The 288,358-nt window shown below is 39.2% G+C and overlaps 10 protein-coding genes and 1 long non-coding RNA gene across 16 annotated transcripts; 4 read left to right on the plus strand and 7 right to left on the minus strand.

Moving 5' to 3' along the window:
- The first annotated feature begins 683 nt into the window (after window positions 1-683).
- col14a1a (collagen, type XIV, alpha 1a) lies at window positions 684-107,472 on the plus strand. 2 transcript variants are annotated; one of them, XM_086077787.1, is made up of 48 exons: window positions 684-933; window positions 2,899-3,002; window positions 11,428-11,544; window positions 14,267-14,410; window positions 16,043-16,141; window positions 31,295-31,450; window positions 31,560-31,679; window positions 31,842-32,006; window positions 32,126-32,290; window positions 34,506-34,657; window positions 35,877-36,006; window positions 36,627-36,772; window positions 36,882-37,011; window positions 38,310-38,449; window positions 38,652-38,778; window positions 40,632-40,771; window positions 44,630-44,762; window positions 45,120-45,155; window positions 46,002-46,144; window positions 50,033-50,165; window positions 50,959-51,081; window positions 52,596-52,745; window positions 57,162-57,278; window positions 57,857-58,003; window positions 59,594-59,668; window positions 62,151-62,290; window positions 64,991-65,114; window positions 72,080-72,223; window positions 72,378-72,542; window positions 72,619-72,657; window positions 72,719-72,857; window positions 74,844-74,986; window positions 76,166-76,275; window positions 78,486-78,644; window positions 80,529-80,606; window positions 81,333-81,419; window positions 84,557-84,610; window positions 87,919-88,014; window positions 88,387-88,440; window positions 91,203-91,256; window positions 93,815-93,868; window positions 93,955-94,026; window positions 95,853-95,888; window positions 97,704-97,770; window positions 98,566-98,757; window positions 98,967-99,044; window positions 100,344-100,499; window positions 104,766-107,472. In XM_086077787.1, the coding sequence occupies exons 2-48, from the start codon at window positions 2,903-2,905 to the stop codon at window positions 105,053-105,055; spliced, it is 5,619 nt and encodes a 1,872-aa protein (XP_085933913.1). In that variant the 5' UTR covers window positions 684-933; window positions 2,899-2,902; the 3' UTR covers window positions 105,056-107,472. The 2 variants fall into 2 exon arrangements, with proteins under 2 accessions (XP_085933913.1, XP_085933914.1); XM_086077788.1 differs by having other exon boundaries at window positions 104,154-104,912.
- mrpl13 (mitochondrial ribosomal protein L13) lies at window positions 107,304-115,671 on the minus strand. Its single transcript, XM_086077790.1, has 7 exons — window positions 115,555-115,671; window positions 115,044-115,167; window positions 114,708-114,801; window positions 113,696-113,756; window positions 113,423-113,509; window positions 111,933-112,054; window positions 107,304-107,885 (listed from the first exon to the last, which is right to left on the minus strand). Exons 1-7 carry the CDS (start codon window positions 115,579-115,581, stop codon window positions 107,861-107,863), a joined length of 540 nt encoding a protein of 179 aa, XP_085933916.1. The 5' UTR covers window positions 115,582-115,671; the 3' UTR covers window positions 107,304-107,860.
- Window positions 115,672-115,905: 234 nt separating this feature from the next.
- Window positions 115,906-118,361, plus strand: dscc1 (DNA replication and sister chromatid cohesion 1). The gene is made up of 9 exons (XM_086077789.1): window positions 115,906-116,230; window positions 116,304-116,472; window positions 116,788-116,922; window positions 116,986-117,076; window positions 117,189-117,327; window positions 117,452-117,504; window positions 117,578-117,732; window positions 117,814-117,962; window positions 118,081-118,361. The coding sequence occupies exons 1-9, from the start codon at window positions 116,061-116,063 to the stop codon at window positions 118,190-118,192; spliced, it is 1,173 nt and encodes a 390-aa protein (XP_085933915.1). The 5' UTR covers window positions 115,906-116,060; the 3' UTR covers window positions 118,193-118,361.
- Window positions 118,362-119,676: 1,315 nt separating this feature from the next.
- On the minus strand, window positions 119,677-129,962 carry LOC147172085 (carboxypeptidase Q-like). 2 transcript variants are annotated; one of them, XM_086079624.1, is made up of 11 exons: window positions 129,848-129,962; window positions 129,258-129,387; window positions 128,149-128,358; window positions 127,364-127,480; window positions 126,850-127,057; window positions 126,564-126,771; window positions 123,704-123,815; window positions 122,671-122,762; window positions 122,126-122,221; window positions 121,861-121,966; window positions 119,677-120,061 (listed from the first exon to the last, which is right to left on the minus strand). In XM_086079624.1, the coding sequence occupies exons 1-11, from the start codon at window positions 129,911-129,913 to the stop codon at window positions 119,901-119,903; spliced, it is 1,506 nt and encodes a 501-aa protein (XP_085935750.1). In that variant the 5' UTR covers window positions 129,914-129,962; the 3' UTR covers window positions 119,677-119,900. The 2 variants fall into 2 exon arrangements, with proteins under 2 accessions (XP_085935750.1, XP_085935749.1); XM_086079623.1 differs by having other exon boundaries at window positions 129,752-129,924.
- A 1,367-nt stretch (window positions 129,963-131,329) lies between these two features.
- LOC147172086 (uncharacterized) lies at window positions 131,330-141,626 on the minus strand. The gene is made up of 5 exons (XM_086078859.1): window positions 141,334-141,626; window positions 136,149-136,281; window positions 134,446-134,618; window positions 133,151-133,415; window positions 131,330-133,075 (listed from the first exon to the last, which is right to left on the minus strand). Exons 1-5 carry the CDS (start codon window positions 141,391-141,393, stop codon window positions 132,912-132,914), a joined length of 795 nt encoding a protein of 264 aa, XP_085934985.1. The 5' UTR covers window positions 141,394-141,626; the 3' UTR covers window positions 131,330-132,911.
- A 763-nt stretch (window positions 141,627-142,389) lies between these two features.
- On the minus strand, window positions 142,390-159,555 carry ankrd28b (ankyrin repeat domain 28b). Its single transcript, XM_086078584.1, has 28 exons — window positions 159,344-159,555; window positions 155,805-155,888; window positions 155,378-155,456; window positions 154,587-154,657; window positions 154,285-154,485; window positions 152,624-152,711; window positions 152,135-152,277; window positions 151,830-152,042; window positions 150,812-150,890; window positions 150,574-150,688; window positions 149,878-149,960; window positions 149,747-149,810; window positions 149,601-149,669; window positions 149,384-149,524; window positions 148,542-148,653; window positions 148,425-148,451; window positions 146,826-146,900; window positions 146,536-146,737; window positions 146,368-146,455; window positions 146,163-146,280; window positions 145,815-146,034; window positions 145,167-145,254; window positions 144,990-145,073; window positions 144,742-144,887; window positions 144,328-144,410; window positions 144,105-144,187; window positions 143,424-143,515; window positions 142,390-143,348 (listed from the first exon to the last, which is right to left on the minus strand). Exons 1-28 carry the CDS (start codon window positions 159,368-159,370, stop codon window positions 143,065-143,067), a joined length of 3,159 nt encoding a protein of 1,052 aa, XP_085934710.1. The 5' UTR covers window positions 159,371-159,555; the 3' UTR covers window positions 142,390-143,064.
- A 22,612-nt stretch (window positions 159,556-182,167) lies between these two features.
- On the plus strand, window positions 182,168-206,104 carry hdac9b (histone deacetylase 9b). Of its 2 annotated transcripts, none has more exons than XM_086079201.1 (11): window positions 182,168-182,709; window positions 189,957-190,198; window positions 190,489-190,687; window positions 191,814-191,931; window positions 192,030-192,151; window positions 196,672-196,803; window positions 197,554-197,669; window positions 199,336-199,458; window positions 199,880-200,057; window positions 200,704-200,918; window positions 204,247-206,104. In XM_086079201.1, the coding sequence occupies exons 1-11, from the start codon at window positions 182,601-182,603 to the stop codon at window positions 204,562-204,564; spliced, it is 1,872 nt and encodes a 623-aa protein (XP_085935327.1). In that variant the 5' UTR covers window positions 182,168-182,600; the 3' UTR covers window positions 204,565-206,104. The 2 variants fall into 2 exon arrangements, with proteins under 2 accessions (XP_085935327.1, XP_085935326.1); XM_086079200.1 differs by having other exon boundaries at window positions 182,173-182,709; window positions 191,814-191,937.
- Window positions 206,105-207,579: 1,475 nt separating this feature from the next.
- LOC147172089 (uncharacterized) lies at window positions 207,580-234,036 on the plus strand. The gene is made up of 3 exons (XR_015095453.1): window positions 207,580-207,723; window positions 232,479-232,519; window positions 232,606-234,036. It is a non-coding gene; the product is annotated as an uncharacterized LOC147172089 (long non-coding RNA).
- A 2,253-nt stretch (window positions 234,037-236,289) lies between these two features.
- twist1b (twist family bHLH transcription factor 1b) lies at window positions 236,290-238,157 on the minus strand. The gene is made up of 2 exons (XM_086079457.1): window positions 237,450-238,157; window positions 236,290-236,781 (listed from the first exon to the last, which is right to left on the minus strand). The coding sequence occupies exon 1, from the start codon at window positions 237,995-237,997 to the stop codon at window positions 237,476-237,478; it is 522 nt and encodes a 173-aa protein (XP_085935583.1). The 5' UTR covers window positions 237,998-238,157; the 3' UTR covers window positions 236,290-236,781; window positions 237,450-237,475.
- A 15,656-nt stretch (window positions 238,158-253,813) lies between these two features.
- macc1 (MET transcriptional regulator MACC1) lies at window positions 253,814-260,502 on the minus strand. The gene is made up of 5 exons (XM_086079565.1): window positions 260,340-260,502; window positions 258,347-258,444; window positions 256,261-258,263; window positions 255,989-256,177; window positions 253,814-254,893 (listed from the first exon to the last, which is right to left on the minus strand). The coding sequence occupies exons 2-5, from the start codon at window positions 258,432-258,434 to the stop codon at window positions 254,690-254,692; spliced, it is 2,484 nt and encodes an 827-aa protein (XP_085935691.1). The 5' UTR covers window positions 258,435-258,444; window positions 260,340-260,502; the 3' UTR covers window positions 253,814-254,689.
- Window positions 260,503-265,435: 4,933 nt separating this feature from the next.
- Window positions 265,436-270,852, minus strand: sp8b (sp8 transcription factor b). Of its 3 annotated transcripts, none has more exons than XM_086078496.1 (2): window positions 270,800-270,852; window positions 265,436-268,801 (listed from the first exon to the last, which is right to left on the minus strand). In XM_086078496.1, exon 2 carries the CDS (start codon window positions 268,766-268,768, stop codon window positions 267,461-267,463), a length of 1,308 nt encoding a protein of 435 aa, XP_085934622.1. In that variant the 5' UTR covers window positions 268,769-268,801; window positions 270,800-270,852; the 3' UTR covers window positions 265,436-267,460. The 3 variants fall into 3 exon arrangements, with proteins under 3 accessions (XP_085934622.1, XP_085934621.1, XP_085934624.1); XM_086078495.1 differs by lacking the exon at window positions 270,800-270,852 and adding an exon at window positions 268,890-268,990; XM_086078498.1 differs by lacking the exon at window positions 270,800-270,852 and having other exon boundaries at window positions 265,436-268,819.
- Window positions 270,853-288,358: the final 17,506 nt, after the last annotated feature.

The raw sequence follows: 288,358 nt of genomic DNA on the forward strand, positions 1-288,358 counted from the left end.
ATTAACATGTTATTCAATTTGTACATAAAACCGTTGGTGAGGTCATGGCTTAAACTCTGTTGTGGATCATCCCAAATGTTTTTTGATGGCGATGAGATCACAGGTTTGTCTGCAACAAACTCATCGAATTCATTAAACGACGGGCTGCCTTTGTGCCCTTGGACAGCGAATGGGCCTTCCTCAAACAGTTCCCTCATACAATTGTCCAAATTGAAAGTAGCCACCTGATGAATTATTTGTGAAGGTGTCGCAAAATGTTTTGAGATGTCACAGTGATAGTTGAGAATCACTGCTTTAAAATCATTCAATTGTAATTAAACAATAACAAATATTCCGGAAAACATTATTTACGGAAGGTTTTTAATGAAATAAAGTTCATGTTACCATAAAACCATAAAAAAAAATGCACACTTGCTTCTGGACTTCAGTTGCATTATAAATAGGCGCAACCGGACGATAAGGCGATGTACTTAATGTTTAATGCACGTGCAAATTCCAATTAGTATTTCCGAGCCTTGACTGGTGATTTTAAACGTAGTAACCCAGGTTCCGGATGTGATCCGGGCCACAGGTTCGAGTGGTGACCCCCCGGGGAGGTTGGTGCAGCCCGGGTGCAACCTGCAGGATGAGCGCGGGTCATTTTGCGCAGCTGCACTGAGTGGCGCCCCTTTAATGTGTGCGCGTATACGTGCGCGTGTGATGAGACGTGGTGAGGGCTGGGACAGGAAGGATTAGCCGGAGGGAGGGATGACTGAATAACGAGGAGAGAACTCCACAGCCACCCACCCACCCACGAGCGTGCGAGTCGTATCCGGAGAGAAGGAGAAGAAGACGGGGAGAAGAATCCTTTTCCGGACGCGGTAGCGGTCGTTTCGGATTTCTTCTTTTTGGAGGAGAAAAAGGGAGACGCTCTGAATATATATGACTGGACAGGTATGAAATGCGATTTCAGTCGGTGTGCGTGCATGTGCGTGATAGTGGGAATGGGTCAGGTGCGGACGTGCGGCTGCAGGTACAATTTGAATGGGGTTGTCGCGAAGAAAAAACACACACCTAAAAGTCAGAAAGAGTCTGATGTAGCCTACTCAATCTTGCGCATATCCAAGGAACAAAACATGTTTTTTTTTTTTTTTTTTTTAATCTAATGAAATACTTGAAGCTGATCGGTATAATCTGAAAGGGGGGCTAGTGGCTCGGTTTAGCTCCACATGCCAGGATACAATTTTGACACAACTTTGCTACAAGTGCTGTTTTATTCATAGAGCTGCAGGAGAGCGGGTGTCCCCAGGTGAGAAAGATTCCCCAGCCCTCCTCTTGCGTGTGTAATAATGAGCATCAGCCAGGAGGTGAGAGGTAGAGAAGGTGAGGAGGAACAAAAAGTGGAAAGGGGGTGGACACTGGTGCTCACACTGTGTTCCCCATTTGAGCTGTCAGTCAAAATTGGGCCATGTTTGTCCTCCAGCTTTTTCCATTTGTCACAATCAACCTAATTCCTTACTTAGCACTATTTCATTCAATACTGGTGACGGACTGCCACTTGTCAAAAACAGAACCACCGAAGAGCTGGTTTGAAAAGAACACTGCAGGCATGTCTGTTAAATGACTCTAGGTTAAGTAATAAAAAAGAAGAAGAAAAAAAAAAAGTAAAATAGTGCTCGGCTTCAAAAGAACGAGACCTTCAGATGTCTCGAGACTTTTCAAATTCAAGGTTCCAAGATTTCAACACATTCCTTCAAACTCCAAGGTGTCAGGTAAAGCAAAGCACTCAAAAAGACTCATGTCAAACTAACAAAAAAGGCAAACAAGATACTGCAATTGATCAAAAATGGTGTATAAACAAAAAGACCAAACGAATTGGGTGCAAAGTGGCTAAACAAAACCTAGCAAGAAGAGACTTGACAGGGACTAAAAACTCACACAAACAGCAAACAAAATGTGACATGGCAATGAACCAACAAAGGCAGGCAACTAATTAAAATCTGACGAGACAACGAGAGACACCTGGACAATACGTGCGTGGAGGAGGGAGCTGATTGGATGACAAGCACAGGCGGACGCAATAAAACCTAACGAGACAGACCTTGACCAAGAGACAAACGTGACAACTAAAATGTAACTTAAAGCCAAATCTCGAAAGCACAGATCATGACTCATGGCTACATACTCTTCTGTTTCACAAGTTGACTTTTTAAAACATTAAAATTATAACGTGTGTTTGAAGCATCATACTTATAAAGGGACAAGTTGCGCATAGTGTTTGTGGAAGTTGACAGCTCATTTTTACATGTTCTAATTTTGTAGTATGGAGCCTAGGGAGTTTAAGTATACTGTTAAATAAATAATCACTTATTTAATTTCTACTCGATATATCAGTCAAATAAAACAGTTGTTTCTATTTGGGTCACGGAAGTGTATTTTGTGGTCAACGACTCAAAAATGAGCAATTTTTTATTTGAAAGCATTTGCATTCTGCATAGCTTTACTTCTCCGTAACAGAAGCCGAAATTTTGTGGCTAAAGGTCAAAGGTCGTCTTCTCTTCCGTTCGGCTCAGTTCTCTTCTACTCCAAAAATCCCAATCTCTCTTCTTCGACGCTTCTCCTGCCAACAAAGTCCTCCACTGTTTCAGCTTCCTTCGTGTGGGCGTGAAAAGCTGGACGCCTGCTCCGCGTTCAGTCTAGACAACTGCTGTGTAATTGTCTCCGAGTGGACGTTATATGGGACTAACTGATTCCAGATCAGGCCCTTGGGGCTGCGATGGGGGCAGGGTGGCAAGGTGGGTCTTCCTGACCTCCGGAGCCTCCCGCCAAGCTGTACGACATTCCTCAAGTGTGTCACTGGGTGTAATTGTCTCAATCAGCTCTCAATCATTTGTTCAACTTCTTTTCATCTTCTTCCAGGTCCATGTCACTGCTTGTGAAGATGTTTTCTCGCGGCTGTCTGTGGGCTCCGCTGGTGTTGCTGGCTGTCGTTTCCCATTTCCCCAGTGAAGCGCAGGATCAAGGTAAAATTCTCCCAAGTCCTTTCTGGTCTCCATTTTTAAACTCTTCGGTTTCCTCGACCTCCTTCTCAGTCAACTTTCTTCATCACTCTTAATCAGATGACGTCACACGCACGCCGATGCTATCGTCTCTATCAAGGTAGCGTTTCAGCTCGGCATCAAGGCGCCGCTCGCCACCTGGCTGCGGGCGCCGTCACGCCTCAAAGCGTTTTTTTTTTTTGTGACTAAATGTGGTGTAAAAGCGCGCTTTAGGCTGCGGTGATTTGCTGCGCGATGCGCCGAACGACGCATATAAGGCTCCAGCGTGCCTTGCAATCAACCGCACCTCAGCAAGGTGGCTTTAATCAAAAAGTGAGCCGTCTGGTTTGTGCTGACGAATGACTGAAATGCGTCCACGAATGAGCATGTTTTTCCCGGTTGAGCCCAATTTGCATAAATGTTAACATCATTGCACATCACACTACATTACAATGTACATAACTGCAGTGTATGTTCCTTGAAAAATTACATTTACGACCAGATATTTTGAATGGTATTCTGGATAGTTGTGTTTTAGTGTATTTTATCTTTCATCATTTAATACTTTTTTCTTATTTTGATTAGATTAAAAAAAATAATAATACAGAATTAAATACTGTTTATTGTGATACATTTTTCAACTATAACGCTCAGCCCTAATACATTGGGGAACATTTGAAACTAATTCGACTCAACACCTTTTTGCTTCTCTCTCTCTCTCTCTCTCTCTCTCTCTCTCTCTCTCTCTCTCTCTCTCTCTCTCTCTCTCTCTCTCTCTCTCTCTCTCTCTCTCTCTCTCTCTCTCTCTCTCTCTCTCTCTCTCTCTCTCTCTCTCTCTCGCTTAAATAATGAGCAACCTAGGAAGTGCAGAAGGTTAAACGCTGTACTTATCTTGACATAGATTATAGGAAAATAAGACAGGGGGAAATTTCCACATTTAGTTATCTGTGTTTGTGTGAGTGCGTGTGAAATATTTGAGTAATAAAAGGATTTTGCTAAATTGGACATAAAACAATCAACATTCAAATGTGGACTCAATACCGGCAAAAGTTTTCAAAGTGATGTTACTGATTACTGTCAATCATCTATACTTTATATGTGTAGAGTCAAATTCCACTATTTATGGGTGAAAGTGGGCTGGCCCGCGAATAACGAAAATCCACATATAATAGACTCTCATTGAAATGAATATGGGGGGATTTGAAATTGATGAATGTACTTGTGCCTTTAAATTGTGGGCCAATCTCTTGGAGTTAAATGGAGGAAAAATAATTAAAAAGCACTGCTTCGGCTCTAAAAGATGCTAGCCCACCAGGCATCTGCCCTGTATGCCAGATGTCCAGCCCTGGTGGACCTCCGCATACTTGCAGTTTGGCACCCACATATTCACCTGTTCGTGAATTTAATTAACCCCCCCCCCCCCCCACCCCAGCCATTTATTTTTAGCGTGTGCGTGGCATAGGCCAGCATATGCGGCATTGAAGGCCCTAGGGCAAATGACAATAAATTGATATAGCAACACAAAGAAGCTGAAATCTGATTGGGCAAAAATCAAATGGACACACAAATGACTGGAAGCTGCACAGCCAAGACTCTCATCTGATGAAATCAAGACAACCGACTGCTGGAAATAAATGATTACAATAGCATGTGCTGTAAGTTGTCAATGTAGGTCAGTGCTTTTGATGGTTTTGATTGGCTTGAGGGCTAAAATTCGGTGTATGAAGACACTTTGCCAGGCTGTTGCTGCCACTTCGTTGCCTTCAGATCACACTTGCTTATTTAATAATTATCCATTTCGTACCTTCAAAACATCTTGAGGTGCTTTAAATTTAAAGGCAACATAATTGAAAATGCCCTTTGTAATTGAAGGTACTTTGCATAAAATGGCTGTTCCGTAATTCCTACATGATAAATGACATAGCTTTGTGAGATCTCTTGAACGAAAGCTGAAAGTTGACAATTTCAAATCCATAAATAAGGTTGTCATTGTCTGGCCTGAACTGTACGCCATGTGAGCATGTGCAAAGAAAGAAGACTCCGCAAGGAAATTAAATAAATATTTTTTTAATCGCTCAGAAGTTCGCGGCGGGATCAATTATCCACTTGTTGAGTAATCCTTTCATTGATCTCTTGCACATCAACATACAGGCAACTTTCAAGGGGATTGAGATCTTTAAATAATGAATGTTTGTGGATGGATTTCTGCAAATCTTGTTGGGTGTGGTGCTGCCTTGTGTTTAGTTGATCTATTTACAAGCGCACGTCTTTATTAAATGGTGATTGCTTTGAAATGAAAGCAGGGCTTTTCTGTTCTTCCCTTTTTTTCCCCCCCCCAACACTTAATTTAGATCGCATCATTTCCTCTCACTCTACCTCGCTTCTATACTGTTTTCTCCCATTTTTCCCGTGTCCGCTTCTCGCCTCCCCCCTCCAACCCCCACCATTTCATTCCAATTTTCAGCAGCTATTGTACCGCACAGAGTGATTTATTTCATTTTGGGCATAAATAAACAAGAAGTGTGACCAAATTGTGGCAGTATAAATTAGACTGGGATTTGTTGCCACTAAGTTACAGCATCACAGGGGTGACCCCTATCCAATTCTCTTCATTAGGGGGCAGAGGAAAGCCATGAATGTCTCGCGAAGCAACAAGATCAGGTCAGCTGGGATTTTAGAGTGAGGATTTGTGTGTGTTGGAGGGTATTTGTTAAAACAATCTTCTTGATATCTTCAGGAACTCCCACTAGACCAAAGTATAAAGAAAGGCTGTTTGTTTGCAAGAAGAGGACATATTGCCATAACTTAATAAAGTCCAATAATATAATCCTATTGTTGCATTATTTAATACAATTAGATGACAAATTACACTATATTATGCATGTTTTTCTAGCCACTGATTTCATGCATCTGTGTTGTTGCTAAGGCAACGATTACATATTAAATTTGAGTTTCCTATTAATCCATGTGTAAGTTCAATGGTATCATGAGGTGTCAAGTCAAGTTGATTTATACAGCCCTTAATTACACAAGAGTCTCAAAGGGCTTCACATGCATACAGTTACAATATCGACGACATCCCCTAATCGAACCACCAGAGGGCAAGAAAAGAAAAAAAAACGACAGACAAAAAATTAGAAACCTCGAGAAGGGACCGCAATTGTGGTAATCCTCCTTCCAAGATGATCAGGCTGCAATGGATGCCGAATGGGCAAAAATTTACATAGTTTGTGATACTAAATATTATTAACTAGAATAGTGCGAAAGTCCATTGAAGTAATTGAAGCACAGCGAGAAGAGGTCAGGGAAGTGGGTCCTCATCTACGCATCATGATGTGATGACAGCAAGTTACTATGGAAGCATGGAACTGCAAACGTGGAGTAAACATTTTTGACTGGTATTTGCAAATACGTTTAAATGTACATGTAGGCTAAATGCTAACATAGCATTTTTTTCCGCATGATGCCATAGGGTATTGACTTGCTCAAGCGTAACAAAAAAATAAAATAAAACATTTTAGCAGGAAAAATGCCGAAAGGAAATCATCAGACATGATAATAAAACCATGAAATTTACGAATAAAAAATATTTATTTACTTAATTTTGGAATGTATTTGTTTAATTTAGGGCAAATGCTAAGATTAAATAAAAACAACTTTTTTATAAAAAAAAATTTAAAAAAAAATCCTCATGCATGCGCAAGTCAATCGCACGTGGTATTATGGGAAATAAAATGCAGTGTTTTAAGCGTTTAGCCTACAAGTACATTCGAACATACTTGCAAATACATTAGAACGAGTTTGCCAGTCCATAAAGTTGACTCCAAAAACATTTTTGACTGGCAGTACATTTGAACGTACTTGTAGGCTAAATGCTACAAACATAGCATATTTTTCCATAATGCTTACTTGCGCATGCGCCTGTTTTTTTTTTTTTTTTGAAGCATTTGGTCCACATTATACCATTACATTTGAAAATTAAGTAAATAGTAAATTAGCCTACAAGTACTTACAAACATATTTGCAGTATTTTCGAACGCAGCCTGTCAAAAATGTTTACTGAACATTGGCAGTTCCACACTTACACTAAAAATGTGCAAGATTAGTGTTAGTATAATGAGGTAATGGCAAAAGTTGCAACCCCCTCAATATAGTCTTATTTTAAGTAACAATCCACTCAGAGAACACTGACTATATCCAAAGAGCAAATGTTAGTTTAAATAGTTACTGAAGTTAAAATATATTAGACTAGCTACAGGCTTAATTTAATATAATCAGTTGTTGTACAAAGAATCTTTGTTTGGTGGACAGAACAATTGTGAGTCTGTTCTTCAAGCCACGGTCCACAACATAACATGAAATATTTGCTATGGAGTGCATTGAGACATATTCATTTTGTTCCCAACTCGGCCCCCAGAGGGTGCAAGTAGAAGCACTTTGTGCTGCAGCTGTGGCGGCAGCAGCATAATAGGAGGAAAATTAGCTGTTTGCCACATTTTCATTTGATAATCAAGTATTTGTTTGTCGTCCAGTCACTCAATCCAGCTCCTTAAAGTGTGTGTGTGTGGGATCCAACATGCATGTTTGCTCAGCCTCTCCGTGAATGCTCATTCATTTCAATTGATTGTGTTGCTTATCTAATTGACGCGATGCTGGTTGAAATACACGTCAAGTGCTATTTTTATGTGCGTCTGCATTTGTGCAGTGAATGTGTGTGGTTAGAGGGCAGCCAGTAAATGCGAGTGACTTGATGGTGGCCAATGATTCCAGCTATAATGAACTGAAAGTGAAGCCAGTGAGGTGAACGCATTAATTCATAAACAAAAGGCAGAATGAGGTGGAAGCAACCTGAATTTAAATAATGCTCATTTAACCAAAGCCAATCAAGTGGGCAGCTCCTCACTATTCAACGTCTGATGACTGGAATCTAGCTTGTCACCATCTCCAATCCACTCTGGAACGAATGCGGCTTTTGGGTTGTGATTTGAAGTGGCGCCGCCAATGTGGCTCATTGGTTATCGATGGAGCATTAGCAGAAAGCAAACGTAAGTTAAAGGCATATCAGTGAAATGAACCTCACTTTGATGGGAGCATGAGATGATTGGAATGTTTGAAATGCCGTATGAGGTTTTTGGCAATGACTAGGGAAAAGGAAGAAATAAATAAATACATTAATAATCAATTGCATGGGTATGTGTCCTGGATTGTGAGGTGAAAAGGAACGTAGCACAGCAGGATCTTACAAGTGACCCAAGTCAAGTGTGACAGAGGATTTCATCATTACACTTGTGTACGACGTGATGTGGCTAGCATGCTGAATGAGGAGCCCGCTTGTTTGTGGTCAATGCACAGGTTTTTCACTTCAGTACTGAGCTCCTTCCATTCTGTAAAAAGCCACAAGACAAAAGGCTTTGGAAAGTAAACATGAATATATCCACCAGGAATGGGCGTTATGGTTATTTTCCGGCTCACACCTCCTGCACGGTTTAAGATTACGCTAATTAGCCTGTTGTTAAAATGCCTTTGAATGGGATTCACAGCGCCACATTGTAGGAAATGTATTAGATGTGTTTGAATGGATTTCTTTCATTTTCCAAAACAATGGGGCTGTTTCTATGTACAAGTCCCTTTATGAAGGCTTTCAACACCTCAGACTATTTCCTGTTGTTGCTAAATAAGTCATCAGCGTCCTACTTGGAAGATGGTCTTTAATTACAGTATAGCCTACTGCCTAGCATGAGTTTTATGCAAAGGGAGGCCAAGCCACTCTAAATGTTAGTTTGTGTACTTTATATCAGGGGTCAGCAACCTTTACTGTCCAAAGAGCCATTTTAGGCCAAATAAATAACAAACAAATCTGTCTGGAGCCGCAAAATATTTGAACAATGTGATGAACGAAACAGCGTCTTGGTGTTAATAAGCCCACGAGCTAATTAGAGCTGTATCGTAACAGAAAATTATGCAACGTTCAATCTGTAGGGATTCATTTTTTCCCCCTACCCTTTGGCTTCCGTTTTTCGATTGCTTTTGTTTTTTTGTTGGGGTGCGGGGGTAGTTTTTCATACTTTATTTTGCACACATTTGAGACTTTTCTTGCTTTCTGTCAAATTTCTGACATTTTTCTTTTGGCAATTTCATGAGCATATTATGTCAGGTAATTTTCTGCCTCTCTCCCCTTTTGGACTTTAATGTCAATTTTTGGGAAATTTTTGGCAATTTTATGGAAATTGTATTGTAGTTTGGGGGATTTTTTTCTTTTGGACATTTTATACTAACTTTTTGAATGATTTATTTTCTACCTTTTTTTTTTTTATTCACGTTTCATGGACAGTATATTGTAATTTTCAGTTTTCCCCTCTCCTTTTTGGACATTTCACGGTCACCTTTTGAACATTTTTAGTTCATTTAAAAAAGTTTTCATCTACCTTTCTTTTTTTCTTAAAATTAAAAAATTTAGACGGACATTTTTTGAATATTGAATTATTAATTTTTATTTAATCATTAATTTGTTTAAATTACATTTTATTTAAAAAGAAAAAGAAAAAAAAGATTATTTTTTTTCTAATGTTTTTCAAGAGCCACTAAAGACCCCTGCTCTATATCGGTCTGTACTGTACATAGCAACTGTATTAGACATGGCTCTTATACACATTGGCGACGATTCAGCACTTTTCCCACCAGATCCCAAACGCATCTTGGCACCTAAGAGTGAAATGTAGACCTTGAATATTTCAGTCAGCATCCACAGCTATTAGCTATATTCTATCCATATTCATTAATCATAGTTACGGTCTCTCGGATTGCCTCAATGTACAGACCTTGGCACACATTGAGCATTATAGCTGTCTCCTTCAATGTCTACATTCGTTAATTATAATTCAGCACGTGTAAGGGTGTGTTCTTTGACATGCAAAGGGGGGGTCTCGTTATTAATCTCCTGCCAACTCCATTCAAACACTATCAAACACACACCAAATGCTAGCAGAGTTATAATGTTCCCAGTGGCCGTGAATTATTCATAGAGTCTTATTGTGGTGAGGTGTAATTATATAGTTTTGCTCCATGCATTTGGACTATTTGATAGATGCCGTGATATGATTACCTGAGGATTGTGGTGAATAATTGGTGAAACCGATGTACAGCATTGTCTCCACACCATAATCAAATCACATAACAAGAAGGGGACTAAGGAAAGAGCATTTGAAGGGCAGCAAACCAAACTAAAACTTCCCACCCAAGCTGTTGCTTTGTACTCAACAATAAATGTTTTTTTTTTTTAATAGATTAACTGACAAATGTTTCCTTTAAAGTGATTATTATTTGGTTACTGGTTTGGTCCGTATAACATGTCAGATAATGGGGAAAAATGTTGATCCTTGTTTGCAAATGTATTATTTTGATTAAACATAAAAGATAATCAGTCTGATTTTATATCAGAGAATATTTACTTTTGTGAGGCTAAAATCAGACGGGTTTTTTGTTTTTGTTAAACAATGGCTGCAAATGACTAATCAATAGTTGCCAATCAGTTTGATGATTGTTGATGATGGTTGTTTAATAAATTGTTGAATGAGTATTTGCCCTCCTTTCTCTCTCTCTTTCTTTTTCTCTTTCTCTTTCTCTCTCTCTCTCTTAGTTGTCAATCAATTTGATGATTGTTGATGATGGTTGTTTGATAAATTGTTGAATGAGTATTGCTCTCTCTCTCTCTCTCTCTCTCTCTCTCTTTCCCCGTAGATTCCCTACTTTTACAGTTAAGATCATCAAACACTGTACATTTCAGACAAAGTTAATCCAAATAAACATTGAATGCAGTTTTTAAATAGGGATTGTATCTATTCAGGGAAAAATTATTCAAAGCTGTACTGTGTGGAAAAAGTATTTGGACGCCTAAACCTAATAACTGGTTGGACAAACCTCACTAGGAACAAATGAAATCAAGTGTTTTCGATAACTGTCAATGAGTCATTCACATGGTCTGTGGAGATTTTTGGCTCACCCTTCCTTGCACAATTGTTTTAATTCAACAACACTGAAGGGTTTTTGAGCATGAACAACCTTTTACAGGCCATGCCACAGCATTTCAATTAGATTCATCATTCAAGTCTGGACTTGAGCTTGAGGTCATGAACTGATGGCTTTTTTTTTTTCAAGTTTGCATTTTTATTCTTCAAATTGCCGTTGTTGTGCATCCAACTCTCAAATCAGATTTGCTGCATCAGTCACAAGAAGAACAAAAGTTTTATTCTCAAATGTTTCACATATTGTTGCAGTAAGGAGGGAGGGAATATTTTCTTCTGCTTACTTGTGTCCCTGGCGAATGGGAGCATTTTAATTAATATGCTTTTGATTAATCGACCCATGACTAATTTCCCATGATAGAAGTGTTGATCATAATGTGTTTCTTCAGTTCCAGCTCCGAAGAGGCTGCGTTTCAAAGTGCTGAACCCAAACAACTTGCTCGTCTCGTGGAAGGAGCCCAAAGGCGACTTTGATAGCTACTTGTTCCTCTACAACAGCATACCAGGTAGGATGGAGATGTCTTAGACATATTTTAAATAAATTATTAAAACTCTCAAAATTGTCACTGACAGAGGGAAAAAAATATGGTATGCAAAACTACACAACCTAAAGGTGGAGGATCTGCTATGCAAATTTCAGTTTCAAAATTAATTTTTTTTCAAAATATTTGTCATTTTTTCCATACATTTCAAATTTTAACCTTTCAATTTTCAAGGTTTTTCCCCCATTAAAAATATATATATTTTCAAAAATGTCTAAATTATTTCCCCCCCCAATATTTTTTCCACATTTTTAAGAAAAATTAAATCAAATAATTTTTCAATGTAAAAATTCGAAATTTCTATTTCAACATTTTGAAAATATCAGCTTTTCACATATTTCTTCCCCCTTCCAAACATTGCACAATTTAATTTCCCCCAAAACTTCAACATTTAAAATGTTTTCCATTTTTCCATTTCTTCCCCCCCACATTATTTAAAAAATGTCAAAATGTAAGTGTTTTCAATGTCAAAATTTAAAATTTCAATTTCAAAAGTATGTATATTAAAATATGCTACGCAAATTAGAACTGACTCAACTTTGAGGAGGATCATGACTTGGATTTTCTGTATCTCAACAACAATTATGTAATGTGAATCTTATCAAAACTCCCCCACTTTTTATTGTGCTGCATCTCTGCTAAATTTGAGATGAGCCAAAGCTTGTTTTAACTCAGGCTTCCCCAATCCTGGTCCTCGACTGCCGGAGTTCTGAAGGTTTCAGATGTTTCCGTCCTCCAAAACCACCTAATTCATATAATCGGCTCATCAGCAAGCTCTGCAGAAGCCTGATAATAATCCTGATCTTTAGAATCAGGTGTTTTGATGGACGGAAACAATTCTAATTTACAGGACTCCTCGAGGACCAGGATTAGGAAAGCCTGTTTTAACGGCGTATGATCTGTCAGCAGGTTGATAAGTGAGGCTTTGAGCTACCTAGCATTCTTAATGAGTTATGATAGTCAAGCTCCGAATCAACGCGAGGCACGAGCTGCACACGCAGCCGCAAGATTCGGCATCTCATCCCGCCTATTGTAAATAATTGAAGACTGTTGTCTGAATGTCTGATATGACCTCATCAACTTCTGCGCTTGTATAATACATTCACTGGCCACCCTAATTGCCATTGATGTTTCTTGTAATCACAGCATCTCCACCTTCATTGCCATACATCTTTGCCACATAAAGTCCTTGATCACGATGCCGTCAACCTGGCAATTGTTCCGTACTAACGGCGTGCCGAAACACTGAAGATAATTCTCTCGTGTGCAGCCGCCGTAAAAGTGAAGAAGCCGGTTTGAACAAGCACATTGTAACATAAAATGCACTGCCCCACAAACAAGCTATGGCGAGGGAAGTCGTGTCTGACAATTTCGTGCTGCGTTTAACGGGGTAGAAAAGAATAAAAAAATCAAATTTACGGCCGCTTCCTCTCAGTGAGGAGTAGAAGTGCTGCAGTGGTTCCTTGGCACTCGGCACATGCAGTAAAAATGTTGGCCCTCCACCGTGTCCTTTCCGTATCTCGCACTCTCAAGATAGTTAAGCGCTCCATGCGAAAGCGGCCAATCACAATGGATCTGCTTTCCAGTTTCTCCTTTCACCGCCGTATCATTTCAGATGCTCGGAAGCAAGGTTTTAGGCATTGCAGACACAACTGATATTTGTTAGTCTATTAAGATGTTTAACCGCACAAGCGTAGCCTGGCAAAGAAATGAAAAATTGTTATTCATTCACAGGAACTGGTGATTATGTAGATTACAAATTAGCGAGTTTAACTTTCTGATAGATCAACAGCGTGGAGGTTGTGCAACGACATAAAACCATCCAATTAAAACATTGATACTGTATTTAGTTGACTGACTTTAGTTTGGATGCTGAGCACTGCTGTTTCTTCGCCTTCTGCTTATCCCGAGCCATTCTCCTCAGGGCGTCATTATCCATCAGGCTGCAGCGATAGGGGGCCACAAAAAGCGTGCACGCATCTTATTGATGGCTTCATTGATTGCAGGGTCAAAATTGAAGTGGGCTGATAGTGTGACTTGATGGAATGAACCAAACGCGCAGCCGCACGTTTCTTCTTCGGGACATTGTCACTCTCAAACGATGCAACAAAATTCCTGGACCGTCATCCTTTTTTTTCCATTTATTTATAGTCTTTCAGACAGTTTTTTTTTTCCGGCCCTAGTTTTTTTTTTTCATTAATTTTTCCTATCGAACATAGTTTTTTTTTCCATTTAGTTTTCCTTTCGGACATTTTTTTTTTTTTTTTAGTTTTCCTTTCATAGTTTTTTTTTTTCCCCCCATTTATTTTTCCTTTCGGACAGTTTTTTTCCCTTTTTTTTTTCGGCCAATAGTTTTTTTTCCCCATTTATTTTTCCTTTCGGCCCTAGTTTTTTTTTTTTTCATAAATTTTTCCTTTCGGACATAGTTTTTTTTTTCATTTATTTTTCCTTTGGGCATAGTTTTTTTCTCTTTTATTTTTCCATTCGGACATAGTTTAAAGTAAACAAATAATCGATTTCCTTATAAATAAATACATTAGACATCCTTATAAATTACGGAAGGTCACTCTTTGTCTTCCCCATAAAATCCATTCTTCCTCTAGGTAGCTGAATTCATCAACCTGTATTGGCATATTTTCTACAAGTGTAACCTTGGCTTGCTTTTCTTGTACTCTGTCTTTAATAGGTGGCCATCAGAAAGAGATCATCACGTCAAAAAGTGTCAGTAAAGTGTTGATAACAGACTACGACCCATCCAAGGATTATGTCGTCAGTGTTATTTCTGTCAGTGGCAGTACTCAGAGCAGAGCACTGCTGGGCAGATTTAAAGGTGTGTTCATACATTTAACCCTTGTGTATTGTCGTTCTTAACATGGCAATCTACTGGAAGATGACTACAAAGTTCACCTTCTGTTTCTATTAAGTCCTTTCTAAGTATCCGCTGATGTGATACAGTTGCTGCTGATATGCTCTCATTAGTGTGAATGGCTTGTTGACCGCCTTCCTTGACAACATACTTCATTTTTACTGTGTGAGTGGATGAATGAGGCAACACTATAAAAGGTACCTTCTGGGAGGAAAGGTGCTTTAGAATTTATTATAGTGAAACCCCGTTTATTGCGGGGGATGTGTTCCAGACCCAACTGCAATAGGGGATGCGCTATATGTCGAGAGAACATATCATTTTGCCCTTCCCACACACTTTAAACACATTTAAACTTATTAAAGCAGATTTAATTATAATTTTATTGTTACACACTTGTTAAAGTATTCCTTAGTGCCCGTTGTTCCCCTACTTGCTCGCATAGCGTGCTGGTTTCAAGCCAGTGGTGCAGTCGTCCCTGGAGAAGTGGGTATACTCTTATTATTATTATTATTATTATTATTATCACTATTATGATTTTTTTTTGTAGCCCAAAAAACAAAATCCATTTGTACATGCTTAAAAATAAGATTATAATGATTTGATTAAGAGCAGTTTGTATTTATCATGAGACAAATATACGGTATAAATAATGTAAAACAAAATTGACTGAACAATGAACAAAAATACTGGAAAACAGTCATTATTAGACTTCATTATTGTTTTTGTCCCCAATCCTCAAATTGTTCAAATATGTACAAAATGAGCAAAAAAGAAATGGTAGATACAAAATGGTAGATTCTGTATTTTTTAGACTATAGGTTGCTCCAGAGTATAAGTCACATTTTTGGGGGAAATGTAATATACAAAAATTGAGACCTAGAATAGTATAGCTCAAACTCGAACCCCAAAATCCCCATTCACTAATCGTGTTAAAAGCAGCGGACGTATTCCGGTTGGACAAAACTTCCGCTTGGAACTGTGGAAAAAAAAACATTTTTACCGGTAGTTTAAAATGTCCTACCTTGAAGGGGGAGTCAACCCAAAAATAAAAATCATGACAATGTTGACATAAGTTTAATACCAATCACAGCTCAGCTTCAGAAAACAGGGGAGCTGTGATAGGTCATCGCTTGAGCCCTGAGCAACTGTGATGTCATCTTCAGTCGACAGCAAGTGGCAAAATGGCCGCCCCTTGAGATGGATAAAAAAAACGGCCGGATTTTGCTGCATAACTCATATTCCACAAATGCAATATCAATCAGAATGTCATGTTTAGACTAGTGAGGTCACATGTAACATATTGTCAAGAAATGTTTAAGGTTGACTTTTAACTCCAATCCCACATCGAATTGCGGTAGAAACCAGGTCAGGTTTATTGCGCCTTTAGGTGCTGTATTACTATATCCCTGTTGTAACCAATGCTGCATGCTAAAGAAGATGATGTTAATGCACGAAAACTAACGAACTAACTAGAAAGGTAAAAAAAAAATATATATATATATTTAAAAACCAGCAATCAAACGATGCAGCGCGAACTAGCCTTGGTTGAATGAATTGTGCATCTTGTGACATGTGTCTTTTCTATTCCATGTGCAGCAGTTGAGAAGGGCGAGGGTGATGGAGAAGGCAAAACGGAGCCGCAGCGTCTGACCGATTCATTCCTTCTTCCTGAAGATGTCAACGAGATCTCCGGAGGTAAGATAAATGCTCACGAAGTTGCCAGGAGGCTCGGGCGTCACGTACGTTAACACGCGGCGCTCGGATGAATAGAATAAAACATAAAAGTGTTTGCTTTTGTGTGCTCCGGTGATGAATTGACGCGTCTGGGGCCATTTCGAAACAGCAGCCGATTACGACCCAAAGCCAAAAAAAATGTGAGCCTCGGGTCTTTCCATGTCCAGCTGGATAAGATTGGGAATTTCTTCCTCCATGCTGAGTCTTTGTGCTATTCAGTGACAACAAAACCCGCCTTTTGAAAGCGGCGCACATACAGAAATCAAATGCTAACCCTATTAACACTCGCTTGATAAATCATTCACAGTTGCATACAACAAGGCTGAGAGAAGTATTTGTCAATGAGGGTCTTGTGTCTTTGTGGTTTCCTATGAACTTGCGCTACCTTGCCCCAGACGACACTGTCTGGCTTTTTCATCTTGGAAACAAGATCTCGGCCTTCGTAATACATTACAAATACCTTGCATTTCAAATTCAGTGAAAAGAGAGAGACAAGAAATGATTATTTCAAATATCACCGTACAATTATTCAGTAATGATTGTAATTCTTAACATAAGAAGACACACCATTTTCACCAATTTAATTAATTATTTTTTTATTTATTTTTTCAACTCTGGTTGTAAACACACAAAAAAACATTGCGAAATCCTATATAATTTCCCAGTTCTATACTTCCTTAAAGTTTCCTTCTACCCCCCCCCCCCCAAAAAAACAATGCTTGTGGCTGAATTTAGAATGCTCTTAACTCTTTCTAATAGAACAGGTTTAAAATACAAACTAAAAGTCACTTTTAGAAAAATACTTCTTGCTGCATTCTAGCATGTAGTGTGAAAGAATAGAAGTGAAACGAGCAGAACCTCAGACATATTCTGCTTCCTCATGGGAAGGAATTGAAGGCTCTGCCCAAAAAAAATCAATAATTAAATTTTTCACAGTAACACAAAACAATGAGATGAAATAAATAAATAAATACGTTTTATTTTTATTTTTATGGCAGACTTATTTTAATAGACAGAGGCAGTATATCAAGAAAACCCAGTCACATCAAATAATTCTTGCCCCTGCTCTCTATCTCCTCACCCTCTTCTTCTTCTCTCTGTAGCTACACGAGACGTTTGAATTTCCTTCCGGCTGCTTTATCACAACCATTCACTGCAGCAGAGGTGACCTTCATTAGTGTTGTGCTTCACATCTCTCGGGGTTTATAATAGTATGCCGCTGTGCGTCAGTAGAGTCAATGAATGCATTGCGTGTCTCTGCGAGCTTTTGTGTACTGCGGTGATGATGATAATGTTACGCTCTGGAAGAGTGAAAGGTGCTCTTTCAGGCTCCGCTGTGACTTGTGAGGGCTTTTATAACATGCCAGTGTTAGTGTGTGTATTTCTATCATTTTAATTCATGCTTCCAGGAGAGGTGTGTATTCTTAATCCTGAACCGCTCCGTGTTTATTATGAAATATCAGTAAGTCCCGAGTGGGGGGCTATCTGTGATGCATTGCATCAATGTGGTGAACTAGTTCGTGGGAGAGGGGGGAGAAAAGCTCGATTGTTTTTTTGTGGCATAAGCAGGATCAAGGCTTGGCATGAACTTTTATACTCAACAGTCATTGTGGCGAGCGGAAGAGCAACGCAACATTTTCACTAGCCACAATTTTGTTGTTGGGTCGGTTTCTCGATTTGGTAGAACGGAAGAACTTGGAAAAATGTACGGCCTTTCCTCCTTCATTTGTTTCTCTTTGTGCATATGTTTTCGATATTTGTTATTTATTGATTTTTTCTAAAAGAGAAGGACAAAAAAACTAAGGTCCAGTTGGCATGTGCACATGTGCAGATTTATCTAAATGCTGTTGAGACAACAATTTAAGTACTTGGGACGGACTTTGATTCGCACCACTTCCGAGGCGCTACTTGATGAACTGACGCTACATACCCAGCCATCAATGTGTAACAAGACATCTTAAGATACATTTTTGAGATGTCTTGAGACATGTCTATAAGATGTGAACACTGGTTCTCAGCCCCGGTCATCGAGTACCCCTGTCCAGTCTGTTTTCCAGGTCTCCCAGCCAACACGGGTGAGGAACGTTCTCAGGCTTCATGCAGAGCTTGCTGATTAGCTGATCGTTTGAAGCACCTGTGTTGCCGGTGGGAGACATGGAAAACAGGATAAGGGTACTCGAGGACCGCGGTTGAGAACCACTGCCTTAGAAGATGTCTTTAGATGTATCTTAAGTTACGTCTGAAGATGTCTTTCATGGTATCACTATTTACCGTTCCCCTTTCAGTTCAACTTTTGTCTTAAGATGTCTAAAATTTGGTCGGGTGGCATCCGATGTGCTGCTCTGTCATGGTACCATCTCTCAAAGCATCTGAAGATGTGCATGGAAATAGGCCTTCAAATGTCTTAAGACATTCAGTGTCTTCAAGACACAAACATCTGTTTGGGGGACGTCTCTGTCAAGGGCAGTCATTTTCAAATGTTGGCCTTAAGATGTCTTGATGTAGCGAAATGTCTCAAGACGTCTTGATTTTGGTCATTTAGGCATCTTGAGACACGCTGATGGCTGAGTATGTAACTGACTGATTTACAACAACAGTTTCACTAGTGAACATCTCAGCAACCACCGTGACCAACGACTCTGGTTAAAGGGACGACAGCCAATCATAACAATGGGTTTGCATGCACATCCATTTCAATGACTCTCCTTACAGGTTATTGAGGCACACTGCCCAACGCTGTTGAAACTATGTGGAATTGTCTGCGTTTCGTGCCGCACAATAACAATAACATTATTCAAATGCGTACAAATTAATAAACGTTTAAGCTAGGCATTATAAAGATGAACATATTTAATTAAACATCAGATGACTTTGTGGCCTTTATTTTACACTACAATTAAATATACATTTGAATTTGTAAAAGTGGCCAGCAGGAGGCGCTCTGCTACTCACCGCTGCGGAAAGTCACCTGTATTTGGCGGCTGCCGGGTGTTAATGTCAAGCCCTGATTAGAATTTATTTAGGGCTATAAATTGGAAGCTTAGCTCCTCAGATATGTTTAGGGTAAAGTTAATGGAAAAGGCAACATTCATTCAATAAATCATCATGAAACTACTTGGCACTTTATCTTCACCAGTTTCTAATATATATTTTTTTTATTAGAAACTCCTTTTTTTTCTTTTTTCTTTTTTCTTTTTCTTCTTTTTTTTCTCTAAGAGCTCAGTATTGTTCATTCGGTAATTTCACTGATTTGACATGTCCTCATCATTGCTCTCTTTTTTTTATTTATTTGTTTTTATTTTTTATTTTGTATGTGTATATGCGTGCGTGTGTGTGTATTCATTAGTTCACCAAAAAACTATTAAAAAATCCCATACCGTTCACCTAAACCGAACACCGCCGTCATGGGACCCGAGGAAGGACCAAAGAAAGGAAAGGATAATTTTTTTAGCTCAAAATCACTTTGTGAGCAGCAAAAGGGAATGCAAAACATCAATACAATTGAATGTTTGTGTGGTACGGTTTCAATATTTCCAGGAATACGTGTATGGTCAGAGAAAAGTGCCACTAATACAGTAGATATAACATAGGTTAGCTCACCATGCACCCCGAGTCAGCTGTACAAGTAAAGTGTTATAGTGGTTAACAAAAAGGAGATATAATTACAATAATGCTAAAAGTAAGAAATGCATCGTGTCGGATGCACGAGAGCATTTGTTCAGCATTTCCACAATGACTTCACTGCACTTTCTGCAACAGCTGCACTCCACTCCTCACTGAAGCTAACACACAACTCTCCTGTGTTGGTCTGCAACTTAAAAGCTGGATTTGAATAATCAATCGATGACCGTCTTTTTTTTTCGCCCTCCTTTTTTCTCCTTCCGTGTCAAAGTCTGCTTTGAGAAAAACAAGGTAAAGATGAATGTATTATGCTGAAAAGATTGAAACATTCGCAGACAAATATTATTCTTTCAGAACAACCCTGTAAGCAGTTCAGTATTAGCTTTTAGCCATACTTTAAATAACATTTTCCTCCATTAATACTTTAACAGATCATTTTTCCTTCTATGCTTCCTGTTGCTGTCCCTTCTAAGCTATTATTATTGGCGAGCGCACACGTTCCATACCAAAGTGTCCTTTACATAAGTAGTTATACTTGGAGTTCTTTTTTTTTTTTGGACCCATTTGTCTTACTAAGATAGCTTTTGCTACTGTCTTCTCATTTTTCTCATTCACAAGGAAGCCAGAAAGAAATTTTCCATAGCCAGACCTCAGCCTTTATGGGGCCCAATTATTATTATTATTACCTTACAGACAAAATACTTTGCTTCATATTTTTGATGATTCTATCATTCTCTATTGTAGCAGTCAATAGTCTTGAATAGCATCCCTGCGTGATGGCAAGTATTACTATCGACACCATTTATTTTCTGGTAAATTTACATAAACCGACACAATGAGTACGTAGACGCCGCAGCTCCGTGTAGCAAAATGAAGCGATGTACGAAGATGCCTTGTTCACTTGCTCCTTGAAAACGAACCATCAATCCAGAACTCGCGGCTGTGTGCTTGTTTTGCTTGTCGATGCTAGAACAAACTCATTAGTGGGACTAATGTTAGGCAGTCATTTATTTTCATTAGAAGTCGGCCCTAACCAACGTTCCCTCAAAAATGATAGCTGATGTTTGGACAGCTGTGTTGCCTCAGATCAAACAGTAATGTTCATGTGTGCGTGTGTCACAGATGTTGTTCACCGGCCTCCAGTAGTTGAACAGATTTCAATCTCCACACTAAGTCATAACTGGTTTTTAAAACCGCATTTGATTTCTCCTGAAATTATTACCTTTTATGAAAAATGTGGCTACAAAAGCACAAACATTTCGTTTATTCTTCTTAACTATCAGCTTCAACGTTCTCACGCTGAAAGTGGCTATGAAGCAAGAGGCTGCAAATTATGCCCCTTATCTAACTAAATGTTTGAATTCTGTCGGGGAAAAAATGAAAAATGAGCCACCTCAATAAGGTCTTGGTTGAATGAGTTTCAGAATGATGAGGGATGGCATTGCTTCTTAGAAGCTCAGATACTGAAGAAAAAACGAAAAAAACAACGAATTTTACGATTTCATTTTCTTGAGTATAAACTAAAGTCTACATTTCAACATTATAAAAAGTCAACAACAAGAGGCTAAAAGCAATCAGATCAAGACAGTGGCACGCACCCTCAAAAAAATGAACATAGATTTCTTTTTTTTTTTCCAACATGTATGAACTGCAAGTAATAGGATGAAACTATTGCCCTCCTTCCTCCGTCACTGAAGCTTAAGACCAGCACTCACACACACACACACACAAACATGTGCGCACACATGCAATAAACCCAAGGGACAGATGTGGTTAAAGTTGAACTGGAGGCCAATGAGATTCTGTTGACACTGAACGCTCTGATTGTGAGAGATGGAAGGGAGAGTCACCTTATAGCACACAAACCTGTGTCAAACGTCCTTTATTTGCGACACGATTAGAGCTCTTTTGCTCTGTAATTACCTCCGTTAAGGATCTTGCTTTGCACCCTCTTGATGGCCGTTTAATGTAGAACTTGTATTGAGTGCTCCTGCTTTCTGTGCCACAGACGACAAAGCTGCCACTACATCTGTTGTTCCTTGTCTTCATTCGCCTCTTAACATTTAATTGAATGAATTCAGTAGCAGTGCTACCATTAATAACCCTAGCGTTATTGTTGTTAATTAGGGGTGTCAAAATATGCGTGTTATTTTTGAGTTCATTTAAAGTTCTTTTAACGCCACAAATTTTTTTCCCAACGCACGATTAATGACCAAACCTTACTTGGAAAGCCTGCACTGGGGGAATTCCAGTCGCAACGCAGCAGACACGTCCGCGTCAAAATTTAGCACTAATAAATTTAATAATAATGCATAGATTTGTGGAGACTGGAGTCAAGTTGTATTTTACAATTTTAAAAATGTGCAGAATTTAAAGATTAGATAGCTCTTAATATGGAAAGAAAAATGCACTGAGCTGTCATCGATGTCTTAGAAATGCAACTATGCCACCTAGTGGCAGAAAAATGACCAACTCAAATCAATATCACACTCGTTTTTTTAATTGAACTACATTTTATGAATTATTATGAAATTACTGTATCAATGACTAAAAGATGCAGCCATATTTCTATTAGTTAATTCCCCCCCTCCACTTTTTTTGTTAACAAGAGCATGAAAACTTAACCTAAAAAATATTTATTTTTTTAACAGATATAAGATTTGCGATTAATCATCAGTTAATTATTGAAGTCGGGATTAATTACAATTAAACATTTTAATCACCTGACACCCTTATTGTTAATACAAATAATGTTGTACACACATCTTCCTCATTCCTTTTGAAACCCTCTAACTTGACTTTATTCAAGTTCAGATTGACCACAATAAAAAAGCCATTTTCAAAACATAACAGTCGACACCGGGCAGCAACAACAGAGTAAACAGTTGGACACGTAGAAAACTATCTTGTGTCATGTAAACCCAGCTCTGGGGATTTTCAATGAGGCATTAAATGAAAGCGAGCCAGACCGCAATATGACATCGAACTGTCGGAAGGTTATCTGCTTGCAGAATTCTGCAAACGTTTTTTAATCTTGTCCTGTGCAAATTTCAGCGGTGTTCTATCGAGTGGCATGCTGCCAGCAATATTGTTATGCATACGCAGCAGCTTCGTCTTCTTCTTCCACTTGGTTGCTTCCACTTTTGCCTTCATTGTTTTAATCAATTTCTTGTTTGTGCGTTTTGTGGCAATGAGATTTGACGCTCAAAAAGTTTGTATGCAGAAATATGTCACAATGCTAGTGCATCTTTATGGCGGGCGGCAGCCCATTGAGGCTGCAACATTCATTTGAATCATCTGTTTACGTTGCCAGTTCAGAACAGGGTAGAGTGATGATGGTTTTGACAGCTGGTAAAGCAATATAAATATGACAGGAGGAACAGCAGCAGGGAAAGCGGTGAGGAGAATTGGAAAAATAATGAATATAAACCTTAATGCAAAGTGAGGAGGCAGCAAAAGGACTCACGGTGGAAACTCATCTCGGTGTCCTCTGCAATTTGCACACTTTTTCTCCATTTATCTCCCTTCATTTACGGCTCTTTCCATCTTGCCAATGTGTCTTTAATACTTTGCGTTAGACTCTGGCCCACAGCGGAATCATTTCTATTCAAAGCTGCGTCGGCATGGCACACGCTGGGTGTCGATTCGCAGTCTCGGGAGCAGATCGACCATCGCCCACTTGGGTTTGCGAGAGAGAGAAAGAGAGAGAGAGAGAGAGCACTTGCCAGACTTTTGTCCTTGTCTTCAATTAAGTCATAGGGTTCGCCGCTAGGTTAAGCTAATTGTATGACACCGCACTTAGGTCGGTCTTCCGGTGGTATATGGGTCAATGTTGGCAAGGACTGTTTAGAGCGAAGAGGTCAGTTGGAATGATTTGCGTCCACTTGTGTGGAAAAATAAATAAATTAAAAAACGATAGCACTCTGAAATATTCTAATCCTGTGATGCAATGTCACACAGAATAGCTGCAGATGCAAATTGACTTCGGGACGAAAGCCAGGTTAAATGCATTACGCTTTGGAAGAGACACAGCAATGTGCCAGGAGTTTGTATAATTAGTTACAGTTTGCTCGGTGGAATGATATGGCTAATTTGGAAATTGATTGAATTTTCCGGTTAGGCTTTTTATAAAACAGACTGCTTCTTAATTTCTGTCCCCTTAAATCATGAGCAGGATGCACATTGGCCAGGCTCGGTAAAAATAGATTTATTCATAGCTGTAACTGCCAGTTAAAGCTATTGAAAGTTTGTTTTTGTTTTTTATGTGTCTGCAAAGCAAAATAATGCCGTTTTTGAGGGTCTAAACCTGGATGAATACTCATGACACTTTGCACACACACAAGGCCTGGAAAAACATTTATATTTTAGATGGTTATTCTGGTCCTATGTGCCAGTACCCCAACATGCTAGTACCCAAACGTGGTCAGAGTTGCGAGGCTGGCTTGCAGCTCTTGTTAGGGCCCGAGCTGCGGCCACTGTAAAGTCTCTATCGTTTTTGTAGGAGTTCTTCCTCTTTCTTCTTGTTCTTCTTCTTTCTTTTTGTTCTTCTTTCTTCTTTCTTGTTCTTGTAGTTCTTCTTCTTTCTTGTTCTTCTTTCTTGTTCTTTCTTCTTTCTTGTTCTTGTTCTTCCTTTTTGTTCTCCTTTCTTCTTGTTTTCCTTCTCCTTTTTTTCTTGTTCTTTCTTGTTCTTCTTCTTGTTCATTGTTCTTGTTCTTGTTCTACTTCTTTGTTCTTGCTTCTTCTTTCCTTGTTGTTCTTTCTTCTTTTTTCTTGTTCTGGTTCTTGTTCTTCTTTCTTGTTCTTCTTGTCCTTGTTCATCTTTCTTCGTTCTTGTTCTTCTTGCTTCTTCTTCTTTCTTGTTCTTCTTGCTTCTTTGTCTCTCTTTTTTTCCTTCTCCTCCTTCCTTCCTTCCTTCTACGACGTACAAAAAAAGTATTTTTGGAGCCATTTTCAATTTACTTTGAAAACCGTTACCATATTTAACTTTTTCTTAAAGGTAATATTTTTACTAACTACTAATAGGGAATGTATCTGATCGTCTTCAAACTTTGGGTGTTTCATCTAATCTAAAGATGCTGAAAAGCTATTTATTGAAAGATTTTTTTAATTTTGTCGCATAATTTTTGCCGAGGCGATGTGCTGTTTGCAAAGAAAAAATGGCTGCTTTTGGGGTCTAAGTCTAGGTGAATACTCATGACACTTTGCACACACATAAAGCTTGACAAAAGCATTTGTATTTTACTTTCGAGGGTTTTTGTCCTATGTACCAGTACCCCAACGTGCTAATACCCCAATGTGACCAGAGTTGCAAGGACCCTTTATAGCTGCTCGCAGCTCCAGTTTATAATTGTGATATGTAATTTTGTCAATTGTAAAAAAACAAAAAAAACAGCCATAGCACATCTGTCTCACACTTGTGAGGTTGGAAGTTTGAATCTGAGTTTTGAATCACCACACCCAAAGTCATTTAGGAAATGCTCCAGCTCGCCCGTGGCTAATGAGGATAACTGTTATAAGTGAATAAATGTACATACGTTATCCCATATTCACTCTTATAATATTGCAAAGCACTTATATAAGTGTTATACAGAAAATACGTGATGATAAATGTTACAGAAAATAGATGGGTGAATAAGGAAAGGAGAACAAGAATATTAGTTTTTTCCCCCTGTTCTTATATTTGACACAATGCCAAGTTAGCTTTGTTTATTTATGTAATGTATAATTACCAATAAACCTGGTGGCTGTATAGTGCAGTCCCAGTCAGATCAATGGAGATCCTCTCCCATTGCTGTCAAAGTTGTTTACAAGCTACAGTATGCGTTGACCACTAACATGGTGGGGAGTGAGCATCGTCTTGAATATAAATGCCGTGGTTAGGCTCATTTGACCAGCTTGTATGACTTGTGTGAGAGATTTGTGCCACAATCAGACATGTTTCACTTATCTGGCCTGAGGATGTCTTGTTACTTATTAATTATTATGAGTCATAATGGAATCATAATTTAAAGGTCATAAAAGTAAATAATGCAGTGTATTGGTGTCTGTAAACATGATGAATAGGCGAGGGAATGTTCTTCCTGTTGAAGCACAGTATGACATAAACTTGCCCAGTGTATTAAAATTAATGTATCTGACGAAAAGTCATAGTGAGTTGGGTGTATTAAAACTATTGTCTCCCACTTGCAGAATTAATTATTAAGCCATAGTTTGTGGATCTAGGTAGAGCCAACAAAAAAAAAAATCAACAATATAATAAGTGCATGATGCTAAAAAAATAAAATAAAATAGCCAGATATGATAAAAGGGGCCCAATTGCGAAATAGAACCCTACTCAGCTCAACAAATATGTGAGCACCCAAGCATAGAGATTAGATGAAGACAAACAGAATGGAGGGAGCGGGAAAAGCAAACAGACAAAGGGAGAGGAGAGACGGGTTTAGGGAAAGCCTCTTGGTGTACTGAGCCAATACAGAAAGCATCTGCTGTGTCAGAACATCTTTGCAGTGAGGCGAAACAGAACAAGGCAGTCGATTGAAGTTCAAGATGTCAAGAAAGGTCATTCGTGGAACGAGGCAAACTGTCAAAATACATCGGCGGGATTATGCCGTATAATCCAATAAATCACATTCTCCCATGGCAGGCCAACACACTCCTGCATGAATAGCAATGAGTGGCTGAGTTTACTAAGGTGCTCTGAGGATCACTAAGTAAACGGCAGACGTCACAATCCTTGTCATGTTGCTTGATCGAATACATTTACCCACTCAAGAGAAAATCCTCCTTTTTGAGTCACGGTTCTCTAAAAGACCTTTCAGCTCTTTCAGCCGCTTGTGAGCATTCGCTACTTCACTAAATAAGGTTGTGATATTCTTTTAAGTGTTATCCTTATTTTCAACATGGATGAAACAAAGACTACAAATGAAACGTTGGATTGAAGCTTTATCCAACACATACAGGAAGCTTTTCATTTTCAGGCTTTGCTTCCAACATATCCTTTGTCACAGGAGTGCTGCAGCCTATTCCATCTGACTTATGACAAGAGGGGATACCTTTTTGCAACTCTGCTGCCATATACAGCGAGACAGTGCAGTATCCCATTATCATTTTGTGTATATGAGTTATCTTACATCAAGACTGAACATCAATTTAATGAAAAACAACTTTAACGGATTTTGATTATCTTTGCAATAAATTATCATGGTTGTGTGTATGTGTGTGTGTGGGGGGGGGGACTGCTATTTTAAAATGAGTTTTAGCCAGGAATCCAAAGTTGATTAAGAAAGTGAAATGTCGGTGTCATGTGGAGACCATTTCTACTGTCAGGCCATCTGCATAACCGTCACTGTTCTTGACATTAATTTCAGCCGCTGCAATGTAATCACAGTGGTGGGGAGGACATAAAACCTCACGAGAGAGAGAGAGAGAGACTGAAATGGCAGCGCATTCTGTCTGATCCTTGGCGAAAACGAAATCGGCAATAAATCAAGGCTGCGTGGTGAGAAGCAACAGTTAATGAAAATAGAGCGAGGAAACAGCAACCTGGAAAGATGCTGGGAATTTTAACAGTCTTTGTTTTAAGAGCTGACTAAGTTTTACTACTTTTAAGAATTAAGTGAGTTTTATTTCACATTTAAATGTGAAGTTTAACTTTTAATTCCATTTTTTTTTTGTCAGTCACTTAGCCACCCGGGATTAGGACTTGTTCGATCTGCAGAATGTTAGATGATGGCTTTTTGCTACTGTAATTCACTGTTGCCCCTCCAGGAAGAAGGTGAATGTTGCATTCGTGACTAGTGGGAAATTGGCAAAATCACACCTGGAGCTAATGAGATCCAGGATGTAGTTTGCTGCTTGTCAGCTGGGATATGCTCCAGCTCCCTGGGAAAAAAAAAATAAATAAAAATATATAAAAATGTGTGGATGCAAGGCTCAAAACAACTTTTCTTCTTGGGGGAGCAGTTTTTCTAATGAACTAATTTAGTTTTTGAATATCCAATTGAAACTTTGAATAATCGAGCAATTATGAATAGAAAATAAGACATTTCACTTACTAACGAACAACCAATTGATTTCTCTTTTTTATATATTATATATTTATTTCTTAAATTCACGTTGTACATAACCCAGTTTACTATTTGGTCCTCTCAGACCACCTTAGCCACTTTTTTAAATCACATGACTCAAAATATAGCCAAATTACACTTGTTGATATATATATGAAAAAAGTATTTTTTTTATTTAATTAATTTTTTAAAAGAAAAAAGCAGGTTTTCTTTTTAACTACATCACTTCCTGAGTATTCAACTACAGTGCCAAGATGTGCCGGCGGTCCAAAATTTTAGCTCACTGGTAGCGCTCTGCGTTCCCAAACCAAACCATTTTGTCTTTATTTATTCATTTAATTAAGACTTCAAAAGACAAATACGCTTTTTGTTTTATTGTCTACTCATACAGAGGAGGCATCTTTGAATAAACGTTGAGAATCATTTATGTAGCCCAGTGTCCTCTTTTTTTTGGAAATCAAACTATTTTCAACCAAATATACATTACACAAAATGTCAATTCTAGCTCGCGCTGCGATGACACTTATTTCAAGCCTTGGGATTTAATGGATGGCTCTATTAAACTTTTACACACTTTGAGAGTGAGTGTCTGATACCAGTACGTGTTACGACCTCTAACAACTTTTGATGTGTGTCTCCATTTCATTCTCTTGGTGTAGTTTATGACCTGTGCGCGTGTGCTGTCGCTGTTTGAGGTGTCTGGCAGGCAACCATGGCCTCCTGTTGCAGCTTTCACAGTTTTACTAACAATTTCAGCACTCCTGCTTGATAATCCGATTGTCTGGGAGCCACATCCTTTTCCCCATTGGTCTGCTTTGTGTTTGATCTCTTACGCCAGGTGGACCGTCACTTTAACCATGTGTTTGCAAACCAATTGTGGTTGAGGCTCATCCATTTTTTGTACTTGCATGAAAACAGGATCAGTTACGGCAGTAGCTTTGCTAATCATGAGTTTATATGCAAATAAGGTTCGACTATAGTTCACCCAGCAACATTGTTTAGCACCTGGTAAATCACAGACAGTTTAGCATGCTTGAATGGGAAGGAGAAAAGTCCAGATGTGTTTTCCTTAAAACCCACTGAAATGAGCACCATTTGTTAAGTATGCCTGGAATTGTGATTCGACGTTTTCTTCTTCTTCTTTTTTTTATCAAGTAATTGTGATCAATTCCATGCCGATAACTTTTTGGCAATTTTGCTGGAGGATCTTTTCTATTCCAGCCTGACTGTGTCCAAATAACTTTCATGAGGAAGAACTTTACTTGCTCTCAACTTTATGCTGTTCAGCTTCTTTTTATTTATTTATTTTACTTTTTATTTTACAGAATTGCTTTGGCAAGACTTTTTTGGATTGACATTACAGAATTAAAAAAAACAGAACAGAACTTGTTATAGCCAAGACTTGTTGCTCTCTCCCCGTCTCTCATTTCTTCATTTTTTCAAGTCGCGTGTCATAAATGAGCTCACACTTTTCCTCAGGATGTGTAATTTCAATCTGAAAGAGAGAAAGTGTTAGACGAGAGGGGAGATGAGGGGATGTTGGTGGTGGGGAAAAAAGAGAGACGAAGAACTATGGCAGATGGGACTTTGGGGGAGAAGAGGCACCTTTGACCAGCCGGCTGTTGTCTGCAAGGCAGGCGGTGTGTAGCGATGAGATGGATCAGCATGAATCGCAGTGGCAAGCGAACAATCTCTCTGACATCAACAACATTGTACGCATATTTATGTGTAGGCGCCAGGCGGGGCTTTGAGTTGCTGTCCCCTTCCTATGTCTGCCCGTGTATTATTTGTGTGCATGGGTGTGAGTCAATAGCCAGATGATTGCAGAAATAATGTATATTGAATATGTGATTGTGGATCATTTTTCAAAACATTGGGCAGAGTTAATGTGACAATTTGTCAGATGATTACGCTGTGAGTACGTGTGCAATCTTTTATCACAGCCGCGCTGAATTTGTCAAAAGTTTGTTCCGCGTGGTCCAAACGAACTTGTTGATCTGCTTATGACGGTGTAAAAGCGGAGATGCTTTCGCAATGAATTTGATCTCATCATTGCCTTTGTAAGCTACGTTACAATATTGACTATGTAGCCTGCTGAAATTATTGGGTTTTCTTCCTAGAAGCCTTTTTTTTTTTTTTTTAATCCTCCCTTTGACTTTTGTCATCTGCACATATTTTCACAATTTCTGCACTCACTACACTTAAATAGGGACATTCTGTCAAATCAGGAAGAGCACACATTGCCCCAATGACTTGAACACAATTTCTCGGAATCATCGCAGAAATCAACTCATTGAATGCGTTATTCGCGTCGTCTTTATCGTATAATTGTCAAATGATCCCACTGGCCGCGGCTCCGACCAATGATCGGGTGGAAGGTGGTCTCCATGTGCCCGCTTCACATAACACGTCTGCGGTCTCCCTGGCCAACTTTACTTCAGCCACCCGTGAAAGTCTGGTTGCAGTTCCTTAGAAACATACATTGTGTACGGCGACCTCCCGCCGGACTATAACGAATACATTTCTTCTTCCATCATGTCAAGAACTGCCGTTGCGCCTCTCATGCGTTGCATTTAAAGGGAATGAGAGGAGCCGCTTCGATTGGTGAAGAATCAAGTCGGCAGTGTTTACAGCCACAATGGTACAAGCCGCCTATGTTTTTCCTGCAAAAATACCAACACTTGATCTAACCACCCTCCATGCAGAGTTATACAGCTTCCTGTGCTGATTTGCGCTGGCAACAAAAATGCAGCCTGTTTTGTTTAGACCGTTGTGTAACATATTACCATGAAATTTATTATAAATATTTTTCAGACCACAAGTTGCTCCGTAGTATCAATCACATCGGTCAAAACATGCATCATGAAGAAGAAAAAAAGAAAAACACATAAGTTGGTCCGGAGTATGAGTCACATTTTTGGGAGAAATGTATTTTACAAAAACTGAAACCAAGAACAGTAGAGCTTAGAGAGGATTTTGGGTGGCAGTACAGGTTCAAATTTTTTACATTTGCAAATTGAACCTAAGTAGCGGGATAAGTCACAGAACCAGCCAAAATCTGAGGGGAAAAAAGTGTGTGTTACAGTCAGACGTGTGTAGAAGACTTGGCACATGGCCAATGGGATTTCCTTTGCAGACCATGTGACTGGTTTTCACTTATAGCTGTTGTAATGTTATAGTCAATTTTAATTGGCCAAATGTCGTAGTGATCATCAGGATTTCCTGTAGCAGCTCCAGTGAGAAAAAGCCAGCTGTGTGTGGCAAGTGTCAACCACTTTGTAATTATCTTATGCAATAGAACTGGAGTCAGAAGAGTATAATCCTGCAAATCGTTTTTTTTTTCCCCAACAGAACTTGGTGGAGGTTTTTTTGCTTTAATAAATATGATTCTAGCATTTAGTTTGTAATGAATCTCTTGTCTTTCCAGTGGACCAGTTTGTGTGCCACACTGAATCCATAGCAGACATTGTGATCCTGGTCGATGGCTCTTGGAGTATCGGTCGGCTCAACTTCCGGCTGGTCCGCATGTTCCTGGAAAACTTGGTCAACGCCTTTGAAGTTGCCATTGATAAGACCAGGATAGGTACGGCGACCATCAGCTTTCCATTATGAAACTTTTTCCTTTTGGAGGCTTGTAAAAAGGTCTTCATTACCTTTGCATTTTCACTGTGAAAGATTACGTGTGATTGTAGGCCTGGCTCAGTATAGTGGCGATCCCAGGATCGAGTGGCACCTCAATGCTTTCACTACAAAAGAAGCTGTTGTTGATGCTGTCAAGAACCTTCCTTACAAAGGAGGAAACACTCTCACGGGTACTGTTTTATTCTTTCCATGTTTATTTGATCCAAATCCCTAATAACATTTCAATTCATTGCCCCTCTCGTTGGTCTCCATATTCTCCTACGATCTTTTATTCCTCCACCACCGCTCTCGTTTTATATATGTGCCACCTTTTATCCTTTGTCTCTCCCCAGGGCTCGCACTGTCCTATATCTTGGAGAACTGTTTCAAGCCTGAGTCTGGCGCCCGCGATGGTGTACCTAAAATCGGGATCCTCATTACTGATGGGAAGTCTCAGGATGATGTTCTGGCGCCTGCAGAAAGCCTGCAAAAAGCTGGGGTTGAGCTGTTTGCAATTGGTGAGATTGGGCACACACCGGCTTGACAGGAGTTGTGAATTATCCTGTTATAGCCCCGCGCAAGTGCCCACGGTTAGAATGGAGTAAAATCCCCGCGTGCATTCCCTCTCCCTTCGCAGGTGTAAAGAATGCTGATGAGAACGAGTTGCGCTCCATCGCCTCAGAGCCAGATGACTCTCACGTATATAATGTTGCTGACTTCAATGTTATGAGCTCCATCGTTGAAGGGTTGACGAGAACGGTGTGTGAGCAAGTGGAGCAGCAAGACAAGGACATTAAGGAACGTAAGTGGACAATGGCACACTAAGTAAATCGCAGGCTAACTGACTGGGAAGGACTACATGAGCCAAGGAGTGTTGGTCCAATCTCAATAAATTCAAATAGAAACAGTAGAAAAGTTAATTTATTTCGGTTGTTTAATTCCAGAAGTGAAACTCATATCTTGACATATGACGATTAATGAAACACTTAAGAAGCTACTTTTCAAAACACCAATACCTACTGTACCTAATTTTTACATAAAAAATTATTGATTAAAATTGTGTAGTGAATCTATAAACAAGTTTGACTACTTTTAAGGATTATGTGAGTTTTATTTCACGTTTAAATGTGAAGTTTTACTTTTAATTCCATTTTTCTTTTTTTAGTCACTTACGACTTGTTCGACCTGCAGAATGTTATATGATGGCTTTTTTGCTACTGTAATTCACTGTTGCCCCTCCAGGAAGAAGGTAAATGTTGCATTCGGGACTAGTGGGAAATAGGCAAAATCACACCTGGAACTAATGAGATCAGGGTGTAGTTTGCCGCTTGTCAGCTGGGATATGCTCCTGCTCCCTGCAGTCTTAAGAAAATATATATATATATATATATATATATATAAAAATGTGCGGACTTTTTTTCTTTGGGGAGCAGTTTTTCTAATCTAATCTATTAGTAATCTGAGCAATTATGAATACAAAAGAGAAAATAAGACATTTGACTTAATAATGAACAACCAATTGATTTCTCTTTATATATATATATATATATATATATATATATATATATATTTATTTCTTCAATTCACGTTTCGTTTCATATTCGCCAAGGTTGAAAAATGTTGAACGTTCTTCGCCTGATGGGCTGAAATATGTGCCACATCGGCTTCGGGGAAGGACTACGTCACACACAGCGTCCTGTCTGTTGCCACCTGGAGTGCAACAACACGGGCAGCCACTAACCCCCGTATAAAAATGCATCCCCTCCCGCGGGTATTTTTCAATAAATACATGAAAACACACGTGGGCTTTGTTTTGAAACATGAAAAAAGTATTTATCTCGGAGCAGCAAAACAAAAGCAAGCACTCGCGCTGCAGTGGACTCTAGGTGCATTCAATGACTAAGCACACAGTAGGAAATCTCAGATATACATAGAAAAAGCTCAGACGACTGAATGTTATGGTTTTTCTGTTTTGTTCCAGATGTTTGAAGTTGAACCTTTTTGAAGAAACTCCACTTTTCTGTGGTACAAGTTGTAATATCTCACGGCAGGGGGTAAATACTTTAGGCACAACAGTGGAACACTTCCCCTTCTTTTGGTGTGAACATAGCATAAAGTGCTTCTGAATTGTTCGTGTGCTTGTGTAGCGTAATCAGTTTCCACCGATATCTATTATTTATCTGTCCACCGGCACCGTTCTCTGTGTATCTGACGAGTCACGTCGACGTGCGCACGTCTGTGTTTTTGTTATCTGTTATTTTGCACATCAATGAAAACAATTTAAATTTGGAATCAAAATAAGTTTCTCACAGATGCCTTGTTACAATCATGTTGCAGTGAGTGCAGTAGCCTAATGCGTGTGTAAAACCTGTTGTGTTTTTAATTGTGTCTTTTCGGTATAACTGTGCCAAACACGGTTTTCTTTAAGCATTTCGGTGGTTTGAGGATGTTTCAACCCCTCCACAAAAAAAAATAAAAAAAATAAAATTCTGGTTGCTCGGCGACTTTTATGTCAGGGAGTTCCGGCAAGATGTTTTAGCCACTTTCACCCCTGGTAATAAGGGGAATTTCTTGCACCTATATCATTATGATGTAGACCTTAACTTAAATTAACATATCTTTACTGTAGTATAGATAGGCCTATATTAAAAAAGACAAAAAAGAAAAAGTATTTGACCTTCAAAAAAATATTCAAAGCCTAATTGCAGATAGAAACCTCTTGGTTAGGTCAAGACCTTGTCATCATTATTGGCCTCCATAGAAAATTGAACATGAATCAAATCAACTCTAATACAGTACAATGTGTCTTAATGAGTCCAAAGTCATTCATTACAAATACTGAGCCGAAGAAGCCAGAGATAATAGAAAAATTGTAATTACATCTTGTCCCTTTAGTCATTATCCCAAAGCGCGCTCCTTTTTAAGGAAATTATTCCCATATCTGTTCATATAAGGTTGCATCTATGCCTTCTCTAATGTCAATGTGTCAGGTTTTCCACCTTTTTTCCCCCTTCCAGAACAGCCACCAGAGAGAATTGGACCACCGTCAGACTTGGTGACATCAGAGGTCACTGCCAGGAGCTTTCGAGTTACATGGCGCCACTCCCCTGGAAATGTTGAAAAATACAGAGTGGTTTATTTCCCTGTTGATGGAGGGCAACCACAGGAGGTAAAGGGCTTTTATTTTGTTGTCAAAACCCAATTCTGCCAAGACATTTTACTGCTATTTACTCTGTTTTCCCTGTGGCGATACCTCCTAATCAATTATTTAATCAATAATTTCTCAGCAATAGCCCTTGATATTCTCTGAACCCAAATTCTTTGAAAACTTCTTAACTCTTTCACTGCCATTGATGGCTATAGATGTCAAAAATTTATTTTAACTATTTCAATTCGTTAAAAAAAAAATTCCACTTTTGTTTTGTTTTTTTGAGTATGAAACCCTAGAAAAAATTTTTTAGCGTTCATTTATAACAGATATAACATTTGTGATTAATCGTGAGTTAACTATTGAAGTCATGCGATTAATTACAATGAAAAAAAATTAATCGCCTGACGTGATTTAAAAAAAAAAGCTTGCTAAAAATTAAGGGCGTCAGGCGATGATTTTTAAAAAAAATCTTAATTAATCATATGAATTCACTAGTTAACTCATGATTAATCACACATTTTATATCTGTTCTAAATAAATCTTTAAAAATCTAGGTTTTCATACTCTTGTTAACAAAAGTGAAGAAAAAGAAGTTAAATTAATAGAAATAGTTCAAATGAATTTTTGACGTCTATAGCCGTCAATGGTAGTGAATGAGTTAAGGGCGGAATCAACTAGATTGTTTATTCAAATTTTAATTATTTTTTACTTCAATGTGAAATGGCTAAGCACCCCAAAACTTTTGTCCATACTGTATTGTTTATACACTCCGAAGGAAAAAAACAAAAAACTTTGCATGCATTAGTGCCAAAAAGAAAAATGCCCTCCATTTTTAAAGTATGAAGGGCTGACGGATGAAGCGCATGCACTGATCCTTTTATATTCCTGTCATCTATGAATATCAGGAGAAAGACACATTACCAAATCAGCACAAATAAAGGCACATTAGGAATAATACTTGAGTTGTCCATATCTTTGGGCCGAGAAACCGTTATATCGTGTACTTTGATTTACTAGCCACCGCGTCTTAGTTCTGAGACTATCGCCAATTGTAGCATACCTTTCAAATTAGTTCCAAATGTTTTGTAAGTAATCCTGTTCTCTTTCCTCTTAATTTTCACATCTATTGTTATTCTATTGTTTTCTTTTCATATCCTAACATTCATTTCCCCGCTTTTCCTCAACCATCTGCTCCTCAATCGCATCTCTTCCTCTTCGCACCCCTTCCGCACCCCAGGCTGTTGTCGACGGGCGTGACACCTCCGCAGTGTTGCAGCATCTCAACTCGCAGGCCCAATACCAGCTGTCCGTCTTTGCTGTGAATGAAAACGAGGCTAGTGAACCGCTAAGAGGATATGAAACAACCCGTAAGTGTTTATGCACAAGTTATGCGTTCGCAGCTGTCTCATACAAACATGTGCCATCGCCAGTTTAGCACGGCAAGAAACTATTAAAAACCTCTCGATGGCCAAGCTAATCAGAAATGATTATTCCCTCTAATTTAGGAAGATGTAAATGCTTCTTTTGAAAGTAAGAAATAGTGTCTGGTAACAAATTTAAAGGCACGATAATTCTTTATTGATCCTTAAAAAGGAAAGTCAGTTTTACAGTTTTCTTTGAACATTTCTATGCAGAGAGCCTTAATGTGTCCAGGATATGTCACAAATGTGTCTTTTTGTTTTTAACTTTTGCTGAAAACCTCTGCAGCGAAAAAGTCCCCTTTTGCTATTCATACAGAACATTTTATGCACATCAGATATCCACTAATAAAAGATTTACATAATTATGTTTTCCATGCTGTTTCTGATGACACCCATTTTATTGAGGTCATTCTTTTTGCGGGTCATTATAAGTGAACCACTATTCTATTAGTGCAAAATGAAGTTGTTTAGTTGCAAGTCAGGCCTCCCAAAAATTTGATTTTTAATATTAGACAGTATTCTGGTTCTGACTGTTTTTCCCTGTGTGTGGTCTTGTGCATATGCAGTGGCTCTTCCCACCGTGACAGGCCTCCAGCTGCTAGATGTGACTCACAACAGCATAAAAGCAAGATGGGAGCGTGTGAAGGGAGCATCCGGCTACATGGTGCTTTATGCACCGCTTACAGATGACGGCGATTTAGCTGAGAGGGAGGTAATGTTGAAAACAAAATGCGAAGCAAACATACGTATTCTTGTTTTTCTTTCTCACAAACAGACCATTTTTTTTATTGTTTATTGTTGAAGTTTGTTTTTGTCTGCAGGTCAAAGTGTCAGAAGCAGTGAACGAGCTGGAGCTAGATGGTTTGATCCCCCACACTGAGTATACCATCACTGTTTATGCGATGTATGGAGAGGAAGCCAGCGAACCCATTACAAACCAGGAAACGACTTGTAAGGGTTGCATAGCCACGCACTGTACACTTGGCTTGTATTCCACAACGCAAATCAACTTGCAGATAAAGTAGTGTGGCACAAAAATGTTGACACAATCTCATCTTACTATGGAAGCGTGTTGCATTCACTTGGGGGTGGAAAAAAAACTCCTGTTTTTCTGACTAATTTTTTTTCTTGTTTCTCTGATTTTGTTTGTTTTACTCAATATTTTTTTCTGTCATAAAAAAATATTCGGGAAGACAAAAATTCAGAGAAAAAGGAGGAAAAATACTCCCAAAAAAAAAACTGAGGATAAAAATATTCAAAAAACCGGTAAACAATATTCTGAAAAACAGCACCTACTTCTGTTTTTCGGAGTATTTATTTATTTATTTATTTTAACCTCTGAACTCCAAGTGACTTGTTGCAGACTCGCTAATAGCGGACACTTTCCCGCATACCTCCCACGTACCTTCAACTATATGACTTACTGACTCGGTTAAGGTAAGGCATGTACCGTAATTAGTAACACACACAGTATTGGTAATGTTTTAGGCTTTTTTACTGTATACTATCATCCTAATGTAAGCTAAGATTATCGTTTTATGGAGCTTGTACAAGCATATGTCATGTCAACCAATTGGCATGATTTTAGCAAGCTAACAGTTAAGTTTTTACAGAAGCGTTTTAGATGCAGGTCTGCCATTAGCGAGTCTGCAACAAGTCACTTGGACTTCAGAGGTTGAATTTTTTGAAACTTATTATTAATATTTTTTTCTTCTGTTTTTTAAAAATATTTTTTCCCCCGTTTTTCAGATAAATTTTTTTATGAGTACTTTTTCGTCCTGTTTCTTCTTCTTCTTATTTTCCTTGTTTTTCGGAATATTTTTTTTATGAGAGAAAAAAATATTCAGTAAAACTGAAAAAAATATTCCGAAAAACAGAAAAAAAAGAAACAAAAAACCAAAGCTCTCCCCCCAAAAATCAGTCAGAAAAACAGGAGTTTTTATTTTATATTTTATTTATTTATTTTTTACAAGTGAATGCAATACGCTTTCGCTTACACTATTTTCATGTTTTTATTTATTATCGTAGATTGCAGTGGTGTAGAACTCATCATACAGAAAGTAAACATACAGTATTTGTTGCCTTAGCAACATCTCTGTCTACCAAAACAGACTTTATTATCTTCTATATATTTAGAATTTCTTATTGGAGCTCATTAGCTTGTGCTGGTGTACTTGATCAAGTGAATGTATTGTGAGCACATGGATTTAACTCCGCCATTCTTGCTCTCTCTCTCTCTCTCTGGTCAGCGCCACTTAGTGCACCGAGTAACCTCCAGTTCTCTGACATCACCCACAACTCGGCACACATCAGCTGGGACCCATCGGCCAGTGGAGTCACTGGTTACCGTATCATGTGGGTCAAGACAGATGGGCGGGTCACTGAGGAGGTGCGTGTGTCAAAGGCGTTTTGATTTTGGACATGTATGTTTGCTGACTGAGAGCAAATATTATTTGTCATGTTCATGCACTTCAATTCTGGTATAAGCAGCGCATCCCTTCCTGTTCAGTTTTTTTAAATTCCTCCTTGGCAAAATCACCTGCAAGCAGAAGTGGTTCTTGAAATGTAATCAAATTGTGCGTGTCTTTCAGGTGGAAGTTGGACCCGTGCACTCTTATGACCTGAGTGGACTGACATCTCTGATGGAGTATTCTGTGGCTCTATTTGCTCTGTATGATGAAGGCCAATCAGAGCCACTCACTGATGGATTCACGACAAGTAAGTCCCTTTTGTTGCAGAATCAATCAAGATGGCTTTTGGATAATTTTGTGGATAGGCACTTGTTTTAGCATTTGGTGTTTCAGCCCAATACTTGAATCTAGTGGTTCTTAAACTTGTTGAATTCTAAAACAACCGCCGCTGTTTTCTTAAGATGCAACCCTGTGGTAGTAGATATGAAAACAGCAGGGGCCCCACAATTGAACCCTGTTCACATGCGTTCTATGTGAATTCATACTGCATATTCGTCTTGCTTGACGTCACTTAATCTATCACAGATTTGGCAACTCTCATCAAAGAGGCCATTTGAGCATCAAGTGGATCAGTGGGCAGCTAACTTGCACATAAATATTGGGACACGGAAGCATTCCACTTAAAGCAACTAAAGCATTAAATAAATATGTGTTAACAGCTTCTACGCCTTTTTTTTTTAAATAAAATTGTTTAAATTACATCTTTAGGAATTTATGGAATTGATCTAATGGTGAAAGATATAAAAAAAAAAAGGCTATGTTGTAGGGGTGTTAGAAAAAATCAATTTGGCAATATATCGCGATATTACAGCGCGCAATTCTCGAATCGATTCGATATGCGGCCGAATTGATTTTTAAACATCAATTTTTTATGTGAATATTTAACAAAACGTCTTACTTAGGTTTAGGATTCACACATTAAGCATGGAAGAATGTTATATGAATGGAACATTAAGACTTCATATTTTATTTCAGTGCTGTTCAAACATGAAATACACTGCAACCGGTTTGTTAAATGCAGTGGCTCAGTTATAAGCCTGGAGTTTCAGATAAATAAATACATTTTCATACAAATCTTACAGTGTACATGTACAAATTTACTGATTAGTATTTTCTAAATTTGAGGGGAAAAAATCGCAATAATCAATTTATAGATTGGTATACTGCTTGCAAGTAGATTTGCGGTTTCAGTTATTATCGATAAGTGGGTCTTATTTATTGGGATGGGCAACTGTTAACCAATGGGGATGCTCCCAGTACCAATTTTCATGAAGAAGTAAATAAATGTTCCCCTAACTTAGTCTTCCAAATTGATTGTATTTCATCCCCCCAAGCGTTCTCTCCTGATGGCAATTTATTCTTCGTTTTCATGAAAGGGTGTATCAATACCGTTCAAAGGTGAGCCATTTTTCCTCTCAGTGCCAAACTGTGTCGAATTTTATTGCCCCTACCGCTCTCTGTGCTGCATTGGCAGTATGCCAACCTCATTTACACCTCAGCATAATAGCCCGGGCCCATTAAAAGGTCATTTCCCTGTCCCTGACTATTCAATCATACTAACGGTTATTGATTGGTTGGAATATCCCTTTAAGCAACAAGCGACAAGGCTTCAGTGCTGAGCCAGAGGGGGAAATTGACCTTTGGTTAGAAACCTGTACTGAACTCCTCATTCAAGAAACAGATGATGTTTTTTTTGTGATCACTTGGTTTAATGGAGGAAAGGCCTCACAGGTTCTTTAAGGTCGGCTCTCACAAAAAATATTGTTAGCTACATGCACTGAGTTCCTGTGGACTTTGAGGGAGAGGTGGGGTACACCTAGGACTGGTTGCAAGCCCATCAGATTTTATTGATGCACGTAGATTATACTAAGAAAACAGCAATACGCATGTCATACTTTTATTGGAAACTCAATCCAGTTTATGCAAAAAGTAAATATTTACTACTACTTACTACAATTGATCTTTTTCTGAACACCTGCTCACCATTAAAAAAATAAAAAATAACAACATTGCACTTGCATTGTACTTGACAGAGATAACAAAATAAATGTTATGTTTCAAATGCACTACACCAAAAAGTAAACGCGCTTTATATCACAGCTCCAGTTCCAGGTCCCTTACATCTCCGTTCCAGTGATGTCGGTCCAGACGGCTTTCAGGTTAGCTGGGATCACTCAGCCGATGACATCATCGTCTACAGACTCTCCTGGGCACCACTCACAGGTGGCGACACAAAGGAGGTCAGTACTGTATCAGTAATGAGCACTTGTTACATGGCTGTCACCGTATTGCAGAAGGTTGACTTTGAAGAATTTATGCTGTCAACAATGAAGGCGTGAAGCATGAATCGGTTTTTAAAAGACACCATTTGGTGTACTCTCTTCTCATCAATTTGTGAAAAATTACTTGAGTGAAAATTTCAGTCTATTCATGGCTGGCTGCGTGTGCCCTGATAGAATGGAGTGTGTGCTGCTTAGCTTGGATCCAACTGCTTCACTAGAGCTGCTAAAACCCCAGACATGACTGATTGTAAATAAAGGCTGAATGGAGCCAGAAATGAATGGCTCGGGTGTTTTATTACACTGATCTAGGCCTTGGAGACAACTGGGATGCAGAGATAGAGCTCGCTGTAAAGTCTGTGTGGGGGAGTGTGTGTGTGTGTGTGTGTGTGTGTGTGTGTGTGTGTGTGTGTGTGTGTGTGTGTGTGTGTGTGTGTGTGTGTGTGTGTGTGTGTGTGTGTGTGTGTGTGTGTGTGTGTGTGTGTGCGCGCGCGCGCTCATGGACTCTTGGTGTGAGTGATCAGTGCTGGAAGTAACACTCTTGGGAGTTGGAGAGGTAGGTTGGCAGCACAGATAGTGAGCACTTGCTCAGCAAGCATGCGCCAACAGTCAGGAGGAACATTCGAGTTTGACCCCTCTTGAAGAAATCGTGACGTTACCTCACATACAATCATCAAACATCAGAAAAACAAACATGATTAAAACGGATGCGGAAGCTGACGGCGCAGCCAGGATTGCGTCTTCCAGGCGGCAAGCTAAATTACAGGGATGTTCATTTTGTGCATTGTGGGAGGAGTATAAAATAGGCAAATTTAACCACACAAGGTGATTTATCAAACCTGAGACAAACTGCTGACTTGGCATCTGAAAATAGAACATCCAGAATGAAGGTGCAAATCAGCATACAAAGCGGTGCCAGTGGGAACTTTTTCACTCATGTAAACGAGTGATAGACCGGTATGTTTTTTTTCAGGGCCAATATCAATTATTAGTAGTCAAGGAGGGCGAAAACCGACATTTCAAGTCGATATTAATTTGCAGTAGAAGAGAAAATATTTGTCAAAATTAAAAAATAATATATATATTTTTTCTTTTTTCTAAGAGCTCAGTATTGTTCATTCTGTAATTTTACCGATTTGACATGTCATCATCATTGCTCTCTTTTTTTCTTTAAATTTATTTTTATTTTGCACGTGTATGTGAGTGTGTGTGTATTCATTAGTTCACCAAAAACCTATTAAAAAATCCCATACCGTTCACCTAAACCGAACACCGCCGTCAGGAGACCCGAGGAAGGACCAAAGAAAGGAAAGTGAAATCCAGCACCGACCAGACACCACCCACCGGGCCACCAACCAGAGTCCTTCACCAAATAATAATTTTGTTGAAATGTAATCAAGCATATGCGAATTTTCAACACTTGAAGTACTTTCTTTTAATTTTAAACATAAAAGGAATAAACAGCTTTTAAATATATATACAGTATATAACAAAAAATGCAGGTAGCTTCCAGGGTCATCAGCATGTGTTAAGCGGAATGAAAAACTAAGCAATTAATTAGCTCCCTAAAGTTTTATACTGTAAATAAAGTTTTCCAAAATTTCAACATAATTTCTCCATTTTTATTTATATATATTTTTTTAAATAAAAAGTGTCTGGAGTTCCCAGTGTCTGCATAATTTTATATAAGTAAAGTGGAAATTTAAAAAAATGCATAAATGAAAAGTTACCGAGCGACCAATGCGTGCGAATGTATCTTATTTTGGGTTTTCGTCAGGATTCATAAAAGGTTTCAAAAGATCTTTGCCGACAATGAAAATGGTCCTGAACTTGTTCAAAATGTTTTTTCGACAAGTAAAAACTGTCTGTGAACATCTTGCAAATCCTGATGAAAACCCAAAATTCGCTACGTTCAAAAGCATTCACCGAGATACCAGCTATATCGGCCTTTTGTAAAAAGATTGCCAAATATCGGCACCGATAATCGGTCTATCCCTAATGTAAACATTTATCAGGTGCCAACAAAAATTGTTGTGACACATCGTTTATTCAGTAATGCAATTTTGGAGCTTGTGAATGATCTAAAGGCTGACTTTTAGAGCCACAAGAAGGAGTCATGCCATGTCACAAATGACAATACTATACACCGGGATTATTTCAATGCACTGTGATAATTGGCCAAGGTAGTCTTCTGTGTTTACTGTCCCAAAAAAGCCTGAACTGATGAACTTAGCTTTTGAATTAGACCAGGGTTGGACCACTGAACGGCATTTACTGTTTCACAAGAATGTAAGATTATGTCAGTGTTTAATCAGCAAAATGCCGGCCGATTATTACTGTCTTGAAAAGTTTTTATGCAGTTGATGAAAATTATCCAAGCAACATATTTATCATCTGTAACTCACTAATCTTTGTTTTCCTCTTCCACTAACACTTCCAGTTCCATCACTTTAAATTTTGTTGTTGTTTTTTCCATGGATTTGGGGAATTTTTGTGTTCAGAGATGCCATTTCACAGTAATTTATCTAAATGTATATGATTCATTGCCATTGTAGTTTGCTTGGTTATTAATTTGGAGAGGAGCAGCTCAATACACGAGGTTGGCTTACACCTGAACAATTTGTACCCACCACTTCTGACGCAATGGTTATCAACAGCTATTTAATATTGCAATAGAACACAATTTTACTGGCAGACAAATGGAGGACAAATTTTGAAGTAGTAAGACTTCATAGAAACTGGATTATAAAATGGATATGTGTGAGAGGCATATGATAAAATACATTATTTATTTGCACCCGAATACATCTTTTGTTCTTGTGTTTCACTACCAAATGATTGAATGGCTCCTTTCTTTAATTAGGCAAATGCCCCTGAGGGCTATGCACAAAAGAAAATTACTCTCAATAGATAAATAGTGTCCCTCACAAAAACGGGAAGCTAAAGAGATTGAACCATTTAAGATACACTCCAGTGTGGTTTTTGAATGACTTCCAATTTCTGAGTTGCACGGCATTCACGTTTTACCTTGGGGTTTGATACATTTTTGTCTCATATCAATTACAGATGTTGTTTGGACTTCTGCTGCTGCAGCCGGCAGACGCTGCACATGTTCCAATTACTATCAAATTCTTGGCTTTGGCAATGATTTTTATGTATGTATATAAGCCCAATTCCATTCCTTAGGTTCTGCTATTTAAATTTAAGGCGAAGCTCTCGATTTACCGGTCGATCTCCATTCCTACCCTCGCCTATGGGTACGAGCTGTGGGTCGTGACCGAAAGAACGAGATCCCGGATACAAGCGGCCGAAAAGAGTTTCCTCCGCAAGGTGTCCGGCTCTCCCTTAGAGATAGGGTGAGGGACTCCGGGTCGAGCCGTTGCTCCTCCGCGTTGAGAGGAGCCAGTTGAGGTGGCTCGGGCATCTGGTTCGGATGCCTTCCGGACACCTCCCCTTGAGAGGTGTTCCGGGCATGTCCCGATGGCGGGAGGCCCCGGGGTCGACCCAGGTCATGCTGGAGAGACTATGTCTCTCGGTTGGGATCCCACCAGAGGAGCTGATTGAAGTGGCTGGGGAGAGAGAAGTCCGGGTTTCCCTCCTAAAGCTGCTGCCCCCGCCACCCGACCCTGGATAAGCCATAGTAAATGGATGGATGGATGGAGGTTCTGCTATTTTAGTTTTTATTACCCTCGTAAGACTATACTGAAAAGGAAATATGTACCTTTTAAAAAGGTAGAAAATATATTTTGGGGTTCTTGCGTAAATCTAGACTTGCATTTTTGTTGGGAATGCAATTTAAAATGTGTGTTTCCTTTTCAGGTGGTCCTGATTGGAAGCGATAACCGATACACTTTGACAGATCTGAGTCCTTCCACTACGTACGAAGTCATGGTGACGGCGGTCTTCAAAGACCAGTCCGAGAGCGACGCGGTCTCTGTAACAGAGACCACATGTAAGACATGTTTTACCAGCATCAGGGATTCCTGTTATTGAAGAATCATCCAATCGATACGATGGATTTTCTCAAATTGCTTCCCCTCACTTTGCTCGAAGGGCACTACAGTGCAAATCGCCCCCCCCACCCCCAATTTTTTTTCCTCATCACAATATGTGTTCTTCTGTATTCAGAGTCTAACTCCGAATCTGACTAATTGCATTGACTTGTTTGTCCTTGTTTATCTCCGAGGAGGAAAATCTATTTTCCCCATCAATGATTTGTATGTATCTATCTAATTACCTGAGCTATTGATATAGAGACTTGCTGTGTTTCGCTCTAATTATGTGATTGATGCTCTCCGTATTTCCCCAGTGGCCAAGACGACAACGATCGCCACCACAACCTCCGGTAAGAAAAGCGCAAATAACTACAGAAAAAGGACAAATATATGCATATTTGATGAATTATGACCCCAAAATTTCTTTTTTTATCTGAGGAGCATTGACGTTAAAACATAAATTGTTTCTGTAAGTGTGAAGCACTTTTATTGAGCATCAATGCAAAGCCTAGCTGAGTTTTAATTATGGTTCAAGCCAGAGCATTTCTTTACAGCATTTTAAGTACTTCGATTGTTAAAGATTCACTAGCTGTGTGTGTATGTGTGTGTGTATGTGTGTGTGCTAGACGATCAAATCAAATCTGCAACACAGTCAGAAGTTGCGCTTGTTTGACCCAATCGGATTCACCCTGCAACTGTGGTTCAAACTAATTATTTCAGGGATGACCCAAGGGCGACCCCGATTGTTTTTGTGTGTGTGTCTAACTGGCGGCAGCTAATCGAGTTAAAGCCATTTCCCCGAGTCAAAGCTTTAAAAATTCAAAACACAATATAATATAAGATAGCTTGCTTGGAATTTTCAAAAGTGAGCATCCCCCATTTCAAGACTTTTATTTAGCAGTCTTTTTATGTAAGTAGCTTTACAGATTTCAGCGGTTCGAGTCCACACAAGGCCGCAAGCTTTATTTATGTGCACCAACATTTTACAGGCGCTATCAAAACCATTGGCACAAGCCAACAAAACAGTTACTTTACTGGTTTGTGGGAAAACTCTCCGGCTCTCCGTCTTTTTGTCAAGCTGACATTTTAAATCTGTCCAAGCCGCTGCTGACAGCAGCGCACTTCAATCCGCTACCAGTTCTAGGTGACATTTTGACGGATAAATCTCACCTGGCGTCTGTGCTGCCGTTTCACAGCCCCCCGCCGAGCGGCGAGAAACCTTCGTCTGAGTCGTGAGACCACGCAGAGCCTGGAGGCGTCGTGGGAGTTGGACGACCCCCGCGTGGTGAGCTTCAGGCTGTCTTACGCCGGCATTGGGGCCAATCGCAAAGAGGAGACGGTGAGTTTATTAAGATGTGTCTCTTTCCAAGTAGAACCTGAAAATGTTGAAGGTTTTCAAACCTTCGAAAGTTCTCCTCTCTTAGTGTATTGTTATCGTATTGACATCGTCAACTAATGTTAGCACGAGCAAACCTTCTCATACGAAGCGTTAACCCAAGTCCAGGGGTCAGAAAGTGTGTGTTAGAGCTAATTAGAGTTGCGCCATAATACAAAATATGACAGCAGTGTCCATTACGCACATTCATTTTTCATACACTTCTGTCAGATTCCTGACATTTTGGGCAGTTTTATGGCTATAGTATGGTCATATTCTGCCTATCTGGATATTTTATGGATATTTATGTCTTTTTTGCTATCAATTTTCTGATATTTTTGGCAATTTTGTGGACATTTTGGGAGAATTGTGGGAGTTCTTCCTTTTTTGGGGGACATTTTCTAGTTACTTTTTGTACATTTTTTTCCTGATATTTTTAAAAATCGATTTTCTGACGTTTGGCAATTTTGTTGACTTTTTATGGTAATTTTCGGGATTTCTCCTTTTTTTGGTTGCCATTTTCTAGTTACTCTTTTAATGTTCTTTTGTGCCTTTAATTTTCTGATTTTTGCAATTCCATGGTCATTTTAAGCCTTTTTGGACATTTTATGGTTACGTTTTGAACCTTTTCTTTATTATTATTATTCTTTTTAATACAATTCTCTGACATTTCTGGCAATTTCATGGACATTTTAGGGTAATTTTCTGCTTTTACTTTTGGACATTTAATGGTAACTTTTTAAGTAATTTAAAAAAAAAATCGTCTTTTTCTGACAACTTAAAAAATTGGACTGACATGTTTTGAATATATATTTTTTTAAATCTAAATCATTAATTAATTTAAAAAATATGTAAATAATAATAATAATAATAATTTCCACTCAAATTTTCACAGGGATCCACAATGTAGGACTGAAGAGCCCCATGTGGCTCCAAAGTCGCAGGTTGCAGACCCCTGTCCTTGCCTCACATTATGTTCACATCATATCACTCTTCGCACATCATAAACTCTTGTGAGAACGAGCTGGGGAGTTGTTTACATTGATTTTACACAACAGACAACAACACTGCTTTTTTTCCCACAGACTCTACAGCGGTTGGTTCTGGTAATCATTTACTCCCATCAGAAAAGCGATTACACGTTTAGTGCCGGTCCACTTGGCCTCCCCAATCCCAGATCGCTGTTACACACGTTCATTCTCAACAGGCGACTCCCTTACCTCCCCTCCATCTGTTCCTACCAATCCGATTTGGCCTCCCTCTTCTCTCATCTCCTCCTTTTACTTTCATCCCCCGAACGCTTTTTCTTCTTCTTGTTTTAATTTCCCGCTGTGGCGTGAGAGCCGCACAAGATGGAGAGGCCTGACCAAGCCAGAGGACATTCCATTATCTTTTCAGCAGCCATTTACCTCGGTGGCTTCAGAGATGGGTCGCAGTGGAGAGACGAACAAAAGAAAGCAAGCGGGGTTGGATGAGGAAACGGTTGTTAGACAAAAAGTGGGACAAGGGCTTAAGCCTGGCCACTGCCTGGCACGTAATTGTTGTTGTCTCTTTGGGAAATTTGAAGAGACTCGGGGCAAGCGTGATCGTCGTGTCGTGATTCAAATAGCTCACTTTTATGGCGATGGCGTGGGATCGATTCCCACTCAATTCCCCACTTTCCATCAGCCTGCTGTTGCGTTGCGACTGATCCATGGTGGGACTCACTCGTAAGTCGGCTGGGATAAGCACCAGCCCATGCTTGTTTACCACAACAAGGGCCAACAGTTATTTATTGTGCACAGATCTTATCATCATGAATTTTCCATTTTTTAAGGAGTTTTTTTTTTTTAAATGCATGTTTTGCATTGCAGATGAATATAACTAAGGATGGGCTTGAGGAAGCCGAGAAAATCAGTAGATGAGAAATCTGGGGGTTAGTGACGGCTGTTTTGTTTGGTGGTGGCGTTTCATTTTGTTTGGAAGCCTGTGTGTCCAAAGCTGAACAGCTTTTCCGTGATTGCTCGCACTTGGGTCTCTGGTAAAAGGAAATCCAAAGGATTTCATGTTATTGTCTGGAACTCACCTTCTTCAAACCACGACTCATAGGAGGACCTTCATCTTGCTTCGAACTTTCTCCACGATCCAATTCAGATCGAGTTATTTTAAGTATTTATCCATCGCTATCATGGCTGTCTGATTCGAAGCGAACCGTGAATTTCATTGTTCGGCTTTTCCCTATACGTCACTGACATCAATAGAAGAAGAAAGATACTAGGGATAGAACGATTATCGGCGCTGATATTGGGCATTTTGACGAATATCAGTATCGGCCTTTTTATTTTTAAAAATCTGACGGCTGATAAAAGGTCAATCTAAAACATTTTAATCTCAAGGAACTATTCATTTAAAATTTCAGTTAACTTTATAAAGGATGCTGTTGGCCCTTGGTAACCTTCTGAACCATTTGTTCTTGTTCGACATTAAAACGAAGAAATGTGAAAGTTTAAGATTGAGGTATTTTTCAATTTTGGAACAAAAAATATTGACTGTAGAAAACTATAGAGAGCTATAGTATTTACTTGTTTAAGTTTCCATTTAACTTTTTAAGACGTACTGATAACCTTGGGAGTTTCTTGATCATTTTGTTTGAAATTTAAAAGGATGTCTATTGTCTAAGATGAAAAAAAAAGTATACATTTTGAAAAGTCTGAAAAATTGTCAATATTGTATTGTATTGTATTGTGTTGTATTAAGAAAACTTTTGACGCTAATATGACAACCCCCCCATCCCTCCTTTTTACTAAAAATTTATATTGTCTCCAAATATCGGTTAACAGCCTCTTTGACTACTAATAATCGGCATCGGTAACGGCCCTGAAAAAACAATATCGGTCTCGCTCTAAAAGACACAGATTAGGCATGATCGATTAAACTTTTTTTTAAACCTATACCAGTAAGAGTACTCAACTTTTGAGTAGTCACCGATACCAAGGATCGATACCACAAGTACGTTTGATACGTATCATTTCCCAAAAAGAAAATGAGAGATTATTTTAAAGAAAGACCTGTATATCGCAATATAGCATTTTTCCTTAAAATTGCATGAAATTAGTGGCAATTTTCTCTTCTTCTAATTTTTTGTACTTCCTGACCGTAAAACACGAGTACTGATATCTTGTTGGTATCGATACTCGCCCATCCTTAGAATAAAAAAAATTCTGACAAACTGAGTGAAATGTGTTTGATTTCTCACGAGGCAGTGGATTTCCAATCCACCACAGTGATTTGAAAACGGCACGTCAAATTTCTTCAGAGCTTGTAAAGTGATGGAACGCACCAGCACAAGAGACCTTAAAGTTAACCTTGAGAGGACTTTTTTTTCTTTCTTTCTTCCTATTACCTCCCCTCATCATCAGGCAATATCAACCTTGATTCATATTCACATCATCTGGACAAGATCACAGTGATCGGGTCACTTTTGCACGATACGCAAGTTGGTCCTTTGATGTTGCTGTAAGCAATTTATATGGTGGGAACAAGCACATTCAAATGCGGAAAGACAACCGACTTCAACAGGAATAGCCGACTTTAATTGCGCCGTCTCAGTCTTGGCCTCATCTGACTTTATTGACGGAGGTGAAGCGAGCAGAATTGCTGAACAGCTTGTGCTTTAAATCTCTTAAGTTACACGTAGCATTTTGCAATCTGTCACCGAATCAGCCTCGTCTTTCCCCTCAAATTGTTATCCATAACCGCTACAATATAGTACAGTATTATTTTATTTAAGTTTTTGCCTTTGCGCTGTACGTCACGTTTTACTGTCCCATGTCAACATTCACCGTGATGAAGTTCCTGTGTGTGTGTGTTTAGGCGTTAGTTCCTGCTCGTCAGAAAAGCGCGTTGCTCGAGTCCTTACTTCCTGACACTCGGTACAAAGTAACCGTCACGCCAGTGTACAGCGACGGCGACGATGGCGTCAGCGTATCAGCGCAGGGGACGACACGTAAGTCACGCACCTGCACTCGAAGATTCACCCCTTTGTATCAACTTTTTTTTCTTTTCTTCCCTCAACACATTTCTTCGATGAGCAAGGCGAATTCATTTGATTTCCAAACACTGATGTCTTCGTAATTGCCTTAATGAGGGCCATTTATAATTAAAGTGGCACTGCTCACTTCCTTATTGATTACCTTAACTCTTCTCGTGAGAAATGCTGATTGCCTCCTCGTTAAACAGGGTGGAAGGCATTGCTGGCTAAGATATGTCATCATCTCGGTATATGAGGGGCCTTATTGCAAATAAAAACTTCTGTGCCTACAAGCGGCGTAGTCATAAATCAGACCTCACAACAGCATGACAAGATCATCTATTTTGTGCACAGATAAAACTTTCTTTTCACGTAAATTATTCAGCAAATAAACGTATTCAACCGACCCTAGAATGCCAGCAAAAATATTTTTAACCATATCTTTTGCTGCATTTGCATTTTAAAACATGTATGCAGTGTTTCGGCGCCTTTATATTTATATTGTCACCTCATAAATGAGGAACATCAATTATTGATTATGTGAAGCCACACTCGCTCATCCGGAATCGCAATACATTTTTGTTACTGGAAATTCAAATGAGTTCGATATGTGCAATGTAGCCTACGAAAAACTGTTGGGTAAGATGAAAATGTGGCTCTTGAGGAATCATTCATGTTACGATTCAGGTCAAATTAGGCCATTTGGTGTACTGGATATATTATATGTTAGTAAAATTTAGATTTTTGAATGAATGTTGTTTTGGTGCAGTGCCTCTGTTGTCTCCTGAAAACCTTCGCGCATCAGAGGAGTGGTACAATCGCTTCAGGGTCATCTGGGATCCTCCGCAGTCTGCCGCCACGGGTTACAAGATCCTTTACCAGCCGGTCTATGGTAGGAAAATGCAGCAGAAAAGCTTCCTTGGGCTCACATTCATACAAATATTTTACAGCTGGTTAGTTTATTACAGTGGTTTGCAAGAATTTTACGCGTCTGAAATTAGACATTTATTGCCTTGAAACGTTTTCAAGAGCCAACATTGAGTCTCCTGTTGCTTACTGAGCGCGAATTGTTTCATGGCGATGTGTCCATGTCTGCTTTCCTGTCACCTCAACACAATAACTGCTTTGCCTCAAACCAAGAGTCCCCATTGATGTGGTTTTAGGAATTCAAGGGATGGGAACAGAAAATCACTTTCTCACAACAGGGTAGGCTAGGCTGTTTCTATGGTTACCACATCAAGACACAAGGCTACTTTTTATTAAGTTAATGGTGTTTTACAAAGATAATTGCTGCCCCTCCTTGATATATTTTTTTTCCAAAAGTTGTTTTTGTTTTAACATTTTCACTGACCGCGCAACCCCCTTCACTCCAGGCTGTTTTACTGGATTTTGACTGATTTTGCAAAGAGCACAGAATATTGTGTTCTATTGCTATAAAAATATGGAATCTACCAAAAGAAAGATTAGCGTCTCTTCTTTCATCAGGAAAAAAAAGAGTATAATTGCATCTGTTTCAGTTTTGCAGCAATTGGCATTAGAATTTAGCTAAGTTTCATCAATATTCACATTCCTGGTGAAAACACTGGCAAAAAAGGCTTGTTGCAACATGGCCCTGGCTGATCTCTTATGCTCTGCTGCCACCTTCTGGCCATTTTATTAAATAACTACTGCTTTAAGCCACCTCTTCATGTCAGAAGCTGCAAAGCCTTGTTTGTTTTTATGTTCTGGCATAAAAAAATATATAAATAAAAATAAAACACAAAAAATGTGTAAATACATTTTGGGGAGTGAAAGATGAAGTATTAAAAAACGTGTTTACACGTTTTTGGGTTTGAATGAGTTAAAGGATTAAGTGTGTAGAATTTTTCGATTTTTCATTGTTTATTTTAAAAACCCACTATTAATTTCGATAATGTGCAAATGCACATTCTTTTTTTAAAATATGATCGTAGGTCTAGTAATTGCTAATTTTATTATGTAGGTCGTGCTGCTCCTGACATGTTTCGCCGCCATGTATCTGCTACTTAACTTAGCGAACATAGCAATTGGTGGTAGGCTTGCGAAGTTTCTCTCTGAGACACCACAGTGTGCGCGCATCAAAATTCACACGCTTCGAAATTATGTCATTGCTTTCTATTAGTTCACCACTAGATGGCACTAAATTCTACACACTGTCACTTTAATGCAGAGTTCTTGTGTAAAAATAACTAGTAATGTATTAGCTTGAAATTCTGCTACATCAAAAACAGCTTTCAAATACATGGTGTCACAATTTTTTTTTAAAGAGCTTTGCAGGTGCTTCTGTAAAGCACTTATTTCATGGAACCACATTTACAAATTAGCATCAAAGTCCCAATTATTATGTGTATGGAAATAACATGAACTTTTTTTCTTTCTGTTTGGCAGTTCCAGGGAGCGTTTTGGAGATGACCGTGAGTGAAGACGTTAACTCTGTTCTCCTCCTGAATCTGCAAAGTGGAACAGAGTACAGCGTTCAAGTGACCGCCTCCTACCCTTCAGGACAAAGTCAGCCATTGCTAGTGAACGCCAAGACACGTGAGCATGCGCCCTGTTTTATTTAACGATGCTTGATATCGGATCATATTCACATAAAAAAAAAAAAGGAAAAAAAAGTGTTCCTTGGCCATATAGAAAACAACCGTGTGCGCTGCATGAAATTGTAATGGAATCCATCTCGCAGTTAGTTTGATGGAGCAAAAGGTTAATGATGACAGTGTGGTTAAAATGAGATCTTAAATTGGATTCCTAAGCTTTAATGGGACATTGCTGTCAGGTTAAGTCTTCCTTGCAGATTTGTGGGAAGGACAGTGTGACTGTTAGAGTGAGGACAGAGAGGAGGAAGCAATAACAGCCAAGGCAGAAGTACAACATGCATATTAACTGCTCGAATTTCCATTGAGATTCCAGCAGAAAACGGACCGACAGAACAATATTGATATATCCCAGTCAGACGGCAAGAACAATCTTTTAATAGAGCATATAGATTTGGTTTCAGCGGGTGTGCAAGGCTAAAGTGACTTTACGTCTCACCCATTTTAAGCAGATTTTGAGCTAGGCGGTTTTAAATGGGGGGGTGGGGGGTGGGGGGTGGTTGGGTGTGTACCACTCAGCAAACGACATGCCAGGAAAAATGCAATGTTCCAATTGTTAGCAAACTAGGACGATATACAAAACCATACAAACAATAAATTGTCTTGCACGTAATGAAAACATTGAAAACTAAAATTAATCACAACATAATTTAAGTCACCCAACAAGAACAAAAAAAACCCCCAATAAAGTTTGGTTTTAATGCATGGATTTTTGTATTCAGTGGTGCTACGATGGTCTCACACCCTCCGTCTGTTCTTGAATAAATCCCCACCGATGATGAGCGATAAATCCTGCATGTCCTTCTGTTTCTTTGAAGTTCCCATAATTGAACATGCTCTCCAAGGGAACGACAGAAATACATGAACGCAGATTTACTCTCAAATAATGCTATTTTTTGATGATACGTTGCTGTTTTATCAATGCAGACAGGATTATTCGAAGTTAACAATTTGGTACCTTAACACTTCAGCTTCTTTTCCTGCAGCAATTTTGGTATCATAGCCAATGTCATCTATGACACTCTGTCGGTGGGGGGTGTTGAAAGACAGGTTAGACTAGAATCATCGGCAATTTAAACAATTAATCATATTAGGTGTATCAGAAAAGTTACAGGACCGTTGTCAGAATAAAAATAAAAATATAAAATAAAATTTCATTGAAATAAGCCAGAGAGGAATAGTAAAAATAAAGGTTTAACATGTTAAAATGACTGAATTATAATTAATAAACATAAGTTAATATTACACTTTAAAAAACTGTGTGAATCAAATGTTTATGTAAATGTTTAAATTAATAATAATTGATGTTATCTTAGTTTCTTGTGCAGATGTTAAGCAAGAACGTAAAGCCTGCCACGCTATGAACTCGAAGTTTGAACCCACGTTGGACTCAAATATATATAAAAAAAAATGACAGTTGGAGGTTGAAATTAATCATTTGAATGTAGCCTGTAACGCTCGCTACATTTTAGGCCACAATCTTTTGCTAATTTAAATCTGGTCACCATAAACGATGGCGAAGCCCACGTGTGCCTTCCAGCATGATTCGATCGGCGGGGGAAGACGTGCTCGGGCTCCTCATACAGCGAGGACGCCGCCGACACCTCCCTCTCGGGTGTGCATTGTCAGCCTGCACCCGGCATACTTCAGAAACTGTATTTCTTTGGCTTGGTGCCGCAAAAATCTCGCTGGTTTCTAAAACCCGGAAATGTATTTTAAGCGCGTGAAGTCCTGCGCGAGTGGGTGACGTCAGTGCGCTGGTGCACGTATAATGTTGCGTTCATGTGCGCCATGGAAAATAGTCAACTTTGAAAGACGTGTCAAATTGTGTACTACTACAGCCCTGCTAAATGGTAGATATTCACTAAAAGGGGATTAGAGAGGTTAATCCAGCACGGCCAGGAACTGTCAGATGCTCAGGCTTTGTGTGCACTGAATAAAACAAACATTCCAGGATCTCATTGTAGAAGTGATGGTTGATCAACTGGCCCCGTGTCAAGAAGCGGACGATGTACGTCACATGCAAGATTGCGATCAATATGACTTGAACTGTCTTGCTTTTTTCAGCCTTGGCGACATGTGACACTTTACTGAAGGCTTTGGTGTTGGTCCAAGATTCATAAGTCGTAACCAATGATGACACTCCTTAGAGAGTTTGCTCTCATTGGTCTCCAGGGCAATTAATTATTGAAGAACAACACTCATAGCTTGTTTCGGAACTTTCCTGACACGCCTCGTCTACTCGATCCATCACAAGGAATTGAAAGTGAAGTGTTAAATACAAATTCCACTTGACATGATTTAAAGTTGGTACTTGCGGTGATTCACGGTAGCTTCCTTCTAATGGTAGCAAACACACACGCGTGCACCAATAACTCACACATACGAGCGAGTGGAAAAATAATTATTGGTGCCTTGGGTACCGCTGGAGGGAATGAAAATGCTTCCTCATAATGAAGTTTGCCGTTGTTTGTCTTGAGATGCCTCTGCCTACTGTACGGAGTGGTTTTACATCCAAAGTACTTTCATCATGTCCTCCTTAGATACTCAGATCTCCTCTTAAACACGTATTCAAAGCTGTCTTCATATTCACGTCATATTCCCCACTGCACTAGAGGGATTGTGTTTAGCTTTTATTCGACTTAATTGATCTCAAAGGGAAAGGTCTCGTTAGACTCTGAGAAGAGTGAGTGACTAATTGTAAAACTTTATGAAGAGGAATACACTTTATTATTATTATTATTATTATATTTTTGCTCAAATACTCTGTCTAAAATGCCTGTGTGTGTGTGTGTGTGTGTGTGTGTGTGGGGGTGTGTGTGTGTGGGGGTGTGTGTGTGTGTGTGTGTGTGTGTGTTTGGTCTTGCATATTACGAAAATTAATCGTGTTTTCTTTGTATATATGCACGCTTTGCTTCTTTTAAATTAAATTTAATTTATTTTTTTAAGCTGAAAAGGATCACCTGCCATATGCTTACTGCACTAAATATCAATTAGGTGGAATTGAAGCCAAGTTTATTTCTTACTGTCAGCAAATTTTTGTTAACAAGGGGGAAGTTGTGAGAGGAAATAAAAGCAAGGCGGGAAGTTGCTCCATAGAGATTTGCTTGCTTACAGTGCTATTTAAGTTGTTTATGATGTTTTGCATCATGCTGCATCCTGCCTCATTTCGAGAAGATTCCATTTGGTCTGTTGCCAACTATAACTCAATGTATTGCTGCTACTGTACATAGCCATCAATGTCCCAAAACATACTTTTGCGGCGCTACACTCATACTGAACATTTTCATATTAACCAACAGATTTTACGTTTTAAATTATAGAGCTCTACTCTTACTCTATTACTGCACTGTACAGTAGTGTTATTATCTCTCTTTGTCTGCACCCCTAAAAACATACATAACAGATTTGTTTGATTTAAGTCATGCCTTAAATTAAGGTCTAAATGTTTTGCAGATTAAATGCTATTTTGTCAGTAAGCCCTCATATACAAAAGCGTATTACACCCCCCCCCCAAAAAAAAACATTGTGTTTTTCCGACAATTTTTTGGGGGAGCTTGGAGGGGGTGGGGGTGATTTTTATTTTTAGTCTTTCTGAATATTTTTTGCTGTTTTACTGAACATTTGTTTCTGTTGTTCAAAAAATAAAATCAGAAAAACGGGAAGATTTTTCCCAAAAACAGGATGAAAAATTGCTCAGAAAAATATATATTCTGAAAACCGGGGGGGGGGGGGGGGGTAGTTATAAAAAGACTCGCTAATGGTGAATACTTGCCTGCATACCTCCAACGTACCTTCAACTATATTACTCATATGGCTCAGTTAAGGTAAGTACACGAACATGTCAATCGATCGGCATAATTTTAGTAAGCTGACAGTTAAGTTTCTATCGTTTCTAGCGTATTGCATGCGGGAAAGTGTCATTAGCAAGTCTGCAACAAGTCACTTGGAGTTCAGAGGTAAAAAAAGGATACATTTTTGCTCATGTTTTTCTTAATATTTTTTATGACGGAAAAAAAATGCAGTAAAACTGAAAAAAAAAAAATTAAGAAAAACAGGACAAAAATACACAAAAAAAACAAAGCTCAGAAAAAAAAGATTATTTTTTTTTCAAATGAATGCCATACGTTTCCGTACTCATAAGACATAATGATGAAAAACTATATTTCTTTCAGTTTGAAAAAGCCCCAAATTTCACCCGTTACGAGGTGAACAAAAACAAACCTCACATTCTAAAATACTCTCATTGATTTGCCAGTGTCATACGTGACTGCACTATGTACATACATGGCACATCAATTAATTTCATAATCAATATTGTGTCTGTCATGTTCTTTCCATCTTCCGCCTCCCTCTGCAGTGTTCCTGGGCGTGTCTGACTTGACAGTCTACCAGGTGCGGCACAACAGCATGTGTGTGCAATGGCAGCCTCATCTGCACGCCACCTATTACAGAATCTCCATCCAGTCGACACTCAGTAAGTGTAATACTATTAATCCATGTTTCCGATTTGTTCCAATTTTGTTGCCAATCTAAATTCTCATTCAATTTCTCTGAGACATTGTCACTGTATGGCCTTTCCGAAGTGTGAAGAAAATTGGGAGGAGATGAGGAAGCAAATCAATAGTGTGCTGCCATTTATTTACTCTGCTTTTGTCACCTTCAAAAGTTGTATTTGTTCAAATGTCATATGCGCCGGCAAGATATTTGAGGATCACAATCAATAGTAACCTCAACAAAACGTGCATCTTAAAAGGGGAAGTCACTACAAATTGAGTTTTGTGTGTGTGTTGGATAACGTGGATTGTCATCACACAAACACCTAAGGCCTTTACTCGAATGCCCTTTTTTTAATTTTCTTTTCTTTTTATGCTTCATGATAGTTAAAGTATTTTTGACACAGGTGCATCAGGATTTTTTTATTTTTTATAAACAATCCATTATCTTCATCTAAGCAGCTCACCATGCACGATCTTTCATTTTTCAAACAGGATGAAAACTCTCCAAATATGAATGAATGGGATTAAAGGGATTTATTTTGTTGTCTAACTGCAGACAGTCAGCGACAGGAAGTGAGCCTGGGAGGCGGGGCTTCTCGACAGTGCTTCTACGACCTTTTCCCAAGCAGCCAATATGAGATCAGCATTCACGCGCAGATGCAGGAAATGGAAGGACCTCCCATCTCCATCACTGACATGACACGTATGTTGTACATAGAAATTAGTCAGTGTTCACTGGCACTTCTCAGTGCTTTACATTATTTAACCATTTTTAGTTGGGTCACTTTCTCTAAATTACATTTTGAAGTTTCCCTTTTTGAATCAGCGATACATAACTGCCTCTCTGCGGAAGTCTCTTCGACCTTCACTTAATTTTTTATTTTTTAATATCCGAGTCTCAGTGAGGACTCTGGCGCTGTTGCAGTCCATTGGCCATGTGATGAGCTCAGTCGAATCACACGGCTCGAGGGCTCCGCTCACTGTCACTGTTTGAGATCGATAACACTCACACACTCGCACCCCAAAACACAGATTACCCACCTGCTGTTTTTCCACACCTATCCAGGCAACAGTGATGGATAAAATTTGCAGTTTTCTTTTTTGGCCTCAATTGCTCAAATCCCAAATAGCGGGCGCTAAATTGTGTTTTCACTAACAGATTGCGCTCACCTAACTAATAACAGCCGTGCTATAGGCGAGGTCCAGCAAGTTTTTATAAGTGCAAGTAAATGTAGGATTTCATATGTACCTGTGGCTATAAAGCGAAGCGTGGCGAGTCAAGATTAACTTTCTGGAGTGGCCAGCCCAATCCCCGGACCTTAATCCAATAGAGGAAGAAGAAAATACACAGGAATTGGAGTGGAACGTAGTCCAACTGTCCAATAGCAGTTTGCAGGTAGCAGAAAAAGAGTGGTTATATTACTAAATATTTATTTAGAGATTCACATGAAAAATAAAATTATAAAAGATTAAATGAAAAATAATTAAAGGAATGAATTGAATCTGTTTATTTTCTATTGCAAGTATCACCTCATTGTTGCAAAGATTTGTTCATGTGTGCAATGAGATTTATACTCAACAAAAACATGAACGCAACACTTTTGTTTTTGCTCCCATTTTTTGATGACATGAACTCAGTTTCAAAACTTATTGTTCACAAACCAGTCTAAATCTGTGACAGTGAGCACTTTTCCTTTGCCGAGATAATCCATCCCACCTCACAGCTGTGCTGATTAGACACCATAATTAGTGCACGGGTGTGCCTTAGACTTCTCACAATAAAAGGCCACTCTGATAGGTGCCATTTTGTTTTATTGTGTGTGTGTGTGTGTTGTGTTGTGTTTATATTTTTGTTGAGTATACTTCTTTTTTTTTTTTTTTTTTACACCTGTACGTTTTTAGCTTTTTGACCAAATCTCCTCCTTCCTGCCAACTAATCGTTTTGGCACCGACACATCCCCAAGCCGGGGGTTGTTTTTTTCCTCTGAAAAACAGCCTGTGGTCAGACACACACTGAATTGATGAAAATACGTTTGCTGGCCTCAGGTTGTGGGGGAACAGATGGTAGATATAGACATTTTTTTTGTCTTTTTAGTCTGACTTATAGATGGAAAGAGACAAAAAGACAAGAACAAGATTGCTCTCACACTAGTTGCTTGTAAATACACATACACCCCATAAAAGGTCATCTAAAACTCAGCTATTGGTGTCAAAAAGAGGATTATGAAACTTCAGATTCACAGATGGAATCCGTAGTTATCTTTATGACCTGTGTGTGTGTGTATATCTCCAGTGCCAGCGCCCACTCAGGCTCCAACCGAACCCCCTGCCACGGAGCCCCCTCCCACCATCCCACCTGCCAAAGAAGGTGAGCAAGATTTTTGACGATAGCATACATGCAGTCTACACTCTGTTATTTTGTTTATACTATATATGTTTTAATTGTGTGAAGCAGAGGCGAATCTAGGATCAGACGTTTAGGGGTGCTCGGTTGCTACAAAGAGTGCTTGGGGGAGGGGGGTTGATGTGGTTTTGGGGTACTTCCTGCTCCAAAATTTGCATGGGAAGTTGGTGAGTCAACCAAATCTAATGTTATACAAAGGAGAAGAAGACGTTTCCAAGCTTTGGGGGAAACTTCAGCTAACTACCTGCCTACCAAGTAGCATGACTACAACAGAAAAAAAAGAAGACTAAAAATGAAAACAATGTGTTGGTATTGAGTGGTAGAGGAATAAACCTTTGACATATCCTGGTGGAAGTAAGAAACTTACAATTTCACTCAACTAGACAGTAGGGATGTAACGATAATGGCAATATCGCGATATTAAAACTGCCACAGTATATCATTGTTGTCATTGTACGATACTAAAAAAGTCGGGTTGATTTCCATTTATGCAGTTCTAGCACCCTCTGGTGGCTAGTTTTTTAGTGCAGTTTAATTTTCACAAGGCATGTTTTGCCCTTCTATGTTTAAAATCCACATTAATGGTCAGATGAAGGGAAACGTAACATGCTTGTGAATCGAACTCAGTGTGCTTGCATTAGCAAGTAAGTGCCTCAATATATATTTATATATATATTTTTTATATATACAGTATAATGTTTATAATATTTTTATAGTATTTTTTTCATTGCTGTAATGTACAAAAGCAATAGAAGCAATTTTTACAATATTGTGACCTTTTTTTGTATTGCCAACCTCCCCACAATATCGTGATAATTATCGTATCGCGGCCTTCATATCGTGATGTTTCGATATCGTTACATCCCTCCTAGACAGTCACACGAGGAAGGTACCGCTGGAGGACGATCAGCGTGCTCACAACGACCCAACAGCGGGGGTGGGAGCGGAGGTTTGAGGTGGATCAAACCATTTTCTAATCAAATGGGGGGAGGATACTGTATTTTTGTTGTTCAAATATTACTTTTAAACTATATACATACTATATAATTTTCTCGGTTGTTAAAAATAACAAAAATCTCTCTCTCTCTCTTTCTCTCTCTATCTATCTCTCTCTCTCTCTCTCTCTCTCTCTCTCTCTCTCTCTCTCTCTCTCTCTCTCTCTCTCTCTCTCTATATATATATATATATATATATATATATATATATATATATATATATATATATATATATATATATATACTCTAAAATTTTGGGGGTGCTGAAGGACCGCCAAAAATGGGCTAAATACGCGTCTGGTGTGAAGAGCTGTTTAACTTTGTGTCTTAAATTGATTTTTTTTGTCGAATCACTTATTGAGGTGCAACATTACAACCTGGAAGCTTTTTTCTTTTTTTTTCTATTTAAGTCCCATCGTATTATTTCAACAGTAAAGAGAAGTACCCATGAAAGGAGACAAACAAGATTGAAAGGTGAAGGGAGGAAAGGAGACAATTTCACAGTCCACAACCATCACCCCCATGCCAAGCGTTCCCATGTTGTGTTGTTCCTGTCTGATAAGCTCAGCTAACAGCCTGACCCGCAACACAAACTCCACAGACATGATCCGACATGCCCGCGGAGTCCACTGTTGTAATTCAAGTCTACATTTAAGTCTGGACAAAACAACAGAAGACAAATAGCCAATACTGTGTTTATACTTGGAAATACAGAAAGCAAAAAGACAACTATTAGTGATTGGAAATGAAAAAGAGAGCCAGGTGAGAAGGACAATGGAATATGAAAACACAAGGAATGAAGGAAGTTCTGGAAACGACGAATGTGACAATTGTGGGGACGGACTACAAAAGCATCACGGTTCGAGCATGTCAAACCTGGCAGCGGGAAAAAAATTCTGCAGCTGACCTTTATCTCAACATTTCTGACAAGCGTACTGTACTTCTGACATTCTGTACAAATATCAAATGGCATTTGTTTCCTTAGAAACAAAGTAGAATAGACTTTTCTAGGGATTATGTTATAGTTCCAAATAATTTGACCTTCATTTTCAACACTTGTGGTGTTGGTTAGTTTTTATTCATGTCATAAAGGTTCACGGGGTGTCTTCATCAGAAATGTAGATAGAGTATCCTTGATGACAAGTTACAAATTCAATGTTTTTCCCTAATAGAACAACTTATATAGCATAGCAGCCACAAAGACTTGCTCCCAGAAGGACTTCTCCTTTAAGAACAGAGGACATTAGAAGAACAAATTTTCCCCTGGTCTTACCGAAGTTTTATTTTTAATTCTCTTTTTTAGAATTTTTTTTCTTTTATTTATTTATTATTATTTTATTGTTTATTTTATTTATTTATTTTTTATTTAACTTGTGTGTGTGATGTCCTGGTCTCCCAATGTGTTTGTGCACATTATTTATGTATCTACCTTTATGTACTTGTCTGTGAAGTATGCAAGGAGGCCAAGGCGGACCTGGCATTCCTGGTTGATGGCTCCTGGTCCATTGGAGATGACAACTTCATGAAGATCACAAATTTCTTGTATAGTGCCATCGGATCACTGGATCAAATTGGGCCAGATGGCACCCAGGTGAGCAACGTTGCCACACTGTCACCTGAAGCACGTGTCAAAATATTTCAGAAGAAACCTTGTTTTTGTTCGAGAACATTTTTACCTCATGAACTGCAGAGAGTTCAGGGAAAAGTCTATCCATGGTATTCATCACTGATTAATTAATCACTTATTTAATAAAATAAATTTATGCAAATTGTTTATTCGAATATTTTTATGTATTTATTATCTACAGTAAACCAATCGAACAATAAATAATACAATGCAATCAAATTAAACTACTAGATTTTAATAAAGCAATATCAGGTTAAAACATCTCAATTAAAGCAACAAATATTACAAGTCTCTTGATAACGTTAATGCTCGGTGGGACGGATTAAGAAATGGAATGGGCCATCCAGTATAGTATTTGCCCTGGGCCGCACTTTGCAGGCCCATTGATTTTCAATCAGGAGATCCTGCCACCCAAAGTACGTGTTAAGGTTCTCAAAACCTGCAGCAGCCTTCTTCTTGTTGTCCTGACAGTGAACTTACTGTAAATGGTGGTGCACTCATTTTGCTGGGAGCTTCCAATTGGGAGATGAATAAAGGCTTGCTGCATCTTGGTGCTTTACAGTATTGCCTTGTTCAACTTTTAATACTCATATTTACACATAATGTTCCCCATATGTCATAATCGCAAACACGGTTTATTTTTATTGATTTATTTTTTGCATTTTATGTTGTTTTCATGACATATAGCAACTAATCATCTTATCCTATCCCAGCTCGATTTCCTATTGGTGCCATTGTCATTTTTAAGACAAGGGACATGAAGTGTTCATGGAACTATCGTCTTTTATCTTGCCTCAGCTCATTTCATTTAAAAACTCATTTCCATCCTAACTATGCAGAATGTTGACGACATCAAATTCAGAATGAGCGCACCGAATATTTGCTGAAAATGTTCAACTCATCTCACAAGCACAGCAACTTTTACAATGTATTTGTTTCTTAATGAAGTTTATATCTCGGTTTTCTGTTGTGAAATTAGCATAAGAGCAGTCTAACTTTGACAACATTGGAAGAACGGGGGAAGTTTGCAATTAATGAACATTGTACCCCAAGAGAGTCTGTTTGTGTTGTTTTGAAAAGCGTTTAAGCATCTCTGCGTATTTGCTGCCTCTTTGTTTTGTCCCAGAGAAGTGTACTTTCTGGCAAGTTCATTCCAAATGCATTACTCTTTAGAACATATATCAAGTGGTTCCAGCACCAGTGCCTCAAGGCTATAGGACTACTGGAAAACACAATTATCTTGATCCTTAGCATAAAATCTACCAGGAGGAATACTTTGAATCACGTTTGCCAGAGTGAACGCTACAATCTCCTCAGCCTCGGAGCGTTTCTTTTATATCAGCTTCATCAATATTGCCAGGTTGCAGTGAGACCGCCCACTCTCCACGATATGTCACCAGTGCTCAGTTGCTTCATTTGTCACTGTGCAGAGGTGCTTGCGGAACCTTTTCTTTCATTTGGGTTGTACAGTATGTGCTGCTAAGCACTTTGCTACCCTCACCGTGCCCTGTAACCCCGCGGTGGTGGGCTACCGACAGCAAAACACCGGCAGTAATGCGAGAACGTTGGCAGTGATCTTAAGGGAAAGTTGCTTGCTTAATGTTCGGCCACCTTTGGCCAACAACAGCATCATTAGAGGTCTGGAGGTAATCATTGTCCCTTTTTGGGCAAGCCTTTTTAAATTTTGTACATATTTTTTTTTTGTTCAGGAAAAAACAACTCATTATGCTTTTTTTTATTTTTATTTTTTTAAATAACCCTATTTATTCACTTAAACAATACTAGCTCACTGTGTCATTTCCAAATGCACAGAAGAAAATCATATGTTCTCATTTTGTTGGGTCAGCATTTGTTGCCGCAGTTTTGAATAGATTAAGCTATTCTGGGTGATAATGAGAGACAAATTACATGCTCTTGCTTTTCGAGCACTTGCCGAATCAGCAACTTTGACTAAATTGTTTACTTTAAATCTGTCTTTAAAAAAAAAAAAAAAAAAAAAAAACGGTGTTAAAATGATGATTAAAGGGCAAGTCAACCCCCAAATTTTCTTTGCAATAATATGTTCAATGCAGCCCAACAAAACACAGTATTCTGATTAATATTGTGTTTTTGAAATATGAATTGAGCAGCAAAATCCACCTGTTTTTATCTATATCATGGGGCAGCCATTTTGCCACTTGCTGTTGACTGAAAATGACATCACAATTACATCACAGGTAACGACCAATCACGGCTCAGCAAATAAATAAAAAGTGGCCATTCTATGTTCACTTCAGGAACTACAAATTAGAAAAATAGAAAATTGTCATTAATTTCATGCAATTCTAAAGAATGATAGAAAATAATGCAGTATTGGGATATAAAGGCCTTTCTTTTAATATTTGCGATTATGTTTTTTTTTTTTGGGGGGGGTTATGTATCAAAAGTACTAGTGTTATTGGTACTTGGTGTCAATATCGGTGATTATTCAAGATTTGAGTACTCGTACTGGTCTGAAAAAAAGGTATCGTACATTCCTAATATATGTGTACATACATTTTTTTTTAAGAACCATTAAAAAACGGCTTCTTTAAAAAAGCATTAAATTAGATTTGTGGCTACCTGCAGAAACCCTGGCGTCGTGTATTTGGTGCCTTTCTAATATCTGTACTTTTCTTTGTCCAGGTGGCCATTTGTCAGTTCAGTGATGATGCTCGGACAGAGGTCCAGTTGAGTTCCCATGGCAACAAAGAAGCCCTTCTGGAAGCGATTCAGAGGATCAGATACAAGGGAGGCAACACAAAGACAGGTCAGCACATCTTACAGAGGCTTGGTGTTGATTCACAGGGGCAAATTTCAGTAAAACAAAAGATATTTTGCTTTAGAATTGCCAACACAAGGTCCACTGACAGCCGTTGTGGAGCTTTGATTGGTACCGCAGGATGCTCAGCAGCAGATGGACTTTCCCCATGTGTAATATTAGGTGATATAGTCGGTTTCCAAGGGCAAGAACCAACTGTCTCTCTCAGCTTTTAAGCTAACATTACTTGCTAGAGGAAAAAAATACAATTAAAATCCACCTCAAAAGGACATCTGCTGCTGTATTGTAATCAAAACACCGAAGGGCTTTAATGGGCCTTTTTAACAGATTGTTTTCTCAACTCATGGAAGTTTAACAATAAACTGTCGTCTTCCTATTACATTACACATCTTTGTAAAAGATTTCCTTCCCATTTGTATTAAAACGCTCGCATTCCGTACCCAGGAGACCGACTCTGAGGGTCTGAATGCTTAACAAGTAGCGTGGTTTCTGAATCTGTTGTAATATTCATGTGAGAGTGTCCAGCTGTGCGAGTGAGCACCAAGGTGAATGCCGGGAACGTCGATGCGTTAATGGAACTTTACAGGGAGTGCCGGTTTTTGAGAGCGTTTGAAGTCCGGGTTTGGATCAGTGACTGTTCAGAGAATTGGTGTCCTTGTGCTTTTCTGTCTGCTTCGGGGCGGCTCTCCTCATCATTTCATCTTTTTATCTCTACCTGATCTCCCCCTCCGCCTACTTTTTTCTCCTCTTGTTCAACACCGTGCCGCTCCTCCCGGACTCCATTCAGTTTGTTTCCTCTCTCTGATTTTTATTCACACCAACCTTTCCTATTTGCTTTGCTGTGTTTTCTATCTATCACGACAATTGACTATCATTTTGTTATTCCCATTGTCAAAAGTACTAAAATCAGTGATGCCAATTAGGTGACTTTCTCGCTAAATTTAGCATTTAGCATCTTGACGACTTTTTTTTTGCGACATAACTTCTGGTGTTCTGGAGACTGTACAAAACAGTCCTTTCATTTAAGTTAGACATTCTAGCAATGAACAATGTAGGACAAGATTGATTTATATAATGTGGGTCTAGACAAAGCATTTAAGTCATGAAGTTCTTTTGAGAAGTGATGGCCTATTTCAAAGGTAAAAAAAAAAACTGGAAGAAGAAAGTTCATTTGTCATTTGAAACATAATTAGGGTGTTTTTACTCACTGTTTTGCTCTCCCATGACATTATTCCACTCTCCCACAGAGTCCATTACAATTACAGTACATGCGAATGAATAATTATGTAAATTAGGCAATGACCTCATTTAGCGACTTCTCGCGACTTTTAGGATAGCCAATAGCTACTTTCCTTACTGAGGAGTTGGCAACACTGGCTAAAATACTGTATGGTGAGATAATATTAAATACATTGAACAGAACAGGGGTTATCGCTCAAAAAAAAAAGAAAGAACAGTGGTTCTCAATCTTTTTTTTTTTTGAGCACCACCTCAAGGAAGGGCAAGGTGTAATTTGCATACTAGGCATGATTTACTTGGTATCTAAATGTGAGAGTGTGACAATAAGTCTGTCAAGATTTAAACATTTTATAGCAGTAGTTACTCTAATTTCCATGGTTAGGGTAAGGTGACATTTCGAGACGCTTGATGATTTGTGTTACTTTCAGGCGTGTTATTCCTGAAAAGTTTTGCCTGATTTGTACAACCGTTAGTTTGTTTTAATTTTGAGATTGTGTCGTACGGTGTAGTCCTGTAACGAGTCATCAGAGAATTCTCTGCACTATGATGCGAATGGGAAGCAGAAAGAACAGCAATTTGAAAAATACACTGTACTATGACACACAATAGAGAGAAAATTGAAGCCATTTGTGTTTCTTGTTTTCTAATAACGTAATCATTGCTTCTTTTTTTTCCTTTCCTTTGTTGAATTCCCTCTGGCTTACTGTGATCTTACAGTTTTGTGTAGCTCTCAATAGCTATCGCTATACCCACTAAACAAGGCCTTCAGTCTTTCTTTCCTTTGTTCCCCTCCACGTGTTCACATGGATAGTAATATACACCATCGATCCCAATGATCCTCTCATTGCCATTTTAATATTTCAATTTGCCTCAACTGTGCCAAAACCTTCCTACTTTCATTTAACACTTTGGACTCAGTGTTCACATTTGACTACGAACTGCTCCAGCAAGAAAACTGAAGACCACGGCTTGATGAAAGCAAAGGACCACATCATCTGCAAAAAGCAGAGATGCAATACTGAGGCCAAAAATGTCGACGTTGTTGATGATGTCACCAGATCGGGCGGCTCCTTCACCGCCCCACCGCAGTTGGCTAACCAGGCGTGTGTTTGTTTTGGTGAAGATGCAAATGTTCCTGACAAAATATTCACAAAGTTAATGATAAGAGTTGGCATATCTGATTATTCAATCTTGATTGTTTAAATTAAAGCACACGTGGGAACTTACTGGCAACTTGAGCTCGTAAACAGTTTAGTTAACTGCACCTTGTTTATTTTGAGGATGCGGGTTCAGGCCCATCCGCAGGCCTCAGACTTTTTAATTAATTAATGTATTTATTTATTTATTTTAATGTATTTTTTTTTTCATTTTACTTATTTATTTTAATGTATTTTTTTTTCATTTTACTTATTTATTTTAATATTTTATTGGCTGTTTTTTTATATATAGCTGATTTTACTAGATTTTATTTGTAAAATAGTGTGCAGATCTTAATTTGCAACACTTTGGAAACGCTTGCTCATAAAATGTGCTATAGAAATAAAGTGGATTGGATTGGATGTGCAGCTGCCAAGTATTACCATAAACAACATTTGCAGTACATAAACATAGACGCCATCTTGAGTACGTCGACGCCGTAGCCATATTGGTTGTGACAAAAAGTGAAGCAATTTGTAAAGATGCCTCATTCACTTGCTTCTTGGTCATGTAACATCAAGCCGGTAATCAATCAATTGGATTAATTCCAAACCATTGCTTTTGATTGTATTATATCATTCTAACTCCATTTTATGAATATCATTAGCCAATTGTACAGCTAATATGATAGCCACATCCAATATGGTGCACGCACTGACAAACAGTATCGCTTCGAACGAGCCACCTGATCCAACCGGTGTCAACAGCAGAAATAAAAAGGAAAATAAAATTGATCTACATTTTAGATGTCCAAAGGATTTCTAGCTCCTGTGGTTTCTTTTTAAAACCGGTTCAAATGGCTCTTTAGTTGATAAACAACTCAATAATATTTCACAATATAAAAATAGCTACTATGAAAAAAAAAAAATGAATTTAAAATTTCTAGCGATTTCTGCCACAAGCATCTTGGTAGGTGGGCACGGCCCCCTATGGCCCGCCCATGGGGACGGCGAGTCTGTGTATGTTAAATATTCTGCGTCTACTGTATAATCTTCATACTCGAGTTTGTGTGTGTGACAAAGACACACACAAACAGGGATGGATTTTAGTACTCTACTAAAGTAATTCCCCTAATCCTTGACACTGCCTGGCTGCTCCTTACATGAAGATGGAAATTTTTTTGTCAGTTTGTTACGAAGTCGTGTATAAATGTTGATAAATGTCTTACAACATGTACGGCGTGTTATATGAAATGTTTTCATGCATTAGCCTATACAGCAAGGAGATTATGAAATCATTCGTGTTCAACCAATAGGAATTTCTCTTCCTTGTGTAGATACTATGTACAGTATCATTAATTAACCTAATTCATGCTTTATACATATAATTTCATTTTATTTATTTTTATAATGTAAAACTAAGATATCCCGAAGGAAATACAACCAAACATAATTGATTTCCTCCAAATATGGCTTCTTCCTTGGTCCATGTTACACAAACAGAAAGTGCCAAGTCTGTCTATTCTTGCTTAGAAACTGGCAAACCAACAAACAAACAATCATAAGCTCCTTGGCAGAGGTAAAAATATCCTTCTGCACGAGAGAATAAATGTTTGGGAGGCGACGAGGCTTTTCGGGCTAAAACAGGAAAAGATTATTTCAAGTATTTTTTTTATCTTTCACATCCCCGCTGATGGTGTAAAAACTGCTTTCATCAAAGGAGCCCAATCTAACAGTGTGGCGTAAACTCGCAGAGAGTAGTGGATCGCTGGTTAATTTAGCTACTGAACCACAATTCCTTGGAATATTTAAATATTTCTGTCCTGATTGACTAAAACTTCTCATTTCTTTCTTGTCCAACTTTTCGCATATACGATGGCTCCATCTCCAAGTTCCTGGTCCTCCAGTCCCCTCTGCTATGCTCTGTGTCTCACTTCATGCCTGGCTAGCTTCTGTAATTCCACTCTCGCCCTGTGTGATCCCTGGACAGTGTAGAAACATGTATCACTGGAAGATATCTGACACACTACTCTTTATAGGCCAACCGCACTACCATTTATCATTTCTGACAGATCTCTGAAAAAAAAAAAGGGTGTGTAAATGTGTTATAATATGTCTGTGTAGACTCTGTAGTCATCCGGGTCATTGTGAGTTGCAAAAGTTGAATCGAGGCAACAGGGTGGTCCACATGGTTGTTGTTGCTGCCAGATGTGGCTGGTGAATAAACCTTCTGCATAACAACTACTAGTCTGCCAGGTTGCAGACAACCCTTGAGGGAGAGATGTCAGGACACTGTTGTAACCTGTCGACATAAAAACAGTCCAGAGTGTCTGTACACTGTATTTTTTGCTCACTCTTTCCCTTAAAAGATTCCAATTAGTTGACATTAAAAGTAGAAGATGTTCTGGAAAAAATACATTACAAGAAAAGTTTCAACAATTTAATTGCATCTATGTCACTTCCACACATTTTGGATTCAAGGTGTGCTCATTTTGCACTGCCCTAGTACTCAACCAACGATATGACAGCCTGATATCTTTTAATTAGTCTCAAGGCTCTTGCTTATATTAACCAGGTGAGTGCATGTGATGGGAATGCGGAGAAAAATCCGGATCTGCAAAGTCAGGTTGACTTTGGAGGCGGCGATGTACGTGAATGTGGCTGATGTCTTCCATCCTCCAGCGTGCTCTCACGAGGAAAGTTTAGCTGCTAGAATTCCCTTCATAAATGAATGTTCACGCTGCAACGTAAGTGCCTGTGTGACTCAAACCCTTGCAGCAATGTATGTGAACATTACATTTCATTTCGGTCTTATACTATGTGGACAGGCTGTGTTGTATTACTTTTATCTTTCCATTTTACATAATCTCATATCTTAAATGTGTGATGTTCAGATTTGCAACATTAAGCCTTTTCATACAACCCTAATAACTGACCCAATTATATGCTTTACTTTTGTATGACGACATTTATGTGAGGATAACATGCAGCCTTGTCGGGTATCATTATCGTAGTTGCACATCATTAACTTTGGTTCATAATACTGTGGAGGGGAAAAATGTGAAATAATAACTATAATATCCTTCATTTAATTATGTTATCTATCTATCGAGCTAACTATCTAATCTTACCTACCTACATGGCTATCGAGCGAACTATCTGGCATGGTATCTAGGTAGGTAAAATTAGTTAGATAGCTAGCCAGCTATCGAACTAATTTTACCTAATCTCTGGCTATCTATCTAACAAATCTTACCTACCTACCTACCTACATGGCTATCGAGCTAACTGTCTGGCTAGCTAGCTGTCTGGCTAGCAATAGTATCGTTCATAATGTTTCATTTGTTATTATCTGTGCCTTTCTTTGCTGATTAGCTCAAGGGAATTACACATTTCTACAGCCTTAGAGTGAGGTGTGTGATTCTGATTAATGTTTCTGACTAAATGCAGTTCCTTGCTCTATAAAGGGCTAAATTTAAGTTAATATTGAGACAGAAGTTGGTGGCACGTACAGCTTTTGGAGCCTGAAAAAAGGAGGTCATAACTGTGGTGGTGTAGGATTGACTCCATTCTAGCCCTGCCACCATTAATAATCCAGACGAGCCCGAGAAAACAGAAGAAGGATGAGAAAATAAAATGTTAATTGACAGGAGCACTCTTGAGGATAGATGATGGCGATTGTCCATGCCATTATCAAAAGGTCAAGTGGTGCGTCACATACTATAAATACTAATCTGAATGGGAAAATGAGGCGCTCCAACAAGTTGTGTGGGGATAGTGAACTGATCAGTCAGGGTTTTAATGACAGCGTAATGTCAATTTCTCTTGCCATTAATGATAATCGATTGACAATGAATGACAATAAGTTATTATGTGCTGCAGATGTATATGTATTCACAATGTTTCTTTCAGAGGTTAGTGAGGACAAGAGTTGTTCAGTAACAAAAACAAAATCAAATATTTATAGGCTCAAATCCCACATGATTGAGAAAATGCCTTTTAGCATCATCTCATGAATAAAGTTTTTATGTTTTGTTTCATGGGAGGGTCTTTAAACTATCTAAGATGCCCGCATGCATTTTATTGACTGATTAAATCCATTAAAGTTTACTGTGAATCAACTTTTAAAAGTTCATCAACTTTTAACCTTTGTGGAATTTTTTTTATTCTGGTTAGTCTTATCTGTAAACATTAGGATCTCATTTAAATTCACTTATTCTAAATGCTAATGGGTATGCTGCCCTTAGCTTGGCAGGCTGCAGAGTTTTCTAGGTCTCTCATTGACATGCATACGTTTTGTCCTTCATACTATATTTCATTTGAATGCAAGTGTTTCTTAAATTATGACTGTATTAAAACAATGGAGATTCAAACACATTGATCTTCATGATGGAAGAAAGGACAAACTTTCCAATTCATTATAGAACCTCTACGGTACTATAATATAATTATTGGCAGTTATTAACAGTTGCTGACTTCCAAAATGTGATCTTATGATTTAATCATAGGACGATGGTTAAATTGACATTTTTGTTATTATTATGCTTATTATCAATTCAGATTGGTTTATTTTAACAGGTCGAGCCATTAAGCATGTGAAGGAGTCGATTTTCACCTCTGATGCTGGAGCCAGGAGGGGCGTACCAAAAGTGCTGGTTGTCCTCACTGATGGCCGCTCGCAGGATGATGTCAATAAAGTGTCTAAGGAAATGCAGATGGACGGTTTGTAGTCTCTTCCACATACAAAAAAAAACTGACAGAAAAGAAACAAAGGAAAAAGCATATTATCCATAATCAGAATCTTCAACCTGGTGAGAAAGCCGTTAATGTCATCTACTATCTTCTTTTTTTTATTTTTTTTTATCCCACTCCCTAGGATACATCATTTTCGCAATCGGCTTTGCGGATGCTGATTATGGGGAACTAGTCAACATTGCCAGTAAGCCTAGCGACAGGCATGTCTTCTTTGTGGATGATTTGGATGCTGTGAAGAAAATCGAAGAGCAGCTCATTACTTTTGTCTGCGAGGCAGCCACTGCCAGTGAGTAACCTCACGTTGGAAACGTAACAAATGCAAGTCGAATAATCTAAATAAAGCACCCGTTTGTAACATCTAGCTTGTCCATCTATTCTGATGAGTGGAAACAGCATGGCAGGTAAGAAGTTAAAGATCGTCAAAATGACAGGAGGGGGGTGATGACGACTTGTCTCCTGCAGGTTTTCGTATGATGGAGAAGTTTGGTTTGGTGGAGAAGGAGTATAACAAAATATCCGGAGTTTCTCTGGAGCCGGGTTCATTCAACAGCTTCCCATGTTATAGGTTGCACCGTGACGCTCTGGTCTCGCAGCCCACCAAGTGAGTCAGCACAGGGGAGAGAAATCTAAAAAATAGCCTTTCTTGGTTTAAATGACAAGTTTTCCCAAATTTTAAAGCGGAAGTTAACCTTAATTTATTTAATTTTTTTTACAATGATATGTGACCTCACTAGTCTAAGCAGCAAAATCCAGCTGTTTTTATCCATCTCAGGAGGCGGCCATTTTGCCCCTTACTGTCGACTGAAAATGACATCAATGTTGCTAAGGTCTCAGGTAACGACCAATCACAGCTCAACTTCAGAAAACAGGTGAGCTGTGATTGGTCGTTGCCTGAGCCCTGAGCAACTGTGACGTCATCTTCAGTCGACAGCAAATGGCAAAATGGCCGCCCCCTGAGTTGGATAAAACGGCTGGATTTTGCTTCCTAACTCATATTCCACAAATGTAACATTAATCAGAATGTCATGTTTAGCTTAGTGATTTCACATATAACATATTATTGTCAAGAATTCGTTTGGGGGTTGACTTCCCCTTTACGTTTGGTTTCATTCTCTTGGCCACCACAGACATGAAGGAGCCGTTTAGTCTTTTAATTGCGGCCAGTAAAAGTGAGCTTTTTTTGTTCACTTTTAGAAGACTCCTTTGAGTTTTTAAAGGGCCATTTGTGCAAACACCCTGAAGATTAAACACAACTCAGTTAATGAGTGGCCCGGGTGTTTTTGCTTTCATTTGAAAGAGGAACTAAGTCCAATTCAGATATGATGAATTGGAATGAAACGGAATCTTGGCCCTTACAAAAAAGGAACAAGGTTCGAAAGTCATCTTATAAGGTGTTCAATGTGCAATCCGCAACATGTACTTTTAAGCACACTGAATGTTTAGACGGGCATCTAAGATATTTTAAAATGTTTAAGTATATGTTAATACTCTTAGCCAATAAACATTAGCCTGTGTTTGATATTATCATACTATAATGGGAATTTTTTAGCATCCGTTTGATAATTATATAACATTTAGACAAAACTATAAATCTTACCAATAGTTTATCGGCTCTGAAAATTTATTTATTTATTGATTTCAGATTTCAAGGGTTAACGTAAAGAAAAGTATAGCCACGAAGTATACACTATATACTTTAAAGTGGAAGTCAACCTTTAACACTTCTTGATATGTTATATGTGACCTCTCTAGTCCAAACATGACATTCTGATTAATATTACAGTTTTAGATTATGAGTTATGAAGCAAAACCCAGCCATTTTTATCCATCTCAGGGGGCGGCCATTTTGCCATTTGCTGTCGACTGAAGATGCCATCAATGTTGCTCAGGGCTCAGGCAACAGCCAATCAGAACTCACCTGTTTTATGAATATGTGTTGTGATTGGTTGTTACTTGAGACCTGAGCAACATTGATGTCATCTTCAGTCGACAGCAAGTGGCAAAATGGTCGACCCAGAGGTAGATGCAAATGGCTGGATTTTGCTGCTTAACGCATTTTCCACTTTCACAATATTACCCAGAATACCATATTTAGACTAGTGGGGCTGCATAGAACATATTATTGTCAAAACAATGCTTTGGGTTGACTTCCACTTTAAACTAAATGTGCTTAAAATGTATCGTAAACCTTCAAGTGTAATCCAAAATGCTATTTTGTCTGTGGTGTCGTCGGGGCTTTTCGTCAGCCAACTTTAAATTTAGCCTCCTTAACTAGGAGCGTTCAGTTTTTCAAAAGTGACATTGACAAGAGTGCTGAAAAGTAGAAGCTGAAATCTTTGGAACCTCAAGTGCTCAGAGGCAGCCTCCCCCAAAAAAGTTTGATTCTCTGATGAAAAAAGATGGCACTCCGAGACAGTTCGAGGCAGCCAAACGCTCCGTAAAAGCTCTGTCAAGCAGCAAAGAGACTTCGAAAAGACACCTGGTGAGTACATGCCTTCGGGGCACAGTTAACTCATTTTTTGTGATGTGTGTGTGTATGTCTGTGTGTGCATGTGCGTGTCTGCCCATTCCTACATGTGTGTACCAGGTACCTTCATCCTGAAGGTTTACCATCTGACTACACCATCTCAATGATGATCCGCCTGCTTCCCGAGACTCCACAGGAGCCCTTTGCATTGTGGGAAATCCTCGATAATAACACCAAGCCATTGGTGGGACTCATCTTGGACTGTGGGTTTATTTCAACTCGTGTCGCTTCTTTATCTTGTCATTGTCTCAATCTGCAGATTTGTGGTGTCGTCTGCAGTCTCAGCACCTCAAGATAAATCCTTCATGATGCTGCACTTTTATAAACTGAGGCTGGGGAGATTTGTTTGATTAGAACAAAGATGTGAAATTAACTCACCGAGCAACTTTTCACTTGACAAAGATAAAAATAGAGCAGTCGTTCAATTATTCTCTTGTAGTTCTGAACTATTTTTTTTCTTTCTGAGAACTATTAAAAAAAAGGCTGCTGTGGCCTGACTAAATTGAGTTCCCCTGCTTACGTCAGCAAAAATCCTTGGCACAAACATGCCACAAGATGCGACGGCGTATTAGGGCTGCGTATAAATAAATAAATAAAAAATTTGGGGAGGGAATTGGGGTAGTAAACCGAGAAAAAATCCACAAATTTACGAGGAAAAACTTGAATATTAGTGACATTTTAAAGTGGCAAATTTGCAAGAAAAAAACCCTCAAATTTACAAGAAATAAACTCAAAAATTTGTGGCATAAAGTGGCAAATTTGAGGGGGAAAAATCACCAATTTATGACAAATAAACTCAGATTTGCGAAAAATACACGTCGCCAACACAATTCCAAGTGTGCAAAATGCCTACGGTTGAAGAACTCGATAAATTATACTTTTCGGTCGGGTTTTAAAATAAGGAGATAGTAATTGCTTTAGCAGAGATTAACCATATTATATTAAACATTCACACTTTGAAGAGGCACTGCAAGAAACACAAATATACGAGTTTATTTCTCGAGTTTTTTCTTGCGAATTTTCTATTTTATAATATCGCAAATATTCAAGGTTTTTTTTACTTATACATTTGGGAGATTTTTCTCGGAATATTACCCCCCATCCCCCCAACTAAAAATATATATAATCTTATATGTGGCCTTTTTTTTTTTTTTGCACAAAAAAGAGTTTTCAACCAAGTGTAGTTTCCCCAAAAAAAATTGTACGCATAGGTGAATTTTCAAATGCCAAACATTGAATTGGCTGGGGTTCATTGTGCAACAATAATGAACATATTGTTTGTCAAATGAATAACTCTCTGATTTGTCAATTGCATGTGTCTGTGTGGTTGTTCATTATATGAAAGATATGTCTTAATGTTCATCTCTCCTAATCGCCTACAGACTCAAGGAAGAGTTTGACATTCTTCAACTATGACTACAAAGGAGACTTTCAAAGTGTCACCTTTGAAGGAACTCAAATAAAAAAAGTCTTCCATGGAAGTTTCCACAAGGTTAGTTTTTCTACTTAAAGTGAGTTGTTGACGGTGTTTTTATTATTATTATTATTATTTTAAGTATCCATTAAAAACACTTTAGCATCATTCATACCAGCCTTCCGATATTTTTGGAGTGCCTCATCGTGATTTATGAGTTCAAGTAGTCATTTTAACAGCACCAGCCCTTTATAGTGTTGAAGTATGTCTTAAGGTCAAATCTTGCTTTAAGTGAAGATCTGGATGGTTTCTTTCTTTCTTTGTTTTCTTAATTTTTTTCACACAAAAGACGCTCCCAGCGAAAAGTCGAGTGTACGTTCACATTTATTAACAGTTGTCTCATGCAAACATATGAGAGGACAAATTCAATTTATTTATATAGCGCCAAATCACAACAGTTGTCTCAGGGCACTTTCCTCTTGGAACAAATCAAAGTTCCACACTCCTCACTTAATGAAATATTAACTGAGCCTCACATGGACAAGCACTAGCGACTATCTATTGTGCTAATTGTGCAACTATCTATGCAAAGCCACACGTACAGTTTGCATACAAATGTAATGGGTATAATTCGTTTCAGCTTGTCGTGTCGCATACCATTAAAGTTGCCCACCTCTTATTACAATTCAAAAGTAAAGGTGAGCAAGGAGCTGCTAAGTTATTATATTTGCCTCATTTAAAAGTCAGTAACATTATTTCATAATGATGTACAGCTTTTAGTGATTAGCAGTTTCCATATAATTTATCTTACTATTAACGGCCTTGTTGGAAGGCAAAGTTGCTTCTGTGTGTTACAAAATGGATGTTAATCAGCCTGATAGTTCATCCAAAATATTGGAAAAATTCAAATGAGCATTTTAGTATTCCATATTTCAAGCTCGATATAGGTTAAATAATGCAGCATGTTACACTTTAAATTCAACTGGATGCCCATATTTGTGTATGAAAGATTAGCCTGTGCATAAATCCAAATCCAAATGTTCAGCTTGAGGCAATGAGTGAAGGTGGGAGGATTTTTTGACAGGCCGATCTGTGAGCGAAGAACTACAAATGAAGTGACATTTTCTTCAAGCAAATAGAAGAGATTCGTCAAGTCATGACAGCACATCACCTGCACCTTTATATAATGATAAACCCTATAAATCGACATGTTAAGCCATTCATGCTGTGGAAAAGGAACATTTGCAATCATTTAATTTTACATACCGTGGATGTTATGGATGACATTTCATGTGAGGATCTTTGAGTTCATTTTTTTATGAGAGACCCATTTGGTGTTGAATTTATTTTGTGTTCTGATTTTCCATTATATGGGGTGGCAGGAGCTCATCCTTTTAACTTTGGAGTCTTTGGAGTTTGAGTCCTGCTGTGGACAAAAGAAAATTGGACAGTCTGATTTTTTTTTTTTTTTTTTTTGTGTGTGGTGTGCAACAAAAATACTGAGTTTAAATTGAATTTACCACTGAGGGATAGAAATTAATATAATACATTTTAAAATGATTTGGGCTTTTAAAATGCTCCAGTCTCCACAACAACACAAGTATTTACAATAAATAAACTTGCAGCATATCACATAAACTTTGCAGCTGTTTGCTCTGATTACATTTATTTTTTTCAGTCTGGTGTTTGTTTAGTTGTGTTTGTGTAGTTTGGAGATAAAAATCTCTTGATAACCCTGTGTTATGGATTCTTGCAACGCACAGTACAGCAGAGTTAATAAATTTCCTCCATTTCCCCTCCAAATCATACGTGCAATATGACTGATAATGCATCACTCTCAGCAGAAGAAGCAAAAGCAATTTGTCTCATGGCTGCAAAATGATAAGCCAGACAAAAACAAACGAGGTGCCTTATAAAACACCGAGTGATGCTGGTGATGTTTGAGACTTTGTGAATAATCACCAAACGCAAACCTTTTTTTCTTCTTTTTTGTTTATTGTTATGTTTTGACCCCAATTTGCGCTTTCGTATATTCATATTTATTTATTTATTTTCAACCTGCAGTCTTGTGGTCGAGCTCATCACGATCAATATGACTCACAATCAAACCGCTCAAAGCTTTAGTCGTCATCAAATCAACTTCTTCTTTTATCCACTCGTGGCAAATTTGGTTGGGTTGTATCGTTTACTTTTGCAAGTTTCACCTATGCCGACATAACAATACAACTTTTTTCTACTGTCGTTTAGCTCACTGCTCAAATGCCAAATGAATGCTTGTCTGCGTTTAGCTCCATGTAACCATCAGTAAGACATCAGTGAAGGTGGTGTTGGACTGCGCCGTTGTGGGAGAAAAAGCCATCACTGCAGCCGGAAATATCACCACGGATGGCGCGGAGGTCCTGGGTCGCGTTGTGCGGTACCGAGGCAAACGAGACAACTCTGCCCCGGTCAGTATGGAGTCTTGTGTTGACGTACCTGCATTTTGGCGTCTACTGATTATGTCTTGAAGTCTGACAACGATGAGCATGTTATAGCACCATCCGCAAAAGCCTGTGGAGAGTTTGAAACTCCCTTCAGATCAGGAGATGTTCACCTGTCTGCATCCACGCTGCAAATAAACGATGCTTGAGAAAAGCCCCCGCTGGCTAATTGAACTATATTCCCACGCCACAAAGTGAGCCGCCATACAAATTAGATTGCATTTTATCACCAAGCTGCAGAACTACAATCAATTACTGTATGTGCTGCAGCGGTGCTCAACACGAACACGAACCGCCCCCACGTTGACTACACAGACAAACTTTTGAGTATATGCCAGTAAACTTTGCAGCTCTGCTTACCTTTTTGGATTTGATATGATAGTGCTTTTCTGTAGTCTGGTAGAAAAACTCCGGTGGCACTATTTTCGTGCCAAGCACAAGTCTGGCGCAAAGTGTGCAGTCAAACTGTATGGAAGCCCATTCCCGCTAGTAAAATTTTTTTTAAAAGAGGAGTTTTTTTTTTTTTTTTTTTTTTTTACTGTCAGAGGCCGGTTTCCGCCAGCGGGGAATTATTATTTTTTATTTCAATGTCAGAACCCCGTTTCCAACAGTGGATTTATTTTTTTTTTTTTTAGTTGAAGACCTTTTCTATCAGACGTCCATTCAGTATGCACAAGTCATCCATCGGTAAAAGGTCCGAAGACTAAGTTTGATGTTGTGAGTTTCCTCCAAAACAACAAAAATGTCAGTTTGTGAATCCATGTCTAAAATAGTCTTCAATGATGACGTCTATTATGGTGTCTGCAAAGCTTTGTCTATTTCGCCCCCCTCGAACCGTGGCTTTGGCGCTCCATGTAAAACTTTTTTTTTGGGGGGGTGGATGTGGGGGCTCAGTTGCCGAAATGTTAGGGGGGGTCACTGTTGAAAATGGGCTTCTGACGATGGGAGGAAATAATCAACAACTTGTTTTCCCCACGGACCTCTGACAGACTAGCGCAGATAGAAGATAATAGTGATAACAATTCATTCAATGAATTAATTCCTACAATGATTGTCCCACAATGCTGTCATATTTATGACTAAAATACCATGACATGCACCACACACCTTCGTGGGGCTCAAAATCTGTCTGCCTCGCTTTCAAATCCACCAAAATCATGTTACACCACCTACATTCACCACTTAGACCAGGTTTGAGCAAGTCTAGTCTCAATCTAGTCTACCTTTTGTCCAAATTGCCAAATGTGCTAGGGGGGTGAGTGCAGCATAATACACTAGAGTGTCTATCAAGGCATAGCGCTGTCTATGAAATTCACGGCACAAAAATTAAAATAAACCAGTTCTTTATATAAGAAAATATGGCCCCTATTATCGCTTGACAATGACAATTTTTTTTTCTAATTTTGACTGTGAAAATAGCAAAATTTCTGCATGTATAGCGGAAGCCAAGGTTATATATATATATATATATATGTGTGTGTGTGTGTGTGTTCGACTTGAGTCTATGGATGAGTCTATTGGTCTTATATATATATATATATACTGCAGAAAAACATATTTAAAAAAAAAAAAACTTTTATCAAACAGCGGAATAATACAATATTTGTGAATGTATAAAAGCGTAGACAAGACAAGTGCATTATTAGCCATGTACAACGCATTAAGTCTCACAGGATAGAGTGGGCGGTAAGAGATTGAGTGCTGCTTGCTGAAGGGGGACGCGTGGACTTTTTATCCACTTAACATGTCATTGACCATTAACACTAAGCTGATCACGTCGCGTCACATCAAGATGTATGTATGTCTCGAAGGCCATAAGCTGAATCTAACGTTGCGCGGGTGCATTTGCAGTTTCAGCTCCAGATGTTTGATATCATCTGCAGTACTTCGTGGCCAAGCAGGGATAAGTGCTGTGAACTGCCGGCGTTGGTAAGAACACACACACACACACACACACACACACACACACACACACACACACATACACGAATGTGCAGTCATTTGGTGGATTTCGCAGCCTGAGATAATCAGAGCCGTAATTGTGCTTGTGATCAAATTGAGTGACGATAAAACCGGAACGACCAAAAGTCAAATTAGATCCAAATGACTTGGAATCCGTTTGAATGGCGATGGCCACTGGCGAAGCATCACCGCCGTTTAACCGGATCTAATTTCATTTACAAAATCGAATTACGGGCAATGAGCACCTAGAGGATATAACGGTATGATGTTTCTATTGCTATTATGCTCTCATGTACACACATGCAGAATCAGTGCTTGGAATTCGTCATTATGCAAAGTAGTGTAGTGTTGCTTAAAAGAATAATAAAATAATTTTTCAATTATTCTCAAGAAGAACAATATCTTCTTTTTTTTTTGTCTGTGTAGATTCTCAGTCATTCCGGTCAAAGATTGATTTGAGACTGTACTCTTTTATTTGTTGAATTTTTTGTTTTTGCAGAAAGATAAAAAAAAAAAATACAGGTAATTATTCAGTTTATATCTTTCACATGGCTAAACAGGAAAACAACTGAAACAGGCATGATTAGCAAACTGTATTTCTTTTTTTCATGGTGAACAATTGAGGTAGTAAAACAGAATATGTGGGCTCCTCACATAATCCTAATCAGTTTTTTGGTGTTTTTATTGTTTTAGCGAGTTGAAGAGGAATGCCCTTCAATGCCTCATGCCTGCACCTGTTCTCAAGACAGCAAGGGACCCCCAGGACCTTCCGGACCTCCTGTGAGTCCCTGTTTATGTGATTCAGACTTAAGAATTCCCAGTAGCTATTCACGCCTTTGCTTATAGTCAAAATTAGGAACAGGAAGTTTTTTTGTTTTTTTTGTACTGTCTACATGACACTGCACATTTCCTAAGAAAGTCAATGTAATGAGTTGCGTTAAATGGATTGAAATGAATCCAATCATTATTTTTGCATGATGCTAACTATCTCACTTTCTAGAATACCGAAAGTATTTTAGTTGTGAGAGCAAAGAACTAAGTAACACGTAAACAAGCTCATTCATAGCCTGAAACTTCTTCTTGTCATGATCTTCATTTTTCAATTAGTCTCAGTCTTTCCATTCATTCACCATATGGCCTGTGCTTTCTGCTATTCACTTAAGACACTAAACTCTCAATCATTGCGTCCGCCTCTATCATCGGCACCACATAGTTTGAGAGAGCAATTAAATGTTGATTCCATTCATCACAGAAGATTAGGATCTGCCAGAATTGTCGTCATCCCGATGCAACCAAGTCAGGTCCACTTTCTCATTTGAGGAATCCACATGTCCACTTGCCAGCGTCTTTCTAATTTTTTGTAATTAGGTCTCACTTAAGAAGCCTGTAGTGCGGCGATACTGCAGTTCAGCAACAAAGAGCCAATATATATGTTAATGCACAATTCCTACCATTTTGTTATTGTCCTCCCTTTGCCTATTTTTTTGCGCATTCATTTTTATTTCCCTTTGATTCTTCAACCAACAGCAGCGCAACATACAGCTGTGATACTGTCTTTGTGGCCATCCTATTATTTTCTTTTACGTCCCCTTCATCCCAACACTGAGTCTCTCTTTTTTTCCTGTTGCTTTATGTCCCCTATTCACGGTGTTTGTGTGGCCCCGCAGCTTTGAACAGACTACTTAAATCACATTGTAACTGCGGAATGTGGCCGTCAGTGACTGCCATGGTGGGATAAATCTTTTCAGTGCTACAACAGCACACCGGTCTCCGCGTGCGGTTCGATGTGTGTCTCCTGTCGACCACGTAACATAACCTTCTTTCAGAACTAAATTCAATTGCTAAATCTGCAAGTAAGTACGCTTGATGTATGAGATGTACTGCAACCCTCCTGTTACATTTGTTTCAAATTTTAGTACACCAAAAATGTCAGCGGGTCAGCATGTTGAACCATTAAAAATGACATTCTTGTTAACTCATTCACTGCCATTGACGGCTATAGACGTCAAAAATTCATTTGAACTATTTCTATTAGATTAATTTTTTTTTCCACTTTTGTTAAAAAGAGTATGAAAACCTAGATTTTTTTTTAATTGTACTATTAGAACAGATTTAAAATGTGTCATTAATCGTGAGTTAACTATTGAAGTCATGTGATTAATTACAATTAAACAACTGTAATCGGCTGACGCGACTTAAAGATTATAAAAAATTCGGGGCGTCAGGCGATTACAATTTTTTATCGTAATTAATCGCATGACTTCACTAGTTAACTCACAGTTAATCACAAATTTGATATCTGTTCTAAATGTACAATAAAAAATATATAGGTTTTCATACTCTTGTTAGAAAAAGTAGAAACAATGTTAAACTAATAGAAATAGTTCAAAGGATTTTTTTTACGTCTATAGCCGTCAATGGCAGTGAATGAGTTAAATGAGGGTGTGACAAGGGAATTCAAAACTGTTTAGAATGAAATGAAGAAAAAGAACAATACACTTTGTATAGAGTTTTAAACTGTAACCTGGGTCAATTTGACCCATGACATGTCTTGATTGAATTAAATTAATTTACAAAAATAACTACCTGGGTGGAAGGCGGTTAATCTGCACTTTTTTAACTGTGTGCATCTGTGAAAATGCGAGAGAAAAAAAAGACTACTTTCCACCCATGCGCACAGTTAGACCGCTCTTTGCGCTAGATTTTAGTCTATGGATGAGTCTATTGGTTAAAATTGGTGGTGAGAGTTGTTCATTTGAAAATCTCTGTAAATAACAAAAAGCTCTGTTTTCAGTTAAAAATCAGTCCACATAAAAATTGATAGTTATAATAGTTACCGTTAATTTGAACATCTCTGTAAATAAAGTATTTTCAGTTAAAAATCAGTCCATGTAAAAATTCATAATGGGGACTGTCAACTGCATTCCAAAGCAACGATTTTTGTAATAACTCCAAAACTATTGGAATAACATGTCCGAAAGGAAAAATAAACACAGAGAAAAACTTTCTGGCCAATCGGAACCTTGAAGAATGTGTAATTTGGAGTTACTCATTTCCTGAAAAAGCTTACAATAGCAACAATGATGACTTGAAGAGTAGGGGAACCAAACTAAGCAGTAAAGTTCATTTGTTTTGGAATGTATTCATCCTGGCCAGAAACTTCCAAAAAGCAAACATTACATGACTTTATTAGTACTACAGCAGTACAGTATTTGATCATCAGCAATCCAAATGAAATCAAATTTGTTGCCCAGCACCTTTTCAAATCAAAGAATCACACACTGCCGTAAAGCTTGTGCTGCTCAGTAAATAGACGCTCTTAAGTCAAAGCATGTAGTAGTCCAAAGAATAACTATGAATCTACAGTTGGAAGCTGTTTTTACAACAGGTAGTAATGTCTTCCAAGTGTAATAATTTATAGCTTCAGGGACATACTGGAGCTCCAGTCTGACGACAGTTTGTTGGACTGAGACTTTACTTGCGGATACAACTCAATAGTAAGAGCATTAAAGCGACACTTTTGCTGAATTATTGAGGAAGCATCGTTTATACTAGATCATGGTAAGAATGAACTTGTACCTCGTGTTTTATGTTTATAATTTTCACAACTTTTGATAAAAATTATTTTTACCTCATTTGCAAATGACCTGGTCCATCTGTCCATTGTAAAAATCAATGTGGCCCTTATGCACAATAAAATTGCCCACCACTGCTTCAAGGCCACTACTTATTTTATACTGGTGCATATAATGAAATGCTTGTGTACAAATGTTTTAAATGGTAACAATTTCGCATACATATAAGCATGCATGTATGCGTACATAATATATATGTACGTATATATATATATATATATATATATATATATATATATATTTTGGTATATGTACGTGTATATATATTTTGGTGTGTTTCAGGGTGGTCCAGGAATACGGGGAACACGAGGAGACAGAGGGGAACCCGGCGTGACTGTGAGTCAAAGTCCAAGTGTTTTTGGTGCCATGCTAGACACATGTAATGTTTCACTTGACCAGACAAACAAATGAGTTTGTAAGCATCTTTTTATTTTAATTTAATTTTTTTGCGTATAGGGTGTCCCCCCCCTCAAAAAAAAATACTTAATTTGAAATATGAATATCTGCACATTCTAGGTAAATAAAATATGCTTCATGTTCAAAATAAAATATTTATAAAAATTCTAATACTTTGAAATGGATAGATTTGTATAACCGATTATATTTCGCCTGCATTATAGAGGCGAGAAGAGTGTACTGTGATATTCTATCGTTACCTTGAAAAAAGGAAAAAGTAAAACATTAAACTTAATGACTGATTATACATCTCTTTAAAATCTGTAATCATTTGAGCAAGAATTTGCTGAATAGACATAGTTATGCTGCCACATGAGGAAATGCAATTTGTAAACTCCTATTTGCATTAAGGTTGACTGGGAGCTTATTATCAAATGTGCTAAAAAATGAAGGAAGTGGCTGTGTGACTTTTTAATGAGTCCAAGTCATTCATGTGGTGGAGGTACAATGCTACAGGGGAATGAAGAAAGCCCTCCCAAGAGGAACAACTAAAGGAGGATCAATAAAAACACCCACAACATCTCTTAGCAGTGTTCTCACGCACTTGCTGACTATACATCCGACATATGTTTGGTCCACACCTGCTCTCCGAGGACAGTCACAGAACAGCCCCCATCTACTGCCTGTTGAGGTGGTCAAAAGATGGAATTAAATGTCCGGGATGTGAAGTGTTCACAGAGAGTTTTTTTATTTTTTATTTATGACATCCTCCTCTTTGTTCTTGAAGCACGAAAATAAACGTCACTTCGGAAAAGATAGAAAGCAGACTTCTAATTTAGCTTAGCTTAATTAAGCTAAGCTAAGTTAGAAGTCTGCTTAGCTAGCTAAATTAAACTAAGCTAAGTTAGAAGTCTGCTTAGCTAGCTAAATTAAGCTAAGCCAAGTTAGAAGTTCTGCTTTCTATCTTTTCCACTTAACTTAGCTTAGCTTTAACTAGCTAAGCAGACTTCTAAATTTGTTTTGCTTAATGTACTAGCTAGACTAAGATAAGTTAGAAGTCTGCCGGTGCTTTCTATCTTTTCCGAAGTGACGTTTGTTGCCGTGCTTCAAGAACAAAGAGGGGGATGTTATAAAAGACTTTGTGTGTAAAAGACTCTTAAGATAGTGTTGGAAAACGATCCTTTAAGTTTTCCGCGTGTTCGTAAAGTTGTTTTCAGAATCAGAGTTGAGATCGGTGAACATTTTCCTTCGAAGGTTTTATTAATTCAGAAATTTCTGGACAGAAGAGAGCACATGTGTGGCCAAACGCCATTATCTCCCCATGCGTCTGTCCCGCTCCTCCCACTTGCAGCCGCCATTATAATTCCAACATCCCAAAAAGCCCCTCCCCTTCCTGCCCTGCTGCCCCCAAGCCCCCTCCCCTTGCTCTGCCCTCTGAGTCACAAGACAATAACAAATGGTCAATTGCTATGTAAAAATTGCCCGGCCACGACCCCCCCCCCCCCCCCCCCGCCCCCCGCCGCCCCCCAGTTTGCCAGACATCCAGGCACTTTTGTAGACATAAAACTTTACAAAGGAACTGATTATAACACTTTTTCTCCCCCGAAACAGCTGGCTAATTAAGTGATAAAATGTGGAAGGACGAATCTTCAAACGTTTGGTCACATTATTACACTTATCAATCATTGCTGAGTAAGTTAGAACAGTTATGACTAAATCTAAACAGTTCTAATTAAATTGAAACAGACGATTCTCTTCAATAGCTAAGCTAAGGAGAGTGTAGTGTGCATCCCCCCCCCCCCCAATTTAAAACAGTTACCAGGTATCTTTGCCCCAAGTATAACAAATTCTAGACGTATTTGAACACAACTATACTGCCCACTCTTCCCTTTTATTCACACCCACAACCTCTGTCGAAAGCCAATTCTTCCTCGACTCTTTCTCTATCTATTTATGGTTTAATAAAAGTACAATATACTGTATGTACAGCCTCAAAAGCCTACACAGACTCACCATGTACCATTGGAGAGTGTCTATAAATCAAATTGCTGAATGCGCGCGTGGGTGAGTCGCCAACTGTCATGTTTTTGCAGTCCAGTCCAGTCCCAAGTCGAGTTCGACCGCATGAAACACTGCGACACACAGCTCGTCATCAACCTTTACACCCACACGTGTGTTGACAAAAGCTGCACAGCTACTGAAGCTTAGGACCCCATTTCCCGATTTTAAAGCATCCCACAGGTGTCTCGGGTGCCTTAATGAACTCTAACATCTCGTATATATCATTAGGCACTGGTAAATTACTGTTGCCCCTGCACATAAACATATTAACAAATACAAATTATATGAATAAATAAATAAATAAATAACCCCTGGATGTTGGCTAACGAGCATGGATTTTATTGACAAACCCAACATTTTCCAACAAAACAATTCAATGGGTCCCACATACCCATCATTATTCATGATATAAAGTATTCCAAAGCAGTGTATGTTTCTATATTTATACTATGGTGCAGTGTAACTAATCATCCAGCTGTGAAAGGAGCTTTGCTGTTCCGTGCCCCCATTCTCTTCACGGTTATTTATTCTGACATATGGAAAAGGTATTTTTTTCGATAGACTTCTTCCTACCACTTGCGCTCAAACATGTCGGGTGGTCTTTCAGTTAGTCGATGAGAAAATATTATTGTTATTGGACAGCGTGTCAAGCGATGAACATGAGATGGCCCACCCAAGAGTCTTTCTCGAAATTCCCAAGAATTCACCAAAAAGCAGAATAAAGGACATTTTTATTCTTCTTTGCAGATCATGCGTGTCCTGCGAGATGCATTTCAGGGTACTATTGGCACGTTCGTATGCCGCACGCATGCTCGCCGGCAAGATCACAATTGCTTCGTAGCGGTCTTACCACTGCAGCTTCTGCCACGGAATTTGAAGAGGTCGACTGTTCTGTTGACTTCATGCCACCACCAGCACATTTCCATGCATTTGTAATGTGGAGATAAACTGCACAGATCTTAAAAAATAATGATATTTCTAAACTGTGCGTTTCATGGCGATTCAATTATTTTTCAATATTTTCTCAGGTAACCTAATAAGTAACAAAAATATTTCAAATTGCCTAAATCTACCTAATATTGTAGCTGCTGAGTACAAGTGACATTAATGAATTAGCAATACTCAACAACCGTATTCAAAAGATGAGAATTATTTATTTATTTTTTATTGTAATGGTTTTTTTGTAGGGGCCTCAAGGGCCTGTGGGAGAGGCTGGCTCTGCCGGACCACCTGGACCACCAGGTCCTCAGGGACCCAGTGGCCTCTCCATTCAGGGGCCTCCGGTAAGATTCACTTGTTGATGTGATAAACGATATCTATGTACAATATTAGATCAATTCCACTTAGATAATATTTAAAGTTGTACTATTGATCATAAATGCATGCAAATTATATATTGTAACAGGAAAAAAAATAGTTTCCTCAACTGGGCAGAAAGATCACATTGTTTTCATAAGTTCTGTGCTATCAAACACCTGCCAGCATAAACTGTCAAAAGATATCTTGCCAAACATTTGTAGGCTCAAATCCAAAACTCACTCGTGTTAGGGGAGAACTTTATGAAGAAAACTGATGTTGGTTTCTTGGGTCCCTAGATAGCGGTCGCTATGACCACTATCACTCAGACAACTGACGTGGGGAACATTGTTTTGCAGGGGGCTGCTGGGGAGAAAGGAGAGACCGGAGAGATCGGCCCAGCTGGCCCAATGGTAAGAGTTGCTCTGTATCTTTATAAAACATCAACGGCTCTATTTTTGTAGGCAGCGCATTTGCAGCAATTTTTTTCTGATCCGGCATATTTCATTTATTCATGTATTTATATATTTATTTTTGGTTTTGTTTATTTATATATTTGTTTATGTATTTAATTGATTCTTTTTAATTATTTAAAAAATATATATTTTTTAAATATTTTAATAATAATAATAATAATTATTATTATTATTATTATTATTGTCAATGGGGTTGGGGGCGATCTGCATTGGCCACTTGTCTGAGAAATTACCAACACCGGGTCTAACCCACCTCTGTGCAAAGTTTGCTGTGCGCCGCGCAGGATTTACGCTGAAAATAGAGCCCGCAATCGTGTAAAAGTGAGATAAAGGCAGACGTCAAACAGAGTTGTTTGGTAGGCGGCCCAACAATCACTTATTCCGTTCCTCACTCCATTTTGGTCTTGATCAAATGAACTGAAACCCAGCTGTGACTAAATTTTTATTCTCTGTGTTTGCGTGTGCTTAATAAATACAAATGAGCATCCCGTGAATTATCACTGAAGTGCCTGCAGACAGATGTCAACAAGTCAAAAATTTGCAGATATTTCAAAATTCTGTCCAAAATATAACTCGTCATATATGATGTGCTATGAGAGGTTTATAAAATAAAGGAGTTTTTATCCATTTTGTGAATAAAATTTAGACTTTTTATTTAAGTCTTTAAATTATCAGTTACTGCCCTGCCAGAGCAAATTAAATATTAATCTGGGACGGGTTCTGTGAGCACTGCAAGTCCCACATAAGTGCTACTTATAGTTCAGTTTATTAAAAATGGAGTCCTTGGCTGACACTCTAACCCAACTCCAAACTAAAGACCGCTGAGTTTCAAATAATCTCATTTTTGAGTATTTGGGTAACAAATGGTTTCCTGTTGATAATGACCTCATTTCAATCAATCAACAAGCTGAGCAGCGTCCTCAATTGTCGAAAGTATTAATTTCCGACATTTCTTTCACAAATGTGTGTTAATGCAATAGTTAAGTCACGCTTGCAGTAGATACAGTATTTGTATGGAAAACACTTACAGGCCATACATGACCTTCATCCTTTTATTGCCACCTATGCATGCACACGATGTTACCTTGGAATCATGGGATGGAAGAATAGGAACGTGTGTAGGTGTGTGTGTTTGCGTGATGGCCTCCATTTTTCAAGCGCTTACAGCAAATATCACCAATAGAACTCTATACCTCTCCCTCTATCCCTTTCTTTTCTCTCTCCCTCTTTGCTTTCTTGTCGATCTTCATTCCTTCCTCCATCTGTGGCTGCAGTAAATACCGTGTAACCTTGTCATCAGCATCTCCTCATCTTTCTTCCAGTTCGATAGGAAAGAAAACGCTGCTACAATGAACAGCAAAGTGTGCGTTTGGGCATCCATCTTCCTTATCTGGCTTTTTCATTTTATCAGCGTGTGTTTGTGTGTGTGCCATCATGTAATTATTTGTTTTGTCTGAGCAAGGAATATATATTTCTATGTGTGTTCATATCTTCGTTATCACAATAGTCTTCAAGCAGTGTTTGGAAATGTGTGTTTGGCAACACATTTTACTTTAATATTCAGAATTTCGAGTCAATTCATCCCTCAAAATTACCATATATATATATATATTTTTTTTTTTAACATTTATATATATAAATTCTGTTGTTTACTTTGAATGTTTACTATGGAAATAAATTGCTCTCTTTCAGTATGCACAAGAAAATACAGTAATTGAAAACAATATAAATCTCTACATGAAGATTTTTTTTTTTCCTCCTAGAAACTAAAATAATATATATATATATATATATATATATATATATATATATATATATATATATATATATATATATATATATATATATATATATATATATATATATATATATATATATATATATATATATATATATATAGCGCAGTACTGTCATAAATAATGACTGGACTCAGCTAAAAGGGAAGCGTATCATTGTGTAGATGACATTAAATTGACCTGCTGCAAAATGTCCACCCCTTTAATGAGTTTTGACAACATGTTACTGTTACTCATTATCTTAACAAATTGCATAAAACAAATTCAAATGAATTAAGAGGCAGTTTGTGTGTGGCGCGGCCGCCAAATCAACATTTGTCAAAATCCAAATCATATTATGGTTAATGATGTGTAGCAAGGTAAGGCAACATTTGATCCATAATCGCATTTTAAAATTGTTTGTAAACAAATTGCACGCTGAAGACTTTGGCCAAAGTCCCTTTTTGTTGCAGCATTTGACGAAAACTTCAGTGTCCAATTTTTTTCACCGCATCCCCAATCACGTCTTCACTAAATGTTCTAATTCAGATTCCCAACCACTGTTTGACAGCACGCTAGCGAGAGGTCATCCGGTGTGCCGGTGGAAATGATCCAATTTGCCTTACTTGGGCTGGAAACGACTGCAAATAATGTGTCTTTGTTCATCTATGTAGGCGTGCCAGCAACAGTGACAGACAGAACAATTAAAATCTCTTCTGTTAGATGATAAAAGGTCCAATTAACCTACGGGTCCACCTGTTGCCATTCATACAACATAATAATAGCTTCTAACTAACTGTGTGAGTAAATTGAGACAAGATCATCATTATTATTTCAGCTTTCAGCATATAGAGTTTGTGACATTTGTGTTTGGTTGTGCGCAGTGAGATTATTCAAATCCTGCTCGTTTATGTTGTGTTTTAGGGCGTTCCTGGAAGTCAGGGTTCCGCCGGTAGGGATGGCCCCCCTGGAGCGAGGGTAAGACATATTTTGTTACTCGGACAGTTTCAAGTAAATGAGTTTGAAATCCTTATTAGGACTTATCGTTTTAAATGAGCAACCACCCAGTTAGTTGCCTCTGCTGTGTGCCAATGGGAGTCATAAATCTCCAAACCACTCCCATTCATCAAGCGGTTATACATTGTTGATATTGAAAAACTGCTACGTCAAGGCTTTTTGCGAGGCAAATAGTTTAGCCTCTCGAAACGATCCGCCCCTACACTGAGCAGCAGTGGAATCCCACCTCCACATTCAGAAACCAAAAAACAGAGCAACTTGTACAAGTAAGGTGACCATATTAGAAGATCATGAATGTGATCATGTTCACAAACTGGATCTTGACACTGAGCAGGAAGTGGATAAAACCCTTTTTGTTTCTGAAAGTGAATTCTTGTTCTCCGCAGAAGAGCAATTCTTACACTATTTCAGCTGTATTTGTCTTTGTATATCGGAGAAAGTTTAATTGTGGTACTTGGTAGTACCGATTACAAACGTGCCCCTACTTCTTTGACAGCTACACTTCTAACTTCTGACCGTTTTTTTTTTTTTAATAGCATTGCAGGCCATGTTAAGTCATTTTTAGAATATGCTGCTGGCTATTAAAAAAATGGATGGCGGGCTGCAAATGGCCCCCGGGCTGTAGTTTGGACACCACTGCCCTATATCTTTTACAACGTCCTCCAATCAAATTCTACAGACTAGAGTGACCTTAATATAAATAGTTTTAGTGGATGTTGGTTGGGGGCATGACATTTGTAAAGCTGAAGTTCATGATGGAATTTAAAGTTTCATTTAGTTTCTTTTTTTTCTTAAAAGAGGTGTAATAATAGTGAGTGTCGGAAAAAGTTGTGGGTTTGATATGCAAAGACCCAAAGAAACTGACAACTAACTAACTAACTAAAATAGTGGCAAAATTCCTCTTCATTAACTCAGCCATTTTCACTGAAGCAACCCCCTTCGCTCCCGGCTGTTTTACTGGATTTTGATTGATTTAGCAAGGCCCATAGAATATTGTCCTATTGCTATAGAAACATGGAACCTAACAAAAAAAAAATATTAGTCTCTTTTTTCATCAGGAAAAACAAAGCATATGTCTATCTGTTTCCGTTTTGCAGAAATAAGCCTTAGAATATAGCTAAGTTTCATCATCATTCACAAATCGGTTTAGAAATGTGGGTAAATTAGCTTTTTTTTTCAACATGGTTGAACTCTTTTTCTCTGCTGCCACCTTCTGGCCGTTTTTGTAATAACTACCATTTCTTCAACCGTCCTCTGCAGTTGAGAGGCTGCATCAAAGCCTTCTGTGTGCTCTGGCATAAAAAAACTTTTCTTTTTCTTTTTTTTTAAACATATAAATACGTCTTTGGGACACTTTAAACATTTTAAATGTTTTTGGGAGCAAATGAGTTTAGGTGACTAAAGCTAATAAGCAAAAATGTTTTCCTCATTTTTTAGCTCCTTGTCAAGGTCAAATTAATGATGTTAAAAATGTCCTGTTACTTTGGATTTCTCTTGTTTTGGTTGTCATTGTGGAGATCAACATAATGCAGGGGTGGATCTTTTCTAGCGGGTCACAGGGCTGCTGACCACCCCGAAAAATGTGCTTATCACCTCTTAACAAAAGCTGTGATGTTTTTTTTTTTTTTTTTTTGTATTTCTTGGAAGTCTTGGTTGTGAGGCCAGTAACTTCACAATCACATCCCAAACTTGGCTGTTTACACTGGTTGACTTCTTTGAGAATGTTTGTAGTCTTGTAACAATACAAGAAGTGGATTTTTCTTGTTGCATATGAACACAATCAAGTTTTTGTGGAAATGTGAGATGTGAGTTTAGCATCTCCAGTGTGTCTTTAGTTGGTTCGGTCCGACTTGACTGCGCGGACGCTTGACTCCTGGGCGCCTCTCACTCTCCCGTCATTTGTTACCGTGTGAAGAATGTACAAAGCGGTGTTGGAGTGAGTGTTTTCGATTGGACGGATGAATATCCCCTCGATACCGTCGCTGCCTCCGAAAACGAAACGCCGCCGGGAATGTTCCCAGCGAGCTTTGTCTCTCACCAAATAGGATTCAACGTAGTAATAAGCAAGCCAACGGACGTAAGCAGAACTCCGAGGCTCGCTCGTTGGAATATCTCAGGGCTTGTGTATCTTCAGCTGTGTTCAATATTTTAGCAGTGGCGTTGCTTTGTATTGGCTTCACTTCAGACAGGCTGAAATGAGAGCCATGTAAGGCGAGAATCCGTGATGAAAGAACACCGGGCGCTTTTCGAAAAAAGCAAAGCCATCCATTTTCCCCCGTTTGGATGATAATTCCAGTTTCCAAGGTGAATAACACTGAATTTGTGCGACTGTGCGACAAAACCGCAGGAATATTTAGAAGCAACCAAAATAAATATCAAGTCAACCTGAAACTCAAAAGTGAAGGTGCTGGAGATGTGTTTAGAAGTTTAAAGAACCGTGTTGCTCTAAGATGATCTGGAAATTCACAGACAATAAGAACATGGATGATAGGTGTGTATTTTCTTTGCACGGGTCACAGGGTCTTCCAGGTAATAATGGACCGCAGGGTCGACAGGGGCCGCCGGGCCCTCTAGTAAGTTTCCGCTTTCTTCGAATTACCCGGAGAATACGTTCCTGTCAGGTACATTCAATAACCAAGCAGCACTTTCCATCTCTCAGGGAGCCCCGGGTGCACCTGGAGCTCCCGGACCAATTGGATCAGCAGGTCCTCAAGGGGAGCACGGACTTTCGGTAAGCTGATTCATATTTCATCATTTATAAATTGAATGAATATAACATTGTGTTGATTCCAATTCACGTGGCCACGAATCTTCAGTCATTTTAAAACCTTTTTTGCCTTATTGTAGAAAGTCAAGCAATTCCCTGCACTTTGCTCAGGAGGATTTTCTCAGTTTGAGTGCAATTCTTCACAAACTCCATTTTTCTCCTTTTAGCAGCTCTCCTCTGAATGATGCGTCGACATTTGCAACGAAAGCATAACTGGTCAATGGTCATGTTGACAAGTGTTTTAACACACTTAAGATTTGTGTTCATTGGGAATACCTGTGATGCATTCCTTCTAATATATATATATATATATATATATATATATTAGGGGTGTTAGAAAAATCGATTCGGCGATATTACAGCGTGCAATTCTTGAATGGATTTTGTTTATGGAAATATTCAACAAAACGTCATATTTTGGGTTAGGGTTCACTCGTTAAGCATGGAATAATGTTATATTAATGGAGCATTAATTTTCAATGCTGTTCAAACTTGCAACAGATTGTTTAAATGCAGTGGCTAACAGTTATAAGCCTGAGGTTTGAGATAAAAGGCAGCTGTTGTTTACTGATTAGTATTTTCGGAAATTTAAGTTAAAAAAAAAATCACAATAATCAATTTATAGATTTATATCGGGATTAGTTAATTAATTAATCTGTATCAAATTGAATCGTGACCTATTAAACAACTGTACATGGCGACACTTTTGTCCGGTATTCCATTGTTCATATAAAATAAAACCGATTTATAATTTTTAGACCGATTCATTAGTCCGTGTGCCGGCGCACTCGCATCGTTAAACTCAAAATCGGATTTCCGGGTCAAATCGGTGTTTGTTACACCCCTAATATATATATAGCAAAAGATAAGCACTGCTTAAAATATGCAAATAAAACAAAATGAGGAGCAGTAAAAATGGAGACGGCATAATGAGGGAGAAGTGACTGATGTAATCGTTTTGGGAAACTCATTTCTGGAAAGGTTGGAAAAAATGTATAAATACTGAGATTTAAAAAAAACTACTACCTCACTTGTTACTTGTTACTATTCACACGCGTAAGTATAAAAGCACAACTTTCAAAATAAAGGCACTGCATATTACGTTTCAATTTGACTTTGTGGTCACTGTGGGAGGGCCCGATTGTGTTTATTTATAGGAACACTCCATTTCCACGGTAGCACCGAAGTAGCAATTTACCATCAGCCAATCAACACACAGCAGTGTGTGCATCTCTTTATAACTTCAAATAAACACCCGGTCCTGTAGTTCAGTGAATCCATGTAGCGGCGCAATTTGAGGGCTGGCAGTATTTTGGGTTCAACTCCTTAGCACGCCGCACACTGAGGAGTTCCACTTGAAAAGTTGAATTGCACTTTTAATAAAGCAATTTGCATCACGAAGAGCCCGTCCTCCACAATATAATTGTCGTCCATCACACAAATGATAAACAGGCTTTTTTTTACTCCAAGGCTGCAATATGCTTAACTTGATTCATAAATCACAGGCGAGTAATATTTATCATTTATTTGCTTCCAGATTACAATGTGCTGCGCTCTGATATCCGGGGGTTTTGCTTGGCAGCTTTTTGGTGTATGTGATGTGAGCAGATAGGATCCGTGTGCTTTACAGTAACGCCAGAAGCCCTCCAGGCCACAATTTTGTGTACACTTTTATGTGCACACAAACAACCTGCATGGATGGATGATATTTCCCCCCCCAAAACTTCAAAAGTACTGTTTGTGGTAGCCATTGTCAGATTTGTATTCTCCTCGTGTGCTTTACTTTGTAGGGTCCCGCTGGTATCAAAGGAGATAAAGGAGAAAGAGTAAGTCTGCCGACTCCACAGTCAATCAATAGTGGTTAGAACTAATCCAATTTTTTTTTAAATGGAAATATTACTTGCACACACTCAACAACGGTATTTTAATTTTGAAGGAATCAATCCCTCTCCTCTCATTAAATGTTTTTTTTTTTTTTTTTTTCGCAAGCATTTCTCCTCGTTTCAAGGAAAGCCAATCAAGTCCGAGTTCATGCCTCGGATTTGTAGTGCGGCTTTTTGACGACACAGTTTACCACCCTGAGTGAAACCGTCATCCGTCCAATTTCATCTACTTTTACGGTCATTTGTGTCCTACTGCGCTTCATTTACTGGAGGAGAGAAGGTCTCTCCAGGAACCCCCCCCCCCATCCGTATTATAATTTTGTGCCTGGTGGGCATCTTCCCAATGATGAAACTCACTTCAGTGATGGTGTATGATCATTTAACTGGCACAAGTAAAAACTTTTATTGGAAATAGTCTCATGAAATATTTAATTTAGCGCGCTAGTGCCACCCGCATCTGTTGTGGGTTTGTAATAAATGGAGCAGGCGGCATTTCACAAATTTGCTGGAGGCTTCTCACAAGGCCTGCAGACGTTTTCTGGATGCGTTGAAACAGGGGCGTCACTAGGTTTCATGGAAAGGGGGGGTTGGGGGGTGATTAATGTGTGATTAATCGTGAGTTAACTTTTGAAGTCATCCGATTAATTACAATTAAAAATTGTAATCGCCTGACGCCCCGAATTTTTAAGCATCTTTAAGTCGCGTCAGGCGATTACAATTTTTAATAGTAATTAATCATGACTTTAACTCACAATTAATCACTAATTTTATATCTGTTCTAAATGTACAATAAAAAAAAAATAGGGTTTCATACTCTTGTTAACAAAAGTAGAAAAAACGTTAAACTAATAGAAATAGTTCAAATTAATTTTTTTACGTCTATAGCCGTCAATGGCAGTGAATGAGTTAAGGTTTTTGATCTTTTTAGTAAAAAAAACAATATATATATATATTTATAGAAAAAAAATACACAACCAATTAATTTAGGGAGGGCTTAAGAACATTTTAGTTAGGCTTGAGCCCCGTAAATAAACACCATTGTGTTGAAATGCTTTTTGCACGGAAAGAGAACAGCAAGTTCCTCATGTGATGTGCTCAAAATGGAGTATTGGGACACACCTCAGTGAAGTAATCGAGAGTCGAGCTAGATCCATTAATTGAACTATTTCTATTAGTTTAACATTTTAACACTCATTTTGTTTTTTGTTTTTTTTTAATTATTATTCATTCACTGCCATTGACGGCTATAAACGTAAAAAAATCATTTCAACTATTTCTATTAGTTTAGCTTTTTTTTTCACTTTTGCTAGCAAGAGTATGAAAACCTAGATTTTTTTTTTATTGTATTTAGAACAAATATAAAATGTATGATTAATTGTGAGTTTACTAGTGAAGTCATGCGATTAATTATGATTAAAAAGTGTAATCGCCTGTCACCCCTAATTTTTAATCATCTTTTTTTTTTTATGAATTGATGGCAGTGAATGAGTTAATGAAGACATTTTGTGCATCTCTAAGCTTCCAAACTTGAGGGAACAGTTTGTGGGGGGAGTTCCTGGTCTCCTCTTTTATCCGATTATGCAATGCACTATATATTATACTGACTAGATCCCCAATGTACCGCACTCGGAAAGACCATCACCAACCTGCCCACTTATCGTATGACCTACTGGTCTGGAAGAAAAGTACACCATAAAGAGAAACCTATTTGATCATCTGTAGTGTCTGTGTATAAATATGTGTGCTTTTCCCCCTCAGGGTGACGTGCAGTCCCAGGCAGCTGTGCGTGCTATTGCAAGACAAGTGTGCGAGCAGCTCATTCAGAGTGAGTCATCGGCAAAATAAAACACAGACACTTCATTAGGGTACACTTTCACACATATAATACGATTATGTGCAATATTTATATACACAATTGATCGGAGAATTAATTAGGACAAATTTAACTATCAGGGAGGTACAGTGGGGCATGAAAGGCAATTTTTTTTTTAAAGAATTATTGAATAAGTAAGCAGAAAATACCAATAGGTGTTTGTATTATTTAAAATAAAAAAAACATCTATAAATATAATGGGGAAAAAATATATCTTTCAGCATACAAATGTATTTACAATTTTTACATTTGTCAAAAATAATTTCAAATCTTTAAAATGTTGTAGCTGTCAACGTTTGTTAGACTATTTATTTATTTACACTCATTCACTCCCAGCCATTTTCACTGAAGCAACCCCCTTCGCTCCCTACTGTTTTGCTGTATTTTGACAGATTTTGCAAGGTCCACAGAATATTCTGTTTTATTGCTATAAAAAAAAAAATATGGAACCTACCAAAAGAAAGATTAGAGTCTCTTCTTTCATCAGGGAAAATAAAGTATATTTCTATCCGTTTCCGTTTTGCAGCAATTAGCATTAGAATATAGCTGAGTTTCATCATTATTCATACATCTGTTTAAAACAGTGGGGAAAATAGCTTTTTTTGCAACATGGCCCTGGTTGATCTCTTATACTCTGCTGCCACCTGCTGGCCGTTTTTAACAAGCATTGCTTTGAGGGGAACAACCCCTCCAATGCCTTCTTGCATCATCATCATCATCATCATCATCACCTCTTCCCGTTTGCAGGCCACTTGTCTCGCTATAACTCCATCCTGAACCAGATCCCAGTCCAGTCAGCTACATCAGTGCGTACGGTGCCCGGACCACCTGGTGAGCCTGGCAGAAGAGGCCCCCCAGGACCTCAGGGAGAGCAAGGACCATCCGGCAGGCCCGGTTTCCCTGGTCCTAACGGGCAGAGCGGGCGACCAGGAGAGAGAGGTGAGGGACGAAGATGTTTGAGTGGCATGTAGACCAAATAGGACTTGGGTCTCGTCTCGAAAGGATGACGCGTGTCAAGACGGGGACGGGCGGGAATGGATTCCCTGTCCATTGTCAATCAATTGTGTGCTATAAATAATATATAAAATATATAATTGTGTGGTATAAAGTAGAAATGGAAAATGTGATATGCCACACGCTGTCGTCAGGTCTTGCAGGGGAGAAGGGTGAGAGGGGGAGTCAAAGTGTTGGGACTCAAGGGCCGAGGGGACCCCCAGGACCACCAGGTGAGATGAACTCCACCAAGAAGTTTTTGCAATTTACTGTCTAATGTGTTTGATATACAGTATGTCACAAAAGGTGAGCCCGCCCCTCGCATTTCAGCAGACATTCGATTCTATCATTTCATGAGGAAATGACACGTTGATACAATGAAAAGTAGTCAATGGACATCTTGTATAACAGCGTGATTGTTTTGCTCAAAATACAGACATTCATATCTAAACCCTGGCAACAAAAGTGAGTACACCCCTAAGGTATTAATATTGCAAATGTCCCCAAAAAATGTCAACTATGAAAAATATATTATTTTGAATGTTGAAAAACTGCCGTATATGAAGTCAAAAACGAGGCAAATGGCTGCCCTAAGCTTAGATGGGCGCGTGAATTCGACCAAAAAGGCCACCACGAATGAAACAAGAAACCTCATGTATAATTTATTTGAATTGACCAAAATCGAATCTCATCAGTTCAGGTTGGAATTTTTTGTGCCAATATAGGATTCTATTTTTGTTCCCGCGGATGAAACTTGACCTTCTTTTAGCCGATAAGACTCCAGATCATCAATCTTCACACATTGATTTCATGGGCGACAAAGGCCTTGGCAGAGGTCTGCATTTACCGGAACCGCCTGAACACTGCTCGATTATTCCCAAAGTATGTCGAAGGGCTTCGAGCCTCTGGAGCTCGTCGCGTTTCTTCCGACAAAACCGTATGTTTCGGCAGTAGATTTAAGACGCTAAGACTGGTTGCGCTTTTGCTCTCTGATGAAATGAAAGGCAGCTTGAGGGAGTGCGTTGCACTTAAGACAAAAGGACTCAAACTTGATTTCCTCATAAGCATTGGGATTTGTCTGCCTCAGCATGGTGATAGCCTTGAGTGCGTATAACACATTCTTGTGATATTTTAAATAAGCTCCCTTCAAACTCAAAGATGAACCACGCTCATCCGTTAGTCGTGCATTACAGGGATGTTATTTTTTAAGAAATGATGTCCAATGGATCCAAATGGGACATCTCACTTAGCCAAATATACTGTAGATTTCATCTCTGGCTGACTCTGAAAGTGAGTCGTGATGGAGTCCATAAAACTGAACCCTGTGGGTAAATGTCTGCTTGTTAGCCAGCTTCTCGTTTCCCCCGTGGCTTCCTTTATGCAGAATCCACATGGCAGGCAGTTCTTAATTCTTTAGTATCGCTTTGTTGCAGGAGTAGGCTGGGAAAGTTGATAGTTCAATGACATCATCCACGCTGGATTTGTCATTATTTACCTATACTTGCACACCTTTGCTCTGATTCGGTCCTCAGGTTTACCGGGTGAGGGACGCGCAGGCAGTCAGGGGCCCCTCGGCCGGCCTGGGACCCCGGGGATTCCAGGGAGGCCGGGCAATCCGGGTTCAACCGGGCCAGCCGGATCACCGGGTTACTGCGACCAGAACTCTTGTTTGGGATACAATGTTGGAGGTAAGCGCACTGAAAATCGACTTGGGTACAGTAATCAACTAGTTGTACTTTATTAGACCACCACTCGACATAAGTAGACAGTGAAGGTTTGGGTCCATTTTTGACATCATGAATAAAAACTGCTGCAAATTGAAAATACTATTTTCGATTGCTCCTGTCAGTCGTGAACCTTAAGAATTATCATGAAAAATATCTCTATTAATGCCAGATTATTCAAAAACAAAAACAAAAAACAATTCAGGGGTAACGTGAAAGAACCACACAGACATTAATAACCTGGCAGCTCCTCCTCACGCTGGTCACACGCAGCATCCCACTCAGCATTTGGCGCAAGTCTGCCAACGTGCTCGTGTTGATCGCACGAGTGTCCAAAGGGGTTGAGGTCAGGACATTGTGGAGGCGTTCTCTGACAATCCCTCGCTCCGTGGGGGTCGTCACAAATGTGGTCATCTTGCCACAGCTTCAGAAATTCGTTTTGATATCGCTGCATTAGAGTCAAGTGTTGTTTTTGGCAGCCATTTTGGTTTAAGTTGTGGTATTTTGGATGAAAATAGTTAGTCTAAATGTGACAAAGTTCATAACAGAAACAACTCCATATTTCATAGTAGGGACAGTGTTCTTATTTTTTGCTCTGCTTTGTTTTTGTATCTGTGAACATAGCGCTGATATGCCTTGTCAAAAAGTTCCACTTTTGGCTGGTCAGTCATTGCTTCAAAAGTCTGTGCAACAAAATATAACATTTCACGAGGCTTGTTTTTGAAAATCATTCTGTTAACTTATACCACAATTCACTGGGGCTCACTCCAAACATTCCCACTACTTAGTTTTACCAGACACCATTTTGAAGTTCCCCTCTATCCAAATCAGCCAAATGTGGCAGGTGTTCCCAATCAGGCTCAAAACAACAGCGCATGGCAACAGCAAAACCAGCTGTTTGGCATCGCCAGAGGATTTGGCAGATTTTTTTTTTTTTTTTTTTTAAATGGTTGCTGTCCTCATACTCAGCTCTGCTGCTCATCCCACAAATAAATACAATTTGGCAACGCTTAAAAGGAAAATCAACAAACTCATTTTCTATAATTGAGTACATCATAAATGTAACTTCTTCAGACCAACTCTGATTGCACAATTCCCTGATAGGAAGAATCTCATCTCAGTAGTCATCGTGGTTACATCCAAAATCGTATTTTCACAACACAAAATGTCCTCGTGTTTTTCTATTTCTAAGCCTAATTAATTTGAAATGAATGATATTTATTCAGGCAGACCAGCCAAATGCTCTACTTCTTAATAATTCATGCAGACATCAACCTCCTATTTGGACCGAATTTGAGGCAGCTGCTCCATTTTGTAAAAAATAAATCGATATATATTTATTTATTAAGGGCAACAATGTAGACAGCGGCGGCGGGTTCGCACTTTGTTATTGTTCTCATAAACCTCTCAGACATCGCACACTAATCTGGCTTTTAGAACTGTTGCACTGACAAGTTTATGTATTCGACAACTGTCTGAGTGTGTGGTTTGGTAAACAAACCCCAACGCAGATAAAAGGCGGATTTGAATATTGATAGTGATGAGCAGGCTGTACGTCTGATGGGCCTGCTTCACAGCAAAGCTATCACACCTCTAACAGCTTTTGACACCTGTGTCGTCTTTTAAAACCATCAAGCCGCATTCATATTCCTGAAAATTATCCAGTCACTATGTTGTTGTTTATAACTTTGAAAAGCCTCGTCTGTTCTGCTCTAAAGGGTTTTTGGGTGAAATTTTATGTCTCTTTGTAATAAACACCAGCATTTGTTTGTCGGTTGCATGTCAGATTGCATTTTAATTCACTATACGAAAATGTAGCTTCAACTAGAAGACATTCAAACAACTTAAAATGTTATGAAGACTAATTTTATGTGAAACAATTTCACTGTTATCATGCTTAGCATTTGAGGCAATATTCTTCTAAACAATATACTACGTATGATTGTGTTTTTACGCTTTTGGCAAAGTTTTAAATCCATCTATCTGTGCCGTGTTTGTCGTAGCAGCTAACTTGCGCTAAGCTAACCTAGGGTAGGGTGACCCTATTTCCAAAAATGACGACACTCGGCCCCGCCTCGAGATACTTAAATGGTAATCAAAGCTTACTCGCCACACGTTATAACTATTTTAACATATGCCTCCTCTGTATGGGTAAAAAATAATAATAATACAAAGTTATATTCTGAAGTCTTGCTTGACAAATGGATAAATAAGCCCAACATTTTTTACTCCAAGATCTACTTTTGAAGCAGTCAACCTCCCGCGACAGCTTTTTTGTTTTTTGTTAAGTCGAACCTGCACTGCACACACACCTTTGTCTCGGTTCGGAAGCACAGTATGCTACCAGTGAGCTAAAATCTGGCCACCGACATAGCTCAGTATTGTATTTGAACACTGAGAAAGTGAGGTACACGCTCAGAGAAAAATTTCAAGCCTCACTTAAGATGTCTTTTTTTTTTTACATGACAAATTCCCATTTACCTACCAAATCAAATTTATATGATATATATTCATTAGTCTTACAAAGCCTATTCATTTTAAATGCATCAGGTTTGTGTATTTAGTATTAATAAAATATAATTACTCTAAATTAATAATAATGAATATTTATTTAAAATACATAAAAGTATATTGTTTGAATTGCATAATAATCAGGTTACCTATATACGAAAAATATACTGCTATGTGAAAAACACTTATGTCCATTAAAAAAATATATACATTTTTATGTTTATGGGATTAAACTGAATGCAGATGTCCCAAAAACTTAAAAAAATAACAAATAAAAAAGTAATTATACTTTATTAATACTAAATACATAAACCTGAGGAATATGCATTTAAAATCAATAGGCTTTGTTAGACTAATGAATATATATCAAATAAGTTTTATTTGGTAGGTTTGTGTTAAAATTATGTAAACAAATAAATAAATAAAAATATATATATATAAAGTACATGGGAATTCGCTATAATAATAAAAAAAAAAAACATAAATCTTAAATTAGGCCTGAAATATTTTTGTGAGTGCATAAAAGGCTGACCTACTTTTTTCTTAAAAAAATATTTTTTTTTTAAAAAGTATTCTAACAATAACAACATGCCGGTGCTCTCCGCCTCCAGATTATTGCACAAAATGCCAGTCAAATTCAATACATACTAATTGGTCCTATGTGAAAAATTATGAAAACTGGACATTTTCATGACTTTATAAAATAAATTTAAAAAAAATCAGATGATATAAAAAATAAAAAAATTCTGCCAAAAGAGGATGTTTTGTCACTCTAACCGAGGGGGGTTTGTCGCTCCAAATTTGCAACCTCCCTTGAGGCCAACAGCAAACGAGAATATATAAAGTGTATAATTCATGTATGTATAAAATGTATCTGTTGTAGTGGTTTTTTTCTTATAAAATTAAATCGAGATGTTTGATGATGTCCTTACATTGTAACGATTACATCGTTTTCTTCCAGTTCAACACTAATTAATTCCCCTGTCAGATCTCTGCAAACTGTCTTTGAGCGTTTGAAGCATCTGGTGTCTTTGGGTGTCTTTGTGACTTGAGATAACATCTCTTTTCCTTCTTCCCTTTCCTCCTCTTCCTCATCTACGACTCAAGTTCAACGGGACTATGGGAATGATTACTGACGAGCGTTCTCCAGCTGTCCTTCCTCTGCATCCTGTAGATTCAAAGACTTCCTCAAGACATCCGTCCTCCTTTGCGATGGACAATTGCAAGCATTTAAAACTTCCTGCAGGAGCGTCCGCCACGCCGTCCCAGAATGGCTTCATAGTTGCACACGTTGGATTTTTCTGAAAAAGAAAACATCAAATTCCCGTCGCCATATTTTGACAATCTCCGAGGCAACCCTGGATTATAGTTTACCAAAAACAGACCATAATGCTGTTATTATGTGCACACAATGCTTCCGTGCCGCAGCCTCTTCCAATCTCTTCAGCGCTAATCTGGTCTTTCAGGCCCACTGGCAAGTGAGGAGTTCTTCTTGGCTCTTTTATTGAGTTTGCCTGCTTAAAAGATGGCCACAACCCCCTTGGATTTTGGGCTGGGTGTTGTCACTATTTCTAAGGGATGAGAGTTCAACCTCTGCATGCTCCTCATATTTCTTCTCTTCTTAAAATGGTGGCTGGGCAGTCCCCCCCCCCCACCCCCCCAAAAAAAACTAATCTAGGCAGCTCTAACTCTGCTACTGTTCCCCTCACCCTCTCACAGTCCAAACTTTGCCTCACGGTGGCTACCAGCCCTACAACCCTTCTGCAGTGGCTTACAACGACCAAGGAGCCCGAGACGACGATGACGACGAGGAGGAAGATGAAGAGGAGAGCGAGGAGGACCCTTATTACCGTAGTTATGCCCCTCCTCCCTATCACTATGGTTACCCTTCTGGCCCCTCCCACTCGGAAGACGTGGAGCTGCGGTCGCCCGGCGTGGTCAGGAGGTTGGCCCGCGACGTGGTGGTCATGGAGAGCGAGAAGAAGACCGCACTCACCTCAAGTGCTTGAGTTCTACCCACCCACACACGCACGCACGCACGCACACATCAGACCCCTCCCCTCTCCAAGTGGTTCACTCCACCTGTTGAAACATTGTAAATATCTCTTGTATAATATTGCAAAAAGTGCCTGATCTTTGTGATCGTCAAGGTGAGGTTACTTATGGCAAGCCATTTGAGTCATTATTCAACATCCTGCAGAAATTCCACTTGCCAAGTCGGGGAAAAAAAAGACCCGACTTCACCTTTGGAAACACAGACTGTGAATGGTAAAACACAATTTATTCGACGCAGATAAAACTTTTCTTCATTCATAAATATTCGAAATAACTTCACGTAACACAACGTACGTGACAGTATGCCGCTATCGCTCTGCATGAAATTATACGGTAAACTACTGAACTGTATGGAATGCTTATGAAATAAGATAAAAACAATAAATTAAGCAACATTGGGGGTCAAAAATAAAATACAATTTATCACTATCCGCCATTTTGGTTGTTTACTTTCGCCTCGAAGGCTTTCAGGTCGGAACTGGGAAAAAAACAACTGATATATCTGACTTCCGACCATCCTCGTATGCAGCATTGCTAGTGCAAACAGAGCATGTACTAGCACCTGAACTTTGAACTTGATATTGAATAAATGCTCCAACAGCTTTCTATAAGCACCTGCTCATCTTCACGAATGTCTCCTCCTCGTATTTAAAAAAAGAAAAAGAAAAAAAAAAGAATTACAAGCTTTTACCACTTGTACAGGCAGCTTTTTACATTGATTAAACATCAGCGGTTGATTTGTTTCAGCGTGTTCATCTTTTCGGCCGTGTTCACACTTGCTTCATTTGAAAAAGTACTGTAACAGTGAAATTAAACTCGAGTGCGGAGTGGCTCACTTGAGCTCAAATGTAAATGCAACACAGAACAGTTAAAATCCCAGCAAAAAGCATTGACACGTCTCAAATAGTCAGCAGTAAAAAAAAAAATCTATTTCCTCTCTGCCACGCGTCCTACAGCGCTTGGCAGATACATTTCATAAGCTTGTGTGTGACATATCTACAGAAGAGGATTAGGGTTAGTGAAGAGAGGAAAAGGCAAGATTCTCACTTTAAAATCAGAACTCATTTTATTTTCAAAATTCTGACTTTAAAGTGAGAATAATAGTAGCACTTAGAATTCTGACTTTAAAGTCAGAATTCTAAGTGCTACTATTATGAGATTAAAGTCAAAATTCTGAGATTAAAGTCAAAATTCTCACTATAAAGTGAGAATTCTGAGATTAAAATCAGAATTCTGAGATTAAAGTGAGAATAAAGTCAGAATCCTGCCAAACTTATTTTTTCTCTCTTCACTGGCTCTAATACTCACAAATGGTAACAAAAAGAGCAAAATACAATTTAACTTCATCTCAGCTCAGACAGCCTTTCTGACAGTTTTTCCACCTATTTTCTGTATGTTTCTGTTTGATTAAGTCTGAATTTAGGTAGGAAGTGGCCTAAGGTTATATAGAGTTCTTAGGTTGTGTGCCAACATATTCTTCCGTTGCACAAACTGTCATTTTGCATCATTTGTAACCATGAAATGTCGTTGTTTCGGTACTATCGAAAACCGCTGACTTCCTAAATTAGACGACAAGTGTGAACACTGCCCTAAATCTAAAAGTGATTTCTCTGTACAGTGTTGTGTTTACTTCTTTTCTGCTGAATGCATCGAACCCCTCCCCAAGTTACCTGAACACTGTGGAATTCATACTTGTTGCAATTCTATTGTTACTACTCAGTGTTTGTGTTGCCATAACTTCAACTTGTGCGGCATTGAAGTCTCCTCTTGACTTGATAACCACCATTTTGTGTTACTGTTGTCACTGCTCACTTAACGTGTCTTGAAAGTGGCATTGCACATCTGTAATTGTTTTGTCAATATTCCCTCAAAATATGACATCATCACTAAGAAACATACTTGGACACTAATTCAGCTCTCCATTTGTCACGAAACAATTTGATATTGATCAATCCGAACATCTCCAATCTTGCTGAACATATCGTAGCTGATTATTGTTTTTTTTGATGGTTGACCATTGACTTTCAGAAGGAATCTCAAGGTCAAGTATGTTTGATTCAAAGCACATTGTCATACCGTGAAAAGATTGATAAGGGCTTTCCAGATGAGAAAACCAAATAAGTCACTAAACAACACTTTTCCAATACATCATGTATTGAGTTGATTTACTTCAATTGGGCATCAAACAATAATACAAAATACTAAAATGACAAAGTGAGGCAATTGCTTTAATCAGATACTCGGTCAGCCTGCTGTTGCTGTTGTTTACATTTTGTTATTGTTGAGTCTGGTCTGGTCCAGTTTACAGTCAAAGCAGTTGGGAATTGTTCACAAGCACAAAAATAAAACTTGAGCAGTGAGCCGACCCGCATCTTCTCTGTTGTTGTTTTTTTTCTAACAGAACATGAAACGTGTCTCATCGCATGAATTTTGTTTGCTTTTATAACCAATAAATCTGTAATGAGACAATTGATGTCTTTGTTGTTTGTGAAAGTTACACAGAAATGTTCATACTGTGTGTTTAAAAAATAACCCAATAAGAATGCCCCAATTTTTTGGGTCTATTTTGTAACAAACGGAAGACATTGTCAGAAAGAAAAACATTATACTATGAATAGTTTTGGCTTATCTCAAATGGGGGGGGGGGGGGGGGTCAAGAACGTATGCGTGGGAGTCAAATAATGTCAAGAAGTGTAGCTATTAAACGCAACAGGAGAATTACTTGTAAAACTGCCAACACGTCAGTCACGTCGGCCTTCCTAGTCCATCTTGAAGTCTTCAGGTCTGCGGAGAAGAAGAAGACAAAGACGCATTTCCCATTAGAGCACCCACTGAGGCCACACGTACGAGGAAGAGGAAGGTGATGGATGACAAGTCTCGCAGATTTGTATCCATGTTTGTTTTTGTGTTTTCAAAATGACACCAAGCACAACATCTTTTTTTTTGTCTTGTTGTTCATCTTTAATTTCAGACGCGAGTCAGATATTATCAGGCGGCGGCGTTTTGGTTTAATGGCATCTCTTTCGACTATAGCTCTGTGTTTATGTTGTTTACTTTCTGTCTGAGCTCATGTTTGATTGTGTGTGTCTGCTCCCAGGTGCTGAGAGAATATTAACTTTGTGTTAATAAAGGCTAATGATTAAAATTGCCCTCAGTGACTCTAACCACACACACCCCGGTGTAAAATAAACTGAAAAGATTGACTGAATATTAACAAGGTCCCTTCTCGAACACTTTTAACTTGACCTTGACGACCACACTGCGCAACACTGATTGGCTGAAGATTGGGCCGGCAAACAATACCAGCTCGCTCTCATTTATCACCACGCACACACACGGAAATGGCCGACACTTGAGCAGAGGCCAAACAGGGACAGGCTTGCACATAGTGCACTAATCTGCCTGTCGGCTCAGCATGCAAATGTGCGAGGTGTTGACCTGCAATTTAAGGTGTTGAGAGAATTGTTTGTTACAGCACCTGTCAAGGTTTTTCAATGGTTTCAAAACATCTTGTAAAAAAATACACACAGTGCTGCTCAAAAGTTTGTGAACCTCTTGAGCAATTTGGATTTTCCAATTGTTGCAACCTGATTTTGTTGTTCAATCTGAACCATTACATTTTATATGAAATTATCAGGTGTGCGTTTATCAATTCAATGCATTGGTCTTTTTTTAATTTATTTTTTATCAATTTTGTAGTCAAAACTAAATCAAAAATAATTTTTGTGTAATTCATGTATGTGCACCCTAAGCTGCATTGCTTAAAACAAGCAGTCAACTAGGATCAGGTAGGACAAATTGGTAGCTAAACTAACCACTGAAATGGACCAATGAGATGAGAAGTTTAGCAAAGAAATTGTGCATCACTGACTGAAACAGAGACAAAACCACGTGACTTTAGTCTTACCCAGGTGAACCCATACAGGTCAGTCATGCTGAGAGGAAGAAAAAAAGGTGGGTAGTGACAGCACATCTGTCTGGGGAAAGCTATAAAGTCATCTAAAAAATAATTGAGCTTCATCATTCCACTGTGAAGCAGATCATCTGCAACTAGAGAACGCTGAAAATTACTACAATCCAGCCTAGAAGTGGATGACCTTCTAAAATATCAGCAGGAACCACAAGAAAAATCATAATTCAGGTGTGCATCACATTGAGGGATTTGCAGATTTCTTTTGCTGCATCTGGGACACATGTGCATGCTTCAACAATCAGAAGAAAAGCCAATCAACAAGGCTTTCGTGGAAGGCTTGCTAGGTAGAAGCCTCTGCTCACAAAAAAGATCAAAACTGCCCATCTCAACTTTGCTATAGAGTACCTGGACAAACCTGAAGCTTTTTGGAAGTCCCTTCTGTGGACAGATGAGTCCAAAATTGAACTGTTTGGTCTCAACTAAAACAGTCATGTTTGATGAAAAGTCAACACTGCATACCAGCAAAAGAACCTTCTCCCTACAGTGAAGCATGGTGGTGAGAATGTTAAGTTCTGGGCTGGCTTTTCATCCTCAGGACCTGGACAACTCCACATAGTCCAGGCAATCATGAATTCAAAGGAATATTGTGAAATCCTAGATCATAACCTGAAGCCGTCCTTTGTGAAGTTACAGCCTGGTAGAAGATGGATCATGCAACCTGACAATAATCCAAAGCATTCCAGCAATACAACCAATTAATATCTGAAGAACAACAAGATTCATGTTCTGCATGTGCCCAGTTAAAATACAGATTTAATTTATTTCAAAGCCAAGATCTGTTCTCCCCATCATCCCCCTGTCACAGTTAGTCACAGCAGAACCGGTTTGCTCCATGCCTTTCAGACACCCTATTAAAAGGCGCAAAAGCAGCCATTTCAATTCGTCTGATGTTTGATAAATCAAATTGTGCTCGCTAAATTAATCTATTTGCATATACTCCCCACAGATGGGCAAAATGAACCGGGCAGTCATTTTGCCCATTTGCCAGAGATAACACTGGGTGTGCCCGGTGAGTTGATCAGCTTTCACATCTGTTTGCCTGTTTTTACAAAATCAAATCTTCAAAAAATCAGGCCTTTATTTACTAGATGGAATCATGCCGCAGGTCTTTCAAACTGAAACTAAATTAGGTGGTAAAAAATTGGCAAAATTGGTCTCCTTTTAAATTCAGGCATTATTCAAGCCTTTGCTATTACTGAATTCAGGCTACCGTGTAAAAAAAAAATTAAAAATTAAAAAAAAGACCTCTTACGAGTGAGCAGCAGTGTGCTGAGAAGATGAGTTGGCCTGGCCAAAGAACAAGTGTGAAGTTAATGAAGCAGTCGGCTGGCCAATGACCCGACGGCGAGAGGACGTTGACTACGCGCGAGGCCACATGCTGACAACATGATGATTCCGATGTTGACAGCAAAGTCGGGCGTCACTGTCATCATCCTGCAGAATCCTCTGACAAGCCATGAATACGATTACGCTGTCCCTCTGACAAAAAGTAGGTTGGGTGAGACGTTTTCAGCCTTTTTTATTCAAAGTTTGTCACAGCAGCCGTCTGAACAAGACCTGAAAAATAACAAGCCACGTCCAGTTCAATCAAATCAGCCACACGGCACAAGTGAAAGTGAAGGGAGGCACGGAATGGAACTCGACCAACAAAGACAGAATAAACAAATGTTGGTACAAGCATTCCAGCAGCTTGTGACGACAAGCATACACCTCATCAAGAATGAATTGGGGAAAGTTAGGCCAGAGACCAGACCTAATCCAGGGTTATAATCGTAAGGTGGTTTTTTTTCGTCATAGGTTTTGATATTTTGTCATTTTAAATTTTTTAATTCAATTAGTTTTCTTTATTTATTTATTTATTTTTAAATAGGCGCGATTATTAGTTTCAGTATTAGTTTTACTTTTTTATTTTTAATATTTCATCAGCCTGTTAAAATAATAACCTAAGTCTTATTTTGACACCAAAAAAAGCCTTGAAAATATGTATTTACTTAGTGATCTTTTTTGTGCCTCCTCGGGATGATGGCCTTCTCTGCTGAAATCAGCAACATACTTAGTTAAACAGATAATTCAATTCGGCCCCTGAAATGAAATTATTAACTCATTCACTCCCAGCCATTTTTACTGAAGCAATCCCCTTTGCTCCTGGCTGTTTTACTGGATTGTTCTTCTTTCATCAGGACAAATGAGTATATTTCCATCTGTTTCTGTTTTGCAGCAATTCACAAATCTGTTTAAAAACACTGGGGGGAAGCCCTTTTTTCAACATGGCCCTGGTTGATCTCTTATACTATGCTGCCACCTGCTGGACGTTTTTGTAATAACTACCATTGCTTAAAGTGTCTTCAGTTTAGAGGCTGCATCAAAGCCTTCTGTTTGCTCTAGCATAAAAAAAATTATGTTTTGGGGACCATGGTAATATTTAAAATGTTTTTGGTAAAGGTTTTGGGAGCAAATTAGTTAATGATTATAACTAGAATGTGGTTCAATTTTTCATGTTTTCTGAAAAAAAATTACTTTGTCCTAAATTGTTGGGACTTTTTGATTTGTGGCGTTCCAGTGTATTTATCTGTTTAGGGTTTTTACGTTGCCACTGAAGACTCTCCGGAGGGCCTGAGTTAGCTCCATTTCTTTATTACACGAGCAGCTGCAGCACTTTCAACCATCTGGAGCTTTCCCTCTACAGCAGCCAAGAGTTTAAAAGCACCAAGTCAAATGGCCATCAACTCAACATGGCCCCCTTGTCGTCCTTGACCGTTTCCAATATACAAAAACATGAGGCTGTTCAAAGCCAACGTATTTGTCTGCCCCAGCATTCGTCTCATGTTGCTTTCAAGCGCGTGTGATTTTGTACATACGGCGTCCACAGTCTGGGGAAGGCGTTGATCTCCTCTTGCGTGTACTCGCTGAGCTTCTTGGGAATTATTCTGGGCTGAGGCAGCTCCTCCGTCAGGTTGGCTCGGATGTCGTCGGGCAGCTCCTATCAATGGACACACACATGTTGATAAATGAAGGGGTGTGGAAAGAAAATGGAAATACATCATTTATCATGGGGCATATGTTTCGCATCCGCCACCCATCTGCAATATAGAAAGACTGTACTAAAAATGAATTTGGCCAAACACAGTTTGTTTTCTTTAGTGCCTGTCAAGAAATGGAGGAGTGTCAGATAACAAACACCACTTTAAAAGGGAAGTCAAGTCCAAAGATTTCTTTCTAATAATATGTTCTATGTGACTACCCACTAGTCTAAATGCGATATTATGAATAATATGTAGCGGCCATTTTGTCACTTGCTGTCAACTGAAAATGACACCATATTGCCTTAAGGGCTCTGGTAACGACCAGTCACGGCTCATCTGTTTTCTGAGTTTGGTCATGTGACATTCACAAGTTGAGATATGATTGGTCGTGTCCTTATGGCAATGGGATATAATTTTGAGAATTTTATTGTTGTTTTTATTATGTAAAAAAAACAAAAACTGTCAATATTTTTTAATTCATTTTCTTTTTATTATACATTATTAAATTTTTACTTTAAAATTATCCTATGGACAATCATTAGGAGCGTGCTCGGGCCCTGACTGAAAGTTCTGCGTCTTGCTTAAGAGCACCTCAACAGTCCTGACTCCTCAAGGCACAAACTGGCAGGTGTCCAATACGCAGCCCTAATTTCCAGACTATTACGCCAATAAGGACACTTTCACATGACATTTTATGCGCACCCCCGAGTCAAGTCCTTACCGACTGAGCTACCGCTGCTTTTTAAACCTTTGCGTGACCTGAAGATATGACTCTCCAAGGCCTCTCCACAGGCTTATTAATGACTAAACTCAAGGTGGGTGGAGATAAATATTCATTAAGGGATCCAACAAAGCCAAAGACAAAAACACCACAGCATCAAATAGACACTTGACACGCTACTCGAGGGAATTGCTAGCGTGCCCCACTATGGAAGCTCTTTACTAGTCATTAAAGACACATACAACACAGCAGGGGGTCGGGGTCACTTTTATCATCGTGTGACTTAGGCTGCATATTCTGCATTCTTTTTTTTATAATGTGATGATGCTTTTATGTTGCCAAACTATCATAATGGGGTTACTGTGAAAATTAGGTTTGACCCATTTAGATACCTGATTGATCATGCCTGTCCTTATACCAAAGTTGCAGACTTAAGATGTAAGTAAGCCTAAGTCTATGGCGCCACCTACTGCAGGAAAAGGATATTACAAGAAGAAAAAACGTTTCAACAGGCAGTGATAATTTAATGTGTAAGAAGGGGCAACACTGAAAAGAAAGAAATTTAAATAAGGTCAAATGTGTTTAAGAGATGATGTGTACGTACGTCTTCAGGAAAGATGTGTAAACGTTGCATCATGGTACGCCTGTGCAGGTTCTTGGGCAACATGCCGTACACGGCTAATTTCACAATCTGGTGGGAGGAGAAATGTTTCAATCCATTTTAACAAAACACTGATGAAGTGTCTTGCAAGAGAAAAAAAAAGTGAATAAGTATCTCTCTCTCTCTCTCTCTAAAAAAAATGCAAATATTAGGAAAACAAACAAAGATGTTCAGGAATAAAATTAGCATTATCAATTGAGTATTTGTGGTGCTTACAGCTTTGGGGTCTTTTTGATGGAGCTGAGCAGCAGTGACTTGTTTGAAGCCTCCGGGGTAGCTTTGGAAAAACAAAGAAAACACATCAAGTTGCTTTATGTTGCTGTTGCTTATGTTGCTTTATGGGCTCTGGGAAACATGTTTGGTTTTTGCTTGTAATTGTTGGACACAACAGAAAAATGTTGTGAAACTCTTATCTTCTAGAGCAGCTTTCCCCAAACTTTATCATAAAAAAAAAAAAATCTCATGGCACATCACAAACAAAATTGTCACAAAAAGTATACAGTGGAGCCCTGCTATTCGCAGGGGATAAGGACCGGGCCAGCCCGCAAATTGCAAAAACCCGCATATAATTGACACTCATCGAAATGCATTAGGGGGGGAAATAACTAATAAAAAACCCAAAAATCTGCAAAAAAACCACAAACTAAGCATTCAATATGCTAAAATAGGGAGGAGAATGGGTGGGGGGGGGGGTGGGGGCAACAAAACACACACACAAACAAAATAATTGTAAAAATATATATTTTTAATTGAAATAAATCTGCTCAATTTACTCAAAAATTGCTTCTACACACTACAGTGAGTATGCCATGATTCTGTTTTCTGATTTTCAATAAATGGATGCCCCTACTGCCATCTAGTGAAGAATTGAATTGTTCTTCCTGTTGCTATACATCACTGACAGTGTAGCTCGAGGGCCAGAGTCCTAAGTTTTGGATGGTTCCCTTCTCCAACACACTTGATTGATGATCAGCTCATCAGCAAAATCTGCATATGCCTGATAACGATCATGTTGATTGGAATCAGCTCTGTTGGAGGAGGAAAATCTCTAAAAACTGCAGGACCCCGGCCCTTGAGGACCGGAATTGTCCACCCCTGGTGTAGCTAAATAAACAAAAACACATTATCTGGAGTAAACGATAATTGGCATGGCACACTTGATGATCTCAGTGGTTGGGAATCACAATTTAGTGGACCTTTCTAAAGGAGATGCTTTAAATCCACTCACCCAGTGTGTGACGAGTAGACTTTCTGCTCCCATTTGTTACCAGAGAAGGCAATGTGTTTACTGTTTATTACCACTACATGGTCACCACAGTCACCTGTACATAGAAGACACATTTAGGTCAAAGGTCAGCACAACAATATGATGACAGGTACAAACATAATAGAGGTGTTATTTACTACTATCACAAAGGATGGTTGATTATACATATTCAGAATAGTCATCAGTGCTCCAATATTCTTTTATTATTATTTTACTTGCAGTTTAACCATAATATAAATTATTGCCATACAAATGTGTTAATAAGGATTGTGTGTGTGTGTTTTTGTAACAACTTACTGAGTGCATGGTAAATCGGTTTGTGTTTCCCTTGTAGCCTGATTGAGCACATGGAGGCTATTTTGCCAGGAGGCTGTAATCTGGCATCGATCAGGAACCACGAGCGAGCAAAGGTGGCCCATTGCTAAAAAGATGGAGGGAAATTTAACCAACACGCACCGTTATGTCAAAGTGAAATATGGACTAGATTCACAAAGTGACACATTCATCTTCCGAATGAAACCACCAGTGTAACAAAACAAATCTAAAGTGAGTAACTATTAATACTGAATGTGCATAATACAAAATAGAGCATTACTCAATTAACCTATCCAACAAGTGAACAGAACCATGTTTTATATGTGAAAACACAGACAACTCTCTAGTACATATTGTTAATTATGTGAATGCACAGTTAGCAAGATAGCTGGAAGCATGAGCAGTCTGTAAAACCGCGCAGCACGAAAAGCATGACATATATACAAAATACGCAAAAAGCCAAAAGATAATACTTTCATTAAAAAATCAGTACCTGGGCAGATCTAGAGAAACTTGACATTTTGATAACACTAGAAGTTCATCCTCGTATCGTTTTAATTTGACCGTCAACGTGAGTGAAGGTGCGGTAAGGCTATTTAGTCGTCTGAAACAGTGTTTGAATGGAGAGTTCTGCATGAAATGTGTGCACTACATTTTGTTTCTGTATAAATGTAATATTTCTCCCCGTTTTTTTATGTATAATAATTAGGAGAGACAAAGAGTGACAAATACAGTATAGCTATATACTTAAGCATTGAGGAATGTTTTTGGTCAAAGGGTTACGTTCACGCGAAAATACAGTTTCTACACGGGTTTATTTTGACATGACACACAGTTCAGCTTCCTTCCCGCGACAAAGAGAGGGCGCGTAATTTTGATGACAAGCCAACGCAGCACTTAATTTTCTTAAAAACACGCATTAAGAGGACATTTTTCTCTTTTGATTCACTTACGTGCTAAAATTGTATCTGGATTTATTCAATCGGCGGTCTGTTCAAAATGAGAACTTTGGAGGAAGTTCAGGCGACGCTTGAGATCGCCAAGCTGAAAGAGGAAGATCTGCAGAAAACAATTCACTGTTTGTCCCTGGGAGAGAACGTCTCGTCTGCAGATTACTGTCTGATGGAGCTGGACGACATCCTGTGCAAACACATAGAAGCGGGTAACAGGTCGGAACCATTTTTGAAATTTGTACTTTATGGTTTGTATCTGTAGACCTGACTGAGGTGTGGTCTTCGGCAGACTGGTGATCAGAGGGGACAAAAATGAACACGCCGTGCTGTGTAGCGGTGACAAAACTTACGATTTGAAGATCGCAGACACGTCCAACCTGCTGCTCTTTTTGCCGGGATGCAAAACACCCGATCAGCTCACGAGCAGCCAGGAGAGCACACATCTCGTTCACGCTCAGGTACTATAAGAGTTCTGAAATTTAATTGCATTTCCGTCGGTGGGGGGGGGGGGGGGGGGGGGGCTTCACGACCACCAAGGCCTTCTTTACTGACCTATATCTACGATCTTCAAAATTATCTTATTGACTTGCCTTGTAAAGTCCACGAAAAGTGTATAGTGTTCCACCCTTTTAATGTGCTGTATATCAACTAGGTTTCATTCATATAATACCATACTTAATAACAACAACAAAAAAGAAAATGCGATTAAGCTTAACAAGATCATGCAAATCAGCATCAGTGTTCGACTCAAGTCTGTTCGTCTCTCTTTGCAGGTCTGGGGCTTTTGCAACAGCTACTGGGAAGTGAGGGGACAGCGTCCTAAAGTGAAGAAGCTGCTGAGAGTCTTAAGGGAGAACCCATATCAAGGACCTGTCCTAGCAGGACAGCAGGAGAATACTGAAAACACGGTAACATGTTGGACTTTATATCCTTTAAGCACTGGACATCTTATAAACATCCTTCTTCTGTAGTACACTATGGATGATTTGCTGGAGACGATTCAAGCCAGTGAAGAAGAGCTCAAGAACCACTTGAAGGCCATCCATGCCTGTCAGATAAATGGTAAGAGATACAATATTAACACTTTTAAATGGATGGATCACTGCGTCAGTATTCAATTCATCAACACGGAACAATATTAAAGACTTTTAGCGCGTGCGTTTTGTTTGTTTAGGCTGCTGGCGTGTTCTCGACTCTGACTATGAGATGAAATTGCTCGGTCATGTGACTCAGCTGGTGGACTCCGAGTCATGGTCTTGCAACAAGGTTCCACTTCAAAGCTGTCTGGAGGAGTTAGGCCCACTCGAGCCCAGGTCAGTGCAAACAACCGTAAGTGCAGACAAAGCGCTGTACATTAAGTCCAAATCAAACCTAAAACACATTATAGAACATATTAACAAACAAAAAAGACTTACAAGATCATAATGTCTTTCACAGAGAGATGATTGAGCACTGTTTAAACTGCTATGGGACACGCTACATTCAAAATGGTGAGTGACACATTTGCACAATCTGCAAGAATTGGGAAATAAGAGTTTCACATATCCACTTGCCTCCCGACAGACGATGTGTTCTACGCGCTGGACGAGGCGAAAGTTTGTCGGGCCACTGCGCTCATGTTGCTGAAGAACGCCATCAAGTTCAACCTGAGGGAGTTTCAGGAGGTGTGGCAGCAGAGCGTACCAGATGGCATGAGCTCGAGTCTGGACCAGCTCAAGGTTTGGATCTAATCATCACATTTTCATCGTAAATAAGAAATCCATAGTAGAGTCTAATGAGAATGTTGTACTTTTCTCAAGAGTGTCGCTCTGGTGGACCGCACCTCCCGCCCTGAGACCATCTGTCTTCTGCAGGTAGAAGATCTCCCAGAGGATACACTGGAGCGCTTCAATCATCTTTTCACAATGCGAGAGAAATGGACAGAAGAGGATATTACGCCATATATAGTGTGGGTGTCATCTCTTTTTCCAAGTAGAGATGTTTTAATTGCCACATACAAAATGCGTTTGTTACTTTCTTTTATACCCTATCACATGACTAATGTTGTCGTCCTGCCTGCTTTCCAGGGACCTGTGCGGAGAGAAACGGACAACGGGAGCACTATTGACCAAATACGCCCGATCTTCGATGCAAAATGGCATCAAGGTGTTCAACTCTAGAAGGCCTATTGCAACTTGAACATCATTCTTGTACCAAGTTCCATCATTTCTATATTATAAGACATGTTTATAATGTTTGATACTGAATTTTGGAATTTATCCTGCAAACGTTGGGGGTATTCTGATTACTGATTCAGTTTTAATTGTTTGTATAAATTCATTTTAATAAAAAGCATTTGTTATTATGACTTCTTGGCTTGTCTCATTTATTTCCCTCAAATCTCAAAAAGAGGTCACTTAAAAGGGATGCTTGATTCATTGAGCCATTTGCAGCTGTAAAAAGATGCAATTTTGTGTGATGTGATATCATTTTTCATGAACAATTTATGCATTTAAAAACAAATGTTTCCACTTACTGTCAACTGCGTGACATCACCTGTGCTGAGGAAACAGGCAACGACCAATCATGGCTCACCTCTTTTATGGGTTTGAGCCATGATTGGTCGTTACCCTCATTTCATTGAATTGTACAAGAAAAATAATGAAGTTATCAAATTCATTCTCGACAAAATATATATTTTTTTTTTCCCGAAAATGGCTCAATGAGTCAAGTATTCCTTTAATACCGCTATTTAGGTGGCTGTCCACAAGGTGGCGACATGTACTGAAAAATCAAGTGTTGACTGTGAATGTGAGTACTGTATTTGAAAATGTTAACACTCGCAGAGATTTATAAGATAATAAAGTGTTACATATTGATATTTATCTGTTTCCAACCTTGTCAATTCAATATTGTTTTTATCATTTACAGAGGATTAGCAATAACATAATTCAAGTTAAGTTCAGCAACTGTTGTGTCATACGTTTTTTTTTTTTTTTTTAAATCAAACTGATAGCCCATCACATTAATCAGTACCCAAGAGGTTGTTTTTCGTTTGTTTAGTTTCACAAAGGTCAGTGACCCCTGGTGTACAATATTACTACAGTGTATACATAACAGTATCACTTTAATTAAACTGTAAGATTAAATAATAGTGATTCTGTTAAAAACAAAAAACGAGCATTAATGAGTCAAAGAAAGTTAATACAAAACCATAATTGCAACAACAAAAAGTGACTTGTAAAATGTAAAACAACTGAACCAAAGTGAATCCATCTCCATGACGTGTTGTGTGTGTGCGCATGTGGCTGTGTCATCATGCTGAAACATTCAGACTGTTTCTCAACTCGCATAATCGTGCGTGTGTGTGAGTCAGCCCGTGAGTTCGCCAGACAAAAAGTGACTTAAGGCCTGTTACAAGTTACAACAACATCCAGTGCACACTCACAGTTTCCAAAAAGGACTTTTGTCTATACTGCTTGACATCACTGATGGGAATGATGACTTAGAAAGATTGGGCAATTGTGTTTATGTAGCCTCCCGTGGTAACAAAAATAAATAAATAATAATTATGCAAATCTTCTTTTCCTGCCGCTATATTCCTCATTTTCTATCAGTTTGATCATGTCTTAGCTAATTTCACTGATCACCGCTTCCGTCACACTAAATCGTGAATACACCCATTCAAAGCAATGGCAGTTTATTCATTATATTAAAACAATAAAAATATTCTTTGCAAAATCTTACAGGACACATTTAAAACTGGTGATTAAATAAAAGTTGTCAACAAACTGAAAGGTTAAAAAAAATAAAAGTATAAAAACCATGGGGAAAAAAAATAGTTTCCCCTTATTCTTGTCTCATTTTGTTCTGTGTGCAATGTCACTTTTCGGTCAGGCTTTACATGCTACCTCGGCAGCATGTCCTCGAGGTCTGCTACCACGTAAGCCACCACGGCCCACAAAGCCGAGCAGAGGTTCATGTCTCGGGGGTCTTGGACTGTCATGGTATCGGCTTCTGTGTGGTGGAACCAAAAATATCGGCTGTCGGCCACATGGAGGCTGGCACCTGGATGACGGGGAACACATACAGGAGTTAGTGATGACTGAAAAAGTGAAAATTCAGTTTTTGGGCTACACTCCGCAGCAATAACTGAAATCAAGTGTTTTTGAATAACTGTATATTTTGCTTGTTTGTTTTCTGAAATGCTGTGTTACATTTACGCCAAAAGTAACGAGACACAAAACTTCCAAAAAGTTAAACTTTCATCTAGTCAGTCTATAGAATATTTTCCCTCTGGAGGTGATTGCAAATTTTCCCATTGGGGGTAATAAGGAATGGGTGTGGTCAGTGAGAATGAATGCAGTTTTCCCCCCAAAAAACGTGTGCATTCTGTGCAACACTTATTCATGAGGGGAAGTTACTTTTCCATTCAGAACCAGGAAACTTTGGATATTTTTTCCGCTTTAATAAATAAAATCACCATTTAAAAAACTAAGTTTTGTTTACTTGGATTATCTTTGTCTGATAGTTACATTTGTTTGATGAACTCAAACATTGAAGTTGGGAAACTATGCAAAAAACAACAACATTTGAGAATAGGGCAAATAAATGTTCCCGGCACTTGATCTAAAATCTCCATTCGCTTACTGATTGTCATTTGCATTCTCAATTTAAATATATTTAACACAGAATCAAATTGCCACATCATGCATAAACAAATTCATTACCACACGATGAAATGAGGGCAAGAGTGAGCGCGCAGTACAAATGGTGTTGAAACATCTGTACTCTTGTGTCTCCGTTTCTGCACTGGGACCCTCAACCTCTCCCCAAGACAACGGCTGCTGAATGAAATTGAACTGCATTATACTGAGAATTCTTTATATTTTGTGTCAAATGAATATTACGGTATCCACCTCTTTGATCAAATGGTTTAGTTTGAAACTTTCCCGCCACCTCTTATAAGTCCCCTTCAGCAATAAATTAAAAACCCTCATCAGCTCTCTACCAAGTAATTATTGAATGGTGATCATCGATTGGATCAATGAAACACCACCAGCTGTACTGATTATCACCACTGTTTAAAAGGGACTCTATTGCCATTCGAGGGCTGCGGCTGCATGTCAGACTACCCCTAAATGGTCGCATTTTGATCCTAAAATTTGAACAGTGTGAGTACCGGTACTTTTTTTTTTTAATAATGTTTTTTTGTTGTTGTCGCTGACAAACTTTGGCACACTACAATGTGAATTGAAAACACCCATCAGAAATACAGTCAAAATGGAAGAAACGTTTACTTTGCAAGTCAATTTAAAGTGCGTGCTGCTCAATGCTCTTCCAGCACCCCAAAAGTTATAAACAACGGGCTATTGCGCTCCTAATAAAAAAAAAACTTTTTAGACCATATATTGTGTGACATTAAATAATATATAATAATTATTGATGATGGATCCTTGGGGAAGAGGCAGAGGAAGTGAATCTCTGTGTTCAGCATTTTCAAATGTAGTCCGTCAGACCGCAGAAATTCGGATACAATACTTCCCATTTCCCCTTGTGGTGAGTAACATCCCACCAGTGACGAGCAGTGATGTTCATGACTGGTGAGGCACTGACTCCAAACCCAACCCAAAATAGAAGCAAATTCAGCTATTTTATTAAATGTAATGATAAAAGTATTGCCATTATTGGATTGAAAAAGAAAAACAACATAAAGCACAGATAACTAAAATAGAAAATAATCACTATTAGGGTTTTTGCTTAGTTTAGTTATTTCACTCTTCAGATGCAGGAGAGGGGACAGGGAGGCTCTGCCTCGCCTGCCTCTCCCCGACGACACACCCCTGCATCCTGCTGACTAAACTGACCTGGTACTCCAGCCTGCATCCAAGGCGAGATGTCCGTACCCTCCCCGTGTGTCTCCAATTTGGTCGTATTGAGAGGCGCTAACAGTTTGACTACCTTCTCCATCACCTATTGGTACACACACGGACATGGTCTCCTCAGCTCTTCACACTGCCATTGAATACAACTGGCAGGTAGAAAGCGACAGAGGTTCATGCTTGGGTTTTTTTTGTAGGGGAATATAATTACAATATATCGTATTAATAAAAATGTTTATGTGGTGCAAACCTTTTGTGCTGCCACGCTGCCAGTAAACTGCAGGGCCACTGGGCTGAATGTCCCCATGTCGGACTCCATGACCATATCAAAGTTGGACAGATTCACCTGGATGGAAGAGGAAGTTGAAAGCAGAAAAGAAAGAGTAGAGTGACTAATCTTAATTTAAAATGACGTATCCAAACAAAATGGTTTGGGAAAAGACATTCACATATTTTCAAACCACAACATATTGTATATACTTGATATTCTTCCCAACAAGTGTGCCATAAGAGATGATCTGGTGCGCTTTGGGATACTATCCAATCTCATTTAATTCGTCAGAAAATTATTTATTAACTATTACAATTAATGTACAGTGTATCTTTGTTCCTGTAGTTATAGCAGCAATTCTGCATGCATGTTGCATGCAAGGGCTGACATGAGTTGACTTAACCAGAGCAGGATAGCAGAACTAAGGACCAATTGTACAGATGCTTTACTGATTTCTATAGTTCTGCTCTCTTTCAATCCAAAGTGTCATATTTTCTCTTCAGAACGGCAGCGATGTGTAAGACCTTATGAAGATTGTAGTACTGCTGTGCTCCGACGCCGCCCTGCTCTTCACCCGTCCAAAGCACTGTGCGCAGAGTCCTCCTCGGACGTAAACCTGGAAATGGATAAGGGGACACATTAAGAATCACGTAAATGTGTGCCACTTCACGACAAACGTATCATTGTAAATTTACATGCTAATGTTCCATTAAAAATGAGTGTGTTAACATGTTAACTATTTGTTACTTTAAGCTCTACTATTTCACCACTTATGTGAATTATAACTTGTAGCACACCATTATTATGTTTTTTTTTTTTAATTGTCACGTAAGTTTCAGCAAGCAAAAATAGTGAGCTAACACTAAGCTGTTTAACCAATTACACAAAGAATTTATAATGTCATTTGAAACCTATTCATTAATGCTTCACAAGGGAAAGAAGCACCCCTAAATTAAATGCATATATCAATACAGCATTAATAGACAGACAGATCATGTAAAAGTTCTGCATCTACTGAGCGTGTGGTTCGATATAAAAGTTAAAATTGATACTAAATGCTTACATACCTTCATAAAATACTTTATTATAAATACATTTTGATTAGTAAGGCGCAGACCAATAGTTTGGGTAGTTGAATGTTATGGTTGGTGAGTTAGCTCAAATTTGAGTACAAAAAAGGTAAAGTCCAAATCAGCAAGTTCCTCATTCCTGTCCAAAATAGTAAAATTTTGTGAACTTACTAACAACGTTTTTAGAATTTTTTTAAATGAGATAGTTTTGTTGTTTTTATGACCTGTAGTCTAATCCATAATAATAATAATAAAAATAATAATGATAATACTACTAATAATAATAATACTACTACTACTACTACTACTACTACTACTACTACTACTACTACTAATAATAATAATAATAATAATATGTAGTTTCTGTCCAAATGTATGTGAAATGAGATCGTTCGTCCAAGTAGTGGAAGTACTGCATGTACACTACTTATTTACAGTGAGAGAACTAAATCATAAGTAATTATTTACTCGTGTGGCTTGGCTCTACCTAGCTGTTTTATAAGTGACAGGGCTTCCCAGGAAACCATGGCTCCGCCCCCATCATCCATGGCACCCTGGCCCACATCCCAACTGTCCAGATGACCACTCAATAGGACAACCTAGCACAAATATGTCAAAGAGATTAAATCCGTGCATCCTTTTGGAAGGAGAGCAGAGGTACAAGCACAATTTCCAGTCATGTTATATGAAGTTGACTTTGTGTCAGCGCGAAGAACAGGACAATGTGCGGACAAACAAAAGTGTGGACCATGACCCTGAAACATTGACCCAACAAAATAGGAACGGAGACCTTGTTTCATAACCAAAAACCAAACAAACTAAATAGCCCTAAGGAGTTCATCTTGTCTTCCTTTTTTAAAAAGAAAATAACTAAATACTGTATTGAATCTCAGAGGTCAAACAAATATATTGTTTTATTCCACTTGAAAATACTGGAAATTGAAATAATTCATTCTACGGGTAATTTGTCATTATCATCAAACTTTTATTAAATGCGTAGGAAACCCACAAGTTATCAAAATAGGATTTTTTTTTTTTACCTGTATTACAGTGTTAAATGTACAACATGCGGATTCTGCCGTATCGACTAACACCACTGCTGAAATGTTCAGCTGTTAAAATAAGTTGGCAACGGAAGCGCCTACCCACATCATTTACTTTATAAGGATATGTTTTTAAAAAAAAAGCCATTTATAGCCAGCCCAAGACTTCAACGAATCATTCCTCTTTCGTGGTTGTACACAAATTTGGGGTGAATGGGAGAATGCACATACGCAAAAGTTGTGCAAGCCAACCATTACAAACAACAACAACAACAACAACAACAACAACAACAACAAAAAACCCTATTAGGGTAAGTTGTTATTATGACTCATCATGAGAATCAGCATTGTTTCAGTGTTTCAGTGTTTCATGACGCCTACTGCATTTTGTGTTGTTAATTTAGTGATATTTATTTTATTTCGTTATTTACTTATTCACTTCGGTGTTACCTACCCCGCACATAACATTTTGGGCTCTATCATACCCATAAACCGAGCAGGCGTCGGCTTTACTGTCTCTATTTTGTAAATCATTCAAAGCTTGATGCGCAACCATTTCACAATCACAGAATATTAATGAATCACCCATTGTGGCATTCAACCCAGATCTGGATGTATTATGTTTTATGGCAAGGCATGATTCAACATGCAATAGACACTCACCAGACTCTTCATTAAGAATACCTGCCAAATCAAATGAAATAAAATATAGAAGCAGTGTCAAACGGTTTGCTTTTTACAAAGGACATAATACTTAGAAATTTGGATAGAAGCAACTTATCTGTTTATCAAGTTGTACTCGTTTTACTCTGTGAGCCGGTATGTGTCATCTCAAAAGATTTGGACATGACACTTCACAGTGCATGTTGGCTCAAGTCGTGGTATGTGATATATGATAAAGTTATGACGAAGCAAGGCCACATTTGATATCAGATCACTTTACCTGATAAAGTAAACATTTGGGTGTGGGGGGGGGGGGGGTAGAAGTACATTACTGACATATTTATTCACATCCCATGTAAAATGAAATCTATTTTCAGTAGTCAGCTGATAAGTTATATTAAGAGATTACCATTTTCAGCAGACTTCCCGTTTTTTAGAAATGAGACGAAGCTGCGGGGAATTATGACGAACACAGCAAAGGCAGTGTATTCATAAAAAAACATAATGTCATAAGGGAACTTAAAAAGAAACTGTCCCACAATCCACCAATTCAGTAAAACAATTTTTTTTGCGTAATCCTACCGAAACGCAGACATACAGAAAAGACAAACACCTCCATGAGTTAGGTAACAAGTAACACGTGTGCCGATTCGTTCTCACAGTGCTGTGATTCCAAAGAAATCTACAAACACCAATTCCATTGAACTTGTGACATTGTGTAACATGTAAATAAAAAGAGAATAAATGATTTGCAAATCAAATCAAAATGTCAACTTATATTCAGACAAGACATTACAAACTGGTGAACTTTGTTTTTTGTTTGTGCAAATATTGACTCATTTTAAATTTGATTCCTAAAAAGATGAAACATTTACCATTGTGTTACATCACCGTTCCTTCTAACAACACTCAATGAGCATTTGCTAACTGAGCACACAAATTGTATAAGTTTTGCGGGTAGAATTCTTTCCCATTCTTGCTTGATGTACAACTTATATTGCGCAACAGTCCGGTCATATTTTGTGCCACACATTTTAAATAGGAGACAGGTCTGGACTGCTGGCAATCCAGTATTGTACTTGCAATGATTTACTATGAAGCCACAATGTTATATAATATGTGTAGAAAGAGGAAAGCAGACTTCCAAACACAATGTCAAATGTGGACTCGTCACCCCAGCACACTTTTCCACATTGTGTCAAACTGAAAAAACATTTAGAGGGGAGAGAAAAAAGCAATAATGTTCATCAGTTTGAACATTAAATATCTTGTGTTGGTAGAGTATTCCATTGAATATAGATTGAAAAGGATTTGTAAATCGTATTCTGTTTTTATTTTTGTTAAACGCAACGTCCCAACCTAATTGGAATTATGGTTTGTATTTCATGCATGAACCTAATTTGATCTAACTGTGTTTCTTGTTAGCTGCGGGGATAAAAAAGTACAGTACATAGTCAACCAACCAGATGATCTCACATAATTCCTCCCACATGTGGCCACAAAACATTGGGAATAAATTATCGAAGTGACTTATTCTTTTGAATGTGCCACCCAAGTATATTCAACATTTAGAATACGAGAACGCCTTTTCACACGTCTACTGTAAACAAACATGGCAGACAGCAGGAAGGTAAGCGCTACCTGCTCGGGGTGCTGCCAGCCTTTTATCTCAGCTACTGTGTTAAAGGAGTCGGCATCTGGGAGCGTCTTGGCGGCCATTGTGAGTCTGACGGTGATCCGCTGTCCCCTCTGCGTTATTCGCCACATCAGCTCCGCATCCTCAATGGTGATGCACGCCGTAGGGATGCGCTTCACGCCATCCTGGTAGTCCTGCCAACCTGTGTGAGGACTAAAGAGTAGAAGCCAGAATAGATTTCAAATTTGCTTGATAGAAGAGACAAAGCAAATCTAACAGCGAGATGGGCACCTATTAATTGAGAAAGGAGTGATGGATCGAATGAGTGTGGCCACAGCTCCAAATTTCGACGCCTCCGAGGCGCCGAACGCACGGTATGCCACTGTCACGCCGTAGCTGACAAATGGCTGGTTGAAGACCACAATCTTTCCCGTGGCTTCGCCGGCTCTGCGCTTCAGTTCCTCAAAAGAACTGACGACCAAGACCTCCGCCTCAATGCCTTCAAGAAAAAGAAGGGAAAATTAGGCATGTTTAAAACGCACCGAGAGGTTTATATCAACGATCTATTAATTTAAAGCTAAATAGGTGGATACCTTATAATTAGGACCCTGTTTTCTCATATTGTGGCAAGGATGGTCTTTTCTCAAGAGTATAGCCAAACACTAGTTATTTAGAAGTTGTTTTTTTTAATTAAATCCCCAATCCAGCAATGAATTAGAGCAGAGGCCACTATTAGAGTAAATACTGTACAAAAATGTAATCACTTTCATAATATTTATAATCATTTTTATTCAGTATGGCTGACCTTCAGGTGGCGTCCCTACACTGCTCCCCAGACCCAGTATCGCCAGATTCTTGGTCCTTGGCGACGTCATCACTGCACTCTCCTTTCCTCTAACCCAATGCGGGATTTTGACTGGTTCTGGTGACAAAGAACCAGAGACAGACACATAAAAAAAAAAAAAATCCATATCTTCATTTCCAGACAGAAACATGAGATGGAAAGCTAAGATTCTCCCTTGCATTCTTAAAGGCGAAGTTAAAAAATTTTTTTTTTTAATTGACAATAATATGTTCTATACAGCCCCACTAGTCTAAATAGGGTATTTTGGTTAATATTGTGTTAGTGGAATATGAGTTAAGCAGCAGAAACTAGCAGTTTTGATCAATATTAGAAGGCGGCCATTTTGCCACTTGCTGTCGAGTGAAAATTACATCACAGTTGCTAACAACCAATCACAGCTCAGCTTCAGAAAACAGGTGAGCTGTGATTGAGCAACTGTGATTTCATCGTCATTCGACAGCAAGTGGCAAAATGGCCGCCCCCTGAGATGGATAAAAACAGCTAGATTTTGCTTCACAACTTATATTCCACAAATGTAATATTAATCAGAATGTCATGTTTACAATAGTCAGGTCACATATAACATATTATTGTCAAGAAATGTTTAACGTTGACTTGCCCTTTAAGTCCTATATAACTAGTTGAACCTCTCTCAAAGCAGAACATTTTAAAAGGCTATAAAGACGGCTGCCAGCAAGCATGTGATGTTCAATCGTTCAGATGAACATTAACACAGGTTTACTCACCCAGATGGACGTCCAAACCATCCAGCATCATAGCTTTGTACATATATTTGATAGCCATCTCCAGGTTGAGCGAGCCACTGACGCGGTTCCCGATGGTGTCAGTAAAGTCGGCGAGGCGTCGGTAAGAGCGGTTCCGTGCAGCTCCAAACACAGCCAGGTCGATGATCTGTTTGGCCAAATCTGCGTAACCTGCGACCTCCGCTGCCACGTCTTGAGAAAAAAAAAGAGAGATCGCATATTAATACACACAACAGTTGTAGGTTTAGACCATCACTTGTGATTCCATTAAAGCACAGGTGTCAAAATTAAGGCCCAGGGGCCAGATCCGACCCGACGCATCATTTTATATGGCCCACAAAAGCCAATAATGTGCTTTTATTTCACGCTTTTGGCAAAAATATGTCCCATATTGAGATGTATTTCAATCATATTTTTCACAATAAAAACAGTAGTATTTGATTTCAAAACTAGTTATAGTAATAATTTTTTGTGTATATGTAATAATGCTGTATGATGAGGAAAACTGGGTCATACTCAGTATCACTACAAAGTGCTTTCATTTTCCTCTTCAGAAACACTCAGTCATCACAAAAATGTAGCAGAATAATAATAATTTCATAACATTTTTTTCATTGGTTATGCAAGGTTTTGACGTCCCACACACTGCTCTGCTAAATAGTGTGTAATACATGGTGTGCAAATTCTATTTTTCATTATCATAGTGAACAATTTGCATGTGCCCCGGAAATTGCCGTCCACCTTTTGAATATGGGGACAGAGACTATCTGATGTTTTCAGTGGCATTATGACCAGTATTTGTTTTTCTTTAGTGAAGGTGAAACAGTGGCCAGTTGCAAAAATAAATATTTACACTTGTGTTTTGTAATTTGCATCACATTATGTGTGCAGTGGGATGTTTTCAAGCTTAGCATGGCCACTCTGGCAATCACGTGTGAAATAAACGACCAACTAAATCACTTATCTCCGTACTTCTGAATATTTATATTTGTTAAATTTGTACTATGGGAGAGAACAGCATAATTTTCCGTCCTTAAAATAAACTTTAGGCCTAATTAAACAGATAACTTTTAAAAGAGGGTTTGTGGTACCTTTCCAAGCATTACTGTTGAATTCATATCTAACTATTGTTGAGTTTTGGGGTCGGCCTTCCAGGGTTTTCAGCATGAAGATACCCACAAGGATGGAGAAGAGGAGAGACACTTTACCACCTCGTGCCATCTGAGGAAAGACAATTTTCCACAATGTAATATTAGCTATCAAAATAAAATATGCGCACTGATTTATCGAAATGGATTCATGGTGCATTAGTTCATACTACTTGTATGCCAGAGGAACTTCCTCTTACTGACAAGTTGAATGTTTCACTTTCACTGAGAAGACAAACGGAAGTTATAAAGCAACGACTAAATCCCACTTGTTATTAATGCAAACTGATAAATTAAATATTTGTGAGAGTACAGACAGATAGTTCAAGTTCACAAAAGTAAACGAATGAATAGAGGACGGCGAGGTAACAAACCGGAAAAATTGAGTGACAACCGTGATCATGTTTGATTTTCAAACTGAGTGAAAAAACACAAACCCCGCAGGCCATGATAGCAGCCTTGTCACTTGTGTTTTGGGGGAATGCCTCCGTCTTGATAGTGACCCCAAAGATGAAAGAAATGATGTAAATAACCTGAGGATTGCTCGATCGTGCAGTAAGGGCTAGCGCATTTAGCGGCAGCGGCATGTGTCGTGGCATCAGCGACGTCACTTCTGCTTATGCTGCGGCACAAGCGACATCACTTCCGCGTATGCCGTGGCATTAGTTACGTCACGTCCGCTTATGACGACGCATCAGCAACTGCCTTTGCCTTTCCTTGTTACTTCGGGAGATAAAGTGGCTAAGTCAAAGGCAGCAGAAGAAGAAAGACTGATAATGCAAATATCATCAATATACCAAATGCCACCTGATGAAGTTTCGGAGGAGGATAAATTGCAAATTAGGACCCATCAACTTAAATTAAATAAGCTTTACCGCCAAAAAGCTGACGGAGCTTTTGTTCGTTCGAGAAAAAGATGGATAGAGGCAGGAGAGCATAATTCTGCTTACTTTATCCGCTTGGAGAAACAGGGCTAAAACTAATATGATTCAGCAATTGAACATAAATAGTATTGTTACTGATTCTGCCAAAACTATCTCTCAATTTTGCAGCAGTTTCGCGGTACTGAAATCTCTTGATCGTGGAAAGGGGTGCCCGAGTCTCACTCAAGGTCTTATTACTGTAATTCCTAAGCTTAAAACGGACTTGCTTTACATTGACAACATAAATGTTTAATGTAATATTATATAATACTGTAAATATTATTTACATAAATTATAATACTCTATTTACTATGATATTTTATACAGTATAAAACATCTCTCGTGACTGATGCATCTGTTTAAAATATTTATTTATTAATGTTTTGTTTTATCTCCTAATGAGGTGTAAAGATTGTTCATTTGAGGACGAAAAGCAATTCCATTTCAAAGCATGAATATCTGATTTCTGATTTTTTTAAAGTACTGTACATGCCGCTCAACAAACTTGTAGCCAATGCCCCCCGCGTGTTACCACATTCTTTCCTCGATGCGTTGCGTTTGTGAAAATAGTGTAGGCTACCATTTGGTTCCTTTTACATCATGCTGGCACTTCTATGTCAAGGCAAAACAGTGGTTTAACCCTGCAAGAACATTCAACCAACCATATGTCAGTTGTGAAATTTAACATGCATTTGAGCAACACAGCTGTTGCATTAGTGTTTTCTAATTTAAAAAAAGAAGAAGACATTTCGTATCTGCCACTGGCATAAATTTATGCTCAACCTCTTTTCAATTAAAAAAAAAAAGCCATGAATGTAAAATGATTTTTTTTTCAGCTTTTATTAAATGTGTTCAAGACAATTGCATACATCTGGTTTACCAACAATTAATTGAACCAGAATATAATAAAACATACATTTGAAATAATCTGATCAGTGGAAACAAAGATACTCAAAAGTACTGTACATTTTACATAACAAAATTGATTATAGTCTAAAACAATATAAATTAATATATATGTCGTAGTTTTATCACTACATAGACAATCCCAAATGAAAGTTACATAAACTAAACTGATACACACACAGCACGTGTTTGCATTTCGAGTTTATTTCTGCTTTTACCCTCGGTTTAAAGCGAAGAACAAGTATTAATGTGGTTCTTTACAGCTAAATCTACATGACATCTTTTTGACAAACTGCTGATTCAGCTTCACCATCTTTCATCCTTATGATCTTGATGAAAACAGTAAATCACAAGAGGATTAACGTTCACAAAAAATCTGTTTATTCCAGCCATGAAATGTCAGTCATTAACCAGAATTCTACAGGATATTTGAGAAATGCAAGGGAGACTAGTCTTCTGCAAAACAGCAACTGAAATTTCATTTAAACATCTAAACATTTTTAAATCGCTGACAAAATGCGGGAGGTCTTGCATATTAAAGGGAACAAGTTTTAAATCTGAGCAAAATTGCTGCAAAAGCTTTGGTAAAAATATAATTCATTAGAGAGCCTTTTTAGAGGTCCAACTATGAGACAACTTATAAAGTCTAACAAAAGAGCTGCTCCAAAATAACTTTCCCTCAATCCACAAAGCAAACAAAAAATGCTTTGACATACAATTAGCACCAGACAAAATGCTAAAACATATATAGATAAAACAGAAAACTACAAAGTAATGCATTATTACGCTGGAAAACTGAAGTGGTCATTTTACTAGCCTGTTTTACTGAAAAACCTTATTGTGCAGAAAGGCTCTCAATGCTGTCACCAGTCAAACCTGTTATTATAGCTGCATACGGTTGGCAATTGCAATGGAATGTGGTTTGGCTTTGCTTGCTGCACTCAGTCATCACAGAAAATAGTCCTGTTAATATTAAGAATGTTCAATGCAAAGTTGACATCCTGTGTGTGTGCAAAGGCATTTGGAATACAACGCATAGTATAGACTGCAATTGATTTCTTTAAAATGGCTTTTGGGTCAAAAATCTCAAAATATAAAATACACAAACAAGCTACAATTTCCAAAGACAACAAAGAACATGATATTGTTAGTTACAAGATAAGATTGATGAGAAAAACAAAGTTATGTACCTGCAGAGGAACCCAATCTCGCGTACCAATACTTGAAAGAATATGGAATAACATATTCACTAGTCATGGCAAAAAGAAAAACATTTGTACAGTCAGCAAAAAAGCGCCAAATGAAATGTAACAACACATGAAATCTGACCTCGACCAAAAAAAAGGATTAACGTTTGTTTCTTTGGAATACTAGTACCATTTTATGACATCATTCAAAACACAATAAAGGTGTCCTACTTTTTTGTTTCCGTCAACTTCCTTGTGACTTTTTAGCCCAGCTGACACCATTGCGAGTCCATCTAAAGATAGGCAGTGAGGGTTTTAAGGCACAGTGTTGAATAGACTTTCCTTGACTAGAATGGCTGTGATCCTATGATACTCTCTGGAGACACTTGCACTCCTTTCTCAGATATGACAAGACTGCGTTTGAATTCTCCCATTCTGCGTGAGAAAAGCGGAGGCTAAAGACAGAGACGTGGAGAGATGAGTTTGCTGCTGTTGAAGATCTGAAAATAAAGCCGATATTGAGCCGCTCTCAGTCCAAACTGGCAAGTGACGATATCCATTCACAGTCTCGATTGGTCAGTTCAGGCGTAAAACTCCTTGGTTGGTGCTTTGTGGTAAGCCGTTGTGGAAAGCTTGGTGTCTCCCAGGTCGTAGCTCCCTTCGTCCTTCTTCTTCATGCGGTAGGCCAGGAGAACCAGGAGGAAGATGGCACAAAGCAAGCCCACCACCACGCATGCTATCACCGCTGGAAGGGCAGAAAGAACCATGATTGAGATGTTGTATTTTGTACACGTTTCCTTGACAGCGGTTGCAAGCTTACCTGCCAGCACCTCCGTTCGCTCCCACATGCTCTCAGATGTCACATCATCAGGAGAATCGGATATTCTGCTGCCCCGGCCCAGGAGAATTTCATTTGTCAGAACTCCGCTTGTGTCTTCTTCTACACCATGTTTGGTGACGGAGGTGTCGTCCCACCTGTCCAGGCTGTTGTCTTCGTCGGCTTCGTTGATGTCCTTACCCTTGGAGGTGGAGCTGGGAGTGGGAGCATGTGTGAACCAGTCAGCTGTCGGGTCATTATCTGGCACCTAAAAGGAACAAGCATGGACACATAAAAAAAAAAAAAGTATAATTAATTGAGATTGTCGGATTTATTAAAAGCTATACTACAAAGCCGTAAAATTGATATGCACATTTGCATTTGACCAACAAAATAAATAAATTACTAAATCAGATAAATGAGTAAAAAAAAACAAGAAACTCAATACACACACAACATTCTTTAATATAAAAAAACATTTCTTTCTCGTTCTTAATTTTGTTTACATTTACCGTAAAATTCCGTGGATAACATGCACCGTGCATAATATGCCACCTTCAAAAAGCTTGTTTTTCTTCTTCTCTGTACTTATAATACAGTCCCCCGCTTGGCTCGTATTCTTTATTACCAGGGTGAATAATATAAATATTCAAATTAACATGTCAAATTTTAAATGCAGGAAGAAAAAAAATGCTTTTTGCCCCCATAGCTAAGATCTTTCAGAGTATTTTTAAATACTAGAAATCTTTTTCTTGCACTGTACACTGTTTTAGTCATTTTAGCAAGCTATTTTTTATTTCTTCATTTTGCTTTTAAATCCCTTTAACTCTGTTTGTAACTGCTTTTAAAGGTTGGACTTTTAATTACAGTATGAGAAGCATATTGAGGTACATCGCGTATGGAATGTGGCACATTCAATGTGCTAAAAATCAGTGATGCTATTTATTTTTTTAACAATCCCTAGGTACTGTTAAAAGTAAAAATAAAAGTGAAAATGTTTTCTTTCTTATTAACCCCCCTATTTAATAGCCCACCCCTGACCCCTCCACCGCCCCACGATTTGGGATTTAAAAAAACAAAAAAAGTGCTATCACAGCAATTTATAATTCCATAGCCAATTATTGTTATAAAACCAACACAAACATGTTTAATGTATCAATTTTATTACTGAACTTAATTTTATAAATCAATTGCTTATGATGATTAAAGGAAAAAAAAGAGCAAAATTCATGCAACAAATTACAGGACATTGGCATCAAGGTTTTCTGCACCAGTATAAATATGGTGTGTGTTTTTACCTCCTTGTCCTCCGTGTCCACACCCATTGCGGTTGTCTCGCCGTCTAACACTGTGGTTGTTGGATCGTGGCGGTCAGCTGCTTTGGTTGCTGACGTCGACCGAGGTGGAAGCAATTCTTCGCTCTTGTTCGAAGTGACAAACGTGGTGAGGATTGCCGTCTCCTCTTCTTTGTCTATCAACAACAGATTTGGATACGAGTCACTTTTCAGTAGTTTGGCCTTTTGCCGCCACCGTTTTGTTTGTTGTTTTTAGCAGTTGTAATGATGAATATAAAAATGCATCTCAGTAAATTGTTATATTGTAGGAAAGTCAATCTATTTCAGCAGTTAAATAAAATAGTGACAATCATGAAAATACTTTTCAGAGGGCCAATTCCCAAGTAAAAAACAAGTTCAATGTTAAAAATCCTTTTGAATGTTTCCTCTGTAATATTCATTATTGACATGGTAAATTGAAGTTTTTTTCCCCATTACTTGTAAGCTTTAATCGACAAAATTACAGACAAATAATGTTTTTTTTTTTTTTACTATTTCTGTAGTGAATCAATATAATATAAAATTCAATTAGTGAATTGAACCTTTTAGTTTTCCATGATATGTACCTGTCCTGACCTGTAGATGGTGAAATCTCAAATTTTACATGCAAGAAACGGTTGCACAATTTGGTAAACCACACTGGGAAAAACACACCTCAAACGGTGCATAAAAATGTGGCGGTTGTCAGACAATTGCGTCAGACTTCAGATAACCATCACAACACAATCGTACAGAAAAAAAAAAAAAACTGCGCACATACATGACTGTTTTTAGAATGAAAGCATAGTGAAATGGCGTCATACAACTAGAAAGGTACAAAGTAAAAGTACATTGATGTGTGCAAAGGTTCCTTTTAGGGTTGAGTGCGCGAGTGAGTAATGTATAAAGCAACAAGGAGTGGAGGACTGTGTGCTGATTAGCAACGGGTTAACGACTTGGATGATTAGTATTATCGATTCAATTCAGTAGCTTATGTGGAATGGATAGTTGATTAACTGATTGCGTCGTGACACAAAATGGAGTGCAGCAATTAGCTGCTAATCAGCAGAGGCACTGTTGATTAGTAACTACTTTGCGGTCTGAAGAACAACATGCTGTCATTGTTTTTATAATAATTATTAAAAATTAGATAACGATGAATTATTATGAATAAAAAGGTGAAAAGTACTTTGCGTCTGCTGGCTTCTAATAACCTCATCTACACCACCTTGGGACAAACACCCACAATTCATTCCTCAGAATGTGTGAACACGTCAGATTAATAATAATAGCAAATGCACTTAACTGGTTTAGGTAAAAAGGCCACACCTGACAACAGGCAATAGATTATACACACACACACACACACACAAACACACCCATTTTATGATGAACACTTGAAACACATTAACCAGTTTTTCCTGAACAAATAAATAACCCCAAAACAAAAAAGTATGAAAGGAAATTTGTATTTAGTAGTTAACAGCAGTTTATTCTGTTGTTGCCGTTGACCCGAGCTTGTGGTAGCCGTCCAAGGTGCTGAACAACAGCAGAATTAAATGGGACTCAATTGCCACGCTCATCCCACAAATGTGTGTGCCTTACAAATGGGGCATGTTAAACATTTTCAGACTTTTGTTTATTTGATGGTTCTTTAAAAATACACCTGACCAAGTCTTGACTCTTACCATAGTCTCCGGATCCAGATCCCGAGCCAAAGTCGTCCCCATCTTCATCATCTATCGGGAGGTCACCTGATGTTTGACCCTCAATGTAAAGGTCATCTCCAATGAATGTGAGGGTCTGGGAAGAGACTAGCATCTGAGAGGAAAAAGGGGGGAACATTTTTGTTATCAGACAATGAAAATTGCTAACAAAAAAAATTATTCACAGAAATTCATTGACGAGTTGACCTTTGGTTTCTGAGAATTTGTCAATAAAGTGATACCATACTGAGGCAGGCAAAAGGAGGTCGTAGTTTGTTTGAATTACTGCACATAGTTTCAATTCACATGCTGGTCCAGTTGATTCCCGGCAGGACTAATAACCCCTAAATCTGTTGCCATCTAAATCATCACAGGAAGAAGTCATGGAGATAAGGCCCTTGTACGGTTAATCGCAAACATTGTACATTTATTAGTTTAGTTTGTTGTTGGCAGCATTACCTTTGCCGAATGCGGCATGATAAAAAGGCTGCATTTTCGTAAGATACACACACGCATACAGATGAATGTGGCCCATTCAGACGTGAAGTATGCATGTCTGGTATGCATGCTATGCTTCCACTAACACAGGTGCGAACACGGATGGATCCTGGCAAAAGGAAGGGAAGGAAGCGTCTTAAGACACAGGTGTTGAGAACAAACTAAACACGGCCATAAATGTTTATCAGAGTCAGAGTGCAGTGATTTATTATAATTACACAAAGCAGACGCATATTGTCATATTGCGGTGTAATAAGTAAGTCCCACTAAAGATCCTCCCCATTTATAAAAGACAACTTAATGGTGAGTGAAACATTGGAAGCGGCTAATCCAAGTAAATGTATTTGAAATATTTTCAAAATTTGGCGGGGCGGGGGAGGCGGTGGCATAACAGCATGTGTTTTTTGTGTTTTTTTTGCACGCTTCAAAACCTTTGTTGTTGCAAAGTCCATCTTCTATAGATGCATTTGAGCATTGAAATACATTAAGACATTGTTCTGTACATCGGTTTAATAAAAAACATGCACATTTTGTCATAAATTAGAATGGCATTTTTGTCATACATTTGGTTAGGAAGTTTGCGGTCCTATGCGGTCTCTCCAAGTGGCGCTGATGAAAAAAATGTGGCCCCCTCCATCGTTTATGCTGCCCATCTCTGTTATGGACCACTAAATAGGGGGTAACTCAGCGCCACGACTCACGACAGAGTAGTAGTTTAATAGTAGAAAAAGCAAAATCCTTATGTATGGGCCAGTCTGACACAAACATCAGATGTGTGTAACTTTTGCATGATCCTACATACCATTCATCCAACTATTTTCTATACCGCTTATCCTGTCCTGGCCCATGGTAAGCTAGAGATGGAAAGTTATAGCTGACTTTGGGTCAAAGGTGGATTAAACGTGGGAAGTGGGGACGTCAGCATCAATGGAAGTAGGATCGAGCATTTTTGCCAATGTTTAGCAATGTTTGAAATGCTCCAAGGAAGGAAAGTTGGATTTTTTTTTAAGTGTGATTTGATTAAAGTACAATAAATCAAATTAATTAAATTAACCATCATTTTAAAAATGTAATTGTTGAATATTTGCCAAATCGTGAAATCGAATTTTGTCTTCTGGATCATTAAAAGCTGTTGTTCTTATGTTCTGTTACATCCAAATGTTATTGTGAGTAGTCATTTTGGCAGAATGTGGTTGACAAGACACTTAATTGTGGCATTCAAACACAAACTGAGTGTTAAGGTTGTTAAAAGTGATTTACAATCAGTATACATTTGCAGAGGAATTATTTTTTTTAATAAATGAAATCTTTAAATAAATGTTTGTTGGGTTTATTACGTTAAAATCTTAATCGTCCTGAATGACTGAAAAATAATAATAATAATCGAGATTTTAGTTTCTGGCCATATCGCTCAGCCCTAGAATACAGTGTATGGAACATTTATTCGTTTACAAACTATCAGAAAGCAATTTTTAGTCAAATTTCAGCTCCTTTCAAAACATGCTTGAAAACATGTTGATTCAACACAAAAGCAAACAGCTTCTGGTCTGATGTATTCTTTAGCTTTTTTTTATTTTTTTAAGTCAAAGCAGCTCACACCAGTGTCTACTTTAACAGGCTCTCTGGTGTGGAGGGAACAGTTAAACCGCGGTGAAAGAAAGCAGGGTTTCCTTTTATGGCGATAGAAGCTCACCTTACTGTGACCTCAGGTGCTTTCATCTGCTGAATAGCAAAAAGCTACCTCCCATCTTCTAAAATATCACACGCTATACATAAATATCACATCAACTAGATGGAAACGGAACGTCAGCATAGACCTACTGCGAGGTTGTGGGCTCAACGGCAACAGAAGAAAACCGCCAACAAAATAGAATACATTGCACTATCATGCACCCGTGCCAGAGAGTCACTATAATGCCTGTTTACATGAAAATCAGACATCTGGAAAACGTACACGGCGTCTCTCACACACACAGACCATACAGTATATAGTATACCCATCTGGTAGCCTGGTGCTCTGTCACGATGAGAGTTTGCTGGAAATAGGCCTGTCACAGCAGTAAAAAAACATATGCAACCGACGAACGCACGCCTGATTGGCTCACGGAAATGCATTATTAACGCTTGTAATAAAGAATTCCTTTAAAGCATTTGGGCTTACGGTTATTACAGGAAAATATTTCTCACATAGGGCTGAAAGTCAATAATAATGACAGACGCATGGTAGCATGGTTGTGTAACCAACTTGAGTGCACAGCGGGGCAGCAGCGCCAAACGTTGGGTACTGTATAGTGTATCGTTAGTAGTGTCTATAAGGGTGGAACAAAAAAAAAAAGATTTGAATCAGAAAATCTATTTTGATTTTAAATATGTGAGTGCATAGAATCGTTCCACTTTAAAATATATATCAAATCGTCTTTTACTGGAGGAATGCACACCACGACTGTTGAAGTATTGCAACTTTTTAAGCGTTTCAGATGGGTTGAATTACTTTGAAATAAAACTGGCAAATTTTTGGAATGGTGTGTTTTTTCTTACAATGTACACTGCTTTTCCACTTGTACAAGTTCTGATCGCGTTGGGTTGATGAAGAGGAGTCTTTCCCTTTAGATTAGTATTCTGTGAAATCGCGTCACATTCAACACATCAGTTGATGATTAACCACTAGGGGTGTGCCCAAAGAATTGATTCACATAAGAATCGCGATTCTCATTTAGTACGATTCAGAATTGATTTTAGATGTCCCAAAATCGATTTGATTCAAATTATTTATACTGTCTTCCTTTTGTTTGTGTGTGCTTTTATTTGGAGCGCTGATCATGTTGTACCCGAGTTGGCCACTTAGGGGTAGTGTAGTTCCACGCGTTCTGATACACTGTTAAGTCGCAGCCACATTAGAGAGTAGAAGGAAAAAGTCACGTTCAAGTTATTCCAATAAATGTTTTTTTTGCAGCGTGGAGCCGTTCTTTTGAGTGATAAAAGTGCCACGAGTAGCGCACTAGTTAGCATCAGCGAGTCAGATTGGAGTAGATCGTTACGATTCCTTGAACATCTATCAATTTAAGAAAAAATCATTGTCAATGAAATAATTTTGAATCAAAAATCGTTCCTAATCGAAAATCGATTCTGAATCGAATCGCACACTCAAAAATCGGAATTGAATCGTGAGACTTTAAAAGATTCCCACCCCTATTAACCACCTTTGCTATATTTACTAATCAGGACCAATTTTATTCAAGAGGACAGCAGACAGAGGTGGAGGCCGTGGGAAAATGGCATTTTCCATGTCGCTGTTATAGGAAATACTAGAATGCCAGGGCAGTGGTGTGAAATTTGACACTGAACACAATCTGTATATGTAACATAAAAGTCTGGTGCCAATGAAATATGTTTAGAATTAAAATCAATTATGTTCCTTTATTCATAGTTTTGTTTTGATGGGCAATACAAATAAACTTGACTTGCCTCTTAAAAGATGTACAGTACAATTGACACAGAAAAGCCAAGTACGCTTGACCTGAGATTCAAACAACAAACCTTAGAACTGTGAGGCAGACGTGCAAACTACGAGCTCACTGCCCTGAACAAAATGTCCCAATAAAGCAACGGCATCAGGTGTCATAGTAAGTCTCCCAAATTCTGTATGTCCCATGCAGCTCCGATCGTGCCTGGACTAGCCCAGAGGGACTCACGGTGAGTCATCCATCCAGAAAATGACACAAAAAACAGCTCACACCCTGTCACGAGCAGACTTTCATTATTCACACGAGAGCAGCATTGCTGGTTGACTAACCAGTAATTCTACAGCCACACATTCGTCAACAGGGACAGTTTGCGTTTAAGACATAAGCCATCTAACCATAATAACGCTAAGCAATGTTAAGACTGAGTTCTCTGGACGTAAAAAGGCACAAAGCTGTCTCTCAGCGATCCGATTTGTTTCCAATACTCTGTGCTTTCGCATTTAAAACCTGCAGGGCCTTCTATGTACTGTAGGTGGGGAAACTTCATAAACTCTCACTGGAGCTACAGTCTCGGGTTTCAGTTGGCTTGCTTTCACAATACACAATCCACGATTCAGAATTACCATGCTTATTGAAAAAGGTAACCTGACTTGGTTCCACAGTACCTTAAGCTTACTTCTCTAAACAGGATCTTTTTGGTTCCTGTTGAAAAAAGGGAGCAGTTTCCAGGTGTTTTCCAGCTTTACCACACACACACAGAGGGAAAAACAGATTGGGTTTTTTTTTGTTGGTGAGGGAGGGAAAGAATGGCCTGAAGCAGCGTGTGGACTAAACTTGATTACATTTAAAGCTTTATCCAACACGTGTGAGTGAGAAAGTGGTCATGGTTTGGGGGAGAAAAAAGTCAAACGTGGAAAACCGACTCGTCCTATGTGAACTTGACACCGCATAGCCACCTACTCATGACTGAGAAAACTGAATGTTAGTCGGCCAAACAGCATTATTCTCTAAATATTTACTTGAATAAGGAGGCATTGTCCGTGTTTTTCCTCCGTGCAGACAATTTTTTAAAGTTTGTATAAGATAGATAGATAAATATATATATATATATATATATATATATATATATATATATATATATATATATATATATATAAAAAATTAAAGTAACATCCAGTGCTAAGTAAAACCCAAACCGTACTTACTTTTTCACTTATGAATCCAGGGGCTAGCCCGACGAGGAACAACAACCACAGAGTCCTCATCTCAATTTTCAGCGAGGCGGCGGTAATTAACTGAAGAAACTATAAAAAGTACCTAAATGGAAATGTGTTTAAATCAAAGTTAAATCCTTAACAGTCTATTGTAGTGGCGTCTCAGTCGGTATCTTCGACGATCCCAAAAAAATCTCTGCTTGACGGCGTGTCGTAGCTGGACGAGTCGAGGTGTGGAGTCGCTTCGCTTGCTGCTCAGTCTGGAAAAGTTGTTTGGTCTGGCAAAGCATCGTGACGCCGCGTTGATGTCACGACGCCATTGCGTCACCTGAACCGGAAGTTAGGGGCGTGTCTCATGGCGGAGGGGTTGATTGATTTATAATGAAGCAAAGACTAAAACAAATTCACGAGTTATGACTGAAAGTGAATACTGAACCCCCCCATTTCATGACATTATGAAATAAAAACCAATCCTCAAGTCAAATTATAATGATCCTAAATCCGATGCTTTTCAATGATCGGAGAGCATCCATTCACCGAGTAAGACCGCCATTTTGACTTTAACTCGGAACTGTCCATAAATCGAATTGCCAATTATATTTTTGAAATCTTTGCAACTGCGTTCTGTTAAATGTAATACATTAGCTAACGACAAGGCATTTTCATAATTAAATTCATTTTATTAGCGATAAAATACACAAGCTATCAGTACTGAAATAATTCATTTCAACTTTGACTTCAGTTTTTTATGTACATAGCATCCCATCTGAAGAAACCTTTATTTATAGGGAATCCACTAATTCAAATTTTTCAGCAATGTGAATTTCAAGTGTGAGATTTGAGTGTTTTTTTTTTTTTAAACAATAACACAATCAAACCATGCCGTATAATAATGGTCAAAGAAAATCAAATGCTAATAGCCTTGGTTTACTTACACCTGTACCTCAACAAGGGCTCAGGTGCTTCATCGCTTACCTAGTCACTGTGCTTTTACTGCCTCTACACTTTTCATCTTAGGAACTAATGAAGGCACAAAATGAGCACATATGACCCCAAAGTACACAAATAATTTATTCTTGAGACTAAACCATGATGGACAGACACACACACACACGGGTGAGGTTGATCAACAATAAAATAACCTGACGTAAATAATTGATGTTCATTTCAAGATAGGAGTTAAAGACAGAATATTTTAAAATTTTGATTTCAAACATTCACACAAACAACTTTCCTCCTGTGTGACAGACTTGAAAGGACAAGTGCATTCTGAAAGATGCAGTGCGTAGAAGAATCTACCTCTATATTCACACAAACATCTAAATGAAAAAATTTAACTGGCTGCACCGCCTCCAGATAAACCAACCAAGACACACTTCAAAACAAACTCATGTACACATAATTGAATTTGGGTTAAAATGCATCCACATCTTTTGGTCCATGCTGGTTTAGCTTTCTTTAGCTGCTACCGTCCTTCCATCAGCATGTTATTGCAGTAAAAAGATCGCCGTCTGCCCATCGAGTGCAATCACTTAAGTACTGAGTCAGTGTAGCCTTGTATCAGCTGGAAGGACACCTGGTGCTGGATGAGGTCGGGAAGGGATGACTTTTAAGGCTCCTGAAGGCGCTCGTCTCTCGTCGTCTTCTTCTGCCCTACCAAGCTGGCCCTGTGTGAACTTTAAGACACAGTGTGCGTGTACGTTTTGCGCCGTTTCCTGTCCTTCAGTATGTCTCTGAGTCCGAGTCGTTGAGCTCTTCATCTTTGTAGAAGACATCATGATGGCTAATGTTGTTGAAGCTGCAGTAGGAGGTGTGCTGGCCGCGCAGCACAGGCAGGCTATCGAAGGTGACGCTCTTGGAGGGGCTAGTGGTGTAGTGGTTAATGGCACTGAAAGGAAGGGTAGGGGCCGGGGTGCAGGGGGACACAGGCATCATGGTGGCCAGGATGAGGGCGAGGCAGTCTGCCACGTCTTTGTTGGGGGCACAAGCCAAGGCGGGTGTGTAACCTGAGGGAACGACCACACTCCATATTGTAAAACTTCAACACTTATCTATTTCTAGAATGTCAGCCATATATTTACCATTCTCGTCGACTGCAAGGACACTGGCTCCCTTTGCGAGCAGCTCTTGCACCACTACCGTCAGGCCATTCCTTGCAGCAACATGCAGAGGCCTTGAATTAAAAGAACAAGGACTGGGTAAAAGGTCAAGTTGCAAGGGGGCGGATTTTTTTTTTTTTATCCCATGGGGCGTTTCACAAAGAAAGTTGGACAAGGTTCATGGAAATTACTGAGAATAAATAAACTGAATATTTATATCATAAGCACTAGCAGACATGCATGTAAATAATAATAAAAAATAAATAGTGTGATATTCCCCCCCCTCAATTTTCAAACTGTGATTTAAATCCAGCAGAGTGATGTAGCTGTTTCTTCTGCCCCTGATGTGGGTATGAATGTGAGTGAATCGTTTTTTGTCTATACATGATGTGACCTGTGATTCACTAGTAACCAGAATGTACCCCGCCTCAGTCAGCAGGGATAGCCATCTCATTCCCAACCCTAACAAGGTCAAGAGCAATAGAAAATGGATGGACTGATTGTTGACTTATTTTCATGTTAAACTTTACTAAGAAAGATAAGTCTATAAACCCTAACACTTTAGACAAACCTGAAGTTTACTCCCTTAAGAATTTTGCAGCCCAAGTTTAACCGATTGTTTAGAGACAGATATACACCAAAACTATTGCAAGTGATACATACGTCTGTAAGGCGGCATTCGTGGCATTTATGAGGTTTCTGTCTGTAATCTTCTCCAATATCAACAAGGCACTGGTTTCATGTCCCTGTGAAAGGAAAGAGGAGTTTTATTGGTGCTAAAAATGACCAAGCAACATTAAACAGCGTCCCTTTAGCGTACACATGCAAGGACACCCTATGTCTTAGCATGCAACACAGCCCTCTAGCGGTGATAAACTGTACTGACCTTACTGCAGGCAAGATGAAGCGCAGTGTTCTTCACCTCATCCTGAAGCGTGAGATCTGCTTTTGCACTGCTCACCAGGAGCTCTTACAATTGAGAATGGCACACAAAGTAAACTCAGTAACATTCTGATGAGTTGGCCTCTCAGATATATTTAGCTGGCGTCAGGAAAAAAACCTTACATCTCCAAAGCTTTCATTTTTCATGAAACCACTGAAAAACTGTACGCTTGTTGAGCCATTAACATGGCATTGTCAAAGACAGCAAGCCATTATAGATGCTTTAGAATATTTTAGTAGGGCCACAATTTGTTAAAATAACAGACTCAAGTAGCATGGATTTGTAAAAAAAAAAAAAAATTGGAACATTGGAAGTTTCAGCCCGACGCCAAGTGATGCTTGTGTGCAGCCAGCATACCAACTGCGTTGGTTTGGCCGTTCTCAGCAGCCATCATGAGCGGGGTCTTCCCTGCGGCATCCACACTGTTGACCTCAGCATTGTGGCTCAACAACAGCTGCAGACACTCAACATGGTCAGTGAAGGCTGCGGCATGCAGAGGAGTCCTGGACAAAAAAAACAGATGACAAAAATCAAGGTTTATGAACTGAGAAATTTTAAGAATGTTTATCCAGCATTTTAAGTTCCTTTCACACTGAAGATTTTACCTGTTTTTGCTGTCTTTGGCATTGACAATAGCGGGGCCCATGGTGTCTATAAGCATCTCAGCAGCACCTTCATTGTCACGGATCCTTAAGAGAGAAAGCATTTTTTTCCCCCCCTCTTTAAATGCCCGTAATGTGGTTTTACCTTCTGTCAATTACTGTAATGATCGGCTAACTTACACAGCACAGTGGAGGGGGGTGAAGAGATTGCCTTCTGCTTTTTGGAAAACCTCTTGTTCCAGCAGAACCTCCACACATGTATCGTGACCTTTAAGAAAGAACACAAGGTCATTGTCAATCTTTAATCATTTATATCATGGCTTGAAATAAACAGTTTCGCATCACAGTCTTGGAGTCAAAATTGTCATTTTGCACCTCATATACACACTGAAAAGCAAAATTGCAAGTGGACTTAATGTGCTTATATCACATACGAGCAGGAAGTGAGAGGCGGAAGGGAAGCTATTTGGTTGACTGTGCGGGAATAAGTGTTGGAACATTTGAGTATTTTAAAGTGTGCTTAAAACCCTTAAAGAACAAAAGTGCCACAAATACTGCAAAAAGTCAAATGAGTATTTCTTATAGTGTAATTCTGTATCGGATCTGGAAGCTACCGTCCCGCGATGGAGGAGTTTTAATGCAAGTGTTTTTCATAGAAATGTTTACTGTAGTTAAAACGTATGCAATTGCAGTAGTAAACTTAAGTGCACTCCTACAATTTTGGCTTATTTCAGTCATAGGAATGAAACTGCGTTCCAAACTGCCCCGGTATTAGTCAACTTATAAACATGTCTAACTATAGTCCATTTCTTTTTTGAATCCACATACCATTGTAGCAGGACCAGTGCAGCGGTGTGTAGCCTTGGCTGTCTGTTAACACTGGAGGTGTTTCCACTGACTGGGCAGCATGCAGCAGGCCTCCCAATACACCAATGTGTCCGCATGCAGCTGCCAGGTGGATGGGTGTGCGGCCTTTACAGTCTTGCACCAAGAAGCTGGCGCTATGCTGAAGCAAAGCTTCCACGCATTCCTCATGACCAGTAACAGCCTGCAAATAGAATAGCATTAAGAAGAGATAGGAGTGTTGTTACATATTGAAACGATGGATTTTTTAAGCTTTAATTACATGCGTGGTTGTTTTCACAGAGAAAAAAAGAGAGAGAAAGGTACACTCACTCCTCTATGCAGGGCCGTCCTACCCCACTTGTCTTTGGCTTCCACACCGGCTCCCTTATTAAGCAAAGAATATACACAGTCTGTGTGTCCACTTAGAACTGACAGCATCAAAGGGGTTCTAGGAATTTGCAAGAAAAATATGTTAAATTGTACATATAGACAGACTCACATCTTGGACCACGACAGCAAATAAATAATGACTTACTGTCCGTTACCGTCTTGAATGTCCACTGCACTTTGAAGATCAGCATTTCCAATCAGCAAACGTAAACATTCTGAATGACCATTAGTAGCTGCGAGGGATTGATGAACAGTTCATTTGTATTATTGGGTGAATTTATACATTTCAAAGTACAAAAGTAAACCCACTCACCTGCAGCATGAATTGGGGTTCGCTTTAAGGTGAAGTCTTTGACCAAGATGGAGGCACCCTGGTTTATTAAAACATCCACACACTCCACATGGCCCTTAAATGCAGCCAAGTCTAAAGGTGTTCGTCCCTGGCTGTTTCTCACATCCAGATCCAACAGCGACTGCACCAGAACCTCCATGGCTTGGTGGTGACCGTGGTACGCCTTAACACCACAAATAAATGTCCAAATATTAGATATAAAAAAGACATTTTTATTTTTATTTTTTTTTAGTGCTAAAAATTTGACTTACAGCAAGGTGCAAAGGGCTTATGGGAGCTCGGACTTCAGAGTCATTGAGGATGTCTGTTCCTGAGGTTTCCATTAACTGATAATATAAATAATTCATGTTTTTTTGTTAGCTATGGAGCTCAGAATCACACTAATGCACAATACGTTCAAATACAGCATTTCCTCAAATAATGGCCTACAGCACTTACCGTTTATTCAAATGAGAAGAGTACAAAGCATTTACAGTAGGAATGTAACAATAACGGCAATATCGTGATATTGCGATATTAAAACTGCCATAATATCTTAAAGGGAACGTAATATAGTCATTATGTGGAGGAACGCAATGTGTGTGTGCAATTATCAAGTGTTATTAGAGATTGTAGGTTGTTTATATGCATTGCTGTTATGTACAAAAGCACAATATTGTGTTAAAAATTTTTTTTAAGTATGAGCTTTTTTTCCTTGTTTTTACAAAATCATGACTTTTTTTTAATATCACCATCCTCCCAATTACAATTACTGTATTTTTCTAACTATGTGACAATTTTTTCATTGTTTGGCTGGTCATGATGTAGTGTTGCACGGGATACCGTTACCAGTACCGTACCTTGATGTTTTGGCGACAAACGGCTCGGTATCATTTTTTTCTTATTGCCGGTACTTAAAAAATAAATACGAGACCGCCCGCCAACTCTGTTTTAAAGGCAGGTACACATACACGCATGGCTTCACGCACTGAAGCGCTCGCTGGACGTGCACTCCTCGTTGAGAAGCATGAAGCGCTAATTAAGGCACCACGGGAGCGAGCAGAGTGGAAGCCACGCGACAGTATTGGCATTGCCTACGCATGTTTTCAATAAACACATGAAGAACACACGTGTGGTTTTCAATTTTCAGTTAAAAAAAAGTTTTGTAACAAGAGCAAATGTTTTTCGCGGAGAAGCAGAAGAAAAAGCAGCAATCATTCCTGCAGTGGACTCAAAGTGCGTTCAATGAACAGGCACAGTAGGAAATCACAGTTTTACATAGAAAAAGCTCAGACATTTGTAGTATTTAATTACGCATTTGATTAATTGGGAGCAGAATGGAGAAGAGCAGAGACATGCACGCACACTCAAGCAACGTCACATTGAGTCATTGGAGTGTCACTGTATTGCCAATATTTAAAACGGATGACATCAAATGCAGCCAAATACAGTACTTCAAGAATATGGCATGCAATGTGAAAGCACATACAGTATAAACACAAATATATACGTCCCAATATTTTGAATGATAAATTTAAAAAAATTATTTGAAGTTCTTTTGTCAGTTATTTTTGCTGCTTTTGCTGATGTTTTTGAGTTTTGTCGAGGTACCGTTTCAGTACCGGTATCGAGGTATTTCATGCAGGTATAGTATCAAAGTCAAAATTTTGGTATCGTGACAACACTACTCCGATGTGACTTGTATATATTAAAATTGGAGCGGTGATTGGGTCCCTAAAGAAAAAAAAATCCTGAAGGACTATTTGGATAACAACCTGATGACACATGAAGGAATGAATCTATTGTAGTGCAGGCCACAATCTGAGGATATTTCATTTGTACAGTAAAGACAATTCACAAATTCTACTCACCGCATCTAGAGGGGTTTCACTTGCAATCTAGAGTTATTGAAATTAAGCAAAAGCTTTGTCAATATAAGCAAGTACAGTGGGTATTACACAGCATGCAGTCAATAGTGATGCTCTCACCAGCTCTAGACAAAGGCGATGTCCATATGCAGAGGCATAATGCACAGCATTGTAGCCCTGATTGTCTCGGATCCCTGGATTTGCATCATTTCGCAGTAAATATTCCAGGCACCTGGAGCCACAACAGAGATGCTTTAGATCCTAAACTCAAGTATTTACCATATTCTTTAATTTGTTTCCATAAATTGGCGGGTCCCGTGACTTAAAACTCAGATGCAGCTTGTATATATTAAAATTAGAGCTGTGACTTTCATTCAAAATCCCCATTCCTTAATAGTGTCTCCTTTCTGACAGGTGGCATTCCAGCTGATTGGAAATTTCCACCTCTAACTACGGGGGGTATTCTGTCTAAAATGGCTTGCCGTGATGCAGTTATTGTGTCTTTTGGATGCCACCCTAAGGACTTACTATTTGCAGCACCAAAAAGGAGCAAGCACTAAAAGGCGAAATAACTGACCAGGATTCTACCTTTGGCCTTTCAAAATAGAACTCATTCAATGGTGTAAACACGATTATAGAACAGGGGACTCCAATGTTCTGGATCTTGGTTTTTGTTATTTAAAAAAAAAAAAAAACCTTGTGCAACTTGTGCTCTTTTTCTTCTTCAAGATGCATTTTTTGACTGGTGCGATTTATACCCGAGAGAGATTTAGTGTCGGAAAAATACGGCATTTAGTACTCAACAGTAATACAAATAAACTTTTCGGTTTTAATCACAAAAACACACACGTAATTAGTCGCCCATATATATTGCTGCTCCTTCTTGGTCCGAATTACAGTGACATCACATTTGTTACGTTGCCATAATTATCATGTTAAGCAATGCTTAGAGCGTTACTGACTTTCCGTCTGTGTCAGAAGCAGCAGCGTAGTGGAGCGGAGTGCATCCCCTCTCGTCAACATCATTCACGCTGGCCCCCGAGCCCACCAGCGCAAACAGACACTGGTAGTTACAGTTGGCAGCAGCATAATGCAGAGAAGTCCTGTAAAGGTAAACGTTGCTTAGCTGACTGTTTAAACCCCAAAACTACCGAAACACGATTAAACATCATCACAAACCTGCCAAAGCTGTCCTTTTTATTGAAATCTGCCCCCGTGTTGAGAAGTAGATTGAGACATTCCAGGTTTCTGCAAAGATATGTTAGGCGTGATTGATTGGAATATTTGTTGAAAAAAAAAAATCATCCAGCTGTAATGACGCTCACCCTCCAGCAGCTGCAGCATGTAAACAAGTCCTTCCAAAGTCATCAGGTGTGTCTATATCAAAACCTGATGAAGAAAAAAAAAAGATGAGTATGCAACTTTTGTGAATGATTGAATTTTGTAGTAAAGTTACCTGAAGACAGAAGCTTTCGGCAGCAGTCAGAGAACCCACTGAGTGCAGCTAAATGCAGTGGGAACATACCGTGGACTCCTCGTCTGCAAAAACATTCATGGTTAGGGTGTCCTCATTGCATACAACACATGCTAATCACCGTAAAATATGGCATGTCCACATAATGAAAGATCCTACTGTGAAGGGAACTCATTTACAACACGTGGTCAATTTTCCCACTTTAAATCATCTGAGATTTATGAACCATCTGATGATTTATGTTCTTTGGTAATGCTGTCGCCGTTGGCCACAATGTAAGCAAGCGATAAGCAGAAAACTCCTTACTGTCCTTGCGAACATTAGCATCTAATAACTAAGATAATTACGGTTTTAATGGTACTTTTTTTCTGGTGAGAAAAAAAGAAAAGTGTTTAGGGGGCCACTATTTGAGGAAATAAACCGATTATTTTTGCTGCTGTAGTTTGCAGTAGTGTAGACCTGCACATCACCATATTGTGAGGTGATAATATAATTTTGGTTACCTTATTCAGCGACAGAGGGAAAAATATGAACATCTTAATGGGTGGCAGTGCAGTGTGACTAACTCCTAACAACAAAACTATGCAAACTGTCAAACTATATCTCTCTGATTGAATTGAGTGGATCGTTTTATTCATAACTTTATATCTAGTGCATCTGTGGAGAGGGTATACTCACTTGGCAGTGTCAGCTCTGTTGGCAATGAGCGTGTTGATGAGCAGCTCGTGACCGTATCGTGCTGCAATATGCAGCGGCGTATTTCCATTCTTATCCTCACAGTCAACCTCAGCACCTTAAGTGGGGGGAGGGGTGGGGAGATAAAAATCAATGAACCTTTTGAGCTGAAGTTATACAATAGTTGCTCATTTACTCTCCAATGACAAGACAACTTTCAAACGGTTTCGGAGAAGCTCACCATTTTCAATGATAGCTAGAGACCTTGAGAATCTTCCATGGATTGCTGTCATGTGGAGGGGAGTCTTTCCATCCTTACTCTAAATTAAAACAGAGCCTTACTGGTGAAAATGAGCAACTTTTCAAAAAGGTTTTTAGGCTTAACTATGCAGTTGTTGAACAGGTAATTGGATTTGCTTGTTCAAGACTGTTACTCTAATTCTAATCCAGAAGGCATCTTCAACTTTAAATTTTGTAGTTGTGGAGTTTCGCTATTTATGCCTCTGGTGGGTGTGACCAAGTATGCAATCTGCTTAAACTTTGCCTTAACACCACTTACTTTCAATTTACCAAATGTTTCTCCAAGTAAAAATATGGTTGTGCTACGCACTTACCAGTCTCCCCCATTGTGGCCAACATGCACATGGAAGAAATAAAAAAGGCACTCCACCTTTAGAATAATTAAACCCAGCCACTGGTTCAGGTATGTTGACGCCAAATGGGTTAAGACAAAGCTTGCAAAGTAGATTTGTTCACTAATCACATCATCTCTGGCGACAAAGACGTCCAATTCATTCGGGAAGACTTCTCGGGTAGCACATTCCAGTTTCTGCACTACAGTATGAGGCGAAGGACAGAAACCGCAATACTGAGGTCTAAACAAAAGTACCCAGACAGATCAGTAACTTCTCATTGACTCTCATCATCAACTAGAACACAAACTATGCTTTATCAAAACCCTCAAGGACAGAGCAGAGAATATCCCTACCACCAAGAATGGAAGACAGAAGAAGCAAATACACATCAGGAAGACTCTTACTAACAATGGATATCCTAACTGGGCCTTTGCCAAACCAGCTAGGAAAAGGTCACTACACCCGAGCTTGAAAACAATCAGCTATTTAAGGGTGCTTTTCGGGGTGTGTAGAATATTCGAGAGCATTTCATTATCAAGAAGTTACGGTAGATTGCAAAATTCATGCAGTGCCAGAGATTACAAATACTTTTTTGGGGATATGCGCTGATAAAGTTTCACGCACCTTGATATTGACATCAGCCCCATTGCAGACAAGCAGCTCGAGACATAGCTTGCCCTGCCGGGAAGCAGCGGTAAAGTGGAGGGGAGCAAAACCCTTCTCGTTCACCTGGTTGACATTTGCCCCACACTCTATGAGCTCATTCACCACCACATCTTGCCCGTTGTAGCAGGCCACATGGAGTGGCGTGTTGCCGTACGCGTTAGGCTCATTGATCTAAAAACAATGCACACTTTTTATTAGATATCTGCTCTTTCGAAGAGATTTAAGCATAAAGCATTGACAGTCAAATAGTGGGTGGAACTCACATCTACCCCCAAGTCCAGGAGGTATTTGACAACACTGATCATCCCACTGGAGGCCGCTGCGTGCAGAGGTGTGTACGATTTCTTATCTTTGCAGGCCACTTCGGCACCATGAGATGCCAGCAGCTTTATCACCTCAATGTGACCTGAAGGTGCAAGTTATCCACAATACAGCATTCATGTATTATTTATGAAGGATGATAAAGCAAAGCTGTTAACATATGTAAATGCTTGTTTTATGATTAAATTTAACTGTAGAGGCTTTTAATCAGGTGTAAATGCATAAATCCATCCATCAAATGTAACAAAAATTGGAAACGTAATTACACAAACCAATGAAAAGAAATGTTTCTGGTAGGAAATGTGTAAAACATGCTCATCACCAGATAACAATGAAGTGTACTATATAATAACTTTGTTGCCTTCAAAGTTACGGTTTTATGTTACACAGAGCACTAATTACGTAACAGAAACAAGTGGATTTATTTTTACCCATGTAAGCTGCCCAATGGATTGCGCGCCGGTCTTTCTTGTCAAAGGCATTGATGTTGGCTCCTCTCGAGAGCAAGAGCCGCACCATCTGACAGCATCAGCAGGGACAGGAAAAAAAAGAAAAAGTGATTCATGGGGTGATCAACACTAGGAATTGAACGTTGCTGCATTTCAAAAGTCAATCGAAATGAAATGAAAACGCATTTCAATAGTTCTCCTCTAATGGATAAGTTAATCAGCCAAGCATAAATGATTGAAAGTATGTTAAATAAGGGCTGCAACAATGACTCAACATTTTTAAATAACTTCAATAATTGCTTTACAAATAAAGCTCGACACAAATCTCTGCCTCGAAGCTTCGCAATGATCATTTTTATACAAGAACTAAAGTTACCGAAATCGCACAAACCACCCCCTGTAGAAATTATGTGGCGCAATGTGGTGTAAATTGCAAAGATTGTCCAGTTTGGAATTATTTCAGACTAACTAGGAATATCAAGTACAATGTGTACTACCACAATCTATGGTGTCCAACACAGGGTAAGAGAGCAAATCAAGCTAGTATTACGGCATTGCTAGTTAGTAGAACATAATGTATTGCCGCCAAAGCCAGACCGAGCGTTTAAGGCGCTTTATTGAATAAACAGCAAGAAAACAAATCTTTAATGAGCACATTCGCACGTGAACTTCCACTTTTCACACCTCAAGCAGAGTCATTCAACATGCAGACATGCAGACAACGATTCAAAAAATATTTGATAGTTGTGGCTTTATTGTATAATTCTTCATTGCATTAGTCCGATGTAGACGCAATGTGTCAGTAAATTGATAGTGTGGGAAGGAATATTGAATGACAGAATTATTGGACCATTTAAAAAAAAATAATGGAAATCTCAATGCCAAAAACCAGCTTTACATATGGCAAGAAGATCGTTTTTCCATTCATGCTAAACAACACTATGCTAAAAGTTTACTCTTAGCAAGATGGCACTCTATCTTATATGTCAATGGTTTGATCAGGAGGAACGGCTTCATTTACCCCCAGATCTCAACATTTGATTCTAATCATTGGGGGTATTTGAAGGTCATGGCGTAACCGGAAAATAAACAAAACTTCACCAACGCCATTACGGACATAACTCCTGTTGTGCTAATACATATTTCATCAGAAGTAGAGGACAGATTGAAGTGTGTTATCAAAACAATTTTGTTATAAACAGAACAAATGAGTACACCCTCTTGAACAAGTAAGGTTTCACTACAGTAAGGCAGCTTGACTAATGCTTGGGAATTAATACTTGATTAGACCAGGCATTTCCTCCCCTAAAATAACTAATCCACATGAAAGTACATGCATCCGGCAACGAGAGTTAGATGGGTGCAGCACACAAAGAAAGTATTGAAACATGTTAATCACTATGGATTTCATCACCCCAACCTTCTTGGTTTGTGTAATTTTAGTAACGTGATCAGCGGGAATCTCCAACATTGGCACGCCGCACGTGATTTTACTATCATACGATTTTTTCCCATTAGCCATGACACCAACTTGTGGTTTCTTAGAGCATTACAGGAAGAACACAAAAGCATGCTAAGGATAAGTTTCTCCCCAAAAAAGCACATGGGTGAATTTGCAAATAGGTGAAGCGTCACTCTATTACCTCCAGGTGACCACTGAAGGCTGCATGGTGCAGTGCAGTCCGGCCAGCTCTGTCCGACACGTTCACATTGCTGAGCAGAGGGACGAGCGCTTCGGCGCAGCGGACTGCTTTGTTGGCCGCGGCTATGTGTAGCGGCGTCTGCCAGTTCTTGTCTCGGGCATTTACGTCTGCAGAATGTTTCAGCAATACTTGCACGGCCTCCTTCCACAAAATGTAACAAACTGATTAATATAATTTGACACATTTAATGTTCTGTGTGGTGCGCAGTCGCACGTGTCAGCGTATGGGGGACATTCTCATACCTCGCTACAGGAGGCAACCGCTCGGTGCAGAGGAGTGAGCCACTTGCTATCTTTGGCATTTACTCTGGCACCTACAACACAAGTCAGGGGACACTAGCAGTCAGACTATTTAAGGAAATTAATGATACAACTTGCAGTCGGTCACAAAATTTAACCTTGAGATAACTGTTCAAAATTCAAAGTTAAAAAAAACAAAGTAATAAAAGTCAAAATGACCCAAGGTGCAGCTAAACACGTAGCTAAAAGCAGCGTGTTGCTTGTCAGCTAGTGTTAGTGTGACCAAATTGTATTCATGTTAGATTGACTTTTGGTTGAATTATTGTGGAATCAATTTTTATTTTTTTTCAATTATAGCTTTAAATAGACTTTCACAGTGGTGTGGACATATTTTTGCAACAAATGAAAAATTGTTGAAAGCTACATATTTGTGTATGCACAAATGTCATTTGCAATAGTATATGAAAGTAACTTAAGGTATAAACAGTCATCTGTATTTGATCTAAAGAGCAACAAGTGTCACCATTCCCTGAGATATCAGACAGTGATTCCCTTGTAACCTCTAAAATGGTTACAAGATAATAAAATGAAATAAATGGTATTGAAAATAGGGGTGGTCAATTTGCTTAAATGAATAGGTTTGGAGTACAAGTCGTGAGACAATATTAATATTAGTATGTAGTGTTTAAAGGGAGTGACCACTTTACTCGTGTGCTGTACTACACAAATCACAACTTCTACTTTGCAATCTGCCACATAACTCAAAAAGCGATATGTTGCAAAATTAAACATACCTGAAAGGATCAGAAGTTCTATAATTTCTGCGTCTCCCAGGTAGGCAGCAGCATGGAGTGGCGTCCGCTTCTCATTGTCCTATAAGGAAAGAGAGACAGACTACTGTCAAATACAAGACGCTGCTGTTCCTGATGTGTGTTGAAAAAGTAAAAAGTTGTTCAGTCCCACAAAGATCACTCACGTAGTGTGTGTGTGTGTGTGTGTGTGTGTGTGTGTGTGTGTGTGTGTGTGTGTGTGTGTGTGTGTGTGTGTGTGTCACAGGAACACAAGCAAGATGAAAGAAACGGTTTGACTTAAGTAGTGAGGAATGCAACAAAAGAGAGGGCACATAACACTGCTAGTTTTACAATAAAAAAAAACAATTAAAGCATATAATAAAATCCAAGATTTTCAGAAATAAAAGGAAACGCAATCAGTGGCGATTACCTGGGCATTCACGTCCTCCTTTTTGAATATAAGTGAGCGCACTTCATCAGGGTCCACATTGAAAATTGCTTTCAGCAGAGCAGGCTGTGGAAGCAAAAAGCATCATTTAGCTTCTATTCCTTTCAAATGCTGACATGTAAGCATTTGCATGCATCTTAGCAGTAGTTCTCATTAAGTGAAAGCATCCAAATGGAACAAATGACAAACTAAACCCACAGACCTCATCCTGATTCCTCAGTATTAAGAAAGTTAGCGGGATCCTCTCGCTCAAGAATCACTACACACACCAGACACATCTGTTCAGTGTTATCAACCCCAAAACAGTTGTGTGATGTTAGAGGACCCAAAATGGAAGGAAATAGTTGATCTGGTATGACAATCCCAAACTACAGTAACAAATGCAAACCATGACCATCAATTTACATACTTAATCACTTGCACCATGAAAGTCTCATCCCAAGGTGACTTCTAGATTTATACCACAGTCATGTTAACAATCCTAGTTTCCATTCAAATACAATTAATTTGTTTCTTCCTCTGGTCGCTGAATCGGTGGAGGCTGATGTCTGTGGATCTCACTCTGCTTCATCTATCCTTCCTTCAGTCTTTCTTTTGGTCTCTTGAGGGCTCCCTAATCTGTTGGAACTTAGATGTTTCTGGAGTTGGTGAAACATTATGGTTTGTAACCCTGTGGGTAGTAGGTGGTGTCTGGTCAGTGCTGGATTACACTTTTCTTTGATCCTTCCTCGGGTCTCCTGACAACGTCAAGACTAGCGGGATTCTGAAGCATTCGGTTTAGGTGAAGGGTATGGGATTTAAATAGGTTTCAGGTGAATTAATGCACACACACACACAAAAAAAAGAGAAAGCAATGATGATGATCACACGTTGAATCGGTAAGATTACCGAATGAACAATACTGAGCTTTCTTCCCAAAAATAAATAATAATAATATTTTATTTGTCCATTTTCAGGGACAGAAGGTAATTTTGTTTGGAAGCGACTTTTATTTATGTTCACTCAGTGACAGTTTTGTTGTTACAAATGAATCCCGAAGGTACATTTTCTTAATTTATTGATGTTATATTTTTGAACATTTGATCACATTTCATTTTGCACCCGATGAGTACAAGCCACCTGATTTTGAGGATCTGCGAGTCTCAAACACATACCTCGGCAAAGTATTAATGAAAGAAAAAAGTGCACTCAAATTGTCTTTTTTCTTTCTTCTTTTGTAAACAAAACTATCACAACAGGACATATTTTATATGGCTTGTGGAGCAGTGGTTTGAACCAGCTAAAATATTAAAATCCTTTTTTGGGGGGGGGGGGGGACATCAGTTTTTCATGTGGCGTATTAAATGAGTTGTGTTCAATATAGCTCTATCCTTTCCACTGCGCAAAATGCTCAATTTGCATACGTTGCATAGTCTCAGCTTTCCACAATAAAATATTTCCATACAGAAGACATTAGCATTGATACATGACGCTAGCTTCACGTTAGCTTTCTGCAACAACTACCCGACCGTTTCCCCCACTGGCTGTGTTCACTCTGCTTGCTGTGTTGTGATGTTGTGTTGTATGAACGTTGTTTTTTCTCTCCACCTTTTAAAAAAATATTCCGGCAATATCGGTGTGCCTCTGGATCATTTTGTTGCTTTGTAGCCCTTAAAAATATATTTTTCAATTAAATAAAAACAAACGAACATCTTTCCCCCATGTTTCCGACCAGCTAAAAATGACATGATCGAGCCCGATTTCCGATTACGTGATATGTTGTGTTAAAGAAAGAGCCACTTGGTCTCCAACTGAAAATGATGTAATTGTCATTTGCACTTTGTTTTACTGAAAGGGAAAATATTGATTGACATGAAATACTTTTTTTTAGGACAAATTGGGGATAGAGTTTTAATTCAAGGCTAATGCACACGCAATTTTTATGCAACATTTCCACACACTAATTTGCCATGCTTGTGTTTAAAAAAAAGAGCTAAACACTGTTAATAAGAACATCTAAAATGTAGCGGCCTTTTTTTTTTTATCAGTCAGTAGCTCAGTTGTCAACTTGCAATAACTTTCCCCTCTCTGTAGGGTTTCAGTGGCCACACCCCCTACCCGTTCAGCCAATCACATCACTTAACTCTTGCATGAGTGATGATGAGGTGAAAAGAATGACTAAACATAAAAACGATACACAGATAGTGTATTTTATACACATTAGTCTACTCCTCTGAATCATTAAAAGAGACACATGATAATTACATCAAACACATCTTGGGTATTCCACATTCAAAGCAAATCTGCAGCCAGAGTCACTGGTTTGTCTTTTACGGTCTTTTAATAACAACCAGAGACAATTAAGTCACTCTGAAATGTCCAAAATGTGCAGGGCACAACAGATGCTACAAGGGTCAATTCAAGCTAACAAGTGGGCAGTTGTGCTTCTCACAGTGTCTCATGTTGCCACTCTGTGGGACAAATCTGCGTTTTGTTTTCAGCTGCGGGCTCCTGCTCAACTGCTGCAGGAGATTTTCTATACCCGTCCAGCAGCACAACTGCCCTGCTCCTTGTCTCATTCAAGGCCTTTAACACGTCACCATGGAGACAGCACTTTAAGCAGACACACTGACTAACAGATCATTAGAGCACATGATGACAAGAGGTATACACATGCGTGCTGTAAGAATAAATCCTTTCAACATGTAGTTAGCTGACACACAACACTAAATAGTCAATTAATCACAACAATCACAACTTGGTCCCTTGCATTATTGAAAATACAGATTTTGGCCAGACTTATATCGATTACAGGAGTGATTTAAAGATGTTATACTGTCAACAAAAATCGTACCATGTGCCCCAGTCAAATGGTATGCATGGGAGTTTTATTTTTTTTATTTTTAGCAGTTTATTATTAACTGGTTTCATCGTAGCGTCACAATATCCATAATTTCTATACCGCTTATCATTAACTGTTCCTTATTTGTTTACATATGCCGCAATGGCGCAGTTACTCCAAAAAAGCTAACAGCTAAAAAGGTTACCACGAAATGTCACAAACGCTTAAACGTCATTAGCTCTAGTCCTGTTGCTATGGTACGCGTCTCCAACAACGTTTTGACTGTCATTTACCAATAACTAAATTTAAAAGCAACCATTCAAGCCAATTTGCAATTGTTTCATATAGCACGGTAACTAGTCATGCCCTTCCTTATTAGCTGTGGAGAGGGGACTGGCTAATTGTTGGAGATGAGCAGTCTTGTTAGCAGGTTAGGACACATTCTGGTTGAGCATGGGTCCCCATGCATAAGTGATCACGGGCATCACCATTACGACAAAAGCTCTCCTCGGGTTTTGGTTAAACTGTGATGTCGTGGATGAACCTCTCGCATTTGATCCAAATTCAAGTGTCGCGCTACACGAAACGATTCGATATAACTAAATAGTCAATTACAGTCCGTTGGAAAAAAACTGAAATCGAAGCTAGCAGTCAAACGTTATCTGTAACTTAGCCTTCGCTTTTGGAACAGTGCTCTTACCTGGTCTCGAATTTTGAGAACCACCATATTTCTGTGGTTATAAGTGTTATCATGCAGACTTGTAAAGGGCTCGTCGACTCCTTGACAAACAAGTGTTTGATCTTGTTGCTATCTCTGCCGCTAGTCCGCTGGAGGCCTAGCGTGACGCTAGCTTAGCTACCTTGCTAGCCCCCTGGCCTGATTGCATGCAAGTAAACGAGTAGCGGAAACTCCATAACATTATCGCCGCCATATTCTACCTGCCAAAAACAAGCGTTTTCATTGGTCAAATTACTTTCCTGTGTTGAAGAAAGGAATCTATTGGTTGTTGCTGGTTGACGCATTTCAGCTGGATCGTTATGATTTGACAGCACGTGAGTTGTGGATTTTAAGTCGTGTTCTTGTCCAACTTCCTTGCTACTTTGAGGATTCCTTCGAATTGATGAGTTCTCTAAAGATGTTCCTATTAAATTTAGGCGAGTAACCACACAACTACGACAACAGTATTTTATTCACTCAATGCAGGAGTACTATTTTTCTGCTACATTAAAAACATGTTTCAGGCTCAGAAGCAATGTTACTCACTATTTTACATTTTATTTGACAGCAAATAGCATCGAATTGAATTAACATTCAGACGCATATATCTGTGTCAAATACAGTCAGTTAAGGTTGCCATTTGTTGTCTTTATTTGAGATTCTATTCCTGTACAGTTGTCCCTATCGATTATTCTCGCATTAAACGTTCAGAAAAACAAAACTTTATTCGGATCCCTCTGGCGGCCACATTTTGAAATGCTCCGTATAAGTTGCCCGTGTTGCGTGTATAATAAGTATATGTACTGTGTATTACTGTGTAGACTATTACATGATAAAAAGTTTATACTTCTTCTAAACTTTGGCATCCTCACACATTCCAAAAACATATGTTAAATTCATTGAAGACTAAATTGTTCATAGAGTGAGTCTATTTACGTGTGTGTATACTAAACACTATTAGACGTTGTCACGATGTCACCATTCTCGAGTAAATTTAGCTTTTTTCTTTCTTTCTTAAAAAAAAAAGTTATAACAATATCAATTACTATTTAAATACACCACAAAAACAACCAATGTGACTACAGACTACGGCAATCGCTTGGAAGGGGCTCTGAATTTCAGTTAGCCCATCTTATTATTTCATGCGGCAGAAGTGCAGAATAGCTGGCTCAGACATTTCCAGAAGCGCCAATTAATATAGTTACTTGGTTGTTTAATTTATTACTTATGGATGAGCAAGAACTCTGGATATCCAACAATCATTAAAGAGCCACCTAAAAAGCAGAGTTTCCATAATATGCCCCTTTTTTAAATCGAAGCTTAGTAGGACTGCAACACAAAAGACCGCTATTAATGTAAATCTTAAAAATGCATATAAGACCATTTGACGATTAAACAGTACATGTTCCATACATTGAATAATATGGTATTTTTAGTAACCAAGAGTAAATGTACTGTACTGTATCAAAAATGCTGTCTGTAGTAAGGTGTGCTTATTTGCAGTGATTATTCATTAAGTAAGGGGGTTTAGTGAGCATTGGAGATCCAGTGAAAGAATGTGGGTTATCCTTACCATGGGGCTGAACTTTCCAAGCTGGTCTCATGTTTCAAGGGCACGAAGGATTAAGAGGGAGCCCGTGGCAGCTATGCTTCTGATTTTAAATGTAGAAGGTAGGTCTTTGCTAGGGGGTACATCCTCTTGATCTGCTGCAAAACATTTTGTGAAGGCCACAGTAAATCTCAGTGGGAATGCTTTAACACTGAGAGGTATGGGGCGGAAGAGAGTTCCCACAAATTAAGTCAACTCAAAATTTTATTTTCAAAATGTTCTATGCACCCCAACTAGTCTAAACATGGTATTCTGATTAATATTGGGTTAGTGGAATATGAATTAAGCAGCAAAATCCACCCATTTTATCCATGTCATTGGGGCGGCCATTTTGCCACTTGTTGTCGATTGAAAATTACGTCACAGTGCCTAAAGCTTCAGCATGTGAACGTCACATGACCAAACCCAGAAAACAGGTGAGCCGTGACGGTTGTTGCATGCACCAAAAGTATTGCAACACATTTTATTTCAAATACAAAAAAACGATCAAATCAGTAACCCTGTGCACTTTTTACACATTAGAAATTGTAAACTGCAACAACCAAATTTAATGTAATTTTCAAATGATCACTTCTACATTAGTTCTAGGAAATCACAATGTCCTTTCACCAGTAAGTTATTTTTTACAATAGTCCTCGGGATATCTTTTGGTGACCTCCATCTGAGGTTTTATTATAATGGAAAGTCACTCACTGAGAAATGATGGGCCCTGACTGATTTTGTTCCATTCATGGCATCATGCATGGGTTGAAGCTCACCGCAGTGACATACAAGCAGGACCACGCTACCGGTGCCCTGAAATCCCGCTGCGCCCATGTCCGCGAACATCACACTTGAGGGATAGCAAACAGCTGGATGGTGTCGGTCCAGTGTGGAAAGAGCTGTCACTGCCATGTACCGTCATGAAGATGAGAAAAAAGCAGGAATAAAAAATAGACTTCAAGCAGGATGCATATCTCCAGAGGGCAGAATGAATGAACTTTGGTCGGAAAAAAAACAAAAAACATGTTGACATTTGATGAGTGGTTCTGTGGGAATTGTGTAAAGAGAGAACTTTGTTGTGCTCCTAGATCGAGGACATTTGTCCACTGAGCCCAACAGTAAAAGAAGAGACTGGCAAGAATGCTTTGAAGTGACAAATAAAAATGTGAGACTGTGAACAGCTGGAGATTTATGACAATGACAAATTTGTGTATTATCTGAACTAATCACTTAGGGCCTCACTCCTTTACCCAAATTTCCCACCAGTGGGAAAGTGCTCAAATGAGTCACACTTAACAGTACACCTGCTCAAAAGATGAGGTAAAAAAAACAAAAAACATTTTCTTCACAATCACATTAGTTTTCAGAATTTGTAGAATTGTACTTTGGAGAATGTTTAATAGCCTACAGCTATAATATTGGCTATCACATTAACTCATTCACTGCCATCGACGGCTACAGACGTCAAAAATTCATTTTAACAATTTTTTTTATCAGTTTGTTAACAAGAGTATGAAAACCTAGAATTGTTTTAAATTGTATATTTAGAACAGATATTAAATCGTGAGTTAACTAGTAAAGTCATGTGACAAATTTTAATCGCCTGACACCCCTCATTTTTTAAATAATCTTTTATTTTTTAAATCTTAAAAAAAAATAATAATAATAATATAAAAATTTAGGGGTGTCAGGTGATTAAATTTTTTTATTTTATATTAATTAATCCCATGACTTCACTTGTTAACTCACGATTAATACCAAATTTTATATCTGTTCTAAATGTGCAATAAAAACAATCTAGGTTTTCATACTCTTGTTAACAAAAGTGGAAAAAAATTGTTAAACTAAATATAAATAGTTACGTCTATAGGCGTCAATGGCAGTGAAGAGTTAAAACAAAAAGGTCAGATTACAGCAGTAGGACAATCCCAACACTGCCTTTTGTGTATTTTACATGGGGCAATGTGGCCCACTGCAGGTTGCGTCATCAAAACATCGCACAATAGAAATTCAATGTTTAATTTTAAAGTGGTGGCATTGTTTAAACTATTGTATCTGCCATAATGTAAAATATTATATAATACATATTACATACATTAAATAATTCCTTGGTTTACTAAATTCTGTTACAAAGGTAGCAACGCAACCCGAAACTGCACAAGTAGAGTAAATATTATGTGGAAAACACTTCTAGGCCATAAATAACACAACAATTCAATTAAAAACAGTTTGGCAGTACCTGAGCGTGTCTTATTATGCTGCATGACAATGTATTATGCTGCTGCACAAACTAGTTCATTATACCCTTCCATCCATCCAAAGTAAAAATAAAAAATGCAGGTGCAACTGCCTTCCGCAGTTCTACACGCCTATGTGTAAGCCGATGCAAATGCCCAACTCAGTTTCTGGCTAACAGACACCAAACTGGTCTAGTGGTCTGCATAATAAATTTCCTTTAAAGACAACAAACATTGATGTTGCACTTTCCTAAAAACAAAAGATTTAAGAGGTTGTTGTTGCATTTTAAATAGTAATTAAATTCCTTTTTATTTTATTATTATTATTATTATTATTATTGATTTTATTTTCAAATCATATTCAGTTTAGGATTAGCTTTCCTCGACCTGTGACTTTTGGCTTATTGTTTCATGTTGAGCGATTATTCATTTAGTGTGTTTTCACCGTTGCAACTGACTCCATGATCGTAACTACAATGTGGACCGTGACGAATACAGGTTCGTGGTTCGATACCCTAAATTATTGTACAGCTCCTACTGTACACTGCATGTCACATGACAAGTTAGGTTTATACAGCAGTAGCGCAGTACCGCAAGTGACCAGTAGATGACAGCGCATGTCTATCTGGATGAGCATACGCCACAGGTGCTCATTTTAAAAAGGGTGATTCGAAGATTCACAGATGCCAAGCAAATTCTGCTTCTGTTCAAGTAGTATTTAAAATAGCATTTGTGAGCCAATCACCGTCATAGCAGCAGGTACAACATTTCACGCTTTCTAAGCGGTATATAATATTACAGAGTCAGTTTATGAACATGCACCTGTCGGGGTCTTTGGGTGAACAGAGGACGTTATCGCTCTGGCTGTCGTCATTTGCTTTTTTATTTTTTTATTTTTATCATTGAATATTCAACTATTTATAGTTCCGTCGTCATACTGGCGCAGACACAGCTTGCCTCCTACACGTCTTCTAAATTTAACACGAGCCGGTCAGACCCTGCTCTCAAGGTAGCCAAGAAGAACATTTCTTCCCTCTTGTACTTGGAACACGATGGAGCGTGAGTTGATCGAACCCGACTTTCAATGTACCTCACTGATGTTAAAAGATAACGTAAAATTACATTTCAGCGTACACAAGAATATTATATATTGTTCATTTTATTGACACTAGTTGATTATGTTCACAGTTGTGGAACCCAAATTATTATTATTTGTAGCTAAAGCAAAGGCTACTACTACTCGCACAACTCGTGCATTGATTTAAAAAAAAAAAAATTTTTTATGGGGGTTTATTAGTGCAACGGTTGCAGGTGGGTTAGTTGTCGTACGGTAAATCCGCTTAAAAATGTGCAACCTGGAATTATTTGCCTAAATCTGTATTTTCCTGCAGGGCATGTACGCCGAGTACAAAGTAGCGAGCCTGCAGCAAGTAGGTTATTACTATTTGTCCTTACCATCACAGTTTTCTCATACAGTTCCGAAAAAAAAAAAAAAATAGACACGTGCTTACGGAGGTTTGACCTCATTTAACGTACCGGAGTAAAAAAGCTGATTCAGTTTCATCACCTCAAGTCACAAACTACACGTCATGGCTTTCCCCCCTCGAAATATTTTTCAAACCGTCACTTGCTAAATGTTATGTACATTCTAGTTGTCTGGGGCACATCTGAAAGTAGTGTCAAGTAAATCATGCAGCCAGTACAATGACAAGGAATATTTTAACTCTCCATAGCATATTTGCTGTACTTTAAAGCTGGGGTATATGGCGTAAAAATAAAACGGGGGGGGGGGGGGTGGGGGGGTTGCGATGATGAGAGTGCTTCAATGCATCAAAAACGTAACTTTAAATGTAGAAAAACCTACATGTTTGTACTCTTCAAACTCAGTGGGCAAAACATGTCTTCATGCCTTTTTATAAAATATCAGATTTCATTTTCCACAAAAATCCAATTCTTTTAATCTTTTTTTTCTTCTTCAATAGAGTAATTACCTCCAAGAAACTATAAATGATGGTTTTGTTTATACTGTATTTGTCCAGGATTATGTAATATCTAACATGCAATTTTGATGAAATTGTTACCTGGGTTACGAGGAGACCACTAAGTATGGATGGCCATCCTTTCCTCTCCCTTAGTTCCTCCATTGGGACACTGAGGTGTTCCCTGGACAGGTTTTAGACATAGTGCCTACAGTGTGTACATGTTCCCTGAGGCCTCATGCCATGTTTTTGGAACCTCCCCAGGGGGTTGTCCACTGAGGAGGCATTCGAAACGGATGCCCAAGCCTGGCTCCTCTGGATGTGGAGTCAGTTCCGGCACCCCACAGAGGCAGAATGACGAATAATGAAGAGAATAATGCTTTTGTTATAGTGAGCTCTCCGTGGATTTCTGAACTTTCCGTATCTTTCATCTGCTCATTACCATTCTTCTTCTGACTGCAAACTGGTTGCAGCCACTCAAGTTTGGTTTGCTGCTGCTATTTCAAAATGCAACTAGTATGGACTCATAATTCGTCGTCATAATTCTCAGCGATGACCCATAGATTGGCTAATAATTTATTTTGCCCATCCTTAACCTTTGCAGTGGTCTGCAATTTCAGTTTCAAAATATACTGTACGTTTGGTTCTGTTTGATCACTTGAGTGGCCAGCAGTCTTTCTGAAGGTGTCACAACATTCTGGAGTCTCTGTGTGCCGGGTAATTGGAAATCAACAGAACCACAACTCCTCCAGTGTAGACATTTTCACATGACACTTGAAAAACACCACTCATACTTTCATGAAAGCCTTCCGCAGTTCCTCCGAATGACCTCTGAGCCGTCTTTCCATTTCACAATATTTAATATTTTTACATTAGACTTGTTCTTGGCAGGTTAATGCTCGCAGATGTCTGCACTGCTCAGATGGCTTGAGGGGGCAGGTACCATCTGAGCTGTGTCGGGGAGAGAGAGTCATTTTAACAGCACTCTCCACTTTGCCTGACACATAATTTCCTAGTACCAATGAATGTGCTAATGAGACAAAATGTTTTTTCGATAGAACAAATCTTGGCAGGCATCTGTGAATTATTCACTGGACCTGATAAGTTTGCATAGAATCACCAAACAGAATTCACAAACACGGCATGATGCATAACATCCCTGCTGTGCGCTGCATGTTCACCCTGATTATAATCTTAAAGTTGGCATCAGGCATGTTGTTGTCTAAAATACACTATCGATGCAACACAGAACTTTAGACAGACCATGAGAAGTGTGAGTGACCCTATTGACACAAATTCCGGTCACACAATGTACTTTGTATTTAGCTTCTTTTTTTTTCACAGTGAAGGTGATGAATGACACATTCTCGCTGTGGATTTGTTTCCTGCGTATGTGGGCCATCCTTGACTGACCGCGACAGTGTGAAGGCAGTCTTCATATCACTCTGCACAATTTGCAGCAACAATAGAGAAAAGGAAGAATGCCTGGGTGTTTTGTGAGTGTGACAAAGTGTTCAATGCCAATCGTTTTTTTGTTTTTGTCAACTTGGCCGCACACAATTCACACATGTAGGTGTGTGTACAGGTGTGCTATTGAAATAGAGGATGTTAAAAAAAATATTGTGACAGTTGACAATTGGTGGGTATATTAAATTTCTCAATGAACAAAATAATGAATACGCTAGTTAGTGCTGTCAAAGTTAAAGCATTCATTCATTGATTAATCACAAAAAAAATCACATTAATCATGTATTAACGCAGATTAATCACAGTATTGATTTGGACTGCAGATTTTTCTTTAGTTTGCCAGCGGATGGTTACGTTAAGGTAGCACAGGTTGTATTTGAGCAATAAACATGACTATATGCAAGTAGTAAGACATTTAATATTCAGAATACTTGTTCATGTCGAACTATTGGGGTCATTTTTGTTGTCATTTTAAATTATGCAAGTAATTAACTGATTAGAAAAAGAGGAGGATGAGAGTGTGCAGTGGATCAAAAAATGTTGACGACGTCCTCATCACATTAAATGCCGAAATAATTCACATACAACCGGCGCTCTTCAAATTTTGAGGGCAATAAATGTTGATAAAAAGCTTTAAAAAAATAAATAAAATTAATTAAGTGATTAATCAAAATTCTAAGATGTGATTAATCTGATTAAAAAAATAATAGTTTGACAGCTCTAGAATACATATTACAATAATTGTTTTGTATTCAAATGCAATTAAATCCACTTTTCTAGAGTAAACTAAATCAATCAATCAATCAATCTCATTCATTTTAAAAGAAAAAAAGACAATATAAAGCAATATTCAAATTCAAAGTAAAGCAAAAGAAATGAAAGGGGACAGAAAGAAGTCAAACTTGTATTGTCTTCCCCTGATCAACTAAAACACAAACAACAAAAATGTAATGACAACGAACGGTCAAGACGCTTTCAGTGTTACAACAAAATAATTAAACTGTGTGTCCTTGTGCTATACTGTATATATTTTTGCAGTAATTGTGCTTTTATGCCCCCCCCTCCCCCAAAATCTTCTCTTAAGAGTTCTACTGCTTTTCAGGATGTGTCTCTATGACGATTGGAGTTTCCTCTTGCACAGTATTTATACTGAATTTTTCTTAGATTGTAAATACAGGGAGATGATCACTCATGTCTATTGTAAATATACCACTTGTTATTTCAGCATGTATGTTTGTATGTATATTATCAAGCATTGAAGCACTGTGGGTAGTGATCCTGGTAGGTTGAGATATCATGGGACATAGACCAGCAATTTCCATGCAGTTCTTAAAGTAATTTGTTGTAACAGTGTTGTCCAAATCTATATTAAAATCACCACATACAATTATTGATTTGTTTTTGACATCTTCAAACATTTTAATAATTCTATCTGTAAACAAATCAGCTCCTGAACCAAGCGGTCTATATACACACACAAGTGATTCATATATTACCCGTATATATATATATGTATATATATATATATATATATATATATATAATTTTTTTTTTTTACCTTTTTTACATTTCTGAATCTCAGTGTGTTTCTTCTACTGTCTAAATATTGGCATGGATGCACAATGCACAGTTTGCAGTGCTTCAGAATCCGCTTTTAGCTCTCGGAGTTTGACTGAACATTGCCCTGTCAGCTGAGGAGACGAACGGGTATGTTGTGTCGGGACAGAGCTTTGAACAAAGAGGAAATTATGTCAAATGGTTCTTGCGTCTTTTATCATGGGAAATGTGCGGGAAAGCGACACGCTAATTTTGTGCACAGCCCTTGCTTTTGTGTCTGTTTTGATTAGGTTACTATTAGGTTACCAGCCAACGGCACCACCCAATGTTCATGCCACTGCTCAGTGAAGATTTATTTTGTTGAGTTATGATTCTTAATAAGTGACCACATGGCAATTTAAAATTAAGCACTGCTAACAGAGCCCCATCGGGTCTCGTGGATGTCAAGAGACGGGCTATATTTGGCTGCTATGTTCCCTTCTCAGAGAAGTTCCTGGTCTGGACTTGACATTTCTCTTAGACTGGAAAAAAATGGGTTTGGGTCAGTGAGTTTTGAAAGGAGGCGGAGTATTGTTGATGCCCAGAGGACGGTGTGGGTCTCTATTCTGTGCAGGCTTTTTGTTCTCTTTGTCTGCACTGCACAAGGCTTAGATGATAGCATGAAGTAACAATTACAATATATGTACTCAGACACAACATGGTGTTTATAAAGAAATGCACTTTGGCAGGAATAGTCCCATAGCAACAGTACACACTGTCTTCAAATGGTAAAGCTGTGAATGTTTTTCTCTCTCTCATTTACATCAACACGACAGTCATATGGTCTGTCGTTTGGCAAATGATTACACGCCTGGAAGGTTGTTTTTTTTTGCAGCGTGCTGTCAGTCCATGGATAGAAATCATGCTGTTGTCACAAGTTGAGGGCGGGAATGTGTTTGTAGAGATACAGCATATTATTATGAGATGTCAAAAAATCATTTCACAGCTAGAATGACAGAAAGTGTCAAACTCGCTGAATGTTTGCATTGTTATCAACATTATTGAATTGCTGTGAAAGGAATTTAAAAGTTTAATTTAGCTTTGCTTGGTTTTAAGGTGCAACACAAGCATGGAAATCTAAAAGCTATTTGTTGGTATGTTGTCGTGAGAAATAAATTCCATTCACACCTTTATTCGCTTTGTTAGTCTTGGCTGCTATGGTTCTATTCTTCAGTCCTTAAATCAACACCATGGTGATGCTCATAAATATTCAAATCATTTTGATTCTCACATCCTCATCCAGCATCGCATGCTGGGTGAAAAAGTCAGCGCGGTTCTCAGAGTGTAGAGTTTGGGCTGCGGCTGTTGATTCGAAAAGGAGGAAGCAATGATACATGTGGGAGGATTAGCTCTCCCTCTGTCAAGATGGTAGGTAGAGGAAGGAGGAGAAGGTAATGCGCGAAGTGAGAGGTTCGAGCCCAGGGATGGGTGGGCAACTGGCACAACTAAACTTTGAGTAGACCCTTAATTTAAAATAATAAATATATAGATAAATACATTGTGTTTTTTTTTTACTTTACTGTTTTTTACAAAGAAAGAATGATAACAACAAAAACACTGATAAAGATTCAATACAAGTTTTGTCCATTAAACGGGGGACAATTGGGAGGCAGGGGTTGGCGGAATCCTGGAAAAAATGAGGAAAATCCAAAATATGAAAAAAATGTTGTAAAAAATAAATAAATCTGTGAATATGATGGGATTGACTGTAGTTTTAAGTTGTAATATCACCAATCACCACTAGATCATGGCAGGCATGTCTTAATTGTGCTTACACTGTCTCTTTTCCCGTTCTATGCTACTAACGTTGGTAGGCATAATATTTTTTTGCAGATTTGGAATGATGTGGAAGACAAACATAGTATCCTAACAATATTAACATTTTTAATGAGGTGATTTTTGCGGAGGAAAAGTGTACAAAATGAGTTATTGTTGTTCTTGGCTTCTTGTTCAGCTGTTTTGTCATGTGCCGCCCTTGAATGATTATTTTTATGTAAGAGAGCTCTTTGTATGTGTGTGTGTGGGGGGGGGGGCTTACAGTATGTAGTTATTTTGTTATATGCTTCAAAACTTTTGTTGCTGTGTTTGGGAAGTGGTTTATTTTTAATACAGTTACATACATAAAAAATAAAATAGTATATTAAGAGCATGTATTTTGCACGTATGCACTATGCACACATCTTGTCCATATTTAAAATAGTATTTTTGTCATATATCTGGCTAGGACGTCCTATTTGGATCCTCCGTAGCACTGCTGAAAAAATGTCAGCATTTAAGTTGCCCGTCCAATTATTCTCTTTGAGTTTCCACATCTTGTTCAAATGTTGAGTAATGAATTACTCACATCTTTGACAAGCCTATTGTGTGACTTCATTAAGTATTTCAAACAGCCTTTGTTGTCATGAGCAAAATTATTTATTCAATCATTGCTTGCTTACTGTAGAAAGATGTAGAACTGATTATTTCACTTTTCCTCCCTTTTGGTTGAAATTACTTCCCTACCAATCAATCAACATGCATTATGACTTAAGTCCATCCTGATGAAGTCAGTCAGTGTGGTGCAATCATTGAAGGTGATGAATGAGCTATGCTTCAGAAGCCTTAGTATGACCAACCTGATGGGCAGATTGTCACCCGCTGCAGGGTGGGGTCTTCCCTGATAGCCTAAACAGACGAACCTCCGACTTCACAAGCCCATTAGTCTTCCATCATCCTCCAACTCGCACCTCTTTTCACAGTGCGTTATGCCAAAAATGCCTTTGTTGTTACCTTTCATCTACGGACAACCGCCATCGCTCTCCGGGCATCCCATGAGTTATGGAGCTACGGGTGATTGTGGCCCATGCCCCTCCCCACTTTGCGTAAAATGTGCAGAACTAACTGATCCAGGAATTACATAGGGATTGGACACACAGGCTGGATATCTAAGAGCAGAGTCCGCATAAATGTGCTAAGAGGTTAGTGACCCACCTGTTTACAAAATTGACTTATTGACTATCGATATATATATATATATATATATATATATATATATATATATATATATATATATATATATATATATATATATATATATATATATATATATATATATTGGGCAGGGAACTGAATTTGTTGGGAATACTCAGCACACAAAAAAAGAAGACTTTTTAAAATAGTTTTTACATTGACATACTGTATCATTTTCTTCTGACCATAATAAAGGAAAAAAATATTTCTGAATTCGGTATTAATAATAATAATTTGCAGGTGATTTTGTTAAAAGGATGAATGAATGAACAAAGATTGCACGGCATTGTGGGAAATGTAGAAAGCACTTTACATATTTATTTTTGTATTTAATTGTCCCTCTGTTTCCAGGTTGTTTGCACCTGTGAGTGTTAAATGTTAATTGTGGGTCATATGTCCGTGCACTGGCAATTTTCAAGCAGTTAATTGCGCTCTTCTTCACTGCCTGTAGGATGCAATGTTGCAGATAAATGTATGAGGCGTTCTGGTCTGCCTATCCTTTTTTTTTTTTTTTTTTTCTCCTCGAGGTCTGCTTATCCCATTGTCACTTCCCAGTCTCAGTGATGACACTCACACAATCAATTGTGGGTGGGGATGGGGGGGAACACACATAGGGAACATTCTGTACTGTTTATATTAATTCTAATTATTCAATTGTATTGAATTTAATTTGGGATGTCTTGCTGTTATGGTTGATTCTGTCTTTAATCCAACCAAGACAGGTTGATTGGTTCGTTAGGTAACAGGATTCACAAAACATAAATAAGCAGTCAGTGACCAAAGAAAAACCTGATAACATTTGCTGCAGGTCATTAATTTCAAATTTGAGCGTTTGTGTCACCAGAATTAAAATCCTTAAGCCTTACATCATCCTCCATAAACACAAACATGCATATTGTCTGAATGCTAAACTGGTACATTTTTGACGCTTCATTTTTGGACATTTCCACTTTAAACTAGATGGTGGGGAAGTTATCTTTTAACAGTTATTTCCTTGTGGAGTAGATTTATTAAGAGTCTTTCTGCCATGCTCTGAAAACATCCTATTGTATAAGCTAAAAAGCTTTACAAATGGCATCTCAATTGGGGTTTTCCATGTTTCAATTTTACTTGGTTCAAGTTTGGCTACATTTGAACGATCCCCCAAGGAAGAGTTGTTAAACGCTTGTGAAAAAGCCAAAACCGTCTATGAGATTGTCTCTGATTTTTTTCTTCTTCTTGCTATTCATTTATTTATTTGATGGGTGTATTTATTTATTTAAAATGTTTTCCTTTTCATCCTGTCCTGTTGGGTATTGCTGACAAAATTTAGATTGACTTGCTGGTCTATTATTTTTTTCAAAATTTTCTAGGGAACCTTAGAAAACCACTTGCCTAATACCTGCCAAATGTGATAAGTCTTATCTTGTGAGGCCGGCCAAATGACACTTATAAGAATAAATCCCACTCGTTACAAAGCATTTAAAGATACCCCTGGAGGCCCTTTTCTTATTATTCCCCTTTACATTAACGTTTTTATTTATCTTGTACTCAGAGACGTTTTCCGTTGCCTTAATGATAAGAGGAAAAGCTATTTTTTGGAGGTATTGTTGCTTCGAAGGCCTTTGAGAAATGCACTGCAGGAGAAACAACTGCGCCGTCAGGGCTGTGCTGGCGTATGTGGAAGTGGCCTGGACAATAAGCGTCAACCCGCCCTTCCCATAGTAAACTTGATTTCCTGCTTACAGCATTTGAGGCAGACTATGGAAAGTACTGTATGAATGGAACTTTGTCTTTAAATGTCATTGACAAACATAAGGTTGCAGTTGGTGTTTCATCTAGTTAATTATTAAGAATTTTCACATTGTCATGTCATGGGGTTTTGGGTCAGAGCAGGTTTATTCACGGGGCAGAAACCAGCAGAATTTTTTTTTTCTCAAATGTTGTAGCCGTTCCACAAATATGTACTGCATTTTGTCATGATATTAAGATAATATCTCCAGGCCCCACTGAGGGATGATGGAGACTCTGGGTCAGGATGTGCTCCGGAAGAACGCTTCCGATAGAGAACCTTTGTTTTTATGAATCCTCCAGGGAATATTTTAAGGTCAGCCAACCAAGCTTTACAGGATTGCGGTTCTATTGTGTGTGTCTATTGCTGGTGTGCCTGTATGCGGTTACATATGACGCATTTGTATTCTTCCTGTGGTTCACTGGTGCAAGAATTCGACTTTGTATCAATGTACTGTCATGCTATCATGAAGATAAAAGCTTACTATAATGAAAGCTGTCATTCAAATGAATAATTATCAGATGATTAATAGTGCAGTGTTGTTTTGAGAGTTTTGAGTTTCTTGAAAGAGTGATGAACATAAAGTGGGCGGAATGTAGGTAGGTGGAAGTTGTACAACAACATGGTCAATTTGATACAGCCGATCAATGCTTTCCAACAGAGATGAGCACATTGATCAGTAAAAGTACCAAGCGCTGCCCTCTGTTTCCAGCGTGCCTTTGTGCAGCGACTATTTATAGAAAGCCAATGGCAACAGATGAATGCACAGCGTCAGAGACCTATTCAAAGTTAGAAAGTAAACTGACCTCAAGTTCAGTGCACAATACGTGGATGGTTTGAAATTGCTTTGAGAATGTGATTTTGCCATTTTGGAAGACAGTGCTTGAGTGGATCCAGGCTGTGTTGCAAAACTCAGATAGAGGAGCCAGCACATGATTGATGGTGCATTGGTGCATGCAACTTGTAAATATATTTTTGGGGAATCCCTCCATTGAATTGTGACATTTTAGAATCAGATTAATAGACAAGTTGACCAAATATTTTTTATTTATTTATTTACTGCAGTGCAATAGCGTACAGGAGCGTAGAGCAAGCTTTATATAAATATGGGAGTGATTGTGTGATGCCAGGGAGTGTGTACAGGTAGTCCTCAACTTACGAACACAACGGCTTCCGAGAGGTTGTTTGTAAATCGAATCACATTACATTTTAATTCTAAATTAAATTATATGAAATAATTTTTTTCAAATAAAATAATAAAAATATGTCAACAAATTAAACTAATTTATAACCAGTATCCTTTTTATAAAGTACACAAACTTAAAAAAAAATACATCAAATTACATCATCCATTATATTATTATATATCATCAATCAGCCTTTGTTCGTATCTGCGAATGTTCATAACTAGAGGACTACCTGTGTATGACCCAAGGGAACATGTTTTTTTGTTTTTCCGTTCTAGAATAAAGTGCAATTTCACATCCGCTACATAGTAGGTGGCAGTGGCTCTCATTGTTAAAGAGTGTGCAAGTAACAAAAAAATAATTGAGAAAGTCTGCAGCCTGAGATATTTGTCAATTCAGTTATTTTAACATGGGGGGCTTGGAGTCAGTGTCAGTTAAGTACATGGGCCTTTACGAGCCTTTGTTGATGATGGGAAGAAACGCATGTTCACTCTTAAGAGCGGAAGCTGGCCTCCAATTAACGATTATTATTAGCTATATTGCCAAACTTGCTGGCAGCGTTTCAGAACGAAGCTGCGAACACGACTGCCTTAAATTGTTTTGTTTTTTTGTATGTTATTTGATCCAACCTGTTAAGTGCATTCTCTATCGCCCTGAAAGTCCAACAGGAAATACCACAGGATGCCAGACAGAGTAACCCAATAAAAAGTGAGCGCACCCAAATCATTAGTGAGGAAACACTCATAACGCATCCAGATGTACACACTAATTGGATTTCACCATCACATCAATAGTTGTAAGGCCTTTGTGCTTTTATGAGACTGACCCGCGAGGTAAATGGAAAATGTTTTGAAGCTTCCAAACCTTCAACAGGTGAAGGCGCTGACTAGCAAATGTAGACATCGGCAACCGCTGCCCCCAAATGAATGGAACATCTCCCACCATTATGGTGACGCATGAGGTACTGATGTAAGTAAGATGGTGGCCAATAAGGACAATCGGGAAGAGAGGAAATTTCCCTCATGTGTCATGTCAGGGCAATTGCCGGGGAGAAGATCCTCAGGGAAAAAGGTGGGCGGTGCTCTTACGTCAGGGGTTGCTCCTCTCCTGGGAGGAACATCCCCTCTGAGCAGAGGAATGAGCTCCTTATTCCCTAACCTACCCCTCGCCCCCGAGTGACATGATGAAACTCTGCGTCCCCACACAGGAAGTCAGAAACAGACCAACTTCATCCATCTTTTTATATTTGGTCACTGGACTGTCGCTCTCGTGTGAGTTTCAAGGGGCCCTGAAGTTCAGAAAACAATACGACACTCACTCCCTCGCACAAATAGATCGTACGCTCTGAAAAGAGAACAAACACATTTTCTAGCCGGATCACATTTATATCGAGTGGTGTTTGTCCACCTAATTTATTTCTTTCAACACTTATCCCTCTCTCGCCTGCCTCCCTGCTGGGTTTCATCATGCACACTTTGTCACAAGGCAGCAGTGCCATGGTGATGAAGCCACAGAAGTCGGGTGTTGACTTGGGACTGCTACAGTAACTGTGGCAGAGTGAGAGTGAGAGAGAGGGTTAATTTGGAAGATACATACAAGCTCTTCTATGTTGACCACATTTTCTCATAATAGATTGGAAACCCCTAATGTACCACAACTGGAAATATCTATCCCCAGATGATCATTCAAGTTAACCATGCATTAAAAGATGTTTATGAGTTTGATTCACATCTATTGTTGACTGGTGCTCTTCATTTTTTTTCTTCATGAAAATGGTTAGTGGCACTTAAACATTTGGGGACCGCTGCCTTTATTTAAAGGGGAAGTCAACCTTGAACATTTCTTGACAATAATATGTTATATGTGACCTCACTAGTCTAAACATGACATTCTGATTAATATTACATTTGTGGACTGTGAGTTAAACAGCAAAATCCAGCCGTTTTTATCTTGTGGCGGCCATTTTGAAACTTGGTATCGACTGAAGATGGCATCACAGTTGCTCAGGGCTCAGACCACGACCAATCACAGCTCACCTGTTTTCTGAAGCTGAGCTGTGATTGGTTGTTACCTGTGCAACTGTGATGCCATTTTCACTCGACAGCAAGTGGCAAAATGGCCGCCTTCTGATATTGATAAAAACGGCTGGATTTAGCTGCAGTATTGACCAGAATACCGTTTTGGGGGGGGGGGGGGGGGGGTTAACCCTTAAAAGAGACAGTGTGTAGTATGTAGTGCCATCTAGTGGTGAATGAGTGATTTGTTCATTTTAAAAATCCTCTTGATTTCAATGATATGCAAAAAGATATCACATAAATGTAATTTTTTATGTAATTCTCAAGTAATCACCCCCACCACACCTTCCAGGAGGCTGACATATTTTTCCGCCATGTTTCTGCTACTTATCCGTCCGTGCTTTAGGCTCCCTAACTCTCCCTAACTTTTGTTAGCTTCTCCCGTTAGCCCCTGCAGCTAGTTCCGTTCTTGCTAGCCGCTCCAGTGAGTTCTTGCTAGCCACTTTTGCTCGCCGTTCCCACGAGCTCTTGCTCTCCAGGCTGCTCACTTGCTACCTCACTTCCGCCGCTCACCGGGTTGCTGGCTCTCTCTCTCACTAGGCTTGCGAAGTGTGGTCTCTCTGCAGCATCGTACTGCGCGTGTATTTGAACTCAGGTCTATGCATTTTGTTAGTTCACCATGAGATGGCACTAAATTGTACACACTGTCACTTTAAAAAAAAAACTGGGTGCATTGTTGGAAATAATAATTTTGTGACTGATTTAATGATAATAATTTTAGTGAGGTTAGTATAGTCATAGCCATGAAAACAATTGAACTAATGCTAAATGGTAACTGGACTGAGCTTATATAGCGCTTTCTGAGAAAATGAGCGTTCGTGTACTGTAGTGTATACCGTATAACACACAGTCCTGCTGTAATTTTAAAAATGTGAAAAATCAGTTGAATTGTTCTGAAAGTGAATTTCTATAGGCTGGAAGCTCTGTGCATGGTTTGAATGGTGAGGTTTTGTGCAACTTCAGAGGTGTATTTTCCTAAAAACATAAATAATAAAAATGTGGTGGTAGGGTCTTACATTAGTTTTTGCTTTTACTCTAACTGGATTTTGCCATGAAGCGGTTCAATTTACAGTATTAGCGTCAGACATATTAGTTTGTTTTCAAGTCATTCATTATGAGTCATAACAATTTCCACATATAGCCCAAATTATAACTTCCTCGTGATTGCAATGTGTTTTTTTGTTTTTTTTTAACTACATGCTTCCTTGAGTACAGGCTGCATATAATTGGTCAAATACACACGCAGGCACACACGCGGAGAGACGCACACGCAGAGAGACGCACACAGTGGCAGTACACAGAGTGACTATCCTGCAGACATGCTGACTTTCACACTTAAATGCTTTAATAGGACTAAAGTAGACAAAGGCCACGGGTGACGCAGTAGGAGCTATAACCGTCTTGCCACATTGCCGGTTTACTGCGCCCCTAGCAATTGGACAGAGCCATTTCCAATCCGCAATCCCTCATCAGCCGCAGGAAGCTAGTCAGAAATAAACATTTTAGGTTAATCACTCCTAACATATATTTCAAGTTAATTCCAGGAACTGACCTATTGCCTCTAATTTATAGATGTAACATAAAAAGGAGAACATGTTGAAAACAACAATGTGTAATTCGACCTTTCACATTTTAAGTCAAGCCAGGACTGCTTTCGCTCTCATATAAATAAGTACCCCATTCTCATATTATTCATGTGATGGACTCACTTCCTCTTTTGAGAAACTATTCCTGGCCTCTGTGGAGGTCAGCCTCTGGGGCTGCAGTCAACAATCTCTTGCTTCGACAGATGCTGCCTGCGACAGATGGAGTTCCGCGTCTTTAGCCATCTTTACCTTGGACTTGAGGACTTGTTATCTCTCACACAATCTTATCCACCGGGAATGCCAACCACTTAATGAAGATAAGGGGCATGTGCAACCTACAGTATGTGATATGAGCTGTCTTGCACAAAGTAGAATTTGTTTTGATATATATTTTTTAAAGAGTGCTTATCTCACTAATTGGCTCAGAAGCAGGCAATTAATGTCAGGCATTAGTTGCACATTCTCTTCTTGACTATCACTTGGCTGTGATAAAAGGATGGAGGGGTTAAATGTTTGTCCAGCTAAAATAACATAGTAAAAGTCCCTGTGCGAGTGTGCGCGTGCACGCATGTGCGTCTGCAGCCACTCGTCAGAGCTCAGCACCTAAAAATAGCTGTTCTGGCTCCACGCCCCTGGCTGGGGGACAGGTCAAATTATGAAGGAAGATGAAAAATTTAAAGGCACAGGCTGCTTGGCCACAACGCTGCCCTAGTGGTCACATTTGATTTGACTTTTATGGGAGGGAGTCACTTTATATCAACAATGGATGCTGGCTAGTTTTGGAAGACATATTAATAGAACACTCATAAAATTGTATATTTTCTCAGGGTTTGGGTTTTAAAAATGAGTCATGTGTTTGCATTTTCTCATACCTCCACGTTATACATCACATTACACAGGCTGTTGCACGGAGGTGGTGTAAAGCATGAGATAATGCTCTTGACACAGTTGGTTTATGTAATTGCCGCCGTGCTGTTACGGCATCTTCCAGTTGGCTTCCCTGGCAAGTTGAAAGCATGCTTCCTGAGTAACAGCACTGGCCTGAATACACACTTAAACCCCACACATACGTACACTGAGCCGACACACACTCTTCAATGTGTCTTCAATGAACACAGTGTTTATGTGGCCCACCACTTGAACACATCATGTTGGGTGTTAGTCATAGTAGAAAGCTGGTTCGAACACTGCAGTGCCCAATTCCCATCTAGTGGATATATCAGAAATGTCTATTAAATGTGTAGCAAACTCATAAATTACCATGTTTATTTTGGATTTCTAACATCAATATCCTGTTCCCTCTATGCTTTATTTTTTGAGCCGTCATTTTTACGTTATGTGCTTTTATTTTGGCGCACGTCCGGTAGTCCAGGAAGTGCTATCACTAGAGGTGTCTTTACACCTAACAGAAAGACACTAATGGGGTAGATGCCACGGACTTCTGACTTTTACACATCAGCGCCGTTTCCAGCCACGTTCCAACACTCGCACCCCCACCCCTGCGCCCCCCAACCGCGGACTCCCGCTCATCTGCAACCAAGGGGCACAAAGGCGGAAGCGCAAGTACTGGGACGCGGCCCACACGATGCAAAACGGAAACAGAAAAACAAAGTTGATAGGTGAAAACGCCTCCTCCGTGGCATATAGTCCATAGAAAAAAGGAAAAAGGTCCGTGATTCAACGTGTTGCAGACTCAAACGCCGATTTACGTTGTTGCTGGAATGGGGACATTGTATTTGTGTCGTTTTATTTTGTTTATTGTGATTTTTTTCATGACGTGAATTACTTTTGAGAATAATTATTTTTTTGTATGTTATTTTCCATTGAAGTGAAGCTAATGATAGCTTCTAAGTGGTTGTTTAATGCTACTAGCGTTCTGTTTTAGCTAACTTTTCATTATTTGTTTGTTTACGGTATAGCTCTTACGGTGTGTCAACAAATGGAACAAGAAAGGAATAAAAACTTTAAGGAACTTTAAGGTACGCTTCACCATTGGCTGTGTTTGCTACAAAATGTACAGTTATAATACTGTGAATGAGGACATTACATTATTTTGTTTTTATCTGATCCAGATTCTTATTGATTTAGATGCAAGTAACCATTGGCTACTGTCAAGCACTGTTTTCCTTATTTAATGGTCTAGGCAAGTCTTGTGTACCAGATTTAATGTTATTTTAAATGACCACAGGTGTTTTGTTGTTTTGAATTTTGTAATTCATGGACATACTTAGGTCTCACCCTGATGCTTACAGAGATGATCGGATCTGAGTGTTTATGCTGGATTTGCAGATAACTGAGTCATATCTGATTTTGTTTTTTTAATCATTTGAACATGCATAATTCCAATTAGAAGATAATCAATTATTTTTCCATTGCCTTGACCCATATCCGATTTGGGCCACATAGAAATAATTTTTATTTATTTTCTTTTTTTCTCACTTAAATCCTGTAGCATATTCACACCAATAGCTACCACCTTTTGAGCACTTGTGTCAAGGTTTGAGGTGAGGTTGAGGACCCAGGTACAGGGAAGCAGAGATGATGAGGCCGATGTGGAGTTCCAAAAAATGTATTGCACAAAAATAGGAAGGCAAAGAGAGAACTGTCAGTAGAAACAAAAATAACAAGGTTCAAAAATCCAACATGGGAAGACGTGGGGTAACTAACTACGGGGCTTGACATCGACAGACAACACAACGACAATGGACCAACAAGACCTGAACCAAAAACAGGGGACTTAGGCCCCGTCCACACAAAAGCCAGTTTCAATGTATCCTCACAAGTTTCTCACCGTTTAGGCCGTTCGTCCACACGATGGCGCGGTTTCAGAGCTTGAAACCGTTCACTTTGGAAACCGGGCTCCAGAGTGGAAAGATTTCAAAACGCGTCCGTCAGGACACCATATGCAGGATACTCCTCCAGTGATGACGTAATGGTCACTGCTCGATGTTGACACATTGTCGTAGTTTGATGACGTATGCTCCAATTCTCTCGTGACAGCGCGCGCACCGCCAGTCTCTTAACAACAATGGCGGATAGCCGAGTCTTAGTCGTTTTGCGCAGACGCCTTAGCTTGCTTATGCAGCAAAATATTTTGCTTCTTTATTCCTACGTTCAACAAGCGGTGTTGTACTTGAATCACCCGCCAGTCACTTCTCTTGTGTTCATCTTCTTCATGTTGTTTTGATACATGCAAAGCTATGTTTGTTCAGTAGATTGCAATAAAGTTAGACTAAAAAAAGTGTTCGTCTTCTTCGACGATTCTTCTTCTACGCTACTAACTCCCCGTGGCTGCGCTACAGCGCCACTCCAGACTTGGCATATACATTACAGCCGTTAAACATCCTCTGCATCTACTTCTGGACACACGCAAGTCTTGTAACGCTTCTGTGTGGACGAGATTTGTTTCAGGAACGAAGCCGGCTTTACTTTCGTCTGGACACCTGGACAAGACACACATGGCTGGGGACACTGATTGGCTATTACAAGAGAGTACACAAGCACAGGTGGACAAGATCACACTTAACGAGACAAAGGGATACAAGGAAATATACATTACATAAACATTTTATACAAAAAAAATTTTTATTAGATTTTTTGAGCAATGAATGGAAAAGTCAATATAATAATCAATTCTAAAAATATTTGATAGTGAAAGCCCTAGTAATGGAATACGTTAGCATCGATTGTACCTTGAGGGATGAAAATTGACCTTTTCTTTTCATCAAATTTGAGTCAAAAAGGATCAAACAGTACAGCTCTAAATATATTTTGTGTCAAAGCTGTCCAATGTCGGTCTGCTCCTCCATTCAGGTGACACAGCGCGATGGTAACATGTAGTATACCAATGACAATGAGCATATTTATTCGTGGGCCTCCCGCTATATAGTACAAAAAACATTCTTCCTGTTTTTTGGTTTCCCTGTGGTTTCTACTATGACAAGCTTACTTGTCAACTGGTGTGTTCCAAATAAAGTGAAGAAGAGGTGGGAAAGCACCTTTAAGCATGCCTTTGTTGTCGATGGCAGTAGGACATATTTAAATATAGAGCCTACATTTTTTGTGAATCGCATGAAAGAAGCCCTTTTGTGAATCATTTGACAACTACATCAATGTAAAAAGGGATCCTTTTGCTCGTCCACCTGAGAGAACAAAATGAAGACGCAAATGTAGAGTGAGCGACTTGTTCCACAAGTCGGAGAGGGAGGGGAGATCAAGACTCCATCTGCAGAGAGGGAGTCAGGAGACATGCCTTCTGGCAGGAGCTGCAGAAGACAGCTGTGTTTGGTGTGGTATTTTTAAACGCACCAATGCTGCTCCAATCCCCGCGCCTCGCCTGACCTATTTTTAGCCAGGGCTGGCTATTGTTCTATTTATGTCACCTGTGGGCCACGCAGTTGTTGATTCACATGCAAATGAAGCTCACTCCCTCCCCAGCTCTCGCATTGCTGCCTGCCCGTGCGAGGTACTCAGTGCACACTAGTACGCACGACTTTGCCAAGCAACTCTGCTTTGCAGGTTCCCCTCTGACACGTTGCTGAGAAGCGAAGCGAAGGCAGGCACAGGCAGCGAGCGAGGCTGACACTGTGTTAGTGTTTGGGTGGCGGCAGAGAGAGAGAGTGCTGTCTCAGAGGAGGAGGCGGAGGAAGGCGGTTGCGGCGCTCGCTCCCCCCCACCGGGTGGCCGAAGGGGTGGCTCTCTTGGTGACGGCGTGCGATGAGACACGAGCGTTAAGTGGAGTATGCTGCAGACGATTTACGAGGGCGAGTCAAGTTTCTCCACAACAGACGGCTGCGCTGGAGCCCAGCCGCTCCCCAACCAGAGCACGATGCACAACGTGAACAGCTCAGGTGATCACAGCCGCGCAGCCTTTCGAGTCGGGCCGCCTCGGGAAATGTCAGCTTTTCCTTTTTTCTTTCCGTTCCTGCTCGTGCATTCCCGCGTCACATCTCACACACTCGTCCATCCTCGGTGTACTTGCCTCTCTCACGCTCGCTCGCTCGCTCTCGCTCTTGCTCTCAACTCTGCGCTCAGATAGTCTGTCTTTCTCAGTGCAAAGAACAACTCTCAGCTGGGCTCCCTGGTAGGATCAGGCACTTCTTCCTGAATCGAGGTATTTACTCTCATAATGCCGTATGCCGCTCCGTGTTCTGTTAATCGGCTGCACTGCTGTGTGTTCAAGCAATTGAATCCTTGTTGTTGTGCTAAACAATATGAATAGGAAGTGTGCCGCCTGTATTCCCAAGCTCTTGCCGGTCAAAATGAGTCACAGATCATGAAGAGGATGTTGTTTTCGTGCACTTTTTTTGGGGGGGAAGTGGAAAAAGTGTGATGGTAATGCTGAAGGGGACAACTTAAAGGTTTGTGTCAGGGCATTAACCACAGATATTGACTGCTCTATATTTGGCTTGACATAAAATGGAAATGTACAATACACAGATGAGAATGACTATGCAGTGAATGGACTCGGGTTGAGTCGGGACTCACTTTGTCATGCATTTCGCAATTGTTAAATAAATGTTTTGCATAAGTGAGGTGGGTGTTTCATGGCAAAGTGCAGATTCATTCAATCGAACCTTGAATAGATTGTGACAAAAAATATGTTGAGGCATAATTCCGTTTTAAGAGATCTGAATTTTGGTCTTAAAAAACAAGCATGGGTTTGACTGCAGGCAAAAAAAACAACAACCCTGAGAAGCAGTGGGCCACACAAATTTAGAACGAAGACAGGAGGATGACACATTCCATCTGTCAATAAATCATGTTGTCACACGTCTTGTCCTCTGTGCGCAAGGCCCGTGTGGCAAACAACGGCTGCACACAGCGCCTGAATTCAGCCTCCTTGCTTATTCTGTGGGTCAGCTATTCTTAGGTGAGTTATTTTCGGCTTATGGCATTAGCCTGCTAAGATTAGTCGTCTGTGCATTATCATTCCTTCTTGGCATGCTCCTGATATAACAGTGCCTTGGAACATATATTAATAGTGAAACCCCTTTGCCTGATGTATTTGTCTTCTCTATTATCGGAACTCACTTCTCAAGGTGTTGCTGAACTAGTCTGTCTCGACTTAATACTGACTTGAGGGTCGTCTTCTATGAATTGAGGTTAATGGAAAGCTGTTCTCTAAAGGAAGCGACCATGTTTTTTTTTGGGGTTTTACTGTTTCATTTCAAATAGCTCGCGTAAATAAAAGGGCATGTGTGTCAATGACGTCACACAAACACTTGTTCAAAAGGGCTCTCTTACCAGGAAACTAATTAGCTCAGTCTCTGAGTGCATAACATCATGCAAAACCCACTTCAATAGGAACCTGGCGGACAATAATAGTCGATTTTACGAGTACCCTTGTGTAGCTCGTCTACCTTCATGTCCCATCACAAAGTGTTTGAAGTCATGACACACATACACAAAAACAATTATAGTACTCGTGATAGATGAAAAGGGAAATAATAGGTTATATAATCCATCTGTTGTTTGGGATTTTTGTGTGCGTGTCTTTATGAGGACATGTAGATGCTTTTGTTCTCGCTGTGGCTTACGGCATCAGTGTAATTGATTTCTGGCGATGCATTTATTAGGATACGGGTAATATTCTCTGCGAAGAAAGTGACACATCTTTACAAAATACTTTACCGTCAATTTTAGAGGATAACTTGTGAATTTTTGTCATCAGTTTTTTTGCTATTAATACTTAATGGATGGGGTATTGTTTGTTGATCGCTGGCTCCAGCATGATGATTCGGGTCAGTTCTCTTTGTTAACAGATAGCCTGCAAGTCTGAAATCTGGCTCAGCTGCAAGGACGAGCCGGCGTCTTAAAAATAAAGCGCCGTTTCCTGCTTTAGACTTGCCAGCTGCTCAACATAGCAAGGCACTTAATGAGCGATCCAGCGCCACATTGCAGTCCCAAAGATCAGCTTATTCCCCCCGATTCTATTTTGATTGTCAGACAAGGAATTGACATCAGCAAACATCGAATCTAAACGCAAGCGACATGCAAAACAAATGAAGATATTAAGCGTAATGGCTGATGCCAGTTTGTCGGTCATAAAAGATGCAAAACATCCAATGTGAGGGCAACGCAACTGGTGTGATGAGAGTTTCAAAGATGTACTAGTCTGCTGGGGCCAATTGTCCTCTTTTCCCCAGACATGTCCATTTTTTGACATCATGTCCAGGCATCGAGGTTGGGAGGGGGGGGGGGGGGGTTGTCAGGATTTGTATTGTGGTGGATCCAAATGCAGGGAGGCAAGGCAGGATAACGCTCAGAAGGTATTTAATCAGAAAAATAGCAAAAGGGCAAACCGGTACTTGAAAATTAAAGAAACACAAAGTTCAAAACAAGATGTAATAATCTCCTCATGGTGCAAATGGTTAAATTGTGTGTTTCTTGAAAAATCAGAAAAAAAATGATTTGGGCGATTATTTGAAGAAGGTGTTATGTTGAATGTGACTAGTTAGTGTTAGTTTGTCAGCTTTTTACGTTAGTAAGACCTCGCTTCCTTAGTATTCAAAAAGGGTGTTGAGCTTTGTGGCGGCCCCAAATTTGAGCTCACTGGTAGCGCTTTGCACTCCCAAACCGGAGACATCGCTGAGTTAGGTGTTTATTCATTTGTCATGTAAGACTTAAAAATAGAGTCGTGCTTTTTTATTTCCTACACAAATAAAGGAGTCATGTTAACATAGTTAAAATAGTTATCATATTTTAAATTATTATTATTTTTTGTACACTTTGATTAGCATTTATAGGGATACATGACTCAGTGAGCCATTTTCAACAGTAAGAAGATAATATTTTGTCTATAATTAATGTGATCACTATTTTTCATGAACAATTAATACCTTTTAAAAACTAATTTTGCCACTTGCCTGTGCTCAGGAAACAGGTAATGACCAATAAAGGCTCAGTCAAATTCATTACTTTTTACTGCTGAGAATGGCTCAATCAGTCAAGTATTAATTGTACATGAAAACTAATGACGTTTTCAAATTAATGCTGGAAAAAATATTGACTTTTTACTGCTGAAAATGGCTCAGTGAGTCTGTCAAGTATCTGTTTAAGTATCTCGAGGCCGGGCTGAGTGTCTTCTTTTTTTGGAACTCAAAACATGGTCACCCTATTCTAGTTTAATGTTTTACAACAGTCTTACATTAAAAAACAACAACTTTTATTTGTACTATTGACTGCTACTTGTTGAAAATTAAATGCAATTCCACAATTAACTCATTCACTTCCAGCCATTTTCACTAAAGCCCCTTCGCTCCCGGCTGTTTTACTGGATTTTGACAGATTTTGCAGACCAACAGAATATTGTGTTATATTCCTATAAAAACATGGAACCTACCAAAAGAAAGATTCTTCTTTCATCAGGAAAAAAAGTAAATTTTTATCTGTTTACATTTTGCAGCAATTCGCTTTAAAACATAGCTAAATTTAATCATTATTCACAATTCTGTTTAAAACAGTGGAGAAAACAGCTTGTTGCAACATGGCCCTGGTGGATCTCTTATACTCTGCTGTCACCTGCTGGCCGTTTTCGTAATAACTACCATTGCTTCAAGCATTCTCCTCAGTTCTGAGGCTGCATCAAACCCTTCTGTATGCTCTAGCATAAAAAAAACATAACTGTATAAATACATATTTGGGAGCATGGTAATATTTAAAATAGAATGTATTAAAACGTTTTGGGAGCAAATGAGTTAAGTATCTTTTTTTGGAAGTCAAAATATGGCCACCTTATACTGGTCTGTTTTACAACAGCCTTACATAAAAAAAAAACATAAAAACATTTATTTGTACTATTCACTGAAAATTAAATGCAGTTCTAGAATTAACTGCACAATTGGTTTATGGGCAAATTCCAATCAAGGCTGAACAAAGCTTATTATTATGATAATATATTATTATTCGTAACATTTATCAGCTTCATTTAGTGACATGAGGGCAAACTCAAGGTGTAAGAACAGCTTTGCACTTTGTGTTCACTGAGTGATATTTATATTATGAATGGCTTGTTTCTCACGTCAGCCATTTTATTCTGAGCAACCATCTCAAATTAAGGCTGTAATTGTCACTCTAACCCAGAGCAAGGCGGACGGGCAGGAGAGTAAACACTTTTAGGAACACTGGCGCGGTCACACCGTATGAGTCATCCAATCGCCGCTCGGCGGGCCTTCTACAGGGAGGAATTTGGGCATGGGGCAACGGGGTACTTGTCTGGCCCTGGTGCTAAAAACAAATTTGGGAGCTGTCATTCATAAATATCTTGTTTACCAGTGCATGGAGCGTTGGTGCTGCTATCCGGCGGAGAGGTGCGTCATTCTAATCTAGAAAAATGTATTTGCATTAAGCGTCACCGTGGCCTAAAGCGACGTTATACATATGACCTGAAAATTACATGAATGCAACATGGCGCATTTATTTTTGCTAGTGTTAAATTATGCTGGCAGCCTCACAAGTGTGAGTCTTTCGCACATTATCTATATTAAGAGCATTTATATTTGGCCCCAGTTACTGGAGGTTCGGTGTTCTTGTCTGCCTACGGATTATTTTCCTTTGACAGAAGCTACAGATTTCTGTGCTGTACAGTATGTGCTTTTGGCACAAATGCTATTTGTTGTTGGGTGCAGCACGTTGGACCTTTCTCATGGCGGTACCAGACAGTCGTGACGGATGTACGTTGTCAATTCTCCATTTCGCTTGAATAATCACCATACCTTAAGGATCTCATTATTTTCCCCACAACTTTGCCGCTCCGGTCTGCGCTATTCTTGTGGACGGTGGGCGGACAAGAATAGCACGGGCGCGTGAGGCTGTTGTGGTTTCCTCAAGGGCCGTTTCGTGCAGCCTCGGTTATCAAATGTGGCCTTAAGCCTTCACACTCCCGCCTACACCTTCTCTCCCCCCCATCTGAGAAATAGTGATAGAGGCTCAGCTTGATGCGCAGATCGAAGTGGAGATCCTTAATGTCATTCGCAGTCAGGGTAGCGAATGAAATATGAGATTAATTAAATATCACAGTGGCGAGTTCTCCCCGCCAGCAGGTGTTTTTGTTGCTATTTTTAGGTCCATTAGGCAAAAGTAGCACTGACTGTGCCTGACTCACGGAGTCCTTGAATGGTTCACAGGTTCACGGCTGTCCCTGGAACAGCGCCCATTACAGGAGAGTCCTTTGTCAAGTGCTTACATGCCAAGATGCATTTTCCTTGTCAACAGAGAGGAGTCTGATCTACAGGTACCGATTCATGTGCCTGCTGAGCCAGTGCCCTCCTCTGTCATTTCACTGAAGCTGTTTTTAGATCACCAGAGCCCAGGACTCCCTGCTGGTTGTCTTCACTCTTTGAACCTCTTCTAAGACTAGTTATCACTCACTATTCGCTCTTTGTGTAATTTGTTTTTGTTTTACCGTTTCTCTCTGCTGGGGACTCCGTCCTTATATAAGAGCTGATATAATAGTCCTCATGTCACATTGCCACAGTAGGCAGGAGATGTCATGCAGCGAGACTCCATAACTGCAGGATGGGGTGTGTGTTTGGAGGGGGGGGGGGGGGTGCATAATTACGTAGCCGGTGTTGCTATGACAGCAGCAAGTTAGGGTGGTGGATACTAGGGTGTGGGGGTTGTCACAGACCAGGATTGCGCCACTTGCTTTTATGTTGCTATTTATAATCGGCACCGCCACGTACAAATGCGTACAAACGCTCGCCTGGCAGTGATAAAAATAAATAAATAAATAAGATCACGCCAGTGTGCCTGCCACAGGGAGTATAAGTGATGACAGCTATGGAGAAAGGTGTTTTGTCGACTTGTTTAAAATCAATTAGTGACGGTTGATTCAAAAATGTGAGGTGTGTCAGTTTGTGCGTTTGTATGTGTGCCACCTCTTGCCTGGAGAACATTAAGGCGATGAATGCACTTAATTAATGTTCTCACAGCTACTGGAAATTCAAGTAGGTTTGGATGTTTCTCTGGTGTCAAAACACTTTGCAGCATCTTGGTTATCGGGTGCCTAACAACAACCCAGCTAGCATGTAGCATTTTCGTTTTAGACTTTGAACAAAGCAGATCACTGGTGATATTATCGCAGTGGTGATGTATAGTATAGCTGGAGTCCTTGTTATGTTATTATCATCTTACATTTACAGGAGTTTACCAATAGTTATCTTTAGGGCTAAATTAATTCTAGCAGCTAAAGATCTGAAGCTATAAAAAAATAAATATATTTTTTGCTAATAAAGTTATATGGAAGCGATGTACCTTACTGGGTTGATATTTTATTTCTATATTTATTTATTTATTTGCTTCATTTTGCTTCATGACCAACTTGTGTAGGTTTGGGTAGTTTTCATCTTATTTTTTTGTAACCCACTTAGCACTAAAATATTAAGCATAATATCAGTAGTGATCTTGCGCTGAATATTTCTACCTTCACACAGATACAAAGAAACTTCATTAATAGTTCTTGAAGTAGCCTTGTCTATATTTCGAACTAGATCTTGTTTCCCCCTATATACGGAACTAGGAGCATGAAAAGAAACCCAGTGTCTTTGTATCTGGTAATTACACATAATGACAAAAACATTTCCTATTAACGTCAGCACTCAGTCACAAAACTGGAAAGATCACAGAAATTTCGTATGCTCCCCTAAATGCCAGTTCTATCGTTAAAATGTTCCTTTAAGGATTTATAAGCTATGACATCCTGGGAGAGATGAGAAGAATGCCGTGCCGTTTGTTTATTAAACAAGCAGAAGATAGCATTTAAATAAATACTTGAAATGTCCACTGTGAGCTCCGTGCCAAATAACCATTGGGTCCTCAGTACAGCTGCTCCCAGTAGACTCTGCCGGATGTGATCCAGTGTTTGTTTTTAGAACCGATTATAATTACAGGTTTGCATAAGAGGAAGCTGTTCTTTCAGGATTCTCACTTTTTTACTTCTATTCCTCCTTCTCTATTATACTTGCTAATTCTTTATATCATTATTTCGCTTTTTTATGACCCCCCCTACAGCAACTGACTGCGTCCCATTACAGGCACGTATTAAGCATTTCATGTTTTTCTTTTCTTTTTTCTCATCCTTTTTTATGGGATGCAGTGGAGATCAAGTCAGACGTACCACTGGTCGTGGAACCCTTATCTCCGTTAGACCTGCGCACAGACCTGAGGATGCTGGGGCCAGGCTCGGACCCGGGACTGTGGGAGCGACAGCTGCAGCAGGAGCTGCTGCTCATCCAAAAGCAGCAGCAGATCCAAAAGCAGCTGCTCATCAGCGAGTTCCAGAAGCAGCATGAGAAGTTGACCCGTCAGCACCAGGCCCAGCTCCAGGAGCACCTCAAGGTGGGCGTGGCTCGTTAGAGTTTCGTACATCACAACACAGCGTGGCATAGTCCAGATAGTTTGAAAGTACTACAACTTTGAACATTAGGGAATAAAAAAGGAAGCAGCTCAGCAATGCCGAGTTTGGAGCGTCACGGTGTGAGAAATATTTTCACACGCAAACATCAAATCATCCATCACTGCAAAATAGAAAAACACAGTACGCCCATAAAAATAGCTGCTATTTCCCAAAAAACATCAAGCGCCATTCATTAGAGTTGCTTTACCCCCTGGTTCTGCCGCCCTCTCAGCTTCAACAGGAGCTACACGCGATGAAACAGCAGCAGGAACTCGCGGAGAAGGAGCACCGTCTGGAGCAGCTGCAGCAGCAGAACCACCAGCACCAACAGAACCAGCAGCAAAACCAGCAGGAAAAAGAGCAGGAGAGGCACCGGCGAGAGCTGCACATCTCCAGCTTGAGTCTTCGGGCGAAAGAACGCTCCAGAGAGAGTAAGAGCTCGACACCGAGGGGGAAAATCTACATATGGATTAAAAATTCACCGAGAAATAAACACTGTTTGTTATTATTGTCATTATTATTATTATTACATTTGTAATTGCGACTGCGGCCAGTACCAGTATCAGCCGCCCTCTTGTGGCTGTTTTACCATCAGGAACAAGAATGCAATTTTAAGGAAAAATGCTAAATTGGCATATATAGGTCTTTCTTTAAAATTATCTGTCATTTTAATCTCATGTATCAAAAGTAGTGGTGTCGGTATTTGGTATCGGTGACTACTCAAAAAAAAAAGTGGTATAAAACATCCCTTATTATTATTAAGTCTATTTTTATCTATATAAAATTATAAGCAGGTTTAAATCAATAAAGTACAACAAACATTTGAGGTTAATATCGCATAATACAAAAATATGCAAGATAATATTTTTTTGCCTTCTGCTTATTGTAAAGTGCATTACAAGAATTACAATAACATTTACATACTTAAGCAAAGAGGCCATAATGGGGGGAAAAAGTACAATACATTTCATTTCATTTCCAACTTTTTAGCATCTTCTAATAGTGGTATGTACGTTTTTACTGACAGTGTTTCAGATTTGTTATTTAGATGACTTTAGTTGAAAAATTAAGAGGCTAAGATTATCCCTATAATTTCAAGGTGATAATTATAATAAAGACTATAATTAAAGTGATACAAATAGCTGAGGCTTCACGGTGCCATTTAATCTTGGAATTTGTTGAACATGTCTTTTAATAGAACTATGAGAATAGCTTGTGATCTAAGGTTTCATTTCTGTTTTTATATTCTGCCTAATAATAGAGGAGATGACTTATGACTTTGTCAGGTCAGGTAATTTGAAACGATGCCCTGGAACTGTCGGCCTCCAATAGGAAAGTTATTTTATTTATTTATTTATTTTTGCAATCTAAAGCCTGTTGGCCACTAGGGGGAGATCTTTCTACATGACCAAAGACAGCCACAGAGCATGTAAAACAGAAATAATTTTGAAACGCAGGACATTTTGTTGAAATGTTGATGTGCTGTTATTATATATTCCAAGTCATGTATCCTTAGGGTAACCCCAATCCTTTTTATTGCACCTTTTGGTCTCACAGGTGCAGTGGCCAGTACAGAGGTGAAACAGAAACTCCAAGAGTTTCTGTTGAGCAAATCAGCAAAAGACCCTACCAGTAATGGTGTCAATCATTCATTCATTCACCACCCAAAGCTCTGGTACAGGTGACTATTTTCATTCCCGGCCTTCTTACATTAATAAAAAGCACTTTTGGGGTTCACATTGACGTGTGTTCTTTATTGTTTCGTGTGATCAGGTCCTCTCATCATACCTCTCTGGACCAAAGCTCTCCTCCTCTGGGTGGCATGTCCCCTACCTGCCATTACACTCTGCCATCACCCGTTGACGGCAAGGACGACTTCCCCTTGAGGAAGACAGGTCTGCTCATTTGCATATGTGTGACACACATACAAACGCACTCATAAATCTACACATAGGCTCGTGCATACATTGCTGCAACTATTCCGATTGTGTTCATTTGTATTCACTACACCGCACTTGCAGTCAAAGTACACAATTGGACCTTTAGTTGTGGTACTTAAAAAGGTACTCATTTTCCAGCTTGCAAACTACAATATAACTTTTGGGCACGGTTATTATGGGAGTCTAGTACTGTTTTACCTTAAGGAAGAAAAATGACTTCCACTATTTCTGACAGCGTGGGCTATTATTAAGATTCCTTTTGACTCCTGTCAATCAAGAGTTCTGAAGAACCACTGAGTTTTTCCTGGGGTTGCTAATGACCTGCTAATAATATCAGTTGGGCTCATTGTGATTCCAGGGATCACCACAAAACTTCTTGAATGCCTTCTTTAGTTGTTTCCATTTCATTGTTCGCTTTATTATAAAATTAGAACAATGACTGTTAATGTATTGTCTAGTGCTGTCAGTTAAAGATAATTGATTAATCACACAAAAATTAGCGCATTAATCATGTATTAACGCACATTAATCACGCTATTAATTTTGACCGCAGATGATCCTTTAGCTTGACAGCGGATGGTTATGTTAAAGGTAGCGCAGGTTTGAACAATAGACATAACTACATGCCAGTAAAGCATTTAATAAATGTTTGCGTATGACATTCAGAATATTTGTTCTAGTCAAACTATTGGGGGCTTTTTTTTAAATTAATATTTTAAATTATGCAAATAATTAATTTCTTTGAAAAAGAAGAGGGTGCAGTGGATCAAAAAATGTGTAAGACATCCTCATAACATTCAATTAAAAAATAATTAACACATGATAATTGCTCTTCAAATTTTGCGGGTAAATAATGTTGATTAAAAAGCTTTTTTAATTATGATTGATCAAAATTCTAAGATTTGATTAATCTGATTAAAAAACAATAATCGTTTGGCAGCTCTAGTATTGTCTACTATACTGTAACTGTTAAAATTGTTAATAAATGGGGCAATAGAAGCAGTTAAATCTTTCCCGAGTTCTGTGCTTCAGAAGCAATTTTGAATGGAGTCCACACAAAAGGTAAAAAATGTAAAAAAATTAATTAAAAAAATAAAATAATGGTTTAAAGCTTTAGGAAAGGCTTTATAAATAATAATAATTCCCATCCCTTGGTTTTCACAAGGACAAGACTTGGCTCACACTCAAGACTCAGAAAGAAAGAAAGTCCCCCCAAAAATACAAGAACTCTACAATGAGGTCACCAAATTACATGATGTTCTTTCCCTCTTAGTGTCTCTTTAATTACACTCCAAAACAATCCTACATATTGAGTTAGTTAACTACAAGCCTGTCATGGTGCGTATACTGTATACCCAAATTGGAGATTACTCCGAGAAATTATATCTTTAAGATGAATTTAAAGTTCATTATAAAAAGAATAGATGGTACACTAAAGCTAGAGAAACTTGTACTCTCAAACCAAAGAAATGCCAGCCTATTTAGAGCCTGGAATGTGTTTTAGACCCACTGTTTTTTGAACAAAACAAATTAAAACAGCAAGAACTTGAAAAAATGAGCATCGTGCGCACATCTCACACCGATCAAACTACTTGTTGCTTCATGGATTCCTGAATCTATATGTGGTCATTTCCTGTTCAGTCGTTCCTCCCCCACTTCCTGTCTGTCTTTATTAGAGCCCTTTAAAAGCGTGTCACGCGAGGTTGACGCACAAAGGTGCTGTTGTTCCCAGCCACCGACTGCCGCTGATGGCTGATTGGCAGGTGTTGCTGCGGTCCGCTTGGCAAAATCAGGATGGACCTCAACGTGATTGTTTGTTTAAGAAAAGATAGCTCTTTCAAAACAAGCTGGATGTGACTCGAGTGCTCCGTGTGAGACACCCGACTGCTTGGTTCGGCCAAAGGGCGAAGTTCATTGTTTATTCTGGGAGAGCTCTATAATCACATTTGTCAGTAATATATATTTTGTCACACATACTTCTTTTTATGAGTCTTGGGTCTTTTTCAAACCCAGTAAATTTCAACCCATTCCAAGTTTAACAGGAAATATTGTAGTCGGTTGCCAAATAGCATAGGACTGTTTTTTTTTTTTAAATGGCCACAATAGTGTTCTATGGCTAGGTTAAAAAAAATGCAGTATATCATAACTATTAGGATTCATGTATTATTCACTGCCTTGGCCCATACTCATTTCTTACGTTATGTTTTGTGGAAATGGCTACTATAGTAAATCTGCAAAAACAACAAGTCATAATACCTCCTTGGTGCAATTAATATATCATTTCACCTTGGCAAAGGTCATAAATAAGGATGTTTGTGGTACATTGGATGTTAAGCAATGGAAGCAAACTTTATATGCTGTGAATAATTCTGCTCATCCACTTCCCCAACCATCAAGCTCATGTCTATGTTTGAAGCTGGCTAATGAGCTTTGTCTTCTTTCACCTAAATACTAATGTACACAGTTGATGAACCTGTTTATCCGTCTAAGTTTATCTTGTTTTACTTCCCTGGGAAAGTCACGCAATAAGTCTACTGCAAGAATAATTACAGCTTAGCAGTAAGAGCTCTGCGCTTGACCCAGTTGCGTACTATGTACACGTAGTGTACATGTGTAAACTGCTCACTTGAGCCGATAAAGGTTTTTGGTACAGTACTTGAAAGTCGAACACGTTCGACTCCTGGATGATGGTCAACCTCCAGTTAGCATTTTTCCAAAAAGACAGGAAATGGAAGTCATGTGTTCCAGAGGAGGAACAGCCACCATCATAATTTTTTTTTTGATGAACTGTTCAGGGAATGTTGTATGGGCATCTTTGCTAGATGAATTAATCACTGCTAAAACTATAATGTTTACTCAACATTAACTTTGAAAGCATGAGAGGAATTGGAGAGGAGTGTTTACTGCTTGGAAGTTGAGTCTATATATAGGACAGGACTAAATATACTTCAAGTTCCGGTGTACATGCCGTACTTGTTCTTTTACTATTGATGTCAACTTATTTTAGTTGTGGCCTGATTGTACTGAGCAACCAGTAGTAGAGACGTGTACAAAAAAACTTTAGGCATTTGGAATAAAAAGTACGCATCGCAAAAAGGTCACCTCTTCTGGTGTGAGTTGTCCAGATACTTGCTAAATTGGATGCCTGTTTTGTTCTCAGAATAGATCAAATTCCAAATTATCCAGCCGTCTAACCAGCCAAGCACTTTAAGGCTGTCATAATTGCCTCCTGTATCTCAGAGCATCAGGGTGTTTTTCCATGGGGACCAGTGAGAAAGTGTTCCTTCCCATGCTGCTGTGTGGCGTTCCCGTGGCGACCAATTGGCATATGTTGCTTGGTGGCAGCAGTGTGTAAAAATAGAAAGCAATCAAGGCAGTGGGGCGTGAAGCAGATTCACAGCACTCCCAGCAGCCTTTTCTCCCTCCCATTCCTCTCTCCTGCCTCCTTTCTTCCTCCCTTGCACGCTTTCATTCATCCTCACACCCACAGGATTAGAGGTCCGCGCCACGTATTAGGGATCAGGCTTCGGCTGCTTTGACAAATGCCAGAAATAGCAGCATCTGGCCCACTGTGCCCCTATCTACCCTCCGGCACCACCCCCGTATCTATCCTCCCCTGCGGCACTCCTACGTCATGGCCCCACTTCCACATTTTCAGCTGTATGGTCTGCAAAATGTACACACACAAATAACTCTTACAATATTCAGTCACAAACTGAATAATAAAAAAAAATGTTGTCTGTTGTGTAACAGGTTTACATAACTTCACTGCAGCATATCTCATATTATGAGAGTTGTGTTTCTCCCTTTGACTTGAGTGGGTTAACATGTCCTACAAGATGTTATTTAAATTCATATTGGAGGAGGTTTGCACGGTGCGATGCCAGGGGGTTGCCAGTGAACCCAGGGAACATTTTGAAATATTGGCTGCTCTATCACGGCGGATTGATTGGGTCTGGATCAGGTTAGGCCCGGCTGTTTATGGGTATTTCTGTTTTGCATTAGGAGGTGGGAGGTGTGGGGGGTGGGGGGGGGCTGAAACATCTGCCATGTTTTTGTGTTAGTTTAACTGTTGCTACTGTATCAGACTGTGGTCACCAGGGCGGCAGGTAGCAGCAGAATTTCACTTGGATCCGAGTGTTGCGTGAGCTAATTTAGTCCAGATGAGTTGGAAATAGGCCCCATTTTGAGTCATTTAATTGATAAAAAATGTTTTTCTGGAAACTCAAAACAGTTGAAGTGTGATAATATAGGTTGATTGATAGTCTCTGATTTTATAATGCTCCTGTTTGCTTTCAGAAGTTCCATTACAATGGCTGGATAAAAAAACAAAACAAAAAAAAACACAGCTTGACTTACTCACTCACACCATTGGGTCATTTTTCACACTGAGAATGAATTGAGACAAGCCAAAAGATCCACTCCCAAGTTTTTGATCTTTTGTTTTGTTTTGTTCTTTTTTTCTATGTTTTTAGCCTCTGAACCCAACCTGAAGGTGCGGTCCAGACTGAAACAGAAAGTAGCTGAGAGGCGGAGCAGCCCCATGCTCAAGAGAAAAGATGGCAACCTCGTGACACCTTACAAGAAGAGGGCACTGGAGCTAATGGGTATGCCAAACTAATGGAGATTAATTTTCTTTTACAACACAAACAAAATGGCCACAAATGTAGGCACACTTGACCAGTCAAAGAACATCTGATAAGACAATATTAACAGATTTCATCTGTCAGGGTAGATAAAAAAAATAAAAAAAGTTTAATCTTGCATTGGGCCTGCTTAGTTTATGGTACACATTAAATTCTGTAGAGTAAATTTGACTCTATTTAGAGTGAGACCAAATAGACTCAGTTTTAGAGTAATATTTACACTCAGAAGAGAGTAAAATAAAAAATTGAAATAAATAAATAAAAGTCACTCGAGGGCTGAGGAACGAACTCACAACCTTCAGCTTAAGAGACAGCCGATCTACTCCCTGAGCCACGCAGCTCGTGTCAGCTGGAATCTTTCTAACTTTAAGAGGGACCAAATAGATTTAGAGTATATAGACCAAAACCTGGTTTTTGGTCTCTTGGAGATAAGCAAACAGTAGAAGGGGCATTGCTCAGTTGGCAGTGTGGCAGTCTCCCAAACTGAAGGTCGTGAGTTCATTTCTCAACCCTTGAGTGACTTATTTTATTTTTCATTTCTTTATTTTACTCCCTTCTAAGTGTAAAATATTAGGCTACTCTAAAACTGAGTTTATTTGGTGCCACTCTAAATAGTCACATTTACTTCTAAACCATCTTCTGTATGTATATAACAAAATAAGTCAGTTGTATGTGTGCATGAATACTGCCTAACTCCTAAATTTTCTATAGACTCTACTCCCGCAAAAAGTGCCCCTGGCTCGGGGCCCAGCTCCCCCATCGGGGCCTCCAGTGCCTTGGGGGCAGAAAATGGACCCTCCTCTTTGCCTACTACAACAAAAACTGAGGTACGTTGGACAAACGTCGAAATTTCCTTTTATTTACCATATGAAGGAAACTGTGGCATATGCATTTGTAAATTAAAAAAAAGTTCTGGGCAAGTGGGGGGGGGGGGTGCACAAAAATGCTTGGCTGCCCTTCTGCTCGCAGCTATAAAAACAGCCATTTGCCCTCTGTCTGTTCCCCTCCAGTGAAAATGACTACCCGCACTGACATTAAAGAGGCACAGCTTGACCCATGTGTCCGACTGCGCCAGGTTTACTTGTGTTAAAACAACACATTTTGCAGGAAATGTGAGGGTTTAAGTGCAAACAACAGCAACAGTTACAATCCTGCTCATTTTTTATCGCTCACATTATTCCTCCAGATGTTCTGCACAATTCCGCTTTTAAAAAAAAACAAGCTCAAGTTTGGCTCCGAGTTGCGTTGTTGGCTTGTCATTGTATTTCTGTCATTGGCCTGGCTTGGTGCCTCCTCAGAGGCATTTCCCGATAGATTCAAGGCTGAGTTCTGGCCCCTGGATCCCCTTGGACCGAGCTCACAAAGAAGAGCCTTATAGCGGGTGGCAGATATGACACATCGACTTGCAATCTCAACAGAGCAGCTGTGTTTTCCTGAACCATGGCTGTTTACTCTCGCGAGGACCTCCAGTGACAGAGAATCCAGAGACGCCCTGACATCAGGGCTCAGGGAGACAAACGGACTGTGGCGTTTAATTGATATCCCAGGCGCTGGTAGCCAGAAAGACACCCACATGCGAGCAACGTAAACACACAGGCTTGCTATTGTTTCAGTACGAGATGAAGCTTTAGTGAAAGTCATTGGTGGAGTGCGGGGCTGCCTGTAGACCTCATGCCTGTTGCAAAAACAATGCATGTTGATGCACCGTTACATTAGGTATCCTTTTTCAGAGGGAACGGGTCCCTCGGGTCGAATATGGGCCGGATGTCCACATACAGGTCACTGAGTGCTGGTAGGGGTCGCGAGGATAAACAAGGCTGTTCCAAAACCACATGCTGGTCCGCTTCTCTGCTGGGTACAGGAAGTGTACCCCAGTGGTGGTGTCCTCCTAGAGAGCAGAGCCCAAGGGCAGGGAACAACTAGCATTTGATCCACGGGGGATGAAGGAACTGGGGCTGGAACACACTACTTGTACATCTTTTAGTAAACTTCTGAACTGTTGTCGCCTGTGTGTTTCTAACACAGTGGTTCTTAATCTTGACGGAGGTACTAAACCCCACCCGTTTCCTATGCACATTCACTGAACTGTTTTTTATTGAAAACTCTATAGAGCACTTTAAAACAACCACTGCTGTTTTCTTAAAATGGAACCCAGGGGCGGCAGATGCATAGAAAACAGCAGGGGACCCAGAATTGAACCCTGTGGAACACCACCATCTGTTATACATGTATATTCATATTGCACATATTCGTCCAACCACTTTCTTTTTTTGCTCAACACAGTTAGTATGAAGGGTTTTACAATAATAAAGAAATCACACGACGTTGGCCTTGCAGCCAATGATGGCCAAGCGGGACGTATTATCACAAATCATTTGAGTCTGTTTTGTGTCTTGACCTCCACCGAACACCTGAGATTGACTCTATCGAACCCATGTTAAGAACCAGAATGTAAAGTAGTGTCTTTCTTTGTTTCTGTCCTGTGTCATGTAGCGATGGCCTTCACAGCCAAGATTATTCCGGCCCGAGAGCTCCCTGTCCGTGTTGAGTTTATACACATCTCCGTCCCTACCGAATATCTCTTTTGGGCTTCCGACAGCATCTTCGCCTATGAGTGTAAGTATCTTTAGGCAGTCATATATAATGGTCTTGCATCTTGAAAATCTGCTATTACTGCATCCTTCATTTGACCACAGGCCGCTGACCCCTGTAGCCTCCAAAGATTTTATCTCACGTGAGATAAATATTGTCATGCAGCGTGCTCTTATCTTCCACCTCATTTATCACCACTTTTTTTTTTTTTTTTGTAAAGTCCACTCTTGATAACCCGCCACATGATTTATCATTGGCACATTCCAAGGAGGCCTGGTCATCAACAGCAGTGACTTTTAACCATGAACTGCACTTTTTGTTTTAATGTTATGTCACGTTTCGTGGTTATATTTATGGCAGCAGATTATCCTATACAGTTACACTATTCTGAGCCTTGTATGCGGTCACTTCAAGTGAGTCACCATTTGTATGTTCTCTTTTTCAGGGGGCTGTGGGCTTGAAGGACAGATCAGTAGAGAGCAAGCACGGACTGCCAGGGCATCTCCTGGGTCCTGTGCCTCTTCAGAACAGTCTGGAGTCCAAAGTGAGCCCCAGTCACCAGGCTCTGCTCCAGCACCTCCTCCAGAAGGAACAGATGAGGCAGCAGAAGATGCTTTCCACTGGTAAGAACATCGTACCTGATGACAAACAAGATCAATAAATAGTGTATTTTTCTAATCATTGGGCGCACTGTTTTATGCAATATCAATGGGTCTATTTCACAGTACAGTATGTTTATTTAATAGTTTTAGCGCTATTATGCTAGGTTATATCAGGTAGCGATCTTGGTTGACAGTTTAACAGCTGTAAACAACACAATGCGCTCCCCCTTATTCAACCTTTTTGTGCTCAATCCTAGAAAGCGGGCTGTTTCGTTAACCTCGCGCCTGTCCGGTTCCCACATTGTAACATTGGAAATATGCCGCTAGAAAAGCACAGCTAGCATTGGCGCTAATCAGCAACCGCAGCATTTGGCTAGTAGGACTGTACTTGCACATGGAAACGGGAAGTAGTTCTAGTTCCGGTATGACGAAAACATGGATGCCTGCTAGTGAACATAATAGAAAGGAATTTGAATTAAAGACAACAAACTGAAAAACTGATATCCTTCCATAAATAAGCCGCTCTGGCTTACTGTTGATTTTTGATAAAATTAAAGGATTTTAAGTACGCCTCATGGAAAAAAAAAATACGGTAAACAAATAAATACATTTTGAAATAACCCTAAGCGAAACCTAATATTTTTGGTTGGCTGTTCCCTTTGCCAAGGTCCAGGCTCCTTGCCATCCCACCCTCCGTCCCCTCTGGCCATGAAGGATCGTCCATCCAGCAGTCGCCCAAAACTACCCAAACATCGGCCTTTGAACAGGACGCAGTCGGCGCCACTGCCCCAGAACACACTGGCACAACTTGTTATCCAGCAGCAACACCAGCACTTCCTGGAAAAACAGAAACAATACCAGCAGCAGGTCCATATAAATAAGGTTGGTCAATTTGCATATTGCTTTATTTATTTATTTTACTGAGAGAGCTCAGTATTTTTTATTGCCTTATGTCGGGTCCTCTCGCAGGTAGTCCGATGAACTTATTTTAAAGACACAAAGTCGCATCCAGTTTTTGTAGAAGCATCCATGGTGACTGAGATTTAAAGTCCTGACCTGAAGTCTGTTCTTCCCTGCTGATAAATCTGCAACGCAAAGAAACTTCAAAATGGGAAAGAAATGCTTCCCCTGCACAAATTCTGTTATCATAGCTCAAGGCACCAGTGTTGTTCACATGCTAACACTGTGAAATTCTATTCAGCTAAGTTCAAACGAAGGAGAGAAAAAAAAAAGTCCAGAATAAATTTCGTTCCTCTGTGGTAATATTTGTGTTTCTGAAATCTGGCCGAGGTCACCTCGCCAAGACACAAGAGAGTAATTATTCTGGTGAGGGACGCGTGTGAGGTGGCCGACACTGTGAAAGGCAGCATTGTGTGAGCTGCACTGATGTGTCCCAACACTGGGCCCTGAAGGAGGAACGGGAAACCACTGAGGAGGAAATAAGAAGCAAAAACTAGCTCAAGTGGTAACTGATGATGTGTACAGCTGACACGTGCATCTTATCGCCATCTTTATTTTTAACTTCCTGATAAGGCATAGAAATTACTCATTTCTATTAGTAGAATGTGTGATGATTCTTGTTAATTTAAATAGTGGCCTCCACTTAAGTGCTGGTTCTCAATCAGCAGATGCGGGAACCACTCTACCCAAATAGACTCTTACTTTTCCCTCGTCACATTAAAGAGGCTATTTGAATTTTGTTGCTATGACAGCAGTACCGAGGCACGTAAAGACCTTTTTTTCCCCCCCAGTTGGAATTGTTCCAATAAAGTGGCCCTAATGGTGCTTTTCCACTTTGAAGGCACTCCGTTAACACCCCCTCCTCATTCACCTACTGATGAGGTGGCATCACAAGCAACTGGAGGTTCAGTATCTTGCTCAAGGGCACTTGGGCATGGTCACAGGGTCTCAGGACCAAACTCACAACCTTTAGTTTGGGGAGACGACCACTTTAGCAGATGAGCCATGTTGCCTTATGAACAGAATTATTCCTGTTCGCTAATCTGATAAGGTGAAGAAAAAAAAAAATCTTGCAGCATTCTAAAGTTATAGTAAACTATTAAAAAAAATCATGTTAACGATTAAACCATTTGATGAATCTGTATTGAAGAAACAGACACAGATTTTACATTAAAAAACAAACAAAAATGTCACAAATAGTATAAATATGGAAATGATCATCTTGTCTCAATTTCCTCGCACATATACTTACTCAGTCTGAAATCAGGGTCTGTTTAATTGAACGCCAAACTAATATACTTGCACGTAACCCTCCCTGACTTACTCAATTGTATCAATGGCGAACATGAATACATAAGTTTATTGCACTTTTTGACAACTAATGGAAGGGCATTTAATTCTTATGCCTCTACTAAACAATGGCTGGAATAGATAGATCAGGGATGGGCAACTAACGAGCCACACTCCTTGATAAATTTTCAAAAAAGAAAAAAAAAGTTTTCTTTTTTTATTATAATTTTTATTTATTTATTTTTACAAACCTCAAAAATTATTCAGAAAACGCTAATAAATATGCATTAGATAATTTCCTTGAAAACATTGATGGGGGAATTCCCGGAAAAAAACAATATACTCCAAATTTAAAAATAAATAAATAAATACTGGGGGGTGGGAGTGGGGGGGGGGACTGCAAATATACAAATCAGCAGACCTTGAGTATGCAGGGGTTGACTATATAGTTTTATGTTGTAATATCACCATTCACCACAAGATGCCAGCAATGGCTTAATTGCATTTACACTGGCTCTTATACTGCCCTATACTTCAACATTAGTTGGCTTAATAATTGTTTGCGGATTCGGAATGGTATGCAGGACAAAACAAACAAACAAACAAAAGTATCGCAATAGAATTACAATTTTGAGAGTTGAATTTAGTGGAAAAAGTGCACCAAATGAGTTGGCGTGCTGTTCAGGAATTTTGTGCCATCCTTGAATGGTAATTTTTATGCAAGCGTTAGAAAAAAATCACAGTATGTAGTTACTTTGTTGTTGGATCTTTTATACATGCATTGAGAAATGTATTATGGGAAATCAAATATATTAAGAGCACCTACTTTGCACATATGAACGTATTTTGTCTATGTTTAAAATGATATTTTTATTTTTGTCATGCTGTACTTCTGGTTAGGAAGTGCGTGGCCCTCTCCAGCATTTATAATGCCCATCCCTAAGATAGATGAACAAAAATGTGTTTGTAATATCAAAATAATTATAACCAAGTAAGTGAAATTTGATCATAATTTCCCACGGCACCCTGGTGTACATGACGCTCTATGAAGGTGATTTCATCTCAAAAGAACTTCCCGTGAGCGAACTGGGCTGTGATCATCCGGCCCAATGAGATCGCGGGGTAAAGCCACTTAAAGCGGAGGTTATAAATGGCCACTAATCAGGGATGAGCCCTGAATGTTTACAGCGAGGGATCAGTGAAACATTGCCCTAATTAATTTCCCAATAGAGGCTTGTCAGTGGGGGCTGTTTTTATACATCCGCCGGTGCCTGCTATAGTTAAAGGGCAGCAATGGAAATTTACAAGAGATTAAGCATTTGGAAAAAGTCTGCACGCTGTTTATAAAAGCTGAGCTAAAGAGGCTAATTCCTCTTGAGATATTTATATAAGGCCTACCTGCTGGAGCAAATTTGGTTAGTGTTGACTCTAGAGCCCCCTTCTGGTTGAACTATTGAACTAATTAATTTCTAAACAAATGCTCATAGTACCACCAGAGAGCTTTTATTGATTCTAGTAACATTTTAACATTCTTAACTGTCATAAAAAAATAAAGAAAAGTTAACTGTAATTTTTTTTTTATAAATGTTTATTGATTACACGTTGTAGTGCTCAGATTATACTGAACAGCCAGCCACTTTCTCATGTTGCAGTAAGCTTGATTTTTGGCTTTTGGTTATTGTCACAATTTTCCTCCTGTCACCACAAAACTGTAAAGAAGCCAAAGAAAAGTAAAACACACTTGAGGAGCTCTAAGATGCTTACTGAGTTGAAGACTTGCTTGATTCTTTGACACTGATTGATTAGCTGAATTGAATATAACGTTTGTTTGACTTTTAAGGCAGAAAATTTGGATTGAATTAAAAAAATTTTTTATATAGCTTCATGACTTCATATCATTGTTTTCTACTTCTTTGAAGCAAGTATAATAAAGTTGTTCTAATGTCAATGTGTTCTGCAGCTGCTGTCCAAGTCCATCGAGCAGTTACGTCAGCCCAACGTGCACCTGCAGGAGTCCGAGGAGGAGCAGGAGGAGCCCGAACGCATGCAGGAGGACAGGCTGCCCCCCGGAGGAGTCATCCGGAAGCACACGCTGAGCAACAGCGGCAGCAGCGGCAGCAGCAGCGGCGGCTCCAGCGTGGAGCTCCCCGACGCGCACTACGGGGTCATCAGGGTGAAGGAGGAGCCCCTGGATAGCGAGGACGAGGGCTTGGAGGCGCAGAGGAGCGCCTATCTTCACCAGGTCAAAGGGAGGCTGGTGATAAGAGCCATGATCTGAGGAATACGCGGAGCACGTCACACACTCCAACATTCGCAGAGAGACAAACAGCACATCCCTGTAGTGTAGACACACGCGGCGACACTGTAGGCCCTTTGTCGTCGCGGCAACAGACGATCCCTTTTCCACTCCGTTGCAGCCTCGTTCATCACTCCCTCAGAGACTATCCGTGGCATAGTAAATATGTAGGCTACATTGTTGTGTACATAATACGAAGACAAACGAGCTGCTTACGGTCGTTTGGAGTCTGCTCGGCTGACAGAAGATGATGTACATGCCCGTTGTACATGTACAGTACTGTGGATTTAGCATCCTAGTCTATCTCTAGGGGACAGGTTAAGCAGGTGCACGGTGCGGACGAGCCAACTCGCGCTCCCACCGTGCACATTCTCACCACTGAATGCTCCTCAGCACTGAATATGATCATGAATCTTTGCAGTGTGTTTAAGAGATTGGGGGTGGGGGGGGGGAACCTTATACCTACTCTGTTATTGTGGAAAATCTACATTGATGTTCCATGTTAAAGGTTGAACATCTGTCTTACAGAGAATGTACATTTGAAATGCTGACACAAGACTTGGAGTGATGTCGACGGAATACGGTCCACTGCTCAGATTGCAGTTTTCAACCCCTCCCTAACTCGGGTGCACATGCATCTTCCAACACTCTCTCTCCAGCATTCTGTCTCTGTCTGGTCCCAATGTTAGCTGAGCTCTCCTCCCTGCGGGTCCAAATCAAAAAGCTCCTGCCCAGCTTTCAGCAGAGGAGTAAGAGCGAGCGAGCGAGTGAGCGAGTGAGAGGGCCGGGCAGGAAATGCCTTCTAGAAGCCAGGAGTTGGAGTGATTCATGTGTGCAGGAATGTTTGCGAGAGAGGAGGGCCTTGGCTTGGACAGGGTAAGGAGTCCAAGGGGCCCGGCTTCACAATTGATTTACTGTCAAGGCGAATTACAAAGTGAGTGGGGATACAGTCAAGGGAGTCCTATATATGGGAGATGGCTTCCTCTCTTTTCCCCAGTGGCATGCTTACCTCAACATGCAGGTTTGATGTAACGCATAAAGGGAGAAAAAAAAAGAAGGATGAAACCTTCATTTACACCCCCCGCCCCCGTAATTTCATCCCCTTTCCCTTGAAAGTGCCCATTGCGACATGTATAGTCTGTCTTAAAAGTGAACAGTCCAATGTATTGGATAGCTGTAAACCGTCCTGTTACATTTGTACCGTCAACGACATGTAAAACTGCTCGTGAGAGTCTGTGTTTGGATCCAAGTGAGCCGTCCGTCTTATGAATTGTACAAGTCACTTTGTCCAGGTGTTATTGTGCTAGTTTAAGTAAACACCGTCAGAACAACGTGAGTCCTGTTCTCTTGCCTCTTTGATTTTGTTGTGATGAGGAGAGGAGAACCCCTTGGGTGTGCAATGTCAATAAGGGAGGGGTATGCTTTTTTTTCCCATTTTGGTCTTTTTTTTCCCTTCTTTTGGCCTTGTGTGACACCTTTTTTTAAATAAAAAAAATACTAATAAAATTAATTTACTTTCAAAGTTCTTGCATCTTTGCATATTATTTTCAGAACTTGGTCTGGAAAGACTTGGAAGCTCACAGAGGATTAAAAAAAAGAAAGAAAGTTAATGTGTTTAATGAATTGATTTCTACAATGGTTCAGTGCACGCTGCGGTCATATTAACAAATGAAATATGAAATAATACACCACACACGTCCACGCTGCTCAGAATGTGTCTGCCTGCGCCTCGATAAGATTCACCAAAATCGTGTTAGACCACCTACGCCACAACTTAGACCAGCTTCCAGCTGGTCAAAACTTCAGAATACTTTCAGCTTTCAAATTGTCAGATAAGCTAGGAACATGTAAAAGAAAACAAACTTATGTGCAAAATTATGCACCTGGGTTCATGCACGCTGTCTAGGAAAATAGAGCCCATTATGTGAACTTGGTTTTTTCCAATGCTCAAACATCATAAAACTTGATTACCTCTAGAGACAATGTTTGAAATATCATTTTAACACCTGCCATACATGTAACTGAAATAAAGTTGTTTTTCTAAAAAAATAATAAAATACATTTTTACCTTCTAAACCTGACTTTCCTGTTAGCACAGGTCCCTTTCTAAAGTGCTATAACTTGGGGTCCACATATTAATTTACAAAAAAAAGTCATATTTTTAAAAAGTGCATACCACATATGAGGACAGGCATGCCAAAACACACATAAATATTATACTTCTCTGTACCTTAGCTTGAGCCAACTAAAAGCTCTGATATGATCGTGATGCATCACATAATTCAAGTTTTTATATTTTATAAGTCATGAATATTTAGTTGAGACCTTCCAAAAATTATTGTTTTTGGATTATGGCTGGTTCCTTGGACCAAAATGTAAGAACACCTGCGTTGGATGCTCTTGAATTCCATATCATTGAAATTTGACTTTTGAGGCACATTTGTACAAACTCCATCTTATGGGACCCTCAACTTTGGATGTTCCCCTGTAAAAGTCAGTTCAATTTGACACAAACCTTCTCAGATGGGCTTTTCCCACGCTAAGGCAGCTCTTTATTTCCAGGCATCTATGTCAAGTCTTTACAGGGGGCTTAAGAAGCTCTCCAAATGCTCCGTTTGAAGTGACTGAGCAGGGCAGATTGTGGCAGCATTAGTCCAGGCAAGATAAGGTGAGCTGATGTATGACTTGTGCACATACTCTCAAACATAGCTTTAGCAATTTCACAGCACACTTAGCGAGTGGTGTTGGCCTGAGATGCTATACATGCCATCATTTTTTATTATTTTTTTAAACCTCAGGATCCGACATTGCTGAAGAAAATGAGCTACTTTAAGATGGCGTCTTTGAGAGTGAATGATTAAACCGGATATATTTCGGAAAATTGACACCATGTGTGAAAATAACCAAGAAAATCTCATGCTGATATTTCTGAAAATATCACAACTGTGGGCGAGCCGTTGTGCGCTTCTGGCCCACTGTTATGTAACAGACATGCTACAAGCGAGCAACACTTTTAAGCTACAGCTGCCTGACTACTAGATTCTTTAAAACAAACCACTATCTTCCAGAGTGAATATTATGGAGAAACACACACATCCCCCCACAGCTGTGATACCCCTGCTATCAAATTGATGCCAAAAGGTAAGCAGAGCTACAGTGAATTTTGCTAAATGCTCAGATTAGCGTTTGCTAACAGCATTAGCTTCTGGTTAGCTGCACATAGTTACTTATTCTTCTGTGAAGTTGTCGATGCTGTGGTGGGGGGGGTATTTGTGGTTTTGCCCTAACAAGTAAAAATGCTTCTATGATTTGTATGGATGATTGTTATTGATGTTTGCCTACACATTTTAGTCATAAAAATGCGTCCGCTTAAAGCCCCTGGTGGCTGGAATACATCCCATCGGGCCGTCACGGAGCAAATCCACGCTATGACAACACCAGCGTGAAGCCCATATCTCGATGCTAGCTATCAAGTTAGACGTTTTTTTTTTGCATTTCTGACTTCTCTGTGATATGCGCACAAGTTCAAGCTGACTCTAAAACGCCCACGCCATCCTAAAGTCCTATTCTAGCTTAAGTCATACATACATATATAGTGGCCAACAATGAGGCGCTAAAGCGTCCATGAAGATGTATTTTCTAGCTGGCTAACTGCACATCACATCCCGGATTTGAACAAAGGAGTTTGAGTGGCTTGAGTGAAACAAGCAGTTTTGATTTCATCTTACTGACACAAATCAAAGCTAATCGCGTCAACCGCACACGTCAGGCTTGCTTCCTAACGTTCTATCCATGACGTACGCTCGCCTTTGAAGCCCTCCGTAGGGGATGATGTTGCCGAGTGTTGAATTTGAGAAGGTTTCAGCGTTTTGGCCCCTTCACACTTCCATCACGACTAATTGGACTGATGACCCGCAGCCACAACGCGGTCGTTTTGTGGTCGTCATTGGAGACGACTGATTGATTGACTCCAAAAATGAATCCAGTACGCTCAAAAGAGAGACGTGGAATGTTTCTCTGGGCCCTGAGGACCACAAGGTTGGAGATCGGCTTGACTGCAGACTACAATTCAAGCTCCGTGCCACAGGATGACAGTTCTCTTGTTTGCAAATGACAAATTAAGTTGAATTTTACGTTTAAGTTTTACACCATTGGCTTCATCACCAAGATTTTTTTTTTCTCCTTCTCTTTGATGCAAACCCCAAGCTCCCTTAAACATTGCACATTTTGATGTAATGAGGCAGGACACATGCCAATGTAAAGACCACTGAAGCATACATCAGCTTTAAGTCCAAACTAGAAACACAAACCTAACTACTGAGGAAAGGCCCCGATCCTGCTTATTTTGCATCTTATTTTAATAATGGGACAGCACGGTGAGTAGTCAAGAGGCTTTAGGTTCGGATCTTACACTCACTTTGCTTTTTGCCTCATTCCAAAACAAACGTATAATAATATGCATATTTGGTTCATTGAAGACTAAATTGTATTTTGTGATAAACTTCGTCGTGGTCCCAAATGTAACCCTAGTGTCACTGGTTTTGAATGATTGACATCGTTTAACCAATCAGAGGTCGTCATCCTAAATCAAGTTTGAAGACCCATATAAACAACGCTTTTCAGGTCCCCATTCTACCACTTATGTTGGAGGGAAAAGTCCCACATAGGCAATTTTTCACATCACGTCATTTATGCGTCTTGATGCCAGATAGGCACTCTGGCTGGAGCAACCCTAAAATGTGGGCGTTTCTTGAGAAAAATCTGGCCTTGTGTGCTTTCTTGTCGCCTGAATCATGTTTAATGCGAGTTACAGGCTGTATTGAGTTAAAGGTAAATTTCAAATGTAGGTGTCTTTTTCGGTCAAGTCTTAGAAAAGATCCACTTTCCATGATTTGAAGCTCTGGCCTCAGCTGTCAGTATATGAGTGTGAGTTCTAACACTGTGAGCAAATTTTGAATGTAGCCTCACTGTACAGAGGCACTTTAAATAGGGACAGTTGTGTGCAAAATCCCATTTAACATGAGTTTTAATGTGATTGGTTAATTCTGACTACAGCCATACCTCCATTTTCAAGGATGTTGTACACACTGGTGCTACCACATTATCTAAGTTTGTATTTACTTCCCCTCTCGAAAATATTTCTTTCTTTCTTTTTCCTGATTGAGTTTTACATTTTATAGGTCACATTTATGGTGGAAAAAGTTTCAAAATGATTGATCTTGTTCTTATTTTATTTATCGCAAAGACCCCAAATTTGAACAGGTGTGCATTGACTTTTGGTATCGAGTATGCATTTAACATTTATTCATTTAATTAATTACATAATTGTATCATTAATTAATTAATTATAGATAGATAGATGATAGATTATTCAAATAATGTAATTAATTAATTATTAAAATAAATTATTTTTCTATATTTGATGTAAACATTAAAAAAAAGTATTTTATTAAATAATTAATTAGTGACAACTGAATTAAATTGTAATTTAGATATAACATGATAAATTATTGAATTATTTAAATAAACTATTTTAGACACTGATTAACTAAAAATTATTTTCTAAAATAATTGGTTGAAAATTATTTGAACTAATTTCAAATATAACAAACAAAATTAAAATATTTTATTATTTAAGTAACAGATTTTACATATCGCTGGCGTTGGATGGAATCCTTGTACCTCCACTTTTCAAGAGAACAAAAATTAACAGCGCATTTCTTTGGCTATTAACTTTGCATAGTCAAAGCGTGAAAGCCATTTTCAACACTTGAGATTGGTCAATAATTGTAAAAAAAAAAACGCACACACGCACACACACGTGGACTGACCAACGGTATTGATTTGCGGAAAAAAATATGAAATTTACCGAACTGTTACATTGGTGGTTTTGACCCTATGCCTGCGATAATTTCCATTGTTATTGACCGAATTTATGACTGACCTCACCCATCTGTCCTTTTTCAAAGTCAAATGTTTGCCCAACCCGGATTTAGTGTTTCATCCATTCACAGTTTGATGGTTGTCAATCATATGCAGACGGTAGGAGCAGCATCCACAGACGATCAAACAGAATTCACCACATATTCTGTGGTAATGCTCAATTATCCACAAGTCTCAATATATGCTAGCCTAAGAGTTTGACATCACATATGAGCGTGCCCTCATAATTCAGAGATAAATGAGTAAAGACATGTATTCAGTGAGTACACTCTGCCAACTCCTGCCGACCAATGTTGACGATGACAGACAGTTTAGAGCAGCAAAGGAAAATGTCCAGCTTTCTAGCGTGCGCCTTGAGATTTGCATGAATCTGGCATCGAGTGGTACAACGTGGTGTTTTTCTTTCCATGTGCTGTTAAACTGCGCTGGAGACGTGAGACAGTGCAGCACTAGCAGCCAGCGGACGAGAGTGTTTCGTGTCCTGGCGTGAAAAAAAAAAAGAAAGAAAGGAAGGAGGGATGTGGGCTGATGTCAGATGGGTGTGCTGCCGAAAGCTGACTGAATGTTTGTGGCCCGCGATGCGTTGGCCTGTCCAAAGGCCAAAGTTTTGTTCTTTATTGGCAGCCATTTGCCATTAAATCGTAAACCTTACAAGATTAATTCATTGGAGGCTGCATGTACTGTAGAATGTGGAAATGGACTTCAGCAAACGCTTTGAAATGTTTTATTTTCACAAAAGGAATGTGAATGAAAAACAAATATTTATCGGACACAGAGGAGAAAGCATTGAAAATGACAACTTGATCTTTGGCGATCGGAGAATCTCTTATCTCGGAATCTTTTGAGCTTCTTTTGATCGTCTCGGAACTCGTACAATTCGGACTTCAATCAAAAAATCTGAGTAAAAAATGTCTCGGAGTTTAAACTCATTTTTGGAGTTCGAACAGTAGTTGCAGTAGTTGAGACGATGCACTGCTCATTTCCAGTCAGATTGTGAATGCTCTCGCAGGTGCTCCATACTCGCGAGTGCATTTTGATTTCTCCACGACAATTTTCTTCGCCATGGGCCCAAAGAAAGACAACAGCAAAGAAAAGCATAAAGTGCTACGAACCACAGTGGAATTTGGAAGGAGATTATCGCAAAGTTGTAACTACCGTGGCTACTTCTGTAAATACTGGCACGAAGACCCCCCTTAGCTGTTCAACAACGTGCCTGACGTTAAACAGCGCACGCAAGGATCGCTTAGTAGTCTAACAATATGCCCAATGTAAAATACACAAACTCAGCACTGAACTAAAGCTAGCATTAACATATCATTTTTCATCCACTGATGCCATCACACCACAACAGGTAAGGTAAGGTATTTTTATTGTTTAAACACTGTAATGTACTGTAAATGTAAAAAACATAAAGATAAATAAAAATAGGATTTTTTTGTTTTTGGAGCTTGGGAACGGATTAATTGCATTTACGTTATTTCCTATGGGAAAAAAATGTTTTGGAGGTTGAACAATTCGGATTTTGAACACTTCGCAGGAACGAATTATGTTCAAACTCCGAGGTACCACTGTATAAGCGGAAGTCCACATTGCAGCTCAACTTCACATAGCTATAGTCATACATATATACACTCGATGTCTCGTCCGCGCTGTTAGCCAATGAGAAGAAACATGCGCACCGGACGGCCATCTTGGGACAGTGTTGCTCGATCACTCATAACATTACAGTCAATGGAGCACGGACTTTAAAATAAGTGTAGATTGCTCAACTCTCCCAAATTCTCGACTGATTTTGTTGTTAGATATAACACAAACAACTGTTTCCCGTTTAAAAAAAAATTTTTTTTAGATAAATAAATAGAAATTCAGCTTGAATCATAGCCACGTTAATAAGGTATTTAATAAACCAATCTGTTTTTAAATCTGTCAAGAATTCAGCGAGTTACGAGTATTTAAGTGAGTCAATTATCCAACTTACCACCGACTAGAGCACAGCAAACCAGAGCAGTCCCCTGTCCTAAAATGGCCGATCAATGGTAAAACGTTGCAGATTATGTCATGAGACATCTGGGCTGTGTCCGAATGTCCACCTTTATCCCCTAACCCCTCATTCACTACATAGCCCCACACTATATAGTGGCCTAATATGAAGTGCCCTCATTCTGTTGGACGATTCGGACAGCCAGCTCACTACTTTCTCCTCGTCGCATATCACGTGACCACCGTAACTGTTACGACGCATAAATCTCAGACTGTTTATTGTGAATGAAAATGTTTTAAAACTGTACTTTATTTCCTTTGTTGTACATATTTTCAACTAAAACAAATTATTTCTGTAGTATATATTAATCCATCGCTTTGATGTTTTTTTTTCATACTCGCAATGTATTGTGGTCTATATCAACCCGATGTTCATTACTTTTCAGAGTGCATTGTGGGTAGTGTGGGTCCGTAGGGCACAATATAGGGAGTAGGGTGTATGTTCGGACACAGCCCTGGTGTTTATATCTAAAATGTAATCAACAGTGCCTCTGCTGGTTGCAATAAAGTATTTCAGTCTGTTTTGAAATGGGGCTTGGTAGTGATTATTTTTACAAATATTTTTCAAAAAGAAATCTTGGTATAGAAAATATATAAACAAAACATCTTTAGGGAAGTTGAAAAGCATATTTTTAGGACCAGAGAAAGAAATCCGTAACTTTTCCTCCTGTCTTCCTTGATAAAACACTGATGACCCCTTGGAGATAGCGTTGATAATACTGTCAGTCTCCTTGACTGGTGTCAACGTTACTGTTATCTTAGCCTTTCAAGGATTAATATACCTTTTCAAGTTTAATGAGATAAGAGACCTGGGGGAGTTGTCCCTGCTGGGTTCAAAGACCCTCCGGTTTTAGGAACTGTTCTCTCTCAGCCACTGATTGACCCGACCGATACTGAGGAATCATGCGATGCAACTGCGCCATTGAGGGAGCAGGGCGGACAAACTTGGCCTCTCGTGTCTGTGAGAATCACCATCACTGCGGCTCTGGCATCGCAGGCTTGCCGGCTCTTTGCTTTGATTGCAGGGACCGGGCACTTTTATATGCATTTACTTCCCTCACGCCGTCCAGTACAGAGACTATAAAACTAGTCTGCCGCTCTCCAAATGGTTGGACAAGCTGTGCTTGTAAGTGTTGCCTGACTGCACTGCTGGCTGAAATGACATCCCGAGGGCTTGCGAGAAACAAGATTTCTTCCGCCGCTACATGCAAGCAGACCATGAGGAGGTCCAGCTCGGAACTGTTCCTTTTGCCAGTTGCGGGTTGTGACCGTGGACTATTGGAATTAGCCATGTGTAATGTACATAGTGCGCCAAATGATATGCAACAAAACAGCCAATAATGTTAGCTATTTTAGCTAGCTTTCAGCTAGCTTTTAAAAAATTTCAGGACAGTTTTGAATTTTCATGACATTAAAACCTCTGAAATGATCCAATTTCCCCAGTAAGTTGACAACCATAGTATTATGCCTTGTTTGCTTTCCTTTGCTTCCAATAAAACCACAAAAATAGACCATAGTTTGTGATTCTTTAGCAACCCTCATAACATTTTAACTAGCTAGCGGGTACATCAATATGAAACAAAATTTTGAAACAAAGTTTTTTTCCTCAGCACATTGTTGCCGAATTCATAAGAAACAATCATTTGACTAATTCCTATAGGCTACTTCTGTTAGCTGCTAGCTCCGTTGTCCCAAACTGCAAATAAAGGACAGAGTCGGAAGGAACGCAATAGAAAAGAGCTCAGACCAGCACAACATTGAAGTCCAAAACTGTACTTTAGAGACCAGACAAGTTTATCTATTCACATTAACTCAAGTGTCAAACCAAGATGTATGATATTTACATGAAAAGATGTATGATGATTTAATGGCTATCTTGTTATCACTTGGGAAAGAGAGACCCTTAAGTAGGGTGATCAAATTCACAAAAAAAAAAAAAGGCACTTGTATTTCACCATCTATTAGTCACGCAATGCCAACCAGGCATTTTCATGAATTTATAAAAAACCCTGGACGCCCGAACAGGATGTAAGAAAATGGTCTGTCCTCCCAAAAGAGGACGTCGTTTAGTCACCCTACAAAGACCTGAAAGAAATTCTCAAGCGAGTTGATTGTATGTCACGCTACACGCTAATGGCAGAAACTCTTAGGGAACATCTGTGTGTGCCTACATGAGACACGTGTTGCTTGAACTCAGTAGCGGGTCTCCAATGCTGGGAAATCAGGGTTTCAAGCTCCATTAATGTTGCCGCCGCCATGTTTGCTCATCTGTTTAGTTTCCAAATTATGTCAAACGCACTGCAGTGCACGAAATGCCTGATGTGTGTGATGGGTGGCCTGGCCGGGTGTTTAAATTTACTGCGACATTTTGAGAAATGTACTCTAAGGAGCAGAAGAATTTGCTCTCAAACTACCAAATTGATAAAGCTAACGGCTCTAATGGCAAGACTCAAGAGTGTCATAAGAAGAGAGAACATAATCATAATAAATGGTAGACTCTTTGGCCAAAATGTGGTTAATAGTTGGACAAACATCAGCTGAGTGCTATAACGTTAGCATATTATTATACTCAGAGATCCTGTTTACACTGAACTTTTTTTTCTTCTGAAGTCATCATGTTTACACACGTTACAGAAAACCCATGCAGATAAACACCTTAATCTGGTCATGTTTGACTTTTTAAAAATTGGATTGACACTGACTGTACTGATTCTTCTCAAGTGTAGGCTACACTTCCATCAAATGAACACCGAAGCCAGCTACCGAAAGGTCAAACTTTTTTATTGAGGAAACACAATTGTACAGTATAGAGAGTTTTCGGATAAGACCCATGCATGACAACAAATTCTTGTTGTGCATGATATTTTAGTTTCTTATAAAGTGACTTCACCACCTGCTGGCCTGGTATGTATATTACAGTGACATCAGTTGTTTCTTTTGATAACCTTGTTCTTCTCAAAACCTTCGAAAACTCAGCATGTAAAAATATTTTACGTAATCCATGCAATGTCACAAAGCTTTATCAGCGACCCTTTCATTTGGAAAGAAGAGCTTCAACACACAAAGCAGGAGCACATAACCGAAAGAGGATGAACATAAGACACTCTGCATTTTAATTTGGTTTATTTAATTTTTCAGCCCATAGTGCTGAATGTAGTGCTTATCTAACCTTCACCACACTCAAGAAATAAACACATTTGTGGACATTTCCAAATAGTCTTCATTACTGTTTGTTCATCTTAATATGAATGCTAAGTTAATTTTATTGTTGCTACACTTACGTTATCATTGTGGGAAATTGTCAATATAACATTTTAGAATTTTAACAACTTAAAACTTGCTAGAGGCACACCATTTTAGATCAATGTTATACTAGGATGTATACATAGTCCAGGCTTTGCTTTACTTTGCTAAACACAGTCACAGTGGAATCCAGAAGGACTGTAATAGGTTCCGTTTTTTGCATTTCAGAAGCCAATATATGCTAAATGTGTTACTGTATAATCCACACAACCTATAATTAGGAATAAACTATACAATTTCCTGTTAGGGGAAAACAGCAGGGTGACAGCTAGATCCGCATTGCTACGAAAGCACAGTGGAGGCATGTTGTTGGCCTTCCATCACATGACAACTGTAATATATAAGAATGTGTTACCCCACCAGATGGGCACACATTCCCAAGCGTTTCATTGGTTAATCTGACAAATCATCTGCAGTACAGTACATATGGCAACACATTGTGGTGAACTCAGGTCAACGACAGATCAATCCTGGTACTGCATGTCACCTCAACTGGCCGTGTGTTAATGTGCCATGACCAGAACAGGGCTGTTTTGTGCCAGGAGCGGAAGCGGGAACTTGTCACATGAATTTAGCCAGCCTGCTTTAATTTGTGTGATTTTCTCTCAATGATCTTTGTCGTAAACCGCCAGTGCTTGAGTGTGTTTACATTATTTACGTGTGCAATTTAAGAATAGTCACTCTTGGGCTAGTAAACAGTACTGCTACAGGACTCCCTCTACAGTTGTAAAGTGGAATAGACTTATAAACCAGTTTTAATTGAAATGAGTACTGTAGTGTGTAAGGATAAGCGGTTTAGAAAATTACAACAGAAAGTCTCGTTGGAAAGGGTGTCCATATTGAAGTGTATTCTAAGACCTCCTTGATAGTCAATGGAGCTAAATAAATTGGTAGCAGATTTTCAAAGCACCCCCATTATGCGCAATGATTGGTTAGCAAATTAGAAAATGTATTTTCTTTTGTCATTAGAAAAGAGTCTCTTGCTATGTGGGATTTTGGGAGGGGTCTAAGAGGAAAATCACTGAAATCAAGTCATGACTTTGAAGTTATGGCTTGTTCCAGTCTGGAATCAGCAGATGAGTGACTGTTGCTGACCACTTTCCCCTTAAGAGTTCAGAATACTGTGTGCACAGGTAACACTGTGTTGTAACCTTCTGTTCTTTAACACGCTCTAGTGTCGGTCAACGATATCCAGAGCAGATGATGAGTGACGGCTGCTCCGGTCCTCTGGTGCCGCATTTGGACCGACTTGAAAGAGCGCCTGGAGAATGGAGCAGGTCTGCTTTCCATAAAGATGTGGTATCCTGAGAGGCAGCTCCACTTTATAATCATAAATGGTCCACTTGGAAATCAGAGGGGCGCATCCATCCCAGTATACCAAAGACAGTTTTGATATCAAGACAGTTTAGTGTCAGAATGAAAAAAAAGCGAGGTCATCGCTTACTCACCCTTCAAAAAACATTGTCTTCCTATTATGGACAATTCAAGCATTACTCATTGCTGCATGTTATTAGAAAAAGTCTGAATGTGAGGATGACTGTTGGAGCGCCTTCATCTTCCTGCTGCAGGCTTTGGACAACTTTAGGGTCCATGGTCTCTCCCTGGCGGGTGCTCCAGGCAGCTCCAGCCCGTGCGTGTAATGCCGTTTGTGATGAGAATTCTAAACAGGGAACAGCAGTGAGGCATGACAGGAATGTGTTGCTATTGGAGGCAATACCATGCAAGAAAAAGACCAAGAGAAAAAACTGAAGAGAGTTGTGTCCTGAAGGAGGAAGACTAATGTTATTATACATAGGCTGTCACTCGGTTGGACCTATACCTCACCAATTCTTTCTCCGCTGGTCTGGCCCCAGTCCTCCTCCCTCCCAATCCTCCTTGTCCTGTTTGCTCAGGTGGACACTGGAGTGACACAACACATGCGGGCTGTAGTTTATGGCTCTACTCACCTCATAGTACTGCGGAAAACCGAGAAAACCGGTGAGATGTTTACAAATACTACAAAGGTCTCTCGCATTTATTTCTCATTATTACTACTTTAACATTATTATTATTTTCCTCTAGAAAGATTAGTAAGTGAGATTTTAGGCAAATCTCTCCCCATAGATTTCAGTTTATTAAATGAAATGACGTCAGAACCTCAGTTGCGATTTTGCCAGCGAAAACAGCACATTTGAGTAAGCCTGGCTTGTTAAAAAGTGTTTAGTAGGAAGGGCAACTGTGTCAGGCTGTCAGCATCAAATTGTGCAGTCATTTTTGTCTGTTAAATTGCCTTTGAAATGTTATCCGACAGTTCTCGCCAGCCTTAATGGGCACATGTTTAGCAGCTAGCTGCTAGCCGCTAATGCTGCTAGGCGCTAACGCTGGAGCTGCCGCTAAACACTGGCAACAGGCACTGTATAATACAGTGTTAGTTAGTTAGTTAAGTACTTTTTGTAATGTCTTTAGTGAATGAACTTGATTTCCTGACAATGTGTTAGTGACGACTCCTCCGTCAGTCATCACCTTCTCATGGTGGAGGGGTTTGCGTGACTCAGCTCCTTCTTCACCACAACGGACCGATACTGCCTCACTGCAGACGCTGCACCGATCCGCCTGTAGATCTCCCGCTCCAAGCTACCCTCACTCATGAACAAGACTCCAAGATACTTGAACTCCTCCACTTGGGGCAGGATCTTATCCCCGGCACTCCACCCTTTTCCAACTGAGGACCATGGTCTCGGATTTGGAGGTGCTGATCTTCATCCCGACCGCTTCACACTCCAGTGAGAGTTGAAGATCACAGCTGGAAGAAGCCAACAGCACCATATCACCTGCAAAAAGCAGAGATGCAATGTTGAGGCCACCAAACCGGACCCCCTCAACGCCTATATTTGAGGAGTGCAGTGCAGGGGGCCTGCGGTGAGATGGAACTCAAAACTCAGACCCACTTTCATTTTAGATGGACAGGAGTTTATACCTTGAAGGTCAAATCGGGGGAGGGAGAAAAGCGGAGGGAAAATGCAAATGTGCATAAGTGAGTGGAATGAGTAGCATAAACAGAAGAACAAACAAGTGGAAGGAAGAGGTTAGCAAGACGAGGAAAAGTCAGACCACCCATTTGGAAAATGAGAGGCGGTAGTTTGTGGAAGGCGTCTTAGTTTATGAGCATTGAAGGATCCTTCAGGCAGGGGCTGTTTATAGTTTATTCTATCATGCCACACAGTCTCAGGCCCTCTGTCAGCAGGCTCATTCTGAAAAGACTAATTACAGCGTAAACACAACATTAAAGTCAGAAGGCCACTTCATTCCACTTCACTATTTACCTTTTCCTCCAAACAATCCTGACATCCATTTCCAGATTAATTATGTCCACAGAAACCCATTCCCCTTCATGTTTATGCGTTTGAAAGCTGGCATACGCTTAATGCAGAATTTGATGGATGCCCTTTTCAACACAGAATGAAAAACTAAATTCAGTTTGAACAGCTTTTGCAATGCTCCCACCTGCAGATATGTAGGTCAGTGTCACTCAATTTAAATCTGAGCATAAGCAATTTTGTCATACTACAAAAGGACTCAGAAAAGTTCCAAAGTTGCCATAATATTCACCAGTTATGGTTCATTATATACCTGGTTACTGTGACATTTTGAGCATAAAAAAATAAATAAATCATAATTTGCCTATTTTAACCAAATAATATAAAGTTAACCAGGAAACTGTGCTTCATTATCGCACGTATGTCTCGCGAGGAGCGGTCACTCAGTGTCAGTCACCTGCATGGAGGGCCTAATGACTTCCACATGGAGCCCAAGGGCCCGGAAGAGAATGCTTTTAAGGCAGCCTCAGAGTTATTACCTTCCACATCTTTTAGCATGTAAAATAAACAAAGCAACTGCTACTGGGCGCAAGTGTATGTGTATGAGATGTAAGAAACTATTTAAGTTACATTTGATTACAGTTATGAAGCAATGAAATGAACCTGCCACTTTGACTGATGACCGCATCAGTTTATGTAAGAATGCCGTTTGCAAGTAAAATACTGCAAATTGCATTCATAAATGTAAACTGATACGTTTTACTATGAGCATGTTGTACGTAAAAAATAAAGGTTAAATACTATACAATCCATACTATACAATCCGTCTTTTCGATCAAATCATCTTTGCCCATTGAAATGAATGGATATGCCATTATTCCGTTCTAGCGCCCCCCCAAAAAAACACCAACAAAAACATGTATAATGTGCTTTTATAGAGAATAACAGCATTATTCAGTAGTGTGCTAAATAAAAGTACAGAATAACATCATTAAATAGATTGTAATAAATTAAACATGGCAAGGCAGCTTTATTTAAATACTGCAATTCATAAACAACGTAACCCAATGTGTGACAAATCAATTGGCATTGTGCCACTTATTCTGGTGTGCGTGCATTGGCCACCAATTGGTAGTAACATACTTAGACATACTACAAGTAGATTTTATGACCAAAAACACAAGACTGTCACAACTAAGATGTGATATTAGCCATTATTCTCAGTTTGCATGTGTTGCTACGATTTACTTACATAAGTTGTCAAAAAGTTTCTGATTACCACCGTGTTGATGCTAGTTCCGTTAGCCCGTCTATAGTACTTTGCAATGTGCATTAGCATTACGCTAGCGGTCGTTCATGTTCTGTGTTGTGTAAAGTTTCACAGTAAACTAAGGCTACGTTCACACTGCAGGGTGCAATGCCCTTTATGCTTCATGTTTCAAGTGTGATCAAATTAAAGACAAATACAAATTTAACACTGTTACTCGAAACAGCTTTGCATATATTCACAGTCTCCCTTCCAAGCACTCTCTCCCGCCCGCGCAGTGCGCATATCAGGCTTTTGATGACGTATGAATCGGATGCGTGCAGACACATCGCATACATTTATATCCACATACGAAAAAGGCCCAGGTCTGGTGTGAAAAAAATCGGGAATTTTACCGTTCACACTGCATGAAAAATCTGATACTTGTGAAAAAATCTGAATGTAGAGTGTACCAGTGTAATAATAATACGTTAAACTTATAAAACACTCTCAAATTTTAAAGTTGCCTAAGGCGGTTGAATAATTTACCATCATTACCTGCCACACAAGTCGAAAGAGAAACTTTAGCAATTATGTCAAATGTTAATCAATAACAGCTTAGCGTTGATAACGTGTTAGATGCTAACGTTAGCAGTCCGGACTTCAGTCTCTCCACCTTCACTAAGGTGACTCCTTTGTGGTAAACGTTGTGGCGAACGTACACAGTCAGCTCCATGTAGAGAGATAATGAAGTGAAGAAGGTAAATAGTGTTTGTGTGAATGGGTTTCAGTATAGCAGATAAAAGTTGTGTGTGCTGAGTGCTTGCTACGCTGACACCTGAGGAGTGTTGATGTTCAGGCTGGGCCTGTGTTGCCGGCAGCTGTCTGGGAGGTGTAATAGGTTGTCTTACAAAGCACAGACAGGAAATGAACCTTGCTATCTTGCAAGAACCAGCTACATCTGGACTCAATTATTCATCATGGTTGTTTTTGGCTGGTGATAAATGATTTAGTGACACCGCCAACACCATTCCACCAGCCCCAATATAACATTCATGCTAAAAGAAGAATTGCAATGTTAGTTAAAAGTTGCATTGTTGTATTGAGTTCAGTTTGGAAATCATGTGTCATACTGAGCACCTTATCCTTATCTTGCTCTGATGTCAAAGCTGATTAAAGCTTGTTTTTTCTTTTTTTTGTATGTTGCGTTTGTGGGCAGGGTGTGGAGCGAAAACACTCAAATGTCTTTCCAGTCCAAATCAAACAAGGACTTCACTGGTGCGACCACAGGAGAACGTTAAATAGCTCCTCTGAGGTTATGAACTGTTGACGGTTAATAAGTCATAAAATTTCCCCTTAAAGAGCATCCGAGATTCCATCTGTAGGGCACCCAGTACAAAGAACCGGAAAATAAATATCTCACTGTGGAAGTGGACTGGAATCTCTCAAAGGCTGCTCGTGGAGAGTCTCCCAAGCATGTCCCTCAAGGTTTCCTGCTTTCTGGAAGCGTGGACGAAATCCACCACCACACTGACTCATTTTTCCTGAAAGTACTTTTTGGGGGAGAGGGGCAGGGGTAGGGGGGGGGGAGTTTGGAGCCTTGAGAGTCGACACTGCAAACCCTGCAGTCAAGTGATCTTCGTGATTACACCTCATATTATTGTACTTGTCATCTATTTTCTTTGGCTCTGGGGTTGGTTGCCATGGTAACGGGTGCACAGCGGGCGATGTGCTGACCCCTGCTGTCCTCTGCATTTCCCAGCTTGGCGTTGATGAAGGGAAGTCTAGCTCCATGATCCCTAACCCTTGATGAGGAGCCTTCTCAATTTCAGGCTCCGAGTCCTGGGCCTCATGTCCCTCTCTGCTTTTTTACCTCCACCCCCCCCCCCCCCCCCCCCCCCCGACTCTCATCCGACCAGGCTGGGCATCATCCACTGAGCAAGCCGTTCGAGTCTGAGCTTAAACTGTGGCAGTGTAGCTTACCTGATTGCCAAAATTGTATCTTCTGCTCTAATGTCAAAGCCACTTTTGAACATTTCCAGATGAGAGGGTGATTCATCTGCCTTGATTCAGCAGCAGCAGGCGTTCAGATAGCAGTCAGATATTTTCGTGGATCAATAATTTCAATGGTATGCAAAGTTAAAATACATTACAGTGAACCAGCAGTTATTTGAAGGTTTATAATTACTAGGGCTGTGTATGAATCAGTGATGACTCAAATTGAGTAGCCAATTGACAGTTAAGGAGCAATATTTGGCTGGCACGTCTCTCTATGGCTGCCGTATCTACGTGGGGGGAGTGGACATGCGTGAAAGCTGCATACGCGTGTCATTTTGAAGTCATTATGGGCATGTTTTTTGGGCCGGCGAACACCTGGATCTGGTACCTACACACCTCGGCCACGGCTGTCCTTGTAATGGCTAACATCACGCTAGCATTAAACGAAAGGGAGTGTCAAAACTTGGACGCCGGATCTGATAGAGGAATTAGTTTAGCGCTTGTTAGGATAAGGCTAGTAGTAGTAGCAACTCAGATGGATTTAAAATGGGATTATGGAGGTTAAAATAAATTATTTTAAACTCAAAAGGCTAACTTTCCCGTGCATCTGCTCTGCATCAACTTTGTAAACACATGATCAATATAAATTGCTATGTAAGTGCACTCCATTTACCATTTTGATCTAATTGGATTTTCCATTTGTTGGACTATGACGTGTTTTTCAGTAAAAGTACATTGATGAACCCATTTGAGTTGATTTGGTCATTCGGTGCCTAATGTCGATATGAAGAGCAAATGCGGATTTTTGGTGCGAGTCTGAGCGCTAATAATTTGCTAACATTTGTGGTCATTCCTGCTAGCCGGTCAATGGAATTTTACATTATATGTTAGCATTATGCTATTAGACTTGTTTGTTTTAATTTGACTTTCACAAACCTGTTTACAGGGTTTCACAAATATATTGTGTTTTAATCCACAACTAATTCTATAAAAAACTTTAATGATCATTATAATAATGACTACTATTCTAGAAAAAAAAATCTCTCTCTCTCTTGTGAATGGCTTTGTCATTTACATGGAAATGTATTTTAGCATCCATAACAGGACCCGTTTTTACATGTTTGCATTAGCAGGCTCCAAAACGATTTTTAGCCGTTTCCAGGTTAGAGTGTTATTTAAATGCTCCCAAATGTAACTGCAGTGTTGACCGATAACAGTGGCGCGCACTGTGCACTGATAAAGAACAGCGTCAAGAAACCCGACAGACGTGCAGACACGCTCATGCGGCTTCGACTGCGAGCAAAACTAACAACAATGGCCCAAATTCTCTTAAAATATTCAACATCCCAGAATATCCACAGCAGCCATGTTGTGTTTTTAGTGTCCTGTGGGGTTGAAAGAAGAAAATCTATTCACAAAAGCATGAAAATATTTGATCACTAGCAGCAGGGGCACGAGTGTTTGAAGGACCCCATCCACAGGCCTCCGGCTGACTGCGGGCCTTCTCAAACTGCAAAGAGCCCGCTGGTCCGCCCGCCAACCTTTGGGGCAGCAGTGAGATGAAACAGATAAGATAATTGTCTCTAATGAAATCCAGAACCCTGGGTCTGTCTGGACCAGAACTCTAGCATGGGCCCTCGTCAGTCTTTTTTTTTGGTAGGGGCTCCTCCATATTGATCTTGAATTTAAAGCGCAGCCGTGGAAGTCTGCCGCTAATTCAAACCAGAACTGTTGTACTGGAGCTTTGATAGCGTTTGAAGTTCTCTGAGCGATTGTGGCACCATCAGCTTGCTGGACCCTGTCGCCATGACAACCCTAATTATCGTCCTTTACGGCCTCGTTTTTACACAGGAAGGGAGCCATTATGTTCTTTGGGGATTTGCATCTCTCTGGGCCAAGTGTCAAAGGTCAGAGAAACGCACTAAAACAACATATAGTATGAATAGCGCCCTGCAGACGAATGATGAATACTTTGGTACAAATTAGTTTTGTTTCTGGATCTGCTTGCTTAAGTTAACAGTCAACAACTTTTGCTGGTGTTTCACTCTTTGTGTCAAGGTTAAAGCAAATAGCCTCTGTGATGTATCGCCACTTTTCATGCAAAGTTACAGGCCGAAATGAGACTTTTAATTCTATTTACCCCTCCGCAAAAAAACCTCCACCAACGTCGGAGTGACACTTAAGCTTTGTCCACATAAAAGCAATCCAATTACAATACATTAATCATGCTCTTAACGCGATAATACGCTTGTAACACAAAATAAACACATTTTCTGTTTTCCCTGAAGGGCTTCCAATAGAGTTGAGACGTAGACTGTGGAAAATTAATGCAACATGTGTATTTCTTAGCTTTTGGATTTTGGAGGCTGTTTCAAAAACAGCAGAACACTATTCAGACGTTTTTGCGCTGATTTTTTTTTCCCCCGGTTAAAAAAGTAGACTCCTTTCTGTCCTCTTACTTGCCTCTGCCCATAAAATAATAAACACTAGTTTGATTAATTAAATAATCAACAAGCTTTTGATATTTTGGATATTCAATTTGAGGATGATAAAACGAAAATAAATCTACACCAATCATTCATGCATACTTCATGCATGAGTTTTAGGTCAATTCCCAACTTGACAAAATTGATTGGATGTTTGGACAAAACGAAAACAAATCTCTTCTGTTTCTCTGCCTGCGATCTCTTGTGTATCAATCAACTCGTCAAATCTCCGAAATGAGAACTATCTAGTTGCACGTTTAAAAAGGACCAAATGCATGCTACGAGCCACAACATTAGGTACACTTGTTGAATCTTGGGCCAATCAATCACAAGTGCAAATTATTATCTTTGTAACCACAACATTTTTGATTCATTACATTGCGCAGCTGTAGCAACAATTCCGTCTTTGCAAAGATATTCGTTGGGGGTAGAAACTGGGCTCCGTTGTAACTAGCGAAAGTTTGGTTACGTGACCAAACACAAATGATGAGCTGTGACATTCGCAATGCGAGCCCAAAGGCAGTTTGACATCCATTTCAGTTGACAGCTGAAGGTGGTATTTGCCACAAAAGGAATTGATTAGTCTGCAAACACAATATTAACCAGAATACTGTGTTTAGACTTAGTCCGGGCACATAAAATATGTTGAATGGAAAATCGTTGTATTTAGTTTCCCTTTAAGATGCTAATTTGAGGACTTGGGACTTACTTTGATCAAATTTATGAGCGATTCGACTTCAGACTTGAACTACATGACGTGACACGTCTTGCCTGTTTACATTTGACATTGTCTACAAGAAAGTGTGCCATTCGGCTTTTTTGTGCGAAGAGTTATATTTTGTATGGCAACTGCCATTGCTATAAAATAGAGTACAGAGGCCACCTCATGAAGCAAATATCATGGAGGGAGAACCAAGGATGGAATCTTGTTTTGGATCAACTTTAAAGATTCATATTAGTTGTGTATTCAATTGAGAAGACAATAAAGAAATTGGCAATATGTAGGCGATATTAGGACCATAAAAAAAACTCTTGTGATTGCGAATGACCCCACTAAGACCAAGACATGACCCGCCTTGCTTGGCTTTTGTCACAGTAACTTGCTTAACTTGATGCTGCATTCGAGGATGGTCGGAAATCAGATATATCCGAGTTTCCCCTTTCCGACCTGAAAGCGTTCGAGGCGAAAGTAATCAACCAAAATGGCGGATAGTGATAAATTGTTTGTATTTTGGTCCTCAAAAGTCATTTAGGCCTCCGGCAAACTTCTCATAATTTAGCTTCATTTATTGTTTTTATCTTATTTCATAAGCATTCCATACAGTGCAGTAGTTCACCGTATAATTTGTTATAATAATTGTAGGGAGATAGCGGCATACTGTCATGTACGTTGTGTTACGTGAAGTTATGTTGAATATTAATGAATGAAGAAAGCTATCTAGTTTAAACTCGAGTAAATTAAAATTGTGTTTTGCCATTCACGGTCTGTGTTTCCAAAGGGGTCGCCGTTGTAGAGCGACGTCACTTGCAATCCGTCCTGAAGTCGGGGCCCTTTTTTTCCCTCCGACTTCGCAAGTGGAATTTCCGTACGCACTTCCTGGTTTGAACTCGGAAAAGTCCGACTATCCTCGAATGCAGCATTAGTACTGCAGTTACCAATACCAGCAGGCTGGTTTTGAAGATGGGGAGTAAGCTCCTAAGAAAGCAGTTGGGGTGCCATGTGATAAATTAGGAGGCAGACAGTACTGAAGCGCAGAAATGATTTGTTTAGGTTCCGTGCTTTTACAACCTCACTGGTCGTGAGCTTTTCCCTGTTTGATGGTCAATATGGGTGGTAGACGAGGCCAATAAAAGAGGGTGTTTGAGTCCATTTGAGTTACGTTATGTTCCATTTTTCAAGACTGAGTTTTGACAACTTTAAGCCAAGCCAAGTGTTTTTGTGGCCAAACTTAACCAGAATGACGCATTAGCAATCACTTTCAATTAATCTCAACATCAGTTTTCTGGTGCCTGTGAATTCAATCAAAGCAACAATGAAAAATCATGACATCACATTCATCATCTCACTGTGACTCCAGGTGGGCATTGTGGCATCAAAATTATTCCGCAATAAATTGAGGACATTTTGTGATCATTATAGTTTACCGGCTGCAGTATTTATTTCATATGATCTTCATGCTATGGTAAATTGTGAATGAATGCAAACCTTACACGGCAATAACAGGTGTCTGTGCACCCTTCTCTTTGCATTACACACCAAATTCCAAAGTTGGCAGTACACTTGCTCATGCAAAAGTAGGCGCGACACAGATGTGTCATATAATGACAGCGTCCCGCCTTTTGTGAGCACAATCCACATTCGTGCGGAGACACATAGTGTGTGGACCTTCATTTGCATTCTTTTGTGTCCCTTTGCATACATATGTCAATTTAAAATCGACACATACTGTACATAGTAGGGGTGGGAATCTTTGAATGTCTCACGATTTGATTCAATTCCGATTTTTTGGCTCTGCGATTAGATTCAGAATCGATTTTCGAATAAAAACGATTTTTGGTTCAGAATGATTTGATTGACACTGATTTTGCTTGATTTGTGCAAGGAATTGTAATGATCTACTCCAGTCTGACTCGCTAATGCGAGTTAGCGCGCTACTCAAAAAAATGGCTCTACACTGCAAAAAAACAACTTTTATTGGAATAACTTGATCGTGCCTTTTTCCTTCTACTCTCTAATGTGGCTACAACTAACTTAACAGTGTATTAAACTGTGTGGAACCACACTGCCCCTAAATGGCCAAATCGGGTACAACATGAACAGTGCTCCAAATAAAGGTACACACAGACAAAGGCAAGACAGTATGAAATATTTTTTTTATTTTTTATTTTGGGACATTTAAAATCGATTCTGAATCGTACTAAATGAGAATCGCGATTCTTGTGAGAATCGATTTTTTGGCACACTCCTAGTACATAGATAAAGAATGCAAAAAGAAGAAGAAGAAGAAGAAGAATAAGTTCGTAAATTGAACCTCATGGACAAGAGATTGCCAACTTGTGACTATGCACTCTAAAAATAGTTGGGTCAAAAGTAACCCAATCAAAAATGGGCCGATCCACTTTATGGATCAATTTGACCCAACTTTCTGGGTTGTTTTATACAAAATAATCACATTTTTGACTCAAAGTAGGGTCACATTGACCCAAGTTGAGGATCAGTCCATTTTTGACCCGTAGTTGGGTTATTTTTTAGTCTGACCCAACTGTTTTTAGAGTACGGATTATTTTTACGTCAGTGTGTAAAAGTATGGAAAATCCTCTACAAAAAACATTACTATTCTTAAGCGTGCACTGTAAATAATTTCCTTTTGTTTTGGTGTTGTTTTCAGTCTTTAATGATTTTCAAGATTGTTAAGTCATTAAGTGGCTTATCAAGTGCGTCCGAGTGGGTTAGTGTTGCTCTCTCAGGGGTCAGAGAACATTCCGAATCAAAGAGAAATGGAGGCAGAGGTTGACCAAACATGCTTCTCTCCAACTGCCCTCATGTAAAACTATCTGCCAAACACAAGTCACCCTCTTTGAACTTGATTTACCACTAAGGTCGACTTCTATGTGGAGGCTGAGAGGAGTACGCGGATGACAAGGAGATAAGAAGGGCTTTACGTCCGTCCTCTTGCAGTTGCCTGTAGTGTTCAGCAAAAAAAGCGCAGTCAGACTGTTTTTGGAGTATTTATTGAATATTGCTATATATGAATGATTATACATTACACAGCAGTTTAATGACATATACAGTACGTATAATGATAGAGAATCTAGCATACATCAGTGTATTGTATTCAAAAAGTCATTTCATTCTAAGTCCGTTCCAGAGACATTCCGTGCAAAAACCAAACTGAAACGTTCTTGTCAATGGGCCATGATTCTTGATGTCTTTTGTCATGTTGTGAGTGTCGCCATGATGCCCCAGCTGGAATGTCAAAAAGAACAGTTTTCTTCAGTGATACATTACAACCCAGCAACACAACAAACACCAGCCTTGTTATTACATGTCACCACAGTAAACAATGGAAACATGATTGATGAAGTCGGTTTTCATTGTGGAATGTTGGATTCGGTTCTTATGCTCCCCCGGGCCAGCTCCGTGTATCTACAGTGCCCTGGGATATTTGACACCCTATAAACCACATTGGTTTTGATCAACACAACAGCATACATACTTCATTGCATGTTTACGTCATGCATACATAAGGTAGACTTCTCAAAGCATAAAGTTGCAAATAATTTATCTTTTGCCTAGTTTCAGTGATTATAGAACATTCAGCCAATATATGAGCACAGAGTTCTGAATCCAGACTTTGATATTTATCTCTTTCCGTGAAAGGTGGGCCTTTAAAATGTGGACCAGACCAACCTATTGACAATTTCCATGCAAATTGGAACTTTGAATTTGAATGATCTTGAAATAACAAAATATAGAATTTGAACAAATATGCCTTGACAGCAGTGGCGGTTCTACACCAATTTTATTCGGGGGGGTTCTGTGACCAGGTGTTTTGTCAGAGGGGCACAAACAAACACATGCACAAATGCATTTGCATACTTCATTTACAAAAGTAGAAATAAAAATAGGAACATATTTACATTGCAGACACATTGATGTAATCCTAAATGTAATACTTTTAAATAAATTGTTATCTAAAAATATTTTTGGGCATAGACATTCACTTACTAACACTATTGTCTAAACTGCCTCACTGTAACTAGTTGTTTGTGGAATCTATTACCGTACCAAAATAGCTCCCCATATTGTAGAAGGGTCGATAAAAAATTACCCCCAAAAAACTAAAACACATTTTGTAGATGTTAACGTATACCTAGAAGTTGTAAAAAAATAAATGGTGCACTTTTAATTCAACATGTTCAATGTTTGTGTACGGATTTCATTTCCTGTTAGCAGTGCGTTCACAGCAGTACAGCTTTATAAGCCTTATAACTCATTATTGCTTAACAACTCATTGATGTTCTTCTCAGCGCTGATTTATTGATGAAAATTCAGCTCACGTCTGTGTTGTATAATGGTCAAGCTATTATTCAGATGCTAATGTAGCTAGCTAACGTAAGCTAATATTATCTCAAGTCTATTTACGTCTACATTTGCAGATACATGCCTGCATAATAACGTGACTTATTTTATTATGTTATTTTGAAAACTAAAAGATAACATCTGGAGTTTTCGTTAACTATTTTCATACTGTAGAGTCACTTAACGTAATGATTGACTCCGTTTTAGAGTAGGCTAATATACACTAAGAGTAAAATAAAGAATTGGGGAAAAAATCAAAGTAACTCAAAGGTTGAGTCACAACCTTCAGTTTGGTAGACTGCCACACCACCACCTGAGCTATGTCCCTCCCACTGTTTGCTTATCTCCAAGAGACCAAAAACTATGTTTTGGTCTATATAAAACTACTTGGTCCCTCTAGAGTTGGGAAGATTCCAGCTGACACGAGCGATATACTAACACACAGCAGGGGCTGCATGGCTCAGGGAGTAGATCGGCTGTCTCCCAAGCTGAAGGTCGTGAGATCGTTCCTCAACCCTTGAGTGACTTTTATTTATATGTTCAATTCTTTGTTTGACTCTTTTAGTGTATATTAGCCTTCTCTAAAACGGAGTCTATTTGGTCCCACTCTAAATAGATGATATAATAGATAGATACATTTTTTGTTACATTTGTATGGCTGTTAAAAATGCGTTGACTGCAAAGTTAATAACGGTTTCACTATAGCAACAACTACTGCAACAGAATTAGTGGTTCCATCTCCATTGTATCCTGTGGGGAAAATCGTTTCTAAATCCAAACAGGAGGTCGACCAGCGTCCCGTAACTGATTGCGTTCAACCTCAGAGGTTCCACTGTATTTAGATCTTAATACCACTTTTTTTTTTCTTTCTTTCAAAACGCAAGGAAACTCACACGTAGTGCACTTTCCCCAGAAGCGCCGAACGTCTGCCCGAGAACAGGGTGTTGATGGTCAATTTGACTTGCCTCGATTCCACAAAAGAATCCTGCCTTCCTGGAATGCACTTAACGGGATAAGAGTGTTTGAAACGGTGTCGGAGCAACAGGGGGATCTTTGTAAATGGAGGTAATGACACATTAATTATCAGTGTGAGCCGCTCTATTGGTGGGCCACCAGGTTAATGAAGGCAATGGGATTAATACCCCGGGAGTCGAGCGCCCTCGGGGACAGGATCAGGAACGGGCTGTATCTGTAATCCCCCCCTGGCAATGCGGCTTTCTCTCTCTGCTGCGATAAAAGGACAAATTGTCTTCTGCATGCATTGACTCTCAAGAGGATGTGCGTGTCGTTTGTAGGATGGATGCAGGATATCGCACATCAGCATGTTACGTATTGCACTGATTTCAAAGAGCAAATGTGCATTTGAACATGCAGCTACATCATACTTGTTATTTTCATTTAATCTCGACACTTGCAAAAAAATTATTTAGTTTAACTCAATATTAATGTTTTGGTCTTTCTTCCTCCAAGATCTCACAATGCTCACATTTGAGTAGCAATCAAGCTAATAAAGTCAGCATTTTTAGTGGAATCCTCCAATGTCATTCCTGTGTTTTTTCTTTCTTTCTGTAAGTTGGAGGTAACATAGCTTGTATGTATATTATTATTATTATTATTATTATCATTATTATTATTATTACAAAATGTGAGATGTCAGTATTTCAAAGATTAACTCTGAGGGCCCTATACAGTACTAGTCTAACCGTACGTTTTGGTTTTTACACCATTATGGGCCAAAGCGGGATGGAACGCAGCCAACTCCCAACCAATCGAAGCGGCTCCCCTTACTCCCATTAAAATTTGGGCGGTGGAAACGCACATTGTGAAAACAGAAATTAACTAACTGCGGTTCGCGCATGAGATGGAAATGTGTTTCATGCAGGTTTTGGATGTTTCCCTTCTCCAACACAGCTGGTATATGACCAGCTCATCAGCAAGCTCCGCATGAACCTGATAACGATGCTGTTGATTGGAATCAGCTTGTGTTGGAAGAGAGAAACCTCCAAAACCTGCAGGACTCCGGCCCTCGAGGACCGAGTTTGCCTATCCCTGTTTTATATTTACAGCGCTTAAGTTATTATTATTTTTTTTTTTTTTACTTCTCAGTTGATAATGTATACGTTTTATGATGGCCGAAATGTGTCGCCCTGACTCCCACAGCACGGATTGTTTTAACCATAAAGACCCAACTCTATATAAATATATTCCACTAGTTTGAATGCTATACTATACTGTACTATACTGTAAGTGTATAGATAGAAACTGTATATAAACACATATTTTATATAAATAACATCTTGATTGAACATAAACAGGAATGTTTGAAATGGTTTGATCTGACGTTTAGACTTACTCGAGGGCCCCTCTATTTACGGGGCAAGCGACGACCACAAATAATCATCGCCTTTGAGCCACCAAAATCTGATTTTATCATCGGCAAAGTTTTGCAGGCCCTTTGTGTACGCTCAGGCCGCCTTCTGATTGCCTGTTTATTATTCCAGCTTTTCCACTGAGCCAATGGGGATGCGGCCAATTCCAGGAGGTGCCAAGCCTTTTTCCCAGCCATTTCCTGTCTGTGACATCATCGTGTAGTCCTCCTCAACACACTGATTTGTGTCTTGTCCGCAGCCTGGGTGGCACACGTCGCATGCCGCCCGAGGTGCAGCAGGTTTTCACCGAGGCCCTTCAGAAAGGTATGCAATCAGGTTGCGTGCCTGAGTCATGGCGTCATTCATCACCACTAGGGAGACTTTGGCTATGATGAAAAGCGCCGGCAAATTATGAGCTGAAATCTGCCATTTTCCAAACGAAACACGCTTTACGTCCGCAAGCCTTGAAGCTGATTTATAAAAGCAAACACACTTTTTAAACATGCAGCCAAAAACATATCATATAGTCCCATTCCGCTCACTTTAGTTTAGGTTTCTACAAAAATACATTTATTATTACCTCCTCAGCATTTTTGATTTGGGGTTTTGGTGTCTTTTTTCTCCAAGACGCAATCAATCTGCAAACTTGGGCAGCAATTAGTAACTCGAGTAAATATTTTTAGTCGAAGAAGAATTCTCAAAAATGTGGTAATAGTATCACTAGCGGTACACAAGCTCCCTCTAGAGGTACGTAAAAGAATCACTCTGTAAGTACAATTTCATTATTTTTAAGGTTTTAGTGAAATAGATTTGCATTATGGACTGTGATTTTTAAAACTTTTTTTTTACATGCGATTTTTGTTTTACCTTTATGTGCAATACATTTTGAGCCATTATTTAAAAAAAATAACATTTTTTTTTTTTACATTCCTATATTTCATTGCAATATTTTAATGTTACAGTGGCTAAAATAATATTAAATAGCGCCGCCGTCCTGTGAAAAACACTTATGTCCATTTTTGTCATTTTTTACATTTTTTGGATATCTGCATTCAGCCTCATCCCCTAAAAATAAAAATGTAAACAAAAAAAAATTACAAAAATGGACAAATGTCTTCTTTTTGAAGAACACTTGTGCTTGATGCTGGTTCTTGGAGAGTACTTTTTGAGGTGGTACTTGGTGTTCTAAACGTTTGGGAACCACCGTTGTCGAATCCTCAAACCTTCATTCGTGGCTGTGTTTTTGACTGTACATCTTTGTGCTAAGTACACCAACTGTCTAAATGACAAATCGCATCCTGCAATTTTGATGCTACAAATATTACGACTGGAGAATGTGAATAGTGTTCATTTCTTTTTTTTAACTACCTTCTTATACTTAGTAACATAAGCATCATCTATTTTCATTTTTTATTCCTAAAGGTATTCATGTCAATAAGATTTTCAAATGACTTTATAGACATTAAAAATACAATACCTCTTCAGAACTGTTATACAAAAGAAAAAAGGCCAACACTTATTATTTTAACCCACATATGCTATTCATAATACGAAAGACGTTTTTTGTTGAATATTACACACATGATTTATAAATGTGCAATATATAAAAATATTAAAACCACTACTTAATGTAATCGAGCTCTGCATATTATCCTTGTTTTTTGGTTGCTTTTTTTTACTTTGTACTTGTGTACAAATTGTGTACAATTTATGCCTTGTATGATAGTCTCTTTTTGTGAGTAATGAATTAGTTATGATTAAAGTGTGTGTGTGTGGGGGGGGGGGGGGGGCGTGCATGGTGGTTTTGTTTTATTTTTAGGTTCTCCGGAAAATTTGACTCTCAAGCCACAGACGTGCTTCAAGCTGCACCTGCTCTTTTCTGAAAGACCCAACAAAGAACTTTGTATTTATGCACATATGTTTCCAATTTTCTTTTTTCTTTTTAAAGCACAGATTAACATTGACACTATGTGTGTTTTTTAATCTATCATGACTAGTAAGTGAATGTTTGATTACATTTTACTTACAGAAGAACAGGAAAGGGGGCAATAATTAGCTCATTAAAATTGATTGGCCACAAATTAGAAGTAACCAAAGAAACAAGCGAAGTCATTTACATTGACATAATCCATACAAAAGTACGTAAAGAGACTCTTGAATTAGAATTTTGATACATATAATTGAGGGACTATTTGAAAAATATTTTTAACAACTGGAAAATAATTTTTCTTTTTATGTCTGTTTCTAATGCTTTTAGCACAGGTATCAACGTTGGATAATAATATGCTTGTTTTCCCAGAAGCTTTACAAAGTTAATTTCTTGGTGTATTTCCATTTCGGAGTCTTGTACAGTAATAGAATCAAGTGAAATACAAATCTGTTAATTAGATACTGTCAGTAAGCCTGGTTTTAGTTTCCCTCCACAAACAGCTGCATGAAAATTCTCATACTCCCCTCTGTGCGCGCGCACACACACACACGCACACACACACACACCGTTTGGGTAGTGTTGACCTCTTTACAGAAACTCCCCTGATTTTTACACACGTGGCATAATCCATATTTCATCTAATATAGAAGGCAGGCATGCAGTCTCTTACAATACATTTACAAAACAACACGTTTAGATTCCCATACCTTTTTTTTCCTCGCATGTAGATGAGCCCACGTCCACTTCCCAAAGCCCACGCGATCATTCGGATAAAATCCATTTAATGGCAGTCTGTGGCTGATAAGCGTGATGTCGGCCCGGTTCGGCGTGTCGTGCGGGTTCTGATCTCCGTCCGTGCATTGCGATGCAATGCACTGTGTGAGCTTCTGCACCACACTCTGAACATCTGCTCATTTCACGTGACTTTTTCCTTCCCCCTCAAAAAAAGACTAACATCTGTTCTAAATAGGTTTCATTCTGTGTGCCTCAATTGGCAATGGCTCTCCTCTGAAAAGGGGAAACATACTTAAGGTTGTTTCATCCAGGGAAGAACGTGTTTTTAATGTGGCGTTAGTTCAATTTCAGGAATGATGTGATGCGTTCAAAGAAATAGGGATATAAGGTGATTATTATGAAATGTAAACGTAAAATTCACCAAGTCAACAGAGGCCCTGTAGATGTGTTTGTGGGGTTGTGGAGCCCCCCTCCCACCCACGCAAACAGTGAGAGTGGCCCCCTCGTCCACGCTACCTTCGCGGCCTCCTTAAATTTCATAGACATCTGGGAATTCCATACATGCCTCGAAGGCCAATTACACACCTTCAAACGGTCACGGCTTTCTTTTTGGACAGTGAGAGAAACTTTCCCACGTCACCTAAACGTTTCACAAAGGGATGACAGCACGCATCAGGACACCGGAAGTCGCGTTTAAGCACATTGGTTGATTCAAGTCAAGTATGAATGTTTTATAGCTATAAAATAATGCATTTTAGTGCAGGCACGTATTGTTGAGACAGTAGTCACCATTTAGTAATTATTTGCAGTATTAGAACGTCAAGAAAATGCACCTGCGACTGCGATACTGCGGATACTAGATTTAGCTAAGCACGTTAACGCAACAGTGGTTTTACAACACTCGAACTGGGAAAAACTATAATAAATAAATAAAATAAAAACACAGTAGCAGGTGGACATGATTCCTCCAGCTTTTATTATTTATGGTGAGTGTGTAGGTACAGCCAGGCCATAACTTTAATGTACACGTGAACGCATTTGGGGCAATAAACACTATATATAATTTTAAATTAGGATTTGAATTATGTATTCTAAGGCAGTGTATTTTGTAATTCACACTGTTTCGGTTTATCTTTCTATATACGTATTTTTTTTACTTTTTTGAGGAAACATTTGAACAAATCTGCTTTGTCATTGTGCCTGGTGGTTACTCACGTGTGTGTGTTCTAATACCCTAATTCGAATATGAACAAATAAGAATGAAGACAAAAATATTCTCGTTTTTTTATTGCAAAGAAATATACAAACATTTACAAAAATGATAATAAAAATAGGAATGTATTTATATTTCAGACACAGGATGTATTCCTAAATGTAATACCAATAAATAAATAAATGTTTTCTGAAAATATTTTTTGCACAGGTTTGATCCACAAAAACAACCTTATAATGTGGGCTACACCACCAGTAGAGAACACACACATTGACGCAAACACACTCACTCACTGCCTTGGCAGAAATAAGTCCCAATACATGTAATAAAAGCAACTCTTCTTAACAGGCATCAGCCGTGATATATTCAACATTCGTCGTCAACAACATGTACATACACCGTCATCAGAGTGGGGGTGTGGGGAGTTGCAATAACAGAAAAAAAAAATCCCCTGCAGCACCTCCGTGGTCTTTGCTTTAAATAGTGATCCCATGTATCCAGCATTGGACTCCAGATATGTCCCGTCAGAATGTGAACAGTTTAGAATCAGCAGTCACCTGTGCAGGGTCACAAACAACAAACAATATTGTATTGGATGTAATAGCAATCAGTTTATAGTGCTATTTTTCTGCATGTGATACATTAAGTCATGCATTTATAGACACAATATAGTTAACGATTCGCATCATGCATTTTAACTAGAAAGTAGATAGGATCATGTCACACCATGCATTGGAATTAAAATAATATTTGACATTTAGTTGAGTATAATGCATAAATTGTATTTTTGACAATTTAGTTGGAAAAATAATTGACAATTTTGGAAAGAAAAAAACCCCTCTAATTGTCAATTTGTTGTGATTAGCCAGTAACCAAACACAATTTGAATCATGCATTTTTTAGGTAAAAAATGTGACAATATGCACGATGCATTCTAGCATAAAAACAAAGCATATTAACTTGTCAAAATTATTTATTTTTGTGTTAAACTTTCAAACAAAATAAGCATGCATGCATTTTAGTTGAGAACAACTTTGCATCATGTATTTTATTGTGTAGCCTAGAAAACAATTCATGCATTTTCGCTGGACAAATCTACATTTGCCAATATGCATAACGTATTATAGCACGGAAAAATGATCCTGCGTGAATTTTAGCCGGAACAAAAACTATATTTGACAATACAGTATATAGCGGGAATAATACCACAGTGGCCCTAACATACCATGTTGGACTCGAGCCGTCCGGGTGCTAGTGAGATGTGGACATGGACCAGGCGCCCTCCATCCTCCACACGGAGAAGGCATAGCTGAGCCTTTCGTGGGCCACATAGCTGCAGCTGGACATCTTGGCGTCCAGCTCGTCGCTCTGCAGCACCTGGTACAGGAAGTCGATGTACCTGGAGGCCAGTTTGAGCGTCTGTATTTTGCTCAGCTTGTCGGAGGGCAGCGTGGGGATGATCTTGCGCAGGGCCGCGAACGCCTCGTTGAGCGACTGAGTCCTCTGCCGCTCCCGCACGTTGGCCATGACTCGCTGGCTCTGGAGCTCCTCGAGCGACTGCGGGCTGCCGCTGCTGCTGGACTTTTTGCCCCGCTTGCCCCCCGCCGCGGTCGGGCTGTCCGAGTCGTCAGCGGCGGCGAGTTTCCTGCTGGGCCTCCGCTTCCTCGGGCTTCTTTTGGGCTGCGTGTCCGCCTCCCCCTCGCTGTTGCTCAGGCTGTCCACAGGGGAGACCGGGGAGCTGCTCGACTCTTCCCCCAAATTTTCCTCGGACATCTCCACTCGCCACACAGAAATAGCGCGCCCCCTCTAAAAGAGTCCAAATATTACCTCCCTGTCATCAAGTCCTCGGGTTAGTCCACCTGTAGGTCTGTGCAGTTAGAAGACGCCGAGGTATCCATAGATGGGCCTCCAGGAGGACAAGACTTTTCTGACACTTGAGAAAGTTGGCCTCATCTTATAGGCTGAAAACTTTTTGGGGAGGCACGCGATTAGACGAGAAGGCGAGCGACGTCACGAGAGGGGTGGGTCCTTTTTTGACAAAAGAAACTCAGATAACGGTGCTCTATCATTACATCATAGCAGGAAAAAAAATCTCTTGCCTTGGAATAATATTACAACCAAATATGACTGATTACAGAATCCGTTGAGTGTTATAGAATTTACAATTACGAAGATAACAGTACTCTGTTTAAATATTTTGCAATGTGTAAAGATTATAGTACTCAGTCAGTTTGAACAGTCATGTTCGTAAAAGGTCCTTATTTGACTGTATGTTATCCATTGTGGTTTTATTTTGCAATATTGTGTATCTGTATTATTATTAATCAACACACAGATCACATCATCACAAAAATAATATCTATCTATCTATCTATCTATCTATCTATCTATCTATCTATCTATCTATCTATCTATCTATCTATCTATCTATCTATCTATCTATCTATCTATCTATCTATCTATCTATCTATCTATCTATCTATCTATCTATCTATCTATCTATCTATCTATCTATCTATCTCTGACGTATCTAGCTTGCTAGCTATGTTGTAGCTCTATAACGGATTAAACAATTTGCTTCAATCTGTCCACCTCTCTGTCTGTTTTTCAAATATTTTGACCCTCTCATGCTGCTAAACAAGGTAACCAAAAAAGTTCTCCACCACTTCAACCACAATATTGTACAGCATACTGTACTGTATTATTATATTTAAATTTGAATCAAATCTGCACATCATCACCCTTCAGTTTTTTTCCAATTTTTTTATATTCTTCTTCTTTTTTCCCCTTATTATTATTATTATTATTATTATTATTGTAGTTATTATTATTATTATTATTATTATCATCATTATTATACTTAAGATTAGAATATGGGTGCAAATGAGACAAAATTCCATAAAAATAATAATGTAAGGACTTTTTTAATCAATCATTTTAGTGAGTCAAAAATATGTTGTCTTTTCTTTGAGATAACGTAAAAATTTAAAGCATAAACAAACAAAACAGAGTAACATTTAGAGGGATACATTGCCTTCCCTGTCACATAGCAGCCCAATTGTTTTTTGACAATTTGCAAAGACCAAAATAACCCCCCCCCCCCGCCCCCCACAAAAAAAGAATCGCATACCATCTTATGCAACCATGTGTGCAACCCACATGACGTTTGCTAATAATGTTTCCATAGTCTGACCTAATCCCAGAGAGATCAAACGTGTCTCATTATGCAACACATGAGCCCAATCTGACACATTGCACACGCAGCCAGCCTTTCACATGGTCCAACTTTTGCCTCATGCTCTAATTATATTCCCCACAAGAGGGCATGTTTTGGTTATAAGCCACAAATGTAGATTTAAAAAAGGATCATTTAAAAAAGCATCATAAATCACAGGCTACAGTATGCCTTTGACACAATGCGTGCATCAGAGCCCCCCTGTTGAGTCGACGTAGCCGATGGAGAAGAGAAGGCACCTTTGTGTGCGAGACCCTCTGGTATTTACCGCCACGCTGATACAATATCCATCTTGTTTAGTGGAGGATTACTTTGTTTAGGTTGGGAAGGCCCTGGTCCACTGGAGCAGCATCTGGCTCAGGAAACGGGGGGGGGGGGGGGGGGGCAGCCGGGGTGAGAGGTCACAACACCAGCCGAACCATCCATTTACATCTTCGCGGAGGCCTGAGAGCCAAGTATTGTTCCAAGCGGAGCACCTCCAGGTACCAACAACACACACAGGCTTGTTTAAGTGAGACTAGGACTGCATTGTGATGAAGTCGATTTTAATCTATTACATTTATGATCAGTGGAATGTCAATATAAAGGTTTTTAACCTGCATAGTCATGCAGGTGACATACTAGAATCAGAACACCTTGTCAAGGTGAACGTACCTGTGCGGCGTCCCTGTCCATGGTACTGACTTGGGCGAGCACTTATTACCTGCATGTGAGGAACAGTCATTTTCTATAGTGCTTGTCCTCAGAAGGTACCAGTTGGAGAAAAGAGGAAAAGTATGAAAACAACCAGTTATTGTGACATAGGAAATATTTCTCTCAGAGTGATAACATTTGGATTCTCTGGTGTTACTGGGAGTTAATGTTAGCTTACCTGTGGTTGTTTCCTTTCAACATGCTGGCTAATTTCAAAGTTGTCCCCGTCGTTTCAGTGAGTTGAAGGCCTCAGATTTTGCACATTGCAGTGTTTTCTTTGCATGTTGTTTTACATATATGAAGTCTTTTGTGGTTGAGGTTATAGTTGAGTTAGCGGATATGTCTTGCTCCAGGCTCTCCTCGCTCAGTTTCGTACTTATGTCTCGCACCTGACCCCCGCACTTCCTCAAAGGTTGCAGTCATTATAGTCACATTAATGAAGTTGAAGAATAGCAGATCAGAGCTTTTCTCGACTGGTCTTGATGGAAAATCCTGAATCTGGCCAGTCCGTGGCTAAGACAAAATGAAGACGTTCGGGAGTTGAGTCCGAGACAAGCCCAAGAACTTCAAAGTGTGATTTTGAGACCAAGACTGGTCTTGCCTTCCAACTACTTTTGTAGATTCTGAAAGTCCTTCCAGAGTCGAAGATGTTTACCCCTGCTCGACCAGACTGAAAACGAAAGAAGTCATCCCTGAAATTTTTAAATTAGCAGTCACAAAAAAACAGAGAGAACTAGTATTTTTTTGGGTTTATACAGGGCAGCCTGGCACGCTAACTCGTAAATGTTCCATATTGTGTCCCTTCACGTTTTGTGAATTTCAAGAGTTTTCTTCTTTTTTAAGTTTTGTGAGATTTTTCAGGCATCTTTTTCACCCCAAAAAAAGGTCAGTTTTGGAAATGTGGAAATGAATGCAACCGACTCACCTTCTTAAAGCCAACCTTTTTTGCACCACAGATATATTTTGACGGACCGGCATAGGAACACATAAAAATAAACGATTGAAAATTCAACTCACCATTGCACTTTAACTCATTCATTGCCATTGACGGCTATAGACGTCAAAAATTAATTTGAACAATTTCTATTAGTCTAACATTTTTTTCCACTTTTGTTAACAAGAGTATGAAAACCTAGATTTTTTGGGGGGGAGAAATACAGATATAAAATGTGTGATTAATTAAAAATTCTTAAAGATTATGAAAAATTCGGGGCGTCAGGCGATTAAATAAATAAATAAATAAATAAATCGTAATTAATCGCATGACTTCACTAGTTAACTCACAATTAATCACACATTTTATATCTGTTCTAAATGTACAATAACAAAATATAGGTTTTCATACTCTTGTTAACAAAAGTATAATTTTTTTTTAACTAATAGAAATAGTTCAAATACATTTTTGACGTCTATAGCCGTCAATGGCAGTGAATGAGTTCATGTCGTTGCTGCGATTAATGGGAGGCCTGCAACATGCTTTCTCTTCAACGAGCCTGGCTGTTGCAGCTTGTTGTAAGTCAGACATTGTAGACAGGCTCTGAAAAATGAATAACTTCACTGTTCCACTGTTGGTTTTTCACTTGTATTTGAACATAGACTTGCGTATTTGAGCATTGGTAAAATAGTTCCACATGGCTCAAAGCCGTACTTAGACAAGTCTTACGACACAATGCCATAAGGCAACACAAGTGTTGTGACTTTTGTGTGTGTTGTATGATCAATAAAGTTCTCATAAAGTTGTTGCCCTCGTATTACTGGACATAACATTTGGCGATGAAGATGGAGCATCACGTCACGCCGCTAGCCTCGTGGTTTGCTGGTGTAATATTTTAAGAAACGCAACATTTGAAATAGCCAAAGCCAGCGAGGCTAACTGCTAGTCTCACCCTCAACCATCTTATTTTCATATTGTCGATTCCCCACAGATGTACGATGCCTTTTTTGGCTGAACATTTCACTGCTCCACAGAGTCTTACAGAGTGGAAGGTCCTCTAAATTGGCTGATTGGAAGATGATATAGCAAAAACGTGATTAGCGATTGGTCGACTTTAAGCTTTAAATGTCGATGCATAGTAGCATAGGCGACTAGTACTGTGGCTTGTGTTAGTTTTCAGGATACTTCCTGGTTCATGGAGGATAATAAGCAGACAGGTTTTGTCGTTATGATTCTGCGCATGAACGGATCCATTGATGACATAAAACGGTGAAAGTAAATTCCTGTCGCAGGCCCTTTCATCCAGATCTCACCTTCTTCCTTGGTCCAATGCCACCTTTTATAGAATAGAGTTGTATTTTTGTTGTTGTCATCCTGCTAACTGCATGCATCCTGTTATTTACTATGTCACATTGACTGGTGAAGAAGGTCATTAAACCAACAAAGCTTGCGGCGGAGGCCTTTTGCACGGTATATACATAAAAAAAATAGGAGCTTGTATTTAGCCCCACGCTATATTTATAATCCTTGGCAGATTGCACTGCCGAGTTCAGTTCTTTGCTGCTGAAGTGACTCTGAGAAAACACAGCTGCTTCTTAGCTACATGATGTCATCACAGGACAACTCCACCGGTGTTGATCTTTAATAAAAACCCAACCTTCATCCCACTGTCGGGAAAGGACGCACACAGATACAAAAAAAAGAGCATTTTATCAATGAGCTCCGGCCTGGCTGTTGTGATCCTCTAAGTGTTCATTACAAGTCTTGAGCGCGCGTCATGGAGCATCCTCTCCGAGGTCACGTCAAGGCAGGATCTCTCTCACTCTACGATCTGAACCCGACCCAGATCCGCAGAGACCTGTCTGTTTTCTCTGCTGGGGCTTTGCAAGGCAGCGTTCTGCTATCGGCCCACTCGTATCCGCTGGAATAACAAACCGCAGTCCCCCACATGTATGACGCTCCCACAACTGCCTGCGATATCCGCGTTCACTCCATTAAAGCGGCCGACTGCACGGAGTCTGATGCCAGCTGGCCAAGATGGATCAGCTGTGCGCCGTGAGGAAAGACAGAACTCTTTAAAAGGGACGAGAGCTCTCAATTAACCCGAGGGTGCTAACGAGGTCAAGCAACAGCGTTGGATGACAACATTGTCATTAGCCGCATATAATGTGCCATTCGCGAGAGGAATCCAGACATCGGATTGAGTTTTTATTTATTTTATTCTGATAACAGCACTCCTGTGAGAGTGAGAGACATTTTGGGGTGTTGAAAAGGGAGGTGAGGATAAAAACAAGACTTTATAAGCTGTCTGGACATGGAGGAGCCAGGACTCCTGGACGAAGCAGTAAAAGAAAGTCTTTAAAGCACGGGAGCTTTGATGTTGCCCGTTCTAATCGGGCTTCAAGTTGCTGTTTCTTGCTCGTAGCACAATTTCACTTGGTCTGAGAAGTCTGAGCCAAAGCAGTAATTGCACGCCCACAAAAAGATACATTTGTATCGTTTGAATGTGTGCTGATAGTAGCAGCGTCTCTGATTAGAGTCTGATGACATCATAAGCGACTGTCCGGATTCTAAGATTCCTTCAAATGCAGCATTCTTTACACTCTAAAAACAGACTATTGGTATAGACTTCGGTGAATTTGACTTAACTCTGAGTCAATTTTTTTTTGTTTTTTTAGTGTAAAACAACTCATAAATATTGGTCAGATCCTTTACTTGGGTCAAAAAATTGGGTCATTTTGTATAAAACAACCCAGAAAGTTGATCCATAATTGGGTTACTTTTAACCCAACAGTTTTTAAAGTGTGCATACAATAGAACCAAAGTCAACCAAAATCCTTTCCATGACACTGGTTTTGCCTGACTTTTAACATTTGGAGTGTCTAAGACTTAAGACTTTTGGCTTACTTTATAGTCATTCAAATATACTAAGTATACAGAATGAAATGTCATTGCATGGTTCAAGTAGAAAAGACAAACTGTAAGAAAACAGACAAAACCAACAGCAACAACAACCAGTCGCTGAAAAATGCTGAGGGTTAATATAATTTAGAGACTTGTAAGGACTGGCGTCTCTATGGATTTTTCTGAACCCTAAACTACAAAGTATGATTTTTCCCTGTGGGTCAGTTGAGCAACCAGCACATCTACAAAAAAATAAAAAATACATTGTGTAGTGCGAGAGAAGAGGTCAAGTAGACCATCGTCATGATTTTTTTCTCTTTTTACTAAAGACCAGTTTTGAAGACGTGGATGACATCAAAATGGCTGCCATAAGGCAACTGCAGAGGATCCTGGCAGATAAGTCCAGGGAAGTTCTGGAACTTTTATCACACACGGCGTGTTTGAACATCCATTTCCTGCGATTGACTGGTGATCAGTCCAGAGTGTAGACCGCCTCTTACCAAGTCAAGTCAGCTGGGTTCCAGCTCATCCGTCACCCTAATGAGGACAAGTGGGGTAGAAATTGGATGGATGGATGAAGATAAACACCTCTCTCCAATTAGATGCCTCAATTTCCCCTTAAGGGTCTCAATAATTATATCAGTTCATAGTTGACCCCCTACGGAACCTTAAAACATCCACTCGAATAATGTGACTTGAGTAATGCTAGTAAAAAAAGGAAACTCCCTTAGGCAAAGCTGGCTAATGTGTGTGAGTAGGTAGTACACTCTAAAAACAGTCAATTAGACCCAACTTTGAGTCAAGAATTTATAAAAAATTTTAAAGTGTAAAACAACTCAGAAAGTTGGGTCAAATTGGATCGGTTCATTTTTGATCCATAATTGGGTTACTTTTGACCCAACTGTTTTTAGAGTGTACTGTACATGTGAGGGGACGTGCTCCACACGCAGAACAATGACACAATTATTAGCAACTAAGAACTAGCAAAACTCCAGTATGTTTTCACAGCTTGGAAGTTGCAAAGCAGCCCAAACATTACAATTTAAATCAAAATCCCATCCCAGTGCATCTCTGCATCATGTCCTAACTTTTCCCTGACTTTTTATTTTCAAAGTGGAAAGTTAGCGTGTGTGTTTTTGGCTCCTTGTCCGCAGTTAAATCTTCAAACCTGGAGACCAGTGAGCCGTGCCTTCTGCTGTCCATAAAAGCTTGCTGGCATCCAGCAGACCACACACACACACAACACGCACGCACGCACGCACGCACACGTTTCACCCAGGCTGCTGCAGCACGCTGACCAGCGCGGTGACCCACGCAATGAAAACGTCTGCTCGGAGAGTTTCAGTAGCTTTATCGCAGCTTCGCTATAAACAGGTGCTGTGCTGAGTTTAGAGAGCGCTGCAATTGTGTGAAGCTCTTGAAAGAAAACCCAGGCTGACAGACTCGTCTGTCGCAAACTGGGCAATATATCTGTGTTTTTATATTTCATTCATTGGTGGGCACAAATTAATTCCAATGTATCGTCCAAGGGAAATGTTATAAATAAGAAAATAATCCCTGACTCATTAGAACAACTTCACAACTGGAATCACATTTTGACTATGTAGCAGACATTTTGTAGACACATTCGTCAAGAGAATTGCCCTTCATCTTTTTCCAGGTCGCATAACACATTTATTTGCATGGACTCTTGTTGCTAAGCAAAATTGAAGTGGCTCAATCATTTGTGCCTAAAAATTGGCTATGCGGCGTGTGGTAGGGAACTATGTTCCACTTTTAATCATGTATTTTTGTCATAAATATTCATCATAGGTTGACATTTTAGCTGCATATGCTTGTAGCAGGTGGCACGGTGCAAGAGTGATTAGCACATCTGCCGCACAGATCTGAGGTTGGGGGTTAGAATCCGTGTTTTGGCTTTTCTGCCCTCCGACAGTACAAATCATGTTCCTTAGGTTAATTGAAGACTAAATTGCAACGTCCGTAGATGTGAAATTGGATGTTAGTGTGAATGGTTGTCCTTGTAATTAGCTGACCAGCTCAGGGGTTCCCAAATAGGTCGAGGTCGTCAGAAAAGTCAGTACTCGGATAAAGTACAAATACTTGAAAAATCTACTCAAGTACAGCAGCAAAGTATTTGCACTTCGCTACTTTTTAGCACTGATAACTAAAATGTTGTGTTCAGTCAGTATTTTACACACTTGAACCAGTGAGAGTCGCTGGGAAGTCCGCTTTCCCCACTTTTTGTCCTGCCACCTTTCAATGAAAAATAACCTCCATGAAACTCAATAGCAGTGGGGACTTTCCACCCTCTTGACGGTCCGCAGACCTCGCAATCAACCATCTGAATTGACTGGCTTGTTTTTATTTGGGCTGATGAAATAGTCCCTGTACAATACGGGTCTTAAAATAAAATGTAATGGATTGCATAACCACACTGTGGATTTGACTGGAAGATAAATGAATGTCATGTTTGATCTCTGAACCCAAAAAAAGAGTAATTTTCTTGATTTGTTACCTTATAGATACTTGAATAGCACAAAATGATGCATGCAACATAAGCTGCTGAAACATATTCTGTTTTATGTTCCAGCACTACAAAGTCCACAAAGGAATAATTGGATGAATTTGGTGTGGAAGAACGAGCCCTGACCCCAACTACCCTGAAACCCTTCCCCGGTGCATGGCCGTGCAGGCACCGGGGAGACAGTAGTAAGAGTCACGTTTATCGTAAAACCTGGTATGCATCGACCTTGAGCAAATCCGTTTTTTCTTCCTCTGCTTTGATTGGCACCAAATCGTGTTATCTGTGTTCATGTCCACAGTGGCACAAAATGTTTTTTTCTTGTATGCATCCATGAAAATACCAACACAAGGCCTAACCCGCCTCTGCGCCTCATGCTAGATTTGCGCTAGGCACAAAAATAGAGCCTATAGACTTGGATTCAGCACCATCTATAGATTAGATGGTATTCAAAGAAGTCATGTGCCACACGTGTGCTGTTCACGGGAGCACGGAATGTCGAATGTAAACTAACAAAGGTGTGTCCGGAGAAAATTGCAAGGATAAATCGAAAAGATTTCCGAGCGACAACATCTACCAAAGTGTGCTCTGGCCATTTTGACTAATCTCAAGTATTATTGTAAGATTGTTAAAAATACATTTTACTGTAATGCGATCATGATATATGTGACCCGGTTTGGCTATAAATAGATTGAGTAGTCAAAAGTTAAGATTTTGAGATTTCTCCAAATCACCTTCATAAGGTCTCTATTTTCCTTTCTCAGCAGCCCAAAAGTTTACATTTTTAGTCAAAGTGTACAAAAATAAGTGATGGGTCAACAATGTTGTGGTAGTAAACATGCTAGTGCTAGTAGCTAGCACGGTCCGGAACTCGCTAACTTAAAAATAACCTGAGATTCTTCGTGTTTAATTCGCATATGATTTATATAAATGCACATAGCAACCAATAAAAGCTGAAAGTACAGACGAAGCAAGAACGTGTGTGTTTTGGGATCGAGCCATCCTACCTTAGAGCATACGTGAATGTCGCCATGGAGTCTGGACACCGGCAAATCGATTCCATTAATCAAGCAACGTTTCAATGTGTACCGCTCCAAGGACTGTTGATCTAAACGTTCCACATACGTCTTCTTTACACAAGTAACGTTAGAGAAAGCTGAGGATGACATTATCAGTAACAAAATAACATTTGGTGTAAACACTACGGTAGCACGGGTGAGAACGCTGTAAAACTAGCCACACCATATTGAGCTGAGTTGCAAGATCACGTTAATGAATACAACTTAAAAAAAAAATATATATATATATTATTAGAGCTGTCAAACGATTACATTTTTTAATCCGATTAATCGCATCTTAGAATTTTGATTAATCACGATTAATCACTTAATAATAAAAGGCTTTTTTCCCCCGTCAAATTTGAAGAGCACTGATTATGTGTTCATTCTTTTGACATTTAATGTTATGAGGACGTCTTCAACATTTTTTGATCCACTGCACACGCTCATCCTCCACTTTTTCTAATCAGTTAATTACTTGCATAGTTTAAAATGGGAAAAAATTACCCCAATATTTTGACATGAACAAATATTCTAAATGTGCTACGCAAACATTTATTAAATGCTTAACTTTAATGCATGTAATGATGTTTATTGCTAAAACACAACCTGTGCTACCTTAAACGTAGCCATCCGCTCTCACGCTAAAGGGTAATCTATGGTCAAAATTAATAGTGGGATTAATCTGCGTTAATTTATGATTAATGCAATCATTTTTTGTGATTAATTAATCAGTTAACGCTTTAACTTTGACAGCACTAATTAACTAATATATATATATATTTTTTTTTTTAATGTTTTTTTTTCTTTTTTTAAGGAACAGCAATGCTTTGTGTTGCAAGCCAAAGAGTCATACACACAAATACAAAATAAAAACACTCTCAAGGAGCCAGATGTTAACGCTTGGTAAATGGCCAACTAGAGCTGGAGTCAGATCTCCTGACATCACTCACAATGGAATAGATTTTTTGGCGTTTCATTACACTGGAGAAAATTTATTTGACAATCATGTAAATGGAGTTACAAAGTTGGTCATGAAACAAATTAAACTCGCAAGTCAAGGTACCACTGTAAGACCACTTTAGAGAGTCAACTGTGAGCATCTTTAGCCACAAGCACTTCACATGTACTTCCTATTAATTATATGTACATTGAAGTGTCTCACCTCAATTGCTGTTCATAAGGGCTGTAAGATGGGAGCGGGTCAAGCAAAGGATGAATATCGTCCAAGGGGGGTGATGGGCAGAGGTGTGGGGGCAGGGGTGTCAGGGGTGTCAGGGTTTGAGGAGTGATCTGGGCGGAGGAGGGTCTCCCATCTCTCGCCAAGATTGCAAAGTCCTGCTGAGTTCTACATCAAATAGCCAGGAATCTTATCTTTCCACATTTTGTCATCCCGCAATCATTCGGCCGAGGGTTCAGAACCAACGAGCATATCCGACAATGCGTCGAGAGACGTGATTGTAAACGATGCGAGGTTGCAACCACGCCGATGGTCTCTGAACTGCAGCTGCACACTCATCACCGCTCACCTCCGCTCCTTCCCCGCCGTGTCAGTTGGAGGCGACCTTTTCTTCCTCCTTTCCCTTCTCCTCCTCCTCACTGAGGACACAATGGGCTACCTCTCCAGCGATGTTGTTTTTGGAACAGGAACCCCTCAGCCTGGCTTGGTTGACACAAATTAGCCAAGGACACATCCTCAGAGAGATTTACCCCCAAGCTCTCAGCTGATTGTCGATTTTTTGTGTATTTGCTCTTGGGAGTTGTGTTTATTTTCACTCATCATTGAGGAAGTTGTGTGGTCACCCAGCTGGGCATGTCATCAAGGCGTGACGTCATTCAAGCTTGATTATCACCTCAAATAATTCCAAGCAAAAACTTCAAGTGCAGTGGAACCACAAGTTTCAATTGGTTCGAGTGTGAGGAGACAGTCTGAAAAAGTTTGTTAAAATGCGATATTCCAAGGATTTGACTGTAACATTTATGTCAAACTCGAGGACAGAAGGCCTGAAATGGCCCACGCCATCATTTTATGTGGCGTTCCCAGCTAACTTTGGTTCTACCTTGGGCTTGTTGCAATTCAATTGCAGGGCACATAGATAAACAACTGTGATTGTGATTTAATAAGCGATTATTTTTCCCGAGGTCATCTTCCCATGTATTACAATATTTGATTTATTACGCATAAATATTTTGGTCCTATAGGTTAGGCTTATGCTAAAATAAAAGCAAATGAACCATGAATTAATATGAAAGGCAGTTTACCTCCATTTAGAGTTAACTTACTAAACTCTTTGACTTTGGGCTAGGCTGAACATGATTAATATTGCGCTTGTTGACTATTAATTAAGCAGCAAAATCCATCCAATTGTATCCATCTGACGGGGCGGCCATTTTGCCACATGCTGTCAACTGAAAATGACATCACAATTGCTCAGGGCTCATGCAGCAACCAATCACGAATCACCTGTTTTCTGGGTTTGGTCATGTGACATGCGCAGTACAACGCAAAATGGCCGCCCCCTGAGATGAATACAGGTGGATTTTTCTGCTTAAATAATATTCTACAAATGCCATATTAATCAGAATGTCATGTTTGGACTAGTGGGGGCATACAAAATATTTCTGTACTTGACTTGCCCATTCAGAATTCCCCACTACAACTTGTCAAAATTCTACCAAACAGGTGTGGCATAAACATAAGTCTTAAGTAAAATAGCCCACTGACTGACCTTTTGCAAGTCAGCTGGGAACAATAGGCGGTGGCAGCTCATCAATCTGAGACTTAAGGATGGAAGGCATGCGTGTTATGAAAACTCTGATTATCAGCATACCTCAACGCAAACCCTGTTGACTCCATCTGGTTTTTAGATCACGAGTGGACTGGGAGTGTCACGCTTGCTACATCAGGCCTGTCAGCAGCCACGCTCACTGCACATCCCCCCACATCGTCGCTATACACCTGACAAAACTTTGGACCACAACATAGGATGTGATCACCTCAGCAAAACAATAAATAAGGGATTCCTTTTGTCCATTTCTCATACTGTATTCTCTGCATCGGAGCTGATGTTTATCAAAGCTCAAAGGGCTCATTTGTGTGCCTTCATTTTGTGGAATTCCACTTCTGTAAGGCCGCGAGATGGAAAAAGTGAGAGAAAAGTGAGGCGGCCAGGATGTGGACGCAGATTACTCACAAAGCTGCTCCAAAACGCTGCCAAACACTTCACGTTGTATTTTTTTTTTTCGTTCTCTCTTTCTTTCCCTGTGAGTGTGAGTCATGTGGTAATGGAGCTTCCTCCTTCCCAGCGGTGGTCATAAGAAGAGGCTCCAAGCAGGCTGTTAGTCAGAAGAAAGGCATCAAACACCTTGTAACACCGCAAATATGCTGCTCTAAAACTCTCAGTAATATGTCTTATGAATTTGCTGAATGGAACAAAACAATAAATGTGGCTTACAGATTTTTTTAAATTATTTTTTTAATTATTTTTTTTATTCATTTTCAAGTTTGAATCCAATTATGTTTCTACAGTAGATGGATAGTTTGCTACGAGTGTATACTATAGTTTAAACCTGGCCTGGACTGGTCACCAGCCAATTGAGTTGCAATTAGAACCAAACAGCCACCCTAACATGCATCTTCAAACCCCCAAACCTAGACGTCCTAATCACTATTCCACCACGCTGCCCCCACTTCTTAATCAGAGGAACTCAACCCTTAGTGATAAATGAAGTGCTGCCTTATAAACTGTTATAATGTTTTTCTCCCCCCCTTGACTTTTCTAATTACCCAAACTTGCTCAGCTTTCACATCATCCATTAGCGGATTGTTAGGGTGTAAAATAAAAAGGGTGTATGTTGTGGTAGGAGTCACCATCACACGGCCTCCACGGTGAGCATAAATCAGCAAGCTAATAAATTGGAAGCCAAATGACTTCTTGGCCCCAGCATATATCACAGAATCATGGCGGCAACTCAAATGAAGCCTCGTGCACCCAAGGGGGACAGAGGAATGCTTCTGTTCATGCAAAGTGATTTGTGGATGGCTCCCAAGTTTGTTGGCTGCAGACGCCACCCATCCACAAACTTCCAAGCTCACTTATCTTAATTTGCAGTGGATCGCTACTCCATTACGGCTTTGAGTTAGCAGCAAATCTTCAAAATGGGACTTTAAATCTGCCGATGCAGATATTAAAATACTAAATTAATATTGTTCTTTACTATACCCTGGTAGACTATTTTGACCCGCTCATAGTAATGCTACATTGTTGGGACAATGGCGCAACCCACTGGGTGGAGAAAGTCATGACAGATTTTGAGCCTCTTGTTTTCATGTTGGAAAAAAAACGACCAAAACAAAGACGTTGAATTAATACAAACGTACTCAAATAGCGATGTGAAACTAATTTTTAAACTCTTAGGTTATATATACTGTTATTTAAAGTTATTAAATCTTTGCATCTATCGTAATTAAGGGCGGAACAAATGTATCGACGGAACAAATTTATCGAGGTTTGCTATCGCCCTTTTAGAATGACGCACACCATTCCAGGAGGTTTTATTTTGGAAACTTGGCAGAGTTTGAACTGTACTTACCATTTAAGTATGCTTTAAACTCTACTCAAACCCCCCTGTTTACCACTAAAATGTTTTATTTTATGACTTTGAGTGTTATAGAGATATATCCGAGTGTCATTTTTAAGTTTCTGACCATCAACTACAGTACAGCTGCAAATTCCTTGTCTTAAAAAAAAAAATCCTTATCAATGTCTTACTACTATTGTACTGTTGACATTAATTTTTCTGACAGTATAGTTTGTATATGTATTTTATTTAGATGTATAAAATCACTCACTGTTTCCAGTAGTGTTTTTAAACCCAATTCAAATATTTTAACTGGCTTTCTACAAATACACAACTAACAATTTGTTCATTATAAGCAGTATATGTTCTTGCTTTGTAAAGCTCCCTATAAAAATTCCTGGGGCCACTTCCGAACATGAATGGAATTTAAACACGGCACTCGAGGGTGGTACAGTGTAAGATTGTTTTTCAGTTACGTTTATTTTCTCAAAGGCTTTGGAAGAAAAAGAAGCGACCACACCTCATAGTGTGATTTTCTGCCCAGAGGCAGACCTCAGCTTTATGGGGCTGGAGCATAAGGTACAAGGCAATGCTAGTTTGATTGTTTTGTGGGTAAAGCTTGCTGGAGTAGGCATAGTAGCACTTAGATCACAGAAAAAAATGGTTTTGATGTGGCAGGCATTAATACATTATTTCCCCTAATAGACACCGAGCCCCAAATATTTGCTTGGTATGAATGCAGTAAATAAGAATAAAAATAACAACTTATAGATGCATATTTTCTTTCTTTCCAGATGGGCTAATTACCACAGGAATACAGTGGAGTTAAGGACAAAAATAAACTTGTGTACAGTACTTTACAAATGTTGCATTGGTGAGGTCTTACTTTAACTGCCATTGACGGCTATAGACGTAAAAAATATTAATTTGAACTATTTCTATTAGTTTAACATTTTTTCCACTTTTGTTAACAAGAGTATGAAAAATAGAAAAAAAAAGATATTCATATGAAATCGTGAGCTAACTAGCTAAGTCATGCGATTAATTACGATGACAAATTTTAATTTAATTAATTTTAATAATTTTTTTCTTTTTAAATTTTAATTATAAAAAATTAGGGGCGTCGGGTGATTAAATTTCTTAATAGTAATTAATCGCATGACTTTACTAGTTAACTCACGATTAAAAAAAGAAAATATTATCAAAAATTAGGGCCGTCAGGTGATTACATTTTTAAAATTGTAATTAATTGCATGACTTTACTAGTTAACTCACGATTAATAACACATTTTATATATGTTCTAAATGTGCAATAAATTTAGGTTTTCATACCTTTAACAAAAGTGGGGGGAATAGAATGAATCTGAAATAGAAATCGTTAAAATTAATTTTTGACGTCTATAGGCGTCAATGACAGTTGATGAATTAATAAGCTTATTTGTTTATTTTATGTTTGACACTTCAGATTTCTGGTAGTCAAATTTGGAATTAGAGTAGTGCTCAATACAAGCGTTATAATTCTTTCCACCGACTGAAATAAAATATAGTGACTAAATGTTTTTCATTTCATTATTGTTGCTTTATCATCATTTTCAAATTCCTGTGCAGTCTTATTGTAGCCATTAATACAATCATTCAAATCAGTTGGCTCTGTTGCCTGTTCGAATTTAATTAGCAGATTTATTTTGCCTCAGGCGCGTTCCGTCAGCCAAAGTCAACACATTTAGCAACGTGTGCTCTCGTACGCATGGGGAAGACACAACTAAAGCTTAAACTAACAGTGCTGTAGCAAAAACAAACATGAAAAAAAAAAGTTGGAGCCATTGCATCACCAAACTTTACATACAAAGTTACATATATTTCATTTACTTTATTTTCTACATGTGATTTCTTCAGGAGTTTTATTGCAGTTAATATTTCCATCAAATCCATAGTGCGTCTTAAAAACATTTGGCAATCTGGTGTATAGGAACGAGTGGTGCTTTCTAAAATATAACGTTACATTACAAAATATCAAGTACACCCTCATTACCACTTTGGGACAACATTCGAGAAATACATATCAATTGTACGATTTAACGCAAGTAATTGACTTTCACATTTATTGGTGTCTCAATTCAGATGCTATGTCTTTCAGATCAACTGATGCAAACATCTATAACAGTCAGTGATATACTGTAGCCTCTATTCAAAAGGAACAAGTAGTCGAGAAGCACAAAGTAGTAAAAAAACAAACAAACACAATACAACATCTGGTAAACATAATTATTTGATAAATGTTGACATTTTATGAATAAAAAAAATACAATACGTTTCCGTTTCAGTGCTGAAAAATTCCTAAATACATTTTACTGTAATGTGCGATTACATTTGCATGAACACAATGTGCTAGCTAATGAACAAACTGACCTTCTTTTTTTGGGGCATTTGTTTTCAAGACAGGCTGATCACAGTTGCAGTTACAGGACAAAGACCGACATACGATAAACAAACAGAAGAAGTGCAGGGACATTACCGTGCTCTGATTACAAAGTGCTTAAGTCTTTGGGGATGCAGAGGCCCGATAGAGATCGAGGCAGTTGACCGTGATGAGGGCACCGGTCAGCTGTCGCCACTGTCTGGTGACAGGATTCTTCATTTTATCCAGAACCAGGTGGAGGTCTTGAATCATGTCTCGGTAACTGTTTCCGTAACGTTGGCTCCAGGAGAACAGGAAGTCGTAAGCAGGTTTCCACATCAGCTGTAAGATATTTAGCAACAATAGTATATGTTTTAAAAGCTCATGAGCTGCATTTTTAAAATAAATCAACAGCTGTAAACAAACATTTGTCAATTTGTTAACACACGGCCAATGTATTTTTTTTTGGGGGGGGGGGGGGGGGGGGCGGATACTGATTATTAGTAGTCAAGGAGGCAGATAACTGATACTACAAGCCGATATTCATTTGCAGTAAAAGAGAAAATATTAGCGTCAACATTTTGAAAATCAATTTCTAAATTTCCAATACTTTAATGGTTTTTCCTTTCATTTTAAACATAAAAGGAATAGACAGCTCTGTTATACATTTGAACAGGGTTTATCAGCATGTGTTACGCTAGATTAAAACCTAAGCAAGTAAATATTTTCCTGAAGTTTTCTAATATAAATAAAGTTTTACAAAATTTCAACATAATTTCTTAATTGTGTGTGTGTGTGTGATTTTTATGTACTTTTAAAAGAATAAAAAGTGTAGAGTTCCCGCAGTGTCAGCATCATCTTTTATAGTGGAAATTTAAATCAATACAAAAATGAAAATTTACATGTATGTCATTGAGCGACAAATGCATGTGAATGTAGCTAATTTGGGGTCAAGTTTGTCAAAGGTTTCAAAAGATCTTCACAGACATGTTCAAAATGTATTTTAGTAGAAACTGACTCTGAACATCTTACAAATCCTAATGAAAAGCCCAAATTCGCTATGTTCACATGCATTCACCGTTCAGATGAGATAGCATCTATATCGGCCTGCAGAATCGTCAAAAGGCAGATGCCGATATTTTTCCAAATGCCAAATAATCGGTCTATCCCTACTACAAACTGAGGTAACAAATATTTGCGTTAACCACAGCTTAATATATATCAAGCCTTGAAATAAACAGTAACAAATCATTTTAGCATTTAGCTAATTTCGTTTGAGCACTGCTCACAACTCCCAACACAAACAAAAGTGCCCAAACTGTCCAAAGTTGCTCCACCTCTAACACTGACAATGAAAGACAACACGCTCCTTATTATAAGCCAGAGTATCATCAAAATAACTGCGCTTCAGGAAAACTAGAAGATTGATGAACCGACCTGAGGCCCAACTTCTCCATTTATTCCTCTGTGTGGTGCCTCGTAGAAAGCAATCTGAGCACTGGTCAGCTTTCCCGCCTTGTCTGCAAGCTCCCGCCATCGAATCCCCAGCTCCACAGCGGTGGACAGGATAACCGTATTCTGAATCAGCTGGGCCACGAGATTGATGCTGGCCATCTTTAACAGACCCTTAAAGGACAAACACAGCAAGTACGTTGCTCGAGTGAGATGACTGAGAAGACTTGTTTGGTGTGGACTTTTCTTCTACTTACAGCCATGAGTTCGTGAAGGAATTTCTTGCCGCTATTCTCGGCGTGGCAGTCTTCCTTCAGCTTTTCCAGCACACAGGCCACCTTATCAGCCTCCGTTTCAGCAACTCTGCGAGTGATGCTGTCCAGTGACAGATTGTAATACCCTAAAGCATCTGCAAGACCTCTCCAGTTGGTTATGTGCTCTGTGACTAGCGTCTGGATGGCAGAGTACATGTATGTAAGCTTCTTGAAGGGCTGAGTCATGTTGTCCAGGAGGACCGCCGTGGTCACGCGAATGCCGGTAAAGTCAATCACTTGATCCGCCGTAATGAGCTTGACATTTTTGCAATGGACCAGACCAGTTCTGCCCCTGAGGAATCCAATGTACCACTCCTTTGCCTTTGAATTCCCCACTGATCGAACAGTTGACTTCGATAGGAGAGCCACAGTGTCCCCCTTGAAGTACTCCAATAGGCAGTCCACGCGGGACTGACGGAGAACTGACTTTAGGGCCACGCCGTACCATTTTAAGTTCACAGGTCCATTTTTAAATACGGGGGAATCTGGCACCTGGTCCTCAGGAATAGAGGATGTTTTTGACATCTCGACAACTTTTCTACTTGTCTGATTTGACATGCGTTTTTCACATCGAATGGGCGCTGCAGGAGGTGAAGGAACTTGAAAACATGCAACGGTTGTAGAGTTCGATTCGGTTACTTCGAGGTCCAACTGAAAAGAACTTATGTCTTTACTGCTAGCATAAGACAAGGCCACCGGCAAATGCAACACTGTCCCTATTTTCAGCTGACTCTGCCTCACTTCTTTCACCTTGTCCTCGAGCCGTATTTTAAACACGGAGTCTTTGATACTAGTGGTGACAAGCAGGTCATGCAGGATGTCGGTCCTAAGGTGATGCGCTCCCCAGAGCTGCAGCACGAGTGGAGGCAGTTTGTTTCCTCTACAAATATCTGAAAAGGGAAGCTTCGACGGTACCTCCTCGTGACAACAGACAACTATTACTACCTTAAAAGACGGATGGATGTACCTGGGGCCATAAACGGCGACTGTAATTTGCCGGCGAAGGTAATCCCAGACTGACAAAGCCGGGGACTGAATGGCGGAGGCCTCTGCAACTGCGATCACGTAAAAATGCGTCTTCAGCTGCTGGAGCTTCATCTGCATCATGTTCTTGAAAATGTCACAGTCATTCACTCGAACATAGGGTCCTTCCCGTTTGTAAGACAGGAGTCCGACCACTGTGGTCAAGACTTGGCTTAATGGGTCGCTCCTCACCTCTCCGGACAGCTTTATCTTCAGTGAGATTGGACCCTTTGTGTTGATGTTGCTGAGCACTACTTCCAGAAGAGGACTCATAGTGGTGATGTAGTTGTTGTTGAGTCCGGGAGGAGGGTCAAGCATTGCCTTCAGTGTTACTTCCTGAATTTCCCCAGGAGGGACGTGGCCTTCTGGGACATAAATGCTCATTTCGGAGTCTGGCAGGTGGACTGTACCTCCAACATGGCCGATCTTGCAGATGACCTGAAAGTTTGTTGCCTGAGTCTGAGCCCATCCAGGACTCTGGCTTATCAGATTTAGGTCTAGGCAAGAGCGAGTTAACTGCCGGTGGCTCAGCCAAGCCATCTTATACGCTTCTCGATCATTTTTTAGCCACTCAAAATCAGGATTTAGAACAGGCTGTGGCGGTTTATAGCTGCCCCCCCTCTTTGGTGCCTTCCTCTCAAAATATCCATTCAGGATGTCGCTGGCACTTCTCCATCTCCCAGATTTGTTGTTAGCGTTGTCTTTCTTTTCCAGAAAGTTGCCCTCATCTGAACATATGCTAATGGTGTCCCCATTTTCTGTATCCGGTTTGTTTATAGTCTCTGGGAATGTGTCGCATGTGTTGGAAATAAGCTTATCTGAGTTGTTGTGTACAATGTCATCTAAGAAAGGATTAGACCCAGACAACTGGTTCCAAAATGGATTTTGTCTTGACTTGTCATAGCTCGTAGGCAAATTTCCATCTATTAAAAAGAAATGAGTTCATCAGTAATTCTGCTTTAACGACTTACCTTAAATGATATTGCTGACAATATAAAGACCTTACCATTCAAAACATTTTCCTCCAGATCAATCAGTGTCCCCTCGGATTTGCTTCTTACAAGACTCCCTGCACATGGCAAGGAGTTTGCCATATTTTCATCTCTAAATGTTAAAAAAAAAAACATACTGCGGTTAGAAGATAAAGAGTCTGAGAAGAGCTGCTAGGATGAAGCAGTAATGTTGCAGGTCTGTCAAATAGCCCTGTTAGACATGAAAAAACGATATATATTTATATTAGGGGTGTGAATTGCCTAGTACCTGGCGATTCTATTCGTATCACGATTCATAGGTCACGATTCGATTCGATACCGATTCATCCCGATACGAATCTATACATTGATTATTGCGATTTTTTTTTTAAACTCAAATTTAGAAATTACTAACCAGTAAACTTGTACATGTACACTGTAATATTTGTATGAAAATGTATTTATTTATCTGAAAATTCAGGCTTATAACTGAGCCACTGCATTTAACAAACAGGTTGCAGTCTGTTTCATGTTTGAACAGCACTGAAATCAAATATTATGGCTTAATGTTACATTAATATAACATTCTTCCATGCTTAATGTGTCCTAACCCTAAGTAAGACGTTTTGTTGAATATTCCCATTAAAAAATTTATGTTTAAAAATCGATTCGACCGCATATTGAATCGATTCGAGAATTGCGTGCTGTAATATCGCGATATATTGCAGAATCTATTTTTTCTAACACCCCTAAAATATATATATATATATATATATATATATATATATATATATATATAAAGAGAGAGAGAGAGAGAGAGAGAGACAGAGAGAGAGAGATCTCACATTACTTCTTCCAGATACACTACAGAGTCAGCTATTTTAGATTTAATCAACAAAAACACCTGTGGTGTACAGTGGAACCTCCAAACATGTGACTGTGAAATTGCAAACGACTTCAGTGTTGTTCTTTTTCTAACACAAGACATCACTATTGGATTCTTTAACATGTTGTGATACTTTTCTCTCTTTTTTTTTTTACACTTGGTTTCACGATGGTGACAGTTTGACCCAATATATTATGTAACTGTTTATTATGTCCTGTAATGTGATACTAACTAATAAGAAGCATTCCATAATGGATTGTCTGACCTTTGTGGTTCCAATGTACCTTACCTTTAACAACAAAATTTTTATTCTAAACAGTTTTACTCTCAATTTGATAAGACAGTCACGTTATTTAAATAAAAATATTATATAAATAAATAGTAACATGTCATTAAAAATAGCTTTGAATATTTATTGTTTAATGTTTTATATGTATGAAGAAAGTATCTTGTTGATTGAAAAGGTGAGATGAAAAAGTAAATATCAGCATTTGCTTAGGCTACATAACCTACATGCAGCATTGGTCAACGATTTGAGAAAAATAATCCGCAAAGTAGTCGCAACAACAAATGCCTGTCAGATATGGCCCAGGTGCAAACATTTCACAGAAAACAACAAATCCACCCAAACCATCATCACGTTAATTTTCACAGTGCAGACAGCCTGTCTGTCTGTTTTGCAGAGAAACAGTACCCAAAGTGGAAGAAAGCCCCAGTTGTCAATGTGTCACTTGTTGGTGTGAAAAGGATTCAACCCATTCATGTCACAGTGAGTCAGTAATGTGCTTTCTTACAACCAGTGCACAAAAACAGGTTGGTCTTGTCAGACATTATGAAGTTCACTTTTCTGAGCCTCTAGTTTGACATCAAAGTGTCCATAAGTGTACAAAATGTCTATTCTTAACACTGTATTTAGCTAATGATCTCAGCAAATGTATTCAAACGGACATTTTTATAATATTTGAATACAATTCAAATGAATACAATTTCAGGGCACAAAGCAGCTAAACTGTATAACCGTCTCGACAGGTGTTTGTGTGTCTAGTGGTTACACATTAATGACACTTAATCTACATCTGTCTCTTCAGGGTAGAGCCATAGTGTATAAAAACGTGTATGAAACATTAAAACAAATCTCTCACCATCGGCATGAGATGTTTGTAGTTTGTCCTCGCTGTCAGAAAGAGAGTCCGCTCCACAAACATTGACACTTTGTTTTTAGACTTGCGAAGCGTGTCCTCGTCACGGTTCCGTTCTGCCCTCATGCGCGCTAAGCATGTTGGGACGGCGAGTCTGAAGTGGGACACGTTAACGTGGCGGAGAAGGGTCCTTTCCTCGTTACGGTACTACAACTCCCACAATGCACCTTTGTATTTACGGACTGTATCTTGCAACACCTGAAACTGAGCGGCGGTTTCGAGAACTTCCAGATAAGCGTGCCGCTGACGAGTGATACAGGGAAGCAATAAATAAACACGTGTGATTAATGCAATTTACTGGATATTGAATTTGAGAGAGAAAACAGTAGAACGCAGGAAATGAAGCTATTCTAGTATGTTTCCAAAGAATGCTAAGTAGCTGCCTCAAGTTTATTTTTTTCCCCAAAATTGATTTTTCTCTGTCTGTTTGTTTGCACTGCTCCTTCATGTGATAAAATCCCAAACGAAGGTTAACTGGAGTAAATCCAGTCAAGGACAGCAACTGCTATCTAATTAACCATTTACTCATTAACTATATGAATGCCTGGTGCAGCGAAATAGTTGCTGCACAGCAAGTTAATGCGGCTATTCATTTAAAAGCATGTTTTTCTATACAACGAAAATTCTGTTATACAAGGCTACACCTAATGACATCTTGTGTCAGAATAAAGATAATAAATCAAATACAGAATGCACTACATTTACTAAAGGGTGGAATTTAACTAGTGTGCAATTTACATCATATACAAGGGGGTAAAATCATTCATTATAACTTGGATTCAAAAGCATTTGTGGCTGACTTCACCTCTGTTGAAACCTAACACCTTGAAACTCTACTTTGAAACCTTAAACCGTCTATGAAACCATAACACTTGCCTTCAAACCCATATATATATATATATATATACACATACACATAGAGGTCATAGTTCGTTTCGAGAAGGGGCAGAAGGAGGCCAAAGCTTATCCTGTCCTACCCCCTTCTATAACTGAATGTAAAAGAGTTCATCTTGGAAGCCGTTATTGAAAGTGAAGTGCTGACAGGGATTTGTGCGGTCCGGTGGGGTGCCTGGCGGGCCTGCAGTGCCCCGTCCTGCTGCGTTGGGTCGGGGGCGCGGGCCGTGTTGGGGCGGGGGGCGCTCCTGCTCCTGGGTTTGCTCTCCGGCCGGTGGCCCTGGCGGGGCCCGGGGGTCGTCCTTTGGCGCTGCCGCGGCCTGGGGGCCCCTGAGGTGTTGCGCTTGCTCTGTCCTGGCAGGGGTCGACGGCTCCCCTCTTTGGTGGAGATTTTCATGCATGCCAGATCCACCACACCAGCATCTACCGAAACTCAGACACAATCTGTTTCCTCCTCAGGTCATTGAATCGATGGAGGCTGGTGTTTGTGGATCTCACTTGGCTTCGTCTGTCCTTCCTTCCTTTTCTCGGTCTCTCCTTCGGTCTCTTGAGGCCTCCCTGATTTTATGTTTTTTGGATTTGTTGGGGTCTGGATGTTTCTTGGGTTGGGGAGGAGTTCTGGTGGGTGGCCCGGTGGGTGGTGTCTGGTCGGTGCTGGATTTCACCTTCCTTGGTTTTCTTTGGTCCCCTCGGGTCTCCTGACGGCGGTGTTCGGTTTAGGTGAACGGTATGAGATTTTTTCTAATAGGTTTTTGGTGAGCTAACAAATACACGCACGCACGCACGCACGCACATACACATTCTCACCCACACACAAAAAATGTTTTTTTTTAAAAAAAAAATAATAATAATAAAGAGCAATGATGATGACATTTCCGAATGAACAATACTGAGCTCTTTATAGAAATAAAAAAAAAATAAAAAATGCCCGGATGCTGTTCGGAATTGCCAAACAGTACATTGCACCATACACTGTAAATAAAATAACTGCTCTTTGTTGAAATGCTGCTTCCTTGTGGCTAAATTGAGGGTCTGATATTCTCATAGAATGCAGATATGCTAATTATGATTTCAATGAATTGTGTACATTTTTTTAATGGGTAATATTTTAAACACATCCTTAATAATGGTGGAACACGAATGTGATGCATACACTTATTTACTTTCTCGACACTCATTTGGATATTTGGTAAAAAATATTTGAACGCTTTTCAACATTTGATGAACGTACACAACGTTGCTTTTTGTTTGTTTGTTGTGTCGTGTTTTGAGTTAGCAAGCAAATTGATGTCACGGCTCAACGTGAAGGTGTTTTCACTTGTGAGCCACATGGTGGTGCCATTTCTCTAACATTCGTTTCATCCTCAACGGCCAATCTTTTTGCTTCTCACCAAGCCAAGTTTTTCAAATTTCAAAACAAATTTTACCATGTGAACTATAATAAAAAGTTAGACCTCACTAGTGGGTTACCTTGATAAATGCTCACTGAGCTGAAGTCACGCAAGATTTGCTGATGGGCACCATAATTAGTTTTTTTTCTCTCCAGAAAATGTTGTTGACTTCAATTGTATCACTTTTAGCGCACGTGCCTTTGGAGATGATGAGTGTTGCCCCCTTGAGCGGTTTGCTAACTGGCACCTCCACGGTGCTCAGGAAGCAGACTCACATCTCAAATTCATGTTCATGATATTTTTACATGTTGAATGGAGTTAGAAACTATAACAGAGTTATAGCAAATTTTCATTTTGTCACTATTCTAATTTCACTTAATTTGTGCAAAACGTATTCTTCATTAATTTCAAATTTGTGTTCATCTATCTTTGCCGGCAACGTAGGATATACCAGAAAGTTGTGTATCCACCTGTTGCTATATACCAGAATAAGTCATTGCTACTTTATGTTAAATGAAACAGACCCAGATTTTACACAGTCAAATTTGTGAGTCAATTGAGTATTTGTTGTTTATCTAGCAAGTTTTTCTGATGTAAAATGGACGCCAAAACTTAAATAAATGAATTAAAATGGAGGCCATCATGAAGACGCAAAAATACACTTTTATTTGACAACTTGAATACTTTTCCATTGCAACTCGCCATTTGATTGTTTCACTCAATTCAACAGATGAGGAACCACCTGGTTACCAAAATCAATCTAAATGGCTGACAACTTTGAAAACGGTATACGCTGTCATAGTTGGTGCAATTACTCGGACTTGTTTTGCCCAAGCTTCGAGTGTTATCCAATTGTCTGTAGGTCAAGATGGCTCCGTTTGATGGCAGTGGCAGTTAGCAAGTCTGTGATTTTGTCTGGGAAAGAAGTTGGAAGAGTTGATCTTGAAACCGTTCTCTCTGTGTTCCAATTGGCTGGTAACACTGTTCGCGGTTACTGCTGTGTTCTTCACCCATGATTGACAGCTCAGCCCTCTGATCGTGGCTTTCTCCTTGCGACCTTGTGGAGAGCAGGTGACGATGATGATGCCGTCGTCAGGATGCTGACTGCAGATGGCTTGAGAAGATCTCAATTGACCATCATGTTAAAAAACATTTTTTTTAAATATCTATCATCCATGTTTAATTATTTTTGTCATATCTAGTATTTAGGCATAAAACAAATGACATAAATGTTCATATCATCAGAAACTCTTTTCACTGTTTTGGTGTGGATGCATTTGCGCATCATCCTGTTGTAAGTAAGAGTCCTCACTTGCACATAAAGACACTAGCTTTAAACAATATCAAAAATATATAGTGTTGGTACACCTAATAAAGTGGTAAGTATGATTATTTTTAATCAATTATGTTGCTTAAGTTTAAAGTGTCGAGTCCTATACAAATGTGCAGTATGTTACCTATAACGGCGGCCTCGTGTCTCCTTCATATAACCCCCCCCCCCCAAAAAAAAAACATTGCGTAATTTAGTGTTATGTTTGAAAACCAAACTTGATTTAATTGTGTTTTGTCAGCATCCAAAACTTACGAATCACAATTTATGTGGTCTGCCAAAACATTTTGAACGATAGAGGGCGCTAAAAGGTTGCATATTGAAAGTAGAAGTTTCAACTTCACTGTTTACTCCTTCTTCTTAAAGAGGTTTATAGGTCACTTTAAAAGCAGTTTCCCCGATATCACATTTTTTTGTATGAATGTTTAAATGTCAGCTTTTAACAAGTGCACTCTTTTTTTGTTTCGTACACTCTGCCATTAGAGTTCTTGAAGTTTTTGTTACATCAACTCATATCTCCCCTTGCATTGCAACACAAATATATAGCAGAGTAAGTTTAATGCGTCTTGAGGTTTATAATCACCATCATAAAGAAAAAGTTGAAATTAAATTTAAAAACATTCCAATAATAAAACATGGGTGTTTTTACTTTGTGTTCAGATAATGATAATGCACTAGAAATTAATTGTTTTCAAGCATTCATATAAAATAAAGTGGAACTTCGAGCCTCAGCCCAATTTTATAACCCAAAGCTGCCCTTTTAAAATATCAAATTAAATTTACAGGTTAAATATACATTTAGTGTTAATTGCAGCATTTATTCGCAAGCCTCGCGGGATGCCCCACAATCACCCCCACCCCACCCGCCGCGCATGCATATTTTCAGATTTATAAAATGTGTATACAATTTTATCGTCATATTTCTGTTCAAACATGACTGCGCATCGAATAGTGTAATATGGATTAAATACCAAATTTAAATAGATGTCTCGCAGTCGCAGTAGGCATTTTCAGTATCAGTATACTTTTTTTTATGGCGCATGAATCAGATTTCAGAAGGCAACATTCACAACAAAAATCTTTTTTCAATGACGTCAAACCTACATGTAATAAAATTCTTGCACTCACTCTCTGAGATGCTCTTATATCGACCTGAAGGAATTTTCTAATTTGAATTCAACCAATCAATTGCGATATTTTTTTTCTTCGTGATTGTTAAAACCACCTACCGCTAAGTTTTTCGTTTTATTTCAAATTAATGAACAAAAATAAGACCCTCTTCTTGTAATAATCCGAACAAGCTTATCAGGGGGAAAAAGTAACATACTTTAAAAATGCTCTGAAATAACGTATGATTATAACAACAAAAATAAATATATATATCGGTTTCATTGCCAATGATTTAATCGACCCAACAAAGTGACTCTGAGTCCATACTGACTTTATTGAGTGGCTTACATAAAAAGCCATTCTCAGAAGGAGGAAAAAAAAGGATATCATTGTAAAATTAAAATCACTTTACAACATGCTTACTTAAATAAAATAAAAATAAAAATAAAAGTAAAACCAAAAACAAGAGTGGGCAAACAGTAACTCATTTCCCAACCTTACAAATCAATCCAAAAGTGCGCCTAATGAAAGCCCCCTAAATACAAGAAAAGTCGTGGTTAAATAGAACTCCTCACAATACATTTTATATCATGTCAAAGCAAAAAAAACAAAAACGAAACAATTCAAATTACATCTCCGTATATTTTCAAATATTTACTAGAGTTCATATACAACTAGAAATAGCTATACAAAATCGTCTCCTGGACAAATACAATACTCACCTTTGACATGGGCGTATATTCTAACCTACATGGTTCAATATTTACAGCACATTTTGCAGTCATATAAGGGACCTCCTCAACTGCAAACTTGTGTTGACACACATGTTGACGGGACAGAAAGTGTGTGCGTGTGTTTGTTTGTGTGCATGTGTGTGTGTGTAACGATCAGATAGGCTATATAACAAAACGATATTCATACTCCATTTATCTCATACCGAGCTATGTTAATCTCTCCTTCTTATTTTTAAAGTGCCAGAGTTTGCCCGTGAACAAAATGTATGACAGCACAACTTTTTGCAGCCACTCCAAAAAATACATAATAAGGCATGAATCAAACTTTTTTTTTTCTCACTACACGAGGATATTTCTATTGGAACAGCAACATGTCAATAAAAAAGAAGTGTATATTCTGTTTTCTCAATAAATGACATATGATGGAGCATTGCAATGTGTGTTCACTATCACGTCGTTACCCAAATAATGCACAGGCCTAAATTTCCCCAACTAAAGACATGAAGCTTCGTACATTAAAATGTATTCATTGTGTGCAGGCATAATATCTCAATAAAATACACGTATGGAGCATTGTGCATTGAGAATTGCCCAATTTTTTTGTGGATTATTTTTGGAATAAATGCAATGTATCATTGTGAATACATACAGGGAAAAAAAGTGCAGGCCTATTTTCTCAATAAAAGACATTGATGCGCAGCAAAAACGGTACTTTTAAAATAGCCGCAGTTACATTTTTGGGAGTTGATTTAACTCATGAAATGTAATTTTAACATTTTCAGAATTAAATGGTGTCCAGAGTAGGTGCTGTTGGTGGTAAATTAGATCTGCATTTAACACTTTCAAAAATGTTGTTTTAACTATATTTAGTATGAGCCAATACACATTTGAAGTGTTAAATGTAACGATAGGTGTTGACTTAACACTGCCAATTTTGCTGTGTACACTAAGTTACACATTTATGTCTCTACAGAAAAAAATGTGAAGACTAAGCATTTTTAAAAAAAAATCATTATAAAATTAATTATACTGAAAATGAAAGGGCTTATTTTCTTCATTAATGACAATTATTTTGCACATAGGCCCATTTTAAATTATATGTTTGTGCATAAATGTTATGCACTATCTAGTCCTTACAAAAAAAATAAAATTGTAGGCCTGTTTTGACCACTTAAACGACATGAAGTATTGTGCACTTTTGTGTCCTTATGGGGAGATGCTTGGGCTCGTGTTCTTAATAAATGGCATTTTTGTACATACACCCTGGCATGTCCCTATATTGGGAAATGTATAGGCCTATTTTATTAATGAGAGTTGCGCGGTTGCATTTTGAGAACCAACGTATAACTTAAGAAATGTGTTGGCCTGTAAATGAAACATCCACCTGTATAAGTTACAGAAAATTCTAAAGGCCTGACGATGGGAAATTGTGCACACACTCGTCTCGTGTCCTTATTGAGAAACCTATTTCCCCTTTTAAATGACACGTGTAATGGCGCATTACGCACACAGTAAGTACAATAATGTCCACCCCTGTCATGTCCTCGCAGAACATTGGCGACATTTTCTTGTGGTTCACACACTTTTTACGTCAAGCAAGCAGAGTTAAAGGCCGTTCATGCCCACCACGCCCTGCCTCCCCTCGGCGGGGTGCAACAGGTCCGGCGAGTGGCACGGGGGGCTTCCCGGTGCGCTGTGCTCACTGTCGGTATCGCTCCCCCTCTTGCCCCCGCTGCCCCCGGAGCCCGAACCGGCAGACCCACCGGCGCTGTGAGTCTTGACGTGCTTACTCAGGTGGTCGCTTCGCATAAACCTCTTGTTGCACACCGGACAGGCGAACCTTTTCTCCCCGGTGTGCGTGCGTAAGTGTCGCTGGAGCTCGTCGGAGCGCGTGAACCTCTTGCCGCAAAAGAGCCAGTTGCACACGAACGGCCGCTCGCCGGTGTGCCACCGCAAGTGCGCCTTGAGGTGGGACGTTTTGCCGTAAACCTTCCCGCAGCCGGGGATGTGACAACTGTGGAGGCCCTTCCTGCGGAGGCTGGCGCCGGCCGGTCCCAGCCTCTCTGCCTCCTGGCAGTTCGGACAGTCGCAGGTGGCTCGGCCCGAGTAGCGCCGCGCAGATGACCTCGGGGACGCCGCTAAGGAGGCGGGCGGGCCCCCGGAGAGCATGGTACCCCCCGCACCGGTTAACGGGGATGGGGTTGTGTCCGGGTAAGAGGAGAGCACCGGTTTGAAGCCGTCCATCAGGTGCTGGCCGGTGGTCAACAGGTGCGGAGAGGGGTTTGTACTAAAGGCAGAGTGACTTAAAGTGGAATATTCAGAATTATATCCACCCAGGGGGGAGTGCAAGGACGTCTGCAGTCCACCGGAATGTAACGACGTCTGTAGTGCAGCTCCGTTGGGGTTCTGAACGTCAATCCAGCCGGCTCCCACGTCCCACCACGCGGACGCCCCCGTGGTGCCCACCTCTCCCGCCGGGATGCCGGGATGAGACGACTTGAACCATGACTCGTACGGGTGCGCCACGCTCATCCTCGGGTAGATGCCCTGCAGGCTGTCCACGGACGTGTGCACCTTGGAGATGAACACCGGCTGGTGGCTCGATTCCTGGGAGCCGTTCGACACGGACGCTTGGAACACGGAGTAGTCGTTCCCAAAGTGGGAGCCGGGCGAGGCGCCGGACGTGAGGGAGAAGGCGCTGGAGCCCGTCGAACCGTTGGAGCCGAACGAGTCCGAGATGCCCGAGCCGTTGCGGGACACCCCGAAGCCGGGCAGGCCGGAGCCCAGGCTGCAGCTGCTGGCGGCGGCTCGCTTCCACGGGTGGAAGCCTTTCCCGAAAGAGGAGGAATTATCCGAAATGGTGGAAGGCGAAGGGCTCGGACTCCCTATTTTGTTACATGTTGCAGCTAACATGGCTAAAGGAGTCGATCCCAACCTCGGCTCCTCCTGAAGGTACACGAAAGCAGCAAGTTAGTTACTCAACAGCATACGAACAGCGAAAAGACGTTTTTAATCAATCTCTGCACCTGCGTACCTGCTGGACAAACTTTGACAAACAAGAGAAGCGCACAACTTTTATCCCATCTACCGAAAATAGAAGCTAATCACTGCCTTTGCTGTAACTTTGCCCCCAGATTTTAAAGTGTAATCCTATAGCCAAGCAGGAGAGGAGCAGCCAATGACAAGAACTAATTGAAGCAGTAAGAAAGTCCTTTTCGGAGACTCACCCCTAGAAGTGAAGTTGCCATCACACACAAAAAAACACAGCCCTCCTCTGAGGATCTTTTTATATTTATGAATCCGAGCAGTGTTTTTTTTCTTTTTCTTTTTCCTTTCTTTCTTTCTTTCTTTCTTTTTTTTTCAGAGGTGCGCAATACAATGATGCGTTCCGCCCATTCTTCCACGGTCCCGCGGCTCCTCTCCGGCTTTGAAGTGGCGCTGTGACACGGACGTCCAATCAGCGGCTCTGGCGTGCCGCGCGGCCGCCGCACGGCCCCTGTGAGGTCATCAATAGACAGGGCTCTCCACCCCCCAGGCCGCCCCCTCCATAATAAAAGACAGCGGAAGGAAGGTAAAGTTAAATGAGAGTGAATAAGGAGGGAGGAATTAGGGGGCCACTTATTGAGATTTTTTTCCCTTTTTTTTTTTTTTACAGAACATCACTTTCCATAAATTAGAAGAATATACGGATGAGCAGGGCGTCAATAAAAGTTTTTCATGAAAAAAAATCTCACTCTTTTTTTTTTTTGCTTGTCTGCATCATTATGAACTGCACGTTTAAGCATCGTAAGATTTTTTTTAAATCATCACATGGCAGCTTTTGCACTTAAAACTCGCATTTTCATTCTTTAACTTAATATACACAAACTCAAGCAGCATTGGCTACAAAGGCTGCTTTGTTCTCCACCTGTGTGATCCTATATTGAAATAGCTTTCATATAATTGACGTCAATTATGTTGGCGCTTTTGATGACTTGATGGCACACATTTTGAAAATTAAATAAAAATAGCCCTTCAAGCAAATATGGATAATGTTGGCCTCTGGATTATTTATGGAAATACGCAATTGCATGACTCAAATTGGATATCGAATATAAATGTTGCTTCTCTTGAATGGGGTTCATCACGTTGCACGCTGACATTTTTTTTTTTTGGTACTGTTTGTTACGTAATAAGAAGTTGGGGGCAAAAGCGTAGAGATGCACGCCACTCTCGTTCGTCTCTATTTTGCATGCAGCGCGCACTGGAAGCGTACATTTCATTTGAATTTCAAATTTAATAACACGGGAGGTTTTTAATCATCCGCACTTTTATTTGTTTGATATTAACATGCTTATTGACCGGCTCTGTTGACCAGCTTGGTCATTACAGGACAGGGAAAAGTTAATTAAAACGACCAGGGATTATTCATCACATCATCTGCCTTGGCCATGTCGCTTCCTTTATTACACAACGTGATAGATGGACCGCCTGATTAATTCTTGTGTTTCTTCCATTGGACACCAGCGTTTCCCCCTCGTATTAATTCACACTATTTTGCTCGCAGGTGTATTAAAAAAAAAGGCAACATTATTTTGTAAAATGATGTCATAAAGGTGCAAATGTTGATTAAAAACGGATTTAAATGACATTGCATCACGTTTTACACGTGTTGATAATATAGGGTAGAAAGTATTCCAAATGTAATGCTCGATATACATTTTTATTATTATTCTCATTAGGCCTGTATGTGTTTTTAATTAAAGATAAAACTACACATTTTCTTTACAGAATAAAAACTATATAAATACATCGAATTTCGTTGTTTACTGCGTATTCATTAGGACGCCCAATGGCGATTTAGACGCAACAAAACAGACACACGATTTTGGCTGGCAACATCAATTTGAGATGAATACAAAAATGCGTCACTAATAAAAAATAAAATAAACAAAAGCTACATACCCTTCTCCCCAGCTCCGTTGTGCGCCGTCAGTTGTCTTTGCGCACGGCACAACCCGATGCAGACTGTATGGGGCAGTGTGACTGTGCACCCTGCACATAAATGATACACTTGTATTTCCCTTTGCTCTAAGTTGGGAGACAGTCTGCCAACCCCCTCTATTAGAATATGCAAAATTGATCGCTTGAAAAAATGAGGTAAATATATGTAATAAGAAATAAATATGTGTATAATTATGTATAATTGGGGGTGATTCCGTTTAAAAAAAATCCATTATAGCCATGTGTGAGTCCTGCACATGAGGCTGTGGTGCAAGGGGGTGTGTAGAGGGGGAGTGTGGGGGTGCCTTAGTGACAAATTAGCAAGTGATCATTGCAGCAAGGCCCGGGTCAAAGGTCAGCGTGACAGCCAGCATGTTGCTTGTGCTCATGCTCTGGAGGACAAGCAATGCATCGGAATAAAATATCATATTGTGTAATCCGCATCTTCATTGGCGTGTTGCGTTTGTGTTCAGAAGGTGCACAGGTTGCCGCGATGGCTGTAACTGTAAGCCGCCCTCAACAGATGTCCCCATTGAAGGCTTTCTTTGGGGGCTATATTACCGCCATGACATCAAACTCAAAACCTGTCCCCTTGGCTGCCATAATGAGCGACTTATTCTGGGCCGCTGAGCACGAACAAAGTAGGCGCAATAATGCGTGAGGCACAATCGCTCCACGCACAAAACAACTGGGGCCGTGGCTGCAGACACTACACTTTGATGAGAAGCTTTGCCTTTAAAGTGGCTTGTTGTGGGGGAAAGAAAAAAAACAAACCTGGGGTCATCACTTGTGACTATAAAGTCCTACATAATCAACTTTTTTGCTCATTACAGGCGTAAAAAAATAAATAAAAATAGAGTTTGACTTGCATACTGACGTGTAAAATATTGATGAAAATCTGGATGTCAATACAGGTCCTCAGTTTATGAAAATCTCAACAGTTTTAGAGGCTATGATTGACAGCTGTAGTATTTTTTTTGTGTGATAATTTGATATTTTATGGTCTGCGTGAACGTGTTTTGCATACAAATACTGTAATTACGACTTTTGTGCTGCAAATAGGTAAGTCATCAGAAATCGGATTTATTTGCCAAGTATGTAAAAACGCAAAATAATGTGTCTTCACTGTTACAACCCATCCGAGAATCATGAAAAATAACAATGAAGAACTAACAGAGGGAGGCAGAACGTGAAGCCGAGCCCCCAAAGTTTCTTTGATTGAAAAAAGGAAAAATATGAGGAAAGAGGAGGAGGGGGGGGGTCCAATATGTGCTCCCTAGAAGGGGGCAAAGTATGGACCTGGAAAATTGTGTTCTATTTTCACAATTAATATGAACATTTCCCACTTCCCTGGAATTCAAAGTTGCGTAGAATCTTAGCCTCCTGTTCCTACAGAACATGAACCAAAACAGAACCAGTCAACAATAACCACAAAAACGTGGACTCAATACATTTTCCATGTTTGTCAGAGGAAGTTGTAAATACTGCTGGTGCTGCAAGAGATCATCAGGGCAGCTGCAATAAATTTATTTCACTTAAGTTGTCCAAAAGTTGTTATCAATTCATTACAAATATATTTTCATCCATCTATATCAGTAACATATAGTGACCGACATAACAATTAAATGCTCTTCCATTAGATGGCGTAAGGTACAATAAACTTGTTGGCATTCGTACAACAAAATGAGTCATTCTTCCTGCTATTTAAACAGGCCCAAATTTCATACTGAGTACGTAATTTTTTGTAAATTGAGATGAGATCATCATGATTTCAGTAGTCTTTAAGTTTTGTGACTGCTTCGTTTGTTGGTGTGCCATGATTTTTATTTTTATTTTTGCAAAGTCTGGTGACCCAATTGGTATTTAGCCTTCATCCTGATTCCCCAATAGAGACATCTACTTTTTAGTGAAAGAAAAAAAGATCCGTTTATAGACGTTCTTTTCAAGCACAGATTCAGAATCTGAATTTCGTTGCTAACCAAAACAGCAGCACTAGAGTATATAATCAGTGATGAATTCAAATGTGGCAACCGGTTCTTGAGTTATATGGCCAAGGGGGTGCAAGAAGGGATTAAAAATTTTGTAAAGTAATGTCAAGGTTTGGAGCCCCTGACATCCATAAACGACTGAATGAATGGATGAATTTATCATCAATGTAATATCATGCTCTGTTGTTTGTTGTTGTGCTTCTCCACCAGCAGCTTTGGTGGGAAGAGCAGATGTCCATGTGCACGGAGAGCTGCCAAGAAGACCAGAAAAAAAAAAAACGGCATGCTCAGACACAAGGGCCCCAAATGGTGTGACAAAGGATGCGCAGGAAGGCCCTCTCCGCCTGGGTGAGCCCCAGAGAGGGTCTCCTCCTCTGCCAGCCTGTGCGAGCCAAAGCCTTGTGCTCCTCACCAGGACGTGAGGTGAGACGACAATATGCAAACAAACACACACGCATGAGCAAACAATATGTGCGGATGCAAATGAAGGTGAAATAAGTACTTTTTAAATTAATTAATTAATTAATTAATTACAAATATATTTATGGTGTTAAAATGTTATTTTGGATGACAAGAATGTCATGTTATCCCAAATGTGTGAACTAGTGTTGTTCCGATACCGATACCAGTATCGAGAGAGGCCCCGATACTGCATAATAACAGTGGTATCGGCATCGGCATGTACTAACAAGTAACATACCGATACCATTATTTTTGACAATAATATAGGACTTTATAGAACTTGTGTCTTGCTTGTGCACGACATTTCATGTTGTAAAAAAAAACAACCTAGGTATCGGTACGGTATCGGAATTGGTATCGGGGGCCAAAAAAGGTATAAAAACAACACAAGTTGGAACTACGCATTATCAATGACTAAAAATGACTCAAAATAGTACAAATAAAATAAAAATAACTATATATATATATATATATATATATATATATATATATATATATATATATATATATATATATATATATATATATATATATATATAACGTACACATAAAAAAAAAAGAAGAAGTAAGCAGTTACTTTATTTTGCTTTGCTTGTATGTAAATGATTCTCCATCCATTCAAGTTGACCGTATCATGAGGCCTTGACCGTGTTCCAAGCACAGGTGTGCCGCCTGGCCCAAAGTGAAAGGTGTGCACTGAACCATAAACAATGATATAAATGTCTGACATATAAAATGGCTAGTTAACAGTCTTTTGACTGCTCTAACCTCTCAGCCTTTTGTCGAATATCGATCAGCCAGCTGTTCCCGGCTTTGTGCGGCAAGACGGGAGCTTCTGGTTTCTCCCGCGCGGATGAATGAGATCTGCCAAAATACTTTCCTCCTCATCTATAGGACGATCTGTCGCCACAAAGAAAGATTGAAATAGAGAGCAGAGTCTCCGCTGCGCTTGTAATCCATTTTATGCGATTAATATGGTTTCATAAAGCGACACAGTAAGTTTCGTAGGGTAAATTTTACTCTGAAAAAGTCTCTTTTTGGCCCCAGTCTAAACACAGTAAACTTTACACTCGGAAGAGAGTAAAATATTATATACAATTTAAACAAATAACATTAAAAAAAAATCGCTCAAGGGTTCAGAAACAAGCCCACAACCAGCATGAGCCACTTGAGCTATGCCACATATGTTATTGCGATTTTTATTCTCCACACTTTTACACCATTCAAATTTCTTGCTTCAAAAATTCTTGCCTCCTGGCGTATACATATCGCCTGATTCCACATTACTTACAGTATTCGCACAATTTAATTGAACGGACATTGAACTTTTTCCACTTTCCACGCCCCACTTCCATACATATAACGGATTCTCATTGCCTTTTCTGACCCTATGCAGTGGCGCAGTTGATAAAGCGCATTGTCCAGTAACCAGGAGGTTGCAGGTTAAAATTCAGCCTCTGACTGTCCATGGCCGTTATGCTAAGTGATATAGATGCATACCAACTGACTATCATATCAGGAAATGGACTATAAATTAATTGAAATGATGTAAGCACATGTATTAAAATCTTAGCTTTCAGCATTCCAATGCAATTTCTGCAGAAATTGCAATTTGTCTAGTTAAAAATTTTTTTTTTTTTATTCTCTTGTAAGTGTAAAGTTTACTCGAGTTTAGACTGGGATCGAATATAGTCTTTTTAGAGTTTTATTCAACAAACTTACTGTGTATGGAGTAAATAACAAGGGTTGATCGAGTGCTGATATCAGGTATTGGTATCGAGCTGATACCTGGCCTTATTGCAAGGTATCGGTACCCGCGACGGTGGTCAATATGGCCATTTTATGATCAGGAACTACATATTACAAATGAGAAGAATATATGCTATATTGGGACATCTAAGCCATTCTTTTAAATTATCTGTTTTTTGGGGCTAATTTTTATGTGCAAAAAGTACTAGTGGTATCGGTACTTGGTACTGGTAGCGGTCGGAAAAAAACAAACAACAAAAATTTATATAATCTCTTTTTTTTTTTTGTCCACTGAATGTTTTAATGTCAAGCAGCATTTTTTGGTTTATGCTAATTTGCTGTCTTTCTTATAAGTTGCTCTGTTTTTGGTTGGCATGGAAACGTGTACCGGGTCAAATGGACAGGCCTAATCCGTGTCTCATAATTGCATGCTAATAGCAAACGTGTTTGAAATTGAGGCGTGACGGATCTTGTCACTCAACTACGTCAAGATAGGCCGTTAATGATCCATCCTGGCTGCTGCCAATCGAAGACGGCAGCCAGACTTGGTCGTATAGCTCATGTAAGGCCTCGGTGCTGCCTCGGTCTTACAAATGATTCTTCCTCTATTAACAAAATTAAATGTGTGGAATAATTTATGTGTGCCTGTTGGATGTTATGATCCGCTTCCCCCCGTGATAGATTGCGGTGTTTGTTTATCATAAACCCAGATAACTGCACCGCCTGGCGTGACTCCTGCATCTCTTCTTATTGACTTTGACTGAGGCCAACGTTGCACTTTGTCAGCAGCCGTGGAAACGAGACAGGCGGCCGAGGCGCTTGTACAAAGTGGGGTACTTAGGATTAGCATCGGCTCTTCAAGTTTCACTAATTATCCCGCTGGAGGCATTCTTTCTGGCCGCGCGCGGGTGTCACCTCTCGAGTGCGGCCGGACGGGTTGGCGGGCGGGTGGGGGTCGCCCTCGAGAAGCGCAAGACAGAGAAATGTTTGCTTTTCTGTTATGTCATCCGAGCAGGCGCAAGAGGAAGACAAACTGGTTGTGTTTGCTGAGCCCTGCTGAGGCTTGCACACAAACACACGTCTCCTTGGAATCTTTTCAACTGTGGATGTGATAACAAAACAAACAGAAAAGGGGGCAATTACCAAGCATGAGTGTTGAGTGATGAACAAATATGGCGACTTGATGGCGGCATGTGTTGTTATCAAGTGTTCATCAAACTGTGAAAATATACTTAATCATATTCATCCTTAGTTTTGAGGTTCATTATGGCGGTAGAGTTGCAGCTTCTAACTGAATTTCTCCGCTCTTAGAATACACAAACACGCGTCTCCTTGGAATCTTTTCAACACTGGTTGCGATCACAAATTACACACACAAAAAGGTGTGCATAACACAGCTGCTTGGTGATAAGGAAATACTGTGATGACAGATAAACGGCCGCTTTATGATACACATGGCCACTAAAAATAATAATGCACTTTTTTGATCGACAGTGATGGAGAGGAATTCACTTAGTAATATGATTATTATTGCGGCGTGGTTGTGGTACAGCTCTCACTATGATATACAATACAGTACAATAATAGATGAGATGCTAAGTGCACCAAAAATTGGCTAAAATGTCACCTTCAATATAATTATATTAAAATTATTACTACACTGTAAAAAAAAAGAATAAGTCATATTTACTTGAAAAAAACTAGTAGCTTTTTCACTCAGAAATTCTTAAAGTAAATTTTACAAAGGTTGAGGAACGAAACGACAACTTTCAGGTTGGGAGACAGCCACTCTACCACCCGAGCCATGTCACTCCTACTGTGTGTTAGTTAATATAGTGATGATGTCAGCCAAGTCCCGTTTTTGGTCTAATTTTGGACACCAGCAATGCAGTATAGTGGTAAAAAGCTTGAGTGGCATGACTCAGGTGGTAGAGGGGCTGTCATTATTTTTTTTAAATAAACTGGTAAAATGTACTCAAAACTTTACTTGTTTTTTTCAAGTAAATGTTACTCTCTCTCGCTTGTTCTTTTCTTTTTTTTTTTTTTTACGGCGCTTACTTTTCAAGTTAAAAAAAGAGAGGAGTAAATTAGAATTATTAAAAATTATTAAATAATCAAATTTATAATAAAATATTTTATATTAAATTGCAATCAAAGCATTTAGACAGAATAACTTTTTTTAAAATGTTAAACTAAGAAGTTAAAACAACAATGATGCAACATCGACGCACACATTAAAATTATTTTGGTTTGTCCAATAAAGTTAGATGTTGCAACAGGAAATCACACACATGATTTGTTAGACAGGAATAAAACAGTCATGAAATTAATAAAATGTTCCATTTTATATTTTAAATGGTGTGACATTATCAAATTAATTAAAAGAAAAGTTAAAAATTCCTCTTCTTTTGTAAGAGTATGTAAATTGTGGCTGAAGGGAGGCGCCATGTAAAATCTCGCCGAGGGCACCACATTGACGAGGGCGGGTGATCACAACAATAAACATATTTTTAAATGACACCTTTGACTTGATTATGATTACCTTTGTAACGGCTGACTTTTTGCTACAGCGCTTGTATTGGTTTTCATTAGTGTGCATTTGTACCTACAGTAATGTTGTGCAGTGCATTTCAGCAAATGACTTCAATCAGATAACCCTATCTATTTCAACTTTTTTTTAAAAAACGTTTTCTGTAACTATTATATATATTTTTTACTGTTATCTCTGTCAATTATTTAGGACATCCATCCATCATGGAAAGCTTTCTACAATGGTCACACCAGATGATGGTTGGTCATACCACTAAATATTTTCAACTTAAATCAAAGTTATGAAGCTAACAAAACAAAACAAGCTAGCTAGCTAGCCACACAAATAAAATTATAATGAAAATTTGTTTCAGGTCATGCCACGTGATGTCCAAATATGACCACATATTTGAGGCAGTACAAACCTGTCTTGTGGATGATCCAAATTCCTGTCTTTAAATGTATTTCAAAATAAAAGTCCCAAATTCGTTATTTTTGGTCGCACCACATGATAATTCATATAATGGGCAACCAACACAAAAGCAACTATAGTAATGAATATTACTTTAAGCTCTATTCCGGTGCAATGTTCGATGAGTATGGATCTCCTACTCAGCAGAGAAAACAATGCTTTAATTAAGAGTCTCTCCGATTTCCCTGAGGAGGGATTGTCTGCTTCCATTAACTTAGTTTATCATATAATAAAGAGGTTGCCTTGTCCTTCGTCACCCAGACAATTGGATTTAATCAGCCAGTGGGCCTTTCATTGCTGATAATTTATGCTAAATTGACAAGGGTGGAGGATGTCGCACAAAATCATGATGACAGGGCTCATGTCGCTGCTTGTCTACTTTTAGCCCGGCGCCTCCACTCATGGCAGACAGGTTGTCAGAAAGGTAAATAACTAACTCTTTGGGGCTCCACTGTTGTTGTTTTTTTTTTTTTTTTTTTTTTAAATATATGGATGTTATTCGAGCAAAGCAACCCAATTAAAAAAGGAAAGGTTAACAAGCAACAGCAGTTATAAAATGAACAAAATAGACTTGCCAGGCCAGTAACAGTGAAGCTTTACGCTGTGCTTATGCAGTAAAAGTAATCAACAGGTTCCAATACAAATGTATAGAGGATCAACTATAAAACACCATAATAAAACGAAAACAATTCAGGCTTTTGAGCAAGCAACATATATATATATTTTTTAAATGTATTAGTTTCATCTTTGCAAGTATAAAAGTACAAATTGAGATTTGAAGTAATGGCGAGGCAGTGGATGTGGCTGGTTGAAGGTTGGGTGGGGCCATATTGGACGGCGTACGGGCGTACAATCCGGGATGAGCACGGGCGAGGCGAAGCCGCGACACACTCCTCGCCGTGCAATTTAATCACTGTTATACCCAGGCAAGTATTGACAGTTGTCCTGTGGAAGCTATTAAAGTTGCTGTCCAAGGTTAAATGAAATTGCAGTTTATCAAGGCAGCATTGAGAAAATAAGGGAATCTGTTCATGGCTGTTGATTAATGTGGAGCGTGATCAACACAAGGGCTTCATTAAGCTATACATCACGGGGGTAATTTAACATGTCACCCGGCCTGCTGTCGCTCCCCTTCACACGTTCTGTGCACACATATTTGTCACCATTTTGGAGTTTTTTTTTTTTTGCCTTATCTCCTATTCATGATTATCCCACAAATGTTATTTTTCATTTTCATTTTCAACAGTACAGTATATATTTATTCCATTGTAGTGTCTCTTTAATTGAAGAAAATTGAAAAACAAGTTACATGAAGCTAGTTGTCCAATTGTCAGTGTGCTTTGCTCCCACTCCCATGTGTGATTTACAGTCAGCGGAAGTGATTGTGATTGTGGCGCCCATGTCTAGTTCCGCACCTTTATCTCACAATAGTTTCGCCAAACTAGGACTAGCAACAAGCCATCAAAACGAGCGGAATGTTGCTAAACATATCTATAACAGCCAGTTTGTGTTGTCGCTGCTTGAATCTAGTGGTTGAGGGTCAGTAAACTTGGGAATGCTAACTGCTACGCTAGACGCTAACGACCTACGAAGCAGCTGACTTTTTCACCTGTGCACCCGATACCATCAATGTAGCTCTTTTGCTTTGCTGTGCTGTCAAATGTTCATTGTTTTACACCTGATTGTAGCGCTACAGTAATTTATTGTCATCATTATCATCATCGGGATTGTTGACATGTACCTACAGCTTGCTACTGTACATTCTCTTTGTGCATGTTTATTTGTAGCCGTAAACTGTTTGCTAAAGCAATATTTGAAATGTTTGTAATTGTTTAAAGTGCCATTAAAAATGTTTTGAGATTGTTTGTGATATGTTTATGATTTAAGGGGATGCTTGACTCATTGAGCCATTTTCAGCAGTAAAATGTTAATATTTTGTCCAGAATGAATTTGATTATTTAGTAATTTTTCATGTCAAATTAATACCTATAAAAACAAAATTTTCCACTTGCTGTCGACTGAAGATGAAATAACCGGTACTGCGGCAATAGGGAGCGACCAATCATGGCTCAGTTCGCTGACCAAACCCAGAAAACAGGTGAGACATGATTGGACATTACAGTACCTACTTCCTCAGCACAGGTGATGTCATCTTCAGTCGACAGTAAGTGGAAAAATTAGTTTATAAAGATATGAAGTGAACATTAAAAATAGTGAAGTTATCAAATTAATTCTGGACAAAATATTAAATTTTGACTGCTAAAAAGGGCTCAATGAGTCAAGTATCCCTTTAAGCCATTAATTATATTCACTTACCATAATTTGATACATTGGGATTTCTTGTGTTCATTCAGACATATATTGTATTGTACTATACTGGATACTGTTTTTGTTTAGTGGTTGCATTTTTACTACAAAAAGTAATTTTAAACTTTGTATGTTTTTGTTGAATTATTTGAGGACCCCAGGAAGACTCGCGGCCACTTTGGGAAGCGAATGGGGATCCGAATAAAGAATAAAGAAGAATAAAGAATAAAGACGCATAGAGGTTTAAACCGGACCCTAATTTTCACTGATTGTCTCTGAAGATTACCAAGTGTTGTAAAAATGCCTATTTATGGCTTTTTACTTTTTAATTGCCCCGACCGGTTCGGCACGTGGTTGGGTTCTTGGTGAACAGCAAAAATGATTTTATTGAGGAGCCGAAGTTGACTACTTCTCAAAACAACGCAAGGCTCTCACAAGACAAACATGGAAGTAAACTGGAAATCCAGAATGCAAATAAAAATAAATAAATAATCGCCTTTGAAATATGCTAATTGAATTGTTAAAAGTACCACATAAAAATATCACATTGGAATGAAAGTACCCAACCTATATCCAAAACCCGCGGCCAGGTTTGTTACCTATACCCGAAAAGTGATTGAAAATATGTTGCTATGCTTTTTTTTTTCATCAGTGTATCAAGACCTGCAGCTGTCTTCTTCTTTTTTTTTCTTTTTTTTTTGCTCTCTGGATTTGTTTACTGGCAGCGGATAATTGATGGTGCTTGAGGGACAGACGTGAGTCCGACATGAATCACGGCCGACATGGCTCATGATAAGGAGCTGAAAGTCGCCTGTAATTAAGCTGGGCACTAGAGACCAATTGTTTGTGGAATGATTTGGTCGGGGCTAATTGACACTAATTGTTTAATCAGATTTTCTTCCCCTCCTAGTATGTTCTACCAGCACTTGACACCACAAAGCGCTGCATTTCGCCCGCCCAACCTGCATGTGAATATAGACCTCTGTTTATGATGCCCACCATGCATGCCAACCAAATGGAGCACATTTCCGCTCACCTCCAGGTCTTTTTAGGACAAAAAGTAATGTTTTGATCTCATTTTGTTAGCAGTTAAAAGGATTATGTAAAAACTACACAACTGACTGTGAAGAGCACGTATTACACACATATTACATTTAAGTGCACATCCAGTTGTAAAGCAGCAAGAAGCAGCCTACGAACTAAGAAATGAACAAAAACAAAAAAGTGTAAGCAATAATTACATTTTTTTTTGTCGCCTTTTGAGTCGTTATGGATCTGTCCCTACCTAAAATGTAAATTGTAACGGATGTAGCTGTAATATTTTAGAGGCAAATATAGATATGAATGCAGATAAGGTGAATGGAAAATAAAAACACAATGTAGCCTGATAAGTAACATGCAAACAAACAAAAATTGGGTCATCCACCGTTTTATCCAGTTTATTTTATTTTTTTAAGAATCCCAAGTAAGCCTGCTAGCTTTAATACAAACAAACAACATATAGCATTCAACATTTTACTTTATTTTTTGTAGTATGATATAATATTAGCTGTTTCAATCACTGTGGAACTGTCTTTGCCAACCCAGCCGTTGTACACTCTCCGAAATGTGGGAATTGTCATCGACGGGAAGTGACGATTAACGGAAGTGTCCAGCTCGCAGCGGGCGGCCATTTTGCCTACTTACTGTCGACTTGAAAATACATCACAGCTCAGGGCTCGGGCAACGACCAATCATGGATCACCTGTTTTTTGAGTTTGGTCATGTGACATTCATAAGCTAAGCCGTATTCGTCGTTACCTGAGCTTTGAGCACCTGTGATGTAGTTTTCAGGCAAAATGGCCGCCCTCTGAGATGGATAAAATCAGACGTATTTTGCTACTTTAAACATATTCCACAAACACAATATGAACCAGAATGCTATATTTAGACTAGTGGGGCTTTATAGAACATATTATTATGAATATATTTGTGTTATTGAGTTATGCTTGTTATATTAGTGATTATTGTCTTTTTCATTTGTGTGTGGCTTCACAACCGGGCAATTCAACATTGTAAATACAAACAAATCCAACACTCTGTGATTTTCTCCCAGTTCAACCTTGGCGAAGGTCTGCACTTGGTTTTCGCCTTATTATTCTTTTACTGAATGGTGACATCACCATAAGTATAGTATCCACTGACGTTTTATAACAGCAGCAGGCTTGTTGATGAGCTGTAGAATGCAGCAGATTTACGACATTTGGAGAGGGCACATAAATTAGTGCAGTAATATTTGTGGTCCTCCCACACAGGAAGTGTCCCATTTAGCCTACTTTTGCACAGCAGCTGCTTTGGAACTCTTTTGGAGCACACGGCCAATTACAATGCTGCAGGGAGGCTCTTTTGGAAGACGTTGAGGCTTTTGATTTGCATACTTTATTTATGAATATAGCACACAAAGCTAGTATGACTTGAGGCCGACTTTACAATAATTGACATGAACATTTATATATCATAACAATTACATCTGCACATATACTTCTATTAAGGTCGAAAAACAACAAAGCCAGACGAGTAAACACTTAACTCTACAAATAAGTAATTCTATTGGCAGAACATTATATGACAATTTCATCATGTGACGGCCGCAGCACACGCAAGGCTCTGTTCTTGAAAGATTAAATGATGAAGCAGAGCAGATAATTAGAGACAAGGATTCCTTTGCTGTCTGATTAAATACAGCTAGTCGGAATAATGAGCCGGCGGTGGGCGGAGTCGCAACACATGAACATGAGATCTAACGTCATTACATTTAATGGCAATTACACTTTTTAATTAACACAAACGATGATTGGATATTAATGGTTATTACATGGGGGCCAGTGGAGGGGGCATATGGGATATCCTCACACTTGATGTAAATCTTAGTGAATAGAAAAAAGAAGAGCACAACAAATTAATGTAAAATAGAATGATTACAATATTAATTTATTTACATACAGTGTAAAAAGAGCAAAATAAATAATACTTTGGTTACACTTTTTGTTACAGCTTATTTTTGTTGTCTTGTACAATTAGCTAGAAAGCATACAAATGATACTATGCAAAAATGAAATTCAGATCTGTATGAACTCACACAACTAATAAAAAGTTTAATTTAAAAACACACACACACATCCCCCCCCCACACACACACGCATATATATATATATATAACTGTCAAAGGCTTCAAAATATAAATGTACATTAGTTATAGGGGGAAAAAATCTCTTGAAAGTAGATTATTGGGTTATTTTTTGGTGATAAGCAAAAACAACAACAACACTTAAATTAAATACCAAAAGTTTCATGTTTATGGATAAATGGATTATTGGCCAGGCCAATTACTGACACTGATATTCAGCACTTTGATGATTTTATTATTTTTATTTTTTATTTTTTTACATCTGACGGGCGATAATAGATCAGTTTAAAACTATTAACTTCTTAATCTTCTGTTTTTGTTTAAAATTAAAACTATGATAAGTAAAAATTTAACATTTCAAATATTTTTTAATTTTGCACAACTTTATTTATTGTAGAAAACAAAAGTGAAAATTAACCATTTCAGATATTTTGAGAATTTTTAAAACTTTATTTACTAAATAAAACAATAGTGGAATATATACTTGTGTAAGTTTAACCCCTGAACTTTTTGTTAGAATTTTAAAACAAACATGTCTATTCTCTAAGATAGATAAATAAATAAATAAATAAATATTACATTTCACCAATCTGAAAAGTTGTTCAACAAACATATGCTTAAAGTCATTTCAACAAAGTTAAGAATTGGAGTTTGTATTTTTAAAAAATTTTCGGTATCAGTATCGACCCTGAAAACCCCCCATATCAGTTTATCTTTAATCATGTAGCATTTAATTGTTAGACGTAATAATCAGTAATCACTTTTAGAACCCCCGTAGAACGGATTGTGGATTAAATGTATTATTCATACTTCTTACTAATAAAAATATGTCATTATGTTCGTGATGACTCTTTTGATGATGTGGAAGATGACTGGTTGGTGTGCAAGGTTTTCTTTATCTCGTTATTCTTAGCACGGCACCTGAGTCACATTCCAATTAGTGTTTATCTTAGTGTTGCTTTTCAATAAAGTTTTCCAATCTCTTGTGGAAGGCTACCTTTACTTTGTGCTAATAATTGGATGCTATTGAAAGGATGAGTTTCATTGATTTTGTGGATGACTGCGAGCATTAGCAGCACACACCATAGATTGCCGGCAAGGTCTGCGGCGAGCCGGGATCGATGCCGCTGAAGCCCCTTCAAACCCCTCTCCCCTTCTGCTCTTTTTTTTTTTATTTACTTGTGTCTCCATTGATTGAAACATGTAATAGTTCAAGGGCTATTATCACACTGATGCTAAGTTTCTCTGTCTGGCCACTTGAAATAGCTCCCTATGTTCCTGGGCAATATCTCACTCCAGCAAGTGCTCCCATCTTTCCCTTTCTAACTAATGAGTTAAGAGTATTGCTATGACCTGTAAACATCAATCATGGCCAGAGAGGCAGACAGTGACTAACAGCGCCAGCAGCCTCGGAACAAAATGAAAGTATACAATAAAAGAAGCATTCGGAAATCAAGAAAACAATACCAAAAATGAACTTCTTTTTTTGTGGTGGCTGAATTGCATATTTAGAAATTAAATTATCTCAATAGACTGCAGTGTCTTACTGATTTCACAGAGGTTAGCTAATAATACAATTCGACTTTTGCTGAAGACAAAAAGAACTTGAAACTTTTTTGTTCTCTCGTTGTGTATTCGCTGGAGTTCTCTTAATCCAATTCAGTGCACTCTGACTCTGGAAAGAAAGCTATGAATTCCCATTCAACTGTTAAAATTAAACTTTTCTTGTTTCCTCTAAATGGATACCTCGCACAATGCATCCTGCAGTGGCTGCCGCACTAGATTGTTTCCACAATACAACATAGGAACGCTGCGGCGTGGCTGCGTTTACATATCTTATTTCCCGACAAGACAGCAGAAAGGTCAGCGTCCCATCCAACTGGGACTGGCGTGATTGAATGTAATCAGTATGTACTTGTTATTCCGAGTGCTGGGCCTTTCTTTTTATTTGCTGGCCCAGAAGTTAATTTCCCCGGTGACCTTTTGTGTAATAAAACAGTATTATCTGTTGCCGGAGCCGCAGCGAGGAAGCAAATTAGCTTCCTCGTCAGCAGCGTTTTGTGACCCGGTCGATCGCTTATGAGTTTATTTGCTTTAATTAGATTAAGGCTGCTGTAAAGGCATGTTCCTAGGTGGGAATCATCCCTTGTCTCTTTGCATTATCTGATTGGCCCGGGACAGTTGGATAGTTTGGACAATGGGTGCGCTCGGTAGTGCTTTTAGGAGACAGATTTGGCAACGAAGCCAAAATGGATGCCATATGTCTCATTTTAAGACAGTAGGACCAAGCAATCTGTACAGAAAATGCTCAGTAAAAACAATGAAAGAAAGGTATGTTATACAAATATTTTGATAATTGTGTGAAGACTGAGGCCTTCATTTGTTATTCTACACCATTAGCTTTATTATATTTTATTCCTCACACGTTTTGTCCTGCTACTCCCTCCACATTTTTTGACCGATTCTCACCATTCAAACTTCAATATGTTCCAAAAATTCACACTTTCTGGGCTACTATTTTTTCTCATTCCAACAATTCACATTTTCCCCAAAATTGGACATTTTTCAACCCAAAATGTACCATTCATTCCCAATGGCACATTCAGCATTACACATATGCAATGTTCTCATTTGAAATTCAAAACATTCAGCTCATCATCTTGGGAATCATTTTCAATGTAACAAAATTTCACATTTTTCACAGTAATGTTCCTAACCCCTAAAAAAGACTCTATTTTTTTACATGTATTCAATTATTCCCACAATTTAAAATGTAACACTTTGTACAGTTTTGATGGATTAAAACCGTTCTAACTTTAAACTGTTGAGTTTATCCCTACTGCAATTTTTTCAACATTTCAAAATAAAAGCCCAAAATTATTATTTTTCCCTCCTGTAATTTCTACATTTTTTTTAACGACTGATTCCTAATGTTTAAACTTTAAACTATTTAGCTTATCCCTATTGCAAAATGTTTTAAAAAATTCAAAATAAAAGCCAAAAATCATGACCCCACATTTTTTGACTGATTCAAACCATTCCAACTTTAATTCATTCCTGGTCCTTGTTTATCGTTCCACGTCATTCAACAACCTTTCATTCAGACTCTGAGCTATCACAGGCAATTTCTGCAGAAATTGCATTCTCTAGTTATTCATACTTTAGAAAACGTGACCAAAATAAATAAATAAATAAATAAAAATCTTGGAATGTACCACATACCGCTTTGTAGGGTTTCCTTTTTCAATTAAAAAAAAGTTTTTGAATGATTGTTTCTTAATATGTGGTATGTTGACTACTGTTCGTTCTCAGAAGAACACCAAGTGGTCTGCGTAACAAATGTTTTAGTAAGACCGCTTTTGTTAGCATTTCTCTATTAACATTTACACTGCTGTGAAGTGAACACGATAAACACTCTCAAACATCCTTGACACATTTCTTTGTTTAGGGTCGACCATATTTTCCCTGGAATTTTTAGGTCAAACTTAAAACTGTTCGACTAACAAGGTATTCAAGTTCTGAGGGTTCATGTTCAGGTCTGTTGTTTAATTTACAGAGTAAAGTTGTACAAACACAACCATAGTTTGTGGTTGTTGAATTGTTATCACTGATGTTTGTTTGAAGCAGTTTGTATCATAATTTTTGTATGTTTAGTTGAAGTAAAACCAAACCGAGCAAGGGGAAAACGTGACTTTGATTTCTCACAGTTTTGCACAAACATATGTCACTTGATGCTGTGGAATTCGTCTAATCCTTCCTCTAGTTTTAGAGGGAGTGACACCTTTTTTTTTTTAACCGGATCTTTCTTTCACTAACAAGCTCAGATCAACACCTCAGAATTTCCCCCCGATGATGACGACGATTCACCGTCAACTACAACAGAAATATTCATAGTGTCTAATTTTCTTTTTCGTTATTTACTGCAGTTCAGTCTTATTGCATGATCTTATAGAGCAGCGACACACATATTGCATGTCGAATGTATCGTTTGGAAAGCGGCCGTAGTTAAGACTAAAGGTGAATGTGTGCGCGGCGCAGGCCAAAGTGAATGCAATGCTTTAGTGACCCGAGGAATCTCTTTTATTGTGGCCTCTTTGTGCCTCTCCCTGCGCAGCTCCGTCAGCCCATTCAAACTCAGTGGCAGCCACCTACATTATATCCTGGATAGGCAGGACATTCATGCCTTTTTAACCCATTGTCCTTCCCCCTGGGGTGAGGGCCCAGAGCGGGATGTGAGAACCCCAGGCTGGGCATTGTGTCCCTCCTCGCGCTCTTCACACACCCGGCGGGGAACTTCCTTTCTGGTGTCACCGAAACCTGTGTGGTGTAATCCGCAGCTCCCCGCTGAGCAGGATGGGAAGGTTATTAAAAGTGCGTCTAATGTCTCGTTAATAAATCGCTTCCATTTTCCGCTTCATTTCGGGGTAATCGCGTTGGGAGTGTGGATAGGCAGGAATGCGTGTAGGCCCTGTTCCCGTCCGTGTCTTCCCGCTACCAAAGTGGTGCATGCATTAGCATTTCTTTTTATTGGCCCGGACACACCAGTACAGATCCATTAGCGGCGTGACCCCGGCATCGGAGATCAAGCAATGTGTGCGGGGTCAAACGGCAAGATGTTGATGCCGCTCTGATTGCCGGAGGAGAGATATTTAAACATGGCGGGTCCGGGCCAGGGAGGTTCGAGTTAATGGCGTCCCTCCAGTGAGATCTGCTTGATGGCGCGTTTAGCTCCATAAAAGCAGCAGAGGTCAGTGCAGTTAGAGCTGTGCTTGTGTCGGGAGGTTAGAGAGCAGAGGTCCCCCTCAGTGTGCTACCACAAGCACTCTTCATCATGCGTTAAGGATGCT

This window comes from Leptonotus elevatus, chromosome 6 (genome assembly GCF_054856555.1).
Source record: "Leptonotus elevatus isolate MCC_2025b chromosome 6, RoL_Lele_1.0, whole genome shotgun sequence".
Lineage (NCBI taxonomy): Eukaryota > Metazoa > Chordata > Actinopteri > Syngnathiformes > Syngnathidae > Leptonotus > Leptonotus elevatus.

Excerpts from the sequence above, each read along its gene's own strand:
- col14a1a (XM_086077787.1), top strand. The coding sequence starts at position 2,903 with ATGTCACTGCTTGTGAAGATGTTTTCTCGCGGCTGTCTGTGGGCTCCG. Across the intron at positions 36,773-36,881 it reads GCGATTTAGCTGAGAGGGAG|GTCAAAGTGTCAGAAGCAGT; the intron begins GTAATGTTGAAA and ends TTTTGTCTGCAG. Across the intron at positions 45,156-46,001 it reads GATCGCCACCACAACCTCCG|CCCCCCGCCGAGCGGCGAGA; the intron begins GTAAGAAAAGCG and ends GCCGTTTCACAG.
- mrpl13 (XM_086077790.1), bottom strand. The coding sequence starts at position 115,581 with ATGTCAAGTTTCTCTAGATCTGCCCAG. Across the intron at positions 114,802-115,043 it reads ACCGATTTACCATGCACTCA|GTGACTGTGGTGACCATGTA; the intron begins GTAAGTTGTTAC and ends TTCTATGTACAG. Across the intron at positions 113,510-113,695 it reads ATCAAAAAGACCCCAAAGCT|ATTGTGAAATTAGCCGTGTA; the intron begins GTAAGCACCACA and ends TCCTCCCACCAG.
- dscc1 (XM_086077789.1), top strand. The coding sequence starts at position 116,061 with ATGAGAACTTTGGAGGAAGTTCAGGCGACGCTTGAGATCGCCAAGCTG. Across the intron at positions 116,231-116,303 it reads CACATAGAAGCGGGTAACAG|ACTGGTGATCAGAGGGGACA; the intron begins GTCGGAACCATT and ends GGTCTTCGGCAG. Across the intron at positions 117,077-117,188 it reads CCATGCCTGTCAGATAAATG|GCTGCTGGCGTGTTCTCGAC; the intron begins GTAAGAGATACA and ends TTGTTTGTTTAG.
- LOC147172085 (XM_086079623.1), bottom strand. The coding sequence starts at position 129,913 with ATGCCACGACACATGCCGCTGCCGCTAAATGCGCTAGCCCTTACTGCA. Across the intron at positions 128,359-129,257 it reads CAACAGTAATGCTTGGAAAG|ACGTGGCAGCGGAGGTCGCA; the intron begins GTACCACAAACC and ends TTTTTTCTCAAG. Across the intron at positions 122,222-122,670 it reads AGTACTACAATCTTCATAAG|GTGAATCTGTCCAACTTTGA; the intron begins GTCTTACACATC and ends TCTTCCATCCAG.
- LOC147172086 (XM_086078859.1), bottom strand. The coding sequence starts at position 141,393 with ATGAGGACTCTGTGGTTGTTGTTCCTCGTCGGGCTAGCCCCTGGATTC. Across the intron at positions 134,619-136,148 it reads ATCTGGATCCGGAGACTATG|ACAAAGAAGAGGAGACGGCA; the intron begins GTAAGAGTCAAG and ends TGTTGTTGATAG. Across the intron at positions 133,076-133,150 it reads GCGAACGGAGGTGCTGGCAG|CGGTGATAGCATGCGTGGTG; the intron begins GTAAGCTTGCAA and ends CTGCCCTTCCAG.
- ankrd28b (XM_086078584.1), bottom strand. The coding sequence starts at position 159,370 with ATGGTGGTTCTCAAAATTCGAGACCAG. Across the intron at positions 152,278-152,623 it reads CCATTGGGCAGCTTACATGG|GTCACATTGAGGTGATAAAG; the intron begins GTAAAAATAAAT and ends TTGCACCTTCAG. Across the intron at positions 146,281-146,367 it reads ATTCAAGACGGTAACGGACA|AACCCCTTTGATGCTGTCAG; the intron begins GTAAGTCATTAT and ends GCAAATTCCTAG.
- hdac9b (XM_086079200.1), top strand. The coding sequence starts at position 182,601 with ATGCTGCAGACGATTTACGAGGGCGAGTCAAGTTTCTCCACAACAGAC. Across the intron at positions 191,938-192,029 it reads CACCCAAAGCTCTGGTACAG|GTCCTCTCATCATACCTCTC; the intron begins GTGACTATTTTC and ends TCGTGTGATCAG. Across the intron at positions 197,670-199,335 it reads CTACTACAACAAAAACTGAG|CGATGGCCTTCACAGCCAAG; the intron begins GTACGTTGGACA and ends TGTGTCATGTAG.
- twist1b (XM_086079457.1), bottom strand. The coding sequence starts at position 237,997 with ATGTCCGAGGAAAATTTGGGGGAAGAGTCGAGCAGCTCCCCGGTCTCC.
- macc1 (XM_086079565.1), bottom strand. The coding sequence starts at position 258,434 with ATGGCAAACTCCTTGCCATGTGCAGGGAGTCTTGTAAGAAGCAAATCC. Across the intron at positions 256,178-256,260 it reads TCCTTCACGAACTCATGGCT|GGTCTGTTAAAGATGGCCAG; the intron begins GTAAGTAGAAGA and ends TTGTCCTTTAAG. Across the intron at positions 254,894-255,988 it reads ATGGAGAAGTTGGGCCTCAG|CTGATGTGGAAACCTGCTTA; the intron begins GTCGGTTCATCA and ends AATATCTTACAG.
- sp8b (XM_086078496.1), bottom strand. The coding sequence starts at position 268,768 with ATGTTAGCTGCAACATGTAACAAAATAGGGAGTCCGAGCCCTTCGCCT.